The sequence below is a fragment of the Sorex araneus genome, chromosome X, assembly GCF_027595985.1.
Source record: "Sorex araneus isolate mSorAra2 chromosome X, mSorAra2.pri, whole genome shotgun sequence".
NCBI classification, from domain to species: domain Eukaryota; kingdom Metazoa; phylum Chordata; class Mammalia; order Eulipotyphla; family Soricidae; genus Sorex; species Sorex araneus.
In genome coordinates, this window is record NC_073313.1 from 220,051,402 (window position 1) to 220,339,759 (window position 288,358).

Consider the following 288,358-nt stretch of genomic DNA (forward strand, 5'->3'; position numbering starts at 1 on the left):
ACAGTAATAATGATAGGTCTCATTCCCCTTACCCTGAAAGAGCCTCCAATGTGGCACTGCTGGGAAGAATGAGTAAAGAGAGGCTGCTAAAATCTCAGGGCTAGGACGAATGGAGACGTTACTGCCACCCGCTTGAGCAAATCGATGATCAACGGGATGACAGTGATCAGCGCTCTTAGCTCCAGTGGTATCTCTAGAACCCCTGTCTTCACTAAATTTTTAAGATACACACAATGCATTTGTAATGTCTTTTTCAAGAGATTCTTTAGCATGTGATACAAAATGAGAGAATTTGGGAATATAAAGAAAAATAGTCTGGGTTTCCACTGTCCAAGGAGTCTCAGCTATCAGTGGACTGGTCACGTGGAACACACCTCTCTTGGCAAGCCAGCCAGTCGCAGGAGGCCAAGAGCACTTGCTCTTCCTTTCATTTCCAAAATGACATTTCTACTCCGATATCCCCATTTTATGTTGTGCTGAATCATACAATTCCAGTTAATAGGTCCGTTCTCATTTTTGATTTAAAAGATGGGGCTGAGGATAGTACAGAGGGTAGGGCATTCGTCTTGCTTGAGGCTCATCAGGGTTGGAAGCAGGCATCCCATCAATGAGCACTGCCCAGAGTATAATCTTGAGTGTAGAGGCAAGAGTAACCCTTGAGAACCGCAGGGTGTGGCTCCAAAAGGAGAGAGAGTGGGGGGAGAGGGAGAGGGGGGGAGGGGGAAAGAGAGAGGGAGAGAGGGAGAGAGGGGAGAGAGAGAGAGAGAGAGAGAGAGAGAGAGAGAGAGAGAGAGAGAGAGAGAGAGAGAGAGAGAGAGAGAGAGAGAGAGAGAGAGACTATTGCTGGGCCTAGAAAGCTCAATGGGTCCCCCAAACTCTGCCATGACTGACAGCCCTGCCTGCCCCCCCCTTCCCCTTTCAACCCCTTACACCCGCCCCGCTCCCCCCCTCTCCCCCCGCAGTACGGCAGGGTGTGCCCCAGCCCCTATCCAATCTTCAAATAAAAGGATTACTGCTTATTACTAAAGCCTTGCCAATTCTTTCGTGGACCACTGAAGTTTAGTACTAACAGTCAGCCAGGAAGGGGCTGTGCTAGCATTCTGGAAGCTTATAATTAAGTTCAGTGTTTGTGTGTGGGATGGAGTGGGGGTGGAACACGGCCGTTAATTATAGCGTTTGTGAGCGCCTGCCAGGCTTTTAAGCAGCAAAACACGAGAAGACAGAAGCCGATGAAACAAAAGTTGCCCGGGAGTTCCCGGCAGGACCAGGGAACTTTGGGTGCCCTCAAAACTCAAGCGATGGGCATGCTAGAATGCCCCTCCCCTCGCGCCCACCATCCCTGAGGTGATGAGTTCGAAAGCCACTTGCGTGTGTGTGGTGGGGGGGCGGGCGGAGGAGGTGGTACGAGGCGGGGGGGAGGGGGCAGCTACGGACCAAGGCTCCGGGACCAGGGCCTGGGAACAGCGGACCCGCTCCAGGTCCCGCGGAAGCCGCTCGGATTGCTCCAGTAGGGGGGAGGACACTTCCCCTTCACTTCCGGCGGCGACGCGGGCTCCGCCTCCTGGGAGCGCCTCTCCGCCGGCTCCGCCTCCTCCCGCTGGGTCTCCCGAGAGAGCTCCACCCAGGCCCCGCCTCTTTCTCCGGCCACGCCCCCTCCCATTTACTCTCCCGGGCTCGTCCCGCCCCGACTCCGCCTCCAAGTCGCGCTCCTCCTCCTCCCCCCGCAGCCGCTCCCCGCCTGGGGGTGCAACTCTCACCCCGGCTGTCCCGGCCCGAGCTGCGGAACGGGAGGGAGACTCGGGCCGCCCGCGCCGCCGTCCCCGCCCGAGCGCCCCGCGCCCAACTTCCCGGGCGGCTGCTCCCGAGAGTTCAGTCCTGCTGCAGGCTTCAGGCGCCGTCCCGGAGCCGTGTCGGAGCGGGCGGCCAGCGAGTTTGGGCGCTCGGCGTGCAGGGCCGCGGGCACCGTGCGCTCCCGGAGGGGTGGCCGGGGCCCCGGGCTCAGCGCCCCGCAACGCACTTCGGCGATGGCTCCTGCTCCGCGGCGGTGCCTGCGCCTTCACCCTCGCCGACTCCGGCTTCTCGTCGTCGGGTCGCCGCCGCCGCCGCCGCTGCTGCTGCTGCTGCTGCTGCTGCTGCCGCCCCAGTGCGGCTCCTTCAACCTAGACACGGACAGTCCCGCCGAGTACTCGGGCCCCGAAGGAAGTTACTTCGGCTTCGCGGTGGATTTCTTCGTGCCCAGCGAGTCTCCGTAAGTGGCCGCGCTGGGGAGGGGAGGCGCCCCCATCCCCCCACAGCGCGCGCACCCATCCCCGAGGGCGGGGATCTTCGGGTTTCCCGGCCCGCGACCGAATGCCCAACATTTTGAGGAGATGAGATCGGTGGGTGGCGGGGAGAGGACCGGTGAAACCCACCTACTAGCTCCCTGCCTCCCTCACGTCTCGCAAGGAGAACTCGGGAAAGGATGTGCGCTGAAAACTCGGGAAAGTGGGAGAGTTGCAAAGGCAGGTCGGCTTGGACCGCGCTCCTCGGCTTGGGCGCTTTCGTGGCTCAACTTCCCCTCCTCCCCCCACCCCCGCCTGCCCCCGCTACTAAGTTACTCTTTCTCGATCCCCCTTTTCTGCTCCGCTGTCCCGAACGCTCGTTCTCTCGCTGTCCCCAAGCAAACCCTCCCCCACCCACTCCGGCTCGCAGCCCGATCATTCCTCTTCACTGGTTTCGCGGACTTGGGATGGCTAAAATGACCACACTGTCACCTCTGGTGCATGGTATCTTATCTCCGGGACTCGTCAGGCTCGGGCGCATGTGAGGGCGGACCGATGACGGTGTCATCTGTTCTTTTTATAGCGATTCATGATTTAGGTCATTGTTCGCGGAGAGCGAGGGTGTTCGTGGGGAGTTCTCACTCACTTTGCAGGTCTTCTCGACACGGCAGCCTTGAGGAAACCGGTTTTGTCTCTAGATCGCCTACGGATCGCGTTTATAAAGACGTCAGGATTTGTAACAGTGATTGTCGCTATTAGATTCAAAAGTAGTCTCCAACTTGACCGAACACTGACATCATTCCCCGAGTTCCACTTTAGCATTAGAAATGCCGATTTAAAGAAGTGTGCGCTGGCTGACTTCTGAAGTTTAGGGCGTGTTTTCAAGAAGGCAAGTTGGTTCTTCTTAGGGTTCTTCCCAAGCTGGTGCAAATGGTAACATATTGTTTCTAAACGTACACATACAGAAACTTTGTTTCTAACGGTTCTATTTTATTACTATTTTTATTGGGTTTTTTTGGGGGGGGGCACATTCCTGGCTCCGCACTCAGGAATCACTCCTATTGGTGCTCAGGGGACCATATGGGATGCTGAGGATCAAACTTGGTCAGCTGCGTGCAAGGCAGTGCCCTACCTGCTGTATTGTGGCTTCAGCCCCTCACTCCCACCCCGATTTTAAAGAATTTGGGAAGGAGGATAATTTTCACGGTCAGTGCTAGGATAGTAATATTTGACAGTTCATACATGTGATCTAAATATTTTTCTACTCCAGTTAACAGTAGAATATTCAGGATTTATACTTTTGATCCCTTTATAAATGCTGCCAAAAATCATTCATTTCGCTGATAACTTTTGCAGCAGTCAATAGGTTGAAAGCAGTTAGTGGAAACGAGACATTGTTTCCGGGACTGGACTCAATTTTATTTCCAGCTTTAGTGGAAGGTTTTCCAAGATGATTTTAATTAAATAGCCATCAACTTTGAGAAGCATTAGCCACCTTCTTGTTTGACTTAATCAGCCTTATTTTAAAGAAGTTTTTATTTCCAGATATGTAAGTGTATTCCTGTCTTTAAGTTCCAAAACTGTAGATGCTTCCAAAAGTGCTTTTTCAGGTTTGAATTGTACAGAAATTTTAATAATTTTGAAAGTATGTATCTGTCTTGTCAAGAGTTAGTACTTAAGATTACATGTAAGTACTTCAAAGTGGATGGAGTGTTTTGCAAATGTTGCTGTTAATTCTGCAGCAACCCTCTGAGATCAGTAGGTCAGAGATTCATAACAGGATGATGTGCTTTAATTGTTGTTACCACGGAAAAGTACAGTCAATATCGAACTGTTGACATGAGGTAATTTCTGTTTAGGGTTACAAGGTTGAATGGCTAAACTTTGAGGGGTCATTATGATAATTGACTTTAAAGTGGGCCTTGGGTTAGGTAAGGTAAAATCAAACTTAGGTTTTGGTTCATGTAGTACTTTAAGATCTTAATCAGTGAATTTGCTGGTGATAGACCAGCTAGCGGTAAGTGTAGCCTAACTTAATATGTAGACATTGAATTTGAATTTTTTTTTTTAAGTGAGTGATCCTCTCCTCACTGGGCATGATAGGCCTGAGGTTCAGTTCTGGGTGGTGGCTGTACTGGGGCAGTAGGTGGCTTCAGGGCCACATAGATCAGTGCTCATACCAGGTGAAGCCCTCTAATACTGTGCTCAGACGCAGGGTCTCTTGTGTGCTAGGCATGTAGAGCATACTTCCACTTTCTCCTCTACCATCCAATTAAGAGATTTTATTTATTTAGTTTTTTGTTTTGGGCCACAGCTGGTGGTGCTCAAGGGACCCATACATGGCACCTGGGATTTGAACGAGATTCAAGGGTGCATGCAAGATAAGTGACTTCACTTCTGTATTCTCTTTTTTTGGCTCTTGTGTAGAAATTTTCAAACATCATTAATAATAGTAACAACATCAAAATTATGTGTAAACAGATTTCCACTTACTGAGCTATTGAGGTTTAAGAAAGATTAATGCAAAGGAAGACTCAATTTTGTAAAGGATAGTTTTAAATTTAAAAGTATTAGAATTCAGTACATGAGGACACTTTATTATCAGTAACATTTGTAGTTGTTATTATTTGGTGTGGTTATAACTTCTAAAGAAAAGAGAAGTTTCATTTAAAAAGTGCCACTTAAAGGTTCCTTTCTCTTGAAGGAAGGACTCCTAGATGAATGAGTCAGCAATGGAACAAAAGTCTCTTACTATTTCTGGTTCGAGTAGGTATCTAAGTACATGGGGCAAGCTGATCATTTAGTTTATGCCTTGTTTTTCTTTTTAATAGAAAATTATCATTGAGGGATCATACTTCCACTTTCTCCTCTTTTTTAGAGCATACTTCCACTTTCTCCTCTACCATCCAATTAAGAGATTTTATTTATTTAGTTTTAGTAAAGCACAGTGATAGTAAAGCACAGCAGGTAGGGTGTTTTCCTTGCACACTATGACTGACCCTAGTTCAATCCCTGACACCCCAGATGGCCCCCAGTTCCCTGCCAGAAGTGATCCCTGAGCAGTGTCCGGTGTGGTGCACCCCTCATCTCCCCCCCAAGAAAGACAAAATATTATTGAATTATTTCAGTATTGTAAAAACTGGGGATGGAGCAATAGCACAGCGGTAGGGCATTCGCCTTTCATGTGGCCGACCCGTGTTTGATTCCTCCGCCCCTCTTGGAGAGCCCTGCAAGCTACGAGAGTACCTATCTCACCAGCACGGCAGCCTGGCAAGCTACCCGTGGCATATTGGATATGCCAAAAACAGTAACAATAAGTCTCACAATGATAGATGTTACTGGTGCCCACTCTAACAAATTGATTAGCAACGGGATGACAGTGACAGTAACAATAAAAACTAATAAATCAGTGATTATTAAAGACAAGGAAAAATAAACCCATATGTGAAAATATTAAGGTGACTCAATAAAATCTTTCACTCAAAATATGAACCTTAGTTCTGAAATGAAAAGTTGACAGAAAAATAAAAATAAGCAGTTTGTATTTTCAGTCTGCAGGCACTAGTTTATGGTGACTGCCTTGGCATATTTACATACAATTCGAAGTTACTATGTAGATTAAGAAGTCAAGTCTGATTTTTTTGTGGAGAATATTAAAGGGCTAGAGCGATAGCCCAGAGAGTAGAGCATTTGCCTTGCACGTGGCTGACCCGGGTTCGATTCCTCCACCCCTCTCAGAGAGCCTGGCAAGCTACCGAGAGTATCTCACCCACATGGCAGAGCCTGGCAAGCTACCCGAGGCATATTCAATATGCCAAAAGAAGTAACAAGTCTCACAATGGAGACATTACTGGTGCCCGCTTGAGCGAGCAAATCGATGAGCAATGGGATGACAGTGATACAGTGATACAGTGATTTAAATTAAAATTTACACCATAGGTTTAATTATAGGAATGGCATCTCACATTGAAACCCTATTTTATAAAATACAAAGCACTTAAACTTCTGATATTTCATTCTGTACACAAATCACCAAAGGAAGTAGGCAAGTAGATAAACATCTTACAGTCCAAGAATTGAGGCCCAGAAGAGATTGCCCCATGTACCCTCTGCTTTCATCTTTTAGTTGTTGAGAGGATTGGGATGGATTGTGGAATATGGGAAAGATCAAAATATATAGCATATGAAATTCAATATCCATTTAGCTCTCATATCCAAATTTTAAAATTTTAGAAAGTAAATTAATCAAACAACTTTTTTATTCAAGTGTTATATAGTAATCATTTTGCACATGTATATATTTTTTGTGGTCCTGGGGATTAACCTTACACTTATAAGGCAAGCTACATTCCTATATAGATATGCTTATTTAAAACTAATACTGTCATGGTAACATTGAGACCCAAGTCTGATCCCAACTTGATTTTTGACTGTCACCCACTTTTAACCTTGTTTCCTTCCTGTCACCCCCTTATCCTGTTAGTCCCCTAGTCTCATGCCTGGCTCCCCATTTATAGAATTTTTCACCCGTGACCCTTTACAATATCTTGGTGGCCCACAGGGACCATTTGCCCCCTGGTTGAGAACATGAGATTAGATGTTACATTGTATAGTGCACATTGATGCTGAAATAAAATTCTTGCCTTTTCCCTTGTTAAATACTAATGACACTTATTTTAAGCTTATTTATTTGAAGGTTAATTTTTGCTCTTTTTACCCCAAAGAGAAGGTGTGGGTGTGTGTGTTTTGGTTGCAGAAGGTTCTACAGAACATTCTGTGGTTCTCAATCCTAACTTCCTGTTTGCAATACTTGGAGAGCCTTTATTAAAAAAAAAAAAAAGGCAGCAGCAGGTGGGGGGGTGGGGGTGGGGGGGAAGGTGGGGTGTCCTTGGGTCACGCCAAACAGTGCTTGGAGTGCTGAGTGGTACTCAGGAACCTTGTGGTGCTGAGGATCGGACCGGGGTCTGCCATGTGTAGTACAAGTGCCCTTAACCTCTATACTATCTTCCAGGCCCCTAGAGAGCTTTTATATATTTATTTATTTATTCATTCATTTATTTTGCTTTTTGGGTCATACCTGGCGTTGCACAGGGGTTATTCCTGGCTCATGCACTCAGGAATCACTCCTGGCGGCGCTCAGGGGACCATATGGGATGCTGGGATTCGAACCAGGGTCGGCCTCGTACAAGGCAAATGCCCTACCCACTGTGCTATCACTCCAGCCCCCCCAGAGAGCTTTTGAACTAAGCTGCTTTCCTGGCTATATCTTAAGTCTAAAAATGTAGTTCAAATTTCATATCCTCTAGATCATTTCTCCTTGACTAGTCTGTCTTACCTCACTATCTGACTAAAAATGAACACTTTCACCAAAAGATGTCAGTTGCACTTTTGTTTCTATTAATGGTACTCTCATTTTCTCTGTCACTCTGGAAATAAATTCATATTCCTCCTTCTCATTTTCTATTTTTCTTTTTCTCTCTTACAGCATCCCTCTAATATTAGTCAGTGATTAGTCACCAGGCAGAAAGTTCTAGAAATTCTTTCTTATTAATATTTTCTCACATCCATCTCCTTTCCTTTTCTACTCCCACCTCTTTTTTCAGCTAAGTCATCTCAACTGTGGTCTCTGGCACCCAGAAGCTCATCTCTTTGCTCTTCATTTGACTTTTCAGTCTTGGAAACAGCTTACATATATCAATAGTCTTATCTTTCTGAAATATTTTTCGATCAGTGTGTCCTGCTCCTATGATACTTTGAGGGGTTGGAGAGATAATATAGAGGGTAAGTTTTTTGTTTTACATGCAGCTATCTGGGTTTGATCCCTGGTATCAAAAATGGTTCCCGAACACCACCAGGAGTGAGCCCTGAGCATTGCTGGGTATGGTTCAAATCTGGGAAAATGTCCTGAGCTGCGATTCAGTGGCCAGAGTTAAAATTCAAACTGTTTCCAGAGTGGAGACCCTTTTGAGCTTGTCCCAGTTGTGTGTACTTTGAAAAGATTATCAAAATAATTTCTCTCTTCCCAACCCTTTGTATTTTTTTTTCTTTTTGGGTCACACCCGGTGATACACAGGGGTTACTCCTGGCTCTGCACTCAGAAATTACTCCTGGCAGTTCTCAGGGGACCATATGGGATGCTGGGAATCGAACCCGGGTCAGCCACATGCAAAGCAACCGCCCTACCTGGAGTGCTGTCACTCCAGCCCCCTTCCCAACCCTTTGTAAAATGAGGTCAGCTCATTGTATAGCTTTGGCTATATTGGTTCATATTTATTGTCATGAAAACAAATATTTTGCACAAACTATAGTCTTATTATTTAGAAAGTAACTCCTTGTTAAGTGTGTCTGATTAAGGCTCCAGCTTAATAGGACATTATAAAAGAGAAAAAGTGGGGCTGGAGTGGTAGCACAGCAGGTAGGGCGTTTGCCTTGGACGCAGCCAACCCGGGTTCGATTCCCAGCATCCCATATTGTTCCCTAAGACCGCCAGTGGTGGTTCCTGAGTGCAGAGCCAGGAGTAACCCCTGTGCATCACCAGGTGTGACCCAAAAAGCAAAAAAAAAAAAGAGAGAGAGAAAGTATATAGAATTTATAGTTATGCATCCACATAAGTACATAGAATTTATAGTTATACATCCACATAAGTACATAAGTGTTCATCCTGAGGGGTATGATTCCACTAATAGGTCAGCCTGTACCTGTGGGGCTAGTGCATCAGAAGCCTGATGGTGCCCTCAAGCTTTCTGAGACCCCAGTATTGCCACTGTGCCTCTGGCCAGACCACAACAACTTGGGACCAAATTTCCTGAAAAATTAAATGGCCAAAAGTTATGTATGTGGGAATAAACCCACAAACCACCTCCAGCTCAGCTAACAAGCTCATTTTTTCAGCCTTGCTTCAGAGATCTGTAAATAAATCTTGAAAGACATCAAAAGCCATAATTAATCTCGGACCCACGCAAGGCTAAACAGACCAGGGTAAATCGGAGGGAGGAGAGTTAGCCTGCTACCCGCCAAGCAGAGCCCCTGGCAGTTCCTGGCTCCCACAATCTAAAATCACTTCCATGCCCCTGGCTGGACTCCACCATCTCAGGACAGACCTCACCAAGATATTATCACTGTATCACTGTAATCCTGTTGCTCATTGAGTTGCTCGAGCGGGCACCAGTAGTGTCTCCATTGTGACACTTGTTACTGTTTTTGGCATTTTGAATACACCACAGGTAGCTTGCCAGGCTCTGCCATGTGTTTGAGATACACTCTGTAGCTTGCTGGGCTCTCCCAGAAGGGCGGAGGAATCAAACTTGGGTCAGGCCACATGCAAGGCAAACGCCCTACCACCTGTGCTATCACTCCAGTCCACCTGTTGAAAATTTGGATATGTGGGTTTTGTTACTGAAATCTCCAGGTTTTCTCAGAGTTGGGGTGGGCTACCTCTCCCCACTTACCTGTACTCCTGGAAGCACCAGCATTTACCCCATGAACCAACTCCAGTGCCACCATGTAAGCTCTTCGACTGACCTTGCTTTAGAGACCCATACATAAATCTCAAAAGAAATCAAAAGTTGCAGTTAATCTCAGACCCACACAAGGCTGAACAGATCAAGGTAAATTGGAGGGGGGCAGGTCAGCCTGGTGCCCGCCTAAGCAAAGGCCCCAGCTACTTGCTCGCATGTAAAAAAATACATGGGGATCTCTCAGCGTGTGCCAGAGGGGGATGTGATGTGTGTTGTTCGTGGGCTCTTGGGCAGCTTGCTCTCTCTCAGTCTCTCTCTGCTCGCATTTGGTGCTCTCGAGCCCTTGTGTATGGACCGGATCGGAATGGCTCCTCCTTGGGCTTCTGTGTGTGCCGCTGTCTGTCTCTTTATCTCTGACTCTGTCTCTGTAGTCTCTACTCTGGTCTCTTCTGATCTCTCATCTTCTGATCTCTTTCCCCGGAGCCCTTCTGCTTCAGTCTCTGGAGCCCCAATCACTCTTACTTCCGACATCTGACTGACTTCTCACTCGTTTTGTGCTATTTCTTTTTCCTGCTTCTGGCTTCGATGACTCCCTGATTCTCTTTCGCTCTGTGCTCTGCTTCTGTGTCTTCTCCCTTTCTTCTGTGTTTTCTTTCTGTACTTCTCTTACAGTCTTAGTTTATATAGCAATCACACAGGGTGGTGACACAAAAGTGGGTTGAACATTAACAAATCAACAAAGAGGGGTAAGACCACTTCTCCAGGAGATGAACAAAATCTCATCTAAGGAGATTACTCCAGATTACTAAGAGATCTGCTTAAGGGTGGGATCCCATCCAGGGTGTGTTGCTTTCTTCTGTCCTCAGCTAGAAATCCACTTAAATAGTTGTAGTAAGTCTACTTCTAATATTTCTAGCAATGTCATTCTGTATGAGCACAGTAAGAGATACATCAAATTCAAAGTTTGGTTCTTCCTGGGGATATCTCACTATATATTCCAGACCACATTTCTCAGGCCAGGTTAGTCTTCCTAACCCCAACAGGGTCCTAGTCTCGTCGTTACTTTTGGATCATGACAGCATTTGTCTATGACCATGCTCTCAACTTATAGTTGAGTATTGTGGTGCTTTGGCCTGGCCCATTTTGATGCCAGGGTAGCTCACAGTTTGCCCTGGGTCCATTCCGTCCCTTGTCGGGGCCCTGATTTGGGGGATGCAAGGAACTAAGGGCAACTGAGTCAAGAAAGCAGATGCCCAGGAATAAATATTATTGGAGTCAATCAGCTCCCAAGTTACAAAGCATAATATTAATTGTATTTCTGTGTCCATACAGAAAGTACATTGCTCTAAGGTAAACTAAGTTCCCTGTAGCAAGACTGAAAGGACAAACCCAATGTTATCCTATACTCCCACGATCCAAAATTGGTGCCATGCTATTGACCTGAGTCCACCATCTCAGGACGGACCTCATCAAGATATAATCTGCTGAAAATTCTGGTATGCGGGTTTTGTGACTGAAATCTCCAGGCTTTCTTACTGTCAGGATGGACTACCAACCCCCCCCCCCACCTCTCTGTACTTCTGGAAGCCTCAGCAGTCATATCCACACCCCATAGCTGCCACCCAGTTAAAAAGCTACCCCAGCCTCACCATCCCAATAAAAATACTAAATGCCCTGAACAAACATAATGACCTCTTAGTACCTGTATTGCAAAGCATAGCACTGCACTGTCATCCTGGTTTTTTGCTAGAGCGGGCACCAGTAACATCTCCATTGTGAGACTTGTTATTACTGTTTTTGTCATATCGAATATGCCACGGGTAGCTCATCAGGTTCTGCTGTACGGGTGGGATACTCTTGGTAGCTTACTGAGCTCTCTGAGAGGGACGGAGGAATCGAACCTGGGTCATCTGCATACAAGGCAAAAGCCCTACCTGCTGTGCTATCACTCCTGGATGGGGGTGGGGATTTGGTGTTGGGGGACGGTGGGAGGGAAATGGGGGACATTGGTGGGGGGGAAATATACACTGATGGAGGGATAGGTGTTCGATCATTATATGATTGAAAACTGAATCATGAACATCTTTGTAATGGTCTATCTCATGAATATTCAATGATTTTTTTTTCTAAGTAATATGGAGGAGCTGGAGTGATAGTTCAGCACGTAGGGCATTTGCCTTGCATGTGGCCAATCCAAGTTCAATTCCCATCATCCCATAAGGTCCCCTGCGCACCGCCAGGTGTAATTCCTGAGTGCAGAGCCAGGAATAACCCCTGAGCATTGCTGGGTGTGATCCCCCCCAAAAAGAAAAAAAAAGTAGTGTGAAGTTCATGCTTGCTTCAGTCAGCTTAATCAATGGCTGAATAAATAGCAGTACTCCTACATTAAAAAACAATTTCATGCTGTAACTTTTTTTTAAAAGCTGAAAAGTAAATCTGAAACTTGAATTATAGCTTTGAAATAAGGACTGCCTTGTACTTATTTATAATATATATTATATATGGATATTAAGTGTTCCAAAAGTTCATTTTGGTGTAGGCTCTTTGTTCAACCCAGAGTCAGCCAAATTTATTAAACGTGCTTTATCTTGGAGAAGTCAGCACTGAAAGGAGCCAAATATCTTAGTTCATTTGGAGGGCTTAAAAAATGTACTTGTCATTGTTTGGCTGGCTGCCCCTCCTTGGTAGTCAAGGTCACATTCCCTGAAGCAGCTGCCCTTAAAGTTCTTTTTGGATAGGAAGTGCTTGGAAGGGTATCTCCTGCTTGGCTGTTTCTGATCCCCACCTCCATCTCTCCCTCTGTCTCTATCTCTGTTCCTCCCTTTTCTCCTCCCTACTCTCCTTACCTGCCCTTTCTCCACTGTTTCTCCTTCCCCCAATCATAGTTTTACTCCTCTCTCCTGATCATCACCCCCATCCGTGACCTCAGGCACCCTCTGCTTTTATCTTCTATAATTTAGTGGCGTAATATTAATAGTCCACTTATCCAGATAAGACTTGGTTTTGGAGTCATTTAATGGGTATGTTTCAGGTCCTTAAAAGAATGGCACGGTGGGAGGAGGGGGGGATTCCTGATACTATTCTTAGGCAAACTTTTTGGGGATGGACAGTTAGAAGTGTGAGAAACTAAGTTGGTTAGCTTAGCTTTGCACTGCTACTCACTTTTTCTGTCTCCCTCAATTTACTTTGTGTGTACTTTACAGCCATCCATAGTTGTCAGGAATTGTTGCAAACCAGCTATTTCCTATACTTCTTTTCTCAAAATCTTGCATTTCAGATAGTTAATTTTTTGCCTTCCCAATGACTGAAGAAAGAAAAGTCCTAACACACACACACACACACACACACACACACACACACACACACACACACACACACACTGGGGGAGGCTACAGAGAGAGTACAGTGGATGAGGCACTTTCATTGCACATACTGACCCAGTTCAATTTCTAGCACTCCTGTCAGGAGTGATCCTTGAGCATTGCTGGGTGTGGCCCCAAAACAAAAACAAAGAAGTAGATAAAAGAGAGATTTGGGGCTGGGGATGTACCTTAGTGGTTTACCACAGAGCATTTGCTTTGTGTGTGTGTGTGTGTGTGTGTGTGTGTGTGTGTGTGTGTGTGTGTGTGTGTGTGTGTGAAACCTTGGTTTTACTCACAAGCAACACCACACACACACACACACACACACACACACACACACACACACACACACACAGGGCAGGAGATACCCTTCCAAGCACTTCCTATCCAAAAAAAATTGCCTAAAAGCAAGCATCCCCTTTCTGGATTTTAATTTTTATATGTCAAGCTTTATTTGGGAGTATTTTATTAATTGTTCTTAGTTTATTATCTTGTGTTTTTATGATATTCTAAGGTTTCTAAGTTTATCTTCATACACTAACCACATTCAGAAAACTTTCCATAGATATTATTATCTTGGTTGAGGTCAAAAGATTTCATATGATGCTCTCCATTGATCAGGATTATAACCTTAGACAGGAATACTTTTAATTTCCTACTTTGTCACTTCTCTTACTCTAATCAAACTGTTGTAGATTACCACTGAATATTCTTTGATGAATTTTAGAAGACACTTCATTAACAAACTACAAAAAAGTGTGGCAAATGACAGGAGCTGGAGAAATAGTACGGCACATAGGGTACTTGCCTTGCCTGCACTCACCCAGGTTTGATCTCCGTGGTTCCCTAGGAATGATCCCAGAGCACAGAGCCAGGAACTAGCCCTAAGCATCACTGGGTGTAGCCCTCAAACCCTAAAGAACAAACAAACAAACAAAAACATATGAAATAAAAATCCCCTCCTCCCCTATATTTTGGCAGGCTTTTATTTTCTTGAATACTTTGATATTACTTAATTTTATAATATAGTACCATATACCATCCTGTTTCTTTTATTCTCCTCATTATTTGTATGAATTAATTATATATCTGATCATTTAGTTGGGTTACCTCATGCAAAACTAGATACCACTGAGACACATCCACATCCATGGCCCTTTTATTTTTTATTCTCAACAAATATTTAATTTTTCTCTGCAAAGCTCTCGTAAGATTTGCCATCTGTCTAAGTGAGTTTTTCTTTCCCCATTTCTCCATGTTTCTCTTTCAAAACTTTCTGGGTGGCCTGTGGGACTCACTGTGCTTACGCCTTGCACTTGTGAGGTCCCGGGTTCGTTCTGGCTCTGCAAAACAGACAAACAAATAAAACCCTCAAACTTCTTAGAGCACTCTGAAATGTAACTTAAATATCATGCTGACATTTTGCACAAAGAGCTGGGTTCCTCAGCTCTTCCCTCCTGTTAGCCCGGCATTTTGAAGCTGACAGTGCTCACACATTCCTTTCATATTACTCTACCATTTCAGTGGCATTTCACCAATGTGCAAGACTGCACATGAAGGTATGCTTAGGAAAACCCAAATGGACGCCCATATTAGCACATCTAATTACCATCATTTCATGCCTGTAATGTTCAAACGGTTTGATGACAAGTATCAGCCTTGTTCCTGTTCTTATCCGAGGAACTGGAGTCCGTGCTGCCAAGAGACTGCCCTTCTCATTCAGAACTCTCCTACTGAGCCCTTTTTCTTCCCTGTTTCTGTTGAAGGCTGGCTCCCTTAATAACTTCCCAGCCCTCTTTGCCTTGAGTGCCAAGAAAAGAATGTGTCTGAAATCCAAAATTAAGAAGCAATAGGATGCATTGAAAAGGATCTTAAGGAGAATTGAAATAATTACACGTTTGATAAAGAATGATTTCTGCATTCTTTTGGGGCCGGGGATAGAGCAGCTAGTTATTTTAAGATTAAGATATATAGCTCTTAAGTTTTACTTGCCACTAAGTTGTCATATAAAAGACTTTTCTTCAGTGCTTATTATGTGGCAGATACAAAGATCAACTTAGAATCCTCTGCATTGCAAAAAACTGTAGGGCAGGAATGATAGTGCGATAGCTGAGGCACAGCCTTTGCTTGCAGGAGCCCTGGGTTTGATCCCATGTACAACATGGTCCTTGATACCCCAGGATCTGTCCCTAGCCAAGCTAGGATTAACCTCAGAGCATTGCTGGGGTGTGGACAGAAGAACCAAAAATGCAATTCATTTTTAGGTGGCAAGAACAGTTTTTATAAAAAGTTGTAAAGGATTTTATATAGTGCTGTGTGATGAGTTTGAGAAAGGAGTTTTGTTTAAAGGTATGCACCCGCGTTCTGAGAAGTAGCTGTCTGTCTTGGTCTGGGACCTGGCTGGTATCTATATTCTACAACACTAAAATCACCTATGAACCTTAGTTGTATTAAGCTTTTTAGGACCATCGCAACAGTAGTTTCATGGCTTTTCAGTTGTGGATCCTGAAAAGTATATTTGTCTGAAATGTTCTTTTTATGTACTAAAAATAATTTAATTGCTTTTAGCATGTTAAGCTGAAAAATGTTATATGTGAAAATGGAAACTTTTATATATATTTTACATAGCAATGCAGGGGATTCAGGGCTATCAATTTTGTCTCCTTAATCCCCACTTGAGGTTGAAAATGAAAAGTCATATGACTTTTATTTTTCATGTTAGATTTGGGGCCACACCCAGCAGTGCTCAGGGTCTAAGTCTGGAGGGGTTTCTGGGTCCACGCAGTGCCAGGAATAACCCCACTTAGTTATCTTTCTGCCCCCTGCCCCATGCATCACTTTAGATTTACCCAGAATATAACTACAGGCAATAGGGGTACATGCCATTAAACCAGCTCACCAGATTGGTGGATTATTATCAGGAGTGGGGTAGTCTTATGCCCCCTGAGACCTCCGTGGGAGATCACACCCTCCTGTCCTGCATAAAACCAAACTTAAGTACAATATAATGCGTCCAACACACATTTATCATGTACTCTCTAGTTGACCCTTGAGCTCTGAAGGAATTAAGGGCACTTAACCACCACCGTCCTACTATATACAGTTGAAAATCTGTGTGTAATTTTTGACTCCCCAAACACTTACGGTTTGCTGCTATCCTGAAATTTTACTGATAGCATAGTGGATTATCACATATCTTCTATGTTTGATGCATTATATGCTATATTCTTAAAGTAAGCTATAGATAAAATATGACTAAGAAAATCATAAGGAAGAGAAAATGCACTTATAATACCTTGTAAGTTTATATCATCTATTTACAAGAAAATTATGTGTAAGTAGACCCCTGCTGTTCAAAAGTTAACTGTCTATTCTGCTGTATTAACCAGCTCTGCTAGAGAAAAGGAGGCTGGCATGGCAGTGAGTGGCTACTCGCTATTTTCCGAGGGGCAAGATTTTCTTACTCAGAACATTATTTTTGGTTTTTTTGAGGAAAGGTTTTTGCTGAATGAAAACCAAACTGATTTCTTCTTCCCAGTCATCTGGCAATGAAGTGAAAAGCATTGGTGTTTTGTGGATGCCAACTATGACTGCATGAAGCTTTATTACACAGGGTGTGGTTGAGTTAGGAGTTTTGTCTTTATTTTTGAGTATGGAGTTTTAATAGACTCTTCAGAGACATGTTTCTTTAAGCCACCCAGAGAGAAAGGGATACCACCAAAGAAGAAATTAAGTTAAAATTAGGTGAAAGTTAAAATGAGTATATTTCTTGAGATGGAGATTTGTTCATGGTTTCACACATACAAATGTAGAAAGCAACTTAAAAGTTTCCTTTGCTGGAAGAATTTAATAAGAAAGTGAAAGGGAAATTAAAGGCTTTCTGTATCTAACTCTCTCCCCAGTCACCCAAAATATACTACATCTCAACCAGTTACTTATTTCTTTTTAAATTTAAATTTTTTTCTTTTATTGAATCACCATGAGATACACAGTTACAAAGTTGTTCATGATTGGGTTTCAGTCATACAATGTTCCAACACCCATCCTTTCACCAGTGCCTCTGTCAGAGCCCTCCACTGCCCCCGCCCCCACCACCTGCCTGATTCTTCATGAGAAACTTTTCTTCTCTCTCTCTCTCTCTCTCTCTCTGTCTCTCTTTCTGTCTCTTTGTCTCTCTGTGTCTCTCTCTGTCTCTCTCTCTCATACACACCCTTCTCGCCCTCTCTCTTTCTCCTGAGCATTATAATTTGCAATACAGGTACTGAAAGGTCATCATGTATATGCCTTTACCTCCTTTCAGTGCGCAGTTCTTGTCCAGAGTGACCATTTCCAGTTATCACTGTCATGGTGGTCCCTTCTCTATCCTAATTGCCCTCCTCCACAACTTGTGGCAAGCTCCCTTCCATGGACAAGTTTCTTACTCTCCTCTTTCATACCTGACTCCTAAGTTGTCTTTTCCCTCAGCGATCACTCTTTGGTCTTCTGTCTCAAAACTTCTCCCAACCTCTCAAAACTTCTGCGTTAATATTCTGCACGTGTTCTTTCAATGACAGAATCTTCTTAGGGTTTCACACTGCCAATTTGGTACCTCACAGATGTTTCAGAATAACACCGAAAGCTGAATTCCTGATTTTCCTTTAAATAACTTAATCTGCATTCTTCCTTACTCTGTGCTTTCTGGTAGTCAGTGGTTCTCATTTCTGTACTTCAGAAGGAACGTAGGAAAGGAAAGGGAGAAAGGAGAAAGTATGTGAGCTACCAACGATTTCTGTTCAATTCTAAATAATACCCAATTCGGCCTACCCACCTCTTTCTCCCTCTGTCTTTCTAGTCCACACCAGTGTCACTTCCTGAACTCTTGCTTTCCTTGTTTTGTTTTTTGTCCCACTTAATCCATCCCTGTAGATTGCAACCTTTAACTTTCTTTTATTACATGGTCATTCTTTTGCATAAAAACTTCACTTGAACTTTATGATTAAAAAGACTTATCAGTAGTCTTTAACTTAAAGACTTCACTTGGACTTTATGATAAAATGCAGAAGTTTAACCCTGCATTTTTAAAAGACCTTCCTTGACTTGGCTCTTGCCAAACTACTTAGCTTTATCTTGAGCACCGCCCATTTCCTGCCTTAGCCACATCTCTTTTCTGTACCTCAGCACTTTTCCGACCTTTTCTGCTTCTTAGGAAATTCTTCTTGTCTGTCTACCCCTTCTTTCCTCAACTATCACTCCTTTCCTCCTTCCTCCTCCAAACCCAACACAAAAAAAACCCTTCCAGGCCCGTACTTTTGGGGGTAAGATCCTTAGAGATAAGCTCTACCATTATTTTTAATCTCAAAGAAGTTTCTCTTCCCTTATTTAAAGATAACTTCCTGGGATGGCCAGCTGGTAGATGTCGAGGCACCTGTCTTGCACACAGCTGCCTTGAGTTTAATCCTGACCCCATATATGGTCCCCCTATGTGCCACTAGGCATAATTTCTGAGCATAGAGCCAGGAGTAAGCCCAGAGCACAACTAGGTGTGGCCCAAGTGCTCCTTTCACTCCAATAGCAGAACAAAGCAAATAAAAATACCTTCCTTAGATTTCTCATCATTTGAAGGAAATCTTAGTTCTGCCTCTTCACTCGGGGATCCCCTCCAGTGCTTGGGGGACCACATGGGGTGCCAAGGATTGAACCTGGGTCAGCCGGGTTCTCAGCAAATGCCTTATCCTCTGTACTGTCTGGCCTGGAAACCTTTCCTTTTTTACCCTGAGTTACACTCTTCTTTTATTGAAAGAAGGTATTCTTTTACTAGTTCCAAATTATTTTATTTTTCTGCTTTTGGGGTCACACCCAGTGATGCTCATGGGTTACTCTTGGCTCTGCACTCGGGAATCACTCCTGTCGGTGCTTGGGGGACCATATGGGATGCCGGGGATCGAACCTGGGTGGACCATCCGTGCAAGACAAATACCCTGCCCGCTGTGCCATCGCTTAAGCCCCAGTTCCAAATAATTTTAAGAGAATTGATTTCCTTCATAGTTCTTACGGTTACAGTTTCAAGGTGTTTGTGTGCTAGTGGGCGGGTAGGTGGGTTCTCTACTGACCCAACAGGCATTTTCAGATCCAGTAAGGCTCTGCACTTCAACTCAGTTCTGTTAACCTATCTGCCTGGGAATAGCACCTGATTCCACAAAGGTTCATTCCCCTGAGACGGTTCCTACATATGTCACAAGTCCTGGCCATTCAGTCTGCTGATTACATAGGTCAGTAATTCCTTTTACCTGCAATCAGCATTATTGATTTGGTTGAGCATTTTGTTCACAGAACTCAGAAGCATTTTTTCCATATGAAATCGACTGTTTGTTATAAAAAGGTGTAACACAGAAATGGCCAGATGGAGGAGAAGCAAAGCCAAGGTGTGGGGAAAGGGCATTGAGCCTCCATGCCCTGATCCCCATTCTCTCCTTGTGTACCCCCCTCCCAGTTATCTCTGCAAGTTCCCTGTCCTGGTAGCTCTCTGAATTCTGGCTTTGGGAACTTATGCAAGGCTTCAGTACAGATCTGATTGATGAAATCATTGGCCCCTGGGTGATTCAACTGCCCTGGGAGTGGAAAAGTGGGACTGCCCTATAATCTTTTGGTTGCCTCTCCTGGCAACCAGTCTTCATCCTTCGGTGCTTTCCAGGTCTTTCATTAACATATAAACGATACCTTTATCACTGCAGCCTCCTGGGAAATTCCAAGGGTTTTAGGAGTTCTGTGCCAGAAACTGGGTAAATAACAAATATTATTTTTTTATAAAGCACACAGCCCCAGTAGCGTTTACTCAATGAGTAATCTTGGTCAGTTTCTTCTCCAAGGGCTTTTTCAGCTTGTTATTTAAGTGGCTTATGCACTAGAGAAAACTTCATTTTCTCTATGAGTAGTAAACATCTAAAGAGACTGTCTCCTTGGCTGAGAAATGACTCAAGGGCTGAGCACTTGCTTTGCATGTTGGCACCCCTGGTTTGATCTCAGGCTCTGCGTGCTCCCCTTTGCACTACATGAGTGATCCCTGAGCATTGCTGGAATTTGGCCCCCAAAGTAAACAAACAAAAATAAAATAAACATAGGAAATATCCTTGTTTTACATTTTAACTCCCGATTATTTTTTCTTCCCTCAATTTTATCCTGATAAATTGAATAGTGATCCTTTTCTTTGAGAGTTTATTCATAGAGAAAAATTTGTTGTTGTTTTTTTCTTTACTTCACTATGTTAATGAATGTTGGTCATTATTAAAAACTGAAAGTGGGTAATTTTGTAACAAAGTTTTTCAGAAGGCAAAAAAAATTTCTTGAAATACCGTATTTTGTCAGTCTTCTAGAATAGTTTTTTTTTAAAATTCAGTGTTCAGGATATTGGATGTATCTAGCAAACCACATACACAAACTAGAAATCAGAAATCAAAACAAAACTTTCGTGACTAGTCACTGTCACTGTCACTGTCATCCCGTTGCTCATCAGTTTGCTCGAGCGGGCACCAGTAACGTCTCCATTGTGAGCCTTGTTACTGTTTTTGGCATATCAAGTATGCCACAGTTAGCTTGCCAAGCTCTGCCATGCGGGCGAGATACTCTCAATAGCTTGCTGGGCTCTCCGAGACGGACGGAGGAATTGAACCCAGGTTGGCCAGCCATGTGCAAGGCAAACACCCTACCCAGTGTGCTATTGTTCCAGCCCAATTGCCCAATGAAACATTAAATATTTTTCAGCAACGTTTTTATTTTATTTATTTCTTTATGAGTGAATCACCATGAGATAAAGTTACAGACTTACAAATTTTCATGCTTGTGTCTCAGTCATACAATGATTGAGTATTCATTCCTCCACCAGTGCCCATTTTCCACCACCAATGGTCCCAGCATCCCTCCCACCACCCCCACCTTGTCCCCTTCACCCCACCCCGCCTCTGTGGCAGGGCATTCCCTTTTGCTCGCTCTTTTTGGGTGTTGTGGTTTGATACAGAGATATTAAGTAGGTACCAGAAACATTAGAATTTTTAAAAATTAAAAAATACAATTAGAACTAGGTATATCAAAGAAAACCTAATCTTCAGGAGCTGGAGAGATAGCACAGCAGGAAGATTACTTGCCTTGCACACAGCCAACCCAGGTCCTATTCCCCAGCAACCCATTCAGAGCTTACATGACTAGTCAGTATAATAAATTTTAAATCTATTGAGATATAGTTGACCTATAATAATATTTTTGTTTTACAATTTGACAAACAAAAATTTAAATGATATGTAATCTTAAAGATGACTTCTATATTTCTAGGATATATGGTATTAAATAACATATAAATAAAAATAAACACCAAATAACAAATTATGCCCTAGGTGGATAGTTAAAAAATCTATTTGTGGAAATGATCATGCTGGACAGTTCTTACTATGTATCAAAAGTAGGTAAGGGATATTCTTGATAACCTTTCATATCAATATTGCAAACCACAATACCCAAAAGAAGAGAGAGACAGAGAGAGAGAGAGAGAGAGAGAGAGAGAGAGAGAGAGAGACAGAGACAGAGACAGAGACAGAGACAGAGACAAAGACAGAAAGAAGAAAAGCACCTGCCATAGAGGCAGTCAGGGGGTGGGGGGTGGGAGGTGATAGGAGGGAACCCTGGGACAATGGTGCTGGGAGTCATACACTGGTGGAAAGATGGATGTTGGAATACTGTATGACTGAAATCCAATCATGAACATCTTTGTAAGGATCCATCTCACAGTGCTTCAATAACAAGTTTTATTTTTTTTTTAAATTTATTTATTTTTAATTAGAGAATCACCGTGAGGGTACAGTTACAGATTTATACACTTTTGTGCTTATACTTCCCTCATACAAAGTTTGGGAACCCATCCCTTCACCAGTGCCCATTCTCCACCACCCGTAAACCCAGTGTCCCTCCCACCCTCCCCAATCCCATCTCCCCCCCCACCCCACCCTGCCACTGTGGCAAGGCATTCCCTTCTGTTTTCTCTCTCTAATTAGCTGTTGTGGTTTGCAATAAAGGTCAATAACAAGTTTTAAAAGCGCAGGGCTCACCCCAGTTTTTTCCTGGGCAACACATATGGTTCCCTGAGCACTGTCATGAGTGAAGCCTAGAATGAAGACTAAGCCCTGAGTCCTGCTGGGTGTGACCCTTCAAAAAATTTTACTTGTGGGAGGTGGGCAGGTATCACAATGGACTGGAGCACATTCTTGGCATCTTTGGGACTCAAGTTCTTTCCCTGAGCTTCATGGTGCATGACCCCTGGGCACTACCAAGTATAGCCTCATTGTCCCTGAGCACCCTGGCTGGAGTGAGACCTTGGGAGTCTGGCCTCCCACACCTCAATTATAGGTATCAGGATAACTGAGTGATTTTCTTACAGCATAGGATACTGTTTTTTTTTTTTTCTACTTAAACTCTTATCTTTCCTTTTGTATTTTAGAAGGATGTTTCTTCTGGTGGGAGCCCCCAAAGCAAACACTACCCAGCCTGGAATTGTGGAAGGAGGGCAAGTCCTTAAGTGTGACTGGTCTTCTAGCCGTGGATGCCAACCCATTGTATTTGATGCAACAGGTAAATGTTGACTCATCACTTCTCTTTCCTTAATTGGTATCTAGTGTTGTTATATTTCAGGTGTCAGAGAAAGTTATTTGAAGAAATGATTTTTGTAATGGGGGTTATAATTTTGTGGTCTCTTCACGCTTTAGAAACCCATTGTAATGCCATTACTTTGGGTATTTTCAATTTTAAGACAGGTCATGTGAATCTGTGTCCTCTCTGAAAATGTGTTTGCACTTCCAAAGCAACTTGTTTCTCTGCTGGCAAAATTCAGGCCTGACACATGAATTCGTGGAGAAGATCAACTTTCTAGTCATGTCTAGAGCTCAGCCTGGAGTGCGTGGCCCGAAGCAGCTGAGGGATCTTTTGGATCTCAATCTGGGTGACTGGAGTTTAGACTGTGGTTCTATTGCCTGGGCCGAGGTGATCATGAACCTCCTGCTGAGTATGTCTCACCCTCCATTGAGGAAGTCTATGGATTCTTACCTGGTGCCCTGCACCGTACTGAGGCAATCCTTATACCTCTGCTATTGGGGATTCCTGGTGAGAGGGCCCAGAAGATGGCTCGGGTCGCTCTAGAAGTGCTCAGGGCAAGCAGGAGGACTGAGCTTTAGCCCGATTGTCACCATGCATGGTCAGAACCTCCTAGCTGCTGCATTCTGATGTCCCCTGTGAGGGAACATTTTAAACAAATACTGCTGGAAACTTGTGTGTCATGTTTCTGATAACAATAGTACGTTATCTCCTGGGACAAGTTTTAGTGTGAGGATTGTCTTAGTAAGAAAAATAACATGAGGATGAAAATAACATAAAATGACTAAAAAAGGTTTTATGTACATGTGTCTGTGAAATCAAGTGCACGTAATCTTATATGTCTAGGTTGGAATATTTATTTTGATTTGTAAATGTTTATCAAGAATCCTGATGAGGACTGTTCATTTGATCCTGTGAGCAGTGCTAAAATGAGTGATAGTCATTAAGCAAACTTTTCATAGGAATCAGGTTGCATGTCTGTATTTTTCCATTCAGAGTGGTAGCCCTGTTTGTTTTTCCATGTTGGCTGGCCTTTGGCAATGTCAGGGAGAAAGGGGAAAGAGGGGAGAGAGAGAGAGAGAGAGAGAGAGAGAGAGAGAGAGAGAGAGAGAGAGGCGGGAGGCGGGGGTGAGGGGGAGAGAGATGCAAATGGGCTGAGCTTTACTGTAATGGAGAAATACCTGTGATTCAGAACACTGTGGCCCAGGGCAATTGTCTTTTAACAATATGCGTGGTAATATAATGAAATGTGTAGTTTTCACCGGTTGATTAAGTTGTTCCCATGCTTCTGTACTACTCAACATTGTAGTTTTATGCGAGGCAAGATATGGTCTTTTTGTTTATTGAAATAAAAATATATATACTTGGTAGAAAAATATCTGAAACAGTCTAAAAACATATACAATAAAAATAAGACTCACTTTAGCCTGCTTGAAAGCACTTTAAATTTACCATATCCATGCACACTTTTTAAAATTGAATTTATTTTTAATTAAATCACGGTGAGATACACACTTACAAGGTTGTTCATGATTGGGTTTCAGTCATACAATGTTCCAGCACCCATCCCTTCACCATTTTCCAACACCAGTGTCCACAGTTTTCCTTCCCCCACCCTCCCCTCTTCCCCCACCCCCAACACCCACCCTAGCCTGCCTCTCTGGCATGCACTTTTCCTTTCTTTCTTTCTTTCTTTCTTTCTTTCTTTCTTTCTTTCTTTCTTTCTTTCTTTCTTTCTTTCTTTCTTTCTTTCTTTCTTCTTTCTTTCTTTCTTTCCTTCTTTCTTTCTTCCTTTTCTTTTCCTTCCTCTTTCTTTCTCTCTTTCTCTCTCTCTCTTTCTTTCTTTCTTTCTTTCCTTCTTTCTTTCTTTCTTCCTTTTCTTTTCCTTCCTCTTTCTTTCTCTCTTTCTCTCTCTCTCTTTCTTTCTTTCTTTCTCTCTCTCTTTCTTTCTTTCTTTCTTTCTTTCTTTCTTTCTTTCTTTCTTTCTTTCTTTCTTTCTTTCTTTCTTTCTTTCTTTCTTTCTTTCTTCTCTCCCTCCCTTCCTCCCTCCCTCCCTCCCTCCCTCCCTCTTTCTTCTTTCTTTCTTTCTTTCTTTCTTTCTTTCTTTCTTTCTTTCTTTCTTTCTTTCTTTCTTTCTTTCTTTCTTTCTTTCCTTTCTTCCTTCCTTCCTTCTTTCTTTCTTTCTTCCTTTCCCTCCTTCCCTCCTCCTTCCTTCCTTCCTTCCTTCCTTCCTTCCTTCCTTCCTTCCTTCCTTCCTTCCTTCCTTCCTTCCTTCCTTCCTTCCTTCCTTCCTCTCTTCCTTCTTTCTTTCTTTCTTTCTTTCTTTCTTTCTTTCTTTCTTCTTCTTTCTTTCTTTCTTTCTTTCTTTCTTTCTTTCTTTCTTTCTTTCTTTCTTTCTTTCTCCCCCACCCCTCTCTTTACCTTTCTCTCTTCTGGGCATTGTGGTTTGCAATATAGGTATTGAGAGATTATCATCCCTTTACCTATTTTCAGCATTCAATTCTTGTCCAGAGTTATCATTTCTTTTTTTTTTAAGTTTTTTTTTTTTTGCTTTTTGGGTCACACCCAGGGCTTACTCCTGGCTTTGTACTCAGGAATTACTCCTGTCAGTGCTTGGGGACCATTTGGGATGCTGGGGATCGAACGCGGGTCGGCCGCGTGCAAGGCAAACGCCCTACCCGCTGTGCTATTGCTCCAGCCCCCAGAGTTATCATTTCTAACTATCACTGTCTTATTGGTCCCTTCTTATCCCTAACTACCCTTGCCCCCAACCTTCTACTTGTGGCAAAGTTCTATCTATGGACCAATCCTCCTAACCCTTGTTTTTACTATCCATGAGTATTATTTTCTATCCCATAGATGAGTACAATCATTCTATGTCTGTCTTTCTCTTTTGGACTCACTTCACTCAGCATGATACTATTCATGTCCATTCATTTATAAGCGGGTTTCATGAATTCATTTTGACTGTGTAGTGTTCCATTATGTAGATGTGCCGCAGTTTCTTTAACCAGTCATTTGTTCTCTGGACACTCAGGCTTCCAGATCTGGCTATTGTGAATAGTGCTGCAATGAACATAGAAGTGCAGATGGTGTGTTTTTATCTGCTGTGTGTTTTTGGGTCCCCAGGGCAGATTTTTAAAAATCTTTTTGCTGGGTCACATGGAAGCTCAATTTCTAGTTTTCTGAGGAATGCCTATATTGTTTTCCAAAAAGGCTGTACAAGTCAGCATTCCCACCAATAATGAAGGAGAGTCCCTTTCTCTCTACATCTGTGCCAATGCTGGTTTTTCTTGTTCTTTTGATGTGTGCCACCTCTGTAGTGTGAGGAAATATCTCATTGTTGTTTTGATTTGCATCTCCCTGAATGATTAGTGATGCAGAGCATTTTTTCTTGTGCCTTTTTGGCCATTTGCATTCCTTTTTGAGGAAGTTTCTGTTCATTTCTTCTCCCCATGTTTTGATGACGTTGCAATATTTTTCTTGTAAAGTTATTCCCATGCCATATATATTTCTTTATATATCTTTGATATTAACCCCTTGTCAGATGGGTATTGGGTAAATAATTTTTCCCATTTCGTGGGCTGTCTTTGTATCTTGGTCACTATTTATTTTGAGTGCAAAAGCTTCTTGGTTTAATGTAGTCCCATTTGTTTGTCTTTTCTTCCATTTGTGTGGTTAGCAATGTTTCGTTTTTGAAGGTGTCTTTAACTTTAACGTCACGGAGAGTTTCCTGTGTTTTCCTCCATATACCTTATAAATCCAGGTGTGATATTGAGGTCTGTAATCCATTTTGATCTGATTTTGTGTCTGGCATTCGAAAGAGATCTGAGTTTTGTTTTTTTTTTTTTTGCATGTAACTTTCCAGTTTTCCCAGAACTACTCTTGTCACTTGTTGAAGAGATTTTCCTAGCTCTGCTTCATATTTCTTGCACCTTTATTTAAGATGTGAGCATATACTTGATGGTCTGGATCTGTATGCATTTATATAAAATAATTCAGAGGCTGCCAAGATGACTCAAAATGCGGTATTGCATGCTTTACATATAGGGTCCTAGGATTTGATCTCTATCACTACATGGTCCCCAAGCACTGAGCTGAGAGTAGCTCCTGACACCACCAGGTGTGACCTCAAACACCTCCCCATTCTCCTCTCCCCCACCTTCAATAACTGCAAGTAAATCTAAATAGTAAAACACCGTATGCCACTAGGAACTTTGCCCTACCCCCCATCCACTTCACAATATAAATCTTGTATATGTCTGTATTAGCATGTGTAGATTTACCTCTTTCTTTGCAATTCCCAATTAGTATTCTAGTGCATCTATACCCTGACTTATTTAGCTCAAATTTCTTTTTTTAACTCATGTTTATTAAAATGCCATGATTAACAAGCTTATTCATAAAACAGTTGTTTAAGGGTTACAATGTGCCAATACCAATCTCGCCATCTGTGTGACCTACCATCTACTAGTGTCCCCAGTTTCCACCACTGCTCTCCTGCCAGCCCCTTTAGTAGGCATAAAACAAATTTATTTTATATTGGTTGCTCCAAGAAAACTTACAGGGGTGGCAAATGCAGTTATCAGAAAATAAATAAAAGTTCATTTGTGATGATTGATTGTTATATGATTTTCATCTATGTAAATAAATAAATAAATAAAAGCCTACTTTCATTTATATAGATAAGCTAATGAGCTTTCATTTTGTATTTGAGTCTCATTATGGTAATAATCCTGCTTTCCCTGTCATTAATGAAACTATTATTTTAACATTCTTTGCTAGTATATTTTTGAGTTTATATGAAATAGGTAAAGCGTACAACTGTAAAATTTAGTAACAGTGAATTAAGGAAATTTAAAGGGGAAAATCTGACTAGACCTATACAAGTACAATCCTAAGAGAGGGATTATTGAAAAGACTAATAAGTCATAGCACACTTAATAGAAATGAAATGTCAATTTATTATTGAAAATTAATAAAATATGTTAGCAAGCTAGGATTGAACATTCCTTCCTTAATCTAGTAGCAGGCAACCTTAAGCATTCACATGAGTGAATGCCAGTGCCATATGAGATGTTTGTCCTGTCCTTTAAAGAAGCTCCTTTAATGCATCTTGTAAAACTGGTTCCAAGGCTATGAATTCCCTGAGCTGTTGCTTTTCGCTGAAGCTCTGTATCATTCCTTCAAATCTGAAGGATAGAGGAGCTGCATAGAATATTCTTGGGGAAATGTCCATTTCATTGAGTTTTTGTACTATATTCCTTCATTCTCTTTTGGTGCGTTGAGTTTCATTTTATAAATTTGCTGTGACTCTTATGGGATCTCCTTTGTATGCAAATTGCTTTGTTGATCTTGCTGTTTTCAATGTTTTCTCTATCATTGAAGATTTTCATTTTGAGTAGTGTGTCTTAGTGTTTTCCTAGTTGGGTCTTTTTTTTTTTAACTGTGATCCTTTGGACCTCTTGGATCTTGGTACTTATAATCCTCATATCTAGGGAACTCCTATTTATGATTTCTTTAAATATTACTTTCTCGTCTAATTTGTCTCCCTATTCTTCAGGGACTCATGATTCTCATGTATTACTCCCCTTAAGCTCATCCCGTAATTCTCTGGTATGCTGTTCATTTTTTTTCAGACTATACTTCACCTTCTGTTTTCAAACTACTTTCCTTCATTTCTTCTTAGAGCTCCTTGATCTTTTACTCAGCTACTGTTAATCTTCTGTTCACAGGTTCACAGCTTCTGTTGGGTTTTGAAAAATCACGCATCACGCTCTCATTTCTGCTTGTTGCATTCTCATTTCAGTACTTATTCTATCTTCCACCCTGCTGGCTTTACTGACTACCTTACCATCCTTTCTTTGATCTCATTAAACATTCTCACCATGGTGTCACTAAATCACTATCTGAGGATTTACACAGTTGGTTAGTGCTGTTTGAGCCCTCTATGTTCCTGTTTTCACTCACTGAGCTTGGTGGGTTTCTATGCATCTTCTCTATTGGATTTGCTGTGTTCCTACTGTGCAGTGAGTAGTGTGAAACTAAGAGATATTATGTGACCACAAGGGTTGGTAGTTCAGAAGTTGTGGAGTTGGGTGCCTTGCTCTGACAGAGCTTAGGTATGGGGGCTGCTGGACCTACCAGAAGGAAGGGGAATCCACTCACCCTGGTTCTGGAAAGGCCATAGACATGTCAGCCAGGTGATTGATCTTACTGGGATGATTTGGCAGCGTGCAGAGTTCAGGAGTTATGGAACTGGGTGCCTTGATATGGCCTTAACTCATGCTTATTGATGGGCATTTAAAATGTTTCCAGTCTTTTTAAATATAGCTGGGAAAATCTATTATAATCAGGTATTTGCTCAAATGTGTGAGTATGTCTGTAGGATAAAATCTTAGCAGGAGTCTTTTAGATGAAAGTATATATGTGTATATATATGTGTATATATATATGTATATATATATATAGAGGGGCTGGATCAATAGCACAGTAGGTAGGGCATTTGCCTTTCACGTGGCCGACCAGGGTTCGATTCCTAACATCCCATTTGGTCCCCCAAGCACCACCAGGAATAATTCCTGAGTGAAGAGCCAGGAGAAACTCCTGTGCATCGCTGGGTGTGACCCAAAAAACAAAAAAAAGTATATGTCTATGCAAAGCTTTGATAGATAGTACAAATTATTCTTCACAGACTAATACCCCCCCAGTTTTCTTTTCTGAAACCCATAACAGTACTATTATTTATCACTATATTTTAATTTGTTAATTTTATATTTCTGCTTTATACTAATTTGCATTTATTTAGCACTAAGACCATACATCTGTGCTGTGTTTGTAAATAAGTATTTTCATCTAAACAACTTTTCATATTTTTATATGTATTTTCTTTTTGTAAGCTTTAAAAAATCTCTATTGATGTCAGTCCATATTCTCAATTGCTTAAGTCAAAATCTGGAGTCACATTTGACATTAAATTTATCAGCAAGTCAGAATCCAACTACTTCTTGGTCACTGTTGCTGCATATTCTGGTCCAGGCTGCTATTGTCACCCACCTGGACTGTTGCCCTAAATTCGTGGGTGAGTAAGGTGCTGCCAGCAGAGTAATGGCACACTAAAAACTGGAATCATTTGAGAAGCTTTTCATAAAGTACTATTTATTAAAGGACTGTCCAGGGTTGCAGGATATTGGTAGTACCAGGCACTAGTTAAAATTTGGCCTCTATACCAGAAGATTAAAAGGGAAGAGAATTCAGCAATGGAAAACAAATTATCAAATGCTTCCTCTTCAGCAAGTCTGACTTTAGGGGGGAGACTCTCCAAACAATAATAGTGAGTTTTGTTGAAATATTGAATGCAATCAAAGTGAAAGTAAAGTGAAATGTATCAGTTACACAGGCAGAGGGGGGCTAGGGATGTCAGGGGGCTAGGGATGTGGGGGGGCTAGGAGTGTAGGGGGACGGGGTGGAGCTATACTGTGATTCTTGGTGGTGGAATATGTGCACTGGTGAAGGGATGGGTGTTCAAGCATTGTATAACTGAGACTTAAACCTGAAAACTTTGTAACTTTCTACATGGTGACTCAATAAAAAAATTAAAAAAATAAAATAAAATTTTAAAACGTAAAAAAAAATAATAAAATGAAATCTCTATCGTTAAAAAAAAAGGGAAGAGAATTTACTAGCATCAAAAGACCTGGATGAAAGGAGAAAATCTAGATTTTGGTGGCCATTGTCAAAAGGCTTGAACTATGGCTTTTGTGAAAGGGTAGCAGCTATCCAGGGTGACCGGAAGGGAGGAGCAGGAGATTAAAATCCTGACCTCATTCTCTTTCCTCCTTTTGATTATGTGTGTGTGTGTGTGTGTGTGTGTGTGTGTGTGTGTGTGTGTGTGTATTCCCCACTGATCTAATCTGCCTGGTAGCCATCAGGGTGGATCATCAGAGAGTTCCTGTTGGTCACTTCCTGGGTGAGGAGTAGGTGGAAAGCAGAGTAGACCTGCAGAGATTGTGAGGGTGGCCATGACCAGCAGGGAATGTGGCCAGTCCTGGAAACGTTCGAGAGTTACCAGGGCCACACTTGAGTGATGTTTGGAGACCCCGTGAGGTGCTGGGAATTGAACTCAGGGTTTTATACATGCTAGGCGTATGCTCTGCCAACTCCCAAAAAAGAGCAGTGGTTGGAAGAAAGCTGGTTTACCTCCTCTCTATTCTCCCCACTTCTCCTTGGTTGTTCCCCAACACTATGTTGCCAGAGTGATTTATTTAAAAAATGCAAACCTAGTACTCCTGCTCAGGTTTCACTAATAGCTTGTATTTCATCTCCTGGGAGTACAGAGTATTTCCGCTGCTATTTTTGTCTGTGCCTTCTTTTTCTATGGTTCTTTCTCTGTGCCTCACTGAGTGTTGCTGGTGACTCAGAATCTGTAGGCACCTTCCCACCTCCCTATGTGGGGGGCTCCTTTCTCTGCCTGGAGTATTGTTTCTTCCGATGTCCATAGAATACTCCATCCCCCACTACTTCTGAGAGTTGCTTGAGTATCATTTTCTCATTGTTGCCCAGAACATCCTATTACAATTTCAATGTTCCCTTACCACTTTGTTTTATTTTGGTTTTTGGCTTTTCGTGTCACACCTGGTGATCACCAGGGGTTACTCCTGGCTCTGCACTCAGGAATTACTTCTGGAAGTGCTCAGGGGACCAGATGGGATGGTAAATTAAACCTGGGTCTGCCAATGTAAGGCAAATGCCCTACCTGTTGTACTATCACACTGCCTCTCCCTCTCACACCCACTACTTTATACTCCCATCTTCTCTGGTTTATTCTTCTATGAAATATTTATGTTAGTATATGTTAGTTATTTTCTGTGGTTTTTACTTCTGTCCATTAATAAAACATATTCTATGAGGACAGTTTTAAAAATCTATTCATTGATGAAACCCCAGTTCCTAAAACAAAGCCCAGTGACTGGCACAAGTTTGGCACCAAACAAATTCAGTGGGTGGGTGAATGAGTAAATATAATTGCTTTTTCTAGAGTGGAGAAATAAGAAAATCCTTATATATACAAGTATACAAATGTCTCAATTTTTGTCTGTGCTCTTTTGTCCTCAATGATATTTTTATAATCATTTTACATAAATTCTGAGATGTCTTATGAAAACAATTTATGAATTGAGACTTTGTTTTGATTGTGTTAAAAGTTTTATCCAAATACTATTTGAATTAAGAAAAGAGGATATTTGCACCACTTGGACTGGTGTACTGACTTATCGGAAATAAGAAATCCTCAGAGCTTAAATCATGTCCATGGAACTTCCTTTCCACTCTTTCCTAGAGAAACTCTCACCCTTTTCTGGCCTAAACACATAAACATTTCTGTACCACATAGTATTTGCTCTTTCCAGTATCTCATGGGAGAGAGTGAATTTCGCTCTGTCTATTCTTTAGCTCAGCCCTGCGCCAAGGAGACATTTGCTGAACGGACACAAACTTGGCGGCAAATTGCCTGGTTTTCAACCGTCATGTGAGGTCCCAGGTTGTTTTTTTTTTTTTTAAGGTGGTTTATTTATTTATTTTTGCTTTGGGAACATGCCACCTGTGCTCAGACATCACTCCTGGCTCTGCACTTCAGATCACTCTTGGTGGTACTCTAGGGACCATCTATGGTGCCCATGTGCAGTCGACTGTACAGGGCAAACACCTTAATTCCCTGTAGTGTGTCTCTGGCCTTGTTTTCCAGCTGTTTGCATGGGTCACTGTCATCTACCTTGTGCAGTGTTCTCATGAAATCTGTCCCCAAAACAGGAGTTAAATGGAATGAGTTAAGACGTGAAGTGTACTGAGTGCAGGGACTGGCACACTGTAAGGCTCGGTGAGTGCAGGCTGCTTGGCTTAGCATTGCTAACTTCCTTCTATCTTCTCCAGGGTTGCTCAAGTGGGCACTCGAGTAACGTCTCCATTTGTCCCTGTCGCGTGCTAGTGCAGCCCAATGATATCTGCTCGCTCCAGGAACAAGAAGAGCCTCAAACCGTTCATTCAGGGTTTTGATGAAGAAATCTCACCATCTTGTTGGTGGGCGGCCATGCGGTCTTTTGACATCCCGTGGAATCCAGTCGGTAGCAGCTCTAGTCCAGCAGTCGTCTCTGAATCACATTACGTGTCTGGCCCATCTGATTTTTGATGCCTTGGCAAACCAGACAGTGTCCCTGATTCTTGACCGTCGACAGAGGTCGAAACTCCAGGTTCCTTCTCTCACTTGAATGAGATGTGATACTCCTAGCTCTTTCGCTTCCTCTTTGGGATACCCGCATAGCGTTCTCATCCTGTTTGCGTAGGGCCCAGGTCTCTGAGGCATATGTTAGTGCAGGAAGAATGGTGTCCCCACTGTATATTTACTTAAAAAAAAAAACAACTTTTATTTTATTTATATTGCTTGTTAAAACTTTTACATATGTTTACATGATTTCTTTACATCCAGGATATTGAATTCTGTACCTTTCTTCATCACAGCCCAAGTTCAACCTCTTTAGTCTGGCAGTTACTCAACCCTAACCAAACAATGACCCTAACCCAAAATAGTTGTTATTTTTGACAAATAGATTTGGAAATGCGCACTACTGCAGCTTGATGTGGACTTATTAAATATGTACATAAAGATGTTAAATAGAATATCACTAATAATCTGTTGAAGGAAGATTTTTTCAGAACTCTTTCCTAATTGTACATGCCAGTTTGATTTTTTTCTCTTAAGAATCTTGGTTGTTTTAGTAGGTCCTGAGTGGCTCTGAGTAGATATGGTTGTTTCTGCCAAAAATGATTGTCAAGTCGTATCTAGAGTATGGGAAACATTGTACTGAATGGGGATGATTTGGGGGTTCCCCAAACAGCATGATTCATTGCTGGCGTGTCCTTTGCATGAAGGCTGACTGCTATGGCTCTGGAACTACTGTTACAGGGCATGAAGCGTTGAAGCTGGGGTGGCCCGAAGACCTACTCAGTCTTTTTTTTTTTTTTTTGCTTTTTGGGTCACACCCGGCGATGCACAGGGGTTACTCCTGGCTCATGCATTCAGGAATTACTCCTGGTGGTGCTTGGGGGACCATATGGGATGCTGGGAATCAAACTGGGGTCCACAGCGTGCAAGGCAAACGCCCTACCTGCTGTGCTGTAGCTCCAGCCCCCCTACTCAGTCTTGTTTCTCTTTCTGAGCTGTTACTCTGCGTGGCAGAGGTGAATCGGGTCCGCTGTGTGGACGCCTACACCCCGGCGTTCTCGTGTGCCCTCTCACTGAGAAGCATTGTTTGCTGGCACAGTCCCTGCATGGAAGGCGCTGCGTGTGGCCATCGGTGCGTTTGTGTGTGAAATGTTAGGGCCCTGAGAAGCCTTCTTGATGATTGTAGCATCAACACTGGAAGTTTGTAACTCTTCGAACTACTGGTGGCCTGTTTCTTGGCCTGGTTTCTTCTTAGAAAAAAGAAAAAATCAAAATAGCCCGCCCCCTGTTTTTTTTTTTTTTTAAAAAAAAAACACATTTCTGTACTATCTCTCCAGCCCAAGCACACATTCTTTAGTACTACATTGTCAGTGTGTTAGGTTGATCAATATTTCAAAGTTATTTTTTCTTTCACTATTTACCAAAGATATATTTGATAGAGACAGTGTATATAGCTTCCTAGAAAACTATATTTTGCTACATATCATGTACATTATCACGTGTTTTGCTAGTAGCTAATTAACATCTGGATTTTTTTTTAAAGTGGGAGCAGGAAACCATCCCAAACAGTGCTTAGGGTTTCCGGGGTCACTCTTGATGATTTTCGGCAAGCTAAGCCGAGACCATCCAGTGCTCTGGCCCAGCGGTGCTGGGAGCCTCCAGGGCCGCTCCACGTTGCTTGGCAGGCCACCTGGCCACACCTGGCAGTGGTGGAGTGCAAGGCCATTGATGCCTGGGTTTTAATTTGGGACCTTCGCCAGGCCAGAACTGTGCTTTTACCTCTGGATTTTGGCAGGAGGAAAGATGAGTGCTTTATATGTGCTCTTCTCCATATCCACTTACCTAGGGCATGGCTTGGGGTTGGGGAAGAGGAGGGAAGATTTCAAAGTTTGGAAGACGAGTTAAATTGATTTCACTTGATCTCTGATCAGTAGACATGAAGACATGTATGTAGCACTATTGTACCGTTGTTCATTGATTTGCTCGAGTGGCATAATGTCTCCATTGTGAGACTTGTTATTCTTTTTAGCATATCAAATACGCCACGGGTAGCTTACCAGGCTCTACTGTGGCAGCAGGATACTCTCAGTAGCTTACCAGGCTCTCCGAGAGGGACACAGGAATTGAACCCGGGTCGGCCATGTGCAAGGCAAATGCCCTACCCATTGTGCTATCACTCCAGTCTGAAGACATGTATATCAAATTAAAAGAGATACAAGTAGAAAGTAGCCATACCTGGGGACTTTGAGATAGCTCCCCAAATTGGGGATAACTAGTGTAAAATATGATGGAATTCTCCAGATGGGACAAAGAGCTTCCTCCACAGATCAAGGACATAGTAAACACATCAATTAGTAAAGACTTTTGTGAATTTTTATGAAAATCAAATAATTTCACATTACGAGATATCTATCTATATGTGAATATCATAATGTTTGTTTAGGAAAGGTTAGTGAGGTGATGAGGTCATTTGTATTGTATAAAAACAACTCACATTGGGGGCTGGAGCAATAGCACAGTGGGTAGGGCATTTGCCTTGCTTGAGGCCGACCTGGGTTCGATTCCCAGCATCCCATATGGTCCCCTGAGCACCGCCAGGGGTAATTCCTGAGTGCAGAGCCAGGAGTGACTCCTGTGCATCACCAGGTGTGACCCAAAAAGAAAAAAAAACAACTCACATTGGAAAAAATGTAAGATAGAGAAAGAGAGACAGAGAGACAGAGACAGTACACAGGAGACAGAAGAAAGAGATGTCTCAGCATGGACGGGGATCCTCTTCAAGAATAATAAGCTTTAAATATTGAGCTTTAGGGGGCCGGAGTGATAGCACAGTGGGTAGGGCGTTTGCCTTGCACGCGACCGACCCGGGTTCGATCCCCGGCATCCCATATGGTCCCCCAAGCACTGCTAGGAGTAATTCCTGAGTGCAAAGCCAGGAGTAACCCCTGAGCATCGCTGGGTGTGACCCAAAAAGCAAAAAAAAAAAATATATATATTGAGCTTTGGACTGCTCTCTGTCCTCTGTACCGTGTAAATTCCTATTTGTTTCAGTTAAACAGGAAAGCTTAAAAAGCTGCCCAACTTTGTCCTCTTGGCAAATTTTCTCTCACAGTTGTGTCCAGATACTACTTTATTTACTGTAGTTCTGCAAATTAAAACATTGAAGACAAAGAAAAGAGTCTCTTTTCCCTATGAGTACGAAATAAATTTATATTATGGGACTTTTCCCTTTTATTCATTTCTCTACCCCCCACCCCAGGAATTTTTTCTTTTAAATGAGAAGTTTTTCCTGGTACAATCTGTCATCCTCCTTGTACTCAATTAGAGAACTGGTAGGCAACCTAGAAATCATTTAGCCCAATTTCCTTATTACTAACTGACTAACACTCATGCAGTCAGTTGGTATTTAACACTCTAAATGTTTTACTGGAATGAAATTCATGGGTTTTGAGTTCCAATTCCATCTCCTTCCCTTCATGCATTGATCTAACACACACCCTTTATTTTAAGACTTACCGTGGACCTGGCTTTTCTCCCCACCTTTATGGGGGGAGGGGGAAGTAGTCATTAAAGAGTTTTTGTTTAAAAATGTAAGATGCTTTCAGGATCATTTCCTTCTCATCAGTCAGGGGAAACAAACCAGCATTGATGAAACTGTGGGTGTTTTCAAAGGGCCTGTATTCTTTGTGCTGCCTCCAGCGGGACTGTTGGAATTTCTCATGGAAGGACAGGGAGATTTTGATTCTCTGGTTCCTGTTGTAGTTGTAATTCAATAAATAAATAAATACCAGTTCCAGTGAATCAAGCTTCCTCTTGTTTTTTTTCCAGCTCTACTTTTTCGGACTTTCTCATTTGTTCTTGAGAAACAGTCATATCTTTCTTCATATAAAAGATGTTTCCATATAAATTAGTAGTACTTTCTCATGTTCACTGATTATAGTTTCTGAACTTTTAGTCGTCTCTGATTTTGGACCCTCCTCTCATTATTTTAGGATAACTTCAAGTCAAAGAAAATATGAAATGCCCATTTTGATGTTAATAATGTCTGGAATTTTAATTGATTTGGGGGGCCATGCCTCCCAAGCAGTGCTTGGAGGCTCTGTGATTCTCATTTGGTGCTAGAGCTTCAGGATGCAGAGCTGCCTGGGCCTGGCAGTGCCAGGGACCACCAGGACCACATCTGGTTATACTGGGGACCACTGGGACTGTACCCAGCAGTGTTGGGGAATTCATGTGTGCCAGGGTTCAAACTGACCACCAAGATGTGTTCCCAGCCCTGGATTTTTTTGTTGTTGTTGTTGATGTTGTTTGGTGTTTTGCCACCCCTTGTGTTACCCGTGGATCACTTCTGGCAGTGCTCAGGGGACCATATGGGCTGCCAGGGATCAAACATAGGTTGACCGTATACACAACAAGTGCCCTATCCACTGCATTATCACTCTCCTCCAGAATTTTGGTGTGTGATGTGTGTTTTGTTTTGTTGGGGAGTGGGGAGCCACATCCAGTGATGCTCAGGGGCTACTCCTGGCTTTGCTCTCAGGAATTACTTCTGGAGGTGCTTGAGGGACCATATGGTATATCAGGGATTGAACTGGATTGTCCACATGCCAGGCAAGCAACTTACCCATTATATTATTTCTCAGGCCCCAGTATTTTAGTTTTGTAAATGAATATTTTTGCACTGTTCTACTTGAATAATTTGCTTTAAAATAGACTAAAGGAATAAAAATGATAATGAACTAGAACTCCTTTATGAGTATGAGATGAAAATGTATACATTCAGTTAGTTATGAGGGCAGTGGAAGCTCCTAAATAAACTTTAGATGTGGAGATTAATATATGCACATTCACAACACATTTTGACAGTATTTTAGTTCATTATATAAATCCTACATCTTCACTGATTAAAAAAATGAGAAAAGGCCACAAAACATAAAGGAGAAAATATATCCTAAACTCTACATATATCTTAAACCTACAAAATCTGTGGCCATAGCATACACACATATGTTTTGTTTTATTTAGCTGTATCCAGCTGTACCCAGCTGGAGGAGGGCTGCTCACAGGTTGGTGGCCGGAGTCCCTAAGAGTTCCCACATGCAAAGCATACACTGCAGACCCTTGAGCTGTTCCTAGCTCTCCATAACATATATTTTTGTGTATGTGTTTGTATATATTAATTTGCTTAGTCTGTCTCCTATTGTCTTACTTTTCTGTTCTTGTTGTATCATTGTAATTGCTTTAAATATGCTTAAGCTAATATTTTTTCCATTTCTGTTGCACCATGCTTTATAGTACTGTAATTGACAGCTTCATGAATGCATTGTTCCAGCACACTACTCTCTCTCAGAGAGATAAAACAGTGGCCAACCCAGTTTCCATCTCCAGTACCACATATGGTCCTCTGAGTCTTGCCAGGAGTGATCCCTTAGCATAGAGTTGGAGTAAGTCCTGAGCACCACAGCTCGGAGGTGGTCGGGGAAAGAAAGACAATCCAAAAGGTCCCTGGACCAAGAATTGATTCTCTAGAAATATCAAAAAATAGAGAAACCTTTGATGAGACTCAGAAAAAAAACACATAAGTAGAATCAGAAATAAAAGAGGAGAAGTTATAACAAATAATACAGAAAGACAAAAGATATTAATTGTATGGCAAAAATATTAGCCTATTTGAAATGGACTGATTCTTAGAAACATGACATTCTAAGGCTGTCACTGTCACTGTCATCCCATTGCTCATTGATTTGCTTAAGTGGGCATCAGTAACGTCTTTCATTAAGAGACTTATTGTTACTTTTTTTGGTATATCCAATACGTACGGGTAGCTTGCCAGGCTCTGCTATGCGGGCTCCATACTCTCGGTAGCTTGCCGGGCTCTCCGAGAAGGGCGGAGGAATCGAACATGGGTCCGCCGGGTGAACACCCAACCGCTGTGCTATCGCTCCAGCCTATTCTAAGGCTAAGTAGGAAAAAATAGAAAACCTGGTTGTATCCATGACAAGAAGTGAATTGATAGTAATCAAAAGCTGAGCCAAAAACAAGAGCTCAGAACCAAATGGTTTCAATAGTGAATTCTACCAAACTGTCAGAACAATTAACACCAAATATTACAAATTCTTCTATAAAATTGAGTAAGAGAAAAAGCTTTCAAACACATTCTTTGAAGCCAATATTTTCTTAATTCTGAAACCAGACCAGGACATTTCTTTCTCTCTCTCTCTCTCTCTCTCTCTCTCTCTCTCTCTCTCTCTCTCTCTCTCTCTCTCTCTCTCTCTCTCTCACACACACACACACACACACACACGAAAACTGTAGCCAATATTTTAAATTTATTTTTTAATTTTATTGCTTTTGAGTACCACCAAGCAGTGCTCAGGGGCTACTCCTAGTTATGTGTTCAGGAGTTGCTTCTGGCTGTGTTCAGAAATTGAACCAAGACTTTCCATGTGCAAATCATGGACTCCAGCCCCTTGTGCTTTATCTGTAGCCCCTACACCAATATCTTTGGTGAATATGGATCCAAATATCTGCAACAATAGGGGCTGAGAGGACAGCAGGAAGGGTGTTTGCCTTGCATGTCACTGATCCAGGTTTGATCTCCCCCAGCCCTGCCATGAGTGAACACAGAGCCAGAAGTAACCCTGAGTATCACTGTGTGGCCCAGAAAACCAAACAACAGCAACAACAACAAAATGAAACCTAGTAACTTGAATTTTGTTGTGATATATTGAATGAATCAGAGACTGTGACCAAGTGGGATTAGTCTAGGAATACAGACAGTTCAACAGAGTCACATTGATAAGCGTAATACATCATATCAATAAAAGGAAGGATAAAATCATGTGATAATCTCAGTAGATACAAAAAAAAAGACCCTTGACAGGATTCCACAGTATTTTAAAACCCCTGAAAAAATGGGTATAGAAAAAAGTTGTCTCAAATAATACAGGTCATATTTGGCAACCCACTGTCCTCATCACAATGGAAATAAACTAAAAGCTTAAGGATTTTCTTCTTGTACTACTATTCTCTATGGGGAGAAAGACCTAGTAAGAGCAATTAAATAAGAGTAGAATATATATGGAATCCTAATTGGGTTTTTTGGGGGGCTAGGGGCACCCAGTGGTGCTCAGGGAGTATTCCTGTCACTGCACTCAGGGATTACTCCTGGGAAGCTCAGGAAACTACTTGGGATGCCAGGGATTGAGTCTGAATTGGCCTGCACAAGGCAAGTACCTTATCAGTCTGCTCCAAAAGGAGTTCAAATTTAAAAGAAAGAAGAAAAACTATTTGCTGATGGCATGGTAAAAAATATAGGAAAATCCAAAGTCTCCAGAAAAAAAAATTGTAATTAATGCAGTAACTTGGGAGGCTGCAAAATTAATGTATAAAAATATGTCAAGCTTCTGTATGTAAATAATGAATTAGAAGAAACATGAAAAGGGAGAACAATCTCATTTCTAATTACCTAAGAATAAGAATTATCTTAAGGTAGAGTTAATCCTAAAAATTCCCTTAGGGTAAAGTAGGGAGGGATCTGTACAAGGACATTATAAGGCATTGTAGAAAGAAATAGAAAGACACAAAGAGATCAAAGATTTATTATGCCCATGGGTTGGAAGAATTAATATCATTAAAATGACTATATTTCTGGGACTGAATCAATAGTACAGTAGGGAGGGTGCTTCTCTTGCATGTAGTAGCACACCTGGTTCCTATTCCCCTCACCCCATATGGTCCCCTGAGCCCCACCAGGGGTGATTCCTGAGCACAGAGCCAGGAGTAAACCCTAAACACCAATGGGCGTGGTCCAGGACAAAGATCAATAACAAAATAATTTTACTACCTGAAGCAAGATTCAGTGTCTATTTCTAAACTTCACATTATCTTGCAAAGCAATGGTAATAAACATGACATTATATTGAAATAAAAGCAGAATTGAGAGCCCAGAAATAAAGCTATACATACATGGATTATTAATTTATCTAAAGTAGTGAGAGCCTATAATTGAGAAAAGAAAATCTCCTCAATAAATGGTATCTAAAAAACTGGACATCCACATCCTATCCACCCCCAAAAGATATTAGACTATTATCTAACACCACACATTTAAGACAAACAGTTTAGGGGCTGGAGCAACAATACAGCAAGTAGGATACTTGCCTTGCACATGGCTGACCCAGGTTCTATCCCCAGCATCCCATATGGTTCCCTGAGCCCTCCAGGAGTGACCTCTGAGCACAGAGTCAGGAGTAAGGCTTGAGCACCACTGGGTGTGGCCCAACCCCCCAACCCCCACTTAAAAAAGAAACGGAAAGAATAAAGTTTAAGATGGATGAAGTACAATATATGACCTAAAACCATAAAACACATAGAGAAAGACAAAGGCTAAGTGCTCCTTGGCAAAGGTCTGAGAAACCTGTTTGGACCCCCAGCTCTAATGGCAATGGAAACAAAACCAGAATTAACATGAGACTACATCTATGCTAAGTCTGCTGAGTGAAAGAAATCTGCTGTAGAAGAAAAGGAAAAGACATCACATTTCTCTTAGAACAGTTGTGTATATCTTTTTCAAGAGGAAGAAATAATTAATAATTATATAAGATATATAAAAAGAGCTTCCAATTGTTGGGAAAGATGAGTAAGGAGAGGCTGCTAAAATCTCAGGACTGAGTGTAATAGAGACGATACTGGTGCCCGCTCGAGTAAATCGACGAACAATGGGATGACAGTGACAGTGATAAGATATGGTCGACCATGACCATATCTTATATAATTACTCTTTCTTCCTCTTGAAAACAACCCCTTGTCTACCTCATTTATTGGTGTATTCCTTGAACTTTAACATAGGAAGTACTTAGGATTTTTAAATTTAAAGCAGGGATGGGGGATCCTTTTTCTGCCAAGGACATTCGGATACTTATAAAGTCATTCTCAGGCAGACACTTCCACAGACAACTGATTAGCAGCATAATGTCTATCCTGTCATATACCAGGGGAAAACCACAGGATGTATATTGTGGGTGTACATAGCCCCCAAATTGCATTGAAAGGATGCAAAAAAGAGATTGCTTCTTTTGTAGGTTCAAATTTAAAGGGCCAATGGAGTATGTGCTTTGCATGCTGGAAACCCAGTTTTAATGCCCAACACTACATGGTCCCCCAAACATTGCCAGGTGCAACTCTTGAGCACTGAGTTGGAAGTTGGCTTCTCCCACCCCTGATCTCCCAGCACTGAAGGGTGTGCCCCCAAATAAAATGGAATGAAACCAAAAGAAGTTTAAGACATTGCTACTTTTATGTGAATTTGTTTCAGGAAATGTAACTGACCAAAACTGACTGAAAAACTATCTAAAAAAGTCTACAGATTGTTAATTTTATTAAAGGATGAATGGGAGAATTGGCTAATAATAGCAATTTTTTAAAGCAACTTTTTCAAGCCAAAAAAATGGAAATCAGCTCTCTGGGCATGTAAATCATTTTATTAGTGATAGAGTCATAGAGTAATAAATGTGTGGACAAGCTGATTTAAAATCTCAAATAACTTCCAAATAAAAAGTCTGCTGCCTTGCTTTTGTAATACTCTGGCTTACATATTGACTTGGGCTTTTTCAAAAAAGGTGACAGATTCTTGGTATGCAATTTCTATAATAAATGGTAATTTCTTTTAACTTTTACTATTTGTGGCATTCTGTTTTTCTCTTTAATTTTGCAGGGAAATCAGAGCTGATTTTTCCCAAGGTGTTTTACAGAATTAGTAACAGAAACTTTTGTCCTTTCTTGACTGTTGCTGGAGGAAGCAGTTTTTTCCAGCAGTGGAATTTCTGTGGCTGTCTGTGTTCAATTTCCCTTCCAAGGTTGGTAACATGGTCCAAGAAGCCTGCAGAGTTCCAGCATCACTTCGAAATGGTGACTTCAGGGCCGTGATTCAAAATATTTACTTCTCTCATGCTCCCGAGAATAGTGGCCAGTTTAAGCCGGGTGGTGAATGAACTGCTTGTCAGTCGGTTTGGAGGGCAGACTTCCCTTTTCTCTCTTCCCACCAACTCTCTATTCACACTTCCTCTCTGTGAACTGTCTGCTGGAATTGAATCAAGTATTTTAAGATTTGGTCTCTGAAAAGAAGTTCCCGTTGGGAAAGATGAACTTCCTCCTGAGGAAATTTCTTGAAAAGATGCTCAGTTGAGGTTATGACCCTGTTCAAGTAGAAGAAACTGTGAAGCTGAAAGCGGTAGATGATACATATTTTCTTAATGATTGTTAATTAAGTCTTTCAGTTCCACTGCATGTTGGTGTATTATGTCTAGCTGCATATTACTTTAATATTATTTATTTATTTATTTGTAGCCTCTCAAAGAGTGCTCAGCAGGCCCAGGATGGAAGGGTGATTTTTTAGCCAACTGGCCACAGATATAGTACAAGGGACCAGGAGGTAGTTCTCAGGGTCTCTAGTGCTGAGAGATGACCTGAGACAGCACTATCACGTCTGGGCCCCACCCAGACCCACACCTGGTGGTGCTCAGGGGCTTTCGGGACAGCACTAAGCAAATGCCCGGGAACCATTGGTACCAGAAATCAAACTGGACTTGGTCACATGCAAGGAAAGTGCCTTAACCACTGTGCTATCACTCCAGAACTACGTATGTGTAATTAAAAAATATATGAATCTAATATATAAATATCATTAAAGTCATTCCCCAGGGCCACACAGAGCTTGTTTCAATCCCTGTTATTGTTTTGACTCATAAATCTTACTGGGCTTCTACAAGTCTTCCTCATTGAGCTTGCTGTGCTCCTGCTGTTCTGGGAGTGAAACCTTCAGGAGTCTCTGGGGAATTCGACTGGGAGTCATTCTTTTTCTTCCTGCCAGTCTTCACCCAGTGTCAGAAAGTATAACTCTGAGCAGTGTGAAATTTGGTAAGTAGATCTGGATGAGTAGCGGAGCAAATAGTTCAGGAGATTCGAAGCTTGACTCGTTGGCATGGCAGAGGTCGGACATAGACACTGCCAGGACTAGGCAGAGTGGGGGGGAATCTGTCTTCGATACTACAGAGACCTAGAGATGTCAGGAGATTCCTATCTCCTGGATGGCGGGAAAATATGCAAATGTTCAGGATACGTGAATCTGGGCCCATCGATAACTACTAATCTTTTTAATTAATTTTGTTTCTACGGGTAGGTTGTTTGCCTTGCATGCGGCCAACCCGGGTTTGATTCCTCCACCCCTCTCAGAGAGCCCAGCATGGCAGAACCTGGCAAGATACCCGTGGCATATTCGAAATGCCAAAAACAGTAACAACAAGTCTCACAATGGAGATGTTACTGGTGCCCACTCGAGCAAATTGATAAGCAACACGATGACAATGATACAGTGATACCTTATTCTTCCCATCTCATGAATATGTAAAGTTCGTGAGAAGTTGGAGCTAAGTGCCTGTCGTAGGAGTGCCCCTCCACAGTTTCTTCTCCTGTATGTATCCTACTTTCTGGTGGAACCGTTCAGCTGACTGTTCCATCCTAGATGTTGTTTCTGAATGCATGCATTTAAACACCTATCCTGCTCACTTACCACTAAATATCTATAGCATGTGGAGAAAAATGTTCCAACACATGTCACTTACTGAATCATGTGTATTAGCAAGAATATTACTAAGCTCCTTATAATGAAATGAAGTAAACGAGAGATTGCAACTAGAGCCAGAATTGTTGAAATGTCTCATTTGGCTTGGAAAGAGCTCAGTAAGTTGCTTAGAAAGAGCCAGTAAGTTGCTTAAAATGCAATTTCCAAGCCCAACTCCAGACATTTGGCCATTTTAATTTCTCATGGTCAACCTACTAGCCATTGGAAAATTTGGAGAAACACCTTTATAACCGCAAAGGGTGAGAAAATTGCCTACTGTAATTGCAGCACACCACAGTTATACATCAGAATCACCTGTAGCATTTTGAACAATCATTACTAGATTTCAAAACAAACCTCATAAGTAAAAATCTTTGAGTTGGGGCTCAAGTGTATTACACAGAAAGTTTTATATGTGTCCAGGATTAAAAGCATTAGGCTAAGGTTAATAAAGGCCACTATTATTCCTTATTTACAACTTTCTATGTTAAGCACTTTATATGCATTATTTCATTTAATCCCTATAGTTTTTAGTTACATCCATATCTCCACTGAGTCTGGGGAGTTGTGCAATCAATAGAATGGGATGCAACTAGTAAATAGGCAAACTTCAGTGACACCACCTAAGGATGTTTAATGAGTTCAAAGAAACATTGGCATAGGCATTCAGCAAAGCACAAGAAAGCAGAGGAGCCAAAATGAAAACCAACACACTACAATAAAAAATGATAGAAATGAAAAGTATGGTAGATGATATATAAGCCTCAATAGAATGTCTGAGCAAAAGAGCAATAGCAGCCAAGTAAAAGATTGAGGTGCTCCAAGATGAGATGAAGGAAACATCTAGAAAATGGCAGAAGATAAAAAAAGTCTCAAAAGATATGAACTGTACACTCTGGGATGACTTAAGGACAGAAAATGAGAATCATAGGAGTCTCTTAAGAACAGGAAGACAAATTTGATAAATAAAGAACTCCTCAGTTGGAAAATACAGATGACTAAATACAAGAGACCTTATGGGTCTCAGCAAAAATAGACTCAACTAGGTAACCTCTGAGACAAATTGTTCTCAAAATGACAGTAAACACAGAGACAGAATATTGAAAGCAGTACTAACATGCGAAGAAAACCCATAGGATTCACAGCAGACCCATCAATTGAGACCTATCAATTGAGTCAGAAGATAATGGAGGCATTTAGTACAAAAACCTAAGTGAAATCAGCACAATCAAGAATACTCTATCCTCGAAGAGGCCAGGCAGTCTGGTGAGCAACGCGGCCGGAGAAATGCTCCGGACCCGAATCCGGGCCAACAACACCAGGGATCCAGACGGAGGAGGTACAGCTGGCACACCTTCTCCGGATGGGGCCCTGGCGACACTGAGAAGCAACTAACACGGCTCCGGGTTGCGGGACTGGAACACATCCGAGCTGCGGGGGGGCACTGGAGTGAGGCAGCGCCTGCCCAAACTCCAAATGGTCCCGGCCGCCGGAAGTCCCGCCCTCGACCCACCCTCGGCGCCATCTTCCCACCTTCAACAGAGAAGAGGCCAGGCAGTCTGGTGAGCAACGCGGCCGGAGAAATGCTCTGGACCCGAATCCGGGCCAACAACACCAGGGATCCAGACGGAGGAGGTACAGCTGGTACACCTTCTCCGGATGGGGCCCTGGCGACACTGAACAGCAACTAACACGGCTCCGGGTTGCGGGACTGGAACATATCCGAGCCGCGCGGCCGCTAACGCGGCCGCTCGACCTTTTCTAAAAACTGAAAACATACAATCTTTTAATGACAAACCAATTATCAAATGCTTCCTTAGTAGGGCTGTCTTCCTTGGGGGGAAACTCCAACAACAATAGTGAGTTTTGTTTTGCAATATAGAATGTAATCAAGGTAGAGAGAAAATGAAGTGAAATTCATCAGTTATACAGTTGGGGGGTGCTGTGGCGGGGGGTATACTGGGGATTTTGGTGGTGGAATATGGGCACTGGTGAAGGGATGGTGTTTGAATATTGTATAACTGAGACATAAACCTGAAAACTTTGTAATTTTCCACATGGTGATATAATAAAAAATAAAAAAAATAAAAAAAAAACTAAAAAAAAAAAAAAAAAAAGAATACTCTATCCAGCTAGATCATCATTCAGAGTTGAAGGAACAATAAATAGCTTTAGAGACAGGCAATAGCTTAGTGAATTCATAGCATTGAAACCAAATCTAAGGGCTGGAGCAATAGCACAGAGGGTAGGGCCTTTGGCTTGCATGCAGCTGACCCAGGTTCGATTCCCAGCACCCCATATGGTCCCCTGAGCACTGCCAGGAATAATTCCTGAGTGCAGAGCCAGGAGTAAACCCTGTGCATCGCCGGGTGTGACCCAAAAAGCAAAAAAAAAAAAAAAAAAAAAAAGAAACCAAATCTGCAAGAAATATTAATAGAGTTTCCTTAAAATACAAGATGAACTCCTCAGCATTTAACATTGAGTATGATATTTACTCACAGTGCCTGTAGTTGACTTCTACTAGATTAAGAAGGTTCTATTTCAGACTGGATTGCTGAGAGACTATATATTTTCAATAATAAATTAAATGTAGAGGTAAACATATATATTATACATATTATATATACCTCTCAGAGAGCCCGGCAAGCTACCGAGAGTATCCTGCCCGCACAGCAGAGCCTGGCAAGCTCCCAGTGTCATATTCGATTGTCGCGCGCCGCTTCGTCCAGCGAAGAAACACGCAACTCGGAGATCCTTTTGGCTGCGATTTATTCAGGAACTTTCTCATGCGTTAGAGAAGAAATCAGGAAAGGGGACGTGGAGTAAGGCGGAAAAAGGGACGCATGAGGGAGAACCGACCAGCCAGGTGACTTCCCCCCTTATATACTTCTCCCTGCCTGTTTGCCCTCAAGTGTCTGCAGCTGATAAACCAGCCATAACTTGTGAGCGTGACAAGACATCCTGATTCCCCATCAGGTGTTGTTCACGAAGCACGGTGCAACCAACAAGAAACAGGTGTTCACGAAGCAGGTTCCATGGAGGCTCTCCACAGTTCCCCCTTTTTGTTTTAGAACAGCAAGTCTGTGTAGCGACCTCGGCCCCCTTGGCCTTACCCGTCATTGGGAGCCCTCTCGCTTGTAGGTCCCTGTCTTAGGTTGGTCCAAGGGTCAGGTGGGTATAATGCACCCTTTCAAACTCCTCAACTACAGGAGGTCCCCTGCAGTTAAGGGTTCTCAGCTGCACAATACCTTTGCTACATCCAGCTAGACTTGATTGTTCTCAGCGAGATTATTGATTCAAAGTTGCAAGCCAAAGCTTGGGGGATTGCTGTGCCTCCAGGGCCGGGATACCTGCAAATATCACGCCTTTGTAAATAGTTGTTCTTGCTGCATTTTATATAGACACCAGGCAAAAACCAAAGCAGTGAGAAGCAATAAGGATAGAAGTACTCCCACCTCCACCCACTCTTTGATAAAATAGAGGGGACTTCTACTCAGGTCTATATTAAGGTGGGAACGGAAGGGATTAGAGCAGGCCAAGTTGTAGCAATGGCCCAAAAAGCTGCTTCTTCAGCTCGTATCATCACAGGAACCAGGCTGAGCAGGAGCACCAGTTTCCACCTCTTGGTCTACTGGAGGTGCGGTCTTTCGTGTCAGGCGTTCAGGAATCCACACTGGTTCTGCCCTGTCCTGCGGAAAAACACAAACAGAACCCCTGGCCCAGGTTAACACGGGGTCTGGGCCGTGCCATTCACCAGAAAGGATATCTTTCCATTTAACATATCCTTGGCACACAGGAATCTTTGAAGAATGCCTGTCTGCAGAGGAGGTGCCCTTATCATCAATGATCAAAAAATTTAGAGTAAAAAGTGCAATAGAGATTCTTTCTCGAGGGGGCCGTCCCAGGCCAACTCCCCCTTTTTGTTTTATTAGGCATGCTTTAAGGGTGGAATGAGCACGCTCAACGATGCCCTGTCCTTGTGGGTTATATGGGAGGCCATGAGATAAAGAGACTCCCATCTGGGCACAAAATGCGGTGAATTTAGCAGAGGTGTATGCCGGACCATTATCTGTTTTCAGTTGGGCTGGAATGCCCCAGGCTGCCCATGCTTCAAGGCAATGAGAGATAACATTTGTGGACCGCTCCCCAGAAAGGGGAGTGGCATGAATGATACCGGAGCACGTGTCCACAGATACATGGAGATATTTGAGCCTGCCAAATTCCGAGAAATGTGTAACATCCATTTGCCAAATGCGCAAAGGCACAAGACCACGAGGGTTTATGCCCATGGAGGGGGCAGGAAGAAAAGGGACACAGTGTGGACAATGTAAAACAATTGCCCGAGCTTCGGCTCGAGGGATTTGAAATCTATGTTGAAGGGTCCGAGAAGAAACATGGAAACGGTCATGAAAATTTTTTGCTAATTGTAAAGGAGACTGAATAACAAAACAAGATGGTCTAGTGAGTGCATCAACACAAGCATTGCCTTCTGCTAAGGGACCCGGAAGGCCTGTATGAGAGCGGATATGTGTGACAAAAAATGGTTTTTCACGGGTCCAAAGAATTTGCTGTAAAGCAGATAACAAGGAGGCTATCGAGCTGGAGGCCTTTATTGGTCCTGCCACCTCAAGTGAGCAAAGAGCATTTACAACATATCGTGAATCAGAGATCAAATTGAAAGCAAAGGGGCAATGCTCAAACACTGTCAAGACAGTGTGGAGTTCCACAACATGAGGAAACGTAGTTGGAAATTGCATACGAATAGGATCTTGACCCTCTATCATATAAGCCCCCCAGCCTGTACTTGAACCATCAGTATAAATGTTTGGAACATCCTGAAGGGGTACATAAGAGGTGACTTTGGGGAAAATTACCGGATGGGTTTTAAAGAAGGTCATTAGTGGATGTTTAGGATAATGATTATCAATAACATTGGGAAAAGAAAATCGGAGAATCGCCCAATCATCATGTAAGTTACACAAAGAAACTATTTGAGTGGAATTATAGGGGGTAATAAGAGTATCTGGAAGTTTTCCAAAGTATTGCAAGCAGTCCTGAATACCAATCATAGCCAAACGGGCTACAGCTGCAGGGTATAATTCCACGGCTTTTGCCGGAGAGACCCTAGGATGAATCCACAGAAGGGATCCCTCCTGCCATAGGACTGCAGTAGGTTGCCCATATGTTGGAAGCACACAAAGTAAAATGGGAAACTCAGGCTGCACGCGTGTATTGCCAGCAGCAGTAAGAGCTTGCTCAATTTTGCAAATTCCATTAAGAAGGTGCGCCAGTCTAAGTATTGTCTGGGCGTCAACACCGCTCTAGCCACCTGTTGCCAATCATTTGGGGTCATACAATATCTGAATAAGCCTTCTACTTGAGTTAAGGTAAATGCCGTGTTGGCTCCATACGTCTTTACTGATTCTGCCAAGGACTTAATTATTTTAAAATCTAGGGGCTCATGATATCGCTGTTGATTGTTATCTTCAAAAACAGGATAAGTTAACTGTAGCTCTCGCCTAACTTCTGCCCAGAGCCCGGGTTTTGCAAAAGAAAGTCCGCCTCCCGTTTTGTTAAAGTAAGGGGGCGGATCATCCTTAGAGCCCTTTAGCGGTAAGTATCGGTCACTATCATGTATCGCAGCTTCCTCCTCAATAGGGGGGTCAGAATCCCCGTTAGCCCGTCCCTGCTGAAATTGACGTAGCGAGGGATAAAGAGACGGACGGGTCATGGATGGTTCTTGGGGCCTTTCTTTTTTGGGGCGCGTCCCTCCATCAGCGGGGTTCCCCTAGAGGCCTCGCTTTCCACATCCGAACCCTCCTCTGGCTCAGAGGCTACAATGCCATGACGGCTGCCTCTGTCCTTCTTTGTGTCTTCTAACACTACTTGTCCTGATCGTACGGCCTTATCGCACTTCTGATCCTTAAAGTAATCATAGAAAGCAAAAATGAAAAGACAAAGGGAAAGACAAACAAACATCCAACCAACAAACGAAACATACACATCCATGGATACCATTGTCCTGACTCACCACAGGAACTTGATCGTCATGACTTCTTGTGAACCTTAGTCCTGACTTACCACAGGAACCTCATCGTCGCGACTTCTCGTCCTGACTTACCACAGGAACCGGATCGTCACGATTTCTCGTGAACCTTAGTCCTGAATAAATCGCAGCAAGTTCTGAATCCACCGGGGGGGTACTGGAGGTCGGGTTCCCCGTACGGGCCACCAGCTGTCGCGCGCCGCTTCGTCCAGCGAAGAAACACGCAACTCGGAGATCCTTTTGGCTGCGATTTATTCAGGAACTTTCTCATGCGTTAGAGAAGAAATCAGGAAAGGGGACGTGGAGTAAGGCGGAAAAAGGGACGCATGAGGGAGAACCGACCAGCCAGGTGACTTCCCCCCTTATATACTTCTCCCTGCCTGTTTGCCCTCAAGTGTCTGCAGCTGATAAACCAGCCATAACTTGTGAGCGTGACAAGACATCCTGATTCCCCATCAGGTGTTGTTCACGAAGCACGGTGCAACCAACAAGAAACAGGTGTTCACGAAGCAGGTTCCATGGAGGCTCTCCACATTCGATATGCCAAAAGCAGTAACAATAACAGGTCTAATTCCCCTGACCCTGAAATGAGCTGCCAATCATTGGGAAAGATGAGTATGGAGAGGCTGCTAAAATTTCAGGGCTGGGGTTCTCAAAAAATTAGAAATTGAGCTTCCATTTGATCCAGCAATACCACTCCTGGTAATATATCCTCGAGAGGTAAAAAGGTATATTAGAAATGACATCTGCATTTGTGTGTTCATTGCAGCACTATTTACAATAGCTAAAATCTGGAAAACATGGAGTGCCCAAAAACAGATGACTGGTTAAAGAAACTTTGGTACATCTACACAATGGAATACTATGCATCTGTTAGAAAAGATGAAGTCATGAAATTTGCATAGAAGAGGATCAACATGGAAAGTATCATGTTGAGTGAAATGAGTCAGAAAGGGAGAGACAGACATAGAAAGATTGCACTCATCTGTGGAATATAAAGTAACAGAATGGGATACTAACACCCATAAGTAGTAGAGATAAGAACCAGGAGTTCGGTCCCACAGCTTGGAAACTGGCTTCACGTGCTAGGGGAAAAGGCATTTGAGATAGAGAAGGGAACACCTAGTAGAGGATATTGGGAGGACCCATTAGGGTTGAAAGATGCATGACGAAAGTAGACTATAGACCGAACATATGTGCTGGCCACTCAATACCTCTATTGCAAACTACAACACCCCAAAGGAGAGAAAACAAAAGGGAATGCCCTGCCGCAGAGGCAGGGTGGGGATGGTGGGGGTTGGGATGGGAATGGTGGGGAGGGATACTGGGAATATTGGTGGAGGAGAATGGGCACTGGTGGAGGGATATAAACGATCACTGTATGGCTGAAATGCAAACATAAAAGCTCATAAGTTTGTAACTGTACCTCATGGTGATTCACTAATAAAACATTTCTTAAAAAATCTCAAGCCTGGGAGGAATGGAGACATTACTGGCACCCGCTCGAGTAAATCGATTAACAATGGGATGACAGTGACAGTGATATAAATATCATTAAATATATTCATATGTATTTAAAACTTTATAATTGGAAAGTAACTTTAGTCACAAGACAAGACTTGTTTTGGGACATAACTATTTTAACTTCCAGGTTTTTATATATATATTATGTTTGGTTCAAATATATATATATATATTTATTTTTTATGTATATTTATGAAAAAGAGCCAGGTAGGCTGTTTTTTTTTTCCCTTTGACTGGTGTTCTTTTTTTCTTATTAACTATCACTGGTAAATTCTTGCCATCTGAGAAGATTGTGGATTTTAGTGTCTTGGTGATCAAAATAAAAGCAAAAGAAAAATACATGAAGTATATTCTTATTTTCTGTGACAATTATTTCTATGGCAGTTATTTTCTATGATAATATGACATCAAGCTTCAGAAGGACTTGATGCCCACAGAGGCAGATAGTACTCATCATATGAGGAGGTTTCCAGTGCGCTGTTGAAAACAGGAAATAAATAGAACACGGTGGCAGCAAGTTAGAGTGCTTGACAGTACTCAGCAGTGTTCCGTCCCTGTGTACAAATTTGGAGTCCATTTACCAGAAAAGCTCGGGTGATAGAGATAGATTCTCAAAGTGGCTGGAAAGAGTGGGTACCTTTTCATAAAGAGAAACTTTCTTTGTAGTCTTTCAGAAATGCAATTACAAAAAAGTTGCTTAGTTTAGAAGGCAAACTAAAACTCTGTGACACCTACCCCTAGCATGCCCTAAAGGTTCTTGAAAATCATTTCCCTCCTCACCATTCTTATTTTTTTCTTTTTACTTTTTTACTGAATCACTGTGAGATTGACACTTACGAAGCTGTTCATGATTGTTTCAGTCATACAGTGTTCCAACACCCATCCCTCCACCAGTGTCCCCAGATTCCCACCCATCACCACCCCCTGCTTGTCTCTACTGCAGGTGCTTTTCTTCTCTCTCTCTCTCTCTCTCTCCACCCCCTCTCTCCCCTCCCCCCCCCTCCTTTTGGGCATTGTACTCACCATTCTTAGAGTGAACAACTCAGTTTTCTACAGGATCTCAGAAGTGTTATTTTTTAATCTGTTTGCACAAGAGCTATTTTGGGCCCAGAAAGCTTTCCCTCCCATGTACTCTGCCCCACTCATACCATAACTAATGACACATTTCTTGGCCACCCCTCCCTGTGAGTGCTTGTTGCATGATTGTCTCTTGTGTTGGAAGTTTCCTTCAGAGCACACTATCTCACCCCGAGTACCATGTGCATGAATTGACAGCTAATACTGAATTCTTAGGGAGGTTTGGAATCAAGAATAGAAGGAATGTAGTTTTCCAGGTAGGAAGGTCTTGAGTACAAAGACCTGCAAGACTTTACGAATGAGCATGACTTACTCTTAATGAACATGACTTTTTTAAAAGGAGAAAGTAATACTTACATATGAAAATAGGAATATCTTTGAGGTCTGATAAAAATGCAGCTATTTAAATGGTAGCCTATTACATAGGCTATACTCATCACCATTATATAGGTTGATACTCATCACCCCATATGGTCCCCTGAGCACGACCAGGAGTGATCTCTAAGCTCTGAGTCAGGAGTTAACCCTGAGCTTTACCAGCTGTGGCCCCAGAACTGAAAACCAACAACAAAAAAGATGATTTCATCATGTTGTCACCTAATGTAGGTGATTTGGCTGTTTTTGGTGATTCAGAAACTTGAACTAAGTCTACATCCATCAAGAAATTCCACCATTGGGGCCGGAGTGATAGCACAGCGGGTAGGGCGTTTGCCTTGCACGCGGCCGACCCGGGTTCGATCCCCGGCATCCCATATGGTCCCCCAAGCACCGCCAGGAGTAATTCCTGAGTGCAAAGCCAGGAGTAACCCCTGAGCATCGCTGGGTGTGACCCAAAAAGCAAAAAAAAAAAAAAAAAGAAATTCCACCATATAATCTCAGTTTTGAGAAAGAGTGAGGGAAAACATAGGTAACTCATTCCTGTTCTTTTGTATGGCGGCAGGTGTGTGTGTGTGGAGAGGGGCTAGGGGGTGGTGTAAGGGGTTGGGGGTGGGCCATATCCAGCAGAACTCTGGGCTTACTTTGGACTCTTCACTCAGGGTTTGTATATAAAAGATTTGCAGATAAAAGGTGATTGCTCAGGGATCACTCAGGACTCTTTTACTCAGGGATCACTAAGGGATCACTCAGGGCTCTGCTCAGGGATCACACCCGGTTTAGCTTGGGGGACCATAAACACTGCTGAGAATAGGACTTAGGTCCACTGCATGCAAAGTGCCTTTCTTGCTATGATTCTCCAGCCATGTTTCTTTTTTATTTTATAATGAATTGACTATTTTATATCTTAGGTTTAAATAGTATAATGAAATATCTGTTGTTTCACGGCTAGTTTATTTCCGTACATTATGTCCTCCTTATCTTATCATGTCTACAAATAACAACATTTCCTTCAATTTTTAATATGAAAGCATTCTTAAAAAATTATCTTATTTGGGGGTTGGGGTGGGGGTGGTGGGAGGGATACTGGGAACATTGGTGGAGGAGAATGGGCCCTGGTGGAGGGATGTAAACAAAATGCAAACATGAAAGTTCATAAGTTTGTAACTGTACCTCATGGTGATTCACTAATAAAAAATTTTAAAAAAAATTATCTTGCCTGCCCTGTGCCATTCACCCCATTCCTGTCCTTCGCCTGTGTCCACCACTGCATGCGGAAGTTCTACCGGCAATATCGGAAAAACTGCCCTACAAAGTCGCTGACATCAGCCTGGCTTCCTGGGGACGCAAGGCCCTGGACATCTGGAGAATGAGATGCCAGGGTCACGCAGCAGCTGCTGTTGCCAAAGCTGGTATTCCCGTATATGCCTGGAAGGGGGAAACGGATGAGGAGTACCTGTGGTGCATCGAGCAGACCCTGTACTTCAAGGACGGGCCCCTTAACATGATTCTGGATGATGGTGGTGACCTCACCAACCTCATCCACACCAAGTACCCTCAGCTCCTGTCTGGCATCCGGGGCATCTCTGAGGAAACCACCACTGGTGCCCACAACCTGTACAAGATGAATGCAAATGGCATCCTGAAGGTGCCTTCCATCAACGTCAATGACTCAGTCACCAAGAGCAAATTTGACAACTTCTGTGGCTGCCGGGAGTCGCTCATTGATGGCATCAAGTGGGCCATGGACGTGATGATTGCAGGCAAGGTGACAGTGGTGGCAGGCTACGGGGATGTGGGCAAGGGCTGTGCACAGGCCCTGTGGGGTTTCAGCGCCCGAGTCATCATCACCGAGATTGACCCCATCAATGCCCTGCAGGCCGCCATGGAGAGCTATGTGGTAACCATCATGGATGAGGCCTGCAAGGAGGGCAACATCTTTGTGACTACCACGGGCTGCATGGACATCATCCTGAGCCAGCACTTTGAGCAGATGCAGGATGATGCCATTGTATGTAACATTGGCCACTTCGATGTGGAGATCAATGTCAAGTGGCTGGAAGAGAACTGTGTGCAGAAGGTCAACATCAAGCCCCAGGTGGACCGCTACGTGCTAAAGAGTGGGCGCCGCATCATCCTGCTGGCCGAGGGCCGACTGGTCAACCTGGGCTGTGCCATGGTTCACCCCAGCTTCGTGATGAGCAACTCCTTCACCAACCAGGTGCTGGCGCAGATCGAGTTGTGGACCCATGAGAACAAGTACCCTATGGGGGTCTACTTCCTGCCTAAGAAGCAGGATGAAGCCATGGCTGAAGCCCATCTGGGCAAGCTGAATGTGAAGCTGACCAAGGTGACTGAGAAACAGTTCTAGTACCTGGGCACATCCCGCGACGGCCCCTTCAAGCCCGATCATTACCGCTATTGAAAGCCAGGCCCATCTCGGCCTTCCAGCTGCTGTCCTTGCCCAGGTCCCGCCTCTCCCCAAGAGCAAATGGCACCAACTTTGCAAAGAGTTAGTTCATGTCTCCCTGTGGCTGGTTACCCTGTGTTTGGCCTCTGCTGCATCCCTCATACCGTTCCTAGTGTGTCGGGGGAAACGAGAAGCCCTTCTCAAGCCCTGGTTGCATCGAGGGGACAAGGGAGATGCCCAGAGGGGGCCATGAGCTCAGGGATCTTGGAACTACTCACTTGGTCATTCCTTCCTCAGACCAGAAGTTGGCAAGTCTGGTTATAGAGCCTGTGTGCTCTACTTCCCGGTCTCTCACCTGGCCAGTGGACTTTATCCCCATGTTCTCAGTTTACAAGTTCGCTGGTTTCTCAGCCCATGACAGAAGCGGGGAGGAACTGTTAGTTTTCATGCTCCTGAGAGCCTGGCTTAGTGCTGGGCATTCTCTTAAACCTCAGAGCAATGAGGTTGGCACTTTTGAGTTCCTATTTTACAGGGGTTAGAATATACGACTTAGGACCAGCCAGGCCCACAGTGACTGCCTGAGATTGAAGGGCCCACTCGAGGAAAGGGCAGGTGACGGTTTGCTGCCACTGTGAGACATGATTCCTGGGGCAAAAAAGCATTTCAGTTCGTTTCTAAGGCTCATGATGTTAAAAGAGGAGGAAATGTGGTTAATCAACTTTTTGGTGCCTAAACAAAACAACAAATTATCTTATTTATTTTTTTGTGGGCTGGACCTCCCAAGTATGCTCAATCAACTGGGCTGGAGAGCTCAATATTAAAGACAAAAGAAAGTGGTTCTGCTTGTACTCTGAGGTACTGGGGACCTACAGACCCACATCTGGTCATTCTTGGGGTCTCCAAGGCTATCCAGGTTGATGCTTGGGGCCATCCAGTGCTAGAGATTGAGCTGGGGTGCATCTCTACTAATCTCACGACTGTCTAACCTCCCCCTCCCTCTTTAAAAAAATTTTTTTTATTGAAATCACAGTGAGATACACATATACAAGTTTATCATGATTGGGTTTCAGCTATATAATGCTCCACCATCCAATCCTTCACTGGTATTCATTCCTACCATCAATGTCCCCAATTTCCATCCTGCTCTGTCTTCCACCGGCCCACAGCCCGCCCCCCTTGGCAGATGCTTTTTGCCCCCCCCTCCTTTTGGACATTATAGTTTGCAATACAGATACTGAAAGGTTACCATATTTATCTCTTTACCTTTCCCCATTGGGCTGGAGCGATAGCACAGCGGTTGGGTGTTCGTCTTTCGCGTGGCCGACCCGGGTTTGATTCCTCCGCCTCTCTCGGAGAGCCAGCAAGCTACCGAGAGTATCAAGCCCACGCGGCAGAGCCTGGCAAGCTACCCGTGCATATTGGATATGCCAAAAACAGTAACTATAAGTCTCTCAATGAGAGATGTTACTGGTGTGCCCGCTTGAACAAATCGATGAGCAACGGGATGACAGTGACAGTGACAGTGACTCTTCCACACTAAGTTCTTGTCCAGTGTGATCATTCTAATTGTTCTAGTCGTACTGATTCCTTCTCCATCCTAACTGCCCTTTGCCCCACCTCCCCACACACACACACTTATGGCAAGCTTCCAACCATTGGAGCAACACTTATATGTCCTCAGGGATTACTCCTGGCTCTGTGCTCAGATATCACTCCTGGTGGTGCTCCAGGAACATTATATGGTGCCAGGAATTGAACCAAGATTGGCCCCAGAGAAGGCAAGCACAATGACCTCTATTCTATCTCTCTGCCTTCCTTCCTCCCCTTTTAAAGGGAAAATAATATGCCATTGTGTGTTCTTCAGGTCTTGAATGAATGTACCAATACTGACAAACTATTCAACCTTGTTTCATTATGAGAAAAAGAAAATCTCCACAAGTATTGAATGAAACTACCTTTTTTACTGTTGCAATTTCTAAGACTAAAGATCATGCAATCAATCTGTTTAATTTCTTGAGTAATATCCCTACTCTTTTTCCTTTATAGCACACCAAGTTGTATTCCCACTAAAAGCGTGTTAGAGTTTTGTTGGTTTTTATTTTTTTTTGAGCCACTGTGAATATCAAAGTTGTTCAAGATTGAGTTTTCAGCGTACAGTGTTCTAAGACTAGTCCCTTCACCAGTGGTCATTTCCCTCCACCAGTGTCCCCAGTTTTCCTCTACCTCCCAGCTTGCTTCTTTGGCAGGTGTATTTTTAACCCCTTTTAGGCCCTGTCTTTTCCAGTACTACTACTGTAGGGTACCATGTGTAATAATTTACCTCCTTTCATCACCCCTGCCTTATCCAGGGTGACCACTTCCCTTCACCATTTTCATAAATTTCCCCTCCCTGTTCTATCCTTTACTCTGCCTCCCCCGCCCCCCCTCAACTAACCCTCCAGTGGCAAGTTTCCTACTGAAGACTACTTTTCATGTTCTTATCTTTGGGCCTTTGTTATTTCCTTACTATGTTTCTTTATATACCATCTATGAGACAGTTCATTCTGTATCTGTCCCTCTTCCTCTGACTAACTTAACTCGCTGTGATACTCTGTGGATCAATCCACATAGCAGTAAATTGCATGCCTTCATCTTTTCTTTCAGGCAAGTGGTATTCCAAGTCGTCTGTTCCTGGCACTTGGGTTGTTTCCAGATTTTGGCTGTTGTGAATAATGCAATGAATATTAGGGTTAATCTTAAAGATTCCCTTTATTCCATGTCTTCACCACACTTTAAAAAATAATATTTTTCTAATTTTGTGAAATTAACATTGTGTTTTGATTTTTTAAAATTTTATTGCTTTTTTGCTTAGTAAACTTATTTTTGCTCTTTTCTTTCCCTCTCTCTTTCCCCTCTCTTTAATTTCTTTGTGTGTGTGTGTGTGTGTGTGTGTGTGTGTGTGTGTGTGTGTGTGTGTAGGAGATCAAACCCAGGACTTCATCATATAAAGCAAGTGTGCTATCACTGAGCTTCCTGTAGTTCCACACTCTTACTTTGTTTGAGGCACTGTGATTGACAAGTGCATGATGGGGTTTCATGCACATCTTTCCACCCTCCACCAGAATGTCCACTTTGTTCAACCATTGTCTCCGTTCCCATTCTGCCACTCCCTACTCCACCTACTATTATTACTACTATTACTACTACTAGTACTACTTCTCCCTACTCCTACTCCATGACATCCCTCCAAAAGCTCAGTTCCATAATCCAGTTCTCTGGTTTTGTTGCCTTTGACCATTTTTGTTCCCTTAAAATGTTTCTTTATATCCCATGGATAAGAGAGATCATTCCTTATTTGTCCTTCTCTTTCTGACTGACATCATTCAGCAGGATACTCCCTACTTCCATCTGCATGGTGGCAGATTTCATGATTTCACCTTCTTTTATAGCTGAGTAGTATTTATTCTTAACTGATTGACTGGATGCAACCTTTGCCACTTCTTGTTGTACCAAACACTCACCTATTTGTGGGAGAATTGGAAACATATGAGAGTCTATGAACAATTGGTGCACCATCACTGGTATTTTTGTGTCTGATAGGGGCAGCTTGGCCAACAAAGACTTCAGAAACAAGCTGACTGCTTAAGACTGGTTTTCATGGAGATGGGCATATGCTAGCTACTCTATTTCTTCTTCCTCCTTCCACTTTCTTATATAAAGGTGTCTTTGTAACCACTGACAAAGAACAGTGGTGTTTAGACTACAGATGAAGAGAGGCCTTGGAGAAAGACACATTAAACAAATATTTTTCAAAACAATAAAAAAGCTACAGTAAAAGCACAGTGAACAATGATGCATCCTTCATCTTGACTAGAAAACACCCAATATTTTGAAGTTCTTATAGAGTATTTGTAACTCTACAGTTGATCTTAAATCTGCAGAATAGAACTGACTAAACCATAAATATTCCCCGTGAAGGGTGAGATTTCAGTGTATCACTGTCATCCCATTGCTCATTGATTTGCTCGAGCGGGCACCAGTAATGTCTCTATTGTGAGCCTTTTTACTGTTTTTGGCATATCGAATACGTCATGGGGAGCTTGCCAGGCTCTACCATGTGGGCGAGATACTCTCGGTAGCTTGCCAGGCTCTCCAAGAGGGGTGGAGGAATCAAACCCGGGTCGGCTGCGTGCAAGGCAGATGCCCTACCCGCTGTACTCTTGCTCCAGCCCAGGGTGAGATTTAGGGACCATATTCAGCCAACTCCTTTGGTGACATTTATTGTATAAAATGCCTTTCCTAAAAATAATGTCTATTGAATTTGTCCTAAATAGCTACTGAAATATGTTTTTAAAGAATGACTGTGGATTTCAAGAGGAACAAATTAGATTTTTAAAAGTTTCTCCTTGCAAAAACATGCGGGTTTCCACATTGTTTTGGAAATTGACAGATCAAGATCTTTTCCATCAAAAAAAGTTCTCTACTTTCATTCTACAGTTTTTTATATGAGTATGTTGGGATAAATTTCTCAATAATGTAGGCTGAAAAATAAGTATTTGCATATTATATGTCTAATGTAATACTTTTATCTGTCAGTCAACTCATGTAGCCTGGGCTTTAATTTCTGTTACATTGTATTAGTCTCTTACCTTTACTTTTGATGTCCTGCAAAGTTGTTTCATAATCTTGTTTTCAAACATATCTTTATGCCACATAAAGGACTTTCAGGAGTAAGTAGGCAATTATTCTTTTGTTTAACAATTATCTTTTAATTTGATAACTATAAATGTTTACCTATTATGTTTTTTGTGTGTGCAGTATGGTAATGGATGAGAAGTACAGGTCTGAGACTTAAGTCACTTTACATTTTATTTTTCTGATTACTTGAAATGTGTTAATGCATATATAGCATATGAAAAAAATGTGCAGTGTAGTAGTGGACTAAACAGAACCTATTGGAACTGAAATAAATTATGCCATACTAAAAATATATCTTTTTCTTTTCACCCCTCCTTTTTTTTTTTTTTAAGGCAATAGAGATTTTGCTAAGGATGACCCAGTGGAGTTTAAATCTCACCAGTGGTTTGGCGCATCTGTGAGGTCAAAGCAGGATAAAATTTTAGTAAGTATTTTTTTTCCCTTTCTTTCTTATATTTCTTACATTCTTCTATTTTTTTTTCCACTACCTCAGATGGTACTCAGGGCCTCACACATAAGAGGCTCTACCACTGGGCCACATCCCCAGCCTTGAATTGTGAATATTTACTCATGGTGAATTTAGTTCATTTATATGTGACGCCATGGCAGGGCCTGACAAGCTACCCATGGCATACTCGATATGCCAAAAACAGTAACAAGGATGGTCCTCATTCCCCTGATCCTGAAAGAGCCCCCAATAAGCCATCGGGCTACACTAGCACGTGACAGGGATGAATGGAGATATTTCTGGCACCGGCTGCACAAATCGATGATCAACAGGATGACAGTGATACAGTGATATATGATGCAGAAAATTTCACATTTGAAATTTGAGAGCAAAGTACTGTGTGCCCAAAGGCACCAAGTAGGATGGGGTATTATAGTTTTTGTCAGAGGCCAAGGCACCTAAGAATACTATCTCATGCTCCTTGTCTTTGCTTTCCTCCCACGTTGTCCATTTCTCCATTCTACCCCATCCTCATGCTCATCACTTTGCTCTGTCCAGCCAGGTTTAAGTGACAGTGCACCCTTTAATGAACCAAAAGCCTCCATGTTTTGAAAAGTACATTCTCTTTTTAACCAATTTCCCCCTCAACTATGGCCCCATTCCTTTATTTCTCAACTACTTTTAGCAAATATTTTTGATGAGTTGATGAGGACATCTTCTATTTCTTCCCTTTACATTTCCTTTCTAGTTACTCCTGTTAAGTACTTGCCTCTCACTTTACTAAAATTCATTGTTTCCTCTCTTATTTTTCTTAATCTCCCACACAGTTCAGCATAGTGAGGTGTAACTCATTTTTTTGAAACACTTTGTCCTCTTGACATCAGAGATGCTTTCCTGTTCTTTCTTTTGTGTGAGTGTGTATTTTTTTTAAGTTAAAAATAATTTTATGGATGGAGAGGTAGTAGAGCAAGCAGGGTGCCTACTTTACACATGTCTGAACCAGGTCTATTCCCTACCATCCCATAAATTTTGCAAGCCCACCAGGAGTGACCCTTACTACAGAGCCCAGAGGAAGCCCCAAGCACTGCCAGGTGTGCACCCCCCAAGAAACATTTAATTATTTCTCTTTCATTTTTCTCACTTCTCTTCCTTTTGTTGTGGTTGTGGTGGTTTCCAGCATCTCTTGGTGCTCAGCAGCAGTCACGCCTTTGTAGCACCAGGAATCCCTGTGGCAGTGACAGATGTGCCTTTGGTGGTGTGGCACTGTGTTTACAGTCTTATGCATGTACGGCAGGTGCTTGGCCACAGGACCCCGGAGCTGGGCCCTTGCAATCCCACTGATTTGTTCTTCTGCTGGTTTCTAAGTGTTAGGGTCTCTCTGAGCTCTGTTCTGAACCTCTTGTTTTCCTAAGACCTTTCACTCTGCTAATCCCATCCTGCTGCCTGGCTGTAAGTGCAGTCTCTATGTCTTAATCTAGACATCTTTTTATTTTCTAGAAAATAGTGGGGTGAGACCATTTTATGTGAAACTTTTTTTTATTTGCAAAAACAAACAAACAAACAAAAACAGGGTGAAGTATGGTTTCTCTTTCTCTGAATTTTCTTTGGATCATTAAAGTCCTATCCTACTTCTAAGCTACCCATTTGATATTTTTATTTGGGAAACTCTTATAAAAAGAAGAAAATAAATATTTACATTCAAGCCTTTCTAATTTACTTAGGACTATAACACATTTATTTCATCCATAGTGAGCCCTGTCAGTTTTGCCTCTAGAATACACTCTGTGTCCATCAGTAAGTCATCATCTGCAGTTTCTATCCCATATCAAGTAACCATCGGTACTTATCAGGGGCAATAGTTTGTTCTTATTTCTCTGCTTATGCTCTTGCCCATCTACAATCCATTCTCCAAGTGAACCAAGGTGTTTTGACACTCAAGGCAGATATTGGTGCAAAGAAGCAGGTCTAAGCAGAAAGTATAAATAATCAGGGGTGTGGTGCTATCAGCAGCTCAACCTGTACCTGTGGGGTGAATGCATCAGCAGCCTGATGGTGCCTTTTGCCTTCTGATACCCCAAAATTGCCACTGTGTTTCTAGTCGGACTCCCAACAACTTGGAACCAAGTTGCCCAAGAAATTAAACAGCCATAAGGTAGATATGTAGGAGTCATACCCACAAACTGTCTCTGGCCCAGCTATACAAGCTCATTTTATCATCCTTGCTTCAGAGACCCATAAATAAATCTCAAAAAAGATCAGAAGCTGTCGTTAATCTCGAACCCAGGAAAGGGTGAACAGACCAGGGTAAATTGGAGAGAGCGGGCAGCCTGATGTCTGCCCAAGCAGAGCCCCTTTGGCAGCTGCTTCCTTCCACAATCCAAAATTGCCTCCATATCCCTGGCCAGACTCCATCATCTCAGGTCGGACCTCAGGGAGGTATAATCTGCCAAAAATTCGGGTATATGGGGTTTGTAACTGAATTCTCCAGGCTTTCTCTAGGACGGGATGGGCTACCTTCCCCCACTTCACCGTACTTCCAGAAGCCTTGGCAGTTACATCCATACCCCAAAGCTGCCATCCCGGTAAAAAAAAACTACTCCAGCCATACCTTCCCAATAAAAATACTGAATGCCCCAAACACAAAAATTTAAATAAAGGATTTTTTTTAAGAAAATATAAATAATAACCTATTCTGGAACATCATGAACATGTAAAAAAATAGTGATTGTCTGCTTTCTGTATTTTTATTGCAAATTTAAAATAACTCAATTAATGCCTAAAGTCTGTGTGGCAATGTTTTATTTCAAAAACTATAGAAAATCCATGAACTTTTGCCAGAAAAATAAATTGTTAGACTTTTTATATAGGAGCGATAGCACTGCGGTAGGGCATTTGCCTCGCATGTAGCCGACCCAGGGTCGATATCTCTGCCCCTCTCAGAGAGCCTGGCAAGCTACCAAGAGTATCTTGCCTGCACGGCAGAGCTTGGCAAGCTACCCGTGGCATATTAGGTATGCCAAAAACTGTAACAAGAAATCTCACAATGGAGACGTTACTGGTTCCCACTTGAGCAAATCAATAAGCAATGGGATGACAGTGACAGTGATACAGTGACTATATTGTTAAAATATGCATTTTCACTACTTATACATGGAATCAAGATCATAATTTTGAAACAAAAAGTTATAGTTTATTTGGAAAAGAAACATTGAAAATTCTTTTGCTCTGGTATTAAAAAATTATTTGCTTTATAATTTAAGGATATACTGTGCACACGTGTGTTTGGTTAAAGTGCTTTTTCTAAGTATAGCTCTTTTACTAAAGGGGGTTTGGGGAAGAGAGAGAGGAAGAGAAACTGAGAGAGAACCCAAAACAATAATTTTGCTAACTTCTTTGGAAGAAAAATTACAGACTATAGATATGGCCTCTGGAGGAATATAAGAAAAGTGCTGGATAGTCTGTGGATTAAGGTCAAGAAACTGACACCAAGCTCAATTCCTAGGTTAGATTTCTAGCATCGCACATGGTCCCCCGAGCACTGCCAGGGCCAATCCCCTGAGTACACAGTTGGAAGTGGCCCCTGAGCACTGCGGGGTTTTGGTCCTAATCCCCCAGAATTAAAAATTTAAAAAAAATCTTCATTCATTATTGTGATGATTCAAGGTCTAGGCTATATTTAATTATATTTCAGTAATGCTAGAACATGGATGAATAGCTGGTCTGAAAATGCTGAGAGAATTTTTATGTCACATACTATATTTTTTTGATTTCAGGCCTGTGCTCCATTGTACCACTGGAGAACAGAAATGAAGCAGGAGAGAGAGCCTGTTGGAACCTGCTTTCTTCAGGACGGGGAAAAGACTGTTGAGTACGCTCCATGCAGATCAAGTATGTATAGGAAGTTGTATCATATTTTAAGATGGGGATAGCGAGTCTAGTTTGTTATAAGTTTGCATGTGTGTTAAAATTTATAGGCATAGTGATGTGATACATGATGGTAGCAAAATAAAAATCCTGTTAATGTGAAGAAATTATGAATGTATAGTCAACACACTTACCTTTATCGTGAAGAACACATTTTTGTTTTTTTTGGTTAATAATGATTAATATGCAATTTGAAAACCTGACATTTTAGTCATTCTACATAAAAATGTCCCATTGAGCTACTCAGCAGACATATCAGGCCCCCCGCAACTTAAGATAAAAGATCACTAAGTCTAGATTGGTCTAGCTTGTATTTTTAATTAATTTTACAAGGAAATTCTGATGGCTTCCAAGGTTTCAGGAACATAGCTTCATATTGATAATGATGTTGAAAAGAGCAAGAGTTTATATAGCAAGATCAAACTGTAAGCTTAGGGGACTGGGTCTGAATGTCCCTATTTTAAATCTGTCATCAAATTTTAGTGTAATTTTTACATTAATTTGTGTAAAATTAATATTTTACATAAAGGTGAGAAGTTACCATTTTGCATAAAGGTGATTTTGGTTTTTTTTTTTTTTTTTTTTTTTTGCTTTTTGGGTCACACCCAGCGATGCTCAGGGGTTACTCCTGGCTTTGCACTCAGGAATTACTCCTGGCGGTGCTTGGGGGACCATATGGGATGCCGGGGATCGAACCCGGGTCGGCCACGTGCAAGGCAAACGCCCTACCCGCTGTGCTATCGCTCCGGCCCCTAAAGGTGATTTTGAACACTTAATTTTTTTTTATAATTTATTTTAGGCACCATGGTTTACAATACTCTTAACAATAGGGTTTCATGCACAGCACTTTCTAGCACCACACCCTCCACTAGAGTCTCCACTTCCTTCCCCCATTATCCCAGAACTGCCCCTACCCATCCTACATCCCTCCTTCACTCCTCAGTCGTAAGCTTTATACTAAATATGAGTTCTCGGTTTCTGTTGCTTTTGTTATACCCCTATTTTATTTCTTTATAGTACCCTTATGAGAGAGGTCATTCTGCGTCTGTCCCTTTCCTTCTGACTTAATTTCACTCCACGTAATAATCTCCAGATACATCCACATAGTGGCAAATTGCATGATTTCATCATTCTTAAAGCCAAGTAGTATTCCATCGTGTATATGTACCGTAATTTCTTTATCCAGTCATCTGTTCTTAAGACACTTGGGTTGTTTTCAGATTTGGCTGTTGTGAATAGTGTTGCAATGAACGGAGGCGTGCAAATGTCTTTTCTGAATAGAGTTTTTGGGTCCTTGGGGTATATGATGAGGAATGGAATTGCTGTGTTATTTGAAAGCTTGATTCTAGTGTTTTGAGAAGTCAGTAGTGTTTTCCAAAAGGGCTGGGCCAGTTGCATTCCCCCCAGCAATGAATAAGAGTCTCTTTTCCATGCCAACACTGGTTATTTTTGTTCTTTGGAATACTTAAAATTTTCACTATGATCTTCACTCTATCTTCTTTCCACCTTGTAGTTTTGAATCCTTTTTCCTGCACGCCTTTGCTGAATTGCTCACCACTCCAGAGCCGCTTTATTTCAGAGGTCTCAGAAGAACTCACTGAAATACAGAGTGTTATTTTATACCTTTATACCTGAAACACTTTTTAAAGTTTTGTTTTGTTTTGTTTTCCAGTGTGGTGCCAGGGCTCACACTTAGGACCTCACATATATGAGGCATGTGTTCTGCCGAGCCACCTCCCAGCTCTAGATCATTGCATTTTATATTCCACTGGTCATCAGTTTATGGAACATAGAGAATTAGTAACTACATCAGTCCAACTTGTAACACTTTCATGATTAGATTATTTTTTCCAAGTTCGGTGTCATGTGATACCAACTTGTAGGAATTACTCAGTCCTCAAAATTCTAAGTAGTTAAACCACAAATAATTTTATTAAATTCTTATTTCTTAGACAACAATGATATATCCCAGAACCTCATGGTTTGCTCGTACAGGCCACCAAGTACGGGATCAATGCAAATTGGCAGCTGTATTCTCAGTGCTTGATGCCTTCTCTCTCACCAGCTCTATGTTTGCATTTTGAATGTAGTATTATCTCTGTGAGGGGAACACATGAACACATGAAGACTGTTTGTGTTTTTTATTTCTATATTGCAAATTGGTCCTATTGTGAGAAGATAATTCTTATGCCCCAGGCTTGTAAATCTTTATTTATGTGATGGACATACAAACACACACACAAAATCACTCTTATAACCTTTATATGTGGGACCTGAGGTTCAGTTTTTTTTTCTACATCTTGTGCTTATAAGTAATCTCATAAGGTGGGGAACATTTTTCTTATTATTGGAATAAGAAAAACCTAGGTCTTTCTTATTCCAAAGGGATCTTTCCACACACTATATTATAGAAATTAGAAAATGTTCCCCACCTTAACTCCGTCTGTATTAAGCACAGCTTTTCTGCAAAGAGCACATTTATTTGCTTTCATAAGTAGAGGTTTGAATCATTGCTTCTAAAGACTAAGCATTCTAATACTTGTTATTTGTGGGTATACTGCCATGTTAGACAAGTAATTTTTTTTTTGCTTAGTCTTTGTAGTAATGGCCAGTTCTTATCTTAATATGTATTTATTATTATTGTTATTAAAATTTGGGGACCACACATGGCAGTGCTCAGGGTTTACTTCTTGTAGTGCTTGGGGAACAGTATGTGGTACCAGGGCTTAAACTGGTATCAGATGGGTACAAGGCAAGAATACTATCTCTTTGACCCCCTCAATATATTTAAAGGATTACCACAGTATTTGAAAGATTATTCTGTTATAAAACACTTTTCTTATTTAATTTTGGTAGAGAAATTGTGAAATTATATTAACCATCTTTCCTAACATACTCAAATCTTGTCAGTGAGGATGACTTGTGAACCTGTTTTTATTTTATATGTATATAGTTTTATTTTATGTATATGTATATATATTACAAATAGGACCCTACCATTTGTTTATATATTATAATATGTAATACATATTATATTTATAGCATACTTACAATTGCTAATTACAAATATAACCATGCCATTTGTTTACATACTATTTTTAAAATGAGTAGTTGCCACAGACCATGTAGTTTTTATGCCCCAAATTTTAAAGAATGGGTTCTGGAGCATCTTGGACACTTTGGTGAATGTGGTGAAGGTGCAGTACTTTTAATACTGCACATAATTTTTTTTCAAAACCATAAATTTTAATACTATTTTTAACTCCTTTTTAAAAGATATGTTAGGGAAGAGAAATCGTTAATTAAAAGCAATTAAATGGCAATTAAAAAAATGTTAAGGGGCCAGAGAAATAGTTCATAAAGTAAGCTGACCCCAATTCCAACCCAGCTCTGCATTTGTTCTGCTGAAGTGTGCCAGGGGTCACTTCTGACCAGAGTCAGGAATAGCTCCTGGGCTTCTCCAGGTTTGTCTCTCCCAAACAGAACGCAAATAAAATAATTTTAAGCAAATGATATTTACTATCTGGCCTTTCATAGAAAAAGTTAGCTGATAACAGATCTAAACTATAGGACCTCAAATCTTAGAAAAAGCAGAGAACAACCTTAAAAAAATGAAGTCGATGATTCTTCTTCCTAATTAATATAGTTTTTCTTCCCTTTGATCATTGTACATGCTTTTCCGCTTGACCTTTGAAATAGTCATCTTCCTACATGTTCAAAAGTTGAGTAATCCCTTGCCCAGAGATTAAAAAATGGTCACAACTGGGAATCTGACAGGCAGATTATAGTCTTGCTTCTACTGGCAATTAGCTTGTAACTATGGGTGATTCCCTTAACCCAGATCTGGCCTTTGTTTTGTCTTTGGTAAAACATTGATTTGGACAAAGATTTCAGAGACACAATGTCAGTGCTTTGTATCTCTTCCTACTTCAACAAATCATGCAACCTAGTGACTGATTTTCCATGGGAATGCCACTTTGTAGGGCTGTGCTGTATGCTTCGTGATAACTTTGTTGTTTTGGCTGTAAGTTTTTGTGTTTTGTTTTAAATGACCTGAGAGAACACCAGAACTTCACTGTCTATTAAAAAAAACAACTGGGGGCTGGAGCAATAGCACAGCGGGTAGGGCATTTACCTTGCACGTGGCCAACCCGGGTTTGATTCCCAGCATCCCATATGGTCCTCTGAGCACCGCTAGGGGTAATTCCTGAGTGCAAAGCCAGGAGTAACCCCTGTGCATTGCCAGGTGTGACCCAAAAAAGCAAAAAAAAAAAAAAAAAAAAAAGAAAAGAAACTTACTTTATGTTGATTATGTTTGCTTTCAGGTTTTCATAACAGTGTCTATGAACATTCTTCATATTATACAATATGCCATTATGTCTTCCTGTTCTAACAGTGCTTGAACACAAATCATTGCTTAACATTCCTTCAAATTCAAGTTCGGAGCACGTTTGTTGTCTTTCTGATGATAATATAATTTGTACACAGACCTTTTTCCTCCTCCATGATAATTCTAATAGTTTTTCTTCCTTTTGATTGTTTCCCAGGGAATTAAAAATGCATTGCTAATTGAGGTAGTGTAGCCTAATGATATCAACATGCCTGGCTTTTGGTCCATGCTCTCTAATTTGCCAGCCAGTTGATTGTTGTCAAGTTCATTTTTACAAGCCTTTAGTCCAATACCAGTAATCAAAAATAATAATAATGTCCCTCAAAGGATTACTTTGAAGAGTTAAGACGATCATGTCACTGAAAATGCTTTTAGTGTACCTGACCCCCAGCAGTTTCTTAACAGTATAAATATTATCAGAATTAATACATAGAAATAATATTTATCATTCATATAAAATAAAAGTCTTCACTGAAATAGTATATTGTCAGCATAAAAATTTTAATTTACATAAATATTTAGTTTAATATGTACCTGTTAGGAAACCCTTAAAAGATAGTCATGTTTTCTATTTAGACATTCTGGGAAACCAAATAAAGCAGATAATTGTACAGTATGAAAAAAAAATTTAAGGATGCCTTTATTAATAGCCTAAAATTGTTTCCCTCATGCATCTTTTTTGTTTTTCTTTTTGGGTCACACCCGGCGATGCACAGGGGTCACTCCTGGCTCAGGAATTACCCCTGGTGCTGCTCAGGGGACCATATGGGATGCTGGGAATCGAACCCGGGTCGGCCGTGTGCAAGGCAAACGCCCTACCTGTTATGCTATCACTCCAGCCCCTCCCCCATGCATCTTGAAGAAAGGAAATAAATGCTGGCCTGAGGTCAGAGCAGAATTCCTTAGTATGATTCACTAGACTCTGGAAACCCCAACCCTACATTTTCTCATTCTTTCTTGGTTAGAAAAATTTACATTAGGGTAGGATTACACTCTTGAGAATATTTTCTTAAAATATTCTAAATTTAGATAGTAAATGTTTAATCTCAGTAGTTCCCAGGTTTTTTAAAAGGGTTCAAAAATTTTGATGGGAGTATTTGACAAAAGTTCTTGGAAGTTGTTCTTAGGACTGTAAATAGATATTTTTGGCTCCTATATTTAAATGGCAAATAAAGTGATGTTGTAGCATAGTGTTTATATACATTATAAAATTGACTCCACCAACTTCTTGTTAAATTATCATTTAAAAAATTTTCCTTCTTACTCTTTAAACAATGGAGAGGCTTCCAATTCATTTTTATCTCTATTGTAGATGGGATATACAATTAAAGTTAATTTAAATTATTTAACTGAATGTCCAGAAATCATCTACATTTGTGGAAACTACAAATATAAGTGGTAGGGGGGAGGTGGTGATTGCAGAAGAGTAAAACTATGGAATCTTATTTGAAAGGTACTTAAAAGTGTCATGTTTAAGGGCACACAGTTTTATTAGACCCAGCACTAAACACATTAGGTGGATAGTTTCATATTTTGTTCTTCACAGAACATTAAGTTAGGACCTATCTTATCTTCTGCATTTCTGAATGGTATTTTTTATGCATATTTTGCTGTTGGCAAAAAAAAGTATATGTAGAAGATGTTTATATTATGATTGTATGTTTCTTTTTGATCATTGTCATAAATTAGACCCAGCAACTGTATGGTAGTAATAGTAAGAAATAGAAATTTTATATGTTGACTTTTGAACATATGAATCATAATTTGTCACTGTCTTATGATGTTAGTGATGGAAAGAAATAGAAAATGTCAGTATACTTTATATAATGATAGTGATATTTTATAAATTTATCATATACACATAATGTATCTATTTGGCTTGTGTTGGCTATGATATAAAATTTTTCTTTAATTGTGGTTAGAAATAGCAAATTTAGGATCTCTTATCTTACGTGATGTTCTTCTTCTTTAGTAACTTGTCCAGATATTTTAATCTTTTTTTGTTTTTCTTACTAAGAATTTAGTGCTGATAAATGCATACTAACTCTTTTAGAGTGTGTTATGGTAATAACTAATTAAGTGCCCGAGTGGTTAAACACTCCCAGAAATTAGTTTCTTATTTTATAATTATGTGATAACAGGTTTTTATCATGTTTTATTTTATGTTATTTATTTGTTTTGGGGTTTGTGTATATTTCCAATCTTTTTATTTTAGAAAATATTGATGCTGATGGACAGGGATTTTGTCAAGGAGGATTCAGCATTGATTTTACTAAAGTAAGTTTTCATTTAAGATCGAATGAGATTCAGAATTTACCTTGTGTCTAAACCATGGTCTAAAACAAATTGGTCCTTACTTGAGTTTCTCTATAACTATTGTCTTTTTTAAGAAACAGATGATAAAAGTAACCTGTATATTTTCACATTCTTTGCCTTATTTATACATTGCTATTTGAAAGAGATATCAAAACAGGAATAGCTGATGATAGAGATTTTCAGAATTGAATAAATAAAAATTCTTTAATATTTAAATTTTTACTTTGATTTATAGTCTAATTTAAAGTTTCCTATATGTGACTGAAATTGATTTTTTTACAGAAGCTATTAGTGGGAACTTTATTACAAAACTAGAATATATATATATATATGTATGTGGAGAGAGAGAAAGAGAGAGAGAGAGAGGAGGGGGGGAAAGAGACATATCTTTTATGTGCCTACAGGCACTAAGTGAAGCTGAAGTGATTTAATGATTATAAGCAGTCTCATGCAGGGTTCTATTTTCAGCTAAACAAATATGCTCTTTTAAGGTGTTTTTACTGCTCTTTGACAGTTTTTGATCTAGTTCTTTAAAATAATAATTTTGTTTATAATTTCAAGTGCAAATTTTATTGAACCATAATTATTCTTTACAGATTTTTAGAGTACATAAACAGTTTGATTATTAAGTTGATAATTTTCCTAGCGAAGCTCAAAAATATTGATTGAAATTAGGCATTCTTTAGAAAGCTTAACATTGATTACTTAGAAAATCTAAGTGCAAAAGCCCTGAATGCATGAAGACAACAAAATGTTACAGTTGTGATGCACACACACACACACACACACACACACACAAAAACACCCACCAATCATTTCCTCATTATTCTATTTTATTTTTTGACTTTTGGACCACAGCTTGTGATGCTCAGGGCTTACTCCCTGGTGTTCAGTGATCTCTCCTAGCAAGTGTCTTGGCACAATGTGGGATGTTGGAAATTGAACTGTGGTCAACCACATGCAAGGCAAATGCTCTATCAATTGTGCTATCTCTCAGCCCCCCATTTTATTATTTTTTAAAATGTTTTATCTTTATTTTTTTCAAATAAATTTTTCTAGAATACCTGACTCTTTCCTGAGATCAGTTTTACTTCACATAACTTTTTGATGTTACATTACTCGTACTCAAAATTTAAGGAAGTAAAGCAAAAAGAAATAAAGTATGGTAACAAATATTAACTTTAAATTTGCCTGGTATATTTTCAAGCAGGGTTTCTTTGTTTTAATAAAAAGCATTCATGTTTTCTCTGTAGAAGAGAAATCTATCAAAGTCAATGTTAATGAACTGTATGCTCTCTTTTTTTCTTTTTTTTTCTTTCTGATGTCAGAGATCAAACCTGTGGTTTTTACCTGAAAGTTATGTGCTCTACCATTGAGCTGCATTCCCAACCCCATTCACTTTTTATACACATCTCAGAAACAGCACTTACTTCAAAGAAGACAACCTAGAAGTACCTCCTTTATTACCAGAGCAGGAGATTGTTGGATGAAAGCCTGCAACAGGCTTTATGTCTATTTGAAGGAGGGAACTTATCTCCAACAAGAAGAAATGAGAGATACCCAATACTGAATACCTTGAATTTATAGTTCATTGAAAATATAAGAAATGCTAGTCAAATGGTAGAGTTTTTGCTTATTTCTATAAAATATTTGAAATCTTTGGCAACTAACTTATAGGAATACTGTTTACATCTATGAGATATTTTTAAAAGTTTTCCTTTAGCAGAAACTCTTTTGTGATTACTGGAAAGAAGATCTTCCTTATGTAGTCAGAAACTGAATATACAAAAGTTAACGATAACCTTTTGTTCTTATTGTAGTTCAATTATACTTTGCAGTACTATTTCATATGAAGTATATGAAGCAGCCAAGACCCTTAAGAGGAGGGCAAAAAATGTATATGTTTGACTGTTTTTATATGTTGAATGGATGTCAGGGCCAGAGTGATAGCATAGCAAGTAAAATGTTTGCCTTGCAAGTCTGACCTTGGTTCAATCCCCAGCACCCCATGTAGTCCCTGAGAGGAGTAAGCCTTGAGCACAACTGGATGTGCCCCTCCCAGTAACTAGCCACGCCAAACAAAAATTAATAAATAAATGAATGAATGAATAATTTTAAAAATCTTCAAATTTTTTTCTATGTTGTCATTTTTTTGTTGGCTGTTTTGGGGCTACACCTGGCAATGCTCAGAGGTTCTCCTGGCTCTGCACTCAGGAGTCACTTCTGACAGAGCTCAGAATGGTTCTGTCATATGGCAGTAACAACATTTGGGATGCCAGGAAATTTGGGTTGGCTCAGTGCAAGGCAATAGCCTTACCTACTATACTATTACTCCAGCCCTCTGTATTGTCATTTTTTTAAAGGAATAATAAAACTGAGATGTGAGCTTGAGGAGTCTAATTTTGTTTGCATTAAAATATATGTATAACATTGTATCTTTTATATATTATTGCATTGCTTTCAATTTTAAGACTATCCATATTTAAATAAATACCTTTTTGTGGTTTTATCCATTCTAGGCTGACAGAGTACTTCTCGGTGGTCCTGGTAGCTTTTATTGGCAAGGTAGGTTATTATTGAATCACCATGAGATACAGTTACAAAGCTTTCATGTATGAGTTTCAGTCATACAATAATGTAACACCCAACCCTCCACCAGTGCGCATCTTCCACCACCAATGTTTTCAGTATCCCCCGCCTATCCCACACCTTCGATCTACCTCTATAGCAGACAATCTCCCCCACACTCTCTTTTGTAGTGCTTGTTATGAATAGCTTAAGATGTCACGCGGCCACAAGATTGATCGCGTGCTACTGAAATTCTAAGATATTACATAATTAGAGTCTGGAGAAATCTCTGCAGGGAGCTGCATGGTTTGGAGATTCTTTTGTGTGTCTCTGGATCATGGCCATTACAGAGCTTAAATAGCAGCCGCAGGCAGTTCATGGGTGTGACCTCCAGGGTCCCATGAGGATGGGGGAATGAGAAGGACTCGCTCATCCCCTATCCCTTGAGGCCTGGAGTTTGCTGTCACTGAACCCGAATACCTACACTGCTCATTGGGTTCTGGAATTGGGTAGCTGCTGGGGCTCTTAGGGGGTAGGAGGAGGGATGTCTGCTCCTGTCTGAGGCACCTCGGTGAAGTGGACCTGGCTTAAAGTCAGAGACATCTCTGCAGTGAGCTGCTCAGCTCAGAGATCCTTTTGTAGGTTAATAGATTTTGAATTACCAAGGATGATTATATCTCAGACTCACCTGACTTATCTACAAAAAAATTTGAAGTATTTTAAAGAAAATATGAAAAGAATAGTACTTAGTGGATGGAGCAATAGCACAGCTGGTAGGGCATTTGCCTTGCACGCGGCTGACCCAGGTTCAATTCCCAGCATCCCATATGGTCCCCCCGAGCACCGCTAGGAGTGATTCCTGAGTGCATGAACCAGGAGTAACCCCTGCGCATCGCTGGGTATGACCCAAAAAGCAAAAAAAAAATGTATTTAAATATATAAATAATATACAAACAATATACTTTGCTTATAAAGGATGATTACATGATATATGGAATATATATGTAATAAAAATATATATAAGTAGTATACAGTTTATCCCTTTTCCTAAAAAAAATTTTTTAATTTGCTTTTTGGGTCATACCCGGCGATGCACAGGGCTTACTCCTGGCTCTGCACTCAGGAATTACTCCTGGCGGTGCTTGGGGGACCATATGGGATGCTGGGAATCGAACCCGGGTTGGCCGAGTGCAAGGCAAATGCCTCTGTGCTATCGCTCCAACCCCTCCTAAAAAAAAAATTTAACTGAGACATAGCCTTGAATATTTTCGATGATTTGTTATTTTAATAACTTGAGTAGTAGACAATATCTGCATGCACTTCTAGTTAGTATATAAATAAGGACTAATATAGGTGCTATTGCTAAAGTCTTTGGAATTTTATTATAACTTCAAAATATGTAACTGATTATCAATTTTTTCCTGGCATCTTATGATTTATTATTATTATTATTATTATTATTGAATTCAAGACGAACAGAGGATCGAACCCGGGTCTGCCACATACAAGGCAAATGCCCTACATGCTGTGCTGAGTATCCTGACCGTATGGCAGAGTCTGGCAAGCTACCCGTGGCATATTTGATATGCCAAAAACAGTAACACGTCTCACAATGGAGACGTTACTGATGCCTGCTCGAGCAAATCAATGAACAATGAGATGACCATGCTATTATTGAATCACCATGAGATAGTTACAAGTATGAGTATTGAGTTTCACTCATACAATTATTGAACACCCATCCCTCCACCAGTGTACATTTGCCACCACCAGTTTCCCCAGTTTCCCTCTTGCCATCCTCACCCCACCCCCTGCCTCTATGGCAGGCACTTTCCAAATGTTTTATTCTAATGAGATGATGAATTTTCCTATTCTTGTTGCATTCTTCCTATATGTTAGGTACAATTTTAGTCATAGAGAATAAAAGTGTGACCCAGAGAGAAAGTGTTTCTCCCCTACAGACTAAACCTGCATGACTGCACAAATTACAGCATTAAGGAGAGCTTTAGTGCTTATGAATTTCTTTGCACAACAGCAGAAATGAAGATTGTTTTCCCCACATTATGCAGATGGCATTTGAGAGCTCTGCTTTCTTGGGGCTGAGACAAGTCTGCATTTTCTGTAGTCATTTGGGTTTTCTTCCCTGCCTCATAAGGTTGTAAATTAACTCATTCAGGCTGCTGAATGAGGATATTGAAATAACACATATAAACAAGCAAGCTCAAACAATTATACTGATTATAAAGATAACAAATATTTCATTAGGTTAGTATTTTAGGAGAAGGAGGTGCCACACCCAGTGGTGCTGGGGGTCACTCCCTGCAATGCAATGCTCAGGATTGCTCTGAAGCTTCTGGCATGCAAAATATGTGCTCAGCTCGTTGGACTACTTCTCTGATGCAGTAATTTTTATTTTTAAGTTTTATTGAACTTGCTTGTGAAATTTTATTATTTTATTTTGCGTTGAATTTCTTAGTGAACTGAGAAATTCCCTATTCTTAACATTTTTTTTCACTGTATATTTCAGGCCAGCTCATTTCGGATCAAGTAGCAGAAATTGTATCGAAATATGACCCCAAAGTTTACAGCATCAAGTATAATAACCAGTTAGCAACTCGTACTGCACAAGCTATTTTTGATGACAGTTATTTGGGTAGGTAACGCCAAAATACAAGTTTATTTTACGATGTTGTAGTATGTATATTCTGTTTTTGCTTTTGCTGCTCTAAGTAGGAAACTTACTTGTGAGAAAGACTCTTTCTTAAAAAAAGGAGCATACCATACAATTTCAAAATTGTTAATAACATAGATTGTGTGTCTTGCAGTAATGAAAATTTGAATACTATGGATAACAACCTTTAAGATATGGTTACTCTGTTCTGGGCATTGTTTTAAGTACCTGTGTATAAAGAAATAACTCATTTCATTTATGAAAGTGCAGTTTGTACATAAAAAGACTGAGGCATAGAGTGGCAAAATAACTTGGCTTGAGATACTCATTACTTGCTATTCTGAAATTCAAACCCAGGCAGTCCTCTGAGTCATGAACTTTGTTCTGTCAAACTTCAGTTTGGGGATTTAGGATTTATTCATCTTTATTCTTTCTCTTTAAATTTTTCACACCAAGTACACCACACCACACCAAGATGACAGAAAAAGCAGATGAGTGAGTGTGTTCTGTTTCCCCATTACTGTGGATTGAAATATACCCTTTTAAACTGACTCCTATATAGCTAATCAAATGGTCTTATTTTCCTTCTTATAATGGAAATATACTATTTGACTCTTTAAATCAGTTTTTCCCATTAAGGCCTTTAAGGTGCATTTATCATATGTGTGTGACGGTTGCTCCTAGAGTGCATAACATACAATGAAGAGACATTACTTGAAAATAGTTCCAAGGGTCCCTGAGCTAGCGAGTGTGCTCAGAATCTGAAGGTCTTTCTCCTTTGCTTCCCTGTTTAGGTTACTCAGTGGCTGTTGGCGATTTCAATGGTGACGGCATTGATGGTATGATGTACTGGAATTATGTATTATCCTTTGAAAAATGTTTGAGGCTAAGCATTTGAAACAGGCATTAAAATGGATTAGGGTCCCTGCCATAATGGCAGGGTGGGGTGGGGGGAGACGGGACTGGGGAGGGGGGGAGGGATGTTGGGTTTACTGGTGGTGGAGAATGGGCACTGGTGAAGGGATGGGTTATCGAACTTTGTATGGGGGAAACATGAGCACAAAGATGTATGGATCTGTAACTGTACCCTCACGATGACTCTCTAATTAAAAATAAACTAATAAAAAAAATAAAAATAAAATAAAATGGATTAGGGTGTAAGAGTCTTGGAACCATCATTAAGGAACACAATCAGAAAAGTGAGAGCGGTGTTCACACATGAAGAGGCACTGCCTCTCTTCCTCCTCTGACCTTGACCCTTCCTCTTCCCCTTCTGCTGTTTCCCAGCCCCCATGCCCCACCCCTCCCCACACTTCTGCTTGTTTCTCTGCCCCTTCCTTCCTGTTGCCATCAGGTTCAGTTCTCCTGAAAGGACTCCACTTCTTCTTTCTGTAGCATAATTTGTAACCCCACTTTGTTAGGCCATCCTTTCGTTGTCTTCTTTCAAATTTCAATCCACGAGTTAGTGTGTTTACTTGTTTTTGCTCCTGTCTCTGGCTGCTGCCTCCTCTCCCGTATTTCAGTTTGCCTGGGGTTGTTTTTCAGCACTAGAAACATCTTTTTCCTTGTCTTTGGGTGTTTGAATCACACTAGGGGTGCTCTTGTCATGTTGCTTAGGAATCTCTTCTGGTGGTGCTCAGGTGACCATGCAATGCCAGGGATCAAATCAGGCCTTCCAGAGGCAAAGTGCAGATACTAGCCTTTGGGGCTAAGTCCCCAGCGCTGGAAATTCATCTTTTCTTCACTCTTATGTCACTTTGTCATGTTTTCTTTTTCACAAAACTATAAATGCCTTGAGCCTTTATATGAGGGTTTTTTGGGGGTGGGACAGGTTTGAGTCACTTCAAAGTGGTGTTCAGGGGCTACTCCTGGCTCTGTGTTGGGGTCATGTCCAGTGGTGCTTGGGAGTTATGAGATGCCAGAGATTGAACTGGGGTCGGTGGCATGCAGGACAAAGACCTTACCTCTGTACTCTCTCTGGGCTTCTTGGAGGGTCTTTGTGGCTCTTTCTGTTTTTTTTTTTTTATTAAGATTTGATTATGTGGTTAAAAAATGTTAAAGTCATTTATCATGGAATGCCAATTTTTTAAAATCTATTTTATACTTAGTAGTAAAATAGAACTTTGGGATATTTACCTTCTCCTGAAATTTTCACTATTGGTATTAAAAGTGAGCAATCACATATTTTTGTTTGTTTTTATTTAGACTTTGTCTCAGGAGTTCCAAGAGCAGCAAGGACTTTGGGAATGGTAGGAAAGTTAATCATTTTTTTAATATATTTAAAAGTTTTTTAAATTATTTTTTGAATATCTGTGTTGTCTTAATTTTACTGCATTTGATATACTTTGTTTTTCTTGCATAGGTTTATATTTATGATGGGAAAAACATGTCTTCTTTACACAACTTTACTGGTGAGCAGGTATGCTTTAAAAATATTTTTACCAATATTTTAATATCCACATTTTATAAATATTGAAACTTTCATTAATAAATGATTTAATATAAATACTGATTTTGTGTTCAATATTGAGCAAATATATAAATAAACAGGCTTTAAATAGTTGACCTTTGTTTTAATCAAAGTATTTTGTTTAGGTATAATCTTTTCTAATTACATATTATGGTTTATTTTTGGTAAATCATGACCAAATTGTATATTTCACAGACATAAAACTCGTAAGTGCTTTAATTTTCTTTGGTATCCAGTCATACTCACACAACTAGGCTAGAAAGTTCACTGCTAGACTACAGCCCTATAGTGATTCTTAGACCCAGAAAGTATGGGGGCTACCAGGGCCACCTTGGTAGTATGCTGGGGCCACCCATGACACCATACGGTGGAGATGGACACAAGGTAATAGAACACATGGGTCCTCGGGTATGCATGTGTTTGTGTCCCAGACTCTTGAGCTATCTCCCCAATATGAGTCCTATTCATTAAACAAGACCAAAAAATTAGTACTATTTAATTTTTATTCAATGTAGAACATTGTACAAAACTATAGATTTGTAAATAAGCCTTATTTGTACAGTGTGAAATCAAACTTTCTAATGGAGGGTAGTACATCTAAGTGTTGATATCCTCCATGAATCCTTGCATTTTATAACATTCTCTATTGTATTGAGTGAAGTTAGTAAGAATATAGAAAAACTGTCAGTAAGTAGCGCAGCAGCTCAAAGTTTGCAGCTCTGGGATCCGGCACTCTTTACGTTCAGCAGGGATTGCTGAGCTGGGCAAGAGGGTTGAGAGGACAAGGAGCTACCGTCAAGATGCCGGCAGCCTTTTTCCATCAGTGTGGAAGTACAGAGAGTCCTACAGCACACAGGCTCTGTTGCATTTAGGCAGTCAGGGTTACCTCTTCTGCCCTGAAGATTTCTTCTCTTAAGGATTCTCTTCTGACACACACACACCTGTGTCTCTAGGTCATGTCCTGTGCCTAGAATCATGAATCCATGATTCACTCTTTGTTCCTCCTTAGCCTTGGGAAACGGGCAATGTGTGCTTTGATGAGGACAAACCTGGACTTTCCATACTAAGCCTTACTTCATTGGTCAAGGCAATTAGCGCTATGAATCCAGTTGTTGGTTGATAAAAATGGAATCCTGGGGGTGTGGAGAGAATCTGATGAAAGCATTTCGTTGAAAGGACTCAGGAGAAAACTAGTCTCAGTGGATGTCATCCTTTATATTTTCAAACCAGTCAGCCTGGTACCTTAAATGTTATAAAAACCCTTTGCTATCCATAGTCTGAGGTGAGAATTGGATCATAGAGTGCCTTTTGTTTTCACAATTACACTGTAGCAACCGAGAAAAGATAATTGGGATCTCCCTTATCATTCCTTCCTGATAGCTTAGCTAATCAAACTTTCGATGCTTTGCCAACTTTTCTTTTATTTTTGGTTTGTTGACTCATACTTCACTTTAGTTCACTTTTAATCTGTCATCCTAGTTTTGTTTTTTGTATGGGGTTTTCTTTAAAACTTTCCTTTTTCACATTATTCCCAGCCAGACTGGGATTCTGTGATGGCCAACAGTCTTCTGTGTGGGGAGCGGATTTTCCTTCTCCTTCCTCATATGAGGATATTTTCACCAATCATATTTGTACTCTGTTGTTCAAAAGTGAAACTCCTGACTAATAGCAGCTGAGATGGGATACGTAAATGAATGTGATTTATAGCTTTCCAAACTGACTTTTTTTAGAGTAGTAGCAATGGTGACAGAATAATAGTAGAAAGAGTAATAGTAGTAGCAGCAGCAGCAATTAACAATATTAGTAGTAGTTGTGGTAATAATGAAAGTAGTAGTAGCAACAGCAGCAATAATAGTAGTTGTTATACTAATAGTAGCAGCCCCAGGGGAACTATAGTAAAGTAATAGCAGCAGCAACATTAGCAGCAGTAGGGAGAATCAGTTTTGAACAATATTTAATAATTATTTTCTCTTCTTTACTGCATAGGGGCCAACTTATAATTGCAGGGGGTCATAAAATATATGTGATTGTCTTTCTCATCATGTGTCTCTGTCAGCTGTGTTTTGAGTCATGGAGAAGAAGGAAAATAATAGGTTTGCTAGGAAAGGAACATTGGATATACTTGGATATATGTGACACATGTTAAAGACATAGAGAATGATGTGTAAGGGATATATTTTGCTCATAAACATATGATTATGAACAAGTACCATGACCTGATTGTATTGGTAGAGTAATAAGAGAGGAGGTCCTGGGCGATTACTCAAAGGACTGGAGCTCATGCTTTGTGTGTGGGAACCGTGGCTTCCATCCATAGCGCCACATGGTCCTCTAAGCAACGCTGGGAGGGGCACACCACCCCCAAAGCTTTTTTTTAATAAAAGAAAAGAAATTAGGCTGAAGGATTATCTATCGAATGAAAGAACAACCATGTCTATTTCATAAGTAGACTACAAGTATTAATTTTCCATGTTAGTTGGATGAAATGTAAACATTTCTTTTTCTTCTTGTTATCCAGATGGCCGCATATTTTGGATTTTCTGTTGCTGCCACTGACATAAATGGGGATAAGTAAGTTTTAAGAAATGTGCTTACGGACATTTTATTTCTCATGTTTATGAATGCTTTGCTAAACATTTTTCTTGCCTCTTTTTTCCCTAATAATTTAATTTAAAGAGCCAGTTTCAAAGAACCTTGTTATGAGACCTATGTTGGTCACTGTTTCTTTAATAGTTTATTATCATTTGAAGGAATAAAGTATTTACAAGTTTTAAAAATATTTTATATGTTTCATTTGCTTTTAAATTACTAGTTTGCTAATGTTTAGAGCTGTAATTTCACACCATCACCAAAGTAACAATAGCCTTTTAAAATTTTTTCGTTGGTCTCCACCCTTTCCCTAGTCCCCTCTGGTTTTGTTTGTTTCATGCTTTGTTTCTCTATATCCCACATAACTGTAATTTCTTAAAAGGAAGTCTTGAATATGAATGTTTCCATATGCCTATGAGAGATGTAGAAAGAAGGAAGCTATGGTTTTTGTTGAAAAAGAAATGATTGTCAAAGTGAGATGGAATTTAATCTTGTTTTGGTGAAAATATTTTTGTTCTTTTAGCTATGCAGATGTGTTTATTGGAGCCCCTCTCTTTATGGATCGAGGTTCTGATGGCAAACTCCAAGAGGTGGGACAGGTCTCAGTGTCTCTGCAGAGAGCTTCGGGAGACTTTCAGACAACCAAGCTAAATGGCTTTGAGATCTTCGCAAGGTTCGGCAGTGCTATCGCACCTTTGGGAGACCTGGACCAGGACGGTTTCAACGGTAAGACCAAAGTTCAGCCACGATGGGTCTGATTTTTTTGTGTTCACTTGGAAAAGCTCTCTAACCTCATCTGTAGGAGTTTACATGGGAGCCTCTCCTTCCTGGAAGGAACAGTTGAGAGACATTTCCATCTATGTGGTCTCAAAGTGCAGTGTTAGAGTGCTTCATTTCTAAAAGCAGCCTGCTTTTCTAGGCCCCCGTTTCTGCAGGGGATTTTCTCTGTCCTGTTTAGCAGCAGTGCCCTCTGCTGTCCACTTAGGTACATGTGTCAAAAAAAATGTTCCCAGCAAGTGACATTAAGGCAGTGCTGAAATTCATGAATACCTCAGAGACTGGATTTCCCATTAGTGCTTTTCAAGTAATCACTTTGTTATGGAGGGTATTTCCTGCCATGGCTTATGCACAGTGTACAAGTTCATTTTTAAATAATAGCTCTACTGGGGCTGGAGCAATAGCACAGCGGGTAGGGCATTTGCCTTGCACACGGCCGACCTGGGTTCGATTCCCAACATCCCATAAGGTCCCCTGAGCACCGCCAGGAGTGATTCCTGAGTGCAGAGCCAGGAATAACCCCTGTGCATAGCCAGGTGTGACCCAAAAAGCAAAATAAATAAATAAGTAAATAATAGCTCTACTTAAGAATTTGGACTGGAGCAATAGCACAGCAGGTAGGGTGTTTGCCTTGCATGTGGCTGACCCGGGTTCGATTCCTCCCTCCATCTTGAAGAGCCTCATAAGTTACCGAGAGCAGCCCCCTTGCACTGCAGAGCCTGGCAAACTACCTGTGGCATATTCGATATGCCAGAAACAGTAGCAAGTCTCACAATAGAGACATTACTGGTGCTCGCTCGAGCAAATCCATGAACAACGGGACAACAGTGCTACAGTGCTACTTAAGAATTTAATACTGATAAATAGCTTTATGAAAGCCAAGTTGGAGAATGAATTGTAGGTTACAAACTACCAAGATTTCTCTTTTGGGGGGAAATCAGGTATTAGGTAACACCAGGCAATACTTCAGGTGTACTTCTGGCTTAGTGGTCAGGGATCACTGCTGACAGTACTCCATGGATGATTTGATCTCCCGTGTTAATGATAGTGTTTTTAGTGGAAAATGATCTGAACTGAATGTAACTGATTTATAGCATAGTTTATATATGCATATACATGCACATTTTTGTATCTATATCTAGTTCATATATGTATTTAATTGGCTGTGATCATTTACAACCATGATCAATTTTTTTTCCCAAGATCATTTTTGTTCATACCTATTGACATTTAGCTTTTGCTATTCTGTTGCTCCTATATTCCTCTTTATACATACACAATCACCAGAAAAAAAAACTTGGAAACCCTTTAAAGGGTTACAGAAAACAAAATAAGTGAGTTTATATTTCAGTTAGGTGCGGTCTTTGTCGATATCTCTCCATAAAAATGGGAACTCAATACCTTTCCAGAAAAGAAAGCAGAATGGAACAAACAACAGAAGAACAACTAGCATGATCAAAGGAAGAAATTGATGAGGAAAATGGATGAAAAAGTAAGATTGTCTAGCCAAGATAGATGGCAGTCAAGCAAAATATTGGAATGTATAAAATAAGAAAGGTTTAAAAAGGCCAAAGATATTCTTTATTAGATGGCTACTCAGTACTAGACCTGTCTTCTGTTGGAAAATTATATTTTAATGAACACTTCTTAAATTGCACATGTAATTTAAATCTTAAGTTTATGACTCAAAACTAAAAAAAGTAAGATGCATACATAAGTTATATGCTTGTTTTAAAAAGTATGAAACAATCTCAGACTTACTGTAGGTCAAGCTGTGTACATAGTAATTATAATTAGTACATAACTATATACTAGTTATTACATGATCATTGCAGATTTTTTTTTATTTTGATCATTGCAGATTTTATGCTAAATTTTAAAATAAAAAGATGGGTGTTGCCATTCGATGAAGTTACCATTATCATTATGTGAAGTTTTTGTTTTGTTTGTTTTTTCAATTGTGCTGGTTTCACAAATAGTATTATTTTATTATGACGTGAAATAAAGTAGGAGTCAAAATGAGAGACTATTTTTAGAATATTTCCATGTCTTATCCTTAGGGAACTCAGAATCCCATAGGAGCAACTTTCATGTAACTAAAACACTAGCATATAATCATTGCAGTATTCTTGATGTTCTTGAGTATAATACTCTTATATAAAAGATGTGTAACCAGGGCTGGAGAGATAACACAGATGGTAGGGCATTTGCCTTGCACGCGGCCTACCCAGGTTCGATTCCCAGCATCCCATATGGTCCCCTAAGCACCCCCAGGAGTGATTCCTGAGTGCAAAGCCAGGAGTAACCCCTGTGCATTGCCAGGTGTGACTCAAAAAGCAAAATAAAACAAACAAACAAAAAAAGGTGCTGTTGATATCTCAGGGGCTCTGTCCTTAAAGACCTTAAAGCAGCTTAGGTCTGTTAAGTCAGACCATTTGAAATGAACCGACAATCTGGACATGCTCAATAAACTGGTGTTGTCAAGGGGCCTTTGAGCAAACAAGTAGTGGAGAAGTTCGGACAGTGCTGGACCGTGTGGACTAAAATGAGAAGGAAGGCAAGGTAACATGCCAGAGAGTGGCTGCCTAGCAAGTATGAGCTAAAGAGAGAGTGCATGTCTTCATCACCTGGCCCGGAAAACACTCTGGGAAGTGGCTGTTTGATCTGTGATGTGGACAAACAGATGGAGCAATGCTTGACAGTCTCTGGAGCAAGAGCCAGTAATGCAGAGAATGAAGCCAAGAGATGGAAACTAGATTACTTGGTAGTTAAGCTTTAGAACAAAAGGCCTGGTTAGAAGAGTGAGTGAAGGTGAGAATTGGGGGATGAGAGGGTGGTATGGAGACCCCAGGTAGGAAATGGATGCTGTGGGAAGTTATTGTAAGATTTCAGGAAAGGTGACACAAGAAGAGAAACATTTGCTAGCTTTTGAGGAAATAGATCTTGAGATAAAATAGAAGTAGAAGGACCCAGGCTGCTTTAAGACATGAGGCAAAAGGTAAGAGTGACTTATCTAGGGTGGTACACAGAGAGAGAGAGAGAGAGAGAGAGAGAGAGAGAGAGAGAGAGAGAGAGAGACATATTATTTCTTTTAGAAGAGATCAGGTACTTTTTTTTTTTAAGATTGTCACACTTGTTTAGTTGAGCAAGATCGAGATGAAGCTCAGTACCTTTATTGCAAACTATAATGCTCAAAAGGAGGGAGAGAGAAAAAGAAGAAAAGTCCCTGCCATAGAAGCAGGTTGTAAGGCGGGGGCAGAGGTGAGGTGGGAAGGCGATGATGGGAGGGAAACCTGGGGACATTGGTGGTGGGAAATGTATATTGCTGGAAGGATGAGCGTTGGAACATGTATGACTGAAACCCAACAATAAACACCTTTATAACTGTGTATCTCACAGTGATTCAATATTAAATAAAATTAAAATAGGGGAAACAAAGATTGAGAGGAAATAATAACTTTTACTTGATTATTTTTCTGGTGGGGGGGTGGGTCACCCAGTGGTGCTAGGGACCACACCCAACTCTGCTGAGATACAGAGTCACTCCCTATCGTTCTTGTGGCAGGAGGCCAAGAGACATGTGCTATTAAGGATGGAACCCAGGTCTCCCACATGCAAAACATACACTCAGACGTTTGCTCTTTTACCTCAGGCCTGAAGTTAAACTTTTAAATTTCTGATCCAGGTTGATTTCTGCCCTGGCAAAACCAAATAAATTAAGTAGAATGTGGAGAGCTAGAATGAAATCTTAGATGAGACTTTTGACATCCTCTCTCCCTTTTGTCTTAAGGTGGTGGCATAGGAGGTCAGAATTAGCCCAAGTGACTTACTCTGATCCTGAAACTTTGGCTCTGCCTCATGTCACTTAGAACCAGTCTTGCTCTGAATTTCCTTGAATTAGATTGTTTGAGAATGGTTGGCTCCTGGGCGCTGAATCAGTATTCACTGTGATAAAAGTGTTCTGTAATATTTAGATCATGCCCGTATAAATAATAACAATATGATTTCTCTCTATTCTTGTATGCCTCACATTCTCCTTGTCTTCTTTCTCCTTCTAATTCTTCTTTTCATCTTCTCTGCCCCTTTTGCACCCAGATATTGCCATTGCCGCCCCTTATGGAGGTGAAGATAAAAAAGGAATTGTTTATATTTTCAATGGAAGATCAACAGGCCTGAATGCAGTACCATCTCAAATCCTTGAAGGGAAGTGGGCGGCTCGGAGCATGCCCCCAAGCTTTGGCTATTCAATGAAAGGAGCCACAGATATAGACAAAAATGGATATCCAGGTGCTTTCCTAGAATACAGCTAAGATCTAATGTTTTTTCACTGTCTAGTAAATAGCATGTTACTGCTCTCTTTGCTTGTGTTACAAATCATTTTCAATCCAGTATGTCCAGCATTGTTCAAGCCTGTACTGTTGGAGACTCCATCACTGAGAGAGACAAGGAGGCAAACCACAGAGGTTCTAGTTATGAGCACTCCCGAAAAAAAACATGTACTCTGCATTTCTTCTTTTGTCTTGAAGACTGTAGTGAAACATCAGGAAAATCTAGATGAGAGAAACAAAAGCTAAATGCTCATTCTGCTTTGAAATAGACAAAGCCTAGCTTACTGTGGGAGAGAGCTGTGGTTTCAGTATTATCTATGAACCGTTGGTGCCATATGGATATAAAAACTAATCCTTTCTGTTTGAATATTATCTTTAGTTCTTAGTTTATGTAATGCGCTCTTCTGGTTTGGTTTTGTTTTATTTTGGAAACAAAGTGAAACTAGAGAAACAAGAATTTTTATGCTCAGAATATGAAATCCATAGGCACTTCTAAAGCTTTTTCTTGGACATGCATGTGTTTGTGGTGGTCTGAGGATGAGATGGGTGGCATATACTTCCTCATTGTTGCTTCGTTTTTTTTTTTGTTTTTAATTATTAATAAAATGTTTTTGTCTTCCTCAATTAAAGATTAGGTTCATGGTAATAGATTCAATTACCATTTTCAGTATTTTAGCCTTTTGTATGTTGTCTTACGAACACTACTTATAGACGTTTTGAGATTCTCTTATATATTTGCAAACTTACTTGGCCTATCTCATTTTTTTCAGAAAACAAAATTACTTAAATCCCTTCTATGTTCCTTGGTGAGAGGCAGTATTGCCCACTGTAGCAAAAAGTGGTCTATCTTACTACATATAAAGTTTTGTAGACTGGTGTGTGAATTTTAAAATTATAATCAACATATCTTTTCTACTCTCTTTTCAGATTTAATTGTGGGTGCTTTTGGTGTAGATCGGGCCGTATTATACAGGTGAGTTTGATTCTATATCCTATAATAAGAATATTCTGAATTATTTAAGTTTTATAATTAAGTACCAGTGTTTGAATTTCAGTTGTTTTCTTTAAGTAATGGATATTTCTATTTAAGAAATTATTGCTGGCAAGCAATATTCATACAGAAGTACAAAAGTACAAAAGTCAAAACCACCATTGATTTTTGTTTCTTTTGTGAGGGGGGCAGAAACTATGGTCCTGGGTAACCTCCGCTTGCTCTGTGCTTGAAATTGTTCTTGGTTGGGCACAGAGAACCTTGCAGTGTAGGGAGATTGAACCCAAGGTCTTTTGAATGCAAAGGATGTGTTCTAGGCCTTTGAGCTATTTCTCAGAGCTATTTCTCTGGCCTTCCTTTAATCTAAAGCTAATCTAAAAGCTGAGATTTTTAGAAAAGGTTCAGAACTTTTCTTAAGTTATGTTAAAAGATATCCTCCTGTGATGTAAATCTTTCTTTAAAACTTCTCTCTACTGACGATAGCACAGCGGGTAGGTCATTTGCCTTGCACACGACCAACCCGGGTTCGAATCCCAGCATCCCATATGGTCCCCTGAGCACCGCCAGGGGTGATTCCTGAGTGCAGAGCCAGGAGTAACGCCTGTGCATCGCTGGGTGTGACCCAAAAAAAAGCAAAAAAAAAAAACTTCTCTCTACTGAGCTGGAGCTATAGTACAGTGGGTAAGGCACTGCCCTTGTACGAAGTCTCCCTGGGTTTGATCCCTGGCACCTCATGTGGTGCCCTAAGCCCACCAGGTGTAATCCCTGAGCATAGAGCCAGAAATAAGCCCTGAGCACTGCTGGGTATGACTCCAAAACCAATAAACAAAAAAATTAAAAATAAATAAATAAAAATGATCTGAAATTTTATTTTTCTCTAGCAAATAAGAAACTTTGTGTTTCTGTCACAGCATTTTGTGACCACAGGGTTAAATATAAAGTGACTCACATGAATGTTTTTTATTAGAGCAACATATTTAATTCATATATTTGTATTTCTTCGCTTTAGGCATATTCTCAATTTCTGTCTTTTGTCAGTTCTTCAGTTCTTTAGAATATTTTCTGGCATGCAAACTAGATTAATGTGTTTGTGCCTGTGCTAGACTTATGCTAATATGTGGCAGGAAAACTAGATTGGCACTGTCTCATGGTGTGTAATGGGACTGTTTCATCTAATCAGTAATGAGTTGGCTTGATTGTAGCTCTCAGTTCACATGCATTTATATAGATTGCAGAATGTTTTCCTATTTAGACAGTGAGGTTGACCTGAGCCATGCATACAGTATAGTTTAAAGTTGTGTATCTGAACTTCAGAAAACTATTTATTCTATAGTGTTTCATTTTTTTAAAAAGTTGCTATTGATGAAATTATATACACATGACAACAATTCAAATAGTAGAGACTAGAGGATAATTCAGAGGACTAGTATACATGATTTGCATACTGGAGGCCTGGGTTCTATCCCCGAACCGTATGGTTTCTTCCCCTGCCTTCTCACCCCCACCAGCACGCCAGGAACAGTCACTAAGCACAGGACTGGGGGAAAATTGCTAACGATATAAAAGGACATATAATAAAAAAATATTTTGGCTTTTTCGGAGGGAGAGGGGGATAGACCACACCCCATGATGCTCAGGGAATATACCTGACTCTGTCCTCTGGGAGTCACTCCTAGTAGTGCTCAGGTCCTTGAACCCTATTCGCCTGCATGCAAAAGTATGTGCATAACCTATTGAACTGTCTCTCTAGCCCCAAAGTCTACTTCTATTTCACTTACTAACTTGATTAATATTTCTATCAAACAATCCTATGCATTTAAAAAAAAAAGTGTTTGGGGACTTTATTGAGAGTACAGAGGATAAGCTCTTACCTGCAACAGATTATGTTGAATCCCAGTTATCCTATGTGGTTCCCCAGGCACTGCCAGGAGTTATCCCTTAGTGCAGAGCCAGGAGTGAGCTTGAGCACTGTTGGGTTTGGCCCCAAACAAATAAAATTGTGTGTGTGTCTGTGTGTCTGTGTACCCAATCTTTGTATATTATGTTTTTTTTTCTCGTATTAAATTACTTCTTGGATATATCTTAAGAGATTATCTCATATTCTCAGAAATGTGTGTTTGGCTTTCTTTTCTTACATTATTCATTGCATTAGGTAGATAAGCCCACATCTTCTTTAACCATTCTACTTTGATGTACTGAACTCATTAGACCGAACTTTTTATTTGTTTGTTTGTTTTTGTTTGGGGGCCACACCCAGTGATGCTCAGGGGTTGCTCCTGGCTCTGCATTCAGGAATCACTCCTGGCTGTGGTTGGGGGACTATGTGGGATGCCAAGGATTGAACCTGAGTTAGCCATGTGCAAGACAAACACTGCACCTGTACTATTGCTCCAGCCCCAGGTTAAGTATTTAAACCATTTGCCTAGAACTGAGAGATTTCCTTGGAAGTTGTACTCTTTTTGGTAAAAGAGGACAATTCTGGTACTGTGATGGTTGGTCAATCTATGTTTATTGGTTCTATCTGTTCTTTGTGCTACTATAGACTGTGCTTCCATAAGCATTGCCCTCAATAGGCAGTCACTGTAAACCTAAATGTTTAGATTAATCGAACTTATTTTGTTGTTGTTACCAGGGCCAGACCAGTTATCACAGTAAATGCTGGCCTTGAAGTGTACCCTAGCATTTTAAATCAGGATAATAAAACCTGTCTACTGCCTGGCACGGATCTCAAAGTTTCCTGGTAAGGGATATTTATTGTTGTTAAAAAATATCTGTTATTATGATTATTGGTTCAACCATTATTAGGGGATTAAAATACTGCTAAAGCCATTTCCATAAGTATACTCTTTTCATAATATAGCTTGGATTGTAGAAATATTAGAGATATGCAGATCTACAAATATGTTAACTAGCATATTAATTTTATAAATAATGTATGAATAATGAATAATTCATAAAGAAGAAAAAGCTAAAGATCTCAAAACTCATTTATATTTTATTTCCAAGTAGAACAGTGAACATTTTTATTTCTAGGGCTATGGTCTTTTTCTAACTTATTATCTGTGAATAAATATATGAAAAGATTGTTTTAATCCAATATATTGATTTTCTGCTTGTTCCATTTCTCTTTTTTTTGTTATTGAATCACCATGTGGAAAGTTACAAAGTTCTCAGGCTTATGTCTCAGTTATACAATACTCAAACACCCATCCTTTCACCAGTGCCCATATTCCACCACCAAAAGCCCCAGTGTACCTCCCACCCCCCGCCCCCCCACCCCCGCCTTCGTAACTGATAAATTTCACTTCATTTTCTCTTTACCTTGATTACATTCCATATTTCAACACAAAACTCACTATTGTTGTTGGAGTTTCCCCCCAAAAAAGACAGCCCTACTGCCAAGGAAGCATTTGATAATTAGTTTTCCATTGCTGAGAATGAAGAGATATGAAGTCCTGCTGTTCCAAGTACATAACTCTTCTTTTTTTCCCTCCTTCCCGAGCCATCAAGTTTGTGCCTGCTTAATAGTCCTCATAATATGGCTGATGCCATGCCGCCCGACAAGGGGAAAAAAAAAAAACGAGAAAGAAGCATATTTCCCGTTCTCAGCTGGCGTGGGGCTATGGCTTAGTTCACAGTCTAGAGACATGGCTGCAAGCAGTTTCTGGAACCAAAAGTAGTCTAGTTGACCTCCGGATTCTGGTTGATCAGCAGCAAAGCGGCCACACAAAAGTGTGGCCACCCGGGTCGAATCTCGGCGGAGCGTGCACTGGTATAGGCCCCAGCCCGAGACTGCCCAAGCGTCCCGCTGTTCCAAGTACATAATTTTTTTTTCCCTTTCCTGCATCACCAAGTTCATGCCTGCTTAATAGACATCATAATATGGCGGACACCATGCCCCATTTTTCCCCGAAAAGGGAAAAGAACCGAGAAAGAAGAATAATTCCTCTCCTCAGCCGGCGTGGGGCTATAGCTTAGTTCACAGTCTAGAGAAATGACTGCTACTTTGATTATCTTCAATATTTCAACAAAAAACTCACTATTATTGTTTGGAGCTTCCCCCCAAAGTCAGATCTGCTAAAAAGGAACCGTTTCACATTGCTGATAATTAAGATATATTAGGTTTTGGATTTCTGTATAAAGTTCAGAGAAAATTCTGCCAGAAATTGCATCACTGCAAGCTTTTACTTCCCTTTTGTGGTGCTCATAAGATGGAAAAGCCTGGAGAGAGAAACCCTTGCCCACTGGCGCCACATGGGGCAGTGGCTCAGTTCACAGTCTGGAGGTATTTCTGCGAGCTGCCTGTGTCCAAAGTAGTTCAGTTGGCCTCCAGGATCGTGCTCGTGCAGCAGCGGAGAGCGCTCCATTCCTACTTTTTGAAGAAAAATATAATTTGGGGGAAAGGGCAAAGTTTAATTTCTGAATTTGTTTCTAGTCCAGTATTTTTCGACTCTTTATTATTTGTGTACTACTTTTGCTGTATTTCTGATTTTTGCTCATTTCATTTTACCTGTTTTACAATATTTTTTAAATAGGCTCATCTTACTTTAAAACATTTTAAACTAAAATGGAGTAACATGTTTCTTTTTTTGTTTGTTTTTTTTTGTTTTTGGGTCACACCTGGCGATGCACAGGGGTTACTCCTGGCTCTTCACTCAGGAATTACCCCTGGTGGTGCTCAGGGGACCATATGGGATTCTGGGATTAGAACCCGGGTTGGCCACGTGCAAGGCAAACGCCCAACCCGCTGTGCTATCGCTCCAGCCCCCAGTAACATGTTTCTTATATATGTAATTAGATTAAAATTAATAATGAAAAATGCTAACTCATGCTATTAACATCATCATGAATGCTGTACTCTGAGAAACACCGTTTTTTCCCTTGTTCATACAGACAAATAAGAGAGAAGTTATAAATGAAAAGTTGAATGAATGGAAGCTAAAATATTTTACTCTTATTAGAGATGATGAAAAGATATTTTTCTGGAGCTGGAGAGATATTATTTCCTTGCACGCGGCCGACCCGGGTTCAAATCCCAGCATCCCATATGGTCCCCGGAGCATGGCCAGGGGTAATTCCTGAGTGCAGAGCCAGGAGTAACCCCTGTGCATTGCCGGGTGTGACCCAAAAAGCAAAAAAAAAAAAAAAAAGATATTTTTCTGCTTATCTTTTAAAATTATTATTAAAAATCATTATTTGGAATTTTATTTTTTATTGTATTATCTGAAAAAGCCAGCAGTATTTGCTCTTTATTTTAATTAATTGCCTGTGAAGTTTAAAAGAATTTGTTTTTAAATTTTACTGAATTTTCCCTTCACTTTCCCACATATTCCTGTAAAGTTGTTAATAATGTTTATAATTATGCTAATTCAAAGGTCTCTAATCTAATAGTTATAGCACTAACTTTCACATGTTTTTTATTACAACACATGGTACAAAATGCATTTGGGTTATAATCCAGTAAATGCATGGATGTAACAAAAATTTACTCAAAACTTTACTCTTGATAGATAACAATCAGTTTTATTTATTTAAATTTATTAAGGTGCTGGGTAGTACTCATTACTAATTTCATAACCCATTAGTAATTTGTTGAAAACCTTTTAAAGAGTTTGCTAATTAAAACCACAACAGCTAATTAGAGAGAGAAAACAGAAGGGAATGCCTGGTCACAGTGGCAGGGTGGGGTGGGGGGGAGATGGGATTGGGGAGGGTGGGAGGGACACTGGGTTTACGGGTGGTGGAGAATGGGCACTGGTGAAGGGATGGGCTCCCAAACTTTGTATGAGGGAAGTATAAGCACAAAAGTGTATAAATCTGTAACTGTACCCTCACGGTGATTCTCTAATTAAAAATAAATAAATTAAAAAAAAAAAAAGCAGATACTAGGTTCTCCTCTGCATTAAAAAATAAATAAATAAATAAAGAGTTTGCTAATTAAAATATGCCATGGCTAGGTTTTTATTAAATAAGAAGTTTTTTAAAATTCAGATTATTTCTTCCCTCATTTATATTTATTAATAGTTTCTATAATTTTGAGGGAAGGTTAAGAAATTTTCTGTTTTCTCAGCAAAGTAGTTGAAAGTACTACACGATGTACTAGGTTATTTTACATGATTTCATGTATTAAGAATAATAGTAAGATTTGTGAAAAGATAGAATATATTATAATTGTGATATTTGGGTGGCATTCAAAATCATGTTTAAACTAGATTATAAAAATATATATGTATGTATTGTTTTATTTCCCCACAGTTTTAAAGTAAAGTTCTGCTTAAAGGCAGATGGCAAAGGAGAACTTCCGGAGAAACTTAGTAAGTATTCTATGGGAAATTATTTTTATTTTAGCACTGTAGCACTGTTGTCCTGTTGTTCATCGATTTGCTCCAGCGGGTGCCAGTAACATCTCCATTGTGAGACTTGTTACTGTTTTTGGCATATGGAATAGCCTCGGGTAGCTTGCCCGGGGGGATACTCTGGGTTGCTTGCTGGGCTCTGAGAGGACAGAGGAATCCAACTCGGGTCGGCCGTGTGCTACCAGCTCCAGCCAAAGGGCAGGATGACTACATTTAGATCAGGACTCCCCTGAGCTCCCAGCCACACTCACCCCTTTTTACTTCCTGGGTGTCCCATGAAAGGTTCCGACATCAGTTCCCCACCCACTCACAACAGTCCTGTGCCCCTGCGTTGACAGAGTTCCTCCCTCCCATGCACGCTGGGTGTGAGCCCTACTCTAAACCCGAGGGGCTGGAAGGACAGCACAGCTCTGGAGTTTGCCTTGCACGGGGCTAGGATCCAGGGCCGACACAGCCTCTAAGCCAAGCACAAGCCAAAATAGAACCAGAAAATGAGTGCAGAGACGATGGAACCACCCAGCTCTCCCACTCTGGCCCCCAAGTAGGGCAGTTTCTAGAGTGATTTGAAACCAACTCCTCCGGTTCTGAGGGGATACTCTAATTTCCTGAGGCATTTTCCCCCCTCGATCTTGACTCATAATTACATTTTGGAACTAAGTTCATGAAGGTTTAGAGTAGCAGCTCTCAATCAAAAACTAATCAAAAACATCCTGCTAAACCCATTTTCTCTCTGCGATTCTTATTGCTAGAATCTGAGTAGAGGGAGAGCACCAGCACGCACCCGACCCAGAACCTCACTGCCCCTGGGCCTTTCAAGGGAAATTCAGGGCAGTGTCAAAAAAATCATTGAAAAATTAGAACCGGTTGGTCAGAGAGAAGAGTACAGCCAGCAGGCAGAGCCAGGTTCAGTTCCCGGCACTCAACATGCCACTACCCCCTACAATGCTAGGTATGGTCCAAAAAACAAAAAATAAAATAAAAATTAGGACCCTAGGGCCAGAGCGATAGTACAGCAGGAAAAAAAAATTAAACTGATTTTTATTTTATAAGCAATAAAATAACTCAAAATATTTTAAAGATATATATGGCATTTAAAACATGTTTTAAGGTTATTTTTAATAGTTATGAAAATAGTTGTTTTATTTGAAAATTTATGTTTTGAAACCTTTAAAGTTGCACTATATCTGCTTTCTCAACTTAAGCCAATTCAGAAATAATATGCTTATTTATTGACATGTTGAACTTATCAATATCTCACAGAATGGAAGAGATGGCCTTCAGAAAGTTCAACACTGGCCAATAGGAAATAGAGGTGCCCTAGGGAAAATCGGTGTTATTGCCTAAAAGTAGATGATCTGCTGAGTTTTCTATTTGATGTCCCTGAGAAGCCTTTAGCTATCTTAAGAGTATAGATAGTAATGATGGTTGGAGGGATCTCTCGGGATGGGAGATGTGTGCTGAAAGTAGATAAAGGACCAAATATGATGGCCTCTCAGTATCTGTATTGCAAACCATAATGCCCATAAGTAGAGGGAGAATAAGAGGGAAATTGCCATACAGGCGGTGAAAGAGGTGGAGGTGTGGGGGGAGGAGGGCAGAGGCAGGGGGAGGAACACTGGGAAGACTGGTGGTGGAAAATGTACACTGGTGGAGGGATGGGTGTTCGATCATTGTATAACTGAAACTCAAACATGATAGTTTTTTAGCAGTAACTCACAGTAGTTCAATTTAAAAAATTAAAATAAAAATTTTAAAAGAAAAGAAATAATGCGAAGAAGAAAATGTTTTGGCAACTAAATTTAATCCGCAATGAAAGTTCTAACTTGACTCTCAAGAAAATTTTTTCCCTGAGAGGAAGGAGAGTTCCTTTTGTTGCCAAAATTTATCATCATGTTAGTGACAGGTGCTGAAAACTAATAATACTTGGAGAGAAGACGGGGTCTGTTAGGTGTGTCCCTGCACAAAAGTCCATGTAGATGGCAAGGCATACCCTCCCTAGATGATAATTTCAAGAATGACATGAGGAAATGAAGGAGCTGGTGGGGGAGGGTGTCTCTGTGATTGTATTTTCCCAGAGGAAGTGGTAATTTCAGCAGTCCTGACTAGGAGCATACTTTGTATGTTTCGAAAGTAGTAAGGAAGCGGTACTCCTGCATTAAAAAAAAAGAAAGTAGCAAGGAAAGCAATGTGGGTAAACAATTTGGAGCCTCTTTCTTTTTCCTTGATCAATTGAAGGAGAAACTTAGCTCAGGCTGGGCCTTTTACCATTGGCATTATTAAGTTGGATAATAATGGTGAAAGAGGACATCCTTGCATTAAGCTGGAATTTAAAAGATTAGTCTTTGACAATTAGCACAGTATTAGCTATGGAAGTTACCATATATAGGTTTCACTATTTTGTTTACATCTTTGATGTTTTTTCATAATTATTGTTGATACTTGACAATTCCTTTGTTTTTGCCTATTCATATCATTTTCCTTCATTTGCCTATTCATATCATGTTTCCTTCTATTATTGTAGTGCGTTGTATTAATTGATTTGCATGTAGTGAATTATCCTTGAATGCTAGGAATAATTATCCCACGTGGTCGTGTCAGTTGAATGCCAGGAATAATAATCCAAAATGCTTGCAACATACGGTTTATATTGTTAAATTATATTCACTGAGATTTTCATCGGGGATATTGACATATAGTTTAGTTGTGTGTGTATAAGAAGGACACAGAGACAGAGACATATACAGAGAGTTAGTTCTCTACTTGTCTGTTTGTTTGGGGGGTATGGGTAATTTTTAAATAATTTTTAATTGAGTTAGACACACAGTTACAAAGCTGTTCATGCTTGGGTTTTAATCATATAATATTCCAACACCCATCCCTCCACCAGTGTACGTTTCCCACCATCAATGACCCCAGTTTCCTTCCTCAAATCCCCACTCCCAGCTTGCCTCTGTAGAGGCAATTTTCTTCTCTCTCTCTTTTTCTCTCTCCCTCTCCCTCTCTGCCTCTTTCTCTCCCTCCATCCCTCCCTCTCTGTCCTTTTGGTCATTATAGTTTGCCGTACAGATATGGAGGGGTTCTCATGTTTGCTTCTTTATCTACTTTCAGCTTGTAGGTCTTATCCAGATCGATCATTTCCAACTCTCATTGACATAGTGGTTCCTTTTCTATCTCAACTGCCTTCTCTCCCAGCATCTGAAGCAGGCTTTCAACATAGACCAATCCTCCTGGCCCTGTTTATATTGTCCTTAAGTGTTAGTTTTTATACCCTGCAAGTGAGTGCAATCACTGTATATTTATCCCTCTTCTGACTCGTTTTTCTCAGTATGATATGCTCCATGCCCATCTACTTATAAGCAAATTTTGTTACTTCATTTTCCCAAAAGTTGTGTAGTATTCCATTGTGTAGATGTATCCTACTTTCTTTATCCAGTACTCTGTTCTCAGGCAATGTTGGTCTCATAAAATAAGCTCGTTAGTGATTCTTTCTTGGTAATGAAGTCATAAGGATGTAAATGATAAGAAGAATAAAGGGTGGCCTCTGGCAGTTGCTCTTGGTCATGAGCCAGATCAAAAAAATAATAATAATTAGAATAGAACTGGAAGGAAAATAATCCTGGGCTTTATACACATATTTGTCTTGAAAGTTAACAGCTAGACAAACTTGGAAAGGTATTTATAGTCGTAAAGATCCATCCTTTTATTTTCAGAATAAATGACTGAAAAATGATTCTTACAGGGCTGAAACAGTAGAGTAGCGGGTATGGTGCTTTCCTTGCATGCATCTAACCCAGATTCAATCCCTGGCATCCCATATGGTCCCCCAAGCACTGCCAGGTATAATTCCTGAGTGCAGAGCAGGAATAACCCCTGAGCATTGCAGGATGTGGCCCCCAACACAAAAAAACAAGATTCTTAGTCCAATCAGCCTTATTTGGTCATTTGCATCCCAAGGTACATATTTGTGTGATAATTTGATATGGTGGTTTCATTGAAATTAAGAGTTGTGGGGCTGAATAGATAGTCCAGCAGGTAGAGCACTAGAGCACTTGCCTTGCATGCCTCTGACACAGGTTCTGTCCTCAGCATCCCATATGCTACTCTGAGCACCACTAGGAGTAATTCCTGAATGTGGAGCCAGGCGTAGCCCTGAACATCACTGGGTATGTCCACTAAAACAAAACCAAACAAAAATAGAAATTAAGATTTTCCAGTAATATAATCTGATGATTCATTATAGAGTTTAATGTAACGGTGTGGGTACATGTATGTAAAAAACTCTTAATCAGAACAACTGATTTACTTGTAATTAATGATGAAAGTCTTCACTGACTTATTTTATACTCTGAATACTCTGATCTTAGCTTAATCCAAATAAAATAAATCTCGGGGCTGGAATGATAGCACAGTAGGTATGGCATTTGCCTTGCACGCAGCCAACCCACATTCGATTCCCAGCATCCCATATGGTCTCCTAAGCACTGCCAGGAGTAATTCCTGACTGCAGAGCCAGGAGTAACCCCTGTGCATTGCTGAATGTGACCCAAAAAGAAAAAAAAATTTATAAAATAAATCTCTGATAGTTATTTTACTGCCATCATTTGCTAATGTCTAGGATTCATATAAACAGTCTTTGGGGATAGTTGGATTAAATGAATATTCAAAATTAATATGTACAGTCTCACCCAATGTAGACATTGATAATGAATTAAAAGCAGATTTTTTGTGAGAACTCAAGAAATTTCAGACAGAATGGTGCTCAGAGGCTATGTTGGTTATAAATCCTTCGGTTTGTATAGACTTCCAGGTGGAGCTTCTGTTGGATAAACTGAAGCAAAAAGGAGCAATTCGGCGAGCACTATTTCTTCATAACAGGTCCCCGGGTCACTCCAAGAATATGACCATATCAAGAGGGGGACAAATGCAGTGTGAAGAACTGACTGCTTATCTAAGGGTAAGAGATATTTTTCCACCCCACCAGATTTTCTTCCACTTTTTTCTTTCATCAAAATGATTTTCACTTTGGGAGCTAAATAAAAAGGAGAACACAGTAAAACACAACTGGAGTATTTTGTACACTCGGACCATCAATTCAACACTATTCTGAACACATTGTCTTAACTATTTAAAAAAAAAAAAAACTTGGGGAAAATCTGCTTTTTAAATTGTTGTACTTGAACAGCTGACTTCCAACAGGGTAGAGTGGTGATTCCAAATGGCCTTTCCACAGCAAATGCTAAATTCACTAAACTATGACAAACATATATTTCTGAAAAGTAGCTTGTCTCTCAAAACAGTGAGAGAAATCATCAGCATCCAAAATATAAGCAACTGGTTATGAAGCTCCACTGGCTATGAGACCTGTTGTGAGCAAGACATTTGAACTGAAACTGCCCGGGAGAGTGAGCAGGTTATGAACATAAACCAGGGAGGTAGTTATGGGAACCAGTGCAGGGCTGGCCGAAGGCCTTCTTCCTGCCATGTCCAACCAGAACCTCCTGCTAAAATTGTCACTTGCTTGAAGGTCTCAGGAAAAAAGTAAGCCTGACACTTGTAAGAGTAAATGCGGACAAACAAATCCATTAAAAAAAAAAAAAAAGAGTAAATGCAGAACTTCTCTCAGAAATACTCCCCAGTTTTTTCACAGATGGAGTTCAATCATATAGGAATTTTTCCCCCAATGAAGTAAAATAGGTAAATTTTATTTTAGTAAATTAGTAAATTTAGTAAGATAGGTAAATTTTATTATTTTTTCCATAAAATGGATAATTTTATTGAGGGATGATGCTAAGTAAAGAAAATTTGTGTTTGATAGAAAGACCCAGGCAAGCCCAGTGTGGAGTGCTATAAATAAAGGAGAGGGGCTAGAACTGTAGCAGAGCAGGTAGGGCATTTGCCTTGCACGTGGCCGATCTGTGTTCAATCCTCGACATCTCCTGTGATTCCCTGTGCCTGCCAGGAATGAGTCCTGAGCTTAGAGCCAGGAATGATCCCTGAGCTTTGCTGAGTATGGCCCAAAACATAAGTAAGTAAGTAAGTAAATAAATAAATAAATAAATAAATAAATAAATAAATAAATAAATAAATAAATAAGGAGAGACTGTGCATGTCTGTCATGGAATCACCTTGGAATGGGTGACCCCAGAGTTGGGTGCTAGGATTGTATTTGTAGAAAGGTACTAACCACCCAAGAAACAGCAGATTTTAAACTTACAAAACTTTGAGGTATTAGAGTTATAAGTTAGCAGTATCTTAAATAATGTGGTAGTAATGTTCTGGTTTGCGTTTGTGTTTATTTTTAATATACTTTATAAGTTTTGGAGGAAATTGAGTGTTGCATTATAAACCAGAAATTGAGAACCCTCTCATTGGAAATGATAATCTTTTCATATATTTATCTTATGTTTCATTATTGAATTTGGGTGGCAATGGATTGGGGAATGAATGTGGGAACTTTGTCTTGTGTGCCTAGGGATTTATCCAGCTAGTTCGATGCTGTAGGTTAATGCACCATTAATTTGATGTTTTTCCATTGCTAGGATGAATCAGAATTTAGAGACAAACTCACTCCGATTACTATTTTTATGGAGTATCGCTTGGATTATAGAACTTCTGCTGATGCAACTGGCTTGCAACCCATTCTTAACCAGTTTACTCCCGCCAACGTTAGTCGGCAGGTACTTAATACCTCAATTTATCATTTCTTTTAGTGTTTCATCTTTCTTAAGGTCTTACATTCATGTTTTGGATCATCTTAGCAATGTTTTTGTAATGTGGGAGTCTTTAGTCAAGACAGAGAAGGGGGATCTAAATACTCAGATCAGAAATATTTAAAATCACTGCAGTAACATTCCCTATATGTGAATGGTAAAATAAGTAAGATGACAAAGCATAATTTATAGTATAGTATTATAGTATAGTATAGTACAGTATATAGTATATATACTATATAGTATAGTACTAAATTATAGTATAGTACAAAGCATAATTTATAGTATTTTATAATATAATATTTTATAGTAGGTCTGGAGTGATAGCACAGCGGGTAGAGCCTTTGCCTTGCACATGGCCGACTTGGGTTCTATTCCTCTGCCCCTCTCAGAGAGCCAGGCAAGCTACCAAGAGTATCTCGCCCACACGGCAGAGCCTGGCAAGCTATCTGTGGTGTATTTGATATGCCAAAAAAACAGTAACAACAGGTCTCACAATGGAGACGTTACTGGTGCCCACTCAAGCAAATCGATGAGCAATGGGATGACAGTGATACAGTGATTTTATTATATTAGTTTAGCGTTTTGCTAAATAAATTTTACATCTGTTTATTTTTGTTTACATTTGAATTGTTAAAAAGAAAGTACATGTATGAAGCAAATGTCTGAAAAGACCAGAGTACATGCTTTATAGTACTGTTGCTGATAGGATTTCATCCTTAATTCAGCTCCACTTCCTATGGAACACTTCCCTCCACTGTAGTCCTTGCCTCCTCCCTGTTCTATCCCATATGCCCCTCAAATGACATGTTTCCTACTGAATACCAGTGCTCATGTTCTTTGTTTCCATTGTCTTTGGATATTTTGTGTGCCATCCTTATGTTCTTTATATGCCGTATATGAGAAGGATCTTTCTGTATTAGACTCTCTCCTTCTGACTAACTTCACTTAGCTGATGCTCTCCAGGTCCCTCCATGTAGCAGCAAATGTTATGACTGTATCTTTTCTTATGGCTGAGTAATATTCTTTTGTGTATATGCACCACAGTCTCTTTATCTAGTCATCTATTCTTGGACACTGGGTTATTTTCATATTTTGTCTATTGTAGATAGTATTGTGAAGAAAAGAGGGGTGCAAATGTCTTTTCTTCATTTTGTTTTTAGGCTCTTGGGGAAAATATTCCAAGAAGTGAAGTTTCTGGTCAAATGGAGCTTAATTCCTAGATTTGGGGGGGGGGGGGGGGTAATGTCCATATTACTTTTCCAGAAAGACTAGTTGACATTCCCACCAGCAATAAATGATTTTGCTTTCTCCCCACATCCACATGAATACTGGTTGTTCTTTTTGATGTGTTCCTGTCTCTGTGGTGTGAGATAATATATCATTGTTGTTTTTATCTGCATCTCCTTGATGATTGATGATGCAGAGCATTTTTTCATGTGTCTTTGGATTTCTTCTTTGAGAAAGTTTCTATTCACTCTTCTCCCCATTTTCTGATGGAGTTGGATGTTTTTTCTTGTAAAATTCTACTAGTACCTTATATATCTTTGATATAAACCCTCTATCAGATGAGTGTTGGGTAATAATCTTTTCCATCTCCTGGGCTGTCTTTGTATCCTGGTTATCATTTATTTTAAGGTGAAGAAGCATCTTAATTTAATGTGGTCCAATTTGTTTATCTTTTGTTCTATTTGCTTGGTCAGTGGTATTTTATCCTTGAAGATGTCTTTAGCTTCAATGTCATGGAGGGTTCTGCCTACATTTTTCTCCATGTTCATTATGGATTGAGGCCTAATATTGATTTGACTTTTGTGTATGGCATTACAAAGAGGTTTGAATTCATCTGTTTATTTTTTTGCATTTAGCTGACCATTTTTCCCAGTACCACTTTTTGAAGAGACTTTCATTGCTCCACTTCATATATTTTATTCCATTATTGAAGATTAACTCTGCTAAAATAACCCAGTGTCTTTTTTTCAGTACTATTGATTGGTAGTACAGTTTGAAGTTGGGGAAAGCAATCCCTCCCATCTTCTTTATTTGTATTCGTATAGTATTTTTTTGACCTAATATGAGAAACAAAGATCTTTCCTAATTTCACCTGTCCTGGATAAACTCACTTTAACATTTCTGTGTCCTTTACCTTCTATTTCCATTTGACCCCACTTATGCTATCTACTCTTTTTGTCTAGTTTCTGTTCACTTTTATATGCCTTTCAGAATTGCTGCTATTTGGGCTAGGGCGATAGTATCAAGGGTAGGGCATTTGCCTTGCATGTGACTACCTCAGTCCCTGACATCCCATATAGTCCCCCTATCCAGCACCACCAGGAGTAATTCCTGATGAGTGCAGAGCCAGGAGTAACCCCTGAGTAATACTGGGTGTGACCCTCCCCCACCAAAACAATAAAAGAAAGAAATTTTAAAAAGGAATTGTTGCATTTATCTACAGTTATATCTGTCTTGTTGCATATTTTACACGAACACACTCATAATTTTTAGGCCATATTTTTCATGATGTGAGCAGAGGAAAAAATAAGAAGAGTTTATTTTATTCAAGGCCACACCATACAATTTAGCTACCCACAGCAGGTTCAAGCTAAACCTTATTTCTCACCTATCTCTCCTCTACTTGTTCACAGCTTACTTTGCAAAAGAAATAAAAGGTTCTAACTAGTGTGATATTCTGTAAGTTTTCTTCTTCTTTTCCATACTTGACTATTTCTACTGACTTGTTTCTTCAAAAACAGCCATGATAATTTTGCGCTTAGTTACGCAAGCAAGTTCAAGCGTCTATATAAATGTATGCCTATATGTGTGCCTGTAGTGTATTCATATATATCAGTGCACACAGTGCCTGTGCAGTCTGTTGATATTTATCCACATAGCAAAATAAAATGTTCTTTTCTAGGCACATATTCTACTTGACTGTGGTGAAGATAATGTCTGTAAGCCAAAACTAGAAGTTTCAGTAAATAGGTAAGTTTTGCTTTCAAAAATTAGTAGTATAAGAAGAAATTTTAAGGGGCTGGAGCGATAGCACAGCAGGTAAGGTGTCTGCCTTGCACGTGGCTGACCCGAGTTCGATTTCCAGCGTCCCATATGGTCCCCGAGTACTGCCAGAAGTAATTCCTTACTGCAAAGCCAGGAGTAACCCCTGTTCATCGCAGGGTGTGACACACACACACACACAGAAAAAGAAATGTTAATGGAAGAGCATATTTTCTATTCAGAGTTGTAATACTTTAATGAGAAAGTAAATGTTTACTTGATGAAAAGTATATTTAAATAAATTGAATATTTCCATTTTAATATAATTGGGGGACGAAGCATGGTTTTCTATAAATGTAAAATATTGAGCTTTAAAATTAGGCAGTTTTCACTATTTGCCTAGATTAACAGATCTATTTACACTTGGCATTGAATAGTGGAGCATAGTAAGTTATTTTCTAGCACAATGAGTAGGGCGTTTGCCTTGCACGTGGCTGACCCGCGTTCGATTCCTCTATCCTCTCGGGTTTTATGTTTGTTTGTTTGTTTTCTTTTTTTTTCTTTTTGCTTTTTGGGTGACACTGGGCAAGGCACAAGAGTTATTACTGGCTCATGCACTCAGGAGTTACTCCTGGCAGTGCTCAGGGGACCATATGGGATGCTGGAAATCGAACTCAGGTCAGCCGCGTGCAAGGCAGACACCTTACCTGCTGTGCTATCGCTCCAGCCCCTCCTCCATACCTCTCGGAGAGCCCGGCAAGCTACCTGTGGCATATTCCATATGCCAAAAACAGTAACAAGTTTCACACTGAGATTTTACTGGTGCCTGCTCGAGCAATTGATGAACAATCAGATGACAGTGCAGTGCTCAGTGCAAATTTTAAAGAATTATGGAAGAATCATTACAAAGCATTAATTCAGTTTTTAGGGGAAAGTCGGATAATACAAAGAGATATCAAAATTGGGTCATAGAAGATTTGGAGGATTAATGGTGCACTGGTGGCACCAGTATTTTCTTTTACTGGGTGAGACCAGCATCAGCTTTGCAGCCAGTGTGCTATTTCCAGTTTTCTGTTGAGCTGAGAAGTCATCTCGCAAACGCTGAGCCACTATTGAATCTATCAGTCATGTCTGTATACTTACTTCATGCTTTTTTGAACAGTCATGCTCTCCACATGCAGGCATTTTTCTTTGTTAAGGTTTGTATTCACTCCTGTAGTGATCAAAAGAAGATCTACATTGGAGACGACAACCCTTTGACATTGATTGTGAAGGCTCAGAATCAAGGAGAAGGTGCCTACGAAGCTGAGCTCCTCGTCTCCATCCCCCCACAGGCTGATTTCATTGGGGTTGTCCGCAACAGTGAAGTAAGTGAGCTGTCTCTTTAAAACTCAAGTGCACTCAGAGGTCTCATTAACATTAATGAGTGACTCCCCGGGTTAGTATTGTGCAAACAGAGCCCTTCTACCTAAGGCTAAATTGCCACACAATAGCGTGCCTATCTTTCATAATTTCTCTTAAGCCTAATACTGTGCATAAAGCTTTCATGGGATGCTTAGACTTACTAACATTATGCCTGAGTGGAGGTCAGAGGGATAAAAATGTCTAATCCTGTTCATCAGATCTTTCCCGAGAGGTTATGTGATTGTGTACCAAAGTCCTCTTGGGATCTCTCCAAAACATTTTTATATTTATTTGCATGTGACAATTATATACGCTTCTGGCCTCTTCCTGACCCTGTTGGCTTATATTGATGCTTTGTAAAACAAGAAACTTAAAATGTAACTGCATGGCATTGTTTAGGAGTGTGTGTTTTATCGCTTTTGGTTTTATTTGATAATTAATTTTCTCACCAATCCTTTTCCTCTGTCTATCAAAGGCATTAGCAAGACTTTCCTGTGCATTTAAGACAGAAAACCAAACCCGCCAGGTAGTATGTGACCTTGGAAACCCAATGAAGGCTGGAACTCAGGTAGGATATTTTAATTATTTGAGATTATCCTTTAAAGAGAATAGTCTTTGAGAGTTCCTCCGTGGTTTTTTTCACAATTCGAATCAGAACCTGTAAATTGATTTTAGAGTACAATAATTAGCAGACTTTTGACTAAGATACTAAAATAATAGGTTGTGCTAATAGAGTATATTGAATACACTACTCTTCACATTGCCTTCAATCTAATAAATGAATGGGAACATAGTTAGATGAAGGAATGACACTGTATCTTTGATATTTTCAACTAGTGCTTTTATTAATCCTTAAAACCTATTCTGGGGGCTGGAGCAGTAGCACAGCAGGTAGGGTGGTTTGCCTTGCATGCAGCCGACCTGGGTTCATTCCCAGTATCCCATATGGTCCCCCGAGCACCACCAGGAGTAATTTCTGAGTGCATGAGCCAGGAGTAACCCCTGTGCATCGCCGGGTGTGTCCTGGCGGAAAAAAAAAATTAAAAGCTATTCTGCTGGTAAGACCCTCATTTTTAGATGAGATAGAATGAGCCAGGTAGCTAGAGAACTACATGGTCATAAACCAAGGATCAAGTGGTGCCATCATTGGCACTAAGTGTTCCCCCAAGTATTGCTGGGAGTGACCCCAAGCATGACCAAGGAGTAGCTCCTACCCAGCATCACCGGATATGGTCTAAAAAAAAACCCAAAACATATATGATATTAGAATCACAAAATTGCTAAGATACCGGATTTTAGTTGCTCTCACCATAATAAATAAATGAATAGGATGTGGAGGTGCTGTCACTACTGCACTGCACTGTCTCCCGTTGTTCATTGATTTGCTTGAGTGGGCACCAGGTGAGACTTGTTACTGTTTTTGGCATGTCGAATACACCACGAGAAGTTTGCCAGGCTCTGCCATGCGGGCGGGATACTCTCGGTAGCTTGCTGGGCTCTCTGAGAGGGACCAAGGAATAGAACCCAGGTCAGCCGCATGCAAGGCAAATGCCCTACCCACTTGTGCTATAGCTCCAGTTTGCCACTAAGAATGATAGAATTCTTAATAGTATTAAATTAATATGTATAAATATGTCCAATTACCTTACATTTTTCAGTGTTAAGTATTCTATGTATCTTTAGTATATTTCCATTAAAAATAATTACTATTTCTAGCTATTTGGTCTTTTAAAGAAGGGAACTTGAAGACAAATACCTGAATCATGTCTTTTTACATATTTAATGCAAAATTTTGTTAAAAAATAAAGAAACTTTTATTTTCTCATATTCCCTCTGGCTATCTCTTTTACAGCCCATTTAGTTTACATTATTTTAATTATTTCAAATGGTCAGGTCCAGGTTTTATAGAGTGGTAAGTACTTTGATAACCCCACCCCAGAAATGCCATTTAAGATCAGTTGTTAGCGCTTTTGTGTGCAAGGTCCCCAGCAGTGATCAGGAGGCCCAGGGTTCAGTGAGGGACCTGAAAATGTAGGGAGTTAAAGGTCACACAGAAGTTTTCACAAGTGTGTTGAGCGGGCTTCAGAACTGTACTAGGTGATGTTTGGGGACGAGGGCATGCCTTGCCTTGACTGAAGTCAGAAGTATGCAAGGTATGTGCCTTAACCCCTAGACTATTTCTAGCCCCTCAGTTGCTTGCTTCTTTTAGGAAGGGGGTGGGAGTTAGATCATACCTAGCAGTGCTCAGGGACTGTTATTGACTCTGTGATCAGGACTGATCCCAGAAGATGTTTTGGGGTGCATATGCAGCATGTGGGATTGAATCAAGGTTGACTGTGTGCAACTCCTTACTTCCTGCATTCTGTTTCCAGCCTGATTTATCAGCTTTTTATCACCAAAGCTTTGCACATGATTGCTCTATCTTCACTGGATCAGAAAAATGCTTATTTTTGCATTTTCCCCCCAAAAAGTTAGTATTAGTATGATGAGAAGGAAATATAAAGTAGTTGGTACTATAAGGAGATACAGTGGTAATTAATAGTTGTTAGAGACTCTGGTATGGAGTTATCTAAGTATCCTGGATAAAAGATTCAATACAAAATTGGATTTAATTATCTTTGTAAGAGAAATTGACATTTAATGTAAGCAGAGGATAAGCATATTTTAGATTATTCATATTTGAACATTGGACTAGAAATTTCACTAATGAGATTTTGTTCTCCTATACCCTCTCGACCTCCTTCCTTAGCTCTCAGCTGGTCTTCGCTTCAGTGTACACCAGCAATCAGAGATGGATACATCTGTGAAATTTGATTTACAAATCCAAAGGTCTGGAAATAATTTTATTGGAAACTTTTCAAATATTTTTAGTATAAATTAATAATATAATATATTTTATAGTTAGAATAGAAGAACCTAAAATCCAATACTAGCTTACCATGATACTTGATTTTATGAATATAAAATATTTACACCCCCAAGAATGATTTTATTGTAATTTTAAGCTTATGACAATAAGCTGAGCACCACTTGAGCACTGCCAGTGTGGCCCCAAAACAAAAACAAACAAAAATGTTTACCTGGAACATAATTAGTGGTAGAGCAAAAATCTTGCATGTGTGAGGTTCTGGGTTTAATTCCCAGGCCCCAAATAAATTAAGGGAGAGGGAGGGGAGGAAAAGAGTATCAAAGGAAGGGAAGGAAGAAAGGAATTACATGAAATTAAAATAATTGTTTTAATTTATATGCTTTTCATTTATTTGTTTTAATTTCTTTTGTTGCCAGTGAATTTGCCTCTGCATGATTTTTTTGATGATTATGCTTAACTCAATGCTAAATGTATTGTTTTGCTTTTCAGCTCCAACCTTTTTGACAGAGTAAGCCCAGTTGTGTCTTATAAAGTTGACCTTGCTGTTTTAGCTGCTGTTGAGATAAGAGGGTCAGTATGATTACCCAGTTGAGTATCTCATTCTCATAACCTAAACTGCCAGTAATTTCCTTAGCCTGCCATTGTGTTATACCCTTTGATAAATTCATTGTAAGTTGAAAATACCCAAGTTAAAAATGCTAAATGGGACCTGGCTATCTAACTTCAGGGATGGCTTTAATACAAAGCATATTGTGCGAGGTTATCTAAAGTCTCAGATAATTTATGCAATAATCCCTTGAAAATATATCAAAGATTATAATCATAGGCATAAAATAACTTTACTGAATTTTTTTGCAAATTGACTTGTCACCGTAGATTAAATGATTATTAAGCTGTGTACACATACAGGTGTACGTTCTCTTTGTTTGAAGTGTATGTATGTTTTGAAATTAATTCTGATTTTACTCATCTGAGTACAGGGTTCTTTGGAAAATGAACCAATCATATTATTTTGATATTCACAATAGATTTTCTTTGTCATTGTGTAGAGTCTCAAGTCCTGATCATATCTTCCTTCCAATTCCAAATTGGGAACACAAAGAGAACCCTGAGACAGAAGAAGATGTTGGGCCAGTTGTTCAGCACATCTATGAGGTTTGCAATTGTTGGATTTAACTGATGTCTAGTAGACAGCAACAAGTAGAGGAACAGAGAAACTAACAGAAGTTGAAGAAAACCTAAAAGATAAATAAAATTTTAAATCAAATTTAAGTTTTATACAAATTCCATACCATTTATGTTTTTACCAGAGATTTCATTGAATTTCTTTCCCCATTTATAAGATAATTTTTATTTGACAGTGGTTAAATAAAGCAATCTATATGGCTTATTTAAAACTGATTAATTTTAGAGGGTTAATATTTTCATATGGATGTTTGGAGTTACGAATGAAAACTGAAAATGCCTACTACAGATCATCAAAATTTCATTCTGGTGAAAAAAATCTCATCAATAGTTTTTTATGTTTTCTTTTTTTGTTTATGTTTTTATTCTGACAATACTGTCCTAAGAGATAAATGTTCTATAATACTTTTGCTTAATATTAATCTTAGAGTAACTATGGAAACAACTTATTCAAAATCTGTTACTAAAGGTCCTTAAAGTTGATGTTGGGGAAAAATTCCAAAATAGATTTTTTTGTGTCCAAAATATTTCCATTTTCTTTTCCTCTTTAGCTAAGAAACAATGGTCCAAGTTCATTCAGCAAGGCAATGCTAAATCTTCAGTGGCCGTACAAATATAACAATAACACTTTGTTGTATATCCTTCAATATGACATTGATGGGTCTATGAATTGCACTTCAGATATGGAGATCAATCCTTTGAGAATTAAGGTAATGTACTTAAGAGCCACCACTCTTCAGTATGATGTTCTTTGCTTTTATTTTTCCTCTACAGCTATAGAAGAATTACTTGAGAGTGGAATAGCCATTTTAATACTGAAATCGAAAGTATTTTAGTTTACAACTATGAGGATCAAATTGTTTTTTGGTATAATGACCAAGGATTAATTTCATGAAATCCTAGTGAAATATAGTCTGTTTATTATATGTAACAAGCCTCAGTTACATATAATTTAACTTTCATTTTGAACCAATTTGACTTTCATTTTATCACATTGTGGTTTACTCACATATATTATTGATAGGGGCTGTTATGTTGTTTTTGAGATTTTGTTTGCCTCTTATTGATGGCACTTTTTGACTTAAATAACCTAGATATATGTATGCATTTTATGGAATTGTGTGTGCTTTTGGAATTGTCATCTTCATTCCTGTATCTAAGTTTGGATGAAAATCTATTATGCAATTTGGTCTAAGAACAGTTAAAAATATATAAACTTATGGTTGACATTCATCATAGATATGACAGTGAATTTTAGACTGTTTCTGTGTCTCATCAACTTCCCTGCAAGGAATATGTGAGAAAGCAGAGGTAACTCTTTCCTACTTACTACAGAATCTCAGAGCTTATTTCCTGTGTTATTTTTCCTGTTTAGTCAATTATATGCAAATATCAATCTGAAATTTTCCCCATGATTATTTACCATAGGTATATTTATGTGATTGTAGATCTCAAGTTCGCATACAATTGAAAAGAATGACACACTTGCTGGCCAAGGTGACCGGAACCATCTCATCACCAAGCGGGATCTCACCCTCAATGAAGGAGATGTTCACACTTTGGTAAGTGCCATCTCAACAAGCACTTTCAACATTTAAAAATATGCAATTATAAAACCAATGCCAGAGAACATTTCAAAAATAACAGCAGCTGTGTTTGAGAGAACTATGTATATTTTTATACCATCAGTCCTCTTGTTCCTCATCAAATTGAATGCCAACTTTTCTTCAAATGATCTAATTTTGTAGATTGTTAATAATATTATTTTATGTTCTGTCTTGCTTTTCTGACTACACTGTTTTAACTAGCCATGTACACTCACTGTAATCTCGAAGACTTTAGTACAATATTTCATCAAAATCTAATTAAAAATAAATTACAGCCTTGTTCTTCAAGTCTGTGTTTTCCCTCGAACTATGTATCTTGCTTTCTTGTCTCAATGTTTTTTGCTGTCTGTATTGTCTCTTGAACACATTTCCCCTCTTTCTCCCTCTCACATTTTTCTCTTTTTCCTCACATCTTCTAAATTTTTTTTTTTTTTTTTTTTTTTTTTTTTTGCTTTTTGGGTCACACCCAGCGATGCTCAGGGGTTACTCCTGGTTCTGCGCTCAGGAATTACTCCTGGCAGTGCTTGGGGGACCATATGGGATGCCGGGGATTGAACCCGGGTCGGCCGCGTGCAAGGCAAACGCCCTACCCGCTGTGCTATAGCTCCGGCCCCACATCTTCTAAATTTTAATAAAACTATCTTGTTTCACACACAAAATACTTAAATATAAAAATAAATGGCGGGGGGGGGCTGGAGAGATAGCACAGCAGGTAGGGCGTTTGCCTTGCACTCGGCTGACCTGGGTACGATTCCCAGCATCCCATATGGTCCCCTGAGCACTTCCAGGCGTAGTTCCTGAGTGCAGAGCCAGGAGTGACCCCTGTGCATCGCCAGGTGTGATCCCCCCCAAAAAAAGCAATAAATAAATAAATAAATAAATAAATAAATAAATAAATAAATAAGTAAATGGCAGGGGCCAGGGAGATAGTATACCAGGTAAGGTGCTTGCCTTGCATGTGTTTGACCCAGGTTCAGTCCCTAGTACTCCACAAGCCTCCAGCACAATCAGGAGTGATTCCTTAATACAGACCCAGAAATAAGCCCTGAGAACCACTGAGTGCGGCTCAAAAAACAAAAAAAATAAATGAATAAATTACAGAATAATTAGCATATGGTTAACTCTTTTTTTCTTTGAATTAGTCATATAATGACTGTAATAAGGGCTATACCAATTAAGCTTTTGAAATTTTGTAAATATGGAAACCATCACCTAGAAATCCTCATATAGTGTTTATGTTCGTCATGGTCCTTACTCATTCAGTTCAATTATTCAGTGATTTTTGGTATGATCTCTTGTGAAACACTGCTCATACACTTCTAAGACACTTTCTTCTTTTGGTTCATTTCCTTCCACAACTGGCAACTTCTTCATTTTCATTTCTAGACATTTAACTTCTATAAAGTATTCCAGGACTCAGATGTCTGCCTATTTTATTTGACTGCTTTCTTTAGACAAATGTCTATTCGAATAATTCCCCCTTTTCTCATATATCTCATAGCTCCCCAATATCTCATAGCTCCATGAGTATTACTAGGTATAGTTATTGGGGCCTCATAAACACTGGCAGGTGTAACTTAGGTCACCCCTGGCCACTCAGGTCTTCAGCCCACACCACTAGGCAAAACATATCTAGGACAGTACTGGATATTGCCCATATTAAAAAAAGAATCCTCCAAAATAAAAGTCCAGGTTCAAATGGTTTTACTAGGGAACTCTGCCATAACTTTCAGTCACCTCATCATTCAGCCTCTTCAGTCACCTTTCCTTCAACATCTTCCAAAAACCGAACAAAAGAAAATTCTTCCAAATAGTTTTTATGAGGCCAGTATAACTTTAATACCAAAAGCAGATAGGGGTATGACCAAAAAAAAAGAACTACTGACCAATAACTGGTGCAGAACCTCAACAAAACGATAGCAAACAAATTCAACAGTATATTAAGTGTCACAATTGGGGGTAGGAAGTGTGATGGTGGAGTAACTAGGTTTGGGGGAACATTGGGACAATAGTGGAGGACACTCTGTGAGGTTGTAGTGCTGGAACTACAAGGAACCTGGTGGTAACAGTATTGTGAACCATGTTACTAAAATAAAAAATTAGGGGCTGGAGCAATAGCACAGCGGGTAGGGCGTTTGCTTTGCATGCGGCCGACCCGGGTTCAATTCCCAGCATCCCATATGGTCCCCTGAGCACTGCCAGGGGTGATTCCTGAGTGCAGAGCCAGGAGTAACCCCTGTGCATCACCAGGTGTGACCCAAAAAGCAAAAAAAAAAAAAAGTAAAATAAAAAATTAATAAAAGTTTCACACTCATGACAGAGATTTATTCCAGGGTTGTAGAGGTTCGACATATGGAAGGTGATTGATATACACCATCAATAGAAGATAACAATTGCACTGTAGCACTGTCGTCCTGTTGTTCATTGATTTGCTCCAGCGGGCACCAGTAACGTTTCCATTGTGAGACTTAAAGATAACAATTACATGATTATATTAATATATAGAGAGAAAACTTTTAGCAAAATTCACACACATTCATGATAAAAAAAAAACTCAAAACAAAATGAAATGAGGAAATACAAACCCCAATGTACTAGAGGCTACATGCAATATTCCCACCACTAACATCAATACTCAATGGTAAAAAAATAAAACTTTCTTTTTGAGATTAGGCATAAGGCAAGGGTATTCTCTTACCACCATTATTCAGAACAATAGTAGTGGCAAGCAGTTAGGCAATTAAAAGAAATATAGGGAGTGGGGGATGAAGAGTCAGTACAGCAAGTAAGGCAACCTGGGTTGTAGACAAACCTGAGTTTGATCTCTGACATCGCATATCACCTCCAAGCACCACCAGTAGTGACCCCCAAGCACAGAGCCATGAATAAGCCCTAAGGACTGCCAGGAGTGGTTCAAAACCAAAAAAAAAAAAAAAAGGAATATAGGGAATCCAGATAGAAAGAAATAAAATCACCACCATTTGCAGATGGTATAATATCATAGAAAACACTAAACATTTAACTAAAAACCTATTAGAAATAATAAATGACAAATATGACAATATGACAAAGTATCAGGCTACAAAGCAATATACAAATATTTGCTGTATTTCTATGTGCAAACAACCTATTAGAAGAGAAAGAAACCAAGAGAACAATCCCGTTCATAATTATATCAAGAGAATTTAGAAACTTGATAAACAATTGAGGTGAAAGATTTGAAAGCTGTCACTATTAAGTAGAAGACTAAGAAACATTAAAATATTTTGTGCTCATAGATTAGAAGAATGTTTTTTAAAATGATCATATCCTTCCCAAAGCATGAAACAAATTCAATGAAACCTCTATTCAAAATTACAATGGTATTGTTCAAGTACATAGAATACATATTACTGAAATTTGAATGGTACCACAGAAGACATCTAAAACCAAAGCAATCCTCAGGGGAAAGAAATAGAGGGAGGCATCATATTCCCTGGCATTAAACTATAGTAAACTATAGTAATCAAAACTGTGGCCTTGGAGGCATCATATTCCCTGGCATTAAACTATAGTAAACTATAGTAACCAAAACTGTGGTCTTGGGATAAAAGTAGGTATGTACATTAGTGAAACAGAACTGAAAGCCTAGAATTGTATGTGTGTGTGTGTGTGTGTGTGTGTGTGTGTGTGTATACACACACACACATATATTTCTGCCCATACACACTCTTTTATTTAAACACTGTGGTTTACAAAGTATTCATGATTTGTTATAGAAATTTGATATTACAATAACAATCCCCCAGCACTGTCAGCTTCCTCCACCATTGTCTCTATTTTCCCAGCCACCACCAACAAGACTTATTGCTATTGTTTTTGGCATATCGAATATGCCACGGGTAGCTTGCCAGGCTCTGCCATGCAGGCAGGATACTCTCGGTAGCTTGCCAGGCTCTCCAAGAGGGATGGAGGAATCGAACCCGTGTCGGCTGCATGCAACTCTCAAGCTTGCCCCCATAGCAGGCCCAGAACAATTTATTTTATATTGCTGCTTCTTACCACTAAATGGCTAATGGAATAATCAAAAAAATTTTTCATGGAAGAAAATGTGTGAAAAGTGTTGCATCTCACTATGGGAACATTAAGTCTTTATTTGAGGTTTACTGAACTCTGTGTGTGTGTGTGTGTGTGTGTGTGTGTGTGTGTGTGCGTATTATTGCAAGTTAAGCCTTCTGTGTAAATGTCTTTGTTAGTTGAGATTAGGTGGCTTGTACTTTACATTTCTATCCAATTTGGTGTGCTCCTACTAGGATGTCAGTGCTGCAGTTTGGAGATGTCACATGGTCACAAGTGTGGCCACATGATCCAGAAAATCCAGAATATTCAACTGGGTAGTCCAACCAGAGGCATGAAAGCAGCTTTGGGGATATGGGAATGGTTGTCGGAGCTTTGTTAGGGCCCACCCATCAGATCACCAAGGAAGTCTCAGTCAGGAACGGTGTTCCAAAAATTTTTGTGACCAATTGGTCTCTTTTGAGATTTTTTTTATAAATCTCTGGAACAAGGGCAGCAGATGAGCTTACTTGGCAGCAGCAGTAGAACATGGGCACAGCTTCCAAGTCTTCTGGAAGTTCAGGGAGGTGGAGGGAAGGTCACGCATTCCAACTTCAAGAAGTCCTGGAATTTTCAGTCAAAAAGACCTCTGTGCCTGAAGATTAGATTCTCTGTAGAGCACTGGGCTGGTGCAACAAAGGAGCCAAAAACATCAAAGAGGAGAGCTCAAGTTTCTGTAACAAATAATGATGGGAATACTGAATAGCCATATGCTAAAGAATGAAATTGAACCATGAATTCACACCAGGAGCAAATGCTAACTCAAGATGGATTAGGAAGTGGATATAAGACCTGAGGTGAAACCATAAAGTATAATCAAGAAAACATAGGCTGGGGCTGGAGCGATATCATAGCGGGTAGGGCGTTTGCCTTGCACGCGGCCAACCCGGGTTTGAATCCCAGCATCCCATATGGTCCCCTGAGCACCGCCAGGAGTAATTCCTGAGTGCAAAGCCAGGAGTAACCCCTGTGCATCGCTGGGTGTGACCCAAAAAGCAAAAAAAAAAAAAAAAAAAAAACATAGGCAAAATACTCTCTGATGTTGTCTTCGCTGGTTTCTTCAGGAATGTGATTCCTTTGAATGGAAAATAGAAGCAAAATTGAACACATGGTATTATTTCACACTGGCAGTATTTGCACAGGGGAAAAAAAACTTTCATTAGAGAACAATTTATAACTTCATACATCTGACAAGAACTAATTTCCAAGATAAATGAGCAACTAACTAAGCTCAACAATGAAAATCCCAATAATCCCACGACGGACATGGGGTGGGGGTGGGGGGAAGAAAATAACTCAATTAAGATTTTACCCAAATGACAACTGCTAACAGATCAATTTTTTAAAAATTAATATGTATGTATATATATATTATAAGCACTATTATCAAGGAATTAGCACTTTAGCACTGTTGTCCTGTTGTTCATCGATTTGCTCGAGTGGGCATCAGTAATATCTCATTGTGAGACTTGTTGTTACTGTTTTTGGCATATCAAATATGGCACGGGTAGCTTGCCAGGCTCTGCCGTGCGGACAGGATACTCTCGATAGCTTGCTGGGCTCTCCCAGAGGGACAGAGAAATCAAACCCGTGTCGGCCACATGCAAGGCAAATGCCCTATCCACTGTGCTATTGCTCCGGTCCATTATAAAGGAATTAAAAATAAAAATGTCAATGAGATATCTTCTTACATCCTCATGGGTGACTTGTATCAAACAGTGCTTATATGAGAAACAAGTGACAAGTGCTGGTGGGGTGTTGGGAAAAGCAATCCTCAGATAGTGACGGTGGAAATCTAAAGTGGTTCAACCCCTACAGAAATTCATATGGAGAAGGCTGGAGTGATAGTACGGCAGGTAGAGCACTTGCCTACCACATATCCTACCCAAGTTCTGTCTCCCCCCGTTTCTCATGGTCCACTGAGCCCGCCAGCAGCCTGCCCCTGATTGTAGAGCCAGGAGTAAGCACTGAGACTGTTGGTTGTGGTCCCCAAACGAAAGAAAACAAAAAAGAAAATCATACGGATATTTTTAAAAGAAAAGTAGAGTAGCTGCCATATATTTTGCGATTCCACCCCTAGGTAAATACCCAAAGATTAAAAGGGGAAAAAAAAAGACATTAATTTGAAAAGTACTTACACACCTGTGTTTGGGCTGGAGCATAGTGGGTAGGGCATTGGCCTTGCATGCGGCCAACCCGGGTTTGATTCCTCCATCCCTCTCAGAGAGCCCAGCAAGCTACTGAGAGTGTCTCGCCTGTACTGCAGAGCCTGGCAAGCTACCTGTGGTGTATTTGATATGCCAAGAACAGTAACAGCAAGTCTTACAATGGAGACGTTACTGGTGCCCACTCGAGCAAATCTATGAGAAACGAGATGACAGTGACTAAAACCACCAATGTTTGGGCTTACCCAAAGATTCTTAAGCTCTGGACATAAAAAAAAATAAATCTTTTATTATAGATCCTAATCTTCCATAATCATGTTAAAACCAACTCAGTAATAAAATGACATTCATAGACTCAACTATAAGCCTTTTTATTTATTTTTCTTTTGTTTTTGTTTTGGGAACACATCGGCAATGCTCAAGGATTACTCCTGACTCTATGCTCAGGAATTACTCCTGGCCAGGGACCTTATGAGATGGAAGGGATCAAACCCGGGTAGGCCACATGCAAGGCAAACACCTTACCTACTGTACTATCTCTTTAGCCACAAGCCTTTTTATTTTAAACATGATTCCTATCAATATAAAAGAAAATATGAATCATCTCTTCAACTTTCACATGAAACAAGTAAAAGGTTTAATTTTCTAAAGTAGAGGTATGAGGGGCTGGAGCAATAGCACAGCGGGTAGGGTGTTTGCCTTGCATGCGGCCAACCCAGGTTTGATTCCCAGCATCCCATATGGTCCCCTGAGCACCACCAGGGGTGGTTCCTGAGTGCAGAGCCAGGAGTAACCCCTGTGCATCGCCAGGTGTGACCCAAAAAGAAAAAAAAGAAAAAAGAAAAAAATTAAGTAGAGGTATGATACAACGACCTTTTCTTGGAAATAAACAATTTGTCTTTACAGGGTTGTGGAACTGCTGAATGTTTGAAGATTGTCTGCCAGGTGGGGCGTCTAGACAGAGGAAAGAGTGCAATCTTGTATGTGAAGTCTCTGCTCTGGACTGAAACCTTTATGAATGTAAGTGGTCATTTGCAGCACTCAGCAAAGATAGATGTTTTTTCAAAGAAGTTTTTTTTTAAATGCCTGACATCTAGGAAATAATTCTATTGTTATTTCCGTACAGAAAGAAAACCAGAATCATTCATTTTCTCTGAAGTCATCCGCTTCGTTTAATGTCATAGAATTTCCTTACAAAAACCTTCCAATTGAGGATATCTTCAACTCCACATTAGTAAGTCACTGGTTTGGATAAATGGAATAAACGCACAGCATTGTTCCATAAATGTTTTTTTGTTTGTTTTGGATTTTGTGCCACAGCTGTTGGTGCTCAGGAGTTATCCCAGCTCTGCACTCAGGAATACTCCTGGCGGTGCTCGGGGGATCTCATGGGATCCCAAGGGATCAAACCTGGGTCAGCTGTGTTTAAGGCAAGCACCTTACCTGCAGTACTATCTCTCTGGCCTCTACATAAATATTTTATAATTTTATTTAAATCGTGAATTTGGGGCAGGAAATGGCTCAAAGTCTGAAGAACTTGCTTCATGTGCAGGAGCCCCAGTTTCTGTACCACCATGTATGTACTCTCCCCAAAAGCAGCGGCAGTGAGGGCAGAGAAATAGCTCAGAGGGCAGGATACTTGCCCTCCACACAGTCAATCCTGGTTCAATCCCTGTTACTTGTCGAGGTCCCCCAAACTCTGTCAGGAGTGATCCCTGAACAAAAAGAAAGCAAACAATAGATCAGTTTAACTCATCTGATTATTTAAAACACTCATTTGAGGAGTTGGAGAGATAGTAAAGTGGGTAGGGTGCTTGCCTTGTACTCATCTGACACAAAGTTTGATCTCTGCTGCATTATATGGTCCTCTGAGCCAGAAGTGCTCACTGAGTCTAGAGCCAGGAATAAGCCTGAGATATTATCTATAAGCCTGAGCCGAGTATAATATCAAACAAAACAAACAGAAATTTAAGTTAAAATAATACTCATTTGATAGAGTCATCACATGTCTTAGCATTATTTTACTCTTCTATCCAGTGGTATTAAGGTAGAATTTTTACTTCAGCCACTTATCCTATGTAAGAGATTCTCAGCACACATAAATTTTATAGGGGAAAACCTATGAATTTTTTTTCACAAACTTAGAAAGTTGGAAACTATAAAAATTTAATTAAACAAGCTTTCAATAAATTGTTGGGGTGAATTTATAACACTCATACTTCTGAGGGTGTTTATTCAAGGCACATTGGTTTATAATATCATATCAATTTTTGGTATTCAGCATTAGAAACAAATATCCACATATATTCTATTATATTCTCAATGAACTATTTTTAAATTTAAATATTTTTGCTTCCCAACAGGTTACCACAAATGTCACCTGGGGCATTCAGCCAGCACCCATGCCTGTACCTGTGTGGGTGATCATTTTGGCAGTTCTAGCAGGATTATTGTTGCTGGCTGTTTTGGTTTTTGTAATGTACAGAGTAAGTAATGGAATGAGGCAGGGAGGGAGGGAGAAAAAGAGGGAGGGAGGGGTGTTTAGTAGATAGAAAGGGAGGGAGGCAAAGAAGGAGAATGGGGTACAGAAAGGACAGGGATGAAGAAAGGAACCTTTGATGAAGATGCATAGTGTTACATTATGACACTGTGTAACTGCCATTTAAATTTTGTTGATAATAATATAGTCATTCAAAATATCTTGAAGAGTTTTAACTTTGTGATGTTTGTTCAACTGATAGATGGGTTTTTTCAAACGTGTTCGGCCACCTCAAGAAGAACAGGAAAGAGAACATCTTCAACCTCATGAAAATGGTGAAGGAAATTCAGAAACTTAACCGTGACTTTTAAGTTAGGCAACATCCCGACCTATTGGAATGACCAACTTCATTGTAGATTTCCGTTTCCTTTATGAGAAATAGAATGCAAGACTGAACTGTTGATGGTGCCCATTTGTACTAACCACAAAAATGATAGCAATATTTTTCGGCCTTCTCGTCAAAAACAAGTTCAGATAATGTATTTAATATGCATTCACTGACATGTGTTTTTAGGTATTTAAATAATAAAATCTCATGGAATAGTTTTTCAGTGTACTTAAGACAGAGGTAGTGCCTGAGTTACCACTTTATATAAAATAGTACCTCCTACATTACTGTTTCTAACTTTGTATGTTGGATTTAATTGTTTGTTATTATTGTTGTTTCTGTGCTTTAAAGCGATCCACGTTTGGACCTAAGTATCCACAACTTTGTATAGGTACTTAATGTTAATACATATTACACTACAGTTGAATTTTTAAGCTATGAGAGATATTATAAATGCACAAAGTTGGATTTTAATATTATCTCCATGATGGAATTTGGTGGGAGGAGGCATGAGCCCATGAAAGTTCTTTCCTTTGTTAGCAAAGGTGAAGTATTTTGCTCTAATATGAAAATAGGATACGTACTGCTAAATTTTTTTATATTTAATCCACGAGCCATTTTATTCTATTTTAATTGCATAGCTTAAGTTCTATTTCAAACCTTTTGAGTCAATCTAAACTAAAAATTAATTCTATAATCAAAAGTGACTCTTGTATAATGGTTAATTTCAGCTAAATATAGTAATTCTTAAAACCACATGATGTTGAAAATCATTTCCAAAGTACATTTATTCCATTGCATTATCTATTTACAATACAAAAAACGTGGATTTTATTAGAAAACTGTAGTTCTTTGAAAGAACTTATAAGTTGCTTATAATAGTACATTCTTAGATTAGGGCAGGTGTTTTTAGTTGGAATTAATTTATTTTCCTCTTATATATGTATGTTCCATTGTATTTCCAAAACTGTTACAAAAGACATGGCAAGAGCAATGAAGAATCTTTAGAACTTACAGGATTCTGAACCCATCTTCAACTCCACAAGAAATGATAGAATTTAAAAGTAGCCCACTGGTTTACTTCCAGCAATGGCATGATGCTACTTACATGAATATTACCTCACTATAAGCAAGGTGATGTATTAAAAGAGCCTCACCTATCAAATAACTTCTAAAAGGTACTTTTATAAGCAATTCAAGTTATTACAAACTTTTTAAAACTTTCATAGGTTTATTAACATAAACTAGTTTTCTAGAATTTTTAAATAAAAATTATAATTTTATATGCCCGTGGAGTAAAGAATCTCTGAGAAAAATATGTCCTTTATTTCACTTTCTCAAGGCCTATAGACTATTGACTAATGACTATTCACTGCACCTACTTTGTACAATTACATCATGTTATGCATTAGACATTTAGAGTTTAATAACTTTTTTCTGTCTAAATTAGGTAATGATAAATTATTCCCTTAAGTAATTGAAATTTTTCTATATTGGAAAAATAATTGAAATTTGTTTTGCCATACTTTGTGTCATAGTTCCCTATTTAGATAACTAAGAATATATTTATAAAATATGTATATGCACATGACTTAACGTCAGAACATTGACATGGCCTTATATTTAGTTTTAGTGGATTTCAAAATTATTAGTTTTATAGCTAGGCTTTATTATAGCTTGAAAGATCTCAGCCATATGTAATAAATATTTTTATTACTAATAAATTTTAAATTTTTTAAGGAAAGTATTTTTATTCTAGGGCCTTCTTCCAGATAATCACTAGGTTGATTTATAACAACTTTTACCTCCCTGCTTTTTCACCTAGTAATAGTCAATTCTGAAACTTTATATTAGATAGAAATCCAGTCTTTGGGGGAAATGTTAGTTGCATCTGTATAATTCATTTGTTTCGTGTCTTCAATGTCAAGATATAATCTTGTCTAGGAGATTAAAGGACATCATCTTTGAAAATTAGCAGTTTTAAATTGTTTTTTTGAAATGTAGTTTTAAGTAGAATTTTCTGTTTACAAAAACATGGTAGAAGTATAGCTTAAAAGTCGAATCTGAGGAAAGGCTTTGGGAAAATATGATTACTTTTATCCTATAGCTGTAGCATGTCAGCATATTTGGTCAAATTGTCAGAAAATAGTCCTGAGAAAGTTATTTTAACTTTCAAGTGCATTACATATTAACTGTCTAGGTTTTTTGAGAAAATTTCAGTTGAAGTTGAATTAATCCTAATTGAGATTAAAATCCTGAGTGTGATATAATAACACGATGTGGCACTGGCGAGAGAGTACAGAAGCCTCGCACAGCAGCCTGACCCTCCAACCCTAGCACCTCATTACAGTACCCCAGGCCTGCCAGGAGTAAGCCCTGAGCACCGCCAGGTGTGGTCCTAAAACCAATAAATTAATTAATCAATTAAAATAAAAAGAACACAACCAAGCCAGAGAGATAGTCCAAAGGATTCTGTGTACATTCCTGAGCACAGAACTGCCCCTCAGCACCACCAGATGTGGTCTCCGAACTCCCCCCAAATAAACTAAAATAGCATTAATGATGCAATAGTAGGAGCAAATGATATTGGTAAGAAATATCGATCCTTTGTTTATTTCTCATCTAGTCATCATTTCTCATCTAGACATTTTGAGAAACATTTGTGCAAGGGATGTACTTTTCTTTACCTTTCTTTTGTGATTATTTTTATCATCCTGATGAAGTACTTAATTCTGAATTGTGAAGGAAGCAATCAAAAATTTCATGCCATGATTCTACTTGTGTTATGAAACTTCTTAGCAAATTCTCATTAATACTTCATATACAGAGAAAATTCAAGTATTAGTCTAAGAGGCTCTATTGATTATTTTAGAAGGGCTGTGAAAGATTTTTTAAATACTGAATCATGACCCTAAGAGATTTATGTGGTTTAACTAAAGTGGGTACAAATCAAATGGTTTTTATAAGGTAAATAATCTGTAAATTGATTGATACCTATACTGTAGAGTGTTATACCAGGGTTTCAGAAATTAAGTCATTCTTGATATATACTAGCATACCCCTGTATGCTCATTGCTTTTCTCAGTGTCACTTTATTTGTATTCTTGGGTAACTTGTTTATATGGTAGTTTGAGAAGAAAAACAAAATTTGGAAACAATATAGAACCAAAAATTGAATAAATTAATACTAAGTGTTTTGGAAAGTATCCCTTTTAACTTGTTGATAGGCTAGTTTGAATTATGACCCTATGGATGCATAGCATGCACATATGCTTGTATTTTATTGCAATTTCTGATACATAATGAACTTCTTGGGAGAGGTACCAAATCTTTGATTTTTGTTGTCATTGTTCTGAAGTGCAATATAACAATGTAACCAAACCTAGCTAATTGCAGTCATTAATTTAGTGAGTCTAATCTGAATGGAGATTTACTGGTGTTTTAGCAGGAAAGAATGATTCCACTATGGATATTTGTCCATAAATGGTACATTCTGTATTTAAAACTGGACTTAAACTATTCCCTACTAGGTTTGAAACACTTTGAATTGTCTTAAAGTAACTTGGAAGTTGCGTGTATCAAATTAATTTGCTGCCTAAGTAACATGGAAAGTAATTTTCTTTGTTTAGCTTCTCTTGTGATCACCCACATTGGGTGAGACATAAAATGAGTGTGTTCTAAAATTTATCATTTGTTAACTTGGTTTGAGTTAGTGAAAACTGGTACAGTGTTCCACTTAGTTTCCAATGTGTAACTTGTGACTGTACAATAAACTTGAGCATATGTTGCCATTCTTTGTGTATGGACATCTGACTTCTAGACAGTTTTGACTTTTAGCTACACAAGCTAACAATATTGTACCAACAGCATGACCTTTAATAGGTCATACCCCTCCAACTGTCTGAATTCTTTAAAAGTATTATTTAAGAGAAACACAGAACCAAGAGAAATCTCATATTTAACTACACTACTATACAAATTGTAGAATCATAGGAATGTAAATTTTTAAGGGATTTCCAATTCCAAAAATAACCAAATCGTTTCAATAAGAAAACACTGATACAGGAGTGGGAAATATAACGTAAAAGCTGGGACATTTGCTTGCATGCAGCACTAGACTGTGACCCTGACTCAGATCCCCCAATACATGAGCACAAAGCCATGAATAACTCCTTACCACCATGTGTGACCCCAAAGTAATAAAAAATTAAAATTAATGCTGATAAGAGGTAAATAAATAAATAGGGGTGATATACATGATAATCTTTCAGTACCTGAATTGCAAACCATAATGCATAAAAGGGAAGGAGGGAGGGAGGAAGGGAGAGAGGGAGAGAGAGAGAAAGAGAGAAGAGAGAGAAAGTGTCTGCAATAGAGGCATGCTGGGAGATGGGGAATGGTGGGCAGGAAACTGGGGACATTGGTAGTGGGAAATGTACACTGGTGAAGGTTGGGTATAGGAGCATTGTATGACTGAAACCCAACCATGAAAAATTTTGTAACTGTATCTTATGGTGATTCAGTTAAAAAAAAAATAGTGCTGCTCTCATATGTGGATTATAAAGTAGCAGAATGGGACACTTAACACCCAAGAGTAGTAGAGATAAGAACCAGGAGGTCTGCCCCACAGCTTGGAAACTGGCCTCACATGCTGGGGGGAAAAGGCAGCAGAGACAGAGAAGGGAACACCTAATAGAGAATGTTGGGAGGACCCACTCGGGTTGAAAGCTGCGTACCAAAAGTGGACTATAGACAGAACATGATGACCACTCAGTAACTCTATTGCAAACTACAACATCCAGCAGGAGAGAGAACAAAAGGGAATGCCCTGCTTCAGAGGCAGGATGGGTTGGTGGGGGTTGAGATGGGGGTGGTGGGAGGGATACTGGGAACATTGGAGGAGGAAAATGGGCACTGGTGGAGGGATGTAAACTAAATACAAACATAAAAGTTCATAAGTATGTAACTGTACCTCACGGTGATTCACTAATTAAAATTTTTTAAAAAATAGTGCTGCTATTCACAATAGCCAAAATCTGAAAACAACCAAAATGTCCAAGAATAGATGAGTGGATGAAGAAGCTATGGCATCTCTACACAGTGGAAAGACAGCTGTTGGAAAAAAATGAAGTCATGAGGGGCTGGAGCCATAGCACAGTGGGTAGGGCGTTTGCCTTGCACGCGGCCAACCCGGGTTTGAATCCCAGCATCCCATATGGTCCCCTGAGCACCGCCGGGGGTAATTCCTGAGTGCAAGAGCCAGGAATGACCCCTGTGCATTGCCGAGTGTGACCCAAAAAGCAAAAAAAAAAAAAAAATGAAGTCATGAGACTTGGTGATACATGGATGAACATCAATCATGCTTATCCATGAGAGTATCTTGCTCTGTGAAATAAGTCAGAGAGTAAAGTACAGACAAAGAATGATCCCAGTCATTTATGGGATATAAAGAAGCATCATAGGAGGATAATACCAAAGATGATAGAAATGAAGACCAGGAAGATTAGTAGGAAGTTTGCCATAATGAGGGGCGTGCAGTGAGGATAGAGAAGGGACCACTAATGACCATAGCACGGAGTGATCACTCTGGATGGTAACTGGATACTGAAAAGAAGTAAAAAGATATGCATGATACCCTTTCAGCAACAGTATTGCAAATCACAGTGCCTAAAATAAAAGGAAAGAAAAGTCTGTCATAGAGGTAGGCTGGAGGGCCGAATGGAAACTGGGAACAATGGTGGAGAGAAGTGAACTCTGGTGAACGGATGGGTGCTGGAACATTGTCAGACTGAAAATCCTAAACAAACTTTGTAACCTTGTATCTCATGGTGATTCAATTAAAAAAAATTCATTGATCTGTGGGACAGCTAAGTACAAAAGAGGTCTCAGAGAAGGGGGGGTGGAATGGTAAACAAAAATAATTAAGGCCAAAAATGTCTACAATTTGATCACAAATAGCAACCCACAATTCTGAAAGCTTAATTAACCTCAAATAGGACAACTATAAAAAAACACCATTCATACACATCACAGACAGACTTCTGGTAATCACAAATAATTAGGAGTTGCTATAACCTTTCATATTATTAATGATGTGCAGAAAGCTTTTTGTCGACTGAGACTGGTCTATACACTCAAGCACTTAATTCAGTATGCTTTCTACTGTATGTTTCTACTATAACACTGCCAATTGCTTGTCAAGTTTATAAAATAGATTTGCTATTACCTAGTGAGTGGCTGGATTATATAAATATCGACAGGTGCAACTAACATTTTCCCAAGTATTGTGTTTATTTGCTTTCTAGACAACCTAAGAGTTACCTACAGAGTTACATAGTAGATTCGCTCTTAGACTTTTGTTCCCTGTTTTTGGTCAAATCCATTTTCTGAGACAATACAGACTCATAATTGGTGCTTTATTTTTTCATTTTTGGGGGGTTCTATTTATCTTAATTTTTTAAATTTAATTTTATTTTTTGAGAGAGTCTCTTGCCCGCATGCCTCGCTGTCTTCCCCGGGGCCCCTCGGAGGGGATGGGCTCCAACTTCCCTCTCACCCCGAGCAGAGCTCCCGGCGGCCAAAGACCACCAGAACCTAGCCACAGCCATGCTCAAGGCCCCTCTCTACACGTTCAGACAAGCCTCATGCATGAAGGTACTGGCAGAGGAACCCAGGTGTGTGCAATCCCATCAACGGCCAACATCCAGAGACTTAAAAACAAGCTCCCAGAAGCGGTATCTTATAACCTACTTCTCCCATGGGAGAAACTGGCAAGCTACTGAGAGTTTCCTGCTCACATGGGACAGCCTTGCAAGCTTCCCATGGTGTATTCATATGCTAAAGCCAGTAACAAGCTGGATCCCATTCCCCTGACCCTGAAAGAGCCTCCAATGTAGCATCATTGGGAAGGCCGAGAAGAAAGAGGCTTCTAAAATCTCAGGGATAGGATGAATGTAGAGGTTACTGAAATGGCTGGAGCAATGGGCCATTGATCGACAATCAATGGGATTTTGTGATCGTGATCATGATTTTATTTTTATAAAGTTGTTCACAATATTTGATTACATTTAATATTCAAACACCAATCCCTCCATGATTATACCTTCACACCACCATATTTCAAATGTTTCCATCCCAAACCCCAAACTCTGCCCTTAAAGCAGAATCAAAGTAATTTATTGTGTTTTACTTATTATGAATAACCAAAAATGATCCAAAAACGGTTTCTTTGAGGAAAGTGTGTGAAGATTGCTGTATTTCACCCAGGAGCCATTAAGCTCTTCTATAACATGTTGTTAAAGGTTGAGTCTTGTGTTCTTATATCTATATCTGTATAAATATATTTCCCCCAAATATTGGTTGTTTTCTACTTTAAACTCCATCAAATGTGGTGTGCTACTGTTGGTATCTTGGTGCTGTAAAGTATTAGATGTCCAGGAATAGATTCACTCATGGGTGTGACTCGTCCAACCATGTGGAGAGCGGCCATGAGCATGGCTGTGGTTGAGTTCTGGAAGTTTCGGCTGCTGGGGCTGACTCCATTGGGGCTGGGAGAGGCCTCACCCGCCCCCCTCCAGATTACCCCAAAGGAAATAGCCTGGCGCGGGACCCGGTGACATGGCTATGGCATACACCATAATTGGCACTTTAATAAAAAGGTTTTAGACCTTGGTTTTGAAATGTACAGATAATTTATATTATTTTGAGAAAACTTTTTTTCTTTAATATTTGTTGTTTTGTTTTGGGGTCACACCTGACAGTGCCTCAGAGCTTAATCCTGACTCTGCACTCAGGGGTCACTTCTGGCAGGGCTCAGGAGACCACTGGGAGCTGAGGACCAAAGTTCCATCTGCCATGTGCAAGACAAGTGTGCCTTACAGGCTGTTCTATCTCTGCAATATGTGAAGATTGCTGTACTTCACCCAAGAGCCATTAAGCCCTTCTATAAGAGATTAGTCACATGTTGTTAAAGGTTGAGTCTTGTCTTCTTATATCTATATCTGTATTCATATATTTCCCCCTAAGATTGGTTGCCTTCTACTTTAAACTCTATCAAATGTGGTGTGCTACTCTTGGTATGTGGGGGGATGTTTTTGTTAGTTTGTTTTTAACTACACTAGGTAGTGCTCAGGACCAACTCCTGATTTCAGCATAACTCCTGGTGGGCATGGGGGACCATATGACATGCTGGGGATCAAACCAACGTCAGATGTCTGCAAGGCAAATGCCCTACCTGCTGCACTATCTCTCTGGCTAGGCTACTTTATTTTTATGTAATTAATCTCATAGTTCTTCTATACCATTTCTCAGATGCTCATTAATGGGATCTTGAGGAATTACATTTTAGTGAATCTTGGATCAACATATTTTTTGCTACAAAGTTACAAAAGCATTGTGTTATGAATATTAGTAGCAGTTTATATGGGGGCTGGGTTTGAGCTCTGGCACCCCAACCCATCTGACATCTCTGAACCCACCAGGAATGATCTCTGAATACAGAGCCAGGAGAAAGCCCTGAGTGCAGCTAGGTGTGACCCCCAAATTAATATATACATATAGTTTTATATATATAATTTATACATGTAAACTAATACATATAGATGGGGTCTCCACATTTCCCAAAAAAAGCAAGGAAGGTCTGGTGGTATATAATTTTCTCATCTTTCAACAGTGCAATTAAAGTTGTTTTTGAGATTTTTTAAGTGATATAAACACCTTTAAAATTCAGAGAGATTATCACCTACCTGGCAGACAAGTTAATGATTGTGAATTTTTCAGAATATATTAGTGAGAAAATGAAAGGGGAAGGAATTTGCTACAGAAGAGAGAAAATTTCCTAATTCTTTGTTAAGCTGCATTTAGATTTTGCAACTTGCATTTATACTACTAGACTAAGAACTTCACTGCCACGTGGTGCTAAATTGCTAGTATATATGGAACCTCAAGGGAATCCTTGTCTCAATCACTCTACAGGCATTCAGTAATCCCAAGGTAATAATAGTAAGAGATGACATGGCAGTAACTACTTTTGCTTTACTCCCACTGAACCACCATAGCATCTCAAAGGACCTCTAAAGCCACTAAAATATTGCAGTGACTCAGTGGTAGAGCTGAGAATCTGGTTAATGCCCCATACAAGAATACTCCTTTCTTTTCACACCCACCTCACTAATCATGTTTTTTCTTTACCCTACCCCCTTCATATCATCTCCCAGATTGATGAGGATTTGGTCACTAGATGTGACTCCATGTTTTTTGTTTTTTTCATGCCGTGGACCCTGAATCACTTTTAAATTACTGAAAGTCTTTTTGTCATGAAAATTAACAAGCTTGGGGCCGGAGCGGTAGCACAGCGGGTAGGGCGTTTGCCTTGCATGTGGCCGACCCGGGTTCGATCCCCGGCATTCCATATGGTCCCCCAAGCACCACCAGGAGTAATTCCTGAGTGCAGAGCCAGGAGTAACCCCTGTGCTTTGCTGGGTATGACCCAAAAAGCAAAAAAAAAAAAAAAAAGAAAGAAAAAGAAAATTAACAAGTTTAAAGAGTCTTGGCATTAAATCATGGACATCATTGACTTAAGATGTTCCACTTTAGCCTTAGAAGTTTGTTTGTTGTTGTTGTTGTTTTTGTTGTTGTTTTTGCTTTTTGGGTCATACCCAGCAATGCACAGGGGTTACTCCTGGCTCTGCACTCAGGAATTACCCCTGGCGGTACTCAGGGGACCATATGGGATGCTGGGATGTAGGATGACATTACTTTGTCCTCTCCCCACTTGCCATAAGTAGCTTGTCCCGGTTTTCCCCGGAGTTTAGGCTCACCCCAGTCACACCCATCAAGGTGTTCCAGACTCTCTCCCATCTCTCTTTGTTTAGCTATAATCACTTCTCCATGCTCTCTTCCCCAAAAGAGTTAATCCTCGGCTTTCCCTTAATCTGACTCTGCTAATTTGCAAGGTCAGACCTTCCTAGGATACTGAATTTATATTATATAAGTTAATATTGCCTTTCTCCTCTTCTTGTGCCTTTTGAATAATTTGCTTTAAAGCTATGTCTGTTTTGTATAGACACAAGAAGACAATATTATGTTTTTATAACTTGGGAATTAATTGGCCTCGAATATTATTCCCTCCCGGGCATCTTTTTTCTCCACTTAAGCCTCAGTTGCCCTCAGTTCCTAGCACCCCAAAGTAGGGTCCCCGATGTGGGACGGGAAGGATCCAGGGCAAGCGGAGAGTTATGTGCTACCCTGGCATCGAGATGGGCCTGGCCAAAGTGCCTAATTCTTAACTATAAGTTAAGAGCTTGATCATAGACAAATGCTATCATGATCCAATAGTAATTATGAGACTGGGACCCTGCCAGGGATAGGAAAGACTGATCTGGCCTGAGCACTGTAGTCTGAGATTGAGATGGCCCCAGGAGAGCAATTCTATAAGCTTTAATGCATCTCTTATTGTGTCCATACAAAATAATTAATATTATGAATTCTTATATGTTTGCTGGCTGAGGAGAAGAAAAACACATTCATGGGACTCCGCCCTTGGGTGGATACTCCTGCTGAAAGGGAATTAAGTCCTAGGAGAAGCATCCCCTAAGGGAAAGGAACCTTACCCTACTGATGGTGACCACACATGTACGCCCCAACCCCCTCATGCTGTGGAGATTTAACTAGGCTGTAAGAGTGGGTTGGAGGGCCAGATCCACGGGGTCAGATCCATGGGGGCCAGATCCACAGATCCTGAGAGAGACTGAGAGCCGAGAGAGAAACAGGGAGAGAGAACGAAATAAACTGATGGAGCAACCAGTTTGGCCTTCTTCCTTCCATCGCCTGCCCTCGACCGACAGCACACACTGCGGTTCCGGGGCACCGAACGCGGGTGGTGAGACAGAGCCACCCGGAGAGCCCGAGAGTGCACTCGCCCCTCGGCGAGCCTTAGTTTTTTACACTGGGATTCGAACCTGGGTCGGCCGCGTGCAAGTCAAACGCCCTACCCACTGTGCTATCGCTCCAGCCCCAGGCCTTAGAAGTTTTACATCATCATTCACAAACGAATCCCGGAACCTAGCAGCTCGCTGCAAAGATGGCTCTGGACCTTGCACCAGGCAGATTTCACCCAGGCATCTCAGATGAGAGCAGGCGTCCTCTCTTCGCTTGCACCAAATGAACTCCGGCAGCCCGGAACCTCCAGAACCCAATCGTCACCACCCTCGTGGCCAATCTTCACAGGCTTGTCCTGGACCCCCAAGCAAGAGAATAGATCTGCTGAAAAACCCAAGTGTTGGGGACCAGTGACTAGAAATGCCAGATCTCGACTGGTCGGTAGTGGGTCTCCCCTTCCCATTCCATTCCCCACCCTTCTCAGGTCCTAACTGTCACACCCACAAACTCCCTCTGGGGGCTATTTAAGTGCATTAAAGACCATGATCCTGAACTCACAAATGAAATCTCAGAACTGAGCAGCTTGCTGCAAAGATGGCTCCGGACCCCAGTTATTTAAAATTTTAGAATTCCAGGAGCACCCAGTCATGACATTTCATACTTTTTTTTTACTTTTTTATTGAATCATTGTGAAATAGGCCCTTACAGATATCTCATACTAACCATAACAAAGAATACAAAATAAATTATCTAGCATCTGTCTGTGGGGCAGGCTTGAATGATGATGGGAAACTTCGAAATAATGGTGATGGGAAGGTGTAATGGTGCTGGGATTGGTGTTGAAATACTGAATGTAATCAATGTGAAAAACTTTATGAAAATAAACTTAAAAATTTTTTTAAAAGAAGTTACACATCAGTCTCATAAAATCCATTCATCTCATCCCCAAACCCCCAATTAAAGCATCCACTCAAAATCTAAAATACTTTCTTAAGTTTACCAATTCAAACATTTCATCTAAATAATTTAAATCAGGTGCAGGTAAAACTGTGGTTATGATCCACCCTTTGTGCAATTCCTCTCTGTATGGGCACTAAAGAAATAAGTTATCTGCTCCCAACACACAATGTTATGTACTACAGGCAGATGTTAACAATGACAGACTTTCTAGTTCAAAAAGGAAAGAGCAAACAAACAAAAACCCTATGTCACTGAACTCGATCAACTTTAAAATTCATTTTGTAAAACTTCTTTTAGTTTCAAAGTCTAATTCTCTATGACTCACAGTTCTACCCACTATGCTTTCTCCCCAACCCCCCCTCTTCTACCTTCACCCCATGAAATAGTGCACTAATTCCTACTCCATAAGTCCTACAGTTCCCTGGAACCCCATTCAAGATTCATTTTGATTGTAATTTATCATTGACTTCACAAAACCATGTTTCTTAAACACACCTGGCAGAACCCAAACTTTACCGCTCTAATACAAGTGACAAATACTGACAAAACATTTATTTATAATTAACCACATATTGGCTCAAGTTCTCTGCGAAGAGACAGAACACAGATAATACTAAATAATGGTACAGCGAACATAGATGTGCCTTTTTGAGTTAGTGGGTATTTTTTTGTTTGTAGTTTTTTCTTTTGCTCCAGTCCACAATAGTGCTACAGTGCTATACAGAACACAGAGCTATTATCTGATCATCCCCTGTAAGTAGAACAGGTCAATTTAAAATTTCTTCAAGGCTGGGGAGAGAGCTCAAGGGTTAGTAAGCATGCTTTACATACCAGAGGCCCTGGTTTAGTCCTTAGCGCTGTGTGGTCAATTGAACACTGCCAGAAGCACAAAAGACTTTTGAAAGAAGTTTCCTATTATAATTTTTGAAGCAATATTGGCTTATAAGATTGCAAATGTTTGTTGTAAGAGTCAAATTTTGTGATACCATATTTACCACCAGAGTGTCACTATACCTATACTACTGCCCATTGGAGACCCTCCTCCTTTACAGCCTGTTCTATGACAACCATTTCACTTGGTGACCTCAGTTCTCTTGTCAGAGTCTCTCAATTTGTTTTCATTGGACATTGTCTATTCCCTTGCTTTGTTTATATACCACATATGAATGAGATCATCTGAAAGACAAAGGCCATTTGTATTTGTCTTTCTCCTGGTTCACTTCATGACCCACTAGTTCTATTCATGCTGTAGCAAAAAGGCAAGGTTTTATCTTTCCTAATAGCTAAGTAGTATTCCATTTTTATTTATACCATATTTCTACTACCCTTTAATAATAAATGATAAATATCTCCATTATCTTTTAATTATTCTAGCCATTAGGCAACTGGGTTGTTTGTAAGTCTTGACTATTTCTAAATAATGGTACAGCGAACATAGATGTGCCTTTTTGAGTTAGTGGGTATTTTTTTGTTTGTAGTTTTTTCTTTTGCTCCAGTCCACAATAGTGCTACAGTGCTATAGTTTTTCCTTTGGATCAGCATCCTAGGAGTGTAATTGCTAGAAGAATATAGAGTTCTAGTTTTAAATTTTAATTATTTTTAATCTCTACTGATATCCATAGAGGTTGTACCAATTTAAATTTCCACAAATAGTATGAGTTTTCTATTAATTTTATACAAACACTTCTAATGTGCTTGCATATGAGAATAAATTAGAATCATCCATTATAGTATTTGTTCTTAGTTGATTTCAGACAATGTGATATTCTACTTTTTCTTTTCATACTGGTGGAAATGTTCTTTTAGGTGTTTAAATTTAGCCTTTTTCTATCTTTTCATTTTTAGTTGGATATTTTGTTTTAAGTTGATTTCTGTTTCTAAGAACAAGAAGGCTGTGACGTGACTTCAGAGAAAAAATATATATCTAGATAAGCTTTGCTTAGGCATAAGTTATAGTGCTTTTGGCAATGAGTTCAATATTAATGGACTACTAATATATAATAGATAAGGTGTCTTGAAATAGAAGCATACATAAAAACAGCCATTTATTGATTGGTTGATGATAATGTGATCAGAGGTACCTAGGAATATAACTCTGTATTCCTTCTAGGAGTAGTGTTCTGTGATGACAATACAACATAACTAGGAAAATGAGAACCAAGTACATAAAAATGAAATTTCATATATCTACAACATGTATACATGTATATGAGAGAATAAAGCTTGTTTCAGGTAAAGGAGATCAATAAATAAATGTCTAGGAGTAATGAAAATAAATCTAATTTGAGGGATGAAAGAAATTTCCTTGTCCTGTTTCTGTCTCATCTCTCTCTCTTTGTTTCTCTCTCCTCTCCCTCTCTCCCTTTTCCTCCATCTCATTCTCCTCTCTCTCTATCTCAACCTCACTAAAATATTAAAGGATAAACTAAAATAAAAAAGAATAAACTGGTAATCAGTGGGTAGTTGCACACAGCCATGTAAGTCTGATAGTATTTTGGATTTTATATTAAGATTGATAAGCAATGGCAATGGCTCTTGCAATATTTCTGTAAAAATGAGGAAGTTCTTATATTATTACCTTTTATAAATTCTAAACAGTATCATGAGTTATGAGTATTAAAGTAACTATTAACTGTCATCTTGGATTCCTTTAGAAAACTCATTGACTGACCTATAAGGAAGCTACACTCAGCAAAAACCAGTTTCTTGCAGGTATGTTTGCAGAATTTTCCCCCATGCATATATCAGTTGGCTTATACATGTGTAAATTCAGCTGATTATTCAAAAATTTGTTTTTCACAACTATGTGAATTATAATGGATTGGTTAAATACACTTTGAAATGCATTTTTGCTTGAAAGATAAGTGGATAATACCATTATAAACTAGGAGAACATTGAAATGAGGACTTGGCATGTACACAATACTAACTTTCCAAATGTCTTTAAGAACCTGCCTAAGAAACTGCCCAAATTAAAACTTAAAATCATAGGGATGCATTATGTTTGTGATTGAGGACTTCAAATCTGGGATGTCATTAGAGACTAAAAAATTAATTTTTGGCTTACATCAGAAGACTGGGAAATGAGTGTTTTTGTTTATTTATTTTAAGATAATACAAACAAAAATACATTTAAGATATATTGGGTTTTCGGGACTTGTGACTGAAATCTCCAGGCTTACATGAAGCTGGAAATGGGCCACCGCCCCCCATCTCCCTGTGCCTCTGATAGTCTGGCAGTCATGCCCATGAACTGCCTCTGGTGCCATATAAGATCATTAACAGCTATGATCCAGAGATTCAGAAATAAATCTCTCAGAAGAGAGTAACATTAGCAACATGCCGCAGAGATGCCTCCTGACCCCAAAGTCACCATTCAGTTCATTGTATCACTGTATTATTGTCATCCCGTTGTTCATAGATTTGCTCGAGCAGGCACCAGTAATGTCTTCATTTGTCCCTGTTGTGTGCTAGTATAGCCCAATGGCATCTGATCGCTCCAGGAATATGAAGAGCACATTGTTGTTACTGTTTTTGGCATATCAAATGTGTCATTGGTAGCTTGCCAGGCTCTGCCATGCGGGGAAAAAAATAAATTAATAAAAAATCATGATCACAATCACGAAATCCCCGTTAATCATTGATTTCTCGAGCGGGCTCAGTAACCTCTCCATTCGTCCTTTCCCTGAGATCTTAGAAGTGTCTCTCTCTCTCTTGATTAATAATAAATAAATAAATAAATAAATAAATAAATAAATAAATAAATAAATATAGAGGTTGTGTGGCTGCTAATGTGGCTGCGTGCTCCAGGAAAAATTGTGTCGCTCTCTTCCAAGAGCTTTGTTTTATAGTCTCTGAATCTTGGCCATTGATGAGATTACATGGCACCAGGGGGAATTTGTGGGTGTGACTGCCAAGCTACTGGAAAATTGGGGATCTGGGTAGAGGTGGCCAAGTCCCAGTCCGAGCAGGCTTGGAGATCTCAGCCATGGGTCCCGCACACCTGGGTTACTCTGTCAGTTCCTTCCTGGGTCAGGCTCCTGCAAACGTGTGGAGAATGGCCTTGAGTATGACTGTGGCTGGGTTCTGGAGGTTTTTAGTTGCCGGGGCTCTGCTTGGGGTGGGGAGGGAAACTCAACCCACCCCACTCCGAGGGGGCCCCTGTGAAGACAGCCTGACATGGGGACAGGAGATTCAGTTAAACAAAGAAAATTAAATTGAAGTTAAAATTAAATTAACCTCAGCTATATAACCTTATTTAAAATTTTAGAATTCCTGGAGAATTCTCATGCTCAACACCACTGGCATATTATGACAAGGGCTTAATGGCTCCAGGTTAAAAAAAGAAACAATCTTCACACACTTTCCTCTAAGGAAAGTTTTAGGTTCATTTTTAGCAGTTTATTTATAACAAGCAATAAAAAATAAATTATTTGGGCCCTTTTTGGGGGACAGGTTTTGGGGGTCAGGGTGAAAATATTCAAAATATAGTGGTGGGAAGGTATAGTGGTGATGGGATGGGTGTTGGAATATTAAAAGCAATAAAAGAATAAAAAATAAATTTAAAAAAGATATATTTGGTTTTGTTCCTTGACCAACATTCTTGACTCATTAAAGTGGTAGCCATGATTGCACCATATATAACTTTTGAATATTGTACAGAAATTAAACATAAGCTATATAGTCATGAAGCATTTAAAAATCAGGTAAAAACATCTTAAGTGACATGACTTATTTCTTTTAACAAACAGTCCATAGTACTGAAGGATCTGACACCTCTCGACTGGGAGCCCTGGCTTGTTCCTCCAGAAGGCCAGTCGCTAACATGCTCAGGATGATTTGTCCACCACATGCCAAGATGACAGAAATTCTGGCAGCATTCCTTTCTTCCTGATATGCCAGTCAGCCTTTTGGAGCTGTTTCCATTTTCTCCTTTTTTCTCTCCAGGAGCAGAGGTAAGTTGCGGAAAATGCAACAGAAACAGCTTGAGAGGCTAATGAAGGCTTTCTGCTTGCTGCCTCTGTCCAATAACTATTGTGCACAAGAACAGTGTCATGCTGCCATGAACAGTGTCATTCAGTGCAAGGAACTTCATGTTGACATCTATTTCTTCAATAATTTTGCAGTTAACATAGCTTATTTTATTTATTTTTTTGTGTGTGTGGTGGTGCTGGGGGACCATGTTCTGTGGTGTTCAGGAACCAAGCATGCAGGGATGGAACCCAGGGCCTCACACATGCAAATTATGTACTTGACTCATTTGAATTAAATCCCTGGTCCCACCGACATAGTTCCCCCACCTCAGACCCAAAAAGCCACTGAAAAAGCAATATATGCTCATGATTTTAAAAAATGTTCCAGGCAGTACAGAAAAGAAAAGCCATGTGAAATTAGCATCTCCTTGGAAAAGACACTACCCTTTCTGGAACTTAGTATTTATTTTTACTAAATAGAACAATGAGAGGACTGCAGTGATATAGCACAGTGGGTAGGGCATTTACCTTGCATGCAGCCAGCTCAGTTCGATTCCTAGCATCCCATATGGTCCCCTGAGCACCACCAGGAGTAATTCCTGATTGCAGAGTCAGGAGTGAGTAACCCCTGTGCATCGCTGGGTGTGACCCAAAAAGCAAAATAAATAAATAAATAAATAATGAGAACTAATTTGTGGTATCACTTTAATGATGAAAAGAGGTAATGTATATAAAATGTCTATTGTTATTTCTACATATGATTATTTAGGCACTATTTCTTTACCTTTGAGCAAAGGATAATTTTACCCTACTGAGAAGTTTGTTCTTTTCTAGCAAGTTGGAAACTGTGGAGAGCCTCCACAGGACCGTGCTTTGTGAACACCTGTTTCTTGTTGGTTGCACCGTGCTTCGTGGACAACACCTGAGGGGGAATCAGGATGTCTTGTCATGCCCACAAGTTGTGGCTAGTCTATCAGCTGCAGACACTTGGGGGCAAACAAGCAGGGAGAAGTAGATAAGGGGGGAAGCTGCTTAGCTAGGGAGTTCCCTGGGTTCCCCCTTAGGTTCCCCTCAGGTTCTCTCTCAGGTTCTCCCTCAGGTTCTCCCTCGTTCCTCCTCCTCGTTCCCATTCCCCTTCTTCCCGTTTCATGGAAAGTCCCTGAATAAATCGCGGCAAGAAGGATCTCCGAGTTGCGTGTTTCTTCACTGGTCGAAGCAGCGCGAGACAGGAAACTGTGGGAAGATCACAAATATAAATGCTGAGAGTGCAAAGAAACCAGCCAATCAGTCAAATCAGCTGGATCCACTATGCCATATGTGAGACATACCAGTCAGATTACCCTCACTCACAGGTCTTCAAATGTAAAGACACTGCAATGCCTGTATGTAGAGTGTGGTCTCTATATGGTCTGAAATTTATTTTATCAATTCATCTTAATGACATCACAATCTCAGTCTGGCAATTTGTGTATTCCTCTAGCTCCTCTCCCATTCCCCTCTGAACAATCATCTCTGTTAAATCTAGTTCTATATACTGATTTTTTTTTAATTTTATTGAATCACCATGAGATTGTTACAAGCTTTCATGTTTGGGTTACAATCACACAATGATCAAATACTCATCCCTCCACCAGTGCACATTCCCCACCACCAATATCCCTGGTATACCCCCCCTTTCCCACCCTCCCCCTGCCTCCATGGCAGACAATATTCCCCATACTCTCTAATTTTGGGCATTATGGCTTGCAACATAGACACTGAGAGGTCATCATGTTTGGTCCATTATCTACTTTTGGCACCCATCTCCCATCCCGACTGATTCCTCCAGCCATCATTTTCCTAGTGACCCCTTCTCTATTTTTTCACCTTCTCCCCTCTGCTCATGGAGCAGTCTTCCAGCTATGGGGCAATCCTCCTGGCCCTTGTATCTACTGTCCTTGGATGTCGGCCTCATGTGATGTTATTCTATACTCCACAAATGAGTGCAGTCCTTGTATGTCTGTCCCTCTCTTTCTAACTCATTTCACCTAGCATGATACTGTCCATGTCTATCCATTTATAAGCAAATTTCATGACTTCATCTCTCCTAACAGCTGCATAGTATTCCATTGTGTTGATGTACCAAAGTTTCCTTAACCAGTCATCTGTTTTAGAGCACTCGGGTTGTTTCCAGATTTTGGCTATTGTGAATTGTGCTGCAATGAATATACAGGTGCAGATGTCATTTCTACTGTGCTTTTTTGCATCCTCAGGATATATTTCCAGAAGTGGTATTGCAGGGTCAGATGGAAGCTCAATTTCTAGTTTTTGAAGGAATGTCCATATTGTTTTCCAGAAAGGCTGGACCAGTCAGCATTCCCACCAACAGTAAAAGGGCGTCCCTTTTCCTCCACATCCATGCCAGCACTGGTTGCTTTTGTTCTTTTGAATGTGTGCCAGTCTCTGTGGTGTGAGATGATATCTCATTGTTGTTTTGATTTGCATCTCCTTGATGACTAGCGATGTGGAGCATTTTTTCATGTGCCTTTTGGCTATTTGTATTTCTTTTTTTGAGGAAACTTCTGTTCATTTCTTCTCCCCATGTTTTGATGGGGTTGGAGGTTTGTTTCTTATACAATTCTACTAGTGTCTTGTATATCCTGGATATTAATCCCTCATCAGATGGATATTGGATAATTATTCTTTCCCATTCTGTGGGCTCTTTCTGAATTTTGGTCACTGTTTCTTTTGAAGTGCAGAAGCTTCTTAGTTTGCTGTAGTCCCATTTGTTTATGTTTGCTGAATTTTCCATGTCTCATTTCCATCTTATAAATATTGGTCACCTCCTGAGGGGCTTTTTCAAACACCTTTAAACTCACTTTCTCTGCTCCGGTCTGCCCCTCTATAATCTATTTTCCATAAGAGAAGTAAAGTGATTCTTGCGTAATGGGAACTGGCAGCAAGTCACTTCCCTGACTAATTTTCTTCACTTCTTTATAATCACTTGCACTATAAATTTCAGTGTCCTTATATAGCATCAGAGATTATTACAGGAGCTAATATGTGGTACAGCAGTGTCTGGCACTACTGAAGTGTTTGTTATGTGTTTCTAATGACCTGATCTTCACTCCTTTCCATCTAAAAACACTCATTCTGCCACAACCATTGCCTCAATTTTCCAAGCATACTGTGCAATGAAACAACTCTAGGCTTCGTGCCAACAGACACCTTTGCTTTTTCTAGCTGGTTTGCTGCAATTTACATGTGGAGCTAGTTTTTCTTTAAACCCATCTCCCCCAGCGTTTCCTATACCACATAGTTAATTTCTTCCAATTCAGTGCAGCCTGTCACATTGCAGCATTTCTCCATTAGTTGCCATCACCACCCTAGATTAGAACGTGTTTATAAATCCTTCTGCCTTAACAGGTGAGAGATCCTGGAACATCCTTCCCACATGTCCACTAAACGCTGGTGCCAGTTTAGCATTTGGTACACCTTGAGTAATATAACATTTCAACCACTTGGAAAGTGCATCCTCCAATTTAACAAAATTATTCCTGTTTTATGCAACAGAAAGAAATCCCCGCTTTAGCAGGAAAGAAAAAAAGTTCGGTAGAAATCTGGAGCGCTGCAATTTACAGTCTGGTTAACCCACGATGGCAGTGATGCTAGCAAGACGATGCTAGGAAGCTGCTGTTTGAGAGAGAGACTTTGGCGCCATGGGTGCCTGGGCAGTGCCATAGGCGGGTAGTTGGGGTACCACCTGCTCCACTATGAGTGAGCTGGGGGTAATTTCACTGCACTTTCTACCGAATTTCTTGAGGCGTCAGTAGGCACTGGTTGGGGGTGGGTGGGTGGGAGCGAAGGACTCTCCTTTTTTCCTGCATCCGCAGCTGCCAACCCGCGGCACCAGTTCCAGCAGGGGGTCTGACGAGGGGGTGCCTGGGCCCCGGCTGGCCCCTCCCCGAGGTCACGTGCCAGGGTGCTAACCCCCCCCCCAGCCGCCCGCTCCGCCCGCCCCGCCCCGAGCATCACGTGCCGGGGCTGCTAACCCCCGCCTGCGCGGGAGCGGGTGCGGGCAGACGCGCGCAGCCGAGCCCGGCCCCGCACTATGCCGCCGCGGCCCCGCGGCTCCCGGCCATGGCGAGGCTGCGCCGGCGCGTCCCATGCACCCTGCTCCTCGGCCTGGCCGCCGTGCTGCTGAGGGCGCGGCCGGTGCCCGCGGCCGCCAGGGCCGAGCTCAGCCGCTCGGACCTCAGCCTCATCCAGCAGCAGCAGCAGCGGCAGCGGGAGGCGGCGGCGGCGGCGGCGGCGGCGGCGGCCGAGGAGGAGGAGGAGGAGGAGCGGCCCGAGGTGCTGCCGGAGGTCCCGGGGACCTCCGCTACCGTCCCCGCGCCAGGTGGGTCTCGCGGCCGTCGGGGCTGCTCCGGGGCCCGGGCGCGGCCGGCCCGTCGCGGTCCCTGCCCATCCCCATCGGCCGGCGCGGCGCTCTGCGCGCGGGCATCTAGCTGCCCGCTGGGTGCGGGGAGCGCGCGGCGCTGCAGTGGCGGGGAGGGGCGCAGGGTAGGGGTGAGCGACTGGGTGATTGATCTTTTTGATTTCCCCCCTCAGTTCTTCCCTTTGCCCTGGGAATGACTCTTCTCTCCCTCCCTCTCCCTCTCCTCTTCTTCCCCCCCTGCGCCACCCCCATACCCATCCTGTACACTCTCAATTCTCAAATCCTGTAGGCATTCTGTTCTCTATCTCCCTCCAACCCATTAAAAAAAATATATATATATATCTTGCCTTAGACACCCACACACCCCTTTCCACCATCTCGCCTCGCCTGCAGTATTTAAATTTAGATCCCGGAGAAAGAAATCTTGATTTATTATTTATTTCTATCTCCTCTGCTCCCCGGAAAGGGTTGGAGACCGTTGGCAAGAATTGCCTTCTGCAGAATTTGACGAAAGAATGGAAAATGAAGAAAGAGCTATACTTGCAGGGAAAGAGAGAGGCAGACTGGTGAGAGGGTCTGTGAGTGCTGCAAAAGCCTGGCCGCAGCGAAGAGAATTGCCTTACTTGTTAGTAACTTAATGAGGCATATGGTTGATACTGCCTGGTGAGGCTGGGGAAATGCCCTGTACGGGCCTGTTGGCCCCTTAGTTTCTTTCTGCCTGGTTCCTCCACCCTGCTCTGCTGCCCATGAAAGCGCCACTGGTTAGCGCAAGGGTGGATTATCCCTTTTAATTGCCTCGCCCCACCCCCACCCAGGTTCCCTCCAACTGTAGATGCTGCCTGTTGTAAAGGAATAAAAGCCAGCCGTTTCCTGGCAAGTGAGTCTGCAAAACCGAAGTGAATTCTGTTTGAACCTCTGCTTTTGTTTAAAATCATGCTTTACTTACCTTCTACGTGCAAGGTATTGAGAATGCGATTTTGAAAAGGGGGCGTCAGCAGCTTATTTTCTACTGCTTGTTCTGCATCAAAGAGCAGTACTCGGGCATACCAGCTGGGATGCATGACACAGCCAGAATGATTTAATTTATCAGAGTGCTCTGAGCATAGGATGGAATCACCAAAGTGTGCCGGGAAGCATGTGTTTCTGACACTCTCTTAGACCAATTAATAACAGCCCAAGTGTGGCTTAAAGTCCTCAAAGGTATGTAGTGTTCTGGTTTTCCTGCCTCTTTTATACCTGGAAGTGCTAACAGCAGGCTTTGGCAGAGGCTGCTGTTAACCTGCAATTTGCTAAACTTAAAATTTAGAGCGTGGTGGAGACTCTGTCTTCATTAAGGAAGGAATCTTATGAATTAATCTTGAAATACAAGTCTGGGAGAGAATTGATGGATTTTGGGGGTTTGCAGTATATTTTAATTTTTAAAAAGAGTATGGGTTAAGGGCTGGAGTGATAGTAGAGTAGATAGGGTGCTTGCCTTGCATGTGGCTGACCTGGGTTAGATCCCCAGCGCGCGCTGTCTCCCTACTTCCTACCTCATCAGGAGTGATCCTTGCATATAGAGAGAGCCAGGTGTAGGCCCAGGGCCGGGTTATGGCCTCAACAACAACAAAACAAAACAACAAAAACAAAAGGAATATTAGCTAAATGGATTATGACTATTCATAGGTTATTAGGAGTTATGAATAGCTGTAATGTGAAATTTTTGTTATCTACAGTTCATTTCCTTCCTGCCCCCACCCCACCCCTATATTTTTGAAAAAGGTTGTTGAGGAACTGGCAATTTTTGTCTGAATTACACATTAGATTAAAGGAGATAAAGGAAGCACTATTAAATGGTTTGTTTTTTGTTTTGTTTTGTTTTTTGGTCACACCTGGCGATGCACAGGGGTCACTCCTGGCTCTGCACTCAGGAATTACCCCTGGCGGTGCTCAGGGGACCATATGGGATGCTGGGAATTGAACCCTGGTTGTCCGCATGCAAGGCAAATGCTCTACCCGCTATGCTATCACTCCAGCCCCAGCACTATTAAATGAATTAGCCTGAAAAGTAACATCATAAGGTCTCTTGCTTTTCCCTCTGGAACTCTCTATAGAACCCTGTCTCTCAAAGTCAGAGACAAACTAGAGAGCAGTTCAGTGAATGGATCTTAGTTATTGGAACGTAGAGTCAGATAACACCGACTTATAAACACGTGAAATTGAAATATTCCTCCAGGCCCTTTGTGATGTCTAGATTAAACTGTTCTTCCTGCTTCAGCCTTTGTTTCTCATATATCAGGGAGTCTTTTATAGGACATTAACTGGGATCATTTCTGCCGCCATTCTTGAGTGACTTCCCATCCCACACTAGATGGCCAAATCTGGAAAATGGCCTACAAAGAAGTCTCTAAGCTCCTCCTATTCCTGGGTTTTGCAGCTCTGATCCTGACTTACTCTTCTGTCACCACACTAGTTTTCTGTGTCTTCGATTTGCAAGTGGGTTCTGGCAGGGGGCCTGGACATTGTGGTTTTCTGGAACATCACTAGCATTGGGTTTCCTCAGAAGTCTGAGAGAGCCACCTGTAGTACTCATCTGCAGGCACCTTTTTTTTTTTTTTTTCTTTTTGGGTCACACCCGGCAATGCACAGGGGTTACTCCTGGCTCTGCATTCAGGAATTAACCCCTGGCAGTGCTCAGGGGACCATATGGGATGCTGGGAATTGAACAAGGCAAATCCCCTACCTGCTGTGCTATTGATCCAGCCCCTTGCAGGCACTTTCTTACTGACTCTCCCTCAGGTACTTACTATCAGCTTTGGTTTTGTTTTGTTTGGGGGCCACACCCAGCTGTCTTCAGGGCTTACTCTTGGTTGTGCTCTGGGATCAGTTCTGGCAGGGTCCTAGGGACCTGTGTGGCACCAGGGAATAACCCCAGTTCCCAAACAGCAAGCATCTACCTCGGGCAAATCATCAGGGCCTCTGTATAAGCTTCCTCCCTTGTAGGATGTAGGTACTATGTGGGCACGAACTCGCTGCTGAATTTCTAGTACCTGGAAATTCATTTGGTCCATGTATGTCCACAAGGTTTGTTGAATGAAGGAAGGAGCAAATGATTACGCTAGCATCAAGGATCATCTTTAACTTCTGAGTAGGTGCTATTTGACATTTGTAGAAGTCACTGGAATTTATTAAATGATATAGAACAATTTATATGATCTGAAGAGAAACCAGAAGCACAGTGGGTAGGGCGTTTGCCTTGCACGCGGCCAACCTGGGTTTGAGACCCTGGCAAGCTACCGTGAGTATCCCGCCTTCACAGCAGAGCCTGGCAAGCTACCCGTGGCATATTTGATATGCCAAAAACAGTAACAACAACTCTCACAATGGAGACGTTACTGGTGCCTGCTCAAGCAAATCGATGAGGAATGGGATGACAGTTTTGATACAGTGATAGAAAAATAGTGTTAGGTGGGAATATTTAGATGTTTTTAAGATATATAAAGTTTTTGATATTCAGTAATTTCAGTGTTTCACTTACCTAAGAGGACTACTTGATACCAGTTCTTTTTGTTCTGTTTTAAAATTTTAGTCACCATGTATTGCAAAGTTATTCATGACTGGTTTCGGCATACAATGATCCAACAGCAGTCCCTTCACCAGTGCCCCTTTCCCCCAACCAGTGTCCCCAGTTTCCATCCTACCCTCCAGTCTACATCTATGACAAGCACTTTTTTTCTTTGCTTTTAAATGTATGACAGGCACTTTTTTAAAAATATTTTTTACTTTAATTTTTTGAGATTTGGGGTAACACCTGTCAGTACTCAGGGCTTACTTCTGGCTCAGTGCTTAGGATCACTCTTGAGCACAGAGCCAGGGATCACAGGGATCACTCAGGGTATCATATGTGTGCCAGAGATGGAACCCAGGTTAGCCATTTGCAAGGCAAGCACTCTACCCACTATACTATTGCTCTAGCCTCCAGTTAGGCAAGAAATGTCTACTATTTCTCATGTTTCTCATTTCTATTGCCTTTGGGCATTTGTTATTCATCTACATGTTTCTTTATACCTGTATGTGAAACAGTTTATTTTGCTGGTCTTTCTCTGCCTCTAACTTCACTCAGCATGATACTCTCCAGATCCATTCATATAGCAGAAAATTACATGATTGTATCTTTTCTTCTTTTTTCTTCCTTTTTGGTTCACACCCGGCGATGCACAGGGATCACTCCTGGCTCTGCACTCAGGAATTACCCCTGGCGGTGCTCAGGGGACCATATGGGATGCTGGGAAGTGAACCCAGGTCGGCCGTGTGCAAGGCAAACGCCCTACCCGCTGTGCTATCACTCTAGCCCCGATTTTATCTTTTCTTATAGCTGAGTAATATTCCACTATGTACCATAGTTTCTTTATCTAGTCATCTGTTCTTGGGCACTTGGGTTGTTCACAGATTTTGTTTTGTTTTAAAATTTTAGTCACCATGAATCACAAAGTTGTTCATGATTTGGTTTCTGCATACATTGTGAATAATGCTGCAATGAATATAGGCGTGGCGTGCAAATGTCTTTTCTTCATTGTGTTTTTGGGCTCTTTGTTATGATACCAACTCTTGAGTCTATTTACTAATTCTTTAAAGAAGATTCTTATCAAGTGTCCTTATAATCCTCTATGACCTTAGAGTATTGAGTATTAACATTTGCAAGTACATCTAAGCAGCTGCAAGTTAAGCTCTAGTTCATTTTTTGATCTGTCTGGTATATCTAATTCTTCATGTTGTGTTAAAAACTCTAGGTCTTCTTTCAAGCAAATTTTAAAATAAGGTACATTTGCAGATTCAATTGCTGAAACTCAGTCATATAGAATAGCAGAGAATTAACCTTTGGCTTATTCTCTGGATTTTGATTCCAAAAATGTATGTCTCATTGTATTGTTGAAAATTTAAGAAGTAGGGTCTTAAGAAGTTGAATATGAAATTAAAAAATTAGAATGTAAGGAAAGTCAATTTTCATTAACTTGTAAAAAACAGTCTCTAATAGTTATTGTGAATAAGGGCTATGATTAGGAATTGTCAAAGCCTGTTTTCTCCAGGGCAGTGTATGCTGTCATTCTGGCTTCTCTACCTGCACCAGTATTTGTTAGAAATAAATATTTTGAGTGGCCAGGGAAGAATTCATTTCAGAACTGGCAAAAGCTGAGATAATCATATTATATTCCCTCTGAGGATCCCTTAGATGGGAGACATACTGGGAGAAGAGTGAGGGATGCTGGACAGAATAATGTGATCAAGATATCAGATTTTCCATGTGAAATACATAGGGGCTCCACAAACTTCTGTGAATGTCTTCTGCATATAAAGAAAGCTTCTTGGGGTATATATTTCTGTTTCTTTTGGGGGGTCACACACAACAGTGCACAGGGGTTACTCAGGAATTATTCCTGGCGGTGCTGGGGGCACCATATGGGATGCTGGGAATTGAACCCAGGTGGTCCTCGTGCAAGGCAAACGCCCTACCCGCTGTGCTATCCCTCCATTCTGTTGTTATTTTTAGGCCACACCTGGTGATCCTCAGGGATTACTTCTGGCTCTACACTCAGGAGTTACTCCTGGTTGTGCTTGGGGGACCATAGAGCATGCTAGGGATCAGACCCTAGCAATGCAGATGTGTGCAATGCAGATGCTTTCCCCACTGTTCTACTGCTTTTGTCCCTGGAGTATAATGGTAGAAATGTTTATTGTACATTGTACATTTCACTGATATTTATCATTGGTTAATAATGCTACAGGATTTGGGGGATATAATACTTCTATGTAAAAGATTCATAGCACCCTACAACCAAAGTTTCTCACTGATAATTGAGATTTTTAAAAATTTAAAAAAAATTTTATTTAAGATAATTCTCAAATTTATGTGTGACAAATACAAAAAAAAAGTAAGCAAAATAGTATTAAAAGACTGGGTCTATCACTGAATTTTTTGTTTTGTTTTGCTTTTTGGGTCACACCTGGTGATGCACAGGGGTTACTCCTGGCTCTGCACTCAGGAATTACTCCTGGTGGTGCTCAGGGGACCATATGGGATGCTGGGCATCGAACCCGGGTCGACCGCATGCAAGGCAAACACCCTACCCACTGTACTATTGCACCAGTTCCCTATCACTGAATTTTAATGAATATTAAATTCTGCCTTTTTTTTTTTTCCGCTCACCTCTAGTCAATTTCATGATGTGGGGATTTTGGGGTGGGTGAGTGAAGAAGGTCAGTTGTACATTGAAAGGTACTTACATTGAAATGTACTTACATTGAAATATATCTATCTTTGTGACTTTGACAAGTGGATTTTGCGATATGGTCGTCTATCCTATTAAGATATGAAACATTTACGTACATCATTCTAGAAAGTTCCCTCATCCCACTGAGTTCTTGGTTTTCACTCCATGACAACTGTTGTTCATATTGATTTTGCCATAGATTAGTTTTTCATTGTCTAAAAATGAAAATGATGAGATTAAAGAGATAGTTTAGGAAGTAGAATACTTGCCTTACATGCAAACCAAGGTTTGATTCCTGGCACCCCTCCCCCCCGCCCGTCCAACCCCATGAGTGATCCCTGAAGAACACAGAGTACAGAGCCCGGAGTAAGTTCTGTGCACTTGAGGCTGTGGTCCCCAAACCAAAAAAGTATGAAAAAAGATATCATTAAATTAGATTTTATAAAGTATATTCTTTTGTGTCTCTCTTTTTAATTTAGTCTAATTTCCTTAAGTTTCATCTATGCTGGTTTGTTTAATTTCTTTTTTTTTTTTTTTTTTTTTTGCTTTTTGGGTCACACCCAGCGATGCTCAGGGGTTACTCCTGGCTTTGCACTCAGGAATTACTCCTGGCAGTGCTTGGGGGACCATATGGGATGCCGGGGATCGAACCCAGGTCGGCCGCGTACAAGGCAAACGCCCTACCTGCTGTGCTATCGCTCGGGCCCCTTGTTTAATTTCTTAATTTTTATATTTGTTTTTGTGACACAGCCAACTGTGCTCAGGGCTTACTCTTGGCTCTGTGCTCAGGAGTCACTGCTGGTAGTGCTCGGGGGACCATACTTGATGCCAGGAATTCCAACTGGTGTCAGTCGAATGCAAGTGCAAGTAGCTTAAGATCTCTCCGGTCCCTACATAATCTTTGTTGCTAGGCTATATTCCATTATGAGTTACTGCAATTTAACTTACTATTTTTTATGATGCATATTTAGATTATTTTTAGTTTCAGTTCTTGTTTCATTTTCTAATTTTTATTTTTTCCCCAGTTTTCTGGTAGATGAAGCTGCTTCATTCTTCTTTTTTTTTTTTAAAAAAAGTTTTTATCGAATCACTGTGAGATAGACCCTTTCAAAGCTGTTTATGATTGGATTTCAGTTATATAGTATTCCAACACCCAGTGTACCAGTGTACATTTCCCAGTACCAGTGTTCCCATGTTCCCTCCCCCCTCCCGATTCCCTACCCCCTGCCTTCCTCTATGGCAGATGGCAGGTGGCTTTTCTTCTCTCTCTCTCTCTCTCTCTCTCTCTCTCTCTCTCTCTCTCTCTCTCTCTCTCTCTCTCTCTCTTTCCTTTTGGACATAGTGGTTTGCAATATTGATACTGAAAGGTTATCAAGAATATCCCTTTACCTACTTTTAACACTCAGATCTTGTCCAATGTGATCATTCCCATCTATTATTGTCATACTGGTCTCTTCTCTGTCATACCTACCTTCAGCCCCCCCCATACACTTGTGGTTAGATCTAACCATTGACCTAACCCCTGTTTTCCCTGACCACGGATATTACACACACTCTCTATATGTATATTTATATCTATACATCACAAATGAATGCAGTCATTCTGTATCTGTCCCTCTCCTTCTGACTCATTTCACTCAGCATGATACTCTTCAGGCCCATCCTTTTATAGGCAAATTGCATGACTTCATTTTGCCTGACAGTTGCATAGTATTCCATTGTATAGATGTGCCATAGTTTCCTTATTTGTCTGCTCTTGGGCACTCAAGTTGTTTCCAGATTCTGGCTATTGTGAATAGTGCTGCAATGAACATAGGAGTGCAGATGGTGTTTCTTGCTGTGTCTTTTGGGCTCCCAGGATATATTCCCAGAAGTACTGCTGGGTCGAATGGGAGTTCAAGTTCTAGTTTTTTAAGAAACGTCCATACTGTTTTTCAAAAATGCTGGACCAGTCGGCAATTCTCACCAACAATGGAATGCCTTTGTCTAAATCTTCTGTGTTGATAACCCTTTTCAAGTAGTCAGTAGAATAGTTGGGTAATTAGTATACTTTTGAAATTAGATTTTTCACTTAATTTTTCTCGTTTTTAAAAAAAGAATCGTGCTATCTTTAATTGTGCTATCTTTATATCCATTGTGTTTCAGGTATGCGTCATTGAAACTCATGTGTCTCATTTATCTTAATTTATGCCTCCTCACTCCAGTCCCCTGATCTTCATCCTTTATGGTAGCTCTATAGCACTGTAGCACTGTCGTCCTGTTGTTCATCAATTTGCTCGAGTGGGCACCAGTAACGTCTCCATTGTGAGACTTGTTGTTACTGTTTTTGGCATATGAAACACACCATACATAGGTAGCTTGCCAGGCTCTGCTGTTCGGGTGGGATACTCTCGGTAGCTTGCTGGGCTCTTTGAGAGGGACAGAGGACTCAAACCTGGGTTGGCCACGTGCAAGGCATATGCCCTACCCGCTGTGCTATCATCACTAATCATTTTTTTTCATATTATATATAGCTGGGACCTACCTCACATAATGAAATTAATTAAAATAATAGAATCCAATAAATATATTACTGTACTTTTTATTAAATTCAAGTAAATTAATTTTATACCTTTTAATTAAAAAACATTATTAAATGTTAAAACACTTTCTCTTCATCAAAGCATTTATTTACTTTTTATGTTCAAGAAATTTTATTTTTTATTTAAAAATTTTTTTTTTTTTGCTTTTTGGGTCACACCCAGCATTGCACAGAGGTTACTTCTGGCTCTGCACTCAAGATTTACTCCTGGCGGTGCTCAGGGGACCATATGGGATGCTGGGAATTGAACCTGGGTCGGCCTCGTGCAAGGCAAACGCCCTGCCCACTGTGCTACCACTCCAGGCCCTGTTCAAGAAATTTTAAAATCAACAGAAGTAAGATTAGAAATTTCCACTGTTCTACCTAAAATAAATTTAGGCTTTAAAAATCACATTTCCAAATGGAGTGGTTATGAGGTTTTTTTCTCAGGATTTAATAACCAAAGGAAGCTATTTTTTGGTATTGATTACAGGTTGAAAAACATTAAATTATATTGAATTTGAGTCTCATTTGTTTTAGTAATTTTTTAAAAATATTCTTAATAGGATTTAAAAATATTCTTAATAGAAAATACCAAATATTTTTATGAAACACAATTCTTCTCCCCCAAATACCTAAACATTGAACTTTATTCTTCCTTTCTTTTTTTTAAATTTATTATTATTATTTTTGATTTTTTGGGGTCACACCTGGCGATGCACAGGGGTTACTCCTGGTTCTGCACTCAGGAATTGCCCTGGCGGTGCTCAGGGGATCACATGGGGTGCTGGGAATCAAACCCTGGTCGGCTGCGTACAAGGCAAACACCCTACCCGCTGTGCTATTGCTCCAGCCCTGAACTTGATTCTCTCTTTTAATGTTCTGTCTTGAATAGGTTGGCTGTTGTACTGTTGTCATTCATTCACTTGGCTTAATGTAATGTGTCAATATTCTTTGTCCAAATAACTTTTGCTGGAAAATGAAGATGGTGTTCTGTTGACTTGTAAATACTGTTTTTTTCTTCTCCTTGAGTCCTTTACATAGTTTATTCAGAGCAATGTCCTTTTTGTATGGACACAGGAAGACTTAGCAAATGCTATGCTTTTGTAACCTGGGAGTCATTTGACTCTACATGATAATTTTCCTCCTGGGCATCTGTTCTCTCAACCTAAGCCTCAGCTGCCCTTACTTCCTAGCACCCCAAAAGCAGGGTCCTGACAAGGGACGAGACGGACCCAGGGCAAGCGGTGAGTTGTGTGCTACCCTGGCATCGAGATGGGCCTGGCCAAAGTGCCTAATGCTTAACTATAACTTAAGAGCTTGGTCATGGACAAATGCTGTCATGATCCAAACAGTGATAACTAGATTTGGACCCTGCTAGGGTTAGGAATGATTAATCTGGCCTGAGTGCTGTAGTCTGAATCTGTTGCCAGGAGAGCTGCCTTGCAAGCCTCAGTGTATCTCTTGCTATGTCCATACAAATATAACTAGTATTAAGATGTTAATGAGTGTTGGACTAAGGAGAGGAGAAAAGACCCTTAAGAGGTATTGTGCCTGCTGACCAGTCGGGAAGGGCTTTGGAATGCCCTTAGGTGTGTTCCCTTTGAACCTGCTGCCCTCAGGAAGGGTTTTCTTATATTGATTTTGCTACCTGGCTGTGTGTAGCCTAGGGGCAAGGGCTAGAGTGAGAGACAAGAGAGGGGCTGCTGAGAGATCCAGAGAGAGCAGAGATCCAGAGAGAGCAGAGATCCAGAGAGAGCGAGAGCCAGGAGAGAAGCAGAGAGAGAATGAAATAAACTGATCGAGCAACCAGTTTGGCCTTCTTCCTTCCATCGCCTCCCCTTGACCAACAGCTACACACAGCGGTTCTAGAGCATCAAACACGGACGATGAGACAGAGCTGCTCGAAGAGCCCGAGGGTGCACACACCCATTAGCGTGCTTAGTTTTTTACAGTGGTACTTAGGACTTACTCCTGGCTCTGTGCTTAGGAATCACTCCTGGTACTTGGAGGACCATATAGGGTGCTGGGTATTGAAATCGGCTCAGTTGTATGCAAACCCAATACCTTACCTGCTATACTATCTCTCTTGTGCCATTATTTTCTTTGTTGGTGCTTGCCTGGTTGAACCCCTTGGTGTGCAGTTTCATGCCTGTGGCTGTGATGCAGCCAGAAATCAGAGCTGGGGCTCTCAAACAGCAAAGCTGCCAGGATCACTATAGGGAGGGACATCAGGGATTTGAACTTGTGACCAAATGTCAACAGGGCGAGCACTCAAAGCCACTGAGCAACTTCTCTGGGTCCCTCCTAAAACTACTTGTAGTTTTGTACTGTTATCTTTGAAAATTATGTAACAATTAAAAAAAACAATAATTTCCTCTTTGAATCAATTCTAAGATTACTTGGAAGTTATAGGCGGTTGACATGAGAATGAGTAAGAAATTGCCTTCTAAGTATTGTCAGCACATATCACATTATAAAGGGGATTGTAGTACTACCTGCCACTTAGAAAATCTGATCAAACTAAAGTTGGTTTAATAATTTTATTTTGCAGCAAATGCAACCAAGGTGAATGTTTATCTTATAAATAATCTAAACTTTCTCTACCATCTGATTAAATTTCTAAATCAGAAGAGTCAAAAGAATATCTCTTGAAATTGTTTCAGAACCATAGAGGGAAGAAGAGTTGGGAATCGCTAGTCTGTTAAATGTAATGGAATGATGTAGGAGATATTTTAGAAAGTCAAGAGGGCACTTGCCTTGCACATGTCCAAACTGGGTTCAATCCCAGGCATCCATATGTTGCCCCCCCCCCACACACACACACCCTGCAGCACTGCCAGGAATGATTCCTGGGTGCAAAGCCAGGTGTGACCCAGCCACTCATGAGAGTGGTTGGAAGGATGGAAGAGGTGAAGGAGAGGACAGTAGCATAACCAGCCCAGCCAGAAGCTTCTAACCTGAGCAAATGGTGCATTTCTTTTTTTTTTTTTTTTTTTTTGCTTTTTGGGTCACACCCAGCGATGCTCAGGGGTTACTCCTGGCTTTGCACTCAGGAACTACTCCTGGCGGTGCTTGGGGGACCATATGGGATGCCGGGGATCGAACCCGGGTCGGCCGCGTGCAAGGCAAACGCCCTACCCGCTGGGTGCATTTCTTTTGTGTGACATCCGATAATAGATTAGCTTAGATGTTTCTAAAATATACCTATCTGGAATGATAAGATATTATAATATTAATAATTTATTTGGACTGGAATGATAGCACAACGAGTAGGGTGTTTGCCTTGAATGCAGCCCACCTGGGTTCAATTCCTCTGCCCCTCTCAGAGAGTCCGGCAAGTTACTGAGAGTATCCCGCCCAATATGCCAAAAACAGTAACAACAAGTCTCACAATGGAGACGTTACTGGTGCCCATTCAAGCAAATCGATGAACTACAGGATAACAGTGCTACAGTGCTAATAATTTATTTAAAAATTCAGCTCTGTCCATATCAGAGTGTTTGATGAATCATTATAAAACAAGAATAATCTGTCTCCTTTAAAATTGCTGTAATGGCAATTTATACTAAAAGCAACACTGCTTCGTTAGTCATTCACAAACATTAGTAGTGAGAAGATATCATAAGTCATCTGAGAAAAATCTCCTTCACTGTATAAATGTTCCCTTATTCTAATGTTATAGAATAAGCTGGATAATTTGTAGGTCATTTATCTAAGTTAAAAAAAAATGTTTCTAACTCTTAAAGAAGCTTTAGGTTGCTTAGGTGGTGTATAGCTTAGTTAATTCTTTCAGCCTTTGACTTTTCCATTCCGTTTGTAAAGTAGCTACTAATGTAGATTGTCTTTTGACGAATCATGTCACTCTGAATTGTTTTATATCCAGGTTTTATTCTTTAACCAGCAGGCAGCATACCTTATACTCATTTTTTTAAAAAAAATGAAAGGGAAAAAAAGAAAAAAAATACTTCAGAATTTTTTTTTATTTTTATTTTTGGCAGTTAGCACAGAAACTCTTTGCATCCTGGCTCTTTAATTCCCCTGAAAGACAGGGTCTCTGAGATTAAGTTAATAATCTTAATAAGGGCTCTGATGTCTTTGTGAGTCATCAAATCCCTCCAGGCCTTATTATAAACCCCAGTGAATCTTAGTAGATGAGAGCCCACCCTGGTTGTTATTAAGTCCTCCAAAAGGGGATTTATTAAAACCCATCATGCTGAAGCAAGCACTAAGCTTGGGTCTTTGAAACGGTTTTGGGGTCAGCATCACAGTATATAGTGATGTAAGTCTGTGATTGAACTTGTTATCTTCATCCCCGATGCTGTCCCAGGCTTTCAGAATTAACATCTATACACTCAGTGAGACTCCTATTTTCCTTAATCTCTTTTTCACTTGTACCTTTTCTGGTTTCATGAATAAGTGATTCTACTGGAAGTGCTAGATGCTGTAAAAAATGAATAGCAGAATGAAAATTTTATATGTGTTCTCAGGGAATAGTTTGTCGTGCAGAGTTTCTCATTCAGGTTTTCTTAAGCATATGATGCATTTAAAAGTTTTAGAAGTTTTCATTCACTGAATCTCTTCTCATTCTCTCCTATCACAGAACTTTAAACACCATCTATATGTTAAGTCAGTTCAGAACTTAGCTAGCTCCTGCATCTAGCCACCAATTAGCTTGATGTCTTTATGTGGCTAGATAACAGGCATCTCAGTTTAATCATGGCTAAAACTTGATTTCCTGCCATACCACTAGAATAAAACACACACACAAGAACAGAAATAAGAGCCTCAAATTATAGTTGCTGTGTTCAGTTTGTACTTGGATCTGGAATTCATTTGTGTTATTACTGGAAGTTTTAACCCTTTGCCCACCCTTTCATTATTAACCTTTTTTTTTTGCTTTTTGAGTCAAACCTCGAGATGCACAGGGGTTACTCCTGGCTCTGTATTCTGTACACCACTCCTGGCTCAGGGGACCAAATGGGATGCTGGGAATTGAACCCAGGTCGGCTGCATGCAAGGCAAACACCCTACCCGCTGTGCTATCGCTCCAGCCCCCTAACCTTTCTTAAAGTTATTAAAAACCAAGAAATCACCAATGATCAGACAATCCATAAGAGAACCTAGCCTGCTGCTCCTGTCAATTTCTCTACCTTTCTCTCCATCTATCCAATTACAAAACCCACTGAATGCTTTTCTCAAGTATTTCCCTTTGTTAATTTTTTTTTTCATTTTCACTGGCCCTGTACCTATCTCACATTACTCTTGGGTGCTAGTTCAGATTAGCACATTGACTAGCCTCCTTACATTTATTTCTGTACCTCTAAAATTCATACTCCCCAGAATAAATCATGGGGGATTTCCCCCACACCTCTATCATGATGCTATTTTTAAGGGTGGGGGGATGCACACCAAGCTTAGGGCTTCCTCCTGGCTCTTCTCAGGATCACTCCTGGCAGTGCTCAGGGGACCATATAGGGTCTTGGGGTTCGGTGTTTGAACCTAGGTTGTCTGTCTGCAAGGCAAGCATTCTACCTGCTGTAGTCCCTCTGGCACCATAGTATAAGTCTGACCAGACTTCCCTGAAAATCAAGCTGAATATCTTTATTTATTTATTATTATTTTTAATAGATTCCCAGTGAGATACACAGTTAGTTACAAGGTTGTTCATGATTGGGTTTCATTATATAATGCTCCAGCACCAGTGTACATTTCCCACCATCAATGTCCCCAGTTTCATTCCCACAAATACCCCACACCTCCCCTCACCACCATCGCCAAGTGAAACATTTTAACATGATATCCGAGCCTTTGCTTGTTTTACAAGGACAGTATTAACTCCTGCTTTTTTTCATTTTATTATAATTTTTTAAAATTTTTGAGTCACACCTGGCGATGCATAGGGGTTACTCCTGGCTCTGCACTCAGGAATTACTCCTGGCGGTGCTCAGAGGACCATATGGGATGCTGGGAATCGAACCCGGGTTGGCCAAGTGCAAGGCAAATGCCCTACCCGCTGTGCTATCGCTCCAGCCCCTTAACTCCTGCTTTTTACCCACCCCATCACCACATTCCAGATCTCTGAAACTTGAGTGTGATGAATTTTATACCTCAGGGTCTTTTCACTAGCTGGTCTCTGTCTGTTGCTCTCTTTCTCAAACTCACACACACACACACACACACACACACACACACACACACACACACGTCAATTGGATAATTTCATTCAGACTCCCAGTCATTAGCTTAAATGTCACTTTTCAAAATACTTTCTTTGTCTTTCCTGTGTGAGGTAGAAGCCTATGTTACTGCTCTCTTTGTGGTTCAAGGTCTGTAATTGTTCAAGGTCTGTAATTGATCTGAGCTTAGCATCTCTTTTTTATTTGCATATATTTATCACCTTTAGATTGAAAACCAGATGAGGCCAAGTGTAATAATTTTTTTCTCTTTAAATGAATGACTCTAAAGATTAATATTTATGTACTGAATAGCATCTTCTTTCATTGCCATGCTTGAGCTTGCCAAGAGAAAAGTGATGTGTGTGGTGGGGCCAGGGGGATTCTCTTATGTAAGACAAAGGTTGTAGGCTTTTTTGGGTTGAAATGGCTAAAGTATTATGATTTTGGAACAAGAATTACACCTGCTTGGGGCAGAGCAGTAGACAATATGTAGGGCATTTGCCTTTCATGCAGCCAGCCTGGATTCCCATATGGTCCCCTAAACTCATCGGTTAAGATCCCTGAACATAGAGACAGGAGTAAGTCCTGATCGAAAGAAAAGAAAAAGAATGAAAGAGAAAGAGAGAGAGAGAAAGAAGAAAGAAAGAAAGAAAGAAAGAAAGAAAGAAAGAAAGAAAGAAAGACCTACTTTAAAAAACATATGTGGACATATATTAGTAGTCTCTTTTCGAAGGGCTTAATGGCCCTTGAGTGAAATACAGTAACATTTTACACACTCTCCCCTAAGGAAAGTTCTTTGAAGCATTTTCAGCAGTTTATTGATAACAAACAATACAAAATAAATTATTTTGGTTCTGCTTAGATGCAAGGGTTGGGGTTCAGATGGAAACATCCAAAATATGGTGGTGGGAAGGTGTATGGGATTGGTGTTCAAATATGAAGTGTAATCAAATATTGCGAACTACTTTATAAAAGTAGAATTAAATTTAGAAAAACATAAAAAACATATAGGAAGAGGAACTGGTAGGTAGTTATTTGAATTCAGTACAACATATGTGAGTTTGTATATGAGACTAACCATAAACATAAGATTTCTAATGTGATTTCATTTCTTTTTTTAAAAACAAAACTCACTGAATATCTGCTATTTGCCAACCACTTCATCACTAATTGCAGAGAACACCCAGCAGGGACATAGATAAACAGGCCACAAGTGATAATAGAGTGGAATAAGTGCTATGTGTGTTTGTGTGTGTTGGGGTCGGGGGGTGGGTATGTAGGAGATTGTGGAAAACAGATTTGATGGAAATAATTTTGACTTATTTCCTGGAAGAAAGCATACTTAGAATTAGCTTGAAAATTCTGCAACAATGCAGAAGGAAAGATTTACTCTCTTTGGATTTAGATCTTTGCTTACTTCTTGACAACAGTATATTTCTGCTTCTTTTTATCTTTAATAAAATTTAGAATTCTTTTTATTTTCCATTTTTTTCTCAGTATTACATATTGCTGGAAAAGAAAAAATAATAATAATGAACTTCTCCCAGTGTCCACTTTTCTTTTTCCTTTCTTAAGTTGGAAGCATAATTCAAAATATAAACCACTTGCTGTCAGTTTTGATTGTGAGTTGGTCGTAGGGTCATACATGTCCATTAGTATTGGGCACCGATGCTTCCTTATGGCACTAAAATGGTGGATATTAGCACCTTCAAAAACTGCTGTTTTAAGTAATATATCAGCTGTGTCTTGTTTTTTCCTGTTATGCTCTCCATCAATCTCTGTCCGTCGACTTGCTCATTTTCACAGTCTAAATGAAAACAACTTGGCTTCTTTACTATCCCATTCCGCAATCTCCATTTCCCTCTGTATTTCCGCACCAACCTCAAGGCAGAGAAATTTCGAAAAATGTAATTGTGTAGAGCAGTTGCTTGGATTTTGCTAAAGTGGAAAGTTTATGAAAATGAACGGGATTCATTTTTTAAAATTATTTATCAGCTATCTAGGCATAGCTATCATGCAGTTTTTGCATTTTTTAAAATTCCTGGGGTTCTGTAACTCTTGGGCATGGGGACTGTGACACACTGAAACAGGTGGCGTCTCCAGGGAGCATATGGGCCGCCGGTGGCGGTGCTCCCTCTGGCTCTAGCCCCGTGTTCTCGCCTCTCCGTGTGTTTAGGGTGCTGATGTGGGATAGAGTCTGTGTGTATGTGTGTGTGTGTGTGTGTGTGTGTGTGTGTGTGTGTGTGTGTGTGGCGGGGGGGCTTTCAGAGACAGTGAATCTCTAAACTCACATGGCCGTTCAGAATGTGAACAGTAGTTACATGCAGGTGCCAGTATGTAAATCTTCTACGGAAGATGCTGAACCCAACTGGCCCACTCTTTTCTAGAATCTTTTCCCTCTTCTGTGCTCGCCAGCTTCTTTGAGCCATCATCACAGTGTCTCTAGGGATGAGTCCTTCTATTTTGTTTCGCTGCCACCTTCTCTGTCTAGTCCCTTACTCCCTCCCACCTGTCTGAATTAGTTACCTAGCAGGTCACCCTTCCCCTTCCCTCCTCCCTCCTCTCCTCTCTTCTCCTCTCCCCTCCCCTCTCCTCTCCTCCCTTTCCTTCCCCCCTTTTGCTCCTCTCACCTCCCTTTTCCTCCCCTCCTTTCTGCTCTCCTTTCTTCTCCCCTCTTCTCTCCTCCTCTTCCCTCCCCGCCCCTCCTCTCCCCTCCTCTCCCCTCCCTGCCCCTCCCTGCCCCTCCTCTCCCCTCCTCTCCCCTCCTGTCCCCTTCCCTCTCCCCCGCCCCTGCTCACCAATCTCTCTTCCCTCTCCTCTCCCCTCTTTTCCCCTTCCCTCCCTATGATTTACAAGACTGCTGATTACAGGATTTCATGCACACAACACACCAACACCACATCCTTCACCAGAGTGTCTGCTTCCTTCTGCCAGTCTCAGTTTCCCTTTTCATCATGCCCCACCCTCTTTACTGTGCCCTCCATGGGGAGCTCAGCTCTACAGGTCAGTTCTCAGTTGCACTCTTTTATGAAAAAGTACTTTGAAAGACAATGGAAACATTGGAACCATATCCTCCACTTAGATCCACTTTTATCATTTTTGCTCTATCTCTTATTATTCCTTTTTATCTCTCTACATACATACAAACATGATATTGCAGAACCATTTGGAATTTGCATGTAGAAATCTTGTCTTTTCATCCCTAAGAATGTTAGCATGATCCCTTTAACAGCTGAGACACTCTCAGTGGGCAATGAATGCTTTCCTAAAGTGACAAAATAATTCTTAGCAAGTTTAATGATAATATTATTAATGCAGAAGAGTGACAGAACTTAAAAGAACTAATGAACTTAGTGAACCAGTGAGTCCTCTGGCAAATAGGTTTTGGCTGATTTGGGCCACACCTGTCAGTGCTCAGGGCTACTGCCAACTCTGTTTAGGGGTCACTGTTGGCAGGAATTGTGGCGCCGCGTGACACTGGGGATTGAACCCAGACCTGCTGCATGTAAAGCATGTGCTCAGCCTGTTGAACTATCTTTCGGAGCTTGTGTGGCACATTTTTACAGTTTTACTTGTCTTGTTATATTTCTGCCAATTTTTTAAAAAGGTATAATACATATAACGTTGCGTTAAGACTGAGTCTTGTATAAAGGTGGTAATGCAAAGTTCTATGCATTATTTTTTAAAATGGAAGCTTTTTCCAGGTTTTAAATTTGTTTTCATCCTTTGGCTACCTGCCAGTGTGGTCGATGCCCCTTCACTACCAACTCTTCCTGTGGCATTTTTGAATGGGTATATATGGAATTGCCTTGTATTTCTCGGCACTTTTCTTTTGTTTATACTGCTTCCGTCCATCCATTTGTAATTATGGGGAGAAGTAAAACCTGAGAGCTGGCCACAGTCCTTCCTGCTTCCCACCATGGTGAAAGCCATGTGAATGAAAGAGTTGAAGCCAGCACCCTGAGGTGGCACTCCTGGTCTCACTCATTCTAATAGTTCAGCAGGTGATGTGATTCTTGTGATCTAATTGACCAGCTCTGCCTTGAATCCCATGAGCTGATAAATTCCCATTTTTGCCTTAGCAAAATCTGCTTGGATTTTCAGATACTGATATGAAAATATCTTGTCTTTTCCTACAATAACTTCAAACTACAAAAATTTTAAATCTGCTTTCTTTTCTTGACCCATTGCTCTGCCTTGCTCTTACCTATGCCTCAGCCCAGCAGAACCTCACTTAGCTCAATTTGTCTATGAATCTTTCGTAGTTCACAGTGACTGTTTTTTTTCTTCCTTAGATCATTTATCCCTATTTGTTTTTTTTAAGACTTGTATATTCAGGACCTGTTTTATATTAGTCTAATGTTTCTGGTATGTTTATGTTTCTTCTTTCTTGTAATCTGAATTCTTTTAGCAAAGTTATTTTTGTTTGCATTTTATGTTCAGGAATGGCTAAGACTCAGCAAATATTCAGTAAAATCATATAGATTTTTCAGAATGTGATGTTTGTATATATTAAGATGAATATGAAGGAATGCTTAAACACCAACCATTGATTACTGATGCATTTGTTCTTTATGCCAATCATTGCTGACCACTGGGTAGGTACTCCAACATTCATGATTACGAAGAAGTGTTTGTTCTTACATTTATGAGATCTGGGCAAATGCTGATGGTATTAAAAGCAATTAAGAGTTGATGAATGCTTTAAGATTGAAAATTGTCAGATAAATATAGTTAATATATAGAAGTATAGTTCTTAAATCTAGAGCACTTTCCAGAGTCATTTCCTTGTCATATGTTTCCTTCCACTTTGCCTTTTATTTTTTTGTCTCTTATTAGCACTTACTTTCATCAGTTGCTGATGAAAGTTCGTGATGATAACCTCATGCCTCTCACTCCCTCTTCCTCACCATCTTTCGCCCCCTTCACTTACAGTACCAATTTAGATGTGCTTACAATTCTAAACAGGATTCACTTTTTTTTTCTCTTCTCAAAATATTGCCCCAGAGATTCTGAGTTATGAAAACAAATCTCTGAATCTACATTGCAAATAAGGGCTTAATTAAGCGTTCCCCAATAATTATCAAATAAAAATTCCCTTTGCTGTAAACACATAATGAGGGCAGTCATTAGACTATTTCTTGTCTCTTAAAAAACTGGGTGATGAGCTGCATATTTATGATCGCGGTTTTGGACCGGGCAGATCTTGGTCAATTTTAGACACATAAGAAGAAGGTCAGCGCCTGAGACTCGAGACCCGAGAGAGACAGAGAATGAAATGGGGTGGTAGATGGAGGCCACGTTCAGAAAGAGGTGTTTACGGCAGATCATGGATTTTGTACTCTGACATTTGCTTCTGTGGTTACTCTCATTCCCCAAAGGGAAATTTTTACAGATGGCCTGGGAGCTTGGAGTCCAACATCTGTTCTGCCTTTTCCTGGACAAGGCCTGTGCAAATGTAGTAAATATCCTCTGAGATAGAGATCAGGGGAATTGTCTTGCAGAATTGCTAGGTATCAGAGTGGTTATAGGGTAGCCAGTGCTCATCAATTACTATTGCTGTTAGAAGTGCTAATTATAATTAGTAAATGAAATACTTCAGAAGCACAAACATCCTGTCGAATTATAGAATATGAAATGATGTTGGTAAGGACTGAGGAAGTGGACATAGTGATACTCCAGTTTTACAACTTTCTAGCAATTCAAGTTGTATTTGTTTTCATGTGTTTCCTGCAAATTAATGCCAAAAGTGCACATGTTTCTGTAGTAAGAAGTACTAAAGCATATTGTGGAATAAAATCATTTTTCTCTTAAGACTTCTCAAAAGAAATTGAGGGAAATGTCCAGCATTTTTTAACAACCTTGTCTTTGAAGAGTGATACCTAAAATAAGTAAGCAAAACAGATTTGAAGGTCAAATCAGAGTGAGATACTTATCATTGAGCTTCTAGTTTCCACTATTCCATTGATTCCTTTTGGTCTGCTGAAAAGACAAATTAACTCTTAAGTAAGACAGACTTGCAGACAGTAGTTTTTATTATTTTTTTTTCTTGTCCAGAAAGTTTTAACATGAGCTAGTAAATTGTCAGCAGACAAATAAACCAGAGAATATTGGCTGTTGTCCCTTGGGAAACTGTGTTGAAAAGATAGTGTCCCTTCTTTATGGACAAAACAATAATGTTTTGCTCTGCCCCTCCTTTCTTTTTGCTGGCCTGACTGTTTTGCTGGGGAGCATTTCTTGTCCATTAAATCGGTGTGTCTTGAAACACTCTTTACAACATAATTCTGCTGTAGAGCAAATGAATGCTTGTTTTTTTAATATGTACCTCAGGAAAATAGTAAATTTTCTTTTTCTCTGGTGTTGTGGTCTTTTTCTATTCAGTAGGAAAGAAGGGTATTACAGTGTCTAAATGGAGACAGTTGATTGATATTGATTAGATCTAGAATATTGTTCTGTGAAATCTGAGGTCAACTGAATTCTCAAATTGGCAGTTGTATCAAGCTAGTTCAAATTTTCATTCATTTTCTTCCTTCCTCTCCCTCTACCTCTCCCTCCCTCCCTCCCTCCCTCCCCCCCCCTCTCTCTCTTCTTCCCCCCTCAGGTTCACTCCAGGCTTTTTGATCAGGGATCACTTCTGTGATACTCAGGGAACCATTGCCCTATTTGTTTTATTTAAGAAATAAAAATGAAAAAAAAGATGGAAGATGTATCACACTCATATTTTCTGTTTTGGCCTTGAAGATTGCTATTTATTTTTCTATTATAAATTGCTATTTATTACAATTTAAAAAATTGTAATAGATATACACACAGTAGGTATATGTAGATGTACATATATTTTTGCTACTCCTCCCTCCCCACACAAAATACTATGCCTTGGAGCCACTACTCTTGTTGATATCTCGCTAGTTCAATCTAGTGATTGGACATCTTGCTAGTTCTATCTAATCATTACCTAATATTCCATAACATAAATAAGTTGTATTGATAATTTTCACATAATACTTTGCTATTATACCTTATGCAGTGATCAATTTAGTAGATATCTCTTTTAGATGAATAATCTTTATCCAAGATTCAAAAAAAGACATGGAACTGTAGTTATGGTGTATATATTTTCAGCATTTTTAGGTATCAAATTGCTCTCAAAAGTGGTTATCTACAGTGTGCAAACAGGAATATGAAAAAATGCTTTTTGCACCACTTATTATCAGAGAAATAAATCAGCCATGAGATAAAACCTAACCAGTGAGATTGGTATCTATCCTCAGAGCAAAAACAACCAGTGTTGGCATGAATGTAGAGAAAAAGGGAACCTCATTCACTGATGGTGGAAATGTCCACTGGCTCAATTTTTGGACACCTGAAAAAGACTAAGAAGTGAGCTTGCAGATGAACCAGCAATTCTACTCATTGGCATCTACCCCACAGGCACAAAAACCCTGTTTAGAAAGGACATTTGCACTCCTATGTTCATTGCAGCACAATTCACAACAGTCCAAATCTGGAAACAACCCAAGTGTCCAAGAATAGATGAGTGGATAAAGAAACTGTGGCATATGTGTGTGTGTTTACACATGTGTATACCTACACACACACACACACACACACACACACACACACACACTATAGACTACTACTCGACTGTAAGACAAGATGAAATCATGCTATTTGTGTCTGTGTGGATGGATCTGGAGAGTACCATGGAGAGTGAAGTCAGTGGGAAGGAGAGGGACAGATGCAGAATGATCTCTCGTCAGCTGGTTTTAAAGAAACATAGTAGAATAACTAATGCCCAAAGGCCACAGAAATTGAGAACTGACTAAACTTTAATGGAAGCTTACACAGCAATGTGATGGGAGGGAGGAAAAAATGGTGTGAGTCGGGGTGAGGATGGACACACTGGTAATGTGGTGCAAGGAAGTGGGCACAATGGCATTGAGTGTGGTCCTGAAACATTTTATGCATGAAACCTACCCCTAACAACATTGTAAACCACAGTCATAATAAAAAAAACTAAAGTGGTTATATGTTTCCCATTTTCTGGGTTGTAGATGAATATCCACCGTTTTTTATACTTTTCCTCTTCATTTTTTTTGTTTGTTTGTTTTTGAGTGTGTGTATGTATTTGGGGCCACACCTGATTGCTCTCAGGGCTTACTTCTGGCTCTGCACTCTGGGATCTCTCCTCACAGGACTTGGGGAACATACATAATGCTTTGGATTTGAACTGAGTCAGCTGTGTGCAAGGCAGGAGCCCTGTCCTCTGTATCTCTCCAGCCCATGTTTGTTTTATTTTGTTTGAGAACCATACCTGGCGATGGTCAGGGCTTACACCTGTCTTCGTGCTCAGGGAGTACTGTTAATGGTGCTGAGGGGAACATATGTGGGGCTGGGGATTGAACAGGGTTCGACTACATGCAAGTCTCTTCTACTTTTTCTCACATTGTCTTTTTGTATGCATCATTTGTTTTTCTCTTGGATAGTTTTTGAAATTTTTTACTGATTTTGTAATTCATTTTTATCTTTAGGCCAGTGTTCCTTATAGTTGTATATATTTTGGCAGATTTATTTTTAATATTTTAATATCTTATAGGCTTTCCTGGAAATTTGAAAATAACTTTATAAAGTTTTATTGATCAATGATGTATCTGGTTTAAGAATTCTTTCCCTGAGTGGGGCTGGAGAGAGAGAGTACAGCGAATAGGGTACTTGCCGTGTATATATTAAACCTGGGTCTGATCCCCAGCACCCCATATGGTTCCTCGAGTTCACCAGGAATGATCCCTGAGCACCACTGGGTGTGGCCTTCAAAAAAAAAGACAAGAATTTTTTTCCCGAGACTAGTGATAGCTCAAAGGACTAGTGTACATGCAGGATGCTCGTGTTCACTGTCACTGAATGGTCCCCAGCACCTCCAAGAGTGATTCCCAAGCACCACACTAAGAGAAACCCCTAAGTATTGTTAGATGTAGTTCCTAAGCACCACTAGGTGTGACCAAAAGCTGAAAAAAAATTATTTTCCCTTTTTAATATAACAGAGCTAAAATCTCAGGGCTAGGACGAATGAAGACGTTACTGGTGCCCGCTCGAGCAAATCGTTGATCAAAGGGATGACAGTGATACTGTGATGGTGTGAATATAACAATGATATTGTAACACAGTAATAATAACAATATACACTGTATTGATTTGGTTAGTCAACATTCATTTTATTTTTGTGTACTCTGTGAGGTAGAGACCCAAAATAAAATAATTAAAACTTTAACGGGAGCCATCCTCAGCGGTGCTTAGGCAAGTGCCCTACATGCTGTACTATCTCCATGGTGCCAAAAATCATTTACATCTTAAAAATGGCTTCACAGTCTACCTATATCTCTTTCAAGTTAATAAGCTTCAAGAAATTTTAGAAAAAATTGGAAATTAAAAAAAAAGGAAGGCCCTTTATTTTATTCAGTCTCGTTGTATTTGTTGCATCTTTTTTGTTCTTTGGTTTTTGTTTTTGATCCATTCCCGCCAGTGCTCAGGGGACCTAATACAGTAGCAGAGAAGGAATCTGGGTCAACTGTGTTCAAGGCAAATGCTTCACATTGTACTATCTCTCCAGCCCAGGAGCATTTTTTAGAAAAATTAAACATGCATTTTTTTCTCTTAAATTGCTATCTATATTGCTTTTCAAAATGGAAATGATCCATAAGAAATGTGTCTTATCATATCTAGCAGTAATGTGAAGGATGCAGAGCTAGGCTGGGAAGGATGCTAAAATCATTGCGTGGGAAACACCGTGTTCAGCATCTGCTAAAACCTGAGCAGCTGGGACTGCCATTCGTTATCTGGCACAACAAGCAAAATCCTGACTTTATTGCCTGCTTAATGATAGGGGGAGCTTTGCTGGTCATGCACAGGGTTTTTATTTTTTATATTTTTTCAGTAGAGAACTGACTTCTCTATTAATAGAGTCTTTCCTGCTTCTCCCACCTCACCTCCCAGTGGGACCATTCAGTTCAGGGCTTGAACTTTGAAATGTAAAGGGATGACATTAGCATTGAGACTGGTTTGTTGGGTGAGACTTTGTTGCTGTTTGAGTCTCCAGAAAAGGCATAATCTTGAGTGTGAGCTCACTCCTGATTGGCTGATGCTTGTCTGCTCCGTGGTTGATTAGTTTACAGGGCTGCTCACTGGGGCAGATTGTCAATGATTGATTGGTTAAATGACTTTGAAACCATTTCTGTGGTTCTAACACTATAGAACTGTCAAATATTGATTAAATACCTTTAAAGCTTTTTCTGTGGTGAACTCTTACCATGGTTACAGAAGAGTCTTAGCATCTGGAAGTCCTGATTCTTGCTTAAATAATTTGTTTTTAGAAGTGATTGCTTCAGAAATTGGAGATTTAAATAGCTTCTACAATGAGAACTGTAGTAAGATTTTAGGGTCAGAAAAAAAAAAACAATGTACCTTACTCTGTAATAATTTCCCTTTAAGCTTTTCTCTTTGGTTTAGAGAAAATGATGGTATACATGCCCATTTTTTGTTCTTGAATTCTTCTTAGTGGGTGATTATTGGATCAGCATAATTAGATGCTCAGTTTTCTACTTTTTTCCCCCTGTTTTTGGTGGGGGGGTGGTCACATCCGGCGATGCACAGGAGTTACTCCTGGCTCTGCACTCAGGAATTACCCGTGGTGGTGCTCAGGGGACCATATGGGATGCTGGGATCGAACCCGGGTTGGTCACATGCAAGGCAGATGCCCTACCCACTGTGTTATCGCTCCAGCCCCTCAGTTTTCTGCTTGATAGAGAATAATGTCTTTAAGCCACATTAATCTTGACTAATTTTTAAAAACTTATTATTATAGCTAAGTAATGTGAATGCAATAACTATAATATTAATAATTATGTTGATGGGCTGGAGTGATAGCACAGCAGGTAGGGCGGCTTGTCTTGCACGTGGCCGACCTGGGTTCGTTTCCTCCGTCCCTCTCGGAGAGCCCGGCAAGCTACCGAGAGCACCTTGTCCACACCGCCGAGCCTGGCATGCTACCCGTGGCATATTCGAGATGCCAAAAACAGTAACAATAAGTCTCACAATGGAGACGTTACTGGTTCCTGCTTGAGGAAATCGGTGAACAACTGGATGACAGTGATACAGTGAATTATGTTGATATACAGTATCTTTACTACTTCCTAGCAAAAGACACCTTGAGAACATTATTTTTTCAATCCTATTTCCTCACTTTTTAATTGGGAAGGATAATACTTAAAATGGGATTGTGAAGGGAGGGAATTGGGTACACTGGTGGTAGGTGTGGTGTTAGAATCATTGCTAATAGTATTGGAAATCATAGAATCTTAGTGAAAAATTTAAAAGACAATGGGGTTGTGAGAGTTGAGATGAGTTCATAGTTATAAAACATTTAATACTGTAACTCAGTTGGTGAAACTGTTATGATCCATCCCAGTGTTAACAGTTTTTTACTAAAATATTTGTTGATTATATAAAATCTCTTAATTGAACTACTTTTCTATCTAATTGCAGAGCAATTAAGTGAAAATTAAAATGTTAAAGTGAAATGAGAATTAATGTATGATTAATTTTTGCCTAACAGCTGTATTAAAAACAAATTAAGTATTTTTCTCATTGAGAGCTCACAAATGTAGATCATTTATCAAAATTTTAATTTTTGTAAATATCCTGCTTTATTTTTGTAGATATCCATTCGTAAATTTTAGTATGATTGCTCAGTTTCATAGAAAAAAGCAGCCTTCTTATAAGCTCCTTAATGTGAAAGAGACTTCCAGAAATGCAAAATAAAACAAACTAAATAAATTTAAATTGGAGTTGATTTTTTTTTTTTGAGGGAGGTGTTGGTAACGTTCAAGCATTTCTTTAAAGCAAGAGAAGAGCCTTTTGTTTAGATGCTAAAAATTATTTGCAAATATGTAATAATACCAAGTTCTAGTAATAGTAGGGTCAGGTTCCTATTGTAAGCATTTTGTTTGTTAAATCATTTCCCCATCCAATTTATTAGTGTTATTATTGTTCTCATTTCATAAATGAAATTCAGATACATATGGCCTGTCTTTCTGGCCACAATCACATAAACAGTAAGGGACAGAGCTGGAATTGGAATCCTGACTGTCTGTTTTTTTAAATACAGCCTCTCAGGGAAAATGAAATTACTTGTGCACTTCGAAACACATTTTCAAGATAGCTTAAAGGGCTGGGATACATGCTTTGCATGTGAGCATTGAACTTGGAAATTTTTATGAATGAGGTGGAGGTGAAGGGAGAACATAGCATCTTTAGATTTTCAAAGGGATTGTTGATTCAAGAATTACTGCTTTGTTAAAAAGAGGCAAAGGGGCTGGAACAATAGCACAGTGGCTAGGGTGTTTGCTTTGCACGCGGCTGACCTGGGTTCAATTCCCAGCATCCCATATGGTCCCCTGAGCACCGCCAGAAGTAATTCCTTAGTGCATGAGCCAGGAGTAATTCCTGTGCATCCGCTGGATGTGATCATCTCCTTTTTCTTGTCACACTCTCCTATTGGCAATTTCTGCCCTCGGCTTTCTTAGGGCTCAGCATTTTTGCTCATTCTGTTTAGAATTCTCTCATCTCTGGAAAACCTCTGCTTGTTCAGGAGAGCAGAGACACTTTCCCCACTGTCAAGAACCTTTCAGTACTTTCTTCACCTTTGATCTGGTGCCCCACACCTGGTGGCTTGAAGTCCTCTTGGCACTAAGTTGAAATGATCTATTGATTTATTTGCTGTCTTCCATTGGAAGATTGTCTAGACTACAGGGTAGGGAGAGTCTGGATCTTGTTGGCTTTGACTGTGCTTTGCACCCTGATCGGTAGTAATTAGGCACTCAGTAAATAATCGTTAAGTTTTTTTTTTTTTTGAGGAGGGGATTGAGCCACACCTTCTTGTACTCAGGGTTTACTTCTGACTTTGTGCTCAGTGATCACTGCTGGTAAGGCTTTCCCATATTCAGTGGCAGGGATAGATCCAGGGGCCAGCACTTAAAAGGCAAATGCCTTTGCCCTTATACCATCTCTCCAGCCCCATCTCCTCTCTACTTTTGACTTTCTTCATTTGATGCTAAAGAATTTCAATGACAGCCTCCAGTCTCTCATGACCCATGTTTCACTTTGCACACTGCCCTAAAGAAGTCTATTCAAACCTCTCCTGAAAGACCTGGCCACACTCTGCTCAGCCTTTTGTTACATAGTGGAAAGGAATTCAGCTTTTCCCATGCTTTCCTGTTGTCCCCCTGTGTGTTTGTGTGTGTGTGGCGGGGAGGGGCGTGGCCAGAAATAAACAGACAAAACTTCCCTGGATAGTTTAAAAGTGACTGAAGCAAATAGTGTGTATAGATTTCTGCTAGATCCTATTATAAATAAAGAGTTGTGCTCATTATATGTATGCTGGTGTCTACATTGTTGTTACTGTTTTTGGCATATTGAATACGCCATAGGTAGCTTGCCAGGCTCTGCCATGCAGGCGGGATGCTCTCGGTAGCTTGCCGGGTTCTCCGAGAGGGACAGAGGAATTGAACCTGGGTTGGCCATGTTCTTGGCAAACACCCTACCTGCTGTGCTAAGTTGTGTAGTCAAAACAATGCATTTTATAATTATTAGCTGTTTCAGATCTTTCTTCCTTTCTAGAATCTTGCTGGGAAATGCCTTTTGGGAGATAATTTTTTGAAGATAGTTTAGTTTGGGGCACTTAATCCTTTATGATATTAATACATGAATAATAGCATTTTGATTGCCCTTTTGGTCTTGTCCTCTCTGTACTTCATCTATTAATTATACTAACTTGGGAATGCTCAGGAACTTTGAGTCATTCACTTGCAAAAGACTCAAGAGTACTCCTATCCAAGTCAAGTGATTCATACTTAATTCTCCCCAAAGTGGATATTAAACCCTAGCTAACACATATGATCCTATTTTTGTTATTATATTCACGAGAGGGAGACTTCAGTGATGGTGTTCCAAAGGACTTGTCTTTGCCATATACCAGTTTCAATGTAGTTGAAACCTAGTAAGAAACATGTACTTCTCAAAGCTTCTTAGGGAGTATACTTCTCTGTTTTTTTTTTGGGGGGGGGGAGGGCTATACCTGTCTGGGCTACTCCTGGCTCTTCGCTCAGGGATCATACCTGGTGGGCTCAGGAGACCTTAATGGTTGGGGGTGGGGGTCAAACCAGGTTGGTCACATGCAAGCTTAGTGTCCTACTCTCTGTGCTTTCATTCTGCCCCACTGTATTAGTATTTTTTAAAACAGCAACTTTTAAGCATGCACACATCTATTGAATGATCTCTTCAGCCCAATAGGTTTTTGTTTGCTTTTGATTTTTTTTGTGTTGTTTTTAGACCACTTCTGTCCATTCTCAGGGCTTATCCTGGCCCTGTGCTCAGGGATCAACCTTGGAGGGACTTAGAGAACCAACCACATGCAGGTCTGGACATTGAACCTGAGAGTCAGCTGTGTGCAAGGCAGTGCCTAACCCTTGTATCACCCATGGAAATTCTCAGGATCTAATCCTGGCTGATATTTTGAATCTACTCTTGGTGGTGCTGGGAGACCATGTGGAGCTGGGGATTAAACCAGGGTTTCCTGCATGCAAAACATATACTTCAGACCTTTGAGCTATCTCCCTCACACTAAATAGAAATTAGTGCACTAAATGAGTTTTACAATATCTGTGTGTTAACATCAAAAGAACAAAAGCAACCAGTGCTGTCATGGATGTGGGGAAAAAAGGGATGCTCTTTCACTATTAGTGGGAATGCTGACTGGTCAAGCCTTTCTGGAAAACAACATAGACATTCCTTCAAACACTAGAAATTGAGCTTCCATTTGATCCCGCAATACCACTTCTGGGAATATATCTTGAAGTTGCAAAAAATCACAGTAGAAATGACATCTGCACTTGTATGTTCAGTGTAGCACTGTTCACAATAGCCAAAATCTGGAAACAACCCAAGTGTCTGAGACCAGACAACTGGCTAAAGAAACTTTGGTACATCTACACAATGGAATACTATGCAGCTGTTAGGAGAGATGAAGTCATGAAATTTGCTTATACGTGAATAGACATGGAGAGTATCATGCTAAGTGAAATGAGTCAGAGAGGGACAGACATAGAAGAACTGCACTCATTTGTGGAGTATAGGATACCAGAACATGACACTAACACTGAAGGACAGTAGACACAGGCTCCATAGTTGGAAGCCTGCTTCATCAGCTGGGGGAGAAGGCAGATGGAATAGAGAAGGGATCACTAAAAAAATAATGGTTGGATGTATCGGTTGCGATGGGAGATGTGTGCTGAAAGTGATAAAGGACTAAACTTGATAACCTCTCAGTATCTGTATTACAAACCATAATGCCCCCCAAAAGAGAGAGTATGGGGGAAATTGCCATGGAGGCAGGGGGAGGGTGGGAAATGTGGGGTATGCTGGGGAGATTCGTGGTGGGGAATGTGCACTGGTGGAGGGATGGATGTTTGATCATTGTATGATTATAACTCAAACATGAAAGTTTGTAACTATCTCACGGTGATTCAATTAAAAAAAAAAGAAACCTCAATGGTACATGTTATGATCAATAATGTGGCTTTAAATGCATTTATTTGTTTTAGTGCAAATAAATATGGAATTTGCATGAGGAAAATAAAAAGAAGATGGGGCTGGAGTGATAGCACATCGGGTAGGGCATTTGCCTTGCACGCAGCCAACCCAGGTTCGATTCCCAGCATCTCATATGGTCCCCTGAGCACTGCCAGGGGTAATTCCTTAGTGTAGAGCCAGGAGTGACTCCTGTGCATCGCTGGGTGTGACCCAATAAGCAAAAAAAAAAAAAAAAGATGAGGAGTACTTAATTTTGTAATATGTTCTCCTCTGTGAGAACTGTAAAACAATAAAAGGTGTTGATTCTCAAAAAAAGAAAATATGTGTTAAAAATTATTTTTCCTATATTATTTATTTCCATCTTTATTGCCAACTTCATTTTTTTTTTTTTTTTAGTGGGAGGCAGGGGCGTGATGTGCTGCAGATTGTTTTTCCAGTTATTTGAGGCTAGTTAATAAATGATGGAGCTTAATATAGCATGCTTTTTTAAAAAAGTTGCACTGGTCTTGTTTTTTTTTTTTTTTGTTTTGTTTTTCTTCTTTAAGCTCTATCTTAGAGCTTATTCCTGGTCCTGCGCTCAGGGATCACTCCTGGCGTTTCTCGGGGAACTATTCGTTGTCAAGGATTCCACCCAGATTGGCTGCATGCAGGGCAAGCACCATGCCCGCTGTGTTCTTATTGCTCCAGCCTTGGTCTTATTCTTTGAAGTTCTTTAACATCACAAGAATGAAACTACCTTTTGAAGAAAAGAAAGATGTGGGAAAAAATAAAAGAATTTTTGTTTTATAACTTAAATGTTGTGTGCACAGATATGGTTGCTGACACCTCCTTGTCTTACCCTTCATTTTTTAAAAAAAATTTTTTTGTTTTACTCAGGAGTTATCCTGGCCCAGTGCTCAGGAAAGCATAGCTCAATTTGCAATTGAACCTGGGCCTCCGGCATGTAAAGCATGTTCTGAGCCCTTGAGCTATCTCGCTAGCCCCCAACCTTCATTTCAAGACATAACTCCTTCATCTCATATATTTGCATTTTCTCTTGAATTCAGTGATTCTGAGCAGATGGTCTCACATCATAGTAGCAGAATAAGGAATTAATTCATTAATTCAGTTATTCACTGAAAATACAGATTTGTATTTATGTACATCAGTAAATCGTAAAAACTTTATAATTTCATGGCGCTAACATACATATAGAGGAAAACAGAAAATGTTCACACTGAGTAAGTTATCTAAAGGTAGTATGGAAAGAACAGGGAGAGTTGTTTGCTCAGTTCTTGAATGTCCTAAAGAAGTTTGACTGTTTTTCTTCCTTGACCTGGTTCTGGTTTTGTGGCATTTGGATGCTCTTTGTATTACTAATGATTCAGGTATTATATGCCTGAGCAAAGGGTGCATCCCATTCTTGTTTGTTAAGATTTTTGAGATTGTTCCAAGTTTATCATACACCTGGTGTCTATGCTGAGGTTTTGTGTTTCAGGAATATATCTTCATGATCCAAAGACCTAGCTGGTCTTTGCTATCACATACTTGGCATGTCTCTATAGCTCACAGCTGGAGAAAACTTATGACTTGTGTGAGTCTAGCAGCAGAAAGACTTGGAAACCCATGCCTGACCAGTGAGCTTGACTAATACATTGATTTTTTTTGTTTCTTGCCAACCCTCCTCTCATTTACTCTAACAAACTATGACTTTCCATTGAATGCTTTGTTTACTTCCGCTGAATCATTGACCTTGAAAGTGGCCCTGAGACCCTTGAAACATTGGTACGGAGGGTTTGGGGGATAGTGGAGGGGTTATGAGAAGTGTCAAGTTGATGGAACCTCTGAGGGAGTGAGAAGTGACCCATATGGAGATCTGGAGGAAGAAAATTTTAGGCAGAAGGCACTGCCTATGCAGATGTGGAGTTTGGTACCTTCCTGACAAGTTCCGGGGGCTCTGTGGGCCAGCACTGCGGTTAGAACAGGCCTGAGCTCTCAGAGGAAAGTGGGGCACAGCCTCAGACAAGGGTGTTCTTGAGGGGTGATGTCAGTTGGCACATTCATGCTGAACAAATTACTAAATTTACATCTTGCCTCTAAGGAGGGATATATGCTTTTTACCTTTTCTCACTCAGCTCAATTTATTTTTATTTTTGGCTGCCTTTAACATACTCTTCTTAACCTCATTGTTTTGTCCCAAGTTTTTGGAACAGTTTTTTTGCTGAATTCCTTCAGGGGGAAAAAAAGACCCCATCCCCGCCCCCCCCAAAAAAAACCCAAAGCCAGAAAACCCACTCCTTTTTTTAGTCTTTTGTTTGTTTGTTTGAAGGTGCTGAGGGATTAACTGTCTATGCTTGGAGGTGATTCCTAGTAAAGCTTCAAGGACTTTTTGGTGCAAGGGATTAAACCCAGGCTTCCTGCGTGCAGAGCTTGTTTTTAGCCTGTTGCCTTATTTCTCCAGTCCTACAGGACTTTTCTATCTGTGTTCCCAAATCTCACTCTAATAAGTCAATTTGAGTTATTAAATATCAGAATGAAAGAAGATAAATCAGTCTCTCTCACCCCCATCAGCACTTTCTCCTTTGAAATTACTTGTGGTGACTAGATAGCCACACGGAGGGGATTTCTCAGCTGAGTGTTGAGAAGTATCAGTGAATTGAAGTCTAGGTTTTAGGGACCTACTGAGTCAGCCACTTTCCCCTTTCCTTCTTCACATCTCATCAGTTCAGATTTGCTTCCAAAAGAGGCCCTTTCCTCCCTCTCAGTCTATTCGCTTGTTGATGTGGTGACCAGCATCATTGCTTTTCATGCACTACATACAGTACAAAGAGTGAGCCTTAATTTTTCACTAGGCAATAATTTACTTCTGTTGCTGCACTCAGGTGATTCTTGAAAAATGTCAATCCATTTATACATTGACTTTGTTATAAACTTCATTTGATATAAATTTCTTTTTTTTTTTCTTTTTTTTTTTTTTTTGCTTTTTGGGTCACACCTGGCGATGCACAGGGGTTAGTCCTGGCTCTGCACTCAGGAATTACCCCTGGCCGTGCTCAGGGGACCATATGGGATGCAGGGATTTGAACCCGGGTCGGCCGCGTGCAAGGCAAACGCCCTACCCACTGTGCTATCTCTCCAGCCCCTTGATATAAATTTCTAATATGGATAGGTTACTAGTATCGATAGTGAACTCCTGTAGGTGTATTTTGTTTTTCTTATTTTCTTTATTGTAAGAGAATATAGTCTATTGTAAGAATATACTCTATACTGCATATAAAATATAAGATGCATGTGTTCAGTTGACTGTACCCAGGAAGGCTTCTGGTCAACAGCGGGTTGTTAGTATTTAAGTATCAAAAATTTAGGTGTCAAAAATTATGCAGGAATTTTCAGCTGCACAGGGATGGGGTGATGTTGATTAGTTCCCCTAACTTGTCCTGTTCAAGGACCAATTTTAGTATCCCTGATAATTGTATTTTAATGGATTTGTGAGTCAGTGAGTGAATAATTGTAAGTGATTCTAACCCAGGATGAAAATGCCCATAGAATGACCTTGAACAATGTTTCAGGAACTTGAATCAGGTTGATTTATTCCCATTAAGGAAAATAGCCTTTGGGTAGGCAAGAAGGAATGCAGTCCAAAGACTAATGGCTCCCCTTTCCTGTTTGTTCTCTATTGGTTTGTCTGCAGTGTCCTCCTTAAGTTACGAGGACGCCTGTTACCCTTTCAATAGTTTTCATGAATCACGTTCTCTTGAGTCTCCTGACCTAATGGGGAAAATGTGTATTTTATTAGAATTCTTAATTTCTTATAGTTTAAACTCTCTCTGCAATGAATATTGGTACATAAATTTGTTTTTTTGGTTTCAAACATGAGAATACTGTTTTCCTTTTAAACTCCAAAGCCAGTAAGAAATTGGATCCTAGCCGGTTCTTAAACAGTGAAAAGCAGCTTTTCTATTTATGAGTTAAAAAAGCCAACCCAGCACCCTTTTATTCCTTTGAAGAAAAGGAGACTGTGTCCATGTTAGAAATGTTGTAAAGTTTAAACTGTTGAAGCCTCATCCATTTTGCTTTACAGAGTGTGGAATAATGTGGCCCTTTCTCTGTCAGCTCCTTTTTTGTCCTCTTTTGTAAATATCTAGCCCTCTTTTTCAATAAAATAGGGAAAATGTGCTAGTATCCTGGGAGAAAAAAATGTGATACGACTTGTCAGTAGTGTGCACAATTGTAATTTATTTAGCAAGTTTTGCTACTTATGTTATTTTCTCATCAAAATTCCCAAAATAATTTTCTTATGCAAAAGGAAATGTATTAATTTAAAAAAAAAAAGGAATCTTTATTTCTTTTTTTTTTTTTTGCCTTTTGGGTCACACCCGGTGGTGCACAGGGGTTACTCCTGGCTCATGCACTCAGGAATCACCCCTGGCGGTACTCAGGGGACCATATGGGATGCTGGGAGTCGAACCCGGGTCGGCTGCGTGCAAGGCAAATGCCCTACCTGCTGTGCTATTGCTCCAGCCCCCTCTTTATTACTTTCTTATTGTAGTTGTAGCAAAATAAATGATACATTCTTATGGAATTATAACATTTATATAGTGTAATATAGCAATCTTACAGTAATAAAAGTATTTCTTAACTGGCAACAGTGGAATTAAGTTAAAATTTTTACTAAATATGTGTCAGAGTGATACTACAGTGAGCAGAGCACTTGCCTTGCATGTCACAGGCCCAGGTTTGATCCCTGGCACCCCCAGGAATGATCCTGGAGTGCAGAGCTGGAGGAAGTCCTGAACACCTCCACGTGTTACCCAAAACCAGAACAGAGCAAAACAAAATTTTAACTACATATTGGAGTCAGAAGTCTTGTCTAATTTCATGTGACATCTGTGGAAATTCCAGTTACCGTTTTTTTCCCCTAGATTACCGGCCACACTCTATGATCCTTTCTTCTTCTTTTTTATTTTTTTCATGGTGGTGGCAGTGGGGGTGCGTGGTGCATCTGGCAGTGCTTAGGGTTTACTCCTGGCTCTGTGCCAAAGGATCACATTGATGGGGCTTGGGGGTGGTGCCACTGTGTCATCTCCCCAGCCTCTCTCTCTTCTCTTTATTCTTCCTCTTTATTTCTTCTTTCTCCTCCCCCTCTCTTCCCTGTCCTGTGTCGTTCATCTAGACTCTGCATTCAAAGCATTTAGTAAACTCCAGCAGATTACAAGACTGAATTCAAACAGTCAATACGACTATCAAGAAGCTTATTATTCTCTTGGAGAAGACAAATGCACAGAGAAAAATACAGTGTATTCCAGGATGTATATTAAATATATTCTGTAACATACTCCAGGTGCTATGAGATCAGTCAGTAGAGACTATCTCATCTGTCTGGAATAAGGGCAGATTAATTGAAGAGGGGTCATTTGAGCTTAACTTTGAAGGATGGATTAGAAGACAGGGAGACATGAAAAGAGGGCTTAGAGGAAATTTTCTTTCTTGTGATAGAAGAAAGAAATGAATAATGTAGTAGGGGAGCAGGTTGATTTTGATTAGTGACCAGTGACCCCTTTAACCGTATATAAAGGAGAGTCCTGCAAATGTTTTCTGTCTTTGTAGTGTATATGCTTTTGTAATAGTAGCAGCTCTAGGCAATACATAGTTGAATAATATGGAAGTGGTTCACTAACACTTGATAAGAATAGGTAGTGGGTCAGACAGTAGTTTTCCACCTTTGTAAGAACATGTTTATTTTAGTGAAAGGAGAGTCTGTTGCAGACAACACAGATTTTGAATGCCAGGCTTAAGGGTTGGGAATTAACATTCTCTTTAGTGAAACCAGCACTGCTGTGTTTCTACTAAATATTTAAAGTATGTAGACATTTAAGCTTGGAACCAGATGTTTTCTATTTTCATTTTAAGGTATTTGGACAGCTTGCTCTAAACTAAGATTTCAATTACTGTATAAAAGTTGCGGGTGGGGAGTCAAATAGGCCTCTGACTGACCCCCATAAAGGTCATCAGCAGGGGTTTAGCATCTTTTGAATTCTCACTATAATGTTTCTGCTCTAGTAAATCAGATTGTCAAATCATGGAAAACATGATAAAATGAATGGGCAGTTCCTTTGGAGATCTTAATTCAAAAGGTTCACTTTCTGTCCATTTCCAAAATAAGAGTGTGAGCTGATTCCAAAAACCCTACATCAATGTTCTCACCTGCTTTTTGAAAAATAACTGTATTGAGGTGTCATTCACTCATGAAGAACAGGACAACTTCATGAGTTTGGGTGTAAAGTTTTTACTCTGAAACTGTTACGACCATCAAATTGTTTATTGTTATTACCAACTTTGGGTAAGAATACTGAAGGGATTTATATGTAGCATATTTTTAGCATTTCTCAGAAAAAAAATTGTTTATAAAATGAAATTATTTAATGCTTAAAATTTGTTCACTGTATCACTGTCATCCCTTTGCTCGAGCAGGCACCAGTAATGTCTCCATTGTGAGACTTGTTACTATTTTGGGCATATCGAATACGCCACGGGTAGCTTGCCAGGCTCTGCCATGCGGGTGAGATACTCTTGGTAGCTTGCCGGGCTCTCTGAGAGAGGCGGAGGAATCAAACCTGGGTCGGCTGCATGTCTACCCACTGTGCTATTGAGCACAGCCAAGAGTAAATATTGTTATCATAATTATTTAGATGATTGAAACAAGGGAAAAGAAGTGGGCTAGTTTTTGTACTAGAGAAATGGGGAAATAAGGTAGCATCTGTCCAGGGCACAATTTTAACTTACAGAATGGTAACAAAATAATAGGATGGTGTCAAATTACCTTCAGAAGGAAGTGGTTTGTAATTTATTAGTCCACCCATTTCCAATATTAAATGTCACCCAAATAAATACAGTATTTCATTAATCTTTTCTGGACTTTGAGTTACCTATCTATAGCCTATTGAAACTGTAAAATGATGTCTACTCTGATGTTCTTTTTGAAGAACATTTCTTAATACCCGTTTATTAATCCTTTGGAAAGTTAGTCATGCTCACTTCCGATTGTGTACAGATAGAGCTTTCCCAGTGACCTTGCTCATCCATGTGTATTTTAGTTTTGTCTTTTTTAACAATTAAATTCTATGTTTTCTAAGGGTACTGTTGAAATCATTTAGTACTGAACTATTTTTAAAACAGTGGTGACATACTGAAAAGAAGATTAAGTCTGCGAGATATAATGATTGTAATTAAACAGCAGAGAAGGAAATGTGTGCCTGGGAAAGCAGAAAAATACAATTGGAGAGGGTAGGTAGTTTATGGAGATAGGAACACTACTTCCTGAAAATCATATATCCAGTCACAGATTCTGCTCGGTGTAAATGCCAGTGGGCGTTTGTTGGAGGAGAGAACTAGTGAGGGGACTGTCTTGGGCTTACGTTGCTACTGGCTTCCAGTGCTGTCGCCTGAGTCAGCTGTTGACATCAGAAGTCTGGTGTTTACGGCACAGAAAAGCAATCCCATTTGACCCTTCTTTTCATACTGAGTATGAACAGCTGTTATGTCTCTTTTATTGCTGTAACCTGGCACTTAAGTGAGCAGTTATTTTGCTATTTTTTTGATGTTGTTTTGTTTTCTGGGGCGTCACTCACTCAGCAGTGCTCAGAGCTTATTCCGGGATCCACACTCAGGGATGAATCCTGGTGAGCTCCTAGGACCACATGGGAGTGCTGGGGATCAAGCCAGAGTCTATGAAAGTGACGCACATTAACATCTTTGCTATCTCTGTAGACACTGTTGTTTTTTCCAATTTTATTTTATTTCTTCATTTGAGGGGGGTGGGGGTTTGGGCCACACCTGGCAATGCTCAGAGATTACTCCTGGATCTGCACTCAGGGATGACTCCAGATGGTGCTCTGGGGATCATATGGGGTGCCAGGGATTAAAGCCAGGGTGTCCGCAAACACTACATATAAGGCAACCACCTTCACCAGTGTACTATCTCTCCGGCCACTGCTTTTGTTTTATAATGCTGCTTTTGCTTCTGCTTGTGCTGGAGCTAAGGAGGGCAAAACAATTATGGGATGGAGATGAGGAGCTCAGAGGTTCAGCAAAGAAGCATTTTTTTCTTAGCTTTAGTTAGGAGGAAAGAAACAAAACAACTACATTCTATGCAAAACATTCCTAGAATTTTTCAACAATGGTAGAGAACTTGGAGTTGCAGACTGTTAATCATGTGTTTATCTTGTTACCTGTGTGAGTTTAATTTTTTTTATTTTATTATTATTATTTTTTTTGCTTTTTGGGTCACAGCGGTGATGCACAGGGGTCACTCCTGGCTCTGCACTCAGGAATTACCCCTGCTGGTGCTCAGGGGACCATATGGGATGCTAGGAATCAAACCCAGGTCGGCCTCGTGCAAGGCAAACCCGCTGTGCTATTGCTCCAGGCCCTGTGCGAGTTTTTTTTTAAATGAAAACAACTATCTTTGGTTTTTTTGGGCCATACCCGTCTGTGCTCAGGATTTACTCCTGACTCTGCTCTGGTGGTCATTCCAGGCAGTGCTCAGGGAACTCTATGTGGTGCCTGAAATCTAACGGGGGTCAGCTGCATGCAGGTGCCTTAATCCCTGTACTACCTCTAAGGCCCAAACCTGTGCAATTTTAGTCTCAATTACTTTGCTGCAAAAAAGAGGAATGTCTTGTATATTTGTATTAATCTGAAATTGAATGGCATACATCAAGTTTCTAGCACTGGGTACGCGCGCGCGTGCGTGTGTGTGTGTGTGTTAGAGAGAGAGAGAGAGAGACAGACAGACAGACAGACAGACAGACAGACAGAGAGAACCCCCATGACCATTACATTTTGTTTTTCAGTTTAAGCTAGTTCGTCTCTCTGGTTAGGCTGCATTCCTCCTATATCCCTTTGTCTATTTAGCAATTTTAACTATAGATTATAGGTATAGGAGGGAATCCATCAGACAGGGAGACTAATAGTTAAGACTTGACCTTTAAAGCTGTCTTTTCCTGAACTTGTTACAGTTTTCTCATGAAATTTATAAATTAGCATCACGGGTATACGCGGAAAAAAAAAATGACATCATCCATTTTGGATTAGAAAACATTTTCTCCTCCATCCCAGGAATGTCAGCAGATTTTAGCGTGCACCTTTGGCAATGGTACTTTCATAAGGATGAAGCAGATGGAATATGGAGTTTTTAAAAACTGAATTTAGTTTAAGATTGCTTCACATGGGAATGTTTTTATCACTCAAAAAAAAAAAAAAGAGAATCCCTGAAACTTTTGAGCAAATGGAATTCTAAATATTCCTAGTTGAGTTCCAGTCCCGAAACTGCTGAATAAAGAACCTTTGTCAGCACATTTGGTTTGAATAAGACTCTCAGGGAAAGGCTGGACTGATAGCACAGCTGGGAGGGCAATTGCCTTGCAGGTGACCAACCTAGTTCTATCCCTGGTATCCCATATGGTCTCCTGAGCACTGCCAGGGGTAATTCCTGAGTGAAGAACCAGGAATAAAGCCTGAGCATTCCAAGTATGACCCAAAAAGAAAAAAAAAAAAAGAGAGAGAGACTACTGGGACCTCAAGGAAGGTGCTTGCCTTGTATAGAGCTGACCAGGTTTTTATTATTATTATTATTATTATTTAAATTTCTTTATTTAATGAATCACCATGCGGGTACAGTTACAGATTTACATATTTTTGTGCTTGTGTTTCAGTCATACAATGCTCGAGTACCCATCCCTCCACCAGTGCCCATTCTCCTCCACCGATGACCCCAGCATCCCTCCCACTCCCCATTCCCATGCCCCCCCACCCACCCCGCCTCTGTGGCCTGGCACTTCTTATGGCCTCCTAAGTGTGCCAGGAGTGATCCCTGAATGTTAGAACCAGCAGTAAGCCTAGAGCACTGTTCAGGGGGACCCCAAAACAAGAAGCTCTAATCTAAATGTATCATCATTTAAAGTGCTCATTGTAGAAGCCACCAACAGGGATTAGGGGATTATGCGTCAGCAGGAAGTTTCAGACCCCCCACCGAGCAGGAGGGTGCAAGGAAGGGCTAGGAAGTGCAGTGGGGAGGAGCTTATAGACAGTGCAAGAGAAAGCTCTGGGAACCACATGCCTTTATTTTTCCTTATTCCTATTTCTGTATTCTGACTGTGTGGCCTGCTTCACTTAGTTACTTATTTGCTGTTTTGTAAATTTTGTTGGGGATTAGGGACCAGGCTGTTAGAGGAATATTCTTTATAACTTGCATCCTTCCCTTCCTTTCCCTCTGTCTCCTCCTGTTCCTGTCCTCTCTTCCATGCTCAGAAGTTACTTCCTAGTTCCGACCTCACTCCTATGAGTACCGAGGGGATACCCGGGACCCCTATGGGATGCTGAAGATGGAACCTGGTTTGGCAAGGGAAGCGTCCTACCCACTGTACTATCGCTCTAGCCCCAATCTTCAGTTTTCCATACTATGAGAACCTATTCAAATGCTTTCTGGGGAGCCCATTATACCAGATTTTTATTTTTGTTTATTTTTTTGTCTAAAATTTATACTCTTTTTTTTTTTATGTTGGAGATCATGATTTTGTTAGTAGATAAATTCCTTCATCTGATAGGTTCCTGCTCTTGATGTAGAAAGAATTACCTACCGGAGCTGAGTTTTAAAAAGCTGGGTTGATTGGGAAACCTAGTGTAATTCACCGTTTGCTGATGCCGCTGCAAAAGGCCTCTTAGAAATGGGGTGGCCCCATTGGATATTTATAGTTTCCTGGCTTGGGGCGGGGGCAGGCTGTGAATTGGACTTCACCTTGTCCTCTGGGATGAGCTGGGGAAGTCATAGATACCTCGAAAAATGTGAAAGTTCTAGTTCAATTTTTCCTGGCCTGGGGAAACGGGTGGGCAGGGTCACTTCATTTGTAATACTACCGCGTGGAACCCAGCTTCTGCTTTCACCCTGAAAAGGACCCCAGGACTGGCTCTCTACAGATAACAAAAATCCATCAACAGGGAAAAACAGTAAAAGCATTAACAATCGGTTTGGCTGGGTGTGTGTGGGCTCACATTTTTTTGGTCTTTTTAACCGATGTTATTGAAGAATTGGAAACCCTCAGCCACCACTGCAATCATCCTTTGAATTATTTTTAGGACTGTGACCTCGACACTCATTGTGACATACTGTCAGAATGAATTTCACACTGTTTGTGGGCGCACCTGAAGGAGAATTTGCATATGTGGCCAGACTCTTCATTTTTTCAATAATAACTTGGATTTGATAGTCTGTTTTACAAGTACTGAAAATTTTGTGATAGAATCTATACATTCCTGTGTGCTTTGAATATATGTGTATTCACAACCCATGTTATTTTGATTTAAATGGTTACAAACATGATTTTTGCTTATCTTCAGTGAAATCTAGTAATGGCTTAACCAGATGATATGAGGAACAAACAGTTAGCTTAGCTGTCATTTTCTGTCAATGCTGCTGAGTTGATCTAATTGAAGTAATGACCCACAGGACTTCTATTCAGAAGTTGGAGAAAGCAGAAATCTGGTCTCTATTTGGTTTTGTTATCTATTTCTGTATTTACATATTAATGCTTGTAAGATTGTTGTGCTGGAAAATAATAGCTTTAAGACCAGATTCGTGGGACCTTATTTTCAAGTGTGATGCCCAGGGCCCAAATTCTCCTCCCCCCCCCCCCCCACCCAGTTCTCCCATCTATCTGCCCACTACATTGCTCCTCAGGTGCTTTTGAGGCTACAACCAAGAAATGGGGGTGGCCTCTTGCCCCAGTGCAGCTTTGAGGAATGGGGTTCACACTTCTGTTCACTGTGCATTGGCCAGATCTCATCTAGAAGCACTTGAATCTGCAGTGATCAAATGTGAAAGGAAGAAAAAAGGGGACCAGGACCTTGCTTGTGGCCCACCTGATTCAATCCCAGGAACCCCCATATGGTCCCCTGAGCAATGCCAGGTATGAGCCCTGAGCAGTCATGTGGAAGCCCTGAACACTGCCTGGTATCCCCCCTTTCCCCAAGAAAAGAGAAGAAAACAGTATCTCTTCACACATGTTTTGAAGAGTAAATAGATTTGATGCACTTAAAAATGTGCCTGAGTCATGAACTTTCCTATTCCAAAACTGTTTTTGTACTTAAATATATAAAGAATAGTGTTAGGGTAATATTGACTTTACTCTTGGATTCTTGGAAGGAAGAGAACTATTTCCTAACTTTCTGAATGGTGCCTTACTCTGGGCAATTATTGCAGTGGCGCTCTTTGCAGTAAAACGCCCAAGACAAGATAAAACAGAGCATCAGTTTGGTAACAATAGTGCCGTTCAGTGTTGATGTAGAGTTTGAGGTGGTCTCTGATGGGGATTTTTTTTTATTATTATTAATTAAATTAAATGATAACTAGAGACTCTGCTGAGCACATGATTTGCATCTTTATATTGCCAGTGGCTTGGTAAAGTGGGGCACTCGAGAGGTGGACTCAGGAAGACAGTTTCCACCTTCCTGCTTGCCCACCTCAGCCACCAGATCTGTGGGAAATGCCCGGCTTACAACAGGTCAGACCTAACCTTGGCACAGGCAGGGCGGGTTCCTGGATTTCCTTTATAGAAAAGACTGTAGGGAAGAGGCAACATGGTGAAGAAACATCCCTTATGATGTTGCTTACTTAGAGATGTGAGGGCAGAGAGAAAGGGTCAAGCATGTGCTCCAAAGAAAACACCAGCTCCTCCAAAGGGGAGACCTGTAAGCAAAGAAGCGGAGAGACAAGCAAGAGAGATACTTGTTCAGGAGAGACAAGAGCTTGAAGAGTGAGCCCTGAGGAGCTTTTACACAGTGCCCCTTAATGGATTTTTCTGGAGTTTTGCATACATAAAAGTTAATCTGGTTGTACATAAAAGCCTAGGAAAGCCTTATATTCTCTTTTTCTGAGGGGTCTGGCCTTTGGGTGTGTCCTTGGATTTTTTTCCTCTGGGTGGTACTTCAGTTTCTTCCTTTCTCTTCTCCAAAGAGCTCTGAATTTGCCTGTCAAAGGGTGTGGTCATCATGCCTTTGGGCTACTTCAGGGCTAGGAAATCTCCCAAATTATTGGAATTACCATTATAATTACCATTTCCCAAAAGTGCAATAGGCAGATGGGGGCAGGGTGCCTACCTCTCTGCCTACTGCACTTTCATCTAGTTACGCCACAGTAATTATATTCCCTTGGCTTTATAGATGAGCAACTGGACTCTGAAGTCTGAGTAACTTATTCAAGTAACACTTCTAGGGGAGTTTGAAATCTTCTTCCCCCTGATTAGCATTCTTTTCACCCCTCAATACATAATTATCATGATGTGTTTTGCTGTTTACAGTAAATGGCATTTTGATGTTTTAAAGAAATATTTTGTGATTTGAAACCAAATCACAAACCCCTGTTTTCCAAAAAAACAAAACAAAATAAAAGAGCTAAGCATCCATCTGTATGGTTTTTGTTTGTTTGCTTTGTTTGGGGTTTTTTTGAAGCAAAATAGGGTGAGGGTTTTCTGGGGGGAGTGTAAGGATGGGTGTCACACCCACCTTTGCTCAGGGCTTACTCCTGTGGGCTCAGACAACACCACATGGGATGCCAAGAGTCAAACCCAGGTAGACTGCATGTAAAGCAAGTGCCTTACCTGCTTTACTATTGCTCTGGCTCATTGGAATCAAAATTGTTTTTATTGAAAGAAATTTAGAGAGATGTAAGGGGAGGAAAAAGGTGTTCAAGAGAGAACACAAGTTCTCTAGCATGGGTTAAAAACAATGACTTTTGGGAGAAGAAAGGTCATATACAATTTCTCCTAATTATCTTGACCTGGAGTTCTCTCTGCCTACAGAGAATTTGGGTGTTGTCCCTGGGAAAGTCTTGGGCCCCTGGTGGTTCTTTCATATTCTTATCAGGACCTTTAGATTCTCTTGTGGCTTCTCCTTTTCTGCAGGGGTCCACCCTTATCTGTGTGGTGGCCTTTATCTTCTTGTCCTTAGAGCTCTGAATTTGCATCTCACAGGGATGAAGGTCCTCAGACCTTTGGGCTACTTCGGGCAGGGCAGTTTCTCCATTTATGATTTTAAAAAACTCATGGCCAGGGCCCCCTCTATCTTATCTACCTTCAGTACCCCTCTCCCCCTCCACCCCCAAATTTCACCTTTTAATTCTTTAAGTGGTGCGTGAATACTCCAATAATTTTAGTACTCTTACAAAGGGATGCAGAGTGAGGGTATGAAATCTTAGGCTAATTACTGGGACCAAAGCAAAGGTTTATTGGTTGAGGCAATTTTTTTTCAAATTTTTAAATGTAATTAAAGAACATTTCAGCCAATATGTCTTTGGTGAGGTTAGGGGTGTGTGTGTGTGTGTGTGTGTGTGTGTGTGTGTGTGTGTGTGTGTGTGTGTGTGTGTGTGTGTGTGTGTGTGTGTGTGTGTGTGTGTGTGTGTGTGTGTGTGTGTGTGTGTGTGTGTGTGTGTGTGTGTGTGTGTGTGTGTGTGTGTGTGTGTGATGGGGGGGCGTCTAGGGCTTCCCTAGCAATGCCTCTGGCTGGGCCTGGAGGTTCAGTGCTAGGGGTGTGAGGAGCTGTTCTAGGGACTACCAGCACCACCCTAGTTGTGCTCAGAGGTCTCTAGGACTATATTCAGCAGTGCTGGGGACACATGTGGTTCAGGAGATTGAATTCTTGTCTCTGTGTATGCCGGATATAGACCCTTAAACTGTGAGCTATCTTATCCCTCCAACAACAGCGTATGAAGGTTTCCTTTTCTCCACATTCCCAACAACAATTATTTCTGGTTTTTATGAATTTAGGCTGTTCTCATGTATCAAAAGTTTTATTCTGATATCTGATATTTTACAGCATAGTAACATGCCTAACTCGTTGCAATTTCTGTGATATTTTTCTCTTCCAGTGTCTGTATTTATGCTGAAGGTCCAGGTGAATGACATAATCAGTCGTCAGTACCTGAGTCAAGCAGTTGTAGAAGTATTTGTGAACTACACAAAGACAAATTCTGCAGTAACTAAAAATAATGGCGCAGTGTTGATAAGAGTACCCTATAAATTAGGACACAGTTTAACCATTATTGCGTATAAGGATGGCTACGTAATGACACCCCTGCCTTGGAAGACCGGAAGAATGCCAAGTAAGCATGGAAAATAAACATACAGGCTTTTCCCGTCTATTCTGGGGATATCTTGTTTTTGAAAATTGAAACTGGGAATACATATGACTTGTGTTCTGCAGGTTAGGGAGGTGTGGCAGTTTGAAGAACATGTCCATCTTTAAGATTTTTAGAACTGGGGCTGGAGAGAGAGCACAGAGGTGAAGGGTTAGGCAAGGCACGCAGACGGGACCAGTTAGTTTGCTTTATCATGTGGTTCCCTGCGCACTTCTGGTGCAGACCCAAGTACTGACAATGTAGTTGGGGATATCCTGGCAACAGGATACCGAGCAGAACATTTGCAGGCTCCTATATTGAACCACCAGCTAACTTGAGGGAGCCATTATTCCATACAAGGGACAGTGGGAACTCTCTTCTTAAGGTTCCTTGCCCTCCTGAGTACTGCCTGAGAGTATTGCATCTTTATACGGGGAGTTACAAAAGGGTGTTTGTGATCTCTGTCTTAGAAAAACTTAAATCATATAACCTACAAGAAAAATTGAAAAAGTAGAATAGGCTAGGAAGAAATTACAATCAGAAAAATTCTTAAGGAGCCTATTTCTATAGAGTAAAGGGTATTTAATAGAGGGCCTATCTATATAGTAGATGGCATTTAATAGTAGAGGGCATTTAACTTGCCCATCTATTTCTGAGACTAGTTACAGAACATTTTCAGTTATTTGGGTACAAACTGCTGTATAAAAGACAAAAAGTTCAGTAAAGTCCAACAATACTGCTAAGTCTTTTGTACAGCAACACCCGCCACCCTCCCCGCCCCACACACACTATATTTTGCATTTATTCGTTGTTTTGAGCTGCTTTTTCATCTTAATTTTATTTTCTACCTTGAATTTTATTTCCTACCTGCTGGATCAGAACTATATTTGTCTGTTTTTTTTTTTTTTTTGCTCCACATTTAATCAAATATTCTAATTTTGCTATGTTTCACAGTATATTCATCAGTGACACTTTCACTGTTCCCACAAAGCCAAGCAAATATATGGCTCTTTGAAGACACTGTTTTAATTACTGGAAAATTAGCTGGTAAGTATAACTCTTCTTAACTAATAAGTAAATTGATAGTTGAATTGGCAAGTATACTTTCTTTAAGCAAACTGATAGAATGTTATAGAAGTGTTTCTCTACTATCATAACATAAACATTTTAAAGCATTACATATAAATTTAGATCAACTATTTTTTACTTCATTGTCAATCTGTATGTGGTATTTTTATGCAGCAGAATCCATCCATTTCCTTCTTTATTCTTTCAGCCCCACCACCAAGAACTCTTGACTTTTTGAAGTTTTGGAGATTCTGAGTATCTTTCCGAATCATGTTCTCATGGTGGCTTTTTTTTTTCAGTACCTGGGGAAATGGGAAGAAGGGTTGAACTCATCTTTCCTCAGACCTTTGGGGACTCTTACTTATAGACCAACTTCATTCCTGTTTCTGGCATTAATCCTGCTACCGCTGGGGAAAGATACACCTGCTGAAGACATTACCTGCCTCACTCGAGTATCACAAGGGGAGCAATGCAAGAAGCCTTATTTTGGGTCTCATTAAAGTTGTGTCATCCAATTCTACTTTACAAACCATGAAGATAGTGGTTTCTCTTCTAACCTTGCCTCTTCCCTTCCAGTTTGTATGGGAAATTCCAACATTTTGTGTCACTCTAACTGTACATAATGTAAAATCTCTCTAAGTGACTATTTCTTTTTCTTATGGAGAGGTTAATATCTACTTCTGCAGTATTAAATATACTGCTATACAATTTGAAAAAAATAGACTTGATTAGTATCGGAGTAATTTGCAGAGCAAGGTAGTAGATATGCTAAGGCTGAATTTCAACCCACAGAGTTTGCTGGTGCACGGCAAAATGGGTAAATGCAGTATTGTTCACGGGAGGATGAAAAGTAAATAGAAACTACATAATACAAAAAGAGCTGCTTTTTTTTTTAAGTTCTAAGACATTAGTGAAATGAGGTTCTTCATAGTTCCTTTTGAGTGTTTTATTTTTGTTTTAGTGGCTCTTTGGTCACTGTCACTGTCATTGTTATCCCTTTGCTCATCGATTTGCTTGATCGGGTACCAGTAACACCTCCACTGTGAGACTTGTTTATTAACTGTTTTTGGCATGTTGAATATGCCACAGGTAGCTTGCCAGGCTCTGCAGTGCAGATGAGATACTCTGGGTAGCTTGCCGGGCTCTCCAAGTGGGGCGGAGGAATCAGAGCTGCTAGAATTAATGATAATATTTTTGTGTGTATATTTGTGTCCACTCCTTTGTAATGATGAGGACTTATTTGTTTGACTGGCCATGTGAGCCCATTTGAATTTTTAGGTTACTTCCTTTTGCTTCCTCATTTTCTTAAGAGTTGATCCATAGGTAAAGCTATGTAGTAGGACGTGGACTTTCCTAATTTAAATCTTTTACTTATAAATATACATCCTCATGCTAGAGTACAATAGGTAAGGCTTGCATGTGACCAACCGAATTTTGTGCCCCAGGTTTTCTTATGGTCCCCCAAACCCTCCCAGACGTAAACCCTGAGCACAGCCAGGTGGAAGGAAAATACACATCCTGCCTCTCAACTGTCATAAATGTTTATCTTTTTTCTTTTGAAATTTTATTAGAAAGATTTCAGTTTGTTCATTGAATATGTTTTAGGCTAGCACATCAAAGTATTTGTTGCATAGAAGAGAAAAAAAGTGGAATATTGAGCAATGTCAAAAACCTTAAACTCAGTCATTTCTCTTAATTTACATGTCTTAGACTTTATTATGCAACACATTTAAAAAAATAGAAAGTTGTGAATACTAACTTGCAGCATCAGACTATGCCCTCAAACCACTTAAACAGTAAAGTGACAAAAATGTTTGTTTCGGGGCCGGAGCGATAGCACAGTGGGTAGGGCGTTTGCCTTGCACGCGGCCGACCCGGGTTCGATCCCCGGCATCCCATATGGTCCCCCAAGCACTGCCAGGAGTAATTCCTGAGTGCAAAGCCAGGAGTAACCCCTGAGCATCGCTGGGTGTGACCCAAAAAGAAAAAAAAAATGTTTGTTTCTTAACTATGTTCCAGGTATTGTTTTTCTACCATTGTAGCACTGTAGCGCTGTCGTCCTGTTGCTCATCGATTTGCTTGAGCGGGCACCAGTAACGTCTCCATTGTGAGACTTGTTGTTTCTGTTTTTGGCATATCGAATATGCCGCAGGTAGCTTGCCAGGCTCGACTGTGCGGGTGGTATACTCTTGGTAGCTTGCTGGGCTCTCCGAGAGGGACAAAGGAATCCAATCCGGGTTGGCTGCATGCAAGGAAAATGCCCTACCTGCTATGCTATGGCTCCAGTCTGTCCTTTTTACCATTATACATATCAATTAAACCACCTACCATATACTGACTTTTCAGAATTTTTTCTTATTTTCTATTTTGTAACTCTTTAAGAACATTCTCATTCTACTCAACTGATCCCTGTTTTCTGTCGGTATCACTTGTATCACTTGTAATCCCGTTGACCTCCGATTTGCTCGAGCAGGGACCAGTAACGTCTCCATTTGTCCCTGTCGTGAGTTAGTGCAGCCCAATGATATCTGCTCACTCCAGGAACAATATCTGCTCGCTGTCAGTAATAAGTCTAAAACAAAAACTGATGTTTCTGATAATTTCTATTTTAATGATTTAAGAATTTACCTTTGATTTATTAAAATAAATTGATGAAATATCAATATTTTCCATTTTAATCCAGTAATTACACTAGAGTATAGTCAATTGAAAGTTATTAATTCAATATAATATTTATAAATAGAGTGCTTGGCATTTGAAAGTTGTTGTTTTTAATTTTTTTTTTATTACACTCATCAGTGCTCAGGGATTACTTCTGGTTCTGTAGTCAGGGATCACACCTGGTGAGTGCTAACAGAATTGAACCCTAGTATGCCATGTGCAAGGTAAAGCCCCTCTGTTCTCACTCCAGTTCAAGATTTTTAATATACCATTAGTTAACTGAGAAAGAAATCTACCTACTTAAGTATGGTTGGGTATCATCAAAGACATTTCTGTTGCCAATAGTTGAAAACAATTCAAAGCTAGCTTAAACCCAAAGGAGACAGTTACCAATTATTTGAATAATAAATGAGCATAGGATTTGAACTAACTTAAAATTGGCCTGATCCAATCTTCAGCTGGAGTAATTGATCTAGTTTTTCTCCCCATTCTTATTTTTGTTTGGGGGCTTCATTCAGTTGGTGCTCAGAAATGCTCCTGGCTCTGCACTCAGAGATCATTCTTTGTTTTTTTTTATTAAATAATTAATTGATTTTTAATTGACTCACCATGAGATACAGTTACAAAACTTTCATGTTTGAGTATCAATCATAACAATGATCAAACACCCATCCCTCCACCAGTGCACATTCTCCACCACCAATGTCCACAGTATGCTCCCCCTTTCAAACCCTCCCCCTACCTCCATGGCAGAACAGTTTCTCCCATACTCTCTACTTTTGGGCATTATGGTTCGCAATACAGATACTGAGAGGTTATCACGTTTGGTCCTTTATCTGCTTTCAGCACACATCTCCCATTCCAAATGATTCCTCCAACCATCATTGTCTTGGTGATCCCTTCTCTATTCCAGCTGCCTTCTCCCCCAGCTCATGAGACAGGCTTCCAACTATGATCCCAGACTTTCTTATTCCTGTGAACTTCATTGAACATACCACACTCTTCCTGCTTCAGGTTTTGCATTTTCTATGACTTCTAGCAATAATAGTTTTTCTACCTTCTTTGTCTGAAAACTCTTGCTATTAGATTTTACATTTAATTGACACCAAGGTATTTCAAACTCAGAGATCATTCTTGGCAGATCCATGGGACCCTATGGGGTGTCGAAGATCAAACTGGCTTTGGCCATCTGCACGGCAAGTGCCCAACCAGCTATATTACTGCCCTGACCCCTCTCTACATCCTTATTCCCATCAAATGTCTCATTTTTTCAAACAAGCTCTGATTTTTGCACACAGAATGATTTCTGTAATTCCAGGTCTGATATTTTCGGTGGGAAAAGTCTTCCCTTATAAGCCCTAGTAAAATTCACATAGCCTTTTATTACTTTTGCTTGTTCTATAACTCATTATTGAACAAATTGCTCCAGTCAAGATTATTCCCACTATGGCATGTTTCATTAACTCTAATACTGTTATGGAAATAAAACCCAGGTGTTGCAAAAGTGGTCAGTGTATGGTGGTTTTCTTGAATGAAGTTTATAAAAGGGACAGAGAAATTCTGGGCAGCAGAATCAAGCAGTTTGTGAGATGAAAATGTGTGATATAAAGGAAGATTTCTCAGCCATTCTGTTCCAAATTTAAAATAATGATCATGTGGGCTGGAGAGATAGTACAGTGGGTAGGACACTTGCCTTTAATACCACAGATCCAGGTTCACTACTCCCATACTCACTATGGGACCCCAAGCCAGCTAAGAGTGATCCTTGAGCACAGAGCCAGGAACAAGCTCTGACCACCAACAGGTGAGCCAAATCCAATAAATAAATAATTTAATTAAGTAATGATTACAAGGTGCTAGGTATATAAATAGTCACTGCTTCAATTGAAGTAGAATGACCAATGATGCGTTTGGTTTTTGTCTACTTGTTAATGAGACTTCCTTTTTCCAGATGCCAAATCTCAACCAAGTGTTCAGTTTTCAAAAGCCTTAATTAAACTACCGGACAACCATCACATTAACAATGTCACAGGCTACCTTACTGTTCTACAACAGTTTTTGAAAGTGGACAATTTTCTCTATACAACTGGAATTACTCCCAATAGATCAGGTACTGTTGAATCTTTATATAATGTATAATCATTTTTAGGCAACTGCTGAATCTCTCATTATATGCTGCGTAAGGTATTTAGACGTTTGACGTTCATTTAAATTTTGAAGAAAGAGAACACAGAGCATATTTGAGACACTTAGCTATGAAGTATTTGTAATCAGTTCTATTTTAACTGATGAAAGAAAGATTATAGCAACATCTTCTGAATGTATTATTTTAAAATAGTAAAAATTATATTTACAGGATGTATTTAGTAGTTTTCTTTTGTTTCATCTTCTTTGGGTAGGGGCAGACGTAGCAGTGCTCAGAGGCTACTCCCAACTCTGTGTGTTTAGGGGTTGCTCCCAGTGGTCCTCACGCGACCATGCACCAGTGAGCAAACCTGGGTTTCCTGCATGTAGAGCATGTGCTTCAGCACATCAGATTCTCTGACTCCCAACAGGTTTTCATTGTTGTTGTTGTTTTAAATCTAAGGGAGCTAATAAAGAAGATACCAATATAATAGGAAAATGTAAAGAATATAATAGAAGAATTCTATATGATGCAATAGAATATAATAGAAGAATGTAATAGAAGGTAATAATATAATGAATATAACATTCAAATTATACAGTACATATAAAGGTTAAAATTTGAGGCCTACGTTTGATCCCTGGCACCACACATTCCCTGAGCACTGGGGGTGTGGTCCCCAACCATACAAACAAACATTTTCTGCCCTTTTCCTCTCTGAGTAATAAGAATATATGGGTATATCCTGATACTGCAAAAGATGTGCCATCAACACTACAATCAAATAATCCTTGGCAAAACAGTATAGCCAATTCCTCTATTAATTCTTTCCCATATTTTTCACACACACACACAGCGCCTGGCACAAACAAACCATATTCTTCAAACTTTAAAGTCTAAGTAATATTATAGAATCTAAATTTATCTAAATTTAAATTCTTTACCGTATTCATCATGTACGACAGTATTCTTTACAATATTTATTTTAATTTTTTTAAGTCTCAGTCATATAATGATTGAAACCCCATCCCTTTACCAGTGCACATGTTCCACCACCAAGAACCCCAATATACCTCCCTCCCACCCAGCCCCCACCTAAGTAGCTAATGATCTTCATTTTATTCTCTATACTTTGGATACATTCAATATTTCAATAGAGAACTCACTATTATTATTTGGAATTTTCCCCCAACAACCAGGCCTGCTGAAAAGGCATCACTTAATAATTTCATTGCTGAGAATGAAGATTCTATGAAGATTCGGCTGCGCGGTTTTGGATTTCTGATGTTTTAGTTCAGTTCACAGTCTAGATGCATTGCTGTAAGAAGCCACTCTGGGTGCCAAAATGGGTTAGAAGACCTCTTGGATCATAGTCTTTATGAGCAGAGGGTTTGTTTCGAGAGCAGCAGCTCCGGATCTTAGCTGGGCCGAGGGCGTGCCGGTACTGCCCCCTTCCCATGATTGCCTATGAGCCACAGCATTGCAAAGTTCCTACCTCTGGGTGGAAATCTTAGGGGGTGGCTCTCGCCACGTGGATGATGCTGCCGCCGCTGCCATTTTCCGAGCAGAAAAACAGGGTAGAAAGGGAAAATCCCTCCCCGGGAGGCACATAGTCGTAGTACAGTTCACAGTTTAGATACATGTCTGTGAGAAGCCGCTCGGGTGCCAAAATGGGTTAGAAGACCTCTTGGATCATAGTCTTTAGGAGCAGAGGGTCTCATTCTTTACAGTATTAATCAAGAGTATAGCCTAGTCCATTGGTACTCCTTAGAGAATTGAGGGAGAAGGACAGATATTTTAGGTCCACATTTGTATTGATGATGGATTGTGACAAATCCTTCTTTATTTCATCATGAAACAAATAAATATGCTTTTTGGAGGGTTTTTTTTTATATAATGTCTGATAGTGATTTTAATTTAGATGACTTAAAGAATTAGGTCTCTTAGGTTCATTTTAGTTTGCAGAGTATACCCTACATTTATTTATGATGGATTTTTTATTGCATCTTTAAACTTGATGATGATTCAGAATCTAATATTAATTAGACTGGGTGAAATAGAGAAAATAAATAAAGATATCATACAACTTACTGTGCAACTAGAACCTGTGTTTTGTGTAAGATTTTAATAAATACATTGAGTTCTTTTTTAGGTATTGAAAGTGTTGAGTTGAGTCCTCTTGCTGCGATATGTGTCAAAATATATTCTGGAGGAAAAGAATTAAAAGTGGATGGTTCCATTCAAATGTCTCTTCCCCTTCTCCATACAAGTGATGTAAATGCAGGGGATCACATACCTGCCTGGACGTTTGATATGGACACAGGTATGTGAGCTAGGTGAAAGTACCCAGGTTTTGAATGGAATGTTTTACTTTGTTTTAAACATTTTGTGTTTGGGGTGGGGGGTGTCTATACCCAGCAGTATTCAGGGCTTACTTCTGACTCTGTGCTCAGAGATCACTTCTAGTGGTGTTCAGGGGAGCATATGTATTACTGTACTACATATTACGTATGTAATATGGATTGATTCTGGGTCACCCACATGCAAGACAAGTGGCTGACCTGCTATACTATCTTTTTTTTTTTTAAAAACTTTTTATTAAATCACCATGTGGAAAGTTACAAAGTTCTCAGGTTTATATGTCAGTTATACAATATTCAAACACCCATCCCTTCACCGGTGCCCATATTCCACCACCAGAAACCCCAGTATACCCCCCGCCCCCACCCCCTACCCCCTACTGTATAACTAATGAATTTCACTTCATTTTTTCTTTACCTTGATTACATTCCATAATTCAACACAAAACTCACTATAGTTGTTAGAGTTTCCAACCAAGAGAGACAGACCTACTACATTTGATAATTAGTTTTTCATTGCTGGAAATGAAGAGATATGTAGCCCCACTGCTACAAGTACATAACTCTCTCTCTCTCTTTTTTTTTTTCCTTTTTCCTTTTCCCTTTTTTTTTTCTTTTTCCCCCCATCCCCCTTCCTGCGCCTCATAGTATGGTGTATGCCACGCCGCGTCGGCCAGCGTGGGGCTTTTGCTTAGTTCACAGTCCAGAGAGGTGGCTGCTACATTAAAAACCTTCAATATTTCAACAAAAACTTACTGTTATTATTTGGAGTTTCCCCCCCAAGTCAGACCTCTTCAAAAGGAACCGTTTCACATTGCTGACAATTATAAATGTTAAGTCGCGCAAACGCGGCAGCGTCCGCGCGGTTTTGGATTTCTGTATAAAGTCCAGGGAAAATTCTGCCAGAAATTACATAGCCCAGCTCACAGTCCCAGTGCATTGCTGTAAGAAGTCTCTGAATTCAAAGTCTTTAGGCGCAGAGGGTCCGATTCGAGCTCAGCGGCTCCGGATTTATCTGGGCCGAGGGCGTGCTGGTTACGCCCCCTTCCCATGAGTTCCTGGGAGCCCCAAAAGTAAAAACCGAATACCTGTGGGTTTGGAGTCACAGAAGATGGCGCCTGCCACATGGGTACCCCCAGCCCGCCGCTTTCCGTGCAGGAAGACAGGGTGGGGAGGAAAAAAAAAAATCCACCCCCGGCAGCACAGAGTTGTAGCCCAGTTCGCAGTCCCAGTGCATCGCTATCGGATGCTGCGCTGGATGCCCGAATGTGTTACATCTCTGGAATCAAAGTCTTTAGGCGCAGAGGGTCCTGCTATACTATCTTAGAAAATGTTTCCATATTTTATTTAAATTTTCCAGGTTTATTAGGGTGCAATTAAATTTCTTTTTATTAGAAAGGCAGAATATTTCTACTTTAACATTTTATCTTTAATAGATAAATCAAGCACTAGGTAATATAACAATTTTTTTTTTTTTTTTTTGCTTTTTGGGTCACACCTGGCTCTGCACAGGGGTTACTCCTGGCTCTGCACTCAGGAATTATCCCTGGCGGTGCTCAGGGGACCATATGGGATGCTGGGAATCGAACCAGGGTCGGTCGCGTGCAAGGCAAACGCCCTACCCGCTGTGCTATCGCTCCAGCCCCCAATATAACAATTTTAAGCTCTTTGTCAATGATCAAAATTGGTCCCATTTTCATTAATATAGTGCATCCATGGGTGGAAAGGCAGTGATAACAATATATATTTTTTAAAAGAATGGGCTGGAGCAATAGAACAGCGGGTCAGACATTTGCGTTGCACACAGCCGACCCGGGTTCAATCCTTGGCATCTTATATCATCCCCAAAGCACCACCAGGAGTAATTCCCGAGTGCAGAGCCAAGAGGCCAAGAGTAACCCCTGAGCATCGCTGGGTGTGACCCAAAAAGAAAAAAAAGAAAAATAGAATTATTTACTCACATTCTCATGCCTTTTAAAGTATCTTCTAATAAGCAGAATTAAATTTAAATTATGGTTTTGTTATGATAGTGTGATGGATCATGTCAATTTATATTTAAAGTTTTGGTCTTATTCTTAGACTCCAATGTTAAAAATTAAAAGGAAATGATCAGTCAGTTCACAACTGAAAAGTCTGTGGGTAGACTGACTTGGTGAGGCATGATACAGAGTGTAGATGCTGTCAGAGGACTTGTTTTCTGTCCTGTCTCATCTATTTCCTCAGGGCCAACAAGGCTGTAGGTGCTCTAATTTCCTGTGCAGATTAAAATTTAATCAGTCTTTTCTTAGTAACTGTTGCCAAGCTTTTGGATTCACTGCAGCCGTAAAGTGGACTTTGTATGCTTATTTTAGCACCTGTCTTCAGGGTCTTCGAGAGAAATGCACAGAACTGTTTAGGTTTGGGTTACTTGTTGGAACTTAATCATGTGGACTGATAACAGGAAACACTAGATACTACCAGGGAGATTTCTCTAACTAGAAGGTTATGGAGTAAAAATAAAACTCAAACAGATGTTCGTTATAGAAAGGTAGGCTATAACCTCACCTACTCATGATTTTAAGAAAGTAGAAATGACAGAAGTTACAATGGTAGCTTTAAGGAAAAACTCTTCTTATTACTATTCTATTCAAAATACTGCACTTCTGGTTACCAAATACAGGTTGGTTGTTTTCCACACTAGGTTCTGACAGTGCCTGGGTATCCTGTAGTTCATACAGTGTCTACAAGTGTTAGCATCCAGTTCCCCAGGTTTAAGGGCTCAGTCCTACAACACTGCCCCCTCTAGTTGAGGAGCCACTTAAAAGTTAATTCTTTTGGGCCGGAGCAATAGCACAGCGGGTAGGGCGTTTGCCTTGCACGCGGCTGACCCGGGTTCGATCCCCGGCATCCCATATGGTCCCCCAAGCACTGCCAGGAGTAATTCCTGAGTGCCAAGCCAGGAGTAACCCCTGTGCAGAGCCAGGTGTGACCCAAAAAGCAAAAAAAAAAAAAAAAAAGTTAATTTGTTTGTCATCTGAGCTTCTGACTGGCTGGAGAGGTTCCCAAGGCCCTCTCTGGAGTGGAAAATTTGGTAGAATTGCTCATAGGAAAACAGTTTACTTCCTATCATATGAGTTTATTATAAAGGGATAGAACTCAGCACACATCCAGACAGAAAAGTTGTCCATAGGCCAGGGGCTGGGGAAGGAGTGGAAGGTGCCTGCCCTCTTCTGGGTGTGTTGCCACCCAGCACCTCCATATTTATCAGCTCAGCTCTTGGAACCCTGAAAGTTCAGGAATTTTTATGGGGTTTTCACTGTTCTATTCTTGGCTGGATAAGTCTTTCGCTAGGGAATTTTGGGCTTAGTTCTCAGTGCCTTTGGAGAAATGGGGATGAAAGTTTCATCCCTCTAATCATATGGTTGGTGACTCTAGCAATTAGCTCCCATTCTTGAGGACTTAACAGAAATCACTTCAGTAACAAACTCGGTACAGTTGGAGCACATTTGCTTTAGGCATGCTTAGGTTTTTAAGTGCGCTGGCCAAGAACAGGAGACTAAGATCAAATTATACAGTGTCCTATTAAAAATCAGTGGGTTGAGAGTTCTGAGATCTGGTGTTTTTGGACAAAAGTGAGCTTTCACTTTTCCTATTATTTTAAAAGAGTTGTTTTTAAAACCCTTTGTATTTTTGGGGGTTGGGTAGTTCCAGCTCAGTGCTAGTGGGCAGGAGACACTTCAGAGACACTCCCCCCCCCCACACACACATGCAAAGTATGTGCCTCAGTCTGTTGTGCTATCTCCATGGCCCTTAAAACACTTAAAAATACTTTTAAAGTAATTTTGATGTCGTTATACACTATCTCATGTTTGCTCTGAGTCCAGATTGTCTCAGTGACGGGGGCGGAGGGGAGGCGGCAAGGGGGGGTGCAGAGCAATAGTACAGTGGATAGGGTGTTTGCCTTGCACATGGCTGACCTGGGTTTGATCTCTGGCATTCCACATGGTGGTCCCATGAGCACTGTCAAGAGTAATTTCTGAGTGCAGAGCCAGGAGTAACCCCTAAGTATCTCCTGATGTGACCTAAAATGCAAAAAAATCAAAACAAACAAAAAACAAGTAAAGAAAACCTAATTGTCTCAGTGACAAAGGCCTTAGTCACTGACAAGTGACAGAAATTTTTTACTTTTTGTGTGATGTTTAACCTGTCTTTTTTAGATTTTTTTAATTTAAATTCATTCCTATTAGTTTATTCACTTTTATAAATTGAAGATACATCATTATAATAAATAAATGAACCAAATACAAATATTTACCAAACTTATATAAATGGCTTTCCTAGGCTAAATTTAATCAAGTATGTGTTTTAGTACATTTTTTTGCATGAATGATGTTTTTTATAATGTAAGAGCACTGCTATTTATTCAGTCATTTTATTCAGCCATTGATTAAACTGATTAAATTGGGCATGAACTCTACATTACTTTTTTAAAAAATTTTTTTGATTTTTTAAAATGTTTGATTACATTCAATATTCAAACACCAATCCCACCACCAAATTCAGGATGTTTCCATCCGAAACCCCAATCCCTGTCCCAAAACACAACCGAAATAATATATTTTGTATTGTCTGTTATGAAGAACTGCTGAGCATGCTTACAAAAAAGTTTTCATATAGGAAACAGTATGAAGATTGTTCTCTTGGCAGAAGCCATTAAGAAATTCTATAGGATATCACTAATATGTTGTTAAAGTTTGGGTGATATGAGCTTTGGTGTATATATATGAAAATTTATATTTATGCATATATATACATGTATGTTTCCCTCTATGATTCATTGCCTACTATCTGAACCCCATCAAATGTGGTGTGTAATTTATGGGGAATGGGTAGGGAATATTTTATGTTGTGTCCAGGAGTATGTTTACTCATATGTGAGGCTCTGCCAGAGTGCGTGGGGAGCGGCCTTGAGCATGACAACAGTTGGGTTGTGGAGGTTTTTGGCTGCCGGAGCTGGGTCCCTTGGGGTGGGAGGGCTCTCACTTGCCCCCTTCTGGGGCCCCCTGTGTGAAACAACCTGGCGCAGAGTCTGGTGGCATGGTTATGTTATGCTCCTGTTTTGGAAGAAGCAGCCGTGGGGTCTGGATGGTGACTGATGAGGAGATTATCTGGAACCGGCAGGAGATGGCATATGGACGTGACCCCTGGGTCAATGGAGACTAGGGAAAACAAGCAAAGGATCTCCGCTCTGGTTCAGTTGAGGCCAGAGTCTAAAGTCACAAAGTTCCACAATACCTGGGTTCCGTAGGACTTCACTCATGCCTGAGGGTTGGCCGGAGCGCATGGGGAGCAGTCTTGAGCGTGGTGGTGGTTGGGTTGTGCAAGTTTTTGGCTGCTGGAGCTAGGTCCCTTGGGGTGGGGAGGGCTCTCATCCGCCCCCTTTGGGTCACCCCAGTAGAGACAACCTGACTCGGTGGAGCTCTCTTTCGGGAGTTTTAGTTTATAGTCCCTGGGTTTTGGCTGTTGATGAGATTACATGGCGCCAAGGGCAGTTTTGGGGTGTGACTGCCAAGCTACTGGAAAACTGAGGACCTGAGGGGAGGAGGCCCAGTTCCAATCCAAGTGGGCCTGGAGATCTCAGTCACGGGTTACCACCTACCTCTGCGCTACAGGCCCTAAATGCGTCTTTTGATCTCTTGAAATTTATGGGTCTCTGAAATAAGACCAATAAATGAGCTTGTATAGCTGAGCCAGAGGTGGTTTGTGGGTGTGTTTCCCACATACCTAACTTTGGCCATTTAATTTCTTGGTAAACTTGGCTCCCAGTTGTTGGTCTGGTCAAAGGCACAGCAGCAATTTTGTGGTATCTGGAAGTCTGAAGGCACCATCAGGCTGCTGATGCACTCACCCAACAGGTACAGGTTGACCTGCTGGTGGCACCATACCCCCATGAATGACATTTTATTGGAGTAAATAGAATTTTAAAAATTTACTTTTAAAAGAGGTATACCACCAGTACTAGAACCAAACAATATTTTATAAAAAAAAAACTTGAATAAGGCCATGCAACATATTTTAGAGCATGCAACAAATAACTCCTTATTGCTACCTTTGAATTTCACTATTTTTTAATTCACTTTAGTATTTATGCCCCTTCCATCCCTCTTGATGCTGTGATGGCTGGGTTGTACACACCTAGCAGTGGTGAGGGGCAGGGCAATCTCAGCAGAGGTGAAAAAACCATGTTTAGTGCATGTTATGTCACCAGGGATCAAACTCAATATACTTACAAAACAGTGCTTCAAACACTGAATCCCCTACTCTCACACTTTTTTAAAAAAGTTAATTTAATTTTTACTTTTTGTTTTGGGGCCACACGTAGCAATACTCAGAGATTACTCCTGACTCTGCACTCAGGAATTGCTCCTGGAAGTATTCAGGGGACTATATGGGATGCCAGGGGATCGAACCTGGGTTGCCCACATGCATGGCAAGCACCTTACCTGGTGTTCTACTATTCTGGTCCTCCACCCTGACATTCATAAGGCATCTCAACATATACAATTTTAGCATTATTTAGAGAGTCATGATTTCCCTAAACATGCATACATTTGTAGTTCATTGTGATTATTTATTTTTTTCAGCCAGCCATAATAAATGCATTGCTTATAGTCTATTGGTCTGTATTATAATTTAAGTTATTATTAACCCATAATAACCATGGCACAATTTTCATGAACTTGGAAAAAAAAAAAGCACTGATTCAGTATGCTCCCAGCACTAAAAATCTATAGATTCTAATTCACCGAATGGTATATATTTCTGCTTTCGTTTCTAGGTGCTTGGGTAAACCATGGCCTGGGGATGGTGAAAGAATATAATAATCATTTAATTTGGACCTATGATGCTCCGTATTTGGGCTACTGGATAGCAGCTCCAGTTCCAGGAACTAGAGGTAATAATAATTTTAAAAAAGCAAATGGAAAAATAATTCAAGTAATCATGTAGAATCAGTATCAGCAAATCTTGGTATTACTTTAAGCACTGACATTTATTTACCTATACTCTGGCTCCTGTCACCAGTTCACACCCTCTATCCTATGTCAATATTTACTTGGGGATCACCTGCCTTCTCTTGGTCCACTCCTCTTTCCCACCATAGGTTATGCCTTTAATCATGTGTCAGACAGAATTTTTTTAAATTAAATGTCTTGGCTCCCAGCAGAGGAGAAGCTGCACTGTGAGTATTTCATGCTGATTAGGTGTCAACCTCTGATTCAGTATGTAAATGCCATTGCACACGCATTTGTCTGCAGCGTCCTGTCATCTGACTGTACCATTCCTTCCAATTAATCATTTGAAAGCCTTTAAAAAGATTTTTAAAAATTATCTTTCTTTTAAGCTGAGTCTTTTTAAACCAATAATTTTTATCAGTGAGTTCACAATTTAACATTCCAACAAGGGAAATATGAACAATTCATCAGAAATAATCAAAAGGAATGTTTTCTCCTTGAACTTAGAGCTTATGGCATTATTTATTCAGAAACCTGAGCCCAGTTACTTTTGTTCTTCATGACATAAAATGTCATGTAGTCTTGCCAGCTGTCTCACCGCATTTTATTCTAGATTTGCAACTATAATGAAATATTGATGGAAAAGCATATTTAGTAATTATTCAATATAACCACATCCATGCTATTTCATTTCTAACAAAGATAACCTAAGATGCACTTCAATTTTATAGTGATGCATTTTTCCTAATAAGAATATACCAGAAACAAATAGTTTATATGAGGTAAGATGACTCTGATTTTTTTTTTTTTTTTTTTGCTTTTTGGGTCACACCCAGCAATGCACAGGGGTCACTCCTGGCTCATGCACTCAGGAATCACCCCTGGCAGTGCTCAGGGGACCATATGGGATGCTGGGATTTGAACTCGGGTCGGCCGCGTGCAAGGCAAACGCCCTATCCGCTGTGCTATCACGCCAGCCCCCGTAAGATGACTCTGAATTATAAAAACTGAAATAATTTTCAGAAATAGGAAGATATGCTTTAACTTAGGTGTTGAAAAATATTTTGTGCGAATGACTATCAAAATGAATTGTAATTTAATTTTGACTATATACTTTTTAGTAATGACTTTAAAAATTCATTTTACTTTTGCCAGTAACTTAATTGGTGAGCTTGAACACATCCTTACCCATATAAGTATTTATTTTCTTGTTTTAAAATTGTGAAATTCATATATGATGATCCCTAAATTCCTATGATCCCTAATCGCCTATGACTCGAACATGGTGATCCCTAACCATTTTAGGATAAGAATTGTTACTGAAGAATAAAAATGGGTTCTGGGGAGTAGTTATACCTGGTGATTTTAATTTATTACACTTAAATAGAATAAAATAATCTCCCACTTATTAATGTTTGAAAATATGAATTTCTAAATATATTTGGTAAAATATTATAATTTTAACGATATCAGCTTTTATTTCTAAAAATGAATTCTGTTGGAATGTTTCAGAGTAATAGTTGGTATCATTACTCTGTGAAAACATTCAGATACATTGTTAGAAGTGGAAAGTAAATTTCACCAAGTTACAATATGATTTTATTTTGTTGTAGTTCTGGATCCTGAATATAAATCTATAGATAGAATTTTTACTCTAATTTTTGTTTGAAGAAATTTTATTTAGTAGCAACAATGGTATGTTTTAACATGAACTAAATTTTCATAATCCATGAAATTAGGTGTGATACATACCCAAGACCACATGGAAATAAATTGTTCAAGCCAAGATTCCAGTTCAGTCATTCTAGCTTCAAAGCTTGGTACATAACTGCAATATTGCTTCTTCGACTTCTTTTACATGTAGTTGTGGAGTAGATAAAGCAGGATTTGAGAAATACTTTGACGCTTTGTGATCTTTAGTCTCTTCCAGAAATTTTTGATAAAGAGCATCATTCCTGAACTGTCTACCCCATGGTAGATTACAAAAAAATCAGTTATCTCATTGCCTTATTATCCTATTAGGATCTAATTGAGACTAGTAGTATACTTGTATACATTTTGTATAAGATGAAATCTTGGACTCTAGAGATAGTATGGGGTTAAGGCACTTGCTTTGGAATAGGTGAGAGAGTACAGTGGGTAAGGTACCTGCAATGCATGTAGTTGACCTGAATTCAGTTCTCAGTGAATTCTCATATGGTTCCCTAAGCACTGCCAGGAATGTTCCCTGGACAGAGAGCCAGGATTAAGCCCCAAGCATAACCAGGTATGCCTCCAGAACAAAACACACAAGCTTGTCCAAAAAGAAAGAGAAAAAGAAAAGAAAAAAAATGGCATTTTAATGATTGCATTTAATGATTGTAAAACAAGTTACCTAACGGTTAGTTGTCCAGTGGCCCTCATTTTCATGCGGAATAATTATGACACATACTTCTCATCCCAGTACATAGCCAGCTCTTATTTCAGCTAGACTTCTAAGCATTGTGTGGCTATATATTCTCTCATGAAAGGAGCCTAATGTCAACTTTACCTCCGCTGCTGGACTCATGTTCTGTGGTCCCAGAAGAAGAAATTGCAACATTTAAGTCCTAGAACTTTTGGATTTTCTTTACTGCTTTAGTTCTCCCCTAGTTTGGCAAATTGTTTTTTGAATATATCTTTAAATTTTCCTTAATCAAATGTTGCTACTTATGGCCACTTATTTCTACTAACATTCTATATCAGAATGTCTTCACACAAAACTTAAATTAGAACTGTCTCATTTTTTTTTTTGCCCCAAATTATATTTGCTACCACACAGCTTGGGTTACCATTTTTACTGTTCATCTGATAAGTTCTCACTCTCTGGACCAAAAGCCAGCATCACATATTTCAGTTCTTTCACTGCCTCATTTTAACATATTGCAATTGTAATAGTAAGAATCATGATAGTAAAAACAGATCTGCTATCTCCGACATTTGCTGACTTCTTATGTTTTCTGATGAGTGAGCTAGATGAGCCCAACCATTCGACTTTTTTCTCATTCCAAGTCTGAAGAAATAGCAGCTTCCTGAGATACTGTTTAACTCTTAGGTCATACCGTGCAAGCTATTTTCAAGGCTCGTGTTTTGCGGAGTATAAGAAGTCTGGGAAAGTGTGTTCCTGATATGGGACTTGAGCACAGAAAAGTGTGTCCACATATTCAATCTGCCATGCTTAGGGTAGGACCTTAAATAATATATTTTCCTTTTTTTAATTGAATCATTTAGTTTTAGGTAAAAGCGGAGACCTAAAGGATATTACTGCCTACCACACAGTGTTCCTTACAGCCATATTAGGAGGAACAATAGTTATTGTCATCGGATTTTTTGCCATCCTTCTTTGTTATTGCAGGTAAGAATAAGACTTATTCTAACTGTGTGGAAACAAAAAGATTATAGCATGTTGGTAGTTCTGTGTATCATTGCATAATTTGTAGAAATCACTGTATCACTGTCATCCATCGTTCATCAGTTTGCTCAAGCTAGCACCAGTAACATCTTCATTTGTCCCTGTTGTGTGCTAGTGTAGCCCAATGGTGTCTACTTGCTCCAGGAACATGAAGAGCATGTTGTTGTTACTGTTTTTGGTATATCAAATACGTTACGGGTAGCTTGCCAGGCTTTGCCATGGGGGGAGGGCAAAAAATGTATATATAAAGAGATATATACATTATATAATATATAAACTAAATATATATTATATAGAATATATAGAAATATATACTTATATATAAATTGTGTGTGTAATTTATATTATATATATATATATATATAAAGACTGCAAATGCGCATTCCAGGAAAAGTTGCATTGCTCTCTCTTCTGGGAGCTTTGTTTTATAGTCTCTGGATCTTGGTCATTGATGAGATTACATGGCACCGAGGGTGGTTTGTGGATGTGACTGCCAAGCTACTGGAAAACTGAGGATCTGGGTGAAGAAGGCCCAGTCCCAATCTGAGCAGGCTTGGAGATCTTAGCCATGGGTCCCACATACCTGGGTTTCTCTGTCAGTTCCTTCATGGGTGAGGCTTGTCTGAGCGTGTGGAGAGTGGCCTTGAGCATGGCTATGGTTGGGTTTTGGAGGTTTTTAGCTGCCGGGGCTCTGTAGAAATCAACTGTTTTAAAACCTCTGGAATAAAATGGATACATGCTAGCAGTAAAATACTAAACTATATAATGCACATATATAGAATAACTCTTCTGTCATCTCTTTTAGGGATAAATGTGGTACTCCACAGAAAAGAGAAAGAAATATCACAAAACTCGAGGTCCTCAAGAGAGATCAGACCACGTCAACCACACATATAAATCACATCAGTTCAGTTAAAGTTGCATTAAAAACAGAGGACAAATCACAGTTATTCAATGCCAAAAACTCATATAGCCCTCAAAAAAAGGAAACATCAAAGACAGAAGCTGAAGAAAGAGTGTCCGTGGTGAAAACTCGGGACAGTTTTAAAATCTATAATGAAGATGTTCCATTTCTGTCAGTCAGTCAGAGCAATTACTCAAGAAACCCAGCACAATCTCTGGAACCCAGTTTAGGGTCTAAACAGCCTAAACATATCAATAGCAATCTATCTTCATCTTTAAGTGATACTCAAGAGGAAAAGCGGTATCTCACAGGTAATGAGGAGGTGTACGGGCGTTCCCACATTCCTGAGCAGCTCATGCATCTCTATAGCCAGCCCATTGCCATCCTTCAAACATCTGACCTTTTCTCTACCCCAGAGCACTTACACACTGCTAAGTCAGCTACTTTGCCAAGGAAGGGACAGTTAGTCTATGGCCAATTGGTGGAACCAGTAAATAGAGAGAACTTTACCCAGACATTGCCCAAAATGCCAATGCATCCTCAGCCCCCAGATGCCAGGGAAGAGAACAACCCACTTGAAGGTCAGCAGAGCTTGCCATCCCAAACTTCAGATTGGAGCCGATATTCGAACAGCTTACTAGAATCTGTCTCTGTTCCAGGAACACTAAACGAAGCTGTCGTAATGACCCCCTTTTCGTCAGAACTTCAAGGAATTTCAGAGCAGACCCTCCTGGAACTGTCCAAAGGAAAACCCTCCCCACATCCCCGAGCCTGGTTTGTCTCTCTCGACGGGAAGCCAGTCGCCCAAGTGAGGCATTCCTTCATAGACCTGAAAAGGGGCAAGAGAACCCAGAGTAACGACACGAGTCTGGACTCTGGGGTGGACATGAATGAACATCACTCGAGTAGAAAACTCGAGAGAGAGAAGACTTTCATCAAAAGCATGCACCAGCCGAAGATCCTTTACTTAGAAGATTTGGATCTGAGTAGTAGTGAGAGTGGAACCACCATCTGCTCCCCTGAGGATCCAGCCTTAAGGCACATCCTTGATGGAGGGAGTGCAGCAATCCTAGAGCACCCTGGAGAAGAGTCCCCAGGAAGGAAGAGCAATGTTGAAGATTTTGAAGCCAATATATCCCCCACAAAAAAACGGGGTAGACCACCCCTGGCCAAAAGAGATAGCAAGACTAACATCTGGAAGAAGCGGGAAGAACGCCCGCTGATTCCCCTAAATTGACACCAATTGCAGCCGTGTCTCTGCTGTGTCTCTGCTGTGTCGTGCTGTTGAATCTTGCTTCTTGTAAATTGCGGTATGAACAGAAGTTGAGACTGAGCAATCTCATGGTCCCCCGACATGTTTCAAGCAGAGTAAATAGTAGCATGGTAGTTGGGCAATGAGAGAAAGACACAAAGGAATATTTTTTCTTTTCTGGCCTGTGGAAGTATCCAAGAAAACAAATACAGAGGAACTCTTAGGATAATGTTCTCTGAAAAACTTGCTCAGCCAGCCAGTTTTGCCCGCAGTCTCTTTTTAACTGTGAAAAGGTGTATTCCTAAAGTTGCTTCCCAAAAAATGTTGCCTCTGCTTTAATGACTACCCCCGCCAAGTGTTTAGAAATGCCACTGTATTTTAAGGTATATTCCAATGAAATATTACTGTTCTCCTTTGCCTATGCTTGAGCTTGTTAGATGTTCTGGAGTGATACCATTCTAGAGTTTAAAGGCTGAGTGTTTTTCTTTCTTTCTTTCTTTTTTTTTTTTAGATAATACACTGCTTTTTTTTTTCTTTTTGACAGTACACAGAATATATACTTTGTATCATCCCAAGAGTATATCCCACAGTCTTATAAGAAGCACAGGAAGCTGTTTCTTTGCTAGAGAAGGAAGCCCCAGATTTTTGGTTGTTTTTTGAATATAACTTTATGGAATGAACTCATAATTTCTTATTAAAAATCTGAGAAATAAATATTCTGATAGTGAAGTTAATTTTCAGTTTTCTTCTTCCCACTCTCAAAAACGCTTTTAAGAATAATTTACCAGTATGAAATAAAATGAAACAGTCTAAAATAAGTTGAAATACATTTTACTATGTTTATAGCTATTTAATGGCTATTTGATATTAAAAACATCAGTGAATTGAAACATACAATATGAACACATGTTAAAAGTATGGAGATAAGGGAAACATTTCTGTCTTTTTCTTAAATGTTAATGAACAGAGAAATGTCATTTTCTTGAAATTTTATAACTTCAGAGTATTAGGCATATATATAGATGTTCTAGTTGATATTCTTAAAGTAGATTTGAGGAATACGGTTCAATTTCATAGAAAAATATTTCTTTTTTTAAAATCACATAGAGCTTTTCAACTTTTTTCTCTTCGTTTCGTAAATACTGGATTCACAGTTTGTCATCATCGTATTCAGTTATGAACACTTTTAATTATTCCCCTGATTTTAATTACGCCCCTTAGCTCTGAATTTTTATTTGTAGCCTGAAAATAAAAGCATTTTTGTTAATTAAAATCAATTCACTTTTTAAAATTTACGAGAAGACAGTTGTTTGAAACAGCCTTTTCCTTAGGGAAAAATGAAATTAATTATTTCTTATTCTCATTTATTCAACAAGGAGATCCAAGCAACATAAACAAGCTGAAGGAAACAAAGTCAGTCACTTTTGATCAAATTTTACATGGATTTACACCCCCATTCCATCCCTGCTCCAAGACAGACTTCTAATTTTTTTTTTTTTGTAATCATTTCCGGACCATCTAACCTATCAGATAGTATCCCTGTCTTCTGCATTAACCCAAAGAACTTAAAGACCTAGGCAAAGTTTGTTACTTTTCACCCAATCCATATAATATGTAAATGTTTAGGGTAATGCCTAGGTTTACTTTTGGGGAGGGGTGGGTGGGGAGTGATAAGGCACCAAATTAGAGGTTTATTGGTAATTACAAAATGATGCATTAAAATTACATAAATGAAAGTGACAAGGGAAAGGTTAAGGATTAGTGCTCTGCTGAAGTGCCTTTGATATAGACTTGCTTTATTAGAAGGATATGGTAACATCTTTTTTAAATGTGCGTTTTCTTTGTCAAACAGATGTGCAGTTTTTATTGAATAGAGACTCAATGTTTCATGTTGGAACAATGCATTTTGCATGCAAGTGACATTTATCTTTTAAGTATCCATTTTATATTGGTAAGCTATTAGAATGAAGTTAGAAGCTATAGTAAAATGTTGCACTTCAATAATTTGTGTTTGTTTTTCCCACCATTAAAAATGTTGCATCTCCTAGCTTGGTCATGAAATACACATATAGTAGAAGTTATATTATTCCCACATTCCACTTACTCATTCTCATGTAAACAAAATGAGAAGTTGTATCCCCAAGGGCTTTTCTAGAAATGGGTATGGTTTTTAGTTTGTTTTTTGTTGTTGTTGTTTCAGCATAAAACCTTATTTTTTTATATACTGCACATTCTGTATCCAATTGGGAAGTATAGGCTATTTATCTTTTTTAATGATCAAAAATGTGTAACTTCTTATTTGTGAGTAGTTCAGAGAACTGTTAAAAAACTGAAGCCATCTACTTTTTCTTAACCCAAATGATAATAAACCTACAATAGTCACAACTTTCTTAAATTTTTAAATTGAAAGCCAACAGTTTTTCTGCAAATGTAAACCTAGAAAATTTTGGTCACATATTGCTAACATTTGTTGATCCTTTGTATGTACTTTGGATATATCTTGAGAGTAAAATTATCCCTCAATTAACTGATGGATTAATTTACTAAAGCACAGCTATATGTATTTTTGAATACATATTATGATCTTCAGACTTTATAAAATTCATTTTTATTACATATATGCCATTGTATAGGGATTATGCCCTTTTGTAGTACAGAGTATATGCGAAGGTCACAAATGTTGAGAAATAAAAGCACTTTGCTTTGGCAATCATTTTTCAAATCACTTTTGGTGTGCTTGCCTCCTCTGCTTTCAATGCTTATTACAGCGTTTTAGGGATCTGCAGGTCAAATAATGCCCCTCAAAATTTATTAAAAAGGTGAAGCTCACAATTACATATTCACTCATATTTCTCTATAGACTAGAATTGTAATGATTGTGACTTAATTTCCATCTCTGATCTAGAGATCACATTTTGCCCTACTGTTTCTAAGTGTTTCTATCTTTTGTATTCTTTCATCAGAGGAATCTCAAATTTCAGTGTATTTATTGCCATCATTCCTATATTTACTGCTGAAAACTGTAACAATATGAAGATTTGTAAAATGTTAAAATAGTTCATTAAAGATAATAAAATCTAAAAAGATACTTGTGTTGTTTAATTTGGGGCAGATGTTTAATTTGGGAAAAAATGTTTTTCCCTGAATCGTCATTTAATCTAGTAAATACTTAGTCATTTTATTTTGTAGTACACTTCCTGTAGTAAAATATATTTTACTACCTGAGTTTATAGAACTCTTTGTAGTTCATGTAATCCAATGTTCACATTTTTACAAAACTGTGTATGTTTTATAGCCAGTGGGAAAACTTAGGAAGATGATCATATAAAATGGTATTTTCAAAATTTCTAAGTGGGAAAATGATATAGTTGTCCCTGGTTCTTAGTCTTTGTACTTTTAAATAATACATCCATTAATGTTACATTTTCTTTAAGAACCCTCCTGCTCAGTTAATTGAATAGTAAGTGCAGAACATTTGTATTTTGAGACTTTAGAATAATTACCCTGGTTGCTGTGTTTTAGACATGTTATGAAGCACAAGTCAATGTGGTAGTAGAATACCTTTGGTGAGTTCCAGTGGGAAAATATACCCAGAACTGGCATTGAAATCTCTGCTGATCTCAGTCAGGAAGTGACTGCCCTTGTTCCAGGGCCTGATTTTCATCTAGAAGATCCTTGAGTCTTAGGAGAAATGATACAGTTTCTGGAGGAGTCATGGAAAACCCAAACTCATGTAGAACTGGGGGCAGTAGGAAACAGATTTTACAAATCACCTAAGCGTGGTGGCCAAACCTAATGGTCTTCACAGTCTTATGTGTAAGATCAACAGGTAAGTTAGTGAAAAGTAATTCATAATTCACCTATGAGTACTGTGACAGCTAATTAGGGATTTTCTTTTATGTAATTTGAAAAACTTTGATAAAGCATACCATGGTGTTGCTTTATTTTGATTTAATCAAATCATCTCTTGCCTTTTTATTGGTGAATTGTTTTTATATATAGGTAGATATAAACATATATAGAGATATATCTATCCATCTATGTTACATGAGAGGGCTTAATATCCTGTTTGCTCTCATCCCAACTGGATTGAAAATTTGAAAGATCTGCCCTTAGATTTGCATTGATTAGCTTTTTAAAAATAAAGGCTGTATTTACCTTTTTCCTACTTTGAACCTCTATTTGGAGAAAATGAAGTTCTTTTCATGGCTAATTTTTTCTTTCTATAAAAACAGCTTAGAAAAGGACCATGTGACAGTGGTGGAGGGATTGGTATAGCAGCTCTGCAGTGATAAAACGATTTAAATAGCAGTTTAACTCTAGCAACTCAATAAAATAATGCACTATAGCACTGTTGTCCTGTTCATCAATTTGCTTGAGTGGACACCAGTAATGTCTCCATTGTGAGACTTGTTACTCTTTTTGGCATATCACATACATCACAGGTAGCTTGCCAGGCTCTGCCGTGTCGGTGAGATACTCTCAGTAGCTTGCTGAGCTCTCCGAGAGGGATGGAGGAATCAAACCCAGGTCGGCCACATGCAAGGCAAACGCCCTGCCTGCTGTGCTATTGCTCCAGTCCAATAAAATAATAAAAATCCTAGCATTTGCCTAAAAAAAAATGTAATTGATCTCTAGATGTAGAAGTCAATTAGAATTTACAGTGTTAAATACAAAGAGTTAATATACTTATTTGCAAGTAATTGGAAGCTTATTTTCCTTAATCTATATGAATTTTTCATAGGGAACATTATCCTATTTTTTTCTCTAAAATATTTCCTCTTAGGGGCTGGAGAAATAGTACAGTGAGTAAGGTTCTTACCTTGCATGCAGCTGAACAGGGTTCAGTTCTGACATTCCAATTGGTCCTCTAAGTATTGCCAGATGTGACCCCCAGAACCAATAAATACAAATAAAAATAAAATAGTATATCTTAAAGCTCACATTGTAAAATTTCTGTAGTGGGTTCAGAGAGATAGTACAGTGACAGGGGGCTTGGGGTCTTGCTTTTCACCAGCTGACCCCAGGGTTGATGCTCAGCACCACATATTGTTCCCTGAGGCTGGCAAGGGTCATCCTTGAGCATCACAGATGTGATCCCCAGAATAAAATAACATTTATGGCAGAATCTCCTGCCCCCATGCCAGGCTGTCTTTACCAGGCCCCCTCAGAGGAGTGCTGGTTGAGTTTCCCTCCCCACACCAAGCAGAGCCCTAGCAGCCAAAAACCTCTAGAACCCAGCTGCAGCCATACGCAAGGTCACTCTCCACATGCTCAGATGAGTCTCATCCACGAGGGAACTAACAGAGGAACCCAGGTATGCAGGACCTGTGGCTGAGATCTCCAAGCCTGCTCGGATCGGGACTGGGCCTCCTCCACCCAGATCCCCATCTTTCCAGTAGCTTGGCAGTCATACCCACAAACTGCCCCTGGCGCGCCATGTAATCTCATCAACGGCCAACATCCAGAGACTATAAAACAAAGCTCCAGAAGAGAGCAACAGTTTTTCCTGGAGTGTGCAGCCACATTCACAGCCACTTGACCTCATACCCACTGATGTCCCTAAAGCAGCACACATGTGTTTGGTTTTAACATACTTGCTTGTATTCTCTTATATACGGGCTTGATGGGCCCCAGAATGATATCAACAACCTTTACACACTTCCTTTTTCTTGTGGTCGGAAGATGCTGCTGGTTGGGTGGGTGTTGAATTTTATCTGTAATAAGCTGTTGTGAACTACTTAAAATTAAATGTACAAAAATTACAAAATAATAAAATAACGTTTACATAATATTTATAACAATTGCAGTAACACTTCATTAGTTATAGAAGGCGATTATTCTTCTACTGGGAAGGTTAACATGCTGAAAATTAATGTGTCATTTTTTTCACCTTCAGTGACAAAACATTTTTTAATTGAATACTGTTTTTCCTGGTTTTCAAACCTGGTACTTGCTGTGCTTGTAAATAATAATCTCACAATACTATAGGGATGTCCTCCATTTCTCTCATGATTTTATCTTTTTCCTGTTCTTCAGATTGGAAGTTTCATAATCTATGTGTTGACTGCTCCTAATCCTTGTAGACTTGATTACGACACTAGACTAACTGCAGACAGTCTGATTCAAAACAAGCTCAGATAATTGCATTCCCAAGAGCCTCTGTGCTTGAGCAGCTTATTTAAGAATCTTTCCTAAAGTTGATACTGAAAAGCATAATCATGGCTATTAAACAATATGGAGTAGGTATTTCAGAGTATTAACTTTATGTATTTCCCATACATGATCTTTATTTCAGGTAGCCTTTCAGATGTATAAAAGGAACTTGGCAGGTAAAATCATTATTCATAGTTATTCATGATTAGCACATGTTTATGATTATGACAAAGGTGAGGAACATAGTATACTGAAAAACAACTTGTTCCTAAATCAATAATACATAGAAAAACAATCTAATTATTCCTGTACTTTCCCATAATCGCAAGAGGTGTAATTTCCGCAGAATCAAAATACATCTATTTCTTATTAACATTCTTGCAGACTATAAATGGTTAACTATTAACTTCTCTATGGGCTTAGTTTGGTGACACAATGGCCACTCCATGTACTAGGGGTGGCCGGACAGAGAGCTATGCCAAGTGTTCTTGGCCCTCGTTTGAGGCAGCTCCCAGGGTTATGTCCACTTAAGGACCCTGCATAGGCAGGCAGCTCCCTACATTTTTTAAATATAATTTCTTTGATAAATTTTTTACTCTTTTACTTTCAGTATTACAAATAATGTACATTTAAGTTCAAAGGAAAAGTGATTTGTCTCTTTAAAATATTACAAATATGGCCTGTTACCTTTGATCTGATTGGTTTTAATGCAGGTTTACTCTTCAAGCCTGTGCTCTCCCTTGAACCTATATTTCTTGCTTTTGTTTCTTCACTTGCTTATTTCTGCTCTGAAGAAGCCTGTATTCTCTCTTCAATACATGCTTCTCTTTATCTCCCCTCACATCTTTTTAAATAAGTTTCAATAAAAACTATCTTGCTTCATAAACGAAAATTGGGTATAACTCAATTTTTCTAAGTAGAATCTTATTCAAAATAATTTTATTTATTGCTTTGTTATTTAAATTAGATGTTTTCTATATTGAAAAACTCAGAATTTGGAGTCAATGCAACTAGAAATACAATTTCACATTTCTAGTCAGCTTCCACATATAAAACAATGGTCCATTTCTTATGTGTCTAAGCTGAGAAATAAGGGATATGCAGAAAGAGGCTAGGCAATAATTTACTACACCAGACAATTCTTTAGATAGAAGGCATCACTACTCTTTAAAGTATGTTCTTTAGCAGTACTTGGGGTCCAAGGACCACTTCCTTACCATTTAGTACTTACTGGCAATACAGTGCTGCTCAGACATGGAGATGCTGGGGCCATCTTGACTCTGTGTTTGAAATGTTATTCCAAAAATCAATCTTGCGTGTGCAAGCCATTTCCTCCCAATTTTCAAGCTACCACCTTAGAGCAATATTCTTTTTCTTGTTTTGGAGCCACGCCTTGTAGGACTCGGCTCTGCTCAGAAGTGACTCCTGGTGGTGTTCAGAGAACCAAATATGGTGCCAAGGGTCGGACTGAAGTTTGTGTTCAAGCCAAGCATGTTATCTCCTGAATTGTGTCTCTGTCCCTTAAAAATAAAATGTTATGGGGACTTTCCTTGACAGTGCCTGGGGATCACAAGGACCACTGTCTGACATACTGGAGTGTGGTACATGGTTCCAGGGATAGAATCCGGTGCCTTGCACATGCAAAGATCAGGTCCAACAGAAGCTGATGGTTGTAACTGCATTAGATAAGTATCGCTGATAGCAGTCAGTGTTGAGCTTCGAGATGCCAGAAATCCCCTTCTCACCACTTTTGTTGTGCTACTTCCCATGACAATTTTGTACCTAGAGAATAAGAGAATCATTCTGGTATTTAGGGGATCCCATAGGATTGGGGTTGTATTGCTCAGTGCTGCCATACAATTTGCTACCACACTTCATATTAACTCTCATAGCTCATTAATTGCTCAGGATCTAAGATGATTTGGCATCAAACCTTATAGATGAATAAAAAATGTTTTTATGAGCCTGTTATGTAGCATTCAGGAATCAATAGAACCTCAGTTGTTGTTTGGGGTTTATTTCAATTTAATTTTTTTTTTTTTTTGGCAATGCTAGGAATCAAACCTAGGACTTCTTATAGGCCAGGACACTGACCAACAAACCCTGGCCCTAGAATCTGGTCATTCTTATTTTAGTTCTTTTCAGCCCTTCCCCTATTATGTATACTAATTTTTTATTCTCTGTTTGTGTGTATCTGTCCGAATCTTGCAAAACAGCAGCAATGTCCTTCAGGAATCACGTGTAGCGTTCCAGCAGGAATCATGCGGTAGACTTCCATGCCTGGCGTACTGAGCCACATGATGTCTAAGGCAAGATGGTGAGCCAGGTTGGGGAGAGTGCAAAGGGTTCGGGCAGCGTTGCCACCATCTTGCCTTCAATCAAATATGGTGTGGTAATTATGGAAAATGAGTAGGGAGTGCCTTCTGATGTGTCGTGTGGCCACAAAAGCAGAAGAGCAGATTAGGAATATGTTCACTCATATGGGAAGCTTAATCCGAGCATGTGGAAAGCAGCCTGGATGAAGCATGTCAGTAGTTGGTTTGTGGAGGTCGGCTGCCAGGGCTGGGTCCCTTGGGGCGGGGAAGGCTCTCGCCCGCCCCCCTCTGGGGCACCCCAAGTGAAAACAGCCTGGCATGGAGTCTGGTGACATGGTTGTGGGGGCCTCATTTTTATGTTCCCTTCTGGGAAAAGCAGCCGTGGCATCAGTGGGGCACGAAGAAACCTGGGCAGTGGCCGCAGCATTGTCACCTGCCCCAGCTGGGCTGAGTCACAGTGCTGTCAGACATAAAGCCATGGCAGCAGTTTGTGCAGTGACTCATCCACTGTGGGGTGCTGTCAGCCAACCACCAGGTGACCTCGGACTTGGCACAGGTGTTCAACCTGGCACAGACCATTCGCCATAGGGTCCTGCTCTGCCAGCTGATCAACAACCTTCAGGCAGAGTCCATCAACCTTAAGGAAATCAACCTGAGGACGCAGTTGTCCCAGGTGCTGCCCAGAGACGCAGGCAGGTGCGTGTTTGTCAGTGTGCAGATCATTACAACATACCAGTAGACCAGTCTTACATTTGGTAGACAGGTAGAACGGGCCTCTAATCGCCCGTAAAGGCAATTAGAGGCCACACCAAAAGCTTTTGTCCATCTTGAAGAGCCTGGCAAGCTACCGAGAATATCCCACCCACATGGCATGCTCCCCATGGCATACTCGATATACCAAAAATAGGAACAATAACGGTATTCATTTCCCTGCTCCTGAAAGAGCCCTCAATATACCATTGGGCTACACTAGCACACAACAGGGATGAATGGAGATGTTACTGGCACCCACTTGAATAAATCAATGAACAATGGGATGACAGTGATGACAGTGACAGTGTGTGTGTATGTGTGTGTATGTGTGTGTGCATGTGCCTGCATGGAGTTGACCTGGGTTCTATCTCCAGCATCACATAAATCCCCAATCCCTGCTAAGAGTGATCCCTGAGCACAGTCAGGAGTAAGCCCTGACATCATCAGGTGTGATTTATCTTTTTTACCAACTCTGTGATTTTTAGGTGGGCTACCACCTTAATACCAGGCACCACTGCATGGAGCCAATGATTTTATTTTATTATGAAAAAAATATTTTTATTGAATCACCATGAGATACAGTTAATACCTGCAAACTTCCATGATTACTTTTTAGTCATACAATGATCGAGCACCCATCCCTCCACCAGTGGCCATTCTCCTCTCCACCACCAATGTTCCCAGTATCCCTCCTTCCCACCCCCTGTCTCTGTAGCAGGCACATTCTCTCTTACTCTCTCTCCTTTTGGGTGTTTGGAATACAGTTACTAAGAGGCCATTCATGTTTGGTCCATAGTCTACTTTCAGCACACATCTCCCATCCCGAGAGATTCCTCCAACTATAATTTACTTAGTGATCCCTTCTGTATCCCAGCTGCCTTTTCCCTCAGCAAGTGAGGCTGGCTTTCAAGCTGTGGTGCAATCCTCCTGACCCTTATCTCTACTGTCCTTAGGTGTTAGTCTCCTATTATGTTACTTTATATTCTACAAATGAGTGCAGTCATTCTATGTCTGTTACTCTTTTTCTGACTCATTTCATTTAACCTGATACTCTCCATAGCCATCCACTTACAAGTAAATTTTATGATCTTATCTTTCTTAACAGCTTCATAGTATTCCACTGGGTAGATGTACCAAAGTTTCTTAAACCAGTAGTTTGTTCTCGGGCACTTGGGATTTTTCCAGGTACTGGCTATTGTGAACAGTGCTGCAATAAACATACAAGTGCAGATTTCATTTCGACTGTATTTTTTGCATCTTCGGGATATATTCCCTGAAGTGGTATTGCTGGGTTATTTGAAGCTCAATTTCTAGTTTTGGGAGGAATGTCCATATTGTTTTCCATAAAGGCTGGACCAGTAGGCATTCCCCACCAAATGAATGAGAGTCCCTTTCTCTCTGCATCCGAACCAGCACTGTTTGCTCTTGTTCTTTTTGATGTGTGCCAGTTTCTGTGGTGTAAGATGATATCTCATTGTTGTTTTCATTTGCATCTCACTGATGATTGGTAATGTAGATCATTTTTTCATGTGCCTTTTGACCATTTGAATTTCTTTTTGAGGAAGTCTGTTCATTTCTTCTCCCCATTTTTTGATGGAGTTGAAAGTTTATTTCTCGCATATCCTGGAATATTGAGCCCCTATATGATGGATATTGGGTAAATAATTTTTCCCATTCTGTGGGCTCTTTCTGTATTTTGGTCACTGTTTCTTTTGAGATGCTGAAGCATCCCATTTGTTTATATTTGCTTCCATTTGCTTGGTCAGTGGTGTTTCTTTTTTATTTATTTTGCTTTTGGGGTCTCACCCTGCGATGCACAGGGCTTACTCCTGGCTCTGCACTCAGGAATTACCCCTGGCGGTGCTCAGGGAACCATATGGGATGCTGGGAATCAAACCTGGGTCAGCGGCATGCAAGGCAAACGCCCTACACTCTAGGCTATTGCTCCAGCCCTGGTCAGTGGTGTTTTGTCCTTGAAGATGCCTTTAACTTCAATATCATGAAGGTTCTGCCTACATTTCCCTCCATGTATCTTAGAGATTCAGGTCTGATATTGAGATTGTTAATCCATTTGGATCTGACTTTAGTGCTTGGCGTTAGACAGACATCTGAGTTCATTTTAGTCCAGCCAGAGAACTAAGCCGCGACCCCATGCCTGCCCAGGAGGGGAAAGGTATTTCGCTCTCTCGCCTGTCCCTTCCCAGGGATGAAGGGCATGGGGAGGCCATATTATGACAACCACAGATGGGATTTTATGACAAAAACTGCAGCAAAAGGGCGTGAGGGTGCTCTTGGGAAGGTGGGAGGCACCGGCCCCTCCCTCCGCTGAGATGTGACCCTGGGGGCCGCACACGCGTGCGGCTCCTCCGCAGCTGCACGAGCGTGAATCCAGACCCAGCTGAACCAACTTCAACATGGGCAGCTCCTTGCAGATTGTCTCCAGCCAGAGAACTAAGCTTCGACCCCATGCCAGCCCAGGAGGGGAAAGGTATTTCGCTCTCTCGCCTGTCCCTTCCCGGGGATGAAGGGCGTGGGGATCGCCATATTATGGCGACCACAGATGGGGTTTACAAGCTTGCAACGATCGAATATCCGGAAGATATCTCCCTGGACTTAGTTGTTAAAGTACAGAAATACAAAACCGCGCGGCTGCGACCTCATTTCTCTTCACAACAGGTCTGACTCTAGTGGGGTGCTCCTAATAATAATGGTGAGGTTTGTGTTGAAATGGTGAATGTAACCAAAGTAAATAGAAAGTAAAGTGAAATTTATCAGTTACAAGGCGGGGGGGGGTACAGGGGTGGGCAGGATGGGAGGTGTACTGTGTTTTGGGTTTTTTTTTTTTTTTTGTCTTCGGTGGTGGGATATGGGCACTGGTGAAGGGATGGTTGTTTCACCATTGTATGACTAAGACTTAAGCCTGAAAGCATTGTAATTTTCCACATGGTGATTCAATAAAATAAAATTTAAAAAAAAATAACAGGGAGTCCTCAATTATCAACTGTCACTTTCTAGAAAGTGCTAGAAGTTGTCCATTAATGAAGGTAGCAGGGGAAATAAAGACCACTTCACGGAAGGGGCTGCTTTAGAAATGGAGTTATCCCTTCACCTCACCTTCCACAAAAAAGTGTCTACTGATGCCCCTCCCAGAAATTTGGGTGAGCAAAACAAGATGATCACTGGTGAAGTTTGGTGGCATCTGCAGTAGGATGCCACATTAAATAGTTATTTATTTGATGCTTTTTAATTAAATTGTGAGATATTCTTAATGTGATATTTCACCTCTACACCATCAAAGAGCCCTAAAGGTCCCTGTATCATCTCCAGACCACTTTTCTTTCCCCTTTACATTCCCCCTTTCTTGTCATCCTCAATTCAATTTGGGAACAAGGATTTCCCAGCATTTGATACCTTCCATTCCCTTGCCTTGTTTCTCTATATACCACAGATAAGTGAGAACATCTAGTTTTTTTCCACCCTCTGATTTATTTTGCTTAACATGATACCCTTTGATGTCATTTGGTTTGAAGAAAACTGCATGATTTCATCCTCTTATGGCTGCATAGTATCATATTGTGTATATATATTCCACAACTTTTTTGTCCATTTATAGGTTGTTAGACATTTGGGTTGTTTTCATATTCTGGCTATTGTATTAAGCTCTGCAATAGAAATAGGGTATAAGGGCCAGAGCAGTTTTACAGTTGGTAGGGCCTTTTGCCTTGCACACAGCTGACCAGTGTTCAACCCCCTGCATTTCATATGGTCTTTGAGCCCTGCCAGGAATGATCCCCAAGCACAGAGCCAATAGTAAGTCCTAAACATCACTGGGTATGATCCAAAAAACAAACAAACAAAAAAAAGAAAGACAAAAACAAATAAATAAATAAAAAGAAAATAGAAATACATATTTTTTTAAATTAGTATTTTTGTATTTGAGAGAGTAGATACCAAGAAGTGGACTTGCTGGGTCATATGGGAGCTCATGTGTCTCATATGGGAGCTTTTCCCATACTGCTTTCTACAGGGTTGAAGCGGATAATATTACTACAATGAATGAAAGTCTAAAGAAACTTTCCCCAAGGCTTTACCCCTCCCTCCATCTGCACCAAAGCAGGAGAGTCCTAAGGCACTATACTAAGAATTGACTGTGTCTTCCCACTGCAGATGCCATCAAAGTTCACCAAAATAAATAACTTTAACCAAAAAGGTAAAAGATTTGTATCCTGAAAACTATATAACACTGATAAAAGGTAGAAAACACAGACAAAACTGAAATTTATTCTGGAGTCTGGAGAGATAGCACTGTGGGTAGGGCGCTTGCTTTGCAGGGGGTAGACTTGGGTTCTACCCCTGGCACCCTCTACAATCCTCCGAGCACACCAAAAGTGATCCCTCAGTGCAGAGCCAGGAGCAAGTTCTGAGCACAGTTGGGGGTGGCCCCAAAACCCAAAGAACCAACAACAATAATAAAGTTATTCCAAAACAAAACCCAAGATTGTGGTAGGAGACTTTTTTGTTTTATTGTCAATAAGGAAAACAACTTGTGTGATAGCACAGCGAGTAGGGAGTTTGCCTTTGCATGCGGCTGACCGGAGTTCAATTCCTCCATTCCTCTTGGAGAGCCCAGCAAACTATTGAGAGTATCTTGCCTGCATGGCAGAGCCTGGCAAGCTACCATTGGCATATTTGATATGCCAAAAACAGTAACAATAAGTCTCACAATGGAGATGTTACTGGTGCCTGTTTGAGCAACTCGAGCAACTCAATGAACAATGGGACAACAGTGCTACAGTGCTACCCTAAAGGAAAACAACTAGATAAAGGAAACTTTTAAGAGAATCCCACAGAACTGCAGTGCAGCTGAAACACTTCCTGTTCCTCAAAGACCAGTAAAATGCTATCAAATGGAATATTCAAAAATAATGATTGAAATAAATCTGTTTAATAGAATAATTATTTTAATTAGTCTACAGGCAGATATAAAAGTTCTAAAACTTATACTGGACATACCCATTAAGAAACAAAGTTTTTAGTATAAGAAATGGGGCTGTCTCCTTCAAGTGTAGTGTAGACAGTGGGCAGAATGACAATAGGTAATTCTATATCTGTTTATCAAGAGTGTACAGTAATTTTATGTTCTATTAATAAAATGTTTTATGTCCAATATTCAAATATTTCCTGTTAATCAATAATGTATTTTTACAACTGAACTCCTTCCAATATCAATGATATCTCACTAGTATTTGAATTTAAAGAGTGAGATATTGGCTTTTTTGATGAATGACCAAGTTTTTGTCTGATTTTCCCAATGTGATTATTATTTTTTTTAATTGAGCTAAGTTGTGTTTTACCCCAATTGATGGTAAGGGTTAAATCTTCTGAAGGCAATGTATTTGATTTCCTGCTGCTGTCCTCTTTTATTTTACTACCAGGGGTCTTCTTTGGGTTGTGTTCAATACATTCTTTGGTTATTTTCTGGCTTTGACCAAAGTGGAATTTTTCATTTATATGTGGATTTTTCATTACACTAGGACATTTGGTTTTCTTATGAACAATAGAAGGAAGAAATGGTTGAAAAGATGCAGTATGTAAATCTTGGAGATACCTGGGAAAATGTTGGCTAATTTTATATTCATAGGTTAATTTTCTTGAAATTGTCTCTTGTAATTTGGTAGGCTTTAGATAATCTATACTTATATTCTGATAGGTATCGGTTGGACTTTGAGGTGTATTCAACTTTTCAGATACATGTATGTGAGGTAAATTTCTGAGTCTATTTTGTTTTAAGACTAATCCAGTGCCAGGAATAAAAAGTTCTGGTTCTTCCTGCTTTGTCAGATGAGTGAAATCTGTGTTTGAAACAGACTGATGTGAGTGTCCATTCACTGTTGTTTCTTTCCAGGTTAAAGGATTATATATAACTTGTCCATCAATAGGGCATGAATTGCACTTGTAGAATAACCACCTGTCAATACAGTTCCTATGAAACTTAAAAAAAAGTTATAAATTAATATCCACTATTGTTATGCTGTTTATAAAGTATACTATTTATAAAACTTTTCCCAATTACTGCTAAAGCAAGTTGACAAAAATAAGTAGAAGATAATCATAATTTAAGTTTTATAAAAAATATTTTGAGGGCTGGAGCAATAGCACAGAAGGTAGGGTGTTTGCCTTGCACGTGGCTGACCCGGGTTCAATTCCCAGCATCCCATATGGTCCCCTGAGCACCGCCAGGAGTAATTACTGAGTGCAGAGCCAGGAATAACCCCTGTGCATCGCCGGGTGTAACCCAAAAGGCAAAAAAAAAAAATTTCAAAAGGTTCACTGAAAAATGCAATTGATAATGTACTGATACCCATTTTCCCTGTTTTTTTTTTTTTTTTTTTAACCACACCTCGCAGTCTTCAGGGCTTATTTCTAGTTCTCTGTTGAAGGATCACTTCTGGTAGAGGCTAGGAGCCCATATCAGTTGCTAGTCAGCTGTGTGCGAGGCAAAAATGCTCTACTTGCTGTTCTACCTTTCCAGCCCCTTGACACCCATTTTTAACATTAATATAGAAACGTTTATAAATATAATTTTGAAATGTTGTTTAAAATACGACTTATACGGGGCAGGAGTGATAGCACAGTGGGTAGGGCATTTGCCTTGCACGTGGCCAACCCGGGTTCGATTCCCAGCATCCCATATGGTCCACCCGAGCACCACCAGGAGTGATTCCTGAGTGCAGAGCCGCCAAGAGTACTCCTGTGCAATGCTGGGTGTGACCCAAAAAGCAAAACAAAACAAAACAAAACGACTTATACATGATTCATTTCACCTTTCCTAATGAATAAAACTAACAATTAAAAAAAAATCTGAAAAAAATTAATTTGATATTTAAAATATAAAATAATAAATCACACATTTAGGAAAATTTACCAGACATTATAAGGTCTCCAAATCCCTACAGTTTTCTGAAGTAGCTTTGTTTCAGAAAAAAAAAAAAAAAGCAACCAAAAAAAAACACCTGTCAACTAAAAATTAGCCTAACCTAAAAACTTTAGAGTTTGATTCCACTAATTTCTTTTGAAAGAATAAATTTTTATCAAGTTAGATTTTATCTTCCATCCACAAAATCATAAAAATATAATTGAAAGTTTATATTCTATAAGCTTTTTTAGTAAATAATTTAAATAGATAAAATAATCTAACTTAAAATACCACTTTGTATTCTTGGATAGTATATACAAAAATAAATCCTAGTTAATAAATTCATCCTTAGGAGGACACACAGAAATCTCGGACCCGAGCAATTTGCGGAAGAGATGGCCGGGAACTTTGCAATAGGCCTTCTCCGCTGACCACTCTAGACAGGACAGGTGCCGTCCCCTCACCTGCCTTCTAAGAGCTCCAGCAGTCGCCATTTTATAGAAGCCAGCAAGAAGCACCAGCTCCCACATGGCCATGATCCAGAGACAAACACAGGAATCTTGGACATGAGCAACCTGTGCATGTCCAATTAGGTCTTCAGACCCTAATTATTAAAATCTTAGAATTCCTAAGTGCACGGCTGCTTTCACAGCTGCACAATGTTATATTGTATCCATAACAAGATATACAAAACACATTGTCTAGCAATTGTATTTTCGGCAGATATAAGGGGAGGTAGGACTGGTTTCGAAATATCGAAGATAACTAAAGTAGAGAAAGAATACCTTGCAAATTGTCTGCCACACAAGCAATGGGAGGTAGGGAAAGTGGGGAGGTGGAGGAGTACTGGGGATTTTGGTGGTAGAAACTGTGCACTGATGATGGGGCTGGAGTGATGGCACAGCAGGTAGGGCATTTGCCTTGCACGTGGCCGACGTTGGTTCAATCCCCGGCATCCCATATGGTCCCCCAAGCACTGCCAGGAGTAATTCCTGAATGCAGAGCCAGGAGTAACCCCTGAGCAATGCTGGGTGTGACCCAAAAAAAGAAGAAAAAAGTGCACTGGTGAAGGGATGGGTGTCGGATGACCATATGATTGAAGTTCAAACATGAAATTTTTGTTACTGTATCTCACGGTGAATTTATAAATTAATCACTGTATCACTGTTATCCTGTTGTTCGTTGATTTACTGGAGTGGGCACCAGTAATGTCTCTATTCCTCTCAGCCCTGAGATTTTAGCAGCCTCTCCTTACCTGTCTTTAAAGTAATAAATAAATAATAAGTTAATAATAAAATAGAAAAAATTTTAAAAAATCATCCTTAGGAGACCTGGCTGCCTTTTCATAGTATCTGCTGTAGCTCTTCTACATATAGGGTTGAACTTGAACATCTCTGCTCATAATACAACTAACACGTGGCTATTTAATTTATGAAAAATGGACTTAAGGGAAAATAAAAGTAAAACGATGTGACTTCTACCTTGTGAGTACATGGTAGAAATCTTGTATATTCACCAACATGAAATGCCTTCAAACAAAGCCGACACTGGTATCCTGGAGCAAGCAGCTTACTCTTCTTTGTGACGAGTGCGAGCGGCAGTGACTTCACCACGTGACTTGGTGTGCACACCTGGCTGAAGGAGAATAGCCAGAGAGAAAATAAAGGTCATATTTGTTTACCAGGAGTACTAACAGGCAAAAAATAAAAAACCCAAAAACCAAAAAACTCACGTAAGTCAAGCAGATGAATGAAAAGAGTGCTTTTCTTTGTCACTGTCCCATGGTGACAGAGTACCTGGGTGTTAAGGGCCATTTAAACTTGGTCTATGACTGATACAGTTCACATGAATGCTGGCTATTGACTGGGAACCAATACATGCAGGCCAATGACTGGTGGTCAATTGACAAGTTAATTCAGGCGAGCAGTTATTTTATTGAGGCAAAAGTCGGCATACAGTTAAGGGGGACAAAAGGGAAGACAAACTTTCCGTAGCAACATAGTTTCAAGGGGACAAAAACTCAACATCTCCAAGTTCTTCAAGCAGAAACAAAGTTTATTATCTTTAAAAGTTTCCAAAGGCAACCATGAATGTTTCAAGGCAACCCAGTGTTCCTGAATCTAGCCAAAGGTCAACTATTAATCTATACTATTCTCTGAGGAGCTTTAAGTGTGTTGCCATTGTCTGAATTTAGTATCTGAAGCCATTGCCTCTAGGAACCCTGGAGTGATCTTACAAGTTACTCAGTTACTAAACTCATTTCATAATTCACAATTTTTTTTCTGAGGTTGTTATAAATGATCCCTATTTTAAAGATGAAGGATGGATCAGAGAGCTAGTACAGTGGGTAATGCACTTGCCTTGCAAGCGTTTGAGCCAGGTTCAATCTCTAGCATCCCATGTGGTTCCCTGAGCACTGCCAAGAGTGATCCCTGAACACAAAGTTAAAGTTAGGAGTAAGCCCTCTGCACCACCAGATGTGCCCCAAAAACAAAAAACAAAAACCAAAAAATAAAAAAAAAAAGGAAAATGTAGCAAAGAGAAGTTCAGAAATTATGAGTCACATAATCAACGGGTGGTTGTTAGGATTATATTGAGTAGTTCCACTGTAAAGTTTGCTCTTCATTTTCATTCTATAATGTTAAAAGTATATGATCGCTTAATATGTATTTTCTAATGAAATGAACCTAAATTATTCAAGCTGAAAATTTAAATATTCCATCATACAAGAAGTATCAGTTTCTCTGAAAAACTTACCCTTCTTTTTCTTGAAGATGTGGCATCTTTTCTTCTATATCATTTTTAGCATTTCTGTATTTTGTAATTTCATCAGATAGATTTTCTAGTGATCTCCATCTTTGATTTCTCTTCTGTAATATGTAAAATGTATATATATTAGCTTCAAGTCATGAAAATTTTAATTTTGTGGACTAAAGTTAGTAGTCTACAAAATTATTTAGTCCACAAAATTATAATCTACTATAATATTAAAGACTACACCTCATTTAAAATATGCCTTTATTTTTGGTTTTAAGGCAGCACCCAATAGTGTTCAGGCCTTACTTCTGGTCATGTGCTCCACGATCACTTCTGGTGGTGCTTGGGGGAACTACATAGGGTGCCAAGCATTGAACTCATGTCAACTGCATACATGACAAGTGCTCTAACAATTTTACTATCTTGCTGACCCCCCAAAATGCCTACATTTAACTACACAAAATAATTTACAAATTATTATTGAGTCTATATACTATTAACCAGTTACTAGAATTTTTTAAATTTTTCTTTTGTGCCAGAGCCTCATACATGTGAGGCATTCCCTACCACTTGAGCAACATTCCCAACTTTTAATAACTTTATTATTTTACTTTCTAGTTTTGGTTTTAGGGCCACAGCCAAGTGTGGTTCAGGCCTTACTCCTGACTCTGACTCTTACCACTCTTGGTGGTTTTCAGGGGATCTTATGCGGAGCCCATAATGGAATCTGGGTTGTCTGTATGCAAGGCAAGTACTACTCACCCATTGTACTATTTTTCTGGGCCCATAGTAACTTTAATCTTTAAAGTAAAATGCTAATTAACCTACACTGGTAATAGTAAATTTTGTGTTTGGGGTTCTAAACAAATTGTAGCATTATTATACAGCATTTGGAGAAACTAAATTTCCATCATGGTTGTTGATAAAAGAAATTTTAGACATAAATGTTTGTCAATATGCTAAGTCTATTCATAATGCTTAAACTATTTTTAAATCGTACTTTCAAAATTGATGGCTACAATTGCTGCACTTAAAAATTCATGTGTATCATCATGCCACTGTGTTGGAATTTATACAGTGCTAATGTGAGAAGTGATTGTCTTTTTTTTTTACTTTTTGAGTCACACCTGGTAATGCACAGGGGTTACTCCTGGCTTTGCACTCAGGAATTACTCCTGGCAGTGCTCAGGGGACCATATGGGATGCCAGGAATCAAACCCCGGTTGACCGTGTGCAAGGCAAGCACCCTACCCGCTGTGCTATCGCTCCAGCCCCAATAGATTGTCTTATACAGTACTATGAAAAAGTGTTTTAAAACTTTTTGGTTTTCATTAAAAAACAAGTCAGTCTATCCCATTAAGTTATTTATTATTATTTTTATATTAATTTTACTTAGACTTACAACAGGACAAATATAAACATCATATGAAATTCAAGATGGATACTGTACCTCACGAAATGTAAATGAGTGACAATGATGGTCGCAGCTATCAAAACATTTCTGACATAAGTGATATTCTAAACACTTCGTACACCTAAAAATACAAACACCAAACATACCAAAAATCTAATTATTTTCATGGTTACTGGCAAGTAATTCTGATCACAATTTCTTAGGAAATGTGCAGACATGGCAAGGCCCATTTGATCTCACCTTGTATTAGTTTTCCTAAGTCTACTGTAATAAATGAAAACAAATTTAGTGACTGTTGTTATTTTAGTGTTTTTGGAGATTCTAGAGGAGATCTGTGAGTTTGTGGCAGTGACCTCAATGATGGTTGAAGACAGTTACAGGGAGTTGGTACTCTAGCAAAGCTTCCAGCTAGGAAGCTCATCTTGCCAAAGCAACAAAGCCTGTGTTCAAGCTCTCAGGGGGAGGTAGGATGCCAATTCAGACTTTCAGTAGAAACTGAACTGTAAAGCCAACACCAGAGTGCAATGAAGAAAATAAAACAAATGGGAGTTCTTGGTGTACTGAGCTAGCATAGGTCGCCAATCTGAGTCATAAATAAGCAACTATCATTTAGTATACATAGAAGAGTATACATAGCAAAGAGTATACATAGAAGAAAGAAGCAGGGTAAATGACTGTTGTTCTATTGTCTAGTTTCCTGAAGTTAAAAGAAAAAGAATAAATGAATTTAAATTTATTGATGACACTTACTTATAACACTTCCCCACAATTGGAAATTGTTTACAGTTATTACAGGGAATTCCAAGATGTTTGTCCAGTCGCTCTTTCTCTGCTGTAGTCACACATTTGCTAGAGTTTTGGAATTCCTCTAAAATAAGCTTTAACGGTGCAAACTCTTTCCTACACAGAGGACAGGTCAACATGCCAGTCTTTGAAGTTGTTTCCTGAAAACTAGCTAAAATCTTCATGCATTTTATATGAATACTATTACCACAGCCAAACCTGTTGGAAATAAAGTTCAGTTTATCATTTGTATACAGCAAATGTTATACATTTATATAAAAAAAAATCTCCGTACCATCATTTTACTTTTGCTGTAAATTGATTCTGAAATAATTTTTATTTGATTATACTATCTTATCTATATGTTCCTCTATCTTTTATTTAATGGGATCAAAAACAAATTCCTGAGACTAGAGTAATAATGCAGCAGGTAGGGCATTTGTCTTGCACATGGCTGACCTGGGTTCATCCCTTAAAACATCATATTGGTCCCTTGAGCCCTTCCAGGAGTAATCCCTGAGCAGTCTAGAGTAAATCCTGCATAGCTGGGTGTGGCCCCAAAACAAAACAGAAACAAAAGTCTTCACAAAAACCCCAAGTTTCTTCCCTCCATTAAAATAACGGTAGCAAATATTTTTCCATTAACAAAATTGTCATCTTTAAAGTAAAAAATAAATGTTGTCTTAATAACAAGAAGGAAATAACAATATAAAATGCATCATTGAGAAGGGGGTGTCTTATTTCTCTAGAAATCTCATAATATGTGGTAGTTCTTCATAAATATATCTGTTAAGGAAAATATTTTGGATAATAGAGAGTAACTTTAAAATATGCAAGAGAGGTAACCACACTAGCTATACTGTTGATAAAAATTTTGGAAAAATAAATGAGAGGAAAAAAAGAAAAAAGTGTTTCTATGTCAAATAATTGCTCAAGTCCAACATGCATCTTTATATGTCTCACTTTACAGTGCTGTAGAAAAGAGTATGAATGATCTTCTCAATAAACACTTGTATATGAGTGAAATTTTTAGTCATTTATGTTTAAAGGGATAATTTTGAGAAACTGTAAGGAATTTTTATAATTTAACATAATCTTTAATTTCAGAAAACTACATCATTGCATTTATTCACATGTGAAAAAACACACACACAAAGGAAATCATCCTGCTTTAGTAATTCAAGTGGAGAGAGCTATGAAGTACAGTTATGCTTTACTTTTCACCTTTAAGATGAAAATAAAGTGGGGAGATGGCATAAGGGTATGGAGTGCTTGCTTTGCACGTGGGAACTCCAGATTCAATTTCTGGAACCACAAGGTCCCACAAGCACCACTGGGAGACACCCACAATCACTGAGTTGGAAGCAGCCCCTGAACATTGTCGGTTGTGGTCCCAAACCAAAACCAAAGATACTGCAGAAAAATTTAGAGTAAAATATACATGTAACAATAATAATAACATACATGTCAGTAACAAAAGGAAGCCAAATGATTACAAATATGCTATTACAACTTCTGTTGTTTCTCTTAAAAGAATGTCTCATAACAGTCTATTATATATTAAATTAAAAATTTTTGTAAGTTTTTAGACTTCAAAGGAAAAAAACTGTCACCTGCAAAACGTGACAGGAAGCCTTTTCTCTAAAAGCACTTCTTGACAAATAGAGCAGATATCATCTGAACCAATTTCTTTCTGTTTGATATACCCATCTTCCTCAATAGGCAAGTTTTCTTCTTTCATTTCTTGTCCATGAGTTCGAGCCTGATGTATCCCCCGCAGCAAGTCATTGATTTCACCCTCCACAAGACCTAACTGCAAAGCAGCTAGTAAAAAAAGTGAATTATTAAAAATCAGGAGCAAAATCGGAGATGCCAAAGTGTAACAACTTATACTGAAAGAATTTTCCTTTAACCATTAAAAACAGATCTGGTTAAATTATTGCATTGAGTTACCACTTCTTTGGTATTCTTTTCATTTTATAAAAAGTATCTCTTTTTGTGACTGAAAAAAAATGTTTCTGCAAACTGCATACAAGGGTTTTGGATAATGGTAGTGATAACACTTAACTTTAGATTTGTTTATAATATTTTGATCTTGTCTATAAATATCTTGTTAACATAAAAGGATATTAACAGAAATGGGTGTAAATACATAATGAGGAAATTGAGATAATTCAATAGTTAAGGTAATTCATTTGCTTGATGAAAATATAAATATGTATTAGCAAAGAAAGCCTCATTTAATCGTGTTTTTTTATTTTTTCCTGACTCAGTTTTGTATGACCACCAGAGTATCTTTGATAGGCCTACTCTTGACATGTTCGGTCTGTAATCCTCAGGACAAGAAGTAATATTGTCTGCACCTTTGAGATACGTATTCTTTAAATTCTGAACTTTTTCCTATTCATCTGTCTTTAGAAGAAATTGTATTGTAAGTGTTCTACTTTGAAGCAGAGAATACTAGATTCCACATTTCCTAACTCATCTCCATACATATCTTCCCCTCACATTTTCCTTAAAATGTCATAACTATCAGCAGTTTTTGTTCTTCATGTGTTCATGCATTTCAATATAGACACTAAAAATTATTTCAATATAACACAAGTTTTTTTCTTTAAGTTGTAATAGTATAATTACTCCCAAAACATTATAATTTACAATACTGTTAATAAAAATTGCAGGCATGCAAATTCCAATTCCATACTTAATAACATGAATTCTTCCACCAATGTCCCCATTTCATCCTCCTCCACCTCACCATAGGCAAACTTGTAAAAAATAGTTATTATAGTTTGGGTTACATGTTTGCAATAGTGTTAATGCTATGATTTTGATATACAGTTTCTTCCCCTCTCCATACCAAACTGTTCAATACCATGGAGCAGCACGTATGCTTTATACCTATAGTATATTTCAAACCAGGTACTAAATTTTTGTTTGAAATACTTGATCTGCATTTAGACTTCATAAAATATTCAGGTGAAAAATTGATGTACAAAAGATTCAGATTGCTACTAATAACTTTTCATTAAATGTTGTCAGTCTCTAATTGAAATTCAAATGAAATAAATTTAAAATTAATCTTTTTATTGACATAATATTTTGATAAATTAGGGGCTGGAGCAATAGCACAGCGGGTAGGGCATTTGCCTTGCATGTGGCTGACTCGGGTTCGATTCCCAGCATCCCATATGGTCCCCTGAGTACTGCTAGGGGTGATTCCTGAGTGCAGAGCCAGGAGTAACCCCTGTGCATTGCCAGGTGTGACCCAAAAACAAACAAACAAACAAAAAAACACAATATTTTGATAAATTGGATTAAATTAAAATATATTATTAAGACTCATTTCTGATTGGAGTTTGGCCCCTAAGACCCCATATGAACCCCTGTGCCTGACAAGAGTGATCCCTAAGTCTTGAGCACAGTTGGGTGTGGCTCCCAAACAACAAAACTAAAAATAACAACAGCAAAACAACAAAGAAATATAAAAATATGTAGGAACCAGAATTCTACTCCTGGCAACAGCTACTTACCTAGTGGGTGGATAGTGAAAAGTGTGTATAACATATATTTCATAGATGGAATTGAGTGGCATCACAGTAAACAAATAAATCTATTAATTGTGTGGAGTGGTGTTTGGGCCACACTCAGCAGTGCTCAAAGTCTATTCTTTGCTCTGTGCTCAGGAAAATATATGTGGGTCTGAGGATCAAGCAGTGCTGGCCATGTTCAAGACAAGCAGTTTTTACCCCTGTACTCTCTCGTCCTAAACAAAGTAAATCTGAAGGAGAACAAATAGCAGACATCTCATTCACAGAGAAACAAAATAAGGGAATAACTGATACCCAGTGAAAAGAAACCCTAGGACTATGACTATGAAACTGACATTACCTAAGGATGTGGGGGAGGAAAAAGTGGAAGGGAAAGATCCTGTGCCTGTGAGGGAGGGCTATTGGCACTTTGGTTGTGGGGCCTTATTGACACTTGGTGTGGATAGTGTGATAACATAGCACCTCTAAAATGTAAAATCATTATTGCAAACTGGTCTTTTAAATTAATAATACCTCAATTTGCTTGAGCGGGCACCAGTAACATCTCCATTCATCCCAGAAGCCTGAGATTTTAGCAACCTCTCTTTACTGTCTTTCCCAATGATTGGGGACTTTTTCAGGGTCAGGGTTTTTTTTTTCTTTTTAAACTTTTAAATTATATAGATAACTAGAAAATTACATGTCGCTCACATGATCTTTTTTGTTTTAAAAAAATTAGAACTGTGAAATTACAAAGTTATTCATGATTGGGTTTCAGGCATACAATGATTCAACACTGATCCCTTCACCAGTGTTTACTTCCCTCGGGCAATGCCCCGCCCAACCCCCACACGCATTTACTTTCCACCCACTAATCTGCTTCTAGAGAGAAGCCTTACAAAATAATAATAATAATAATAAGCTTTTGCACTGTGGTTTACAGTGCAAAAGCTTATTATTAGTGCTGATAGGGTTTTCAGCAACAGTACCTTTCAGCACCCACCTCCTCCTCCTGGTTGAATGCTTATTCACCCACTTAGGCTGTTGCCTCCTCCCTGTCATTTCTCCAGCCCCCTCAAATGGCATGACATGACCTGCTATTGGGAAGCCCTAGTAAAGAAACCTGATAAAACTATACAAAACAGCGCAGAGAATAACTATGACCTTGGAGAGGATTTGAACATTCCGGGTAGATAAAAAGGAGACACAGAGAAGGAAATAGTCCTACAATCTAATCCTTGCTGTTTGTAGAGCTGTGAAAGAATAAAGTGGAAACTAAGTGACATCTCAGGGAAAACTGTTCTCAACAGTGTAAAAAGAAAAAGTAACAAGCTGCAGGCTTAGACAACAATGAGAGTATAATGTACAGTAAGTCTAAGGGCTAATGAAGGTTGAAGAAGAAGGAGAGTAAGAAGTAAGAAGGAGAATGTTGAGAGTTGTCAAGGTTAACAGAAATGGATTTGTAGAATGACTTTATAGGATTTCTAAAATACAAGGAAGAAGAGAGGAGAGCAAAAATCAAGGAGAATACCTATACTTCTAGCTTTGGAAAGTAAATGAAAAGGAAAGGCAGCTATGGAAGTTGGGAATATAATAGGAGAGACTATTTGGGGGACACTTCTTTGATGGCAGTATTTTTATTACAAAATGTGTAAATCTAAATGATCTATGTAAAACTATTTGCTTTCTTTTATTTTTGAAGACTTTAGAATTTTAAGTTCATAATTATATGTCTGACTCAAAACTCAGCTTAATCACCAACAATAAGTTTTATTTAAAAATATGCATAACATTACATAATGTGAATATCTATTTCTAGTGTCAAATAATTAGTTCTTCTCATAATTAAAAGTACTTTAGATTCAGAATTCACTGTGAATCTTTGCTTAGAACACTAGGTAGTTTTTTCTACTGAAAAACCTGTCTTGTTTCACTTCTTTTAAATTTCTGCTTCATGAATTTGAATATGGAATACAAAGTTAAATTCTTTATTACTAGAAAGAAGAACATTACAGTTGTCTTAATTAACATATTTAGCTATAGATAGATGTCAAATTTTAAAAATTAAGAAAATATAAATAGAAGTTGCTAGAGGTGCTATTAAGTTCAGTTAAAAAGAAACTTACATTCATGAGTCCTTGGAAGCTTGAATTTTTTCAACAAGATCCTAATATTCATAGGTAGAAAACAAAGTTGAACTTTCATTTTTTAACATAACTTTGAAATATATAATTTTGCTTTAATTTTAGAAAAGGAATAGCAATATTATGGAATTTATATTGCTGAAAGATTTAAATTGTAATCAACTTTCTATTTTAATCACAAATATTTAAAAAAAGCATATGTGAAAAGTATGATAAAGGGAAACCAAAGACACTTAAAGTGATTTCCCAGGGAAACAAATCATTGTGAGCTTTTGTTTGTTTGTTTTTACATAGGGTTGTTTATAGAGACAGTGAGGGAATTTAGGTTTTCAAATATTCACTTTAAACTTCTCTAGAAGTTTCCCACTTTTGAAAATGAAATAATTATTTGGAAAGAGGACCAATTTAGCAATTTAAAGACATACCATTTAATATATGATAAAAAAAAAATCTCTTTTTTCTTTTTTTTTTCTTTTTTGGGTCACACCTGGCAATGCTCAGGAGTTATTCCTGGCTCTGCACTCAGGAATCAAAAAGAAAAAAAAAATTATTCCTGGCTCTGCACTCAGGAATCACTCCTGGCATTGCTCAGGGACCATATGGGACGCTGGGAATCTAACTGGGTCTGCCGCATGCAAGGCAAATGTCCTCCCTGCTGCACTATCACTCTGGCCCCTGAAAAAATAATTTTCAATCATCAACATTTAAAGTGCAATGTGGCTTTAAATATAAAATGTACATTAAATTTGCACTTAAACACATTAGCTATAGCATATTAAATATTAAATTATATTTATGTTTATTTTCTGGCTAAACATGGTAAAAATGAATTAGGTTAAATAAACATCAGTACAAAAGTATCAGAAATTTTATGCTCTGATTAATCTTTAGTAACACTAGAATTATCTACATGAATATTTAAAACATATTTCTCAATATAATTTTCCCAAATGTTTCATCTGTGAGGAATAAAAATATATGTAATAAGAGGAGCATTTTTGTATAGGTAAAAGTTGAATATATTGTATTAATGTATATTAAGAATCAAATGCTAACAGCAAACATCAAAAATTAATTTTTTAAAAATATTGAAATGCAAGTTGTCCCTCTTTTATTTACTTCTTGATATTTTAAAAATAATGATTTGTCGGTATAAATATATGGAAATAAAATAAAGTGAGTTGCGTTCAAACTAAATATAAATTGTTAATAACTCATTTCTGGGATTTTCTTACAAATAGCTCCTGACATTAAAGAAAACATTTTAAAATCAACAGAAATAGTCTTGGACTGTACATAATAAGAATAATTTTTCTGATTAAAAACATCAATACATAGAGTGGTAAGTCTGTCAACTTATTCAATGTTCTTCAATGTTCAGAAAGAAAATACCTGAAAATATTTTGATAAGCTATAACCATTTTGCCTTTATATTTTTCTTTTTTTTTTTCTTTTTGGGTCACACCCAGCGATGCTTAGGGGTCACTCCTGGCTCTGCACTCAGGAATTACCCCTGGCCATGCTCAGGGGACCATATGGGATGCTAGGAATCGAACCTGGGTCGGCCGTGTGCAAGGCAAACGCCCTACCCACTGTGCTATCACTCCAGCCTCTATATTTTTAATTAAAAAATTTAATTAAAAAACTGCACTGCATTGTCACTGCACTGTCATCCCGTTGTTCATTGATTTGCCGGAGCGGGCACCAGTAATGCCTCCATTATAAGACTTGTTGTTACTGTTTTTGGCATATCGAATATGCCATGGGTAACTAAAGTTGCCTCCTTGGAGCAGTAGGCAGTGCGTCAGTCTCATAATCTGAAGGTTCTGAGTTCAAACCTCAGAGGGGGCAGCCATAATTAAAAACATGATTTATAATGTTGTTGATAGTTGAGTTTTAGGCATATGCTATTTCAACACCAGATCCACTTAGTGTCAATTTCCTGCCACCAGTGTTCCTATGCTCCCTCCAGAACACACATCACCCCCACTTTATATTTTTGTAAGGGTAAATTTCCTTATCTTGCAACATTCAAACTATGAAAACAAAGGGGCAAAAGGTGTAACGTATATAAATATTTTTTTTTTTGGTGGAAGACTTTCCTTATGAAGTCACTTACCAGCATATATGCTTACAGAGTTCCTTTTCTTTCAAAAATGTAGAACAATCACAAACATGAGGGTTTCCTAGAAAAACCTTTAAAAGAAAAATAAAAGCTTTGAAACTCCAATAAATGTTTATAATGCGAGTAAAATTAAGGTAATTGAAAACTGGATTTAGGAGTCCCCTGAATACTTCTTACCCATTGGGACATCTTAACTTGATTCAGTTTGATTTTTCACCTGCATATTCATTGATTCAGTTTGATTTTTCACCTGCCTGATCAACAACTTGTATGATCAATTAACACTGTTTTTAAGGAGATGAAATCTCTGTATCTATTTTTGTTGAGAATTAATTGATATATTATATTAGCTCCATATGTTATAAGATAGTACCTTGATATTTGCACATGTTATGAAACCACTTCAAATCTATTTAATATGTGCCATTATACACAGACACATTTCTGTGTGGCCAGAACTTTGAAGAATGTTTCGAATATGCAATAGAGTATTAACTACAGGTACTGTGCAATATATATTACATCCTTGCAAATTAGGAAAATCTAATCTTAAAAACATAAAAATATAGAAATTTCTCACTGAAAATTTCCCTGGCAGTGGAGATAACTTTTATGCTGCATGTTAATTCTGTGCATTTGAGTTGGTGAGTTTAATTTTATTCACCAAGTGTATTGGCTGAAACAACTATTAAATAGGGTCTTGTTATGGGGCAAGATAGCTCAAGGGCCAAGCACTTACAGTTTGATCCCGTGTCTTCAAGGTCTGCGAGCACTGCAAGGGAGTGCGAGGAGAGAGCTGGGAGTAGTGCCCCAGCATTGGAAGGCATAGCCCCCAGGCAAACAGAAAGTGTCTTGTTATAGCTTCAAAGTGATATAAGGGTAACGAAAAAAAAATTCAGTGCAATTTATTTAGCGAATATCTATGCTATAAAAACAGATTATTGGGTTTTTCCTATCTTTCCAGTTACAGGACTAGAGTGCTAGGAAGGTATGCAAGATGCGCCTAAAACAAACCACACAGCTGTCCCCTGCTTTTGCTAGATCTCTAGGAAGTAGCTCGATTGTTAGTGCCTAACAATCTTGCAAGAGTCGGAGTCCTAGGCTCTAGAAGCGAGACACTTCTAGCAAACCCTCTGCAATTTGCCCAGCTTTAGAATCTGGAACTCCCGCCTGTGGGGAGTAGCACCGCAGGGATTTCGCTTGGTGGCTAACCCCGTGTCGGGCCCAGGAGACTACAGCCCCCTGAGCCGTCTGGGCGGTAGTTACTCGAAAGTTCTTCTTTTCCGGTTCCTCCTCCCGCAGCAGGAAGCCGGTGGGTCCCATCTCCCGCAGCAGGTAGATGTTACTGCTCAACGCCTGGTCTTGGTGCCAGCTGAGGTTGTCGCTCAAGTGTCTTCGCCTCCCGGAGGCCTTGGAGCCTCGGTGAAGCATCCTGCCGGGATGCTGCTGTAGGCGGCCGTTTGGGGAAGCTGGCGCCAGCACCCGTCCCCATGACAACCGCGTGCGCCCGTTGCCTGGGTGACGCTGGCCTTGTTCAGTGACTTCCGGCGTGCCTTGAGCCGAGCTGGAGACAAAGGTGCGGGTGGATGTCGTAGGCGCCAAGCTCACACGCCTATTCGGTTGCTCCAAGCGACGCTTTTGAGTAAGGAGCGTTGGTGATGACCAATGGCTAACAGAAACGGACAGCCCAGGGCATAGTGTCAGTTAATTTTTTCTTTTGCTGCTTCCTCGTAGGAGCTTGAAGTCGTGTGTACTGAAATAGTTGCCCAGCCTGGTGACTCTGGGTGCCCAAATCTTGTGATGATTCATTATCTTTGCTAGAAAACCAAGCGTGATCGTTGACGTGAAAGATAATCCACAGACTTTCCCTAATTGTGGAGTACGTGCGCAGTCAGGGAGAGTCTCTGGGGGTGTGTGTGGGGAGGGGATGGGATGCGGAGGGTCGGGAGCCGGGAGTGGCGAAGAGGAGGAGGAGAAGCAGCTGCAGGGAATAAGGCCTTGCATGTGGATGGCCCACCTTCATCCCATACGGTCTCCTCAGCCCCAGTCAGGCCAGGAGTAAGCCCCAAGCAACCTGGAGTGTATCCCAAACCCCAACTATACAGACTTGCGTTTTCCGCATTAATGGTGGTGGTGTTTTGTATTGAGATAAAATTATGTATTGAGATAAAATCAAAGGGGCTGGAGAGATATTTCAGCGGGCAACTTGCACACATCCAACCTAGGTTTGATTACCGGCAGCCCATGTGGTCCACGAAGCACTGCCACGAGTGAGTCCTAAGCACCTGCAGAGTGCAGCCCCCAAAACAAAAAAAACAAAAAAAACAAAAACAAAAATAAGAACACTTCATTAAACAAACTGGTATAGCCCAAAAACCAAACCCCAAAGCCAGAAAACCAAAAACCACCTCATTAAAGGGACTGGGTGCTTGCTTGTATGTGGCTGACCGGGTTCTATCCCCAGCACCCCTGATCCATTGCCAAGGGTCACTCTAGAACATAGGGCCAGGAATAACCCCTGAGAACTGCAGGCCGTGGTCCTCAAACAAGCCACCAAACCCTCACCTCATTAAAGTGAAAATTAATTATATATTAAATTAACTTTATTTATAGTTCACTTTATAACCTTAAAATATATTACTGGCAACCTACATTTCTTGTACAACAAAATAAAGGGTGGGTTGATGGAAGGCACTTATTCAGCCATCATACCCTCTATTTTTTCTGAATCCTCCATGTTTCCTCACAATCATTATCTTTACCTATCCTCTGAAAATTGTCCTTAGATAACTTTAAGACACTGCATAAAAGTTCAGTTAGAAAAGGGAGCACTAAGTAAAAGTGTGGTTGGAGGACCCACTTGGGATGGAAGAGGCATGCTGAAAGCAGACTATAGATTGAACATGGTGGCCACTCAGTACCTCCATTGCAAACCACAACACCCAAAAGGAGAGAGAGAACAAAAGGAAATGCCCTGCCACAGAGGCGGGGTGGGGTGGGGGGATGAGATGGGGGTGGGAGGGATGCTGGGAACATTGGTGGAGGAGAACGGGCACTGGTGGAGGAATGGGTACTCAAGCATTGTACGACTGAAACACAAGCACGAAAATATGTAAATCTGTATCTGTACCCTTATGGTGATTCATTAATAAAAAAATTTTAAATAAAGAAGCTGCATAAAATTTGTTTTGAATAATAAAGTTTAATTAATGATTATTGCTCCATGAGCAATTAATACCATTTTCCCGAGAGAGATCACATGGTTAAGACAATAGATATTATGAAAACTGAATATAGGCTCATAAATTCCACTTGGGGGTAAGAAGTATAACAATATTCAAGATTACATAGAAATTAAAAGGAGAAAGCACAGATTGCTTGACAGAACTCCAGTCTAGCTGTAAGACATTTGTTTATGTGTCTGTCAGTTAAGACTTTAAAAACATTTTTATAGTCAGGTGACTGCCCATATGTTTACATAATCTTTTGAGAGTGTGTGAAAGTGCTAATTATGCAAATATTAAATCAAATTAAATGTCTCTTTTTAGATTTTCAATACCTCCCTTCAAGTTACTTTTGGTCCTAGGGAAGGAAAAATGGTGTTAGAAACAAGTGATTTACAAACCTAAAGTTTATATAAAGAAAAATGGTGTTAGAAACAAGTGATTTATATACCTAAAGTTTATAAATCTTAACTTTAAGTTTATAAATGACTTGTTAATTTTATTTCTTTAGCAACACAATTTGGTCTTGAAATAACAGGAACTAGATTAAAATATGAAAAGCTGGGTTAAGATTATCAGATTTGGGCAGGAGCGGGAGTATAGGCTTTAAGGTGCTTGCTTTGCATCCAGTCTACCCTGATTCCAATTCCTGGTACCGCATAAGGTTGCCTCAGCACCATCAGGGGTCATGGCCTATGTAGAGAGCCAGGAATAGGCCCTGAACACCACAGGGTGTGACCCCTCCCTCCCCCAAAGCAAAACAAAACACATTTAAAAAGTGAGACCAAAGGAGTATTAGACCTTGAAATTGTATGGAAGAATGGAACAGAATTCCTAGGGTCTGTGAGGGGTGATGAGAAAAGAAACAGATGTTTCAAAGATATCAGTTGCCAATGTGTGTGTGTGCGTGCATGTATGTATGTGTGTGTGTGTGTGTGTGTGTGTGTGTGTGTGTGTGTGTGTGTGTGTAAATATGTACAAGTTGGATTGAAACAATGAGATGTGGTTGGGAAGGGTGAGAACACCTGGGGCAAGTATGTGTGGGAAGTTTGCTAAAGTCTGGAATGGTGTCAGGGAGCTGCAGATGACAGGAAGCATCAGCTTTTGGTTCCCTGCCCTGTCTAACACACAGGAAGAAGTATGCAGAAATGCCAGTGGAAGACAGGTATGTTGGCTGGTTGTAATCTCAGTTCTCAAGGGTTCAGAGTTTGTGTTCCTCTTTAAAAAGAGAAGAAGAAAAAGAAGAAGAAAAATGAGACAACTACTCAGGTTAATTCTTAGGGTAGAGCTGTAAGAATATAAATAAAAACACAATATTCGTAAAACTAAAGAAACAGGTGAGTGAGTGTATACCAGGTTAAAATCTGTTGATCCTGGTGCTTATAGGCTTTGTAAAGGAGATGCATTAGATGGATGTGTTAATCTAGACTTGTCTGGTAATTTCCTACACCCTTCCTCCAAATAAATCCTAGTTGTCATAAAATTTATCTTTTTTTTTCTTTTTGGGTTGCACCTGGCGATGCACAGGGGTTACTCCTGGCTCTGCACTCAGGAATTAACACCTGGTGGTGCTCAGGGGACCATGAGGGATGCTGGGAATCGAACCCGGGTTGGCCGCGTGCAAGGCAAATGCCCTACCCGCTGTGCTATGGCTCCAGCCCCAGTTTCTTTATATATAATATTTGTATTACATATATATATATTTGTTACCAGCTGGTAACAAAATCATATTTTTGGATGCACAACTTAAAGAAGCTGTCATGATTTTGTTGTGACCTATGGTGTATCAGATAATACTACTAATATAATAGTACTAATATAATATTAATATATAATACTACTATTAATAAGATAATCAGATATGTAGTAGATAGCTGGACTCTGTAGAGAACATATTTGGTTTTGTTGTGCTGAAAAAGTTACGGGCTGTTTGACAATATATTTTGGTTTTCTTAGTGACTCAGGAGGCAAAAAAAGTTCTGTTTTATAAATTGAGATGATAAAAGGTTGTTGCTTTACAAATTGAAAAATGAATATAATTAACTACCTTACACCCCCCCCCCCATGAAGCTATGTAAAAAGAGTGCTGCGAAAGGCAGGAATCTACAAGTTCAGTAGTATGAGTGGACACAATAGCACCATAGTTTTGGAAAATGAAATGATGACCGATAAATGGTAGGCATCATAGCTAATGTGAATGCTGTATATTGTAAAAAGTGGAAGCATTCTAGTTTATTTTGACAAATCACAAAAGAGGCCAGGAATTTATGGGGGTGTATGGCTGGTAGAGATCTCAGGTGCAATTGGAGGGGGGTGTAATTTGTTGGCTTAAAGGCAATACTGAGTGATTTTTTTTTTTTTTTTTGCTTTTTGGGTCACACCCTGGTGATGCACAGGGGTTACTCCTGGCTCTGCACTCAGGAATTACTCCTGGCAGTGCTCAGGGATGCTGGAATATGGGATGCTGGAATTCGAACCCGAGTCGGCCGTGTGCAAGGCAAACGCCCACCCGCTGTGCTATTGCTCCAGCCCCAATACTGATTTTAATCTAAAAAGTGGGTGATAAGTAAAAGTTTGGGAACCACTTTTTTTTTTTTGCAGATAGATCAAGACAACAGTGTGCAAAGAACTCACAATACAGTAGTGCCATGCAAGCTACCTAAAGATTTTAAGATAGTGCTATTGATGCTCCATGAAATGAAAAGAGCAGTGGAAGAAACTCTCCAAAATGTCAATAAATTTTAAAATACAAAGTAGGAAAAAATACAGCAAAGAATATTGTAGCTTAATTAGAAAAGGTTTAATAAAGGGATCAATGGTAGAATTAAAGATAAATATTGAATTATTGAATTCTAAGGTAAAGTAGTGGGAATCACCCAAAAATACTAAAAGGAAAGATTACTTAATAGGTTGAGGACTTACTCCACCTGCGGGGGGTGGGGGGCCCAGTTTGATCTCTGGTGTTGCTTATGGTTCCTGAATACTGCCAGAAATAGTGCTTAAGTACTTGTGGGAATAGCCACTTACAACTCCAAGTGCCAAATAAGCAAAAACAAAAACAAAGAGCAGCAAGAAGAAAAATTTAAGATCATGATAATGGTATGAGTATAGGGAAGAACATGAAGAGGAAGAACATTTGCATCATAGAAGTTCCGCAAAAGAAGAGAAAGGACCAGAATTCCTGTTTTAAGAAAACATAGCTGAGGCGCATATGCTGCCTAAGCCTATGTGCTGCTTGTGCCCATGTGGCCGAGCACATGTGGTGCCTGAGCACATGTGTCGCCCGCATCTCCCCCCTTGAGATGTGTACTTTCATGCTTTTGTGTCCAGTGCTAGGATGTGTGTAAAGCTTCCTCCACCCTTGGAGAAGCCCGAGGTCTCTCTTGAGCGCGTTATTCTTACTATTCTCTCTCCCACTTATCCCTTCCTCCCTCCCTCAGAAACTTCTGAATGAAATCTGTTACTTAAAAAAAAAAAAAAAAAAAAAAAAAAAGATAACATAGCTGAGAATATTCCCAGGCTGAGAAAGAAGTTGAACATCCAAAAGACCCAAACAAAATAATTCCCAATGCATATGATGCATATCAAGATAAGTTATAACTAAAATGGCAGTATTCAAAGATAAAAAGAGAATCCCCAAATGAACAAGAGTAAAGCTAAGATTCACACTTAAGGGAACACCCATAAGCATCATAACAGATTTCGTAACAAGTCTAGAGGCCAGAAAGGAGTGACATGACATATACTAAGTGCTGAATGACAAGCCCTTCCCTGCAGCCAAAAAGACTACCCATTTAATTCAAATTTGAAGGAGGAATGAAATGCTATTCACACAATGGAACTCATCACCAGTAAACTGGTCTTTCAAGAAATGCTTAAAAGATGGTGCTAGAGCCATAGCACAGCTGGTATAGCACAGCTGGTAGGGTGTTTGCCTTGCACTCGGCTGACCTGGGTTTGATTCCCAGAATCCCATATGGTCCCCTGAGCACCACCAGGGGTAATTCCTGAGTGCAGAGCCAGGAGTAACCCCCGTGCATCGCCAGGTGTGACCCAAAAAGCCCAAAAAAATGCTTAAAAGAGTTCTACAAAGGGGAAAGAAACCCTAAGTAGTAGTAAGACACTTAAAAATAATAAAATATAAGAGGAAAGATTAAGTAGTGAAGACCTTTTATGTTCAATTTATTGCTAATTACCTATTCTAAGTTTAGATAATTTTAAATTCATCTATGAATTCTAAAATTTAATGTGTGTTTTACATAAATATAAAGTATGTATTTGATTTATACTAAAAAACTTTTTCTGGTTTATTTTATGTACTCATTAACATTATTTTTTCTTATAGGGTTGCTTTTTTTGTTTGTTTGTTTGTTTGTTTTTTGCTTTTTGGGTCACACCCGGCAATGCACAGGGGTTACTCCTGGCAGTGCTCAGGGGAGCATATGGGATGCTGGGATTCGAACCCGGGTCGGCCGCATGCAAGGCAAACGCCCTACCCACTATGCTATCGCTCCAGCCCCATAGGGTTGCTTTTTATCTTTTTTTTTTCCTTGTTATTTCTGATCACAGCTATGCTTTTTTTTTTTTCCTTTTCGGGTCACACTCCATGATGCTCAGGGCTCCACTCAGGAATTACTTCTGGCAGTGCTTGGGGGACCATATGGGATGCCAGAGATGTTTGTATTGGCTGTTTGCAAGGCAAATATCCTACCTGCTGTCCGTATCACTCTGGCCCCATTAAATAATCACTTTTAATTATTTTTCTTATTATTGGTGAAGCAAGATAGTTTTTTTTCACCCTCCCTCTTTCCCAAGATAGTTCTTCTTTTTTTTGTAATTATTGTTATTTTTTTTTGGCGGGGGGGTGGGGTCACACCTGGCGATGCACAGGGGTTACTTCTGGCTCTGCACTCAGGAATTACCCCTGACGGTGCTCAGGGGACCATATGGTATGCTGGGAATTGAACCCAGGTCCGCCATGTGCAAGGCAAACACCCTATCCGCTGTGCTATTGTTCCAGCCCCTAAGATAGTTCTTTTTTTTTTTTTTGCCTTTTTTTTTCTTTTTGGGTCACACCTGGCGATGCACAAAGTTTACTCTTGGCTCTGCACTCAGGAATTACCCCTGGCGGTGCTCAGAGGACCATATGGGATGCTGGGAATCGAACCCAGGTCAGCCCCCTTGCAAGGCAAATGTCCTACCCATTGTGCTATTGCTCCAGCCCCGCCCAAGATAGTTCTTATTGAACAAAATTTTCTTTGAAACACGTGAAGGGTGGAGTAAGATTGGAATACATGTTCAAGGGAAAACACAGGTTTGGAAGAACAAGCCTAAAAAATTTTTAAAGTCAAAATATAAAAATGTTAAAAAAAACAATAAAAAGCCACTATATAAATTTGAACTTAGAAAGTTTTACTTTTGTGTATTAAAAAAAAGATAAAGTAGGGGGCCAGAGCGATAGCACAGTGGGTAGGGCGTTTGCCTTGCACGTGGCCGACCAGGGTCACATCCTATATGGTCCCCCAAGCACTGCCAGGAGTAATTCCTGAGCCAGAGCCAGGAGTAACCCCTGAGCATCGCTGGGTGTGACCCAAAAAGCAAAAAAAAAAAAATAAAAAAAGATAAAGTAGGTCACTGTCCACATTACTATTTTAGACAATGGAAGGAAGAGGCACTCTGTCCACCCTAACATAAGAGCCCTAAATATTAATGATAACCTAAGGATTAGCAAGGAGCTACCTGACTGTGACACGGTCTTGCCAGTTCTCTTGCATTGATGCTGCATCCTGGATACTGAAGTTCTCCTTCACCCTCCTTAAACTGCTAACCAAGGATTAGAAATTTAAAGTAGGTTTTTAACAGATCACGATCACACAATCACGAAATCCCATTAATCGTCGATTTCTCGAGCGGGCTCAGTAACCTCTCCATTTGTCCTTTCCCTGAGATCTTAGAAGTCTCTCTCGACTTGGCCCTCCCAATGATGTTGCACTGGAGGCTCTTTCAGGGTCAGGGGAATGAGATCCAGCTTGTTACTGGATTGAGCATATGAATACACCATGGGAAGCTTGCAAGGCTGTCCCATGTGGGCAGGAAACTCTCAGAAGGTTGCCAGTTTCTCCCAGAGGGAGAAGTAGGCTACAAGATAATCACTTCTGGGAGCTTGCTTTTAAGTCTCTGGATGTTGGCTGTTGATGGGATTACACACACCTGCGTTCCTCTGCCGGTACCTTCATGGTGAGGCCTGTCCGACCGTGTGGAGAGGGGCCTTGAGCGTGGCTGTGGCTAGGTTCTGGTGGTCTTCGGCTACCGGGAGCTCTGCTTGGGGTGGGGAGGGAAGCTGGAGCCCATCTCCTCTGAGGGGCCCCGTGGAAGACAGCCAGGCATGCGGGCAAGAGACTCTGCATCGCTCTCTTCTGGGAGCTTGCTTTTAAACATAAATCTTTTTAACAGAATAGAGATCAATTATCTAAGAGCAAGATCTTTGAGGAAAAAGGAGATGTAACAGAGAAAAAAACCATTTTGTACAGATATTTTGCATAAAAGAAAAGTTTGCACAAACTTTTCAGAAAAAAAATTAAGGCCATAAAAATAGACTGCTATAATAATTATTAAGAGAAAAACTAAAAAATTTAAAATATGACACAAGGAAAGCTAGAAGAATTTTAAGAATTGAGGAAATCTATATTCAAAGCACAATTAATAAGTTCACTAACCACTACCAATAATAAAAAAAATTAAACTTTAAAAATAATATTCTGAGGCAGTAGCACTGTATCTCTGTCATCTTGTTCATCTATTTGCTCGAGTGGGCACCAGTAACATCTCCATTGGAGACTTGTTACTGTTTTTTGGCATATTGAATATGCCATGGGTAGCTTGCCAGGCTCTGTTGTGCAGGCGGGATACTCTTAGTAGCTTGTTGGACTCTCAGAAAGGGATGGAGGAATTAAACCCGGGTCTGAGCAGTACCAGTGGTATATTTACTTATTTTAAGTTACGGAGAGACCAAGACAAAGAAAGAAGAAAACATTAAATAATTCAAAAGGGGCTGGAATGGTACATAGTACAGTGGGTAAGGCAATTGCCTTGCACACTGCTGATCCAGGTTCAATTCCTGGCATCCCATATGGCTTCCCAAGCACTGTCAGCAGTGATTCCTGAATGAAGAGCTAGGAGTAATCCCTGAGAATTGCCAGTTGTGCCCCCCCACAACAAACAAACAATCCCCCCCATCAGAAAAATTAGCTGAAATTTTAAGAGAGGAGTTAAATGATTGGAGAGAGACCCCACTTCTCACAAAGTGGGCAAGATAAAAACTTGTAAGTCTGAAGACCTGGAGGAGTACAGCATGCTCTCATACACCCGCCTAGTCGTACATTATCTTGGCAGTACAAGGTAGCAGTTTCGCCCTCTCTTACACTTCCTTAATCAGGACTGACCTTCAAGTATCAGTCTGAGCCTTCTCTTTGCCTTATGTGCAACCAACCACAAGAACGTGGGAGATGTAATCTGTAAAGCCTACATGTCCAGTTCCGTATCTTCCTCTGACGTGTTAATCATAACAACATAACTTTGACAGCATAGCTTTGACAAGACAATGTATTCTCTGATGTTCCTTTGACGATTGTTCATCCTATAACTGTTTGTACTCCCATTTGTGTTAGTGAGTCTTTCTCTGTGATGAAGTCATTAGGATGTAACTGGTAAAACAGAGAAAAAAAGGAAGCCTCTGGCAGTTATCTTTGCCTCGAGCCCAAACGAGCCTTGGTCCTCTGTGCTCTCTATCTTCCTCTCACATGTTTTATCTCCGTGCCTCTGTCTGAAAGAGTATCATGCAAAACCATATGATGGCAGGGATCGAGCTCTAGGTTAGGTTGATTGCATGCAAAGCAAATGCCTGCCTTATCTGCTGTACCACCATTCTGGTCCCTGAATATATATATATATATATATATATATATATTTGTCTTTTATATATATATATATTTGTCTTTTCAAGATGAAATTGAAAAAATATGTGACATGCTGAAAGCTTTGAGTCAATTTTGAATAAAGCCCTCAGTTTCAGATCAAATCAGTGATAGGAAGAGAAAATTAAGAAACAAGGCATGTCAGACTTCTTCCATTCCCTCCCAAGTGATCTTGGCTATTACTCTTTGGGTGGCCTGACAGCAGCCTCATCTCAGGCTGCACCTTGAAACCTGAGATCTGCCTACCACCCCTCAGCCTGACCTATTGCTAGCAGATGTGAGAAGTCCTTCAAGTGAGTCAAGGCTGGGGTCTGCCAGAGACCTCCCAGGAAGTGGGGCTTTCATTGCTAAAACCAGTATAACAAGTCATACCAGAAAAAACTGGGCCTGGGGTTGGGGTGGCTCAGAAATGTTAAGAATTTAACATCCTGGTGAGACAAAGAGGGTGGAGGGTGAGATCTGATGGATAAGTTGCTTCCCAGCCAACATCCCTTTGAAATGCTGATTTTTGAAAATGGTTAGGAAGACAGAACTATCAATTGCACTATATACACAAGACTAGTAAAACAACTTAAATACCTTCTTATATTTGTACTCTTATTCTGCCCCTTTCTCCTTTATTTCAGGGCCCCTGTACTCTACTGGCATATAAACTTTAACATAAATTTTTCTAGGGAACAGAGGCAAGTAAACATTTTCTAAGTGATTATTGGTTCAAGAACAAAAATGCTGTACATAAATGTAAAATGTAATTATAACTTGCTACATAGTTTTGGACTGGAGCGATAGCACAGCAGATAGGAAGGACATTTGCCTTGCACACGGCCGCCCCAGGTTCAATTCCTCTGTCCATCTTGGAGAGCCCGGCAAGCTACCTAGAGTATCCCGGCTGTACGGCAGAGACTGGCAAGCTACCCGTGGCATATTCAATATGGCAAAAACAGTAACAACAAGTCTCACAATGGAGACGTTACTGGTGCCCGCTCGAGCAAATCAATGAGCAATGGGACAGTGCTACAGTGCTACATATTTTTACCCTGAGGAGAATCCATACTGAATAGTGACCTCTTCAATAGTACCAGACAATTGTGCTGATAATGAAAGGATGAGAAGAGTTAATGTATATTGTGAGCAGTGTGAGAAGAAAGTGAAACTTTTTTAATGTGTGTAGTTTTTGGTCACACCCAGGGGTCCTCAAGGCTTACTCCTGGCTCAGCAGTCAGGAGTCACTCCTGGTTAGGCTTGGTGGACCATCTAGGGTGCCAGGGATCGAAACCAAGTAGGCCGTGGTGTGCAAAGCAAGCTCCCTACTAGTTGTACTCTGGACTTTCAGGGTGAGAAATAAATGGAAAAATTAAGAAGTTGGAGAAAGAGACACAGAAATAAAAAGAATTCATCAAAACAACATAATATTGGGGGTAGAGAAAGGAGAAGCAGAGGGCCAGTGGCTACAGCGGAAGCAAAGGTCATAGCAAAGCCTAGGGGTGAGCTTGGAGCAGTTGATGGTCTTCCTTTGTTGTTCTCAGGGAGGCCTTAGTTCCAGCAGACCACTCTCAACTACCTCCCAGGAAGTTGGTATGTCCCAGGCCTGGAAATCTGCACCTCAATGGTTCTCTGGATTGGGGTCTTCAAAGGCCTTTAGGCTAAATACAGATTTCCCCCAATATGCATCCCCAGGATCCCCTACCTCACTGCCTGCAGCAGTTCTAGGGGCCAAGCTCTGAGTTCCATCTCTATGAACATGTGCTTTACCACTGAGCCACAGCTCTGGTCCCTCCATGGCTACTTGTAAGTAATACAATTTTTTTTTCTTTTTTGGTCACACCGAGCATTGCACAGGGGTTACTCCTGGCTCATGGACTCAGGAATTACTCCTGGCAGTGCTCGAGGGACCATATGGGATGCTGGGAATAGAACTTGGGTTGGCCACATGCAAGGCAAAAAACGCCCTACCCATGGTGCTATCACTCCAGTCCCTACAACAACATCTTCTTTCACTTGCTTTAAGGAACTTCTTACCTAATTGAATCTAAGATCATATTATAATTGACATATTTATGGCATTTTATCTTTTGTTCATGCATGTATATCTAGTCATTATTCTAAATGTGAAAATTCATATAGCAGATTGCTTGGCACCTCTGTCATCCTGATTTTGTTCCACTAGGTGTCAGCAGAGGACTGTAAAAAACAAATGTTTGGCGACTGCTTTATTCATAAATGTACTCTTTTTAAGTCTGATGTAAAATTTAAATTTAAAAATGCATTCATGTATTGTAATTGTCTATCAAATGTTCATTTTTACCTTACCCTTTAAATAGGATTGGTTAAATTCGTTAAGCTTTGATGTTAATATATATCAAGGAAATAGAAAAAACAAAAATATTCACACGCAAGAATGATAATAATGTGATGTCTGGAGGGATGGCGCAGTGGGTAGGGTCCTTGCCTGGCACCCAGATGACCTGCATTCAATTCCCAGCACCCTTTATTGCTGTTGCAGGTGCAAATGTTCAGGTTCTTCTCCTCAGTAGTTAAAATTGAAAGCAAGAGGCAGGAGAGAGAGAGAATGACTGAGTTCAGCAAGACTTAAGTTAGGGAAACAGAAAGGATGGGAGAGTAAGTTAGGGAACCCCCCAGAGTTTGGGAGAGGTCTCCTAGAGCCGGATTCTGAGGAAGGGCCAAGGCCTTTCTGCTCTTACACTTTTTTAAGCAAGGTGGGTGGGTGAACATTTCTGTCTTATGCTTCAAGAATTAAAGCATAAGAATTTATGCTGTAATTCTGTAATGTGGGCTGTGAAGACGGGGGAGAAGATGCAGATATGATTATCTTCTGGTGTCAGGGTCCAGCAGGGCCTCGGTCATCCATGTGACCAGGCACCATCGAGGGCTCTCTTGGAACCTTCCCTACAGGATTATTCCTTCCATGAGGGACATATTCTTAACTTTGTCCTGCCTATTTCCCTTTAGGCTCTATCATTATGGCTCCCCAAGATCTGCCACAGGTGGTCTGAAAGCCACAAAACCCGAATACCAGAATTTTCAGCAGATTATGTCTCAGTGAGATCCGTGGAGTTAGGCCAGGGGCATCGCGGCAACTTTGGACTGTGGGAGTGAGTAGCTGCTGGGGGCTCTGCTTGGGCAGGCTCCAGGCTGACCCATCCCCATCCAATTTATCCCGGTCTATTCAGCCATGTGTGGGTTTGAGATTAATTGTGGCTTTTGATCTCTTTCGAGATTTATTTGTGGTCTCTGAAATAAGGTCAATAAATGAACTTATATAATATAGCTGAGCTGGAGGTGGTTTATGGACATGGCTCCCACATACATAACTTTTGGTCCTTTAATTTCTTGGTAAACTTGGTCCCAAGTTGTTGAGGTCTGACCAAAGGCACAGTGGCAATTTGGGGATGTCAGGAAGCCTGAAGGCACCATCAGCTGCTGATGCACTTGCCCCAAAGGTACAGGTTGACCTGCTGGTGGCACCATATGCCCCACAAATGGTGGCATTATTGAAAGATATTTAATTTTTGACATCACTGGACACATTTTAGAAATAATATTAACACATTTTTCATTTTAATAAGAATTTACATAGATGTTCTCAAAAATAATATTTTGGTCTTGAACATTTTATGTCACTGGCCAGTATATCTATGAGAAAACATGTATTTCACTATCTGTCTATTGTAAAGAATCAACTTATCACACCTACTGTAAAAGAGTAGATTAGAAATTTGATTTAATGGAATTAAAAGGTTGCATTTCTTTCTAAGGCTAAATAAACATACTGGTCTAAAATATTATTTAATATATCATCTACTTGCCAGAAAAAAAAGATGCCTGACTTGAATTTCATCCAGGAAGACATCTGTTTGCCTGAAACTAATAATAGTACAACTCTAATGGTGTGCCAAACAAGTTATTTTAATAGAAATGCTTTGTTTTGAGAAGTTAAGTTTGGTTACTCAGCAGAACTGATGTTTTTAAGGGTATTATGTTAGAATCTTCAACTAGGAAATACATGTTCCACTGAATACACAGCTTGGCAAACAGTGGAAGTTGCAGCAGATTTTAAAGCTAAGCTAACAAAAAGCTGTTGATTGCTAAATGATCATACAGGATAATCTACATTTTTGTATGCAAGCTCAATTCAAACTTTAGAATACATATTGGAAAATGTTTCTTGTTTCAAAAAACTCAAGTATCCCTTAAAATGCCTAATTACTGTTCTCTAAGTGTAATCAAATTAAATGCTCTACTTTATTTATTTTAGTTCTATTGTTTTTCACTCTTAATTTTCCTCTAAAATATCAAAATATCTGCATTAAGTTAGAAGAAGTATTCAAAGGCTCGGATATTTGGTCTACCTTATTTTAAGCATCTGGGTTTTTAAAATGATGAACAATTTTTCCTAGATTTTATTCAATTTTTCTTGTGTATATTAACATATTACTGGATTTATAGAAAACACTGTCATAAGAGCTAAACTAAACCTAAAGGAATAATATAGGAAATGTTTTTTTCTAATACATAACATCCCCATGGCCTAGTTTCAGTGTCTGTTCCTTTCAGTTCACATTGTGTCAACTCTTTTCTTTCATTTAAGCATTAGACTAATTGTTTAGTCTAATGACTAAACACTTGTTTAAAAATATATCTAGGTATATTTTAGAATTTATTCAATGTAATTTTGGTTGTCTAGGGCTTCTTAACCTTTCCACTTGAGACTTCTTTTTATCAAGAATTTTTTCACATAATCTTGGGCACACAAAATAGATATTTAAATCAAACATTTACTGACAATGAATTTATTTTAAAGTAATATTTTTTTGTGTGTAATTCTCCAAGTTAAGTTATAGGACTCAGCTGAAGGATTGTGACCCAAAATTGAAGAAACTAGGACCTCAACTAAAAATGAGAAGTTAAAGTATCTCTTTAACAAGCTTGAATACTGGCTGTTTCACAATTGTGAGAAAACATTTAGTATTATTTCTTTTACTTGGTTGATCTTGAATATTAATAACATAATTTTAAGAGATAGAGTTTTTTTTTCTTTTCTCTTTCTCTTTTTTTTTTTGAAGGCAAGGTGACACATTCTTTGGTGCTTAGGGCTTACTCCTGGCTCTGTGCTACGGGCTCACTCCTGGTGGGGCTCAGGAGACTACATGAGGTACTAGGAATTGAACCTGGGTCAGCCATCTGCAAAGCAAGTGACTTACCCACTGTACAAAGTAGGAAACTTTTGTTTGTTAATTTGTTTTTATTTGGGGGCCATATCTGGCAGTATTCAGGGCATCCTCCTGGTGCTCCACTGAAAAATTATTCCTGGTGCTTTTCCAGGGACCATATGTAGTCCTGGGATCACACGAGGTTGACTGCTTGCAAGGCAAACACCCTATCTGCTATACTATCACTCTGGCCCAGAGGCATATTTTCTGAGTTTTTGTTTGTTTTTGCCTATGATCAGGGCTTTTCCTGGCTGCGCTCAATGATTACTCCTGGCAGGCTGGGGAACCATATAGGGTGTCTGGGATCAAATCAGAGTCTGCTGCATGCAAGGCAAACTCCTTACTCACTGTACCGTGACTCAGGCCCCAACACTGTTGGTTTTGTTTGTTTGGGTTTTTGGACCACACCCTGTGATGCTAGGTGTTACTCCTGGCTGTGCTCTTAGGAATGACTCCTGGCAGGCTCAAGGGACCACATGTGTTGCCAGGAATGAAACCTAGGTTGACTGCGTGCAAGGCAAGTGTCCAATCTGCTGTCTTATCCCTTAGGGGCCCAGAGGCACATTTTCTGGACTGGTCTGACTCAGTATATTGTTGCTGACTTTGGGAAACAGTTTGGCTAAAACAAATACAGAGATCATTTTTTGTTTTCACTTTTTTTTTGAGGGGGGGTCATACCCAGCAATGCTCAGGAGTTACTCCTGGCTCTGCATTCAGGTATTACTCCTGGCAGGGCACAGGGTGGACCATATGGGATACCGGGGATTGAATCCAGGTCAGCTATATGCAAGGCAAATGCCCTACCCATTGTGCTATCATTCTAGCCCCAATACAGAAATTATAAAAGGAACTTTCTGGCACACCCCGTGGTGCTCAGGGCTTACTCCTGGCTCTGTGCTCAAAGATCACTCCTGGGGGTTGGGGCATGGCAGCAGTTTTGGACTGTGGGAGTGAGTAGCTGCCAGGGGCTCTGCTTGGGCAGGCTCCAGGCTGACCCATCATCCCCGTCCAATTTATCCTGGTCTGTTCAGCCATGTGCAGGTCTGAGATTAGTTGTGGCTTTTGATTTCTTTCGAGATTTATTTATGGTCTCTGAAATAAGACCAATAAATGAACTTATATAATATAGCTGAGCTGGAGGTGGTTTATGGACTTGGCTCCCACATACATAACTTTTGGTCCTTTAATTTCTTGGTAAACTTGGTCCCAAGTTGTTGAGGTCTGACCACAGGCATAGTGGCAATTTTGGGATATCAGGAAGCCTGAAGGCACCATCAGGCTGCTGATGCACTTGCCCAGTTTGGGGTAAGGTTTTGGGGTAACAAACAAGTGCCCTACCCACTATACCATCTTTCTGGCCACATATTTTGTATTTTTTTTAAAATCTTTCTTGTTTTTCTTTTTTGGCACAACCAGTAGTATTCAGGCCTTATTCCTGGCTCTATGCTAGGAATCAACTCCTGTTTGGACCGTATATAATGTCAGGAATCAAACCTAGTCTTGTTGAGTACTGTAATCATTATTTCTAATGGCTGTTTCTCAGAGCTTACTCCTGGTTCTGCATTCAGGAATCATTCCTGCTGGTGATTGGCAGATCAAACCCAGTCAGAAGCAGGAAGCAAATGTTCTGCCCATTATACTGTCTTTCTGCCTGAACAGACACATTTTAAAATTTTATTTAAATGTTTTAGTCTTGGTCCCATGCTTTCAGTAGTATTGGGTCCAGTGGTGTAGAGATATATATCATATTCATACCTGAGAATTTTGGGCCTCCCTGGAAGATGTTTTAGGGGCTCCTCCCAGCAATGCGCACGAGGGTCACTTCTGGTGGTGCTGGGGGACCAGCAGTGCTCCCCATATGGCAAGCAAGAGCTTTAACCCTTATACCCTTTGGCCCAGAGTAATTGGTTCCTCCCCACAGCCCCCATTTTGATTTTTGGGCCTGGCTGGTGTTTGTTGCTCAGCTGTGTGCTCTGGGGTCATTCTCCAGTGATGCTTGGGGGACAATGACCAGGCAGTGCAGGGGTGCGGGGAATAGAGCTTGGGTCTCCTGCATGTGAAGAATGCTCACCAACCTTTTGAGTGCATGTGCGTACTATCTCTCCCCCACTTCTCTCCCTCCCCATTTCTCATCTCATTTGCTGTGGGAGGTGAGTATGGGTCACACCCCGCGGTTCTCAGGGCTCTTAGCTCCACTCAGGGATCACTCCTGATAGCACTAGGGTCCATATATACCTGGGATGAAACAATCGTGTGAAAGGCAAGTGCCTTAATTCTGTGTTGTATCCCCAGGGCCGGGCTGGAGTGATAGCACAGAGGTTGGGCTTTCACTTTTCACACGGCCGACCCATGTTCGATTCCACCACCCCTCTCGGAGAGCCCGGCAAGCTACCGAGAGTATGGAGCCCGCACTGCAGAGCCTGGCAAGCTACCAGTATGCCACAAACAGTAACAATAAGTCTCTCAATGAGAGACGTTATTGGTGCCCGCTTGAACAAATCGATGAGCAACGGGATGACAGTGATGCCCAGGACCACCCTGCAGCAGGCCCCCAAATAAAAAAAAATTAGAATGTTTTATTAAAACTTGGGCTGGAGTGATAGCGCAGCAGGTAGGGTGTTCATCTTGCACGTGGCTGACCCAGGTTCAATTCCTCCGCCCCTCTTAGAGAGCCCGGCAAGCTACAGAGAGTATCTCACCCACATGGCAGAGCCTGGCAAACTACCTGTAGAGTATTCGATATGCCAAAAACAGTAACAGTGAGTCTCACAATGGAGATGTTACTGGTGTGCAGTCAAGCAAATTGATGAGCAACGGGATGACAGTGACAGTGATTAAAACTTGATCCTTGAGTTTTTTTTTTTTTATGGCAGGTGCATGTTTGTCAGTGCGCAGATCGTTACAACATGCAGTTGACTAAAAGCTTACATTCAGAAGACTGGGAACACCTGTAAGGTGATTAGAGGCTGCCCCAAAAGCCTCCGTCCCTCTTGGAGAGCCTGGCAAGCTACCAAGAGTATCCCACCCACAGGGCAGAGCCTGGCAAGCTATCTGTGTTGTACTTGATATGCCAAAAAGAGTAACAATGACTGTCCTCATTTCCCTGATCCTGAAAGAGCCCCCAGTATGCCATGGGGCTACACTAGCACGCGACAGGGATGAACTGAGACGTTACTGGCGCCTGCTTGAGCAAATCCATGAACAACGGGATGACAGTGACAGTGATACAGTGATACATACATGTATTTATAAATATGTATTATATATGTATATATGTACACATGTATATGTGTGTATATATGTGTATATATATGTGTGTGTATATCTGTACCATAGATAAGTACAAGATTCCTGTGCCTTGTCCCTCTGTTACTTCAAGACCTCCCTTTCTTGTTCCCTTCCTCATTTCTATACTTCTTTGGCATTTTTGTTTCTATAATGTAGAAGACTATTTTGCCCTTTTTTAATACCTTCCATTTCTTCGTGATGTTATACAACTGATTAATGATATAATCTGAGGTTTGTCCTTTTCCTTCTGACTCACTTTACTTAACATGTGAACATCCAGTTCCATCTAAGTTGTGGAGAACTGCATGATTTTATCATTCTTGTGATTGAGTAGTCTTCCTTCATTATCTCTTCATCAACTGGTGGACAAGGGTAATGCTTTTTGACTATAAATTTGGCTGGTGCCTGCTTGAAGTTCAATGCTGGGCAGTCTGTTACCATTATTTACCCTTCTCCATGCTCTCATGACCTCAAACCATGCCATTTGCTTGCTATCTCCCAAACATTATGAAGAGTAGAGCTCATTCAGTTCCTTACAAAACTCAAGCCTGAAGGCTTCCCCCAAATTCTAACTCCAGCTGCTAGTACCCAGTGTTGGGCTCAATGGCTAAGTGTTCAGGTACCGATTTTCCAAGGACCATACTTGTTGTCACCAGAAACTGCCTCACAACCCTAGATAACTAAGCAGCAAGGGTGCACGGTCTTCCTTTAGTTCTGATCCAGTGCTGTGTGCTGACAGCCTGGTGCTATCATCAGTGCCTAATTACCCTCCCAGAACATTGTCTTGGAATTCTGCATCCCTGAGTTTAACTGTTTTTAGTTTGTTTGCTTTTTTGATTTTTTTTCTTTTTTGGGTCACATCTGGCAATGCTCAGGGGTTACACCTGGCTGTGCACTTAGGAATTACTCCTGATGGTGCATGGGGGACATCATATTGGATGCCTGAGATGAAACCCTGGTCAGCCATGTGCAAAGCAAATGCCTTACTGACTATATTATCACTCTGGCCCCTGTTTAACTGTTTTGGAAATTTTTTTTTTTAATTTAAATTTTATTGAATCACCATGTGGAGGGTTACATAGTTCTCAGGATTATGTCAGTTATACAATACTCAAATACCCTTCCCTTCACCCGTGTCCATATTCCATCACCAACCACCCCATTATACCTCCCGCCCCCTCCCGCCCCCCCAGTCCCCGCCCTTGTAAGTGATAAGTTTCACTTCATTTACGCTTTATCTTGGTTACTGTCCATGTTTCAACACATAACTCACTATTGTTGCTAGGGTTTCCCCCAAAAAAGAGAAGACAGTCCCACTGTCAAGGAAGCATTTGATGGCTCTCCATTGCTGAGAATGTAGAGATATTAAGTCCCGCTGTTTGTTACATAACTTTTCTATTTTTTTCCCCCTCGTCCCGCGCCACCGAGATCACGCCTGTTTAGTAATCACCACGCTGCCTGACAAAGGGAAAACAAACCAAAAAAGATGGTTATTTCTCGTCATCAGCCGGCGTGGGGCTCTGGCTTAGTTGATAGTCTGGTAGAATGTCTGCAAGCAGTTTCTGGAACCAAAAGTAATACGCTGGTATCGGCCCTGGCTCGAGATTCCACCAGCATCCCGCTGTTCCAAGTACATAATAATTTATTCCCTTGTATCCCATTCCCACGCCACCAGGTCCGTGTCAGCTTAATGGACATCATACTATGGTTAACGCCACGCCGAGTTTCTTCCCGAGAAAGAAGGATATTTCTTCTCAGCTGGCGTGGGGATATGGCTTAGTTCAGTCTATAGAGATGGCTACCACTTTGATTGCCTTCAATATTTCAGCAAAAGACTTACTATTCTTGTTAGGATTTCCCACCAAAGTCCGACCCGTTAAAAGGGAACCATTTCATATTGGTGATGATTAAATGACAATAGGTTGCGCAGCCATGGCAGCGGCCTTGCGGCTTTGAATTTCTGTATAAAGTCCAGGGAAAGTACAGCCAGAAATTACATGTCACTACAAACTTTAACCCTATTATGGTCCCCCCAAAGTCCAACCCATTACAAAGGAACCATTTCATATTGCTGATGATTAGATGACATTAGGCTGTTGTGGCCGCGCGGTTTTGGGTTTCTATATAAAGTCCAGGGAAAATTCTGCCTAAAATTCTATCGCTACAATCTTTTACCCTTCAACAAAAAACTCAGTACTATTGTTTGGAGTTTCCCCCCACGGTAAGCCCTGCCAAAAAGGAACATTTACACGTTGCTGACAATGAAGAGATATTAGGTATATGAAGTCCAGGGAAAATTCTTTTGGTAATTGCATCACTCGCTGGCAGCGCCTGGGCCAGAAGCTCCGAGCACACAGTTTGGAGGCATTTTGGGGGCGCCGCTCGTGTCCAAAGTGGTTCAGTTGCCTCCGGGGTCGATCTTGCGCGGGGCCGGAAAAGCTGTTTTGGAAAATTTCTCTCTGGTGTGCCTGGCTGACACTGCTCTGAGTTGAAATGTCCCTTCCTCTTAGAAGTTTCCATGTCCTGAAAGCACATTGTGTGATTTTTATTTAGTTATCACTACCCACTCTGATATCTCTTGCCATAACTCCCAATGAAGCCATTGTTTCTCTAACTTTTGAGTCTTTCATCAGGATCTATATTTCACTTTATTGATAAAAGTTTAGTTTACCTTTTTGGGTTTAACTTTTGTTTTGGGTCTATAACATATGGGGTACTGGGATCGAACTTGGGTCAGCCACGTGCAAGACAAGTACCCTACCTGATGTACTCTCTGGCCTGAGTATAACTTCTTTTGGCTAAATATGCAGAAATAGAATTGGTATATCACATGGTATTTCTATTGTTAGTTTTTTTAATTTTTAGGAAATTCAACATTTTGCTCTACAATTACTATACAATTTTACATTTTCACCAACAGTACAAATGTAAACAAGTGTTTCTATTCGTATTACTGTAAACTTTTTTTTTCATAATTACAATTGTTTATTTTTTTCCTTGGGGTTTTTTTTTTTCTTTTTGGGCCACACCCGGCAATACTCAGGAGTTACTCTTGGCTCTGCACTCAGGAATTACTGCTGGCAGTGCTCAGGGGACCATATGGGATGCTGGGAATCGAACTCGGGTTGGTTGCATGCAAGGCAAACTCCTTACCCGCTGGGCTATCACTCCAGCCCTCTTTTGGGGGTTTTGAACCCAGTCAGTGATGCTTAGGAGTTTCTTCTGGCTCTGCACTCAGTCATCATTCCTGGTGTGCTCAAGGGACCATACATAATGCTGAGGATTGAACCAGGGTTGGCTTTGTGCCAGGCAAGCACCCTACCTGCTGTGCTATTGCCCTGGTCTGATAATTGTAATCCTAAAACCATGGTCTTCAACAGTTAGACCAGAGGTGTAGAAAGATTAAAAACTACAGGTCTACTGTCTTTGTTATAATTACTGCTATTTGGAATGATATAAAAAAGGTTTAAGTATTTTGTTCTAACAGGTGTGAAATTATAACTCATTACGCTTTTGATATGTGCTTCCCGCTTCAGGGATATGGAGCACATTCCCATCTAACAATAGGCTATTTGTAGATGTTCTTTGTAGACGTAATTATTCAAGCTCCTTGCCTATTTAAAAATTTTGGTTACAAGAAGAGGTGTGTGTGTGTAGACTACTGAACTGTAAGATTCTTTATATACACTGACAATTAGTCCCTTACTGGAAAGATGTTTCACAAACACCTGTTTCCTGTTCTGTAGTTTGTCTTTGTTAATTCTATTGCTATGCAGAAGATTTTTTTTTTTTGCTTTTGTTTAGGGGCCACACCTGGCAGTTCTCAGGGATTACTTGTGGCAGTGTTGGGGTGCTAAGGATATGGTGCTAAGCATATGGGGTGCTAAGGATCAAACCTGGTTCAGCTCTGTGGAAAGCAAGAACTTTTCCTGCTGTACTATCTCTTCAGTGCAAGAGTTTTTGTTTTGATATACTCCCTCTTATTATTTTGCTTTTGATGCTTATGCTGTTGTTGTCACAGTCAACAAACTATTTCCTAGACTGATATCATGAAGATTTTCTCTTATGTTTCATTGCAGAATTTAAGCAACTTTAGATCATGCATTTCATCTTTAATCTATTTAGAGATAATTTTTCATATAGTGAAAGATGAGGTTCTCATTTCATTTTTTTTTTTTGTATGTGGATATTTGGTTTCCAAACACCATCTTGAAGAGTACTATTTGTTGAAGACTTTTCCTTATTTGTATATTCTTGGTACCCTGTTGATTTAGTATCCTAAAGATCGGTTGACTGCATAAGCATGGTTTTATTTCTGGGCTATTTATTCTTTTTCATTAATTGATATGCCCTCCCTTTTTGTCAATGCAACAATGTTTCGTAGCTTTATTATTGTTAAAAAAATTATTATTTTTTTTTGGCTCTTTGGGTCACACTGGCAATGCTCAAACGTTACTCCTGGCTTTGCACTCAGGAATTGTTTCTGGCAGTGCTTGGGGTACTATGACTGGGATTGAACTCAGGTTGACTATGTGCAAGGCAAACTCCCTATCCTGTGCTATCACTCTGGCCCTGGTTTGATAGTTTCAATTTTGGGATATTTCAAAACCAGGAAGTGAGAGGTTTCCAGATATATTACTCCTTCTCAAGATTATTTTGACTATTAGGACATCTTTGTGATTTTCTATGATTTTTTGGATTGTTTCTCTATGAAAAAATATTGGAAATTTTTTTCGGAGATCGTGTTGATTTTGCAGATTTTTTTGATTAGCATAAACTTTTGAACAGCATTGTTTTCAATCCATGAACAAGAGATATCTTTTTATTTAATAATATTTTGTAGCTTTTAGTATACACAATTTTGCCTCCTGTTTTTTAATTTTTAAACATTTTTATGTTTCTGAAAGAAACACAACAGGGGCTGGAGCGATAGCACAGCGGGTAGGGTGTTTGCCTTGCACGCGGCCAACCCGGGTTCAAATCCCAGCATCCCATATGGTCCCCTGAGCACTGCCAGGGGTAATTCTTAGTGCAGAGCCAGGAGTATCCCCTGTGCATCGCCAGGTGTGACCCAAAAAGCAAAAAAAAAAAAAAAACCACAACAGATTTTTGTGTTTATTTTGTATCCTGTTTATTTTGTGTCCTGTAACCGTATTGAATTTGTTCATTAGGTTCATTACATTTTTTGTATATTATATACGGGGAAGAGGCAAGGAAATTTTAATATATGATTATCAATAATCTAGTGAAGTCTCATGGGAAATAAATTTGGTAGAGAATAAATTTTTTTGCCACATATATGTGGATAGAAATAGTTGTATTTTATAATGAAGTCATACATTTCTGCATTATTTCTTACCTTTTAAGCAAAATGGATTTTAGGTTTGATTTTTAGTACTTATGGTAAGTAAACTCTTCCAGTGAAATCACTTACTATAGCGTCTACAAGAGGGTAATTTTTTGGACTATGATTTCTTGTTACTTGCTTTAGTTCACCTTATGGTTTCATTGTCTTAAAGGACTAAAATGTTCAGAAGTGATTTTCTAGTGCCATGACAAAGAAGATTAGCAGAGTCAGTTTTTTAAAATATAGGTTTCCTACCAGAAGCAGCTTTCTCAGCCCATTTCCTTTAATGATATCTGGGGAGGATCTGATAAGCTTTATTCTACTTTACACAGGTTAAAAGGGCAATGTCTTCTCTTTCACTCTAGCAGCCAACAACAAAGCCAGGCATATGTTATCACCATCACACAGGAAGCTGTGGGCTTGCTTGTATTGAACAGAGCACAAATACAGGAAAAGTGTCAGGCAGGTTAAAAGCTGGAGGAGCTGTGCTAAGAGAATATTATGCTAATAATATTACAGATCAAACTGGAGATATGTGATTAGATTTCAGCATAAAGTACTTAGAAATCCTTAAATACTAAAAATGCTACATAAAAATAGCCATATTTCTTCCTCTCTTGGAATGATGACCCCATTTTTCAAAATAGGAAAGTAGTAATTAAGTAAAAAAGTCATGTCAGGGACTAACAGTTTCCCAGAACGTACCATGAAAAATTTCTCAATAACTTAAAATTGTTCCTCTCTGTTTCTTATAATAAAAAGTCTTAATTATGTCTTCTTAGTTTAATAGAAAAAGGAATTTCCATTTTATATTCAACATTTGTCACAAAAAAGGAATTCATTCCTTTTAAATGATAAAACTTATTTTGCATAAGGATTTTATTTTGTATATTCTAAATGAGGTATGCATCTGGTTTTCATTAATTATCTAAATCATAGTGGACATATTCTAGGGATATTTGTCATTAAAGTTTTATATACCACATTGAATTTGTTAAAAGAATAAAGATCTAAGGAATCTCACAATTATTTCCAGTCATTTCTTTTGAAAAATATTAATAGTAAACGGTTTATAAAATTTTCCATAGAATTAAGAAGTGATAAGATAATCTTCCTTTTTAACATGTGAATTTGAACATTTTGATTCATTTCTCTCCATCTAAACTGTTCAATCTGTTATAAAGAGATTGGTCTAGGATGAAACTGTAAGCAAAAGGCATAGATGTGCATGAATACTTATACATTTAAATATAAAAATTTTAAAAACTATAACTGTATTACTTAAACTTTTAAGGTAAAAATTTAAAAAATGTAAAAATACATAGCTATTCTTTAAACTCATATAACTTATACGTTTTCATGGTTTTTTTTGTATTAAGCACAATACTTTTAATGGCTATGTAAGGTTTAATGGTTTCATAAGATTAGAAAATATATAGTTTTAATTTTTTTCAGCAAACAATTGTATGGGATGTACAGATATCTTTCTTTATATCTCTTTCAGATCTTCTGTTTGCCTTACATAGTGCTCCTTGTCATATGGTTATGATTAGAAAGACAAATGTTGTATGGATAAACTATTGGCCTTATTGTATTTTGTTAATGGATATCCCTTTAGGTAAAGTAATTATATATTAAAATATGAAGTGACTAGGGTGCTGGAGTGATAGCACAGCAGGTAGGGCGTTTGCCTTGCACGCGGCCGACCCGGGTTCGAATCCCAGCATCCCATATGATCCCCTGCGCAGGGCCAGGGGTAATTCCTGAGTGCAGAGCCAGGAGTAACCCCTGTGCATCGCCAGGTGTGACCCAAAAAGAAAAAAAAAAAATGAAGTGACTATTTCCAGGGAATGGTTAATGGGGTTGCATAGCAAGTGGCATGGTTGATATAAATATGGAAATAATTTCCAGTTTGAACCCAAGTAGGAAGAGATTGTAGGCTGTTGAAGAAGCTTAAAATAATTTCTCATCTAAGCATCAGTTAAAGCAGAATAATGCTATTCTCCTGCCAAAGTGCAAACAAAAAACTTATGCTTGAAACAGTACCAGGTTAGTAAGAAAGAATATAACCAAAACCTTTCACATTGTCTGAAAGTGTACTTTTTATATCTGGATGTGTTACAAATACAATTGGGACATAAGTGATTATCTGTGTTGGAAAAATTGCTCATATACATTTTTGCTCTTAAGACCACAGGAAAATTTTAAGTCATACACTACTTTCTCCGAAGAAACAAACACAAAAGTTTTAATGCACAATACATTTTTATCTAAATGCCTGTCACCATCTCTGGAACATTACTGTATGTTTTCTGACACTGAAAAAAAAATTTAGATATTACTTTGCATTTTTCCTCCTGCAATTTTTGTTTCTCTTCTCCTCAAAGATTGATCTGTCAGATATAAAAGATCAAATAAAATACATTGAAAATTTTGAATATCTTTTGCCATGTAAAGTTTGGCATAGAATTAAGGATTATTTAAATCTTCATGAGAATTATGTTAATAATTCTATTATGACTCAACTGTTTGTTCACCTTATCAGGTTCTGACTTTTGGGTAATTACATTTTTTTCTTACTAATGGCGATGTTTCTCATAAAGTTTATCAAGGAATAAGAATATTGAAAGTCTTTTCAAAGAGGATTTTTTCTAAAAAGTCACATATATTTTTTTAAAAAAAATCTCAACTTGATTACAAAGCAAACTCAACCCTGATTTTATTTTGGAAAATTCTACACAGAATCTTCAAAAGAGAAGCAGAATATTATTCTGTGATGAGCTGATGCCGGACAACAACAAAGAATCTTTCTCTGCAATCGCGCAGATGTTACCAGGCTGTTGAATTTAGGTTTAAGTGACCCAGGAGAATTGGCTGCGAGAGCAGCCTTTATTTCTGGCTTTGTGGAGATCAAGGAAAACCCTTTAGCAGGACTGAGAGCCAGATTCAGGGTGTTTCAGGCAAGCTGGGGAGCACTTTGGCAAAAGTCCCCTTTATTGTGCAATCTGGTTTTCCCCCATTTCCCTCTCAAGATCATGTGCTTGAACTGGGCCACGCAGCTGTGTGTGGGTGGAGTCCTGACACTCAGAGTTCTTAAATCTGGGGGCGTTGGCCGGTGATGCACTCTTTCTTCCCCTGCCCCCAACCCTGAGAAACTACTGAAGTAATCCCTGGAGGCTACTTTGTAACCTGATCTTTTCACCCTCAAAGTGAAAATAAGACTTGCTTTTTTTTGGGGGGGGGTATTGTACATGTGTAGTTTGTAGCCCTCACAGTCTGAAAATTATTTTACTTGCTTTTAGAATCCAGCCAGTGTTCTATCAATAGTTTCACATAAAAGAAGACTAAATTCTTTCTAAATTTAAAGTAAAAATTTAACTTAGAGGAGACTACCTTTCTGCAGTATTATAACTTTTAAAGATTTCCAGATGCTTCTGTAGAGTATTGGTCATTTCTATTGTAAAAAAAAAAAATCAAAAACAACAAAAACATTTTCTATTATTCTTCTTTGCTTAAAAGCACGTTTGGGAATATTCCTAATATGTTTGTCAATTACTTTGAATTATGAAGCAGATATTTTAGCCTATTTAAAAAAATGGTCCTCAGGATAAGTTTAATCTAGCAATTCAAATCAATTCATTAGCAAGTAATGAACTGCTAATTCATAATTTATGTGCCTTTTGGATTCAAAGATAATGCATTTTATTTTCTAAATTTGCTGTCACCTTTTTCCTATTCTCCACTGTGTCTTCTACCTAAGAGACTTGACAATCAGATTAAAATTATCATATGCACTGACCCTCTGGGTTTCCAAAACCTTTCTCCAAAATGAGTAGAATAGTGTAGCCATAAAAACATTAATATCAATAACATCTGTGAAACTACTGTGGTGAATATGATTTAGTCTAATGGAGCTCTAAATTTATAAATCTAAGCTAAGCTTTACATTTTTTCTGCAGAAATTCATGTTCCATTAATATATTTCTATATTGATAAATGGAGAAGGTAATAGCTTCAATTGTGTTTTCAGAGTGCTGTTGTACTTTTTTTTTTTGGACCATACTCTAAAGTACTCAGGGGCTATTCTTGACTCTGTGCTCAGGTGTGACCTCTGGAGGTACTCAGGGAAACATATATGATGCTCAGGATTCAAACTAGGGTTGTGGTCATCACTGTGAAATGCAAGGCAAGTGCCTTATCGTCTTGACTATCTCTCTGGTTCTCAGAGTGGCATTCAAAGACTTATTTTTTTTAGTTTAATGTCTTATTTGAAACTATGTATGTAATATTAGATAATTTATTTATTTTTATTACTTATATTATTATTTATTTTGAGTCAGATCAACAGGAAAATAGATTAGAGAGAATAATGCATCCACACAGATTTTTTTTTTGATCTCTTATTTTATTTTTTATTTTTGAGCTATATCCAGTGGTGCTCAGGGCTTACTTACTCCTGGCTTTCTCACTCCTAGAGGTGCTTAGGGACCATATATGGTGCAGGGGAATAAACCTGGATCTGTACTATCTCTCCAGCCTTACTTTTTAAGTCCCCCCACCACTCCATGGCCAGCTTTGCTCAGGGATCACTCCTAATTCTGCACTCAGGGATCACTCCTTGTGGATTCAAGGGACCATATGCAGAGTAAAAGAATCAAATTCAGTTTGGCAGCATGAAGGGAAGCACTTTACCCACTATAACATCTCTTCCATCTCAAATATCTTGATTTTTAAAAAATAAAATACATATTTTTGTGTCATGAATCACGAATCACGAAATCCCATTGATCGTTGATTTCTTGAGCGGGCTCAGTAACCTCTCCATTCGTCCTATCCCTGAGATTTTAGAAGCCTCTCTCCACTTGGTCCTCCCAACGATGCATCATTGGAGGCTCCTTCAGGGTCAGGGGAATAAGATCCAACTTGTTTTACTGGCTTTAGCATATGAATACACCATGGGAAGCTTGCAAGGCTGTCCCATGTGGGCAGGAAACTCTCAGTAGCTTGCTAGTTTCTCCCCAGAGGGATAAGTAGGTTGTAAGATATCGCTTCTGGGAACTTGCTTTTAAGTCTCTGGATGTTGGTCGTTGATGGGATTACACACACCTGGATTCCTCTGCCCGTACCTTCATGGTGAGGCTTGTCTGAATGTGTGGAGAGGGGCCTTGAGCATGGTTGTGGCTAGGTTCTCGTGGTTTTTGGCCACCGGGAGCTCTGCTGGGGCTGGGCGGGAAGCTGGAACCCATCCCCTCTGAGGGGCCCCCGGGAAAACAGCCAGGCATGCAGGCAAGAGACTCTTGTGTAGATTTTTGTGTATTGTGGAATATAATTTAGTAAGTACATTGATGTTTGTTCATTAAACTTTTAATGATCATTCTATAATATTATCCACTGCTTAAATGCTAGGTACTTAGAAGTTTCAAGGACTTAATAGAATATCAAAGACTCATTATTACAACACATTGAGAAATACAAATTTATCCATAAAAAGACTAGTATTGAAGCACTAAATAAATGAATAAGATATTAGCAAGAGTCACATTTTTAATAAAGGTTTTCCTTAAATTGTATATTTCTCCATATTCTTAAAGTAGCTATAAAATATGTGCGCAATTATTATTATTAAAAAGGGGGAGTGTCAGGAGATAGCACATTAGTTATCACTGTCACTGTCATCCCGTTGCTCATCGATTTGTTCGAGCGGGCACCAGTAATGTCTCTCATTGAGAGAATTATTGTTATTGTTTATGGCATATCCAATACGCATGGGTAGTTTGCCAGGCTCTGCCACTCGGGCTTTATACTTTTCGTAGCTTGCTGGGCTCTCCAAGAGGGGCGGAGGAATCGAACTCGGGTCGGCCGCGTGAAAGGCAAACGCCCAACTGCTGTGCTATCGCTCCAGCCCCATTAGTTATCACACGTACCCAATCCTGTTTTGATCCCTGGAATCACGTGGTCTCCCGAGCATCCCTGAGTCCACCCTGGAAGCTTCCTTTTTTCCCAGTCCTGCTGGGGTGGTACAGGTAATCCTGGGCACCTAGGATGCTAAAAACACGACATTTTCAGATCCTTTCATTCAAGAGCTGGTCCAGTTAGCTGAGAATTGCAGGTGGGGTCCTTGGGATCCCTTGGATGGATCACCTGAAAAAAATAAGAAGAGAATAGTTATTGAGTACATTTAAGCTTGACTATAGATAATTCATTTAATTCTCTGCACAATTCTTGGAGGTTTATTGTCTTTATTTTACAGATGGGAAATTGAAGTAAAAAATAATTTAAGTAACTTGTTCAAAATCATAAAGTTGGAGTTTATCGAATTAGAGACTGAAACTCACATTTTCTGAAACACTTTGTGACCTTTTATTTTCACCATGCTGACTTCTTTCTCTTTGGATTCGCTCATCACACAGCAAAGGTGAGATAAATGGCAGTGATAATTGATGGGAAGGGAGTGAAACAAAGGACCTATAAACAGAACAATGGTAGATAAAGACATTAAAACAGTTATGAAAAACCTCCAAGACTGAAAAAAGTGACTTCACTAATTAATTCAACCAAGTATTTAAAATAGAATTACTGTCATTCTTCTTAAGCTCTTCCAAAAATTTTGCATAGAAGGGACAAGTACCAAAATAATTTTATTTTTTTAAATTTATTTATTCATAAGACATAAAAATCTATTTACTTATTTATTTATTTGCTTTTTTTGGGTCACACTCAGCAATGCATAGGGGTTACTCCTGGCTCTAAATTCAAGAATTACTCCTGGTGGTGCTCTGGGATATGGATGCTGGGGATCAAACTCGGGTTGGCCGCATGCAAGGCGACTTCCCTACTCACTGTACTATAGCTTCAGCCTTACCAAAATAATTTTATAAGCCTAATATGACTGTCCTATCAAAACCAGATGAAAAAACATAAAAAATTATAGACTGGTATTCCTAATGTATAAGATGTATTCTGAAAAAATTTTATATAGAAAGAATTGTATGTAGTGCCAACTTGGGATTTATTTCTGGGAAAAATAAATGGTTCAATATAGGAAAATCAGTATTTTTGGTACAGAACACTATTGGAACAAAGTATGTAGAGCATATAATCATCTGGATAGAGGGGGCAAAATCATTTGACAAATGCCAAATTCTTTCAGGAATAAACCATTGGATATAGAAGCAATATACATCAGCACAATACAGGTCATGTAGGGCAAGCCAGCAGCTAAAATTATACTCAGTAGTGAAATATTTAAAGCTTTTCCTCCAAGTTCAGGAACAGGACTCTTACTCAACATAATAATGAGAGCTGGAACAATTAGACAAGAGGAATAAATAGAAAAAAACAATCCAAATCATAAAAGTAGAAATGGCCATTTCTGTCATTGTTTGTAGATGATAAAATCATATATAGAGAATTACAAAAACTCAAAGTAGTAACACTAGTAACTAGTAAAATGTCCTGCTAGTAAGCAGATTTAATAAACTTTCAGGATACAAATCTAGGAGATTCAGCTGTACTTGTATACACCACACTGAAATGAGTGAAAAAATATATTAAAAAAAGAACATTCACAGAGGCACCGAATACAATAGGCTCCAAATCAAGATAGATGGGATTGCTCTTGAACTTATCTTCTCCCATGGAGACACCAAGTCTACAGTTGAAACAGAAAAATTTTCTCTAAAGGAATTCCAGAAACTTAATATTGGGGCTGGAGCAATAGCACAGTGGGTAGGCAGCCAACCTGGGTTTGATTTCTCAGTCCCTCTAGGAGAGCCTGGCAAGCTACTGAGAGTATCTCACCCTCACGGCAGAGCCTGGCAAGCTACCTGTGGCATATTCGATATTCCAAAAACAGCAACAAATCTCACAATGGAGACGTTACTGGTGCCCGCTCCAGCAAACTGATGAGCAATGGCTTGACAGTGATACAGTGACACACATTGGGGAATGAGAAAAAAGACCCTTTCTCCCCTGTCAACCCATATGAGAACATGAAGGGAAAACTGACACAATTTTCTTATAGAACTCTTGATACATTGTTACACAGCAGGAGAGACCATTTCCCAGTTTCTCCCTCAGGAGTGAAAGGTTTCAGTTTCACATATGGCACTCAAACTTTTAAGATTTTGACCTGAGAGATTGGGTCCCCTAAACATTTGGCTTTGAAAGCCAATAGTGTTTGCATCTGAGATTCACAGACCACAGTGACTCAAGAAGCAGTTCGTTGAGGGTCCCAGAACCTGCTGAAGATAGTTTTAAATTTCTCCCAATTGTCTATTTACTTATCTTTGGAATTCTTGTCTGAGGGGCAGGATTTCAGCTTCTTAGACCAGGAGGATGTTTGAAATACTCTTACCAAGGAGGTCAGGAGCACCATTCTCATGCTCTCTCACTGGTTTCCATGATGCAGGCCACTGGAATTTTCTGGAAAGGAGCTTGTGAACTCTTCAATATGAGCTAGATTTTTAGGTACCTTAGACCGAAACAGAGAAACAGTTCTACATGCCACATCTAGTATCCCAACTTTTAAGAACTGCACCCGAAAGTTGAGTCTTCCAAACTACAGGCTTTGAAAGAGCCAATGAAGAAATTTGAAAAGAGCCATTCACAAGATCCTGAAAGCTGTTGTGAATCGAGAAACAATTCTTACAGGCTTTTGCAGACTTCCATGGCTATGCTCCAGGGCTCAGTTAGAGAGGCAACTGACTGAGAAAATGTCCAGTTTTTTAAAGATCAATTTACTTATCATTGCTTCAGATTGAGGGGCAGGCTTCAAATTTACACACATCTAGTGGATCACGAAAACTTTTCTTTCCATGCATAGAAATTGGCAGGTGGCACCTTTTGCTTCCTGTCTGCATTTCTCCAAGTCACTGGCCTCTCTCAGAAAGAAGTTTGTGTGTTTGACACCCAACATTTGGAGTTTCAATCCAGGAAATACCCCAATATACTTTGCTCTGGTGGTCATCAGTGTTTATGTTCCTAAGAACTTCAGGACTATAAGAAACTTATTTAATGATCCTCATTTAAGGTGAAGAGGAAATAATGATCAGTCTTCACCTGAAAGAAGTGTATTTGCGTACTTGGAAAAGTTGCTACAATAGCCTACCTTCCCGTCAGGCTAAGTTTTTTTGTGAACTGAGATTCTCCCCTTTGGAACAGTGACGGTCTGTGCCTGCATTGCATCACTGGACCCGAGCATTGAACCATCTGTCTTGGTTGGCTGAGTATTCCTGGGAGTGACCTCAGTTCTTTCTAAGTGTTTCTTGGGAAAACATATCTTTGAGGCAAATGGAAATGAAGCACACTAAAACTTATGGAATGCAATGAATAAAGATCTAAGAGAGAGTCTGCCTACATATAAAAACAGGCGACAAAAAGTGTAGCTATGAATGTCTGCATATAAAAAAAACAACAAATAATTCAAAGAGCAGCTTAACTTTATAAGTCAAGTAATAGAAAAAAGAACTAACTATTGCTTGTAAAGCAAGGCATTGCTAATAGATAAAAGGAGATACCAACATCAAAGCAGAAATAACTGAAAGAATTTTAAGACAATAGAAAAGGTGATGAAACTAAGAATTTTTGGGAAGAGGGTTGTTGGGCCATGTAGGACAGTGCTCAGTAGCTTCTTTTAGCTTTATGCTCAGGGGTCACTGTCCACAATAGGGGGCCATATATGTCCGGGGATTAAACCCAGTGCCTCCTAAATGCAAACCATGTGCTCCAACCACTTGAGATTTTCTATAATCCGATAACAATTTTTTTTGCTTGCTTGTTTTAGTTCATAACTTTTTTTTTCTAGGAATGTTGACTGAGATACTGTGATTTAAAATATTGGTCATAATACAGTTATTTTAGGCCTATAGCAGTCCAACACCAATCCCACTACCAATTTCCCCAGGTTCCTTCCTACCACCCAACTTACTCCCATGGTAGGCATATAATGAATTTGTTTCACATTACTTGGTCCAACGGGCTGGAGCAATAGCACAGAGGGTAGGGCATTTGCCTTTCACTCGGCCAACCCGTGTTCTATTCCTTAGCCTCTCTCGGAGAGCCTGGCAAGCTACCTGTGGCCTATTGGATATGCCAAAAACAGTAACAATAAGTCTCACAATGAGAGACATTACTGGTGCCCGCTTGAACAAATCAATGAGCAACAGGATGACAGTGACTTGGTCCAACAAAGCACTGTAGCACTGTAGCACTGTTGTCCTGTTGTTCATCGATTTGCTTGAACGGGTACCAGTAATGTATCCATTGTGAGATTTGTTGTTACTGTTTTTGGCATGTCGAATATGCCACGGGTAGCTTGCCAGGCTCTACCATGCAGTAGCTTGCCGGGCTCTCTGAGAGGGACAAAGGAATCGAACCTGGGTCGGCCACGTACAAGGCAAATGCCCTATCTGCTGTGCTATTGCTCTGGTCCAACAAAACTTAAAGGAATAGAAAAAAGAATTATCAAAAAATAAATTAATAAAAGTCAACATGTGATGATGAATTGCTGTAGGTTCTTAATGTTTCTTAACCTAGCAGAGGACAACCATATGCATCGTTAGTGCCTAGTCAATGCCACAGGAGGGGAAGTTTCTCCTGTCCTGTAAATCAGAGCTTCTTACAAAACTGGTTTCAAGGTTATGAACTCCCTTAGCTGTTGCCTGTCCATGAAGCTCTGTATAGTGTATTCATCTGAATGATAATCTAGCTGGATATATTCTTTCTTTCTTTCTTTTTTTTTTTTTTTGCTTTTTGGGTCACACCTGGTGATGCACAGGGGTTACTCCTGGCTTTGCACTCAGGAATTACTCCTGGCGGTGCTCAGGGGACCATATGGGATGCTGGGAATCGAACCCGGGTCGGCTGCGTGCAAGGCAAACGCCCTACCCGCTGTGCTATCACTCCAGCCCCAAATTGGGTCTATTTTTACTGGGACCCTTCAGGCATCTTGGATCTCAGTGCCTGTAATTCTCAATTCTGAGAAGTTCTTATCCATGATTTCTTTAATTAATATTTCTCTGTCACATTTGTTTTCCTACTCTTTAGACACTTGGATGATTCTTTTTTTTTTCCTTTGCTTTTTGGGTCACACCCGGCAATGCACAGGGGTTACTCCTGGCTCTGCACTCAGGAATTACTCCTGGCAGTTCTCAGGGGACCATATGGGATGCTGGGAATCGAACTCGGGTCGGCCGTGTCCAAGGCAAATGCCCTATCCGCGGTGCTATCATTCCAGCCCCTCGGATGACTCTTATATTGTTCTTCCTAAAGTCATCCATTGTTCTCTGGTATGCTATTCACTTCTTTCCAGACTATTTTCTACCTTCTGCTGTTTCCTAGTGGTTTCTTCCTCGTCTTAGAGCATACTGATATTTTGCCCAGTTTCTGTTATTCTGCTCTTCAGAGCTTTTATGGATATAAAACAATATATCACCTACCATGTTCTTCATTTCTGTCATTTCTGACTGTAATAGTTTTTTCATTTTGACTCATACTTTCTTGTGCTTTGCTGACTGTGGTATCATTACTTTGAACTCATTGAACATCCTCACCATAGTGTCATTAAAGACTCAGTCTGGTGTTATTTATGTCTTTGATGATATTCTTTGTACTTATTGAGCTTGGTGGGCCTCTCTGTGTTTTCTCCATTCGTTTTCTACTGTTTTTGTGCTGAAAGTCTTTGTAGTTACCATCCTGGGAGATACTGAAGAATTAAGCTGGAGATTGCTCTCTGTCTTCTCTGCCTGTCCTCACAGAAAGACAGGAAGAATAATTATGAGCAGAATGAAACTTGTTGAGTAGATATATTGGACAGCTGCATAAGCAGCCTTTAACTTCAGGAGTTGTGCTGTGGGCCCTTGTTATGGTGCAGGCCAGGTTTGGAGGCTGCAGGGACTCACCTGGTAAGAAGGGGTTCTGCTTCCCTTCAGGAATAGAGTCAGTGATATCAGTCAGAGGCCAGCCTCACCTGGGATGGCGGAATCTGTTTGATTGTTTTTAAAGGAAAGAAAACACAAACCTTTAGATAAAGCAAAAAAAAAAAAAAGAACACACATAAAAATCAGAATTTTGGATTTGACATCAGAAGCAAAGGAAACAAATGTAACAATATACTAGTAGAATTAGTCAAACTGAAGGACTTATGCATAGTAATGGAAACTATCAGCATAATTAAAGGCAACCTACTGAATGCAATTTGAAATTCAAATATTTGATAAATATTTAACACCCAAAATGTAGTCATATAATTAACTGACAGTCTGTGCCTGCATTGCATCATTATCATTGGACCCGAGCATTGAACCATCTGGCTTGGTTGGCTGCGTATTCCTGAGAGTGACCCTAGTTCCCTCTAAGTGTTTCTTGGGAAAACATATCTTTGAGGCAAATGAAAATGAAGCACACTAAAATTTATGGAATTTAAATTTAGTCCACAAAAAATTGAAGAAAGAGAATATGAATGTTGTTTAAAAGAAGATTCACATGGTGAGCAAGCAGTATAGCTATATGTTACTTAATGATGTTTATTTTCATTTGATATATGAGATATTCATTGTTAAGTGTTTCATTTGTGTGAATGTTATAGAATACACTTTAAAAAGTTGGCTTTGTCTAATACACCTAGGCCATATGGCATAGCCTGTTTCTTCTGTGCTGTGAACCTGTATAAGATGTTACTGTATTGAATACTGTAGACAATTATAACACCATGATATTTGTATACATATAAATAACATACATATAAAGGTTTGTAGAATTGTTTACAGAACATAAAACTAAATAACCCACAATATGTCATTTACCTTGAACAGAACTCATAGAATTTGAAGTAGCTTTAGGTGAGTGACTGTTAGGGTAAATGTAAAGGTCAAGAAACTTACTGATATGTTACTTGAGTCTTTGTAAGTGTTGTACACTTGGATACACTCACTGTATTACTGTATCACTGTCATCCCGTTGTTCATCGATTTGCTCCAGTGGGCTCCAGTAACATCTCCATTGTGAGACTTGTTGTTACTGTTTTTGGCATATCGAATATGCCATGGGTAGCTTGCCAAGCTCTGCCATGCAGGTAAATTACTCTTGTTAGCTTGCTATGCTCTCTGAGAGGGGTGAGGAATCGAACCCTGGTCATATATATATATATGTATATGTATATATATGTATATATATAATTTGCTTTTTTGGTCACACACAGTGATGCTCAGGGGTTCTCCTGGCTCTGCACTCAGGAACTACCCGTGGCAGTGCTCAGGGGACCATATAGGATGCTGGGAATTGAACCTGTGTTGGCCGAGTGCAAGGCAAACGCCCTAACTGATGTGCTATTGTTCCAGCCCAATTTTTTTTTTAAGAGGTAACATGAGACACAAATATGATTCAGTGGTACAGCATATACCTTGCAGTATGAAGCTCTAGGTTTAACCCCCAGCACCACAAAACAGAAAAGCAATAAAAAAGATTTGATCTTATTCTGGGTTATCTCAGTAATGACCCAAATGATCTGTGTGAGCAAGAAATGCACAAGATGGTTTTAGATTGATTTTTTTTTCTAGTAGTGGCAATTTAGTTTTTTTTTTTTTAAATATCATTTGTAACATCAGATTACCTGGAATTTAATTCCTTTTAAAGTACTACTTTTATTTAATATGCAAAGCTGCCTTGGTTTTATAGTATTCCAGAGAAATGTTAAAAATCTATAACTAGGGTGGGGATTTGTTTATAGAAACCTACAGAATTATTGGACAGAAAAAAAATCCCATAGGACTTAAAAACTCATGGGATTTCAGAAACACATCTGTTATGCTTCTTTGGAAACAGCTGTAGCAGAAGTGTGGGGACTTATTTAAAGATATAGATAGAGATGCACCCATGAACCTACTTTCAATCTCAGTAAATCTATACTATATGTCTACTAGACACCAAGCACCATATGAAGTATGTGTGGAGTCATGCAAAAATGGCCTCTTAGAAAGTCAGTCTTGTGGGTCAGTAATGAATGATTACCAGAAAATATATAAATGGGGAAAATGGTGAACTTTTAAATATATGGGAAGATACTTAAACAAGACTTAAAATCGTCTAAATTTTATTTATTTATTTATTTTTTGGGTCACACCTGGCAATGCACAGGGGTTACTCCTGGCTCATGCACTCAGGAATTACTCCTGGCGGTGCTCGGGGGACCATATGGGATGCTGGGATTCGAACCTGGGTCTGTCGCATGTAAGGCAAACGCCCTACCCGCTGTGCTATCACTCCAGTCCCTATGTCTAAATTTTAGAAGACTACAATGCTACGCATTTCTGATTCTCTTTCTTTGATAAGTAATTAACCTCAGCTTATTTTTGATCTTTAAACTCATTTTATTTTATTTTATATTATTTATTTAATTGAATCCCAGTGAGCTACAGTTACAAAGTTGCTCATGATTGGGATTCAGTCTATGTTCCAACACCCATCCTTTCACAAGTGCATATTTACCACCACCAATGTCCCCAGTTTTTCTTCCTTCCACCAACCCCATTACCCTGTCACTGCAGCCTGCCTCTATGATAGACACTTCTCTCTCTCTTTCTCTCTCTGCACTGCAGTTTGTACTACTGTTACTGTAAGGGTATCATGCATTTCACTTTACATCCTTTCAGCACTCATTTGCCCAGAGGGGCCATTTCCAACTCTCATTGTCATAAAGGATCCTTCTCTGTCATAACTGCACTCCCCCTCCCCATTGATGGCATGCTTCGTACCATGGACCAGTCCTCTTGGCCCTTGTTTCTACTGTCTTTGAGTATTATCACATACTTAAAAAAAAAAGTCCCATAAATGTGCAGTCATTCTGTTTGCACCTATCCTTCTGACTGACTCCACTCAGCATGATACTCTCCATGTCCAATCATGTATAAACAGATTTCATGACTTCATTTTTCCTAACATCTGTATAGTGTTCCATTGTGTAGATATACCATAGTTTCTTTATCGACTCACCTGTTCTTGGGCACTCACCTTAGCTTGTTTTGACTTTTTTCCTTACAAGTCCCAATTTTTTAAAAATTATCCACAGAGATAATATAGCGGTTAGGAAATTTGTCTTGTATGAAACAATCCTGGTTTGAATCCCCAACACTGAGTAAGGTCCCCTGAACATAGCCAAAAGCAATTCCTAAGAATAGAGCTTGGAGTAAATCCTGAGCACCACCAGATGTGGTGCTAAAACAAAAGCAAAACCCAAATACTTTGTAACATTGTGACTCTTATAAAACTTAAAACACATGTTATAGAGAAGTATAAAAAATTATTTATTTTCTTATTCTATAAATTTTAAACATTTAAAAATAATTTTACTTTTTTTGTTGTTAGAAATTAAGACAGAAACATGTAGTCAAGGTTGACACAAAGTCTGTGTTATCAATATCACTGTCTTCTGTATCCATATCTCATCCTTTTGTAGTGTTTACAAGAGCAGTACTTTGTATGGAACTGCCAATTCCTGAGAAAACAAGCACTTTTTCCCCTGGAATCATGTCCTAAAGACTTGTCTGAGGTTCTTTTTGAAATGATGTTATTTTCCAAAACATATTCAGGGACTTTTGTAGATTTCCTTTGAAATTTAAATTTAAAATTTCTATTTTAAATAATAGATTTTATTGTAAGCAGATGATATGCAAGGAATATTCCTGTTAATGAAAATTTGGGGCAGGGTGTTGGGTCCTTGTTTTACACTTTTTAAGGAACTTGTTGAGGTCTGCAGAGGTTTTGCTAAACCCTTCAGTGTAATATTTTTTAGCTTATATTTCCTTTTGAAATTTCCCTTCCCCTTGCCTCTTCTTTAGTTCAAAGTTCTTACCTAGTTCCAATGATTCTTTACTGTCCGTTCGTCAGAACTGCCTGTAGGAGCTACTTGATGTGATACTTGTCCACACCCAAATTAGAGTTGCTGTCATGTCACCCATAACATTATTAATTTAAAAAAACTCATTTTTGCCATATCCTTTGAAGTCATAAACAAATCTCTGAATGTCTGCTTCCGGATAATACTCCTTGTTGATTTCACCCCAAGTCCAAGCCTTTGATGTTATTATAGATGTTGCAATCCTTCCCAAATGACATCAATATCTTCTTAGTGTTTTCTTTCATGGGTAAATACCCTGGGCAAAATTTCTCCTCAGTTTGGGGCCTTGAAATCATCTAAAACTCCTTCATAAACTGATTGGATAGAAAAGTTGATATCTAGAGGAAGAAAACCTTACTTAGATGAAGATAATCAGTGGCGATCTAGTAGAATAATAAGCAATAAAATCATGAAACGTATGTTACACTTCGCTTTGTTGGCATAGCTACTTAGGAGAACATCTTCAATGAACTGTGTTGCATATCTTCATTTTGTTGCTATTGTATATTGACAACGCGTACTTATTAATTTGCTTTATGGCCTACAGGTTCTCTGTCAGGTCACAAAGGGTTCCAACTTATATACTGCAACATTTTCTCTAAGCAAGAATATTATCCTTTTCTTTAAAATCTGAAGACATAAATAGATTTGGTCATCTATGGTTGAAAATTCTTTCAGTCATATTTCTAGACTGTCAGTCATATTTCCAGGTGGGTTCATCAATATTGACGATTTGGTCTAGTAAATAAATTTCCTCTCCAATTGAATTATCTAGGGTTTTCAACATTTTTTTTCAGCTACTCTTACATCAGCCCTCATAGACACATCACTCCCTTTTATTTTATATAATTTAAATCATCCAGAACTAGCAGAAAATTAAGGCTGTAGTCTAGTCCAGTCTTTTCTTTTGAACATCACATTTTTTTCTGCCTTGCCTGTGATCAGCAGAATTTCCTGCCCCTGTGCTAGGCTGTCTTCACTGGGGCCCCCTCGGAGGGAGGGCAGGTTGAATTTCCCTCCCGCCCCAAGCAGAGCCCTAGCAACTGAAAACCTCCAGAACCCAGCCACAGCCATGCTCAAGGCCACTCTCCACATGCTCGGACGAGCCTCACCCATTAAAGAACCAACATAAGAACCCAGGTATGCAGGACCTGTGGCTGAGATCTCCAAGCCTGCTCAGATTGGGACTGGGCCTCCTCCACCCAGATACCCATCTTTTCAGTAGCTTGGTAGTCGCACCCACAAACTGTCCCTGGCACCATGTAATCTCACCAACAGCTAAGATACAGAGACTATAAAACAAAGTTCCTGGAAGAGAGTGACGAAGATCGGTACAACATGCCAGTAGACCAAAAGCTTGCATTGGTAGACTGGGAGCATCTGTAAGGGTGATTAGAGGCTGCCCTAAAAGCCTCCATCCATTTTGGTGAGCCCGGTAAGCTACCGAGAGTATCCCAACTGGCAAGCTCCCCATAGCATATTTGATATGCCAAAAACAGTAAAAATAATGGGCCTCATATCCATGAGCCTGAAAGAGCTCCCAATACGACAGCGTTGGGAAGGATGAGTAAAGAGAGGCTGATAAAATATTCTCTTCGTGTTCCTGGAGCGAGCAGATGCTATTGGGCTACACTAGCATGTGACAGGGATGAATGGAGACATTATGGCACCCGCTTGAGCAAATTGATGAGCAATGGGACAACAGGTAATACAGGTAATACAGTATCACAATGCCTGTGATCATCATGATACTGTGCATGTGTAAGCTTTGGGGCTGCCTAGGGCCACGATGGGTTCTGCTCTCTGTCTCTGTCTCTGTCTCCCTCCCCGTCCCCTATCTCTCTCCTTTCTCTCTTACTCTGGGTTCTGTACTCTTTCCCTCTCTTTAGTTTTTGGGCTACACCTGGCATTTTAGGGAACCATAAAGATGGTTTAAAGGATCAAATCAGATCAGCTGTGTGCAAGGTAAGTGCATTAACCCATTACCATCTTTCTATTCAGCAATGGTTCTGCCTTCCCTCACTTAGGGAGCAACTGGTCAGTCCTGAGAGAGTGAGTCCAGGAGTCAAAGCAGCCAAAGGAAGAACCAGCCAAAGTCGATGCGGGGCTGGGGGTGGGGTGGGCTAACATTCTTTATTGCAGCTGTGCACATTACAGCCGCCTCACTACAGTCACTCTTCTCTCTAGCAGTCCCAGGGCTCTCCCTGCTTTTTCCAGGATCTGGGGCAGCCTCTGGCTCTCAGAGCTCTGCATGGCTCTCTCTGGGGTCCCAGGGTTCCAGGGAAACCTTAGCCGCCCTCTCAGAGCTCTCTGAGCTCATCTCAGAAGGCAGCAGGTCTCCTAGCAGTAGCTGACTCCTAACTCACCTTAATACCTTCTGTTAGGGTTCTAGCTGGATTCTAGCTAACAGCAACACCGGCAATGGCTAACTTAGCTTTAGACAGCATCTGCACCCAAAGAGGAGAACAAAGTTCCACTTAGAAAGAAAGAGGGGAGCAAAGCCAGGACAGAGCCATAAGCTTTCTTGGACATGTACAAGTGGACATGTACACAAACAAGCACTCAAGGTCTTGCTATTGTTACCCAAACCAAGGTCCCGCTTTATTTCCTGAATCCTGCAAACATGCAATTAGGCTCATAAAGACACTCAAGTCCTCACTGCCCTCCCTGTTTCCATATGTACCACTAGGCACGTAGCACTTTATCAGACCAGAGGGTTAACTTGTGTTAGTGTTGGGAAAAGCCTAATAATTTTACCATAAGCCCCACAGCATGTTAAAGAACTATGTAGGAATCAAATATCTACTATAGTCCCAAAGGGTATATTACTATAAAATTTAAAGAGAAAAGTCCCAAATTATGTCAAATGTGTTCCCATTTCAATGAAAGATGAATTAGCATTGAACTGCAATCTAAGGAATGTATTTACTGACATGTCTAAAAGGATGTCATTATGATTGATTGAGTTGAATGATGCTGTAAATAGCTATTTAATTCTTATCTAACTCAAGAAGGAACAGTAATTAATATTGTCATGCTTTCAAATAATACCTAGTGCTTTATATATGTGTGTACATGGATATTTATACCACATATATCTCCTAACCTGGACAAGTGTGAACATAAGAGAAGAAGAATGATTTCCTAATAGAGCTCTGAATTATAAGTTCTGCAAAGAAGATTCAGCATGTTCATTCTTGTTAAAATCCACAGCTGTGAAAGGACATTTGCCTATAGTGAAAGAAGCATTTTTCTTTTATCCTGTGTTTTGGAAGTCATTGATACAATAACATATTTTCTCCTTCTGGAGAGACCAAAGAAATAATCTAAATTATTTTAACTAATATCATAGGTTTAGCTTTACAGATAATCTCATTTAAAAAGTATAAATACCTTTATAAATATGTAATAATTTTCATTTAGTTCAGAAATTAAGCTGTATCTTTTGGAAGGTGAGCCATCAATACCTGTTTATATTAATAATTTTATTAAATAAAGTCTGTGGATTACAACTGTTAATAATGGTTTCTCATGCATATAAACACATATAATTTCAACACCACATCTATCACAGTGTACCCACCTCTCTCCCCCAAGGATCCCAAAGCCCCTTTTGGGCCCCCATTCAAACTGCACCCCTCAACTCAATTATGTGGATCCCTTAACCCATTAAGTTGCCTTTTGACCTTTTGTTGAATCCTTGCTGTGTATCTTTAAGTATCTCATATGAGAGAGATCATTCTGTACCTCTCCTTTTCATCCTGACTGACTTTCCTCAGCATGGCATCCTGTAGTTTCATCCCTGTTGCTACATATTGCATGTTTCTGTTCTTAGAGTTGCATAGTACTCCACTGTGCAATATACCACGACTTCTTGATTTGTTCATCTGTAGTTGGGCATTTAGATTGCTACCATATTTTGACTATTATATTAAGTAGTGGATTGTTCTAATGGTTGGTGAGGGTTCTTTTCTCACCAGAGCCCCACCTTTTTGATATGTGCCATTCTCACAGGGATGAAATGATATCTAATTATATTGATTTGCATTTCCCTAATCATAAGATATGATGAGGACTTTTCATATGCCTGCTGACTGTCTGTATGACTTCTTTGGAAACATATCTGTTAATTCTTTTCCTCATTTGTGGCTGGAATTGTTAAAATTTTTTGATGAGTTTTGTGAGTATTTTATAGATCTTGGCTATCAACACTTTATCTGATGTATTGTGTGCAAATATTTTATCCCATTCAGTAGGGTGTCTTTTTTATTAGAGTTTAGTTTCTTTTGTTGTGAAGAAGCTTTTTAGTTTGATGAAGTCTTATTTTTTATATGGTATAATAAATAACTTTGTCATTTTGATCTCTTGGACTATGGTTCTTTATTGAATTCTCCTCCCTGCTCCTTAGGGACTAAAGGAGTTTTTCCCCTTGAAATCATCCCAAAGATCTCTGGTAGCCTTTCATTTATTTTTAGATATTCTTCATCTTCTGTTGGTTTCCAGAACTTTTCTTCATCCCATCGTCAAGCTCACTGTTTTTTTCCTCAACTGTTGTTCCTCTGAAGTGAGGTCTCCCATTGAATTTTTTATTTCGTCTACCATACTCATCAGTTCTGTCACAACTGAGTTGTTTTCTCATTTCTGTTCTCATCTTTACTTTTACCTGTAGTATTCCTTCTTTGAACTCATTAAACTTCCTCATCATGGTATCTCTAAAATCTTTCTGAGAGATTTTTGAGCTGGTTGGTACTAGTAGAGCTTTATGGGTATTAACTTTGCTCCTCGGGCTTTGTGGACTTATACATTTCTCCCTTGCTGCTTACTTTTTAAAAAATTTTTCTTTTTAATTTAGGTTTTTTATATCAATTTTAGTTATATATTTTAGAATATCTATCCTGAAATGAAAAGAAAACAAAAAATAAATTTTTGATATTGCTATTAGTGATAGTGAATTTCTTGCTTAATAAAATATTTTTAGGTGTCACTGTCACTGTCATCCCGTTGCTCATCGATTTGTTTGAGCGGGCACCAGTAACATCTCTCATTGTGAGACTTATTGTTACTGTTTTTGGCATATCCAATATGCCACGGGTAGCTTGCCAGGCTTTGCCAAGCGGGCTTGATACTCTCGGTAGCTTGCAGGGCTCTCCAAGAGGGGCAGAGGAATCAAACACGGGTCGGCCGCGTGAAAGGCGAACTCCCTACCGCTGTGCTATCACTCCAGCCCATTTTAAGGTGTATGAAATGTTTTATATTAAATTCCAATGAACACTTATTTTTTCTAGGTTCAGGAAATTTTATTATGAGCCCATTGAAGCTCTTATGTAACATCTACATTTCACTTAACTGTCACAAGAGGGAGTAAGAACTCTGTTAAATATTTCTTTTCCATTTTTTTTAAAATAAATTCTATGAAACAATAATTCATTCATTTTCTCTTTAATCCACGTACGAACTTAAAAAAAGATCAGCCTTAAATCTTTAACTGTAAAAATCTTGAATCCAAATAATAGAAGTTAAATTTATAAAATTTTTAGCAATTAGTGTTTAATAATTAGGACCACTCTGCATAAGGCTTGAAAAGTTCTAAATGTCAGCTTTTATGCTATGTGATTTAAACAGCTGAGCTAGTCTTTATCTTCTAAACATTTATGTGCAAATGAAGCAATAGTTTGATAATGATTCAATAGAATAAAATGAATCATAACATTGTAAAACAATCTTTTAGAGGAAAATATGAATTTTCTAGGACATTTATAATTTTTCCTGGTTTCTGGTTTTTTTTTTTTTTTTTTTTTTTGCTTTTCGGGTCACACTCAGCAATGCACAGGGGTTACTGCTGGCTCTGCACTCAGGAATCACTCCTGGTGGTGCTCGGGGAACCATATGGGAGGCCAGGAATTTGCCTTGCACACCGGGTTGGCGGTGTGCAAGGCAAATGCCCAACCTGCTGTACTATTGCTCTGGCTCCTGGTTTCTATTTTTTTTATAAAATTCTGTATACCGAGGTGAATCTAATTTTTCTAAAAATCATATTCCTAAATATTTCACAGCTAATTAGGTAGTGTTTGGAATAAAAATTAAAAACATCTCCTGTGGAAAGGGAAAAAATGGCAGACCTTTGAAAACATTGCTCAGAAATTAAAATTTACACAACTGCCTCCTCAAAATTTAGGCTTTCAAAATATTGCATCTGGATTTTAATTTTATAATTTTTAAGAAAATGAACAAAATTTCTCTTGAACATTGTTTCTTCCAACTAGGTATAAAATAAAAGGCTACTCCTCACGTACTTACTAGTTATATATTGTTAAAAAAATGAACCCTGCCTAATTGGTTTTCATAAGGTATGCTTTATGACAGAGAGAAAAAGCAGATGTTCAGTGTTTTTAGGTCTACATAAGCTATAGATTCTTTTGCTCAGTATGAAATCCTCAGGAAAGTATGTAAAGCTAGATAGTATGCTACAAATGGACAGGGATGTGGTTCAAGAGGCAGAGCATATACCGTACATATAACTGGGCTTGATTCCCAGCTCTGCAAACTCAGCTCCCTCATTTTCCCCATACATCATCCTCAGAGTGGCCTGACCCTCAGCACTGCTAGCAGTAGCCCCACAAAAGTAAAATCAAAGGTACACATTAGTGTGATATAAGCTATACAAATAAATATGTTAAGCCTTTCATATAATTGGCTAAAAACCCAGTTATTCAATGGCCTAGCCAGCTTGTTCTTGGGAATATCTGTGAAAAGTCTAGTAAAAATGTGCAGCTTGGCTGCAATCCATTTCTAGATAAATCCTTCTGAAGAATTTGTTTCTTACTTTACATCTTTAAATTTTGGTTTTGCAGTAGGAACTGATCTGCAAAAGAACTTGTTGTTTTTAATGCCTTAGCTATTACGCACGCCAGCTAACTGCGTACAAACTTCTGGGAATCCTGAAGAAACAGAGTTTCTCCACTCCACCCACTACTCAGAGAGTTCCCACAGTTTTTTTTTTTCCCCTGCATGTGGCTTAAATTTTTTGAAGTATGACTAGGAGGAGTCATTTGTAATGAAAACTCAAAAGAATTGCCTCTGCACAGCCTTAAAGCAGTTAAATCACAGTTATGTTCATGGAAAACTACAAGTTATATTTTTTCAAAAACTGTAATTTTAAAACTGATGTATTACATAAGTAGGCTAATTACTAGAATTATTTTCTGAAAAAAAGATTTATTTCATCTAGGGTAAGGTGCTGGCCTTGTACACGGTAGACCTGGTCTTTGTGTGTGTGTGTGTGTGTGTGTGTGTGTGTGTGTGTGTGTGTGTATGGATGGATGGATGTGTGTGGTGTGGATGTGAGGGGAGAAAAAAAAAGAAGTGTATATTCAAGAGAGAAAACAGAAAACTCCAGAGTGGAAATAGGCAATTGAAGAAACAGAGAGAAAAGTGAGATAAGTGTTTAAGGGAGAATGTGAATTTGAAGAGCAACCTGGGTATGATACCTGGCATCCCATAAGGTACCCCTCCACTTCCCTCACTCTATCCATCCAGGAGTGATCCCTGAGCAGAGCCAAGGGTAAGCCCTAAACACTGCTAGGTGTGGCTCCCAAACTAAAGAAAACAACTCAAAAAAAGTAAATTTAGCTGGTTAAACAAAGTAAAGCATCTTTAACCTTAATATTATATTTTAAAAAATGTGCCTATTTGTATATAGTGACATTTCCTTATTATTATTTTATTTTTTTTGCTTTTTGGATCACACCTGGTGATGCACAGGGGTTACTCCTGGCTCTGCACTCAGTAATTACCTCTGGCGGTGCTCAGGGGACCATAAGGAATGCTGAGAATCGAACCCGGGTAGGCCGCATGCAAGGCAAATGCCCTACGTGCTGTGCTGTTGCTCCAGCCCCCATTTCCTTATTTTTTATTTGGTAATGCTTGTATAGAATATATTGCCACAATTTTTGTCTTTGTTTTGCTTTTTTGCTCACACCCAGCAATGCCCAAGGACCTGGCTCTGTGCCCAGGGATCAATCCTGGAGGTGTTCAAGGTGTCATATGTCATGCCAGGGATGGAACCAGAGTTGTTCACTTATTATTTTTTTTTTTTATTTTACTTATTTTATTATTTCTCCTTTTATTTTTTTTAAATTTTTTTTATTGAATCACCAAGTGGAGGGTTACATAGTTCTCAGGATTATGTCAGTTATACAATACTCAAACACCCTTCCCTTCACCAGTGCCCATCTTCCATCACCAACCACCCCAGTATATCTGCTGCCCCCTCCCACCTCCCCAGTCCCCACCCTTGTACGTGATAAGTTTCACTTCGTTTACGCTTTATCTCGATTACATTCCATGTTTCAATACACAACTCACTACCGTTGCTGGGGTTTCCCCCCAAAAAGAAAAAGACAGTCCTATTGCCAAGGAAGCATTTGATAGTTCTTTATTGCTAAGAATATAGAGATATTAAGTCCCGCTGTTTGTTACATAACTTTTCTTTTTCCCCCTTGCCCCGAGCCACCGAGTTCACGCCTGTTTAGTAATTGCCACGCTGTCTGACAAAGGGAAAAAAAAAACGAAGAGGATGGTTATTTCCTGTCATCAGCCAGCGTGGGGCTCTGGCTTAGTTGATAGTCTAGTAGAGTGTCTGCAAGCAGTTTCTGGAACCAAAGGTCTTGCGCTGGTATCGGCTCCGGCTCAAGATTCCACCAGTGTCCCGCTGTTCCATGTACATAATTTTTCCCCTTATATCCCATTCCCATGCCACCAGGTCTGTTTGCTTAATGGACATCACACTATGGTTGACGCCACGCCACGTTTCTTCCCGAGAAAGAAGGATATTTCTTCTCAGCCGGCGTGGGGATATAGCTTAGTTCAGTCTAGAGAGATGGCTACCACTTTGATTGCCTTCAATATTTCAGCAAAAGACTTACTATTCTTGTTAGGATCTCCCACAAAAGTCCGACCCATTAAGAAGGAACCATTACATATTGCTGATACTAAGATGACATTAGGTTGCGCGGCCGCTGCCGCGGCCGCTGCGTTTTGGGTTTCTGTATAAAGTCCAGGGAAAGTACAACCAGAAATAACATCACTACAAACTTTTACCCTTTTATGGTGCTCATAAGATGGAGAAACCTAGAGAGAGGCTCGGCGTCTCCATTTTGCGCTCAGAAAGCCGTGGACCCTGCGCTGTGCTCGGGAGGAAGGGATTGAGAGAGAGAGAGAGGTTAAAAGAATTGGGGAATACCCGGTTTCCACTCTCGCAGCCCACCGCGGGGTCTCCGATCCCGTGCTGGAATTAGTTCAGTGGGCTGTTTGGAGTCCAAGGGCGCGCTTTTGGGTTCTTCCATCATGCTCGATCCACAGCACGGCCAAAAGGAACGCACAGTGGGGGAGGTGGGTTTAAGTATCTATCTGCGGTCCAGAGTTGGTCACTTATAAGACAAGTGCACTCCCTTTGTACTATCTCTCCAGCCTCAAGAATGCCACCTCTTAGTGAAGAAAATGACTTATGAAGTTTAACTTAATTCTAACATGGACTAAGGGATATGTATATATATTATGCATATATCAGCAATATGAAAATTAGTTTAGAGTTGCCAATTCATTTATCACCTAACGACTAGGCAATTTCTACCTCTATGTGTTAGTCATGAGAAACATATTGGGAATAGAAACATGGTTTAGATTTCCATGTAATCTTCAGTTAAATTTTAAATATTTTTCTGAGGATTTGGGGAAATTTTGGAGTAGTCAGTGTTGCACCTGCGTATTGAGGGGAGTGGAAGTTAACCAAGCAATGAGAAGTAACTATAGGGTAAAAATTGTGGATTGTGTGTCAGCAATGGGAAACCATTCACATTAATTTAGTCAGGGATTTGAATGGGTCAGAATTGTATTTTAAATGAATTACTGTGGTAGCTGTATAAGGTAGACCTATTCAGAGGAAGAGAATTTACTTCTGTAACTGCTGCTGTTATATTGCAATTAAAGAAATGATAAAATCATTTAACTATTGCAGTAGGAATAAGAGAGTAAGAAAATGTTCTGTGCTATATATATATATATATATATATATATATATATATATATATATATATATAAAACGACAAGCCAGTGATTATTTAGTAGAGAGGTATTATGGTGAGATAAATGTTGATATTTATTTGTGTTTATAATTTGATGAAATGAATTGTAGATGGTACTGTTATCTGCAATAGAGGATAAGAATTTGGCTTAGAAAATAAACACACATTTTGATGATAGCAAACCTATAAAAATTAAAAGAATAGTTTAAGGTCTATATTTCTGATTCTCCACAAAATAATTTTTTGACATTTTTTCCTTTCTATTCCAACAACATTAAG

The 288,358-nt window shown here is 39.8% G+C and overlaps 4 protein-coding genes and 1 non-coding gene across 5 annotated transcripts; 4 read left to right on the forward strand and 1 right to left on the reverse strand.

Annotated features, from left to right (window-relative positions):
- The first annotated feature begins 999 nt into the window (after positions 1–999).
- On the forward strand, positions 1,000–124,146 carry ITGAV (integrin subunit alpha V). Its single transcript, XM_055120880.1, has 30 exons — positions 1,000–2,248; positions 22,541–22,671; positions 60,967–61,058; positions 64,856–64,970; positions 71,612–71,673; positions 74,232–74,277; positions 76,808–76,933; positions 77,746–77,790; positions 79,157–79,200; positions 79,314–79,370; positions 81,940–81,992; positions 82,534–82,736; positions 86,883–87,074; positions 88,043–88,088; positions 90,739–90,846; positions 94,362–94,420; positions 99,262–99,416; positions 101,002–101,139; positions 104,084–104,151; positions 105,383–105,530; positions 106,043–106,135; positions 108,317–108,396; positions 108,926–109,006; positions 109,486–109,591; positions 110,173–110,331; positions 111,070–111,183; positions 118,395–118,508; positions 118,615–118,722; positions 119,852–119,974; positions 120,230–124,146. Exons 1-30 carry the CDS (start codon positions 2,025–2,027, stop codon positions 120,323–120,325), a joined length of 3,186 nt encoding a protein of 1,061 aa, XP_054976855.1. The 5' UTR covers positions 1,000–2,024; the 3' UTR covers positions 120,326–124,146.
- On the forward strand, positions 54,917–55,918 carry LOC101550202 (adenosylhomocysteinase-like). Its single transcript, XM_012933523.2, has one exon. It carries the CDS (start codon positions 54,917–54,919, stop codon positions 55,916–55,918), a length of 1,002 nt encoding a protein of 333 aa, XP_012788977.2.
- A 17,052-nt stretch (positions 124,147–141,198) lies between the features above and the next one.
- FAM171B (family with sequence similarity 171 member B) lies at positions 141,199–211,235 on the forward strand. The gene is made up of 8 exons (XM_055120664.1): positions 141,199–141,544; positions 187,109–187,342; positions 188,312–188,404; positions 193,038–193,196; positions 195,364–195,534; positions 202,389–202,505; positions 205,813–205,936; positions 206,799–211,235. The coding sequence occupies exons 1-8, from the start codon at positions 141,286–141,288 to the stop codon at positions 208,132–208,134; spliced, it is 2,493 nt and encodes an 830-aa protein (XP_054976639.1). The 5' UTR covers positions 141,199–141,285; the 3' UTR covers positions 208,135–211,235.
- A 10,572-nt stretch (positions 211,236–221,807) lies between these two features.
- Positions 221,808–238,473, reverse strand: ZSWIM2 (zinc finger SWIM-type containing 2). The gene is made up of 9 exons (XM_004601212.2): positions 238,309–238,473; positions 237,037–237,113; positions 234,900–234,940; positions 230,857–231,067; positions 229,211–229,462; positions 228,497–228,581; positions 227,047–227,159; positions 225,771–225,924; positions 221,808–223,364 (listed from the first exon to the last, which is right to left on the reverse strand). Exons 1-9 carry the CDS (start codon positions 238,471–238,473, stop codon positions 222,576–222,578), a joined length of 1,887 nt encoding a protein of 628 aa, XP_004601269.2. The 3' UTR covers positions 221,808–222,575.
- On the forward strand, positions 236,696–236,768 carry TRNAM-CAU (transfer RNA methionine (anticodon CAU)). Its single transcript has one exon. It is a non-coding gene; the product is annotated as a tRNA-Met (tRNA).
- Positions 238,474–288,358: the final 49,885 nt, after the last annotated feature.

Excerpts from the sequence above, each read along its gene's own strand:
- LOC101550202 (XM_012933523.2), top strand. The coding sequence starts at position 54,917 with ATGAGATGCCAGGGTCACGCAGCAGCTGCTGTTGCCAAAGCTGGTATT.
- ZSWIM2 (XM_004601212.2), bottom strand. The coding sequence starts at position 238,473 with ATGCTTCACCGAGGCTCCAAGGCCTCCGGGAGGCGAAGACACTTGAGC. Across the intron at positions 227,160-228,496 it reads ACTCATTTACATTTCGTGAG|AAGAGAAATCAAAGATGGAG; the intron begins GTACAGTATCCA and ends TACATATTACAG. Across the intron at positions 223,365-225,770 it reads TTCTACCATGTACTCACAAG|TTTCATAGGAACTGTATTGA; the intron begins GTAGAAGTCACA and ends CTTTTTTTTAAG.
- ITGAV (XM_055120880.1), top strand. The coding sequence starts at position 2,025 with ATGGCTCCTGCTCCGCGGCGGTGCCTGCGCCTTCACCCTCGCCGACTC. Across the intron at positions 22,672-60,966 it reads CATTGTATTTGATGCAACAG|GCAATAGAGATTTTGCTAAG; the intron begins GTAAATGTTGAC and ends TTTTTTTTTAAG. Across the intron at positions 82,737-86,882 it reads GGACCAGGACGGTTTCAACG|ATATTGCCATTGCCGCCCCT; the intron begins GTAAGACCAAAG and ends TTTTGCACCCAG.
- FAM171B (XM_055120664.1), top strand. The coding sequence starts at position 141,286 with ATGGCGAGGCTGCGCCGGCGCGTCCCATGCACCCTGCTCCTCGGCCTG. Across the intron at positions 141,545-187,108 it reads CGCTACCGTCCCCGCGCCAG|TGTCTGTATTTATGCTGAAG; the intron begins GTGGGTCTCGCG and ends TTTCTCTTCCAG. Across the intron at positions 193,197-195,363 it reads AATTACTCCCAATAGATCAG|GTATTGAAAGTGTTGAGTTG; the intron begins GTACTGTTGAAT and ends GTTCTTTTTTAG.